We start from the raw sequence: 257,495 nt of genomic DNA, 5'->3' as shown, positions 1-257,495 counted from the left end.
ATACAACAAGTCTGTGTTTCAGACACAATATTTGGTAATACCTGTTTCAGTCTATTTGCCATAACTCTTGCTATTATCTTATAATCTACATTTAACAGGCTTATAGGCCTCCAGTTTTTCAACAATTTCTTATCCCCTTTCTTCTTGTATAACAACGTAATAACACCCATTTTCATAGAGTTAGACATCGTTTGTTTTCTGTTAATTTCTTTAAATAAATTGAGTAGAATATCTCTTAATTGTGGTAAAAACATTTTATAAAATTCAACAGTCAACCCATCAGATCCTGGGCTTTTATTATTAGCCATTTCCTTGATTGCAGTTTCAATTTCTTCTTTGTTAATATCCCCTTCACACATTTCCTTATCATTTTCTTCTATTTTTCTATTCACATATGACAAAAACTGTGCCTTACTTTCAGAGTCAATTCGCACTGATGAATATAAATTAGAATATAAATTGTACTCTATTTCTAAAATTGAATCAATATCCTTCTTTATTTCTTCTGTGTCACTCAACAATTCTTTTACTGAATTTGATTCTTGTCTTCGTTTTTCTAAATTCAAAAAATATTTCGTGCATTTATCTGATTCATTTGCCCACTGTGCTTTTGATCTAAGTATTGCACCCTGACACTTTTCATTTTCAAAATCTGACAAGTCTTGTTTGATTGCTTCATATTTTTCAATATCAACTTGTACTCCATTTGCTAAATTTTGTGAAATTCTTTGCATTTTGTTTTGTAAACCATAATATTCTTTATTTCGTTCCCTGGCTCTAGTTTTGCTAAAACTTTGAGAAAACTTTTTGAGCTTGTATTTCAAATTATCCCACCACACCAACATTGAATTTTCATATAATATACAATTTTTTTCTCTTTCAATAATTTCTATGATTTTTGTTTTATATGTATCATCATTCAATAACAAATTATTATGTATCCACAACCCTGGTCCTCTTTCACAAACAGTATTATTCAAGTACATTCCGACCATCGAATGATCGCTTAGTGTAGTTTCAACATAAAATATATTTCTAACATATGTTCTTATAGCGTGTGAAACTAGAATGTGATATATTCTACTTTCAACTAACATGTTTCCTACTAACATTTTTCTTGAAAAAACTTTTTCTCCTCTATTTCTACTTCTCCATAAATCTGCTACACCATGTTGATTCATCATATTGAACAGGGCTTAAACATGACGTGTCTTACCACATCTATCAATCTCTGCAAGTGTGTTATTAAAATCACCTAGTATTATAAGATTCACTGAATATGGAATGATACTAGACATATCTTGAAAAAAATTGGCCCTTTCTTTTGCAACGTTAGGTGCATATATGTTTATAATATCAAAATTTTCATCATTTTCTTTGTATTTTATATGTAGAAATCTACCATCGCACCCTTTTACATATTGAATATTATCTTTTAATTCATTTCTAATCAAAAAAGCTACACCCTTTGACGACGTCTCAGAGTTATTGTACATAATACTTCCTTTCCATAAATGTTTATATTTTTCAATGAAGTCATCTCGCCAAAGAGTTTATTGCAAACCAATGATATCATACTTCCTTTCATCCAATAAACTAAATATCATTTTCATCTTATTTACATTACACAATCCATTACAGTTCCACGAAGTTACTATCACCATGATTGTAATTAAGAATAAGAGTTTGTCCATTCTTTCCATTTCATTTATTCTTTTTTGCGTTTCTCTTCTTCTTCAATTTCTTTTTTCTTTTGGCTTTCCCCTCTACGATGATGATTTCATTTTCCAAATATGTTCCTACATTAGATTACATTAAATGTCCACTCCGCTCTTGAATCATGTTTTCACAATCTTGAGAGGCTTCATTCAATTCCCGCTCTTGAATTTCGTTTTCACCATCCTTAGGGGCATTTTTATTAGTAGACATATTCACTTTATCGTTTTTATTCACAATAATTTGATTTTCTGTCGTCTCAGTATGTTTCTTTTGTTTTGTTTCCGCACAAATAAGTGATTCGTCCATATTTTCGTTCTCATGTTGCACCCCTTCGTTCACCTCTTCTGTTTCCATATTTGTGTTACCCTCTAACACGTCCTCTTTCTCCACCTCAGACACTTCCAATTCATTGTTTTCTTCAGAACTGTGATCACTCATGCAACACTGGCGTTTAAATGTCCATTCACCACACTGCTCACACAAGTGATTTTTACAGGCCCTCGCGTAGTGACCTTGCTGCTTACACTTGAAGCACACAAATTGTGGACATGCTCTAAATAAATGATCACTCGCGTAACACAGCGAACACACTTTCATTTGACCGTTATGAATACACCTATGATACTCCTTTTGAAATTTCACAGTGTATGGAAAAGAGGGCATATGAGGAGGTAGTTTCACCCTAACGTACCTTGTTCCGTCAGCAATTGCAGTTCCAGGATAAAATCGTCTGTTAATAGGTGACAGCAATTCAACACCCATTGATGTTAAAGTTTGTTCAATCTCTCCATCATCTATGTAAGCAGGAAGGTGTAAAAAAAAAAACAACTAACAATCAGTGAAGTCTGTACAACTTCACGACATTCAAACAAATCATTGCCAAGTCTTATTCCTTCCAGCAAATATTGTGTTGGTGCTTTTCCATCAAGAGTAAGTTCATACAAATTACCTGATTTAGGCACACATGCATAAAGAGACCCCAAACCACAGTTCTCATTGACGAATTGTATTATTCCCTCGGGTTTGATGAGAGAATTGTCTCTAACATTTACAACCACAGTGTTCTCACGACAGTACTTTCTGTCTTTGAATAAATTGTTTGATCCGCCAAGATGGCTGCCACCCGACGTGGCTGCCATCTCACGTTTATGCACAATTATTTACAATATTCTCAAAGTCTAACTATTTTACACGGAAAATTGAAACATATATAACAGTGCGACATTTAACTCTGGACACGACAAAAGTCCGGAGTTTCGCCAACCCTTTTATTAAGGATACAAATAAACCCTTTACAAAAAAAGATGGGATTTTATGTTCACAAGACATGCACCAACATTTACACTTGTACCTATTGTAGTTTTTAAGATATTTCACCTGAAATCAAAAAATCCCATGGGATTTTGGAGGGATTTTTAATCCCACTTGGAGATTTTCACTCCCACCAAAAATCCTATGGGAGAAAAAATATAATTTCTCCCATAGGATTTTAACTCCCATATTTAAACTTAATATGGGATACAATGTCCCATAGGAGGAAATGTCCCATAATGAACATGAAATGGCAGTAAATATCCTATTTGAGCATGAATGGGAATAGATATCCCAAATAAAACACAGGATGGGATTTTTATTCCATGAATATAACAATAAAACAGAAAATTGTATCTTAAAAAGTGTTGTTTGTCATGATTCTTAAAATGTACTTAAAAGCCAAGGCATGACATTAATTTTTAAATATATATAGTAATTATAAACTCTTATGTGTAGGCCTATGTGTTTGTGAATAAATGTCTAAAAAACATGAGAGATAATAAAGGATATTAGAGCTCTGCATTACTAAACTTTTCCCCATGCAATTTTAATTGTATACATATAACCCTTGCACAAAAATATTCATATAAAATTGGACGGGACTATATTATTGCAACAAGCAGACAAGAACACTATGAAATACTCATTCACACACGGGCACTGTAAGTTAATGTAAATATATAGTATGTGCATGTATAAATATATACACATGCACATGATACTACATGTATCTATTTACATCAACTTCCATTGCCCGTGCATTCACATGCAGTTGCTCACATTCACTATTCACAACCCTTCATATGTCGTCAGGTGTTAAAATATGTTCACAGGAACCGTTAATTTTGTCAGTGTATTAATAATAGTGTGGGTATATACCATATACCGTACCATCCCCTAATCAGCTGCTATGGAAGGGGGGGGGGACCTACAAGGGCTGATACTTCACTCAAAACTTCGTTTCAAAAAAGTTCTTAAAATTATCGTCACCCACCATCCTTGTGGTTTTATAAAGGGTAGCAGTATTATTACTACATATTAAATTAAAAGTTCCTGTGATATGTTGTTGAATTACGGAATAGGCCTAACTTACAACTTGTTTACATGTTCTAAAATTAGTGTTAAGTGCTTACGGTGAAAGATGAACTCTGCTAAGTGATGCTAAGTTGTTTAGTGAACCGAATCAGACATCTCAAATAAGATTCTCGATTATTTAACAACACAAAAATCGTTTTACAAAATGCATGCTTCGGTCCATCTTTCCCTCCCTTCTACAATCGTATTCATTCTCAAGTCAAAGTATTTTCTCCGATTGCTATCATTACCTTAAGCGTCGAAAAGACTTCAATGACAGGCGTGTCCGAATAAACGGTTAACAGACTCTAGGGAAGTTCGGCTCTAAGTGTTCTAAACATCTCGAGCGATTTTATAGTGATAAACTTCTATGGTTTTCGACATTTGTGTATCAATGTTTTATGAATATTGTAGACTATTTTACTCATAAAGCAAAGCAATGTTATCGCAAATTTTTAGGTCTACTTACAAATGTATTAACCCCGAGATCCGCCACTAATTAGTTACACAAGTTGTGTGGTTACAACAGTCTTATCATTTTAATTTCATTGGATGATAAAATAGATGACGTTAATATTTTGAATACCTTGTATACGCAAAAGAATTTAACTATACGATGTTTATTTTTCAAATTATAACTTCAGTGGCGAATGGTCGGATCCCCCGTCCCATTCCCATCCCTCACGCATAGTACTAATTATTTCCCCAGCCACTTAATGACCAGATATACACGACTATTGAATGTAAAGCACTGTTCAGTCATTGTGTACTCCCAATTAATTAACAATCTACCCTCGTAAATCATAATCGTTACGCTTCGTTGGACATGAAACCTTAAATCAATCCATTGACACTACTTAGTCAACGATTTTGTATTGTGATACATTTCTATGATTTCGGACATTTATATATCAGGATTATCTGATTTATTTATCAGTGTTCAAAAAGCAAAGTACATGTACCGTTACAACGATTTTATACCTACTTCTTATAATAACCCCCTGGATCCGCCACTAGCTAAATTAATTCTGGTGATGCCTATAACAGCGGTACATGTACTCACCTATCATTCTAACTTATTGAAAGTTAAAATAAATGTAGATATAATATAAACATTTTGAATACTATATATATATATATATATATATATATATATATATATATAAAGGCATGCCTTCATCATATGATGTTATGATGTTTATTAACTTTAGTGGTGGATAACCGAGAACGACACCCCACCCCTATTTCGCACAATTCAATTTCTAATATTGACAAGCGGCCCATTTTGACCAGATAGACATTACCCTTGAACGTAAAACACTGGTCAGTCATTGTGTATTTCTAATAAACAAACTTCATCATTGAATACAGACCGTTAATGTTGCCACTGACACTACTTAGTCGTGAGTTGATTTTGTAGGTGATAAATTCCTATGATCTTTACTCGTATGTTTCATTGCTTATTTAGAGCTTTTATTTGTTTGGTTTTTCCCCCTTCTTCTTCTTCTTCAAGAGCAAAGTATTGATATTGCAGTTTAACCCCAACCCCCCCTGGAACCGCCAGTTATTAGGTAGACGTATGGTGTTGATCTACTAATTAGGTAAATGAAGTCAATGGATATCTGCGGTAATATTTAGCGTTATTCACTTAATATTAGCTTCCTAACTATATTGAAAGTTGAAATAAACAACGTTAACATTTCGAATACTTTAAATATCTAGGATACATAATCATACGAGGATTATTTTTTAATATTTTGAAATTAGAAAAACAACTTTAGAGGCGGAGGAGCGGAAGCCATCCCTCTTCCTGCAGGATTTATGGTCCAAAATTGACAAAAGGCTCGTTTTGACCAGATAGAAATGGCACTTTCAAACGGAAAATATTGGTCAGTCATTGTGTACTTCCAATTAAAAAAACTACTCCCATTGTAACTCTACTTAGTCCCTGGTATTCTACAATGTACAATTTGAATATATCATATCTGTATGGTATAAACAGTCACACGATGTTTAGTTCGGAAATTAAAAAAAAAATGTAGTGGGGACACTGGTCAGTCATTGTGTATTCCCAATTAACAAACTACCCTTTTAAATCCTACTCGTTACGGTTCGTCAGACATGACAACATATCCGAACTAGTCTTGTATATATGGATGTACTTGTTTATTGTAATTAAGGTCTGCTTCGCAATGAAAACCTGGTATCATTGACAATTAATTTTTATTCCACTTAGTCATCGATTTTTTATGTGATACATTTCTATGATCACGGACATTTATAGATATATATCAGGGTTGTCTTGTCAGGGTTTATTTATCATTATTCCAAAAGCAAAGTACTGTTATCACGATTTTATGCCTACTTCTTACCCCTCTGGATCCGCCACTACCTAAATAATTTTGGTGATGCCTATAACAGCGATACTCATCTATCATTGTAACATTACAGGGCCGTAAATTAACCTTCAATTTGGAGGAGGCAGGAAATTAGGCGGGGGTCTGGGGGCCGCCCAGGCCCCCAAACGCTGAGCACATTTTGTGCACACTGAACACGTTTCGTGCAAAATCCTTGATTCTAGGGCCTTCTAAGATGTTACTTGACTAACTCATTCTAAAAGAAAGATTTGGAATGCTTTTTAAGGGAGGTATCATGTTCTTAGTTATTGGAAACAACATAAATTCTAATGAACTTTAAATTTTAATTTTTTTTGGCTCAAAAGTTGGAGGAGGCAGCTGCCTCCTCCGCCTCCATGTAATTTACGGCCCTGCATTATTGGAAATTAAAATACAAGTAGATATAATGTTAACATTTTGAATACTTTACATATATACATGTTAAGGAATTCATCATATGATGTTTATTAACTTTAGTGGTGGATGACCGAGAGCGAACATCCCCCTCTCCCTCGCACAATTCAATTTCTAGAATTGACAAGTGGCCCATTTTTACCCTTGAACGTAAAACACTGGTCAGTCATTGTGTAATTCCAATTAACGAACTTCACCATTGAGTCCTGACCGTTACGCTTCGTCAGACACTAACCCACTAATACTATCTAGATACTGATTTTGTACGTGATAAATTCCTGTGATCTTTACTAGTATGTTTCATTGTTTATTTGGAGTTTCTATTTGTTTGGGTTTCCTATTTTTTTCTTCTTCAAAAGTAAAGTATTCATATTGCAATTTAACCCCCTGGATCCGCCACTTTTTTTAAGTAAACGTATAAATATAATTGTGTTGATCTATTGAGGTAAATGAAGTCAATGGATATCTGCGGTAATATTCAGCGTTATTCACTTAGCTTCCTAACTATATTGAAAGTTGAAATAGACAACGTTAACATTTTGAATAATTTAAATATTTAGAATAGATAATCGTGCGGTGTTTATTTTTGAATATTTTGAAATTAAAAAAAAACAAAAAAAAAACTTTAGCGGCGGAGGAGCAGAAGCCACCCCTCCTCCTGCAGGATTTATGGTCCAAAATTGACAAAAGGCTCGTTTTGACCAGATAGAAATGGCACTTGAACGGAAAATACTGATCAATCACTCTACTTAGTCCCTGATATTCAAAACAATGTACAATTTCAATACTTCATATATGTACAGGAAATAATCACACGATGTTTAGTTCGGATATAAAAAAAATATAGTGGCCCAACTGGTCAGTCATTGTGTATTCCCAATTAACAAACTATCCTTTTAAATCCTAGTCGTTACGCTTCGTCGGACACGACAACATAACACATTGACCCTAACCGAACAAGTCTTGTAATTAAGGTCTTCTGCTCCCAAATGGAAACCTGAATAAGATATCATTAAGGTCTTCCGTTTTCAACGGAAGATTTCGATGTTCTTGACACTACTTAAATAAATAAAAAATAGTGGTCCCACTAGTCAGTCATTTTGTATACCCAATTAACAAACTACCCTATTAAATTCTACACGTTACGCTTCGTCAGACACGAGATCATAAGCCATTGACCCTAACCTATCTAGTCTAGTATATATGGGTTTTTTGTTATCTATGTTATCATTATGGTCTTCCGCTTCCAAAAAAGATTTCGTTGTTATTTTTGACACTACCTAGAGACATAATCTCGAACATTTATGTATCGATGATTTGTTGTTTGTTGTAATTTTTGGTGGAAGCTTTACTGGAGTTGAAATAGTTATGGTTGATATTGGAAATAGATTTTACAATGAAGAACTAATACTGTCTTCATTACTAGGAAAACTTTAGTAGCGGACTGATCAAAGCACCCACCCTTTCCCCAACCCCTCGACCAGCCATCACGTATAGTTCATTTTCCAAAATATATAGATGCAACACTTGATCGTAAAATAGTGATCAATCAATGCATATTCCTAATCAACAAAATATACCTTTAAAAGTGCGACATTTAACTCTGGACACGATAAAAGTGCGGAGTTTTTTGTCTATGACAACCACATATTTTCCTCAATAAAAACACTGAAAATTTCACTCTGTCATTAAATGTACGTATACGACGCGATCTAATCAAGCCGGCATAGAGGCGCCCCATGCGAAAATTACCCTTATCAAATGTTACATACTTCGGATTTTTATTGAGCTTAATCCTAAATATTGCACATCTAGATAATTTTCCAAAAATATATGAAACTTTTTACTTGTATCAAAATTCTTTCTGTTTTATATCTTCTAAATTTTATCATAGAGTTAACTAACAGTCTCACTTGCGAAATTATGGGGTGTGGAGATTGCACCCCCCCCCCCCCCCCCATCATTTCAAAGATCAGAATTTAATGTGCTTGAAATTGCTCTGCTTCAATATTTTCCCCCGTAAGGGAGGGGGACAACCCCTCCCGAACCATCCTAACCGTGATTTGGTTAGTCCTCAATTGCAAAGCCCCTGTAGTCCAATATCCAGTATCCAGTTAATGTAGGGCTTTTACATGTAATATGTATATCAGATATGTTTTATCCCGTGGGGATCCGGTGTTGTATCATAGACACCCCCCCCCCCCCGGAAAAACGGGCCCGGAATTGCGCCCCAGCATATAACTTCCCCCTAAGTACAAAGTCAGTATAGAGTCTCCCCTTTGGCGGAAAAATCGCCCTGGTATATATAGAACACCCCCCCCCCCCCCTGTTTCCGGATTTCATTTGTTATAATAGTTTAAGGAAATAGATATGCGCTCATTAATATTACGATATTCATAAAACAAACGAATATTTCTTGTTATTGACATGATGAAGTTGGATTTACACGCTGAAAACTTTGAAGTGCATATTGTAAATACAATATGCTTACCAAAAGACTTTAACGATGGTCAATATAAGTAGGATTTTTCGTAAAAAATCGACTATAAGATGTATAATTAAAATATTTGAAAAGTAAAATAGATAAACTGTATAAATAAAAGTAATTAAATTTTCTCGTTTATTTAAATTAAAAAAATCATTTAAGTTCTTCCCAACTTTACTAATGCAAATGTTAGATACTAGTAAATAACGATAAAGACTTAAGATGTCTGAATGAATTTTGATATACCATTACACGATTTGAGCAATTTCCTTTTTATAAAAAATCATAAGATGATGATTGTTCACGATACACACACACAAAAATAATCAGAAGAATTACTGGGTCTAAATAAGAAAGAGAATTCTAGTAATAGAAATGGAAGCAGATACATAGCTAAAATGTAAGAATGGGGGTGTACTGTCATTTAGGGGGAATTTCTATACCGGGACGGTTTTTCCAAGGGGGGTTGGGTTGGACCCGGGTTAATTCTTCGTAAGGGGAAATTCTATTCCAGGTCCATCTTTCCGGGGGGAATGTCTATCCCGGGCCCGTTTTTCCGGAGGGAAAGTCTATGCGGGGGAAAATCTTATGCTTTACAACACCGGGTAGAATAGGTCCTCAGTACTCCTTGCCTGTCGTAAGAGACGACCCAATGGGACAGTCCTTCGGATGAGAACGCAAAAACCGAGGCCCACTGTCTCAACTTCTGTGGCACGATAAATTCCCTCCCTGCTCAAAGGCCGTAAGCACCGAGCATAGGCCTATGTTTTCAGCCCTTCACCGGCAATGGTGACGTCTTCATATGAGTGAAAAATTCTCGAGAGGAAACTTAAACAATATCCTATCAATCAAAACTGAGTCTGTTTTCATATCCATGTAACGTGTGTCTCTAGTACTTAATACATTCTAAGGAACTAAAGATCATGCACCCAATGTTGGGAATGAACTAAGTAAACTTAATTTGTACACTTTTAATGCGATATAGTTTTAGACTTTTTTTTCATTAATGTATATTAAATATGCGCATGCCAAATATACAGCTTTTAAGAATAGAGATATGCAATCAAAATACTTTAGAGAGTACTGGTGCTAGTTTTTGCAATAAAAAGAAGAGAGAAAAAAGCAGGAGCTTTCATAGGCTTTGTCCCCTGGAACCACCCAGGACTTTGTCCTGGACTTACTGAGGTCTAAAGGCGGTCTTTAGACCCACCCACCCAGCAATTTCTCCGGGCCCCAAACTGAAATATTGCACCCGCCTCTGAATACAATACATAATTCATGGTTATCTTGCTTTAAAATCAACAAATGTAAATTCATGTAATACTACACAATTGTCTATTACTTGAATGTGGCCATTTGCATGGATCTTGAGAGATAATTCAATTATCCCCTAGATTATAACGCGAGAGTCTGAAGGATAGAGCCAGTCAGACAGCAGAAAGGCATGCGCATGTGCACGCGTGTAGATTCTTCTTTTCCAATATAATTTCATACTAGAGCATTACACACCCGTTTTTATTTGTCAAACTGCGTTTTGGAAATCTTAAAATCTTCAATTCAAAATACCCAGTCTAAGCTTCGATGATTCGGGCTGTATGAACTTCGTAATATCAGGGGCGGGTCCAGGAAATGCGGTTACAGGGAGGGGACGCCACTTTATGAGGCAGGGGGTCTGGGGGCCGCCTTGATGCCCACAGTGGATCCAGAGCAAAGCGCTGGTGGAGTTCAGGGGGGCGAAGCCCCTGGAAGCTCCGGGATTTTACAGGGCTTAAAATACGTCTCCTATTTAGTCATTTGTGAAATTAATAAAATGCCTCAAATTTCATGGGTTTTAGAACAAAATTAAGTTCTCCCAATAAAGTAATGCAAGAAATCAAAAGGTTTTGTCAATTATTTCTCCGGGAGTGGAAGAAATTATTGCTTCTTTTATCGTTTTGTACATTTTTCTAAACAAGATACCGCGATTTACCTTAAATTTGAAAATTTTAGGGGGGGGGGTGCACTGAATATAGGTGTATGGAAATGTATAGATCTATGTACGTGCATTTTAATAACCAATTGGGACTTCGCTTCAGAGTAACACAAACTGGGACTAAAGCATGCCATTCCTAACACTAAAAGTTGGTCTGAATCCCCCCCCCCCCCCCACTCGCTTATATACCCTACAAAATTTACCTGCAATATTACATAGTATTTACTAATGTTAATTATTATAAGTTCTTTTCATTAAAAACATGGAATTTACAAATGGATGAAAAATACAAATTTCACTACATGGACTTAGGTGTACAAGTGGTTTTCGTCAAGTTTCCGCACTCATTTTTCATCTTGAAAGCTTTCTCCCTGCAAAAACTTGGTGTGTCCTGCTGAAACTTGATATATCTACGTTGTTTTCAAGTAGTTTCCGCAACGAAAATTTGCTGAAAGCTGATCAAATTTGCGCAAATTTCGGTTTGCAGAAACTGTTCTGTTTTAGTATGCACATTGCTATACTGATAGTCTACCGCAAAGTTTTGATAAGTTTCCGCAATATTTTAGTTCTGTATCAGTTTGTACAATATGGTGTATACCAATTTTCAGCTTTGTGGAAACTTACTGAGACTTTCTCATCGCCATATAATTATAATAGGATGTTTGTGTTGCAATCAATATATAGAATTTTTAAAAAGATAACTGAAAACAGTCGGACTAAATGCAAAGACAGCCTGTTACATGTATATTATAATTTGCGGAATGTGTTTTTCCCCTTTCGTTGTTAGTCTCACCCCCTCCCTTTGGGGGGATGGTGGTGGTGGTGGTGTTCATTTGTACTAATGAAGTATCACCTATAAGGTGTCAGTATATTCTGGTAGATTATTGCAATATACATCAGTGGCGGATTTAGAGGGAGCGCAGGCGGAGAAATAAATGACAAAATCTTTTAATTTTTTTAATTACTTTATTGGGAGAACTTAATATTTTCCAAAAAAAAAAACCCCTATTTTATTAATTTCACCTTATTAAAATGATAGAAAATACATGTAGTACAAATGACTAAATAGGAGAAATATTTCAAGCCCCATAAAATTTGTAAAACCCAGGAGTTTCCGGGGGCTTCGCCCCCTGGGCCCCAACCAGGGCTTCGCCATGGACCCACTGCCTCATAAAGGGGCGCCCCGTAACCACAATTCCTGGATCCGCCCCTGTACATGTAGATATGAGGAGATACTGTCTGCATAAGTTGATTAGCTCATCAAACGCACCTCCTGCGATGTGAAAGTGAAAATAGCTGCAATCCTCGCCGGCGGAATTATGGTAAGGTTCAATTTCAGCAACTATTTGCGATAATGTGCTCCACGAAGATTTCCTTAAAGATTACAATTATTCTGAATGAACCCTGTGCTTCCTAATCCCCGTAATGTAGTTTCTTGTTCATCAGTGGCGGATCGAGAGGGTTGTAGTCACTCCACTTTACTTCCATAGTTTTAAACAAAACTGGTCATTTTACCAGTTTGCGATATTCACCCATCTTTGGGGCCGGGGCGGAATAGGCACAAACTTGGGTCGCAATCCGCTCATCCTTTAAACAATTCCTGGATACGCCCTTGCCCACAGGCACCTTAAATATGGATATTACTACCCCTCCCCCCACCTTTTTTCATATTTTTTTTTGGTGGGAATAATTTCTCTGAAATGTATGAATTCGTAGTCTATTTCATCCCTCTTTCGATTTATGTAATCGTTTCACGCTTTTTTGTAAGCTTTAGAGATTGGCCTTCTACCGGTATAGAGATTGGCCTTCTACCGGTATAATAAAATTCATTTTATTATACCAGTAGAAGGCCAATCTCTAAATACATGTATCCATACTTCCGGTGCCTGTGCCCTTGCCCGTGGAGAACAATACGTAAAGTGCACTTGTAAATATATTACCATTTTGTCTGTAATGATATTTACGGGTGTATTCAATACCACCTTCTAATAAAAACACGGGGGTGGGGGGGGGGGTGGTATCGTATAGACTCATTATTATCATTACAGACAAAATTACCGGTTCCTGTGATTAATATTGATTTATGTTCACAAAATAAAAATTAAATCAAAATCGGAACCAGGAAAGCTTAATTGATTCCCAACTACATGGAAATGGACATAAGATTTTAATAGTGATATTGTTTAGCTACAGTTCATAATGCATAAGATATAATTGCAAAAGTCTATCTGTTAGTTGGATAATATCTTGTATACAATATAAGAATTTCATAAGTTAACATCAGGGACCTATATACTAACTAGTATATAGGTCCCTGTTAACATCAACACTGTTCCAAGTATCTGATTTAAATCATTACTTCTTTTTACTGGCTAACAATTTATATTTCTATTAATTTGTCTTGAAAATGAAAAATCCATCGTACCACTGGACCTGTTCATAAAATGAAATTGATCCAACTTCGCCCCAAAATCACAGATTAAGCAGTGGCGGATCTAGACCTCACTGTGTGTGTGTGTGTGTGTGTGTGTGTGTGTGTGTGTGTGTGTGTGTGGAGGGGGGGGGCTTTTTTGGTCAAGCAAAGGAGATATGGTTTTGGTATTAAATGTTAATGAAAATTGAAACATCCATACTTCTTCATTATACTAGCCCGAATATTTAGAAGTAATTGTCAAAGTGCACAAATGATCTTACAAAGATTTGGCCTTAAAAGCAAAATATGCTTGACCTGGACCATTTAAATTGGCTTTAAAAGTGTTTCAGGTGTTTTCCCCCAAAAAGTCACTAAAATGATTTTAAAAGATTTGAGATGACCTTATAGAAATTAACAAATTTTGCACTAATCAAAATTTATAATCCATAGTTTTGAAATGTTTGAGTGGAGTATGAATGGTTGGTATGAGTGATTATATATCAATTGTACATCTTACCTTTAAAAGTATATATTATGATGCACTTAATTTCTATTTGTACAAATAAATTTAAAAAAAATTAAGCCTAAAAAAAAATAATTTAAAAAAATTATTATAATCCGAGTATTAATGTGCATTAAATTATACTTTGTTGTACAATATGAAAAAGGTACAAATTAAACAAATATTAGAAAGGGATTACATATCTTAATGGTAGTATAAGTTAACCACATTCACTAACTGCAAAATTGTAGCTCTCTGAGAAAATATTGGGACAGATCTGTACCAATTAATATTTTCTCAGAGAGCTACAGTTCTGCAGCTATGCATTCACATGATTATGAATTTCACAATATTTCATATGAATTTAAACGTAAAAATTAAAATGTATCCTTTGCCTTTGTATTGGGTGATGTATATTGCAACATAATTTTCAATGTTCATGCTGAGAATTGCTTTGCCATTATTTTCCAAATATCACCATATAAGCCTACAATATTACATATTATGTATCAAATGAATTATTTATAATATTGACTGAAATAGCATGATATGTTGATCATGATATGAAATGCTTATAAAAGTATTAGATGGCAAATTACAACCTCACAAAGTCATTCACCCAGTAATTGTAGATAAGGAACAATGAGAAACAAAGCCAGGGGCTTGCTGAGCTGTAAAGAACATCCCATGTGTATTATACACAAAGGGATTAGTTGGGGTAAAAGTCACAAGACAAAACCTGGGTACAGATATAAAATAATGAACAAAATGACCATGCAAGGACAAAGTCAATATTAGAAGTTTATTAAAGCATAATAACAAAATGTCACAGGACATAATACTGATTTTTATATAAATTCAGGGGGGAAATCTGTTCCTTTTGTAAAGTTTACAAAAATCCATGTGTAAAATATATGTTATATTTTTTATGAGATTGTTTTTCAATTTTAAACTATAGATTTTGATAATTATTATTAAATGCTTATTCCTTTTATCATATCTATTGCAAAATATGAATTAAAATAGGATTTTCTTTTACTGATATAGAATACTAATAGGCTTTGTAATCATTGGGTTTACAAATTGCTACACAAGATCTGACATTTTTCACATAGCTTCTGCGTGCATGCATGTCATTTGATTCCATATCAACATATCAATTAATAAGCAAGATTCAAAATGTGAAATTGCACTTTGAAAAAAAAAAACAAAAACAAAAAAACACAACAAAAAACTTGATGACTGATAATCTATAATATGCATGATAGTTCAAATTTTCTTATGAATATATATGTATATCAAATGATATGTCAGAACAATCAATTTGCTATTATTGTACGTACATGTATATGCTTTCATAATTTTGCTGTTGTGTGATAATGAAATATTGTCAAATTAAAAAAAAATGTGAAATTACAATTTAGTGTCCTTAGGTTTGTAATCAAGAATGAAGGAGTAAATGATAACCCAGTGGTGGATCCAGAGGGGGTGCTGGTTCAGGAAATTTTGCTAAAATAAAGTAAAAATAACACATTTTGAGGGTGGACCCCCTCCCTTGATAACCAAAATTAATGGTAAATTTCCCCTCTCTCAAAAATTCCTGGATCCATCCCTGTAAGCATTAGACAATCATTAATTTGTCATTCCATTATTCATAATTTCTTCATTGGACACATGGAGGCCAACTCTCACATGTGTGTATATAGACATAATTCCAATTATTTTGAAAATAAAGAGGTCAAAGTACCAAATTGAATTCAATATAAAATATATAAAGAATATCTTATCATGGATATAAAGATTAAAACATTTCAATCATGTTAATTAATAGATTTTTAGGTCAATTGATTCTCTCATGTGACCTATTGCTAGTGGTCAGCTTCTGTTGTGAGAGTAAACAAAACATCAAGCTTGTAAATATCATGATTCCTAGGGTAAAAATTCTAACTCCAGGAGGAACCAAACTTGATATATAGTGTTTATGTGTAAAACATTTAAATTTAGATAACATCTTCCTTAATGCTATTGATGCTTTTAGGTAAAGAAGGAACAGGTAATTGTAAATTTCATGACCTTGATCAGTGATAATAATAATAAAATTTATATACATGCAGCCTTATATAAAACAGTTTATTACTCTAAGGTGCTTTACACAATCTGATTAAAATAAGATCTTTGATCCGCTCCGTTATTGTTATGTCGTTTCAATAAGATCTTTGATCCGCTCCGTTATTGTTATGGAGCGGATCAAAGATCTTATTTATAACAATAACGGAGCGGATCAAAGATCTTATTTTAATCAGATTGTGCTTTACAAGGGCAAGAAGAGGAATGCAACAATAAAATAAAATTAAATGACATTATGACAACTTATAGATGTATCTGTAAATTAAATTATCAAAATAAAACACTATGATTAAGATCAATAGCTAAAAGTTGGTTGGTTTTTTGGGGTTTTTCTTTTTTGGTATTTGATAATTAAAAACACAGTTTATATATACATGTTAGAATCTAAAGGTTTTGATACTAGCTTTAAAATAGATGGAACCAAAATGGTCATAGTAATCACATGTCTTTATGATTTAAAAGAATCCTTCTTTAATTTTGTTGACACTAGAATATTATAAATGATGGATGCATTGTCAAGAAAAACAGAAAGAGATGTACAAAAATTGTGATGCTTGCAACTCCAGGGTTCTGATTCAAGGTCAGATCCAAATAGTGTTAAAAGTGTATATCAAGTTTATAATTGTAAAATGTTTCATCAGTATAGACGCTTTTGGGGGAATGAATTACACCTTATATTATACTTCTACTGAATATTAGAATTTAGCATATAAATGCATGCCTAGAGCAAGAAAAGTTACTGTATTATATAGATTTCATTCATATTGAGGTTAGTAATACTTTTAACTAAATAACTCAGGTGACTGGTAAGGTCAGTGTCTTGTTGATATTTTTGATGTGTGTATGCATGTACGTGTATGTGTGCGTGTGTGTGTGAAATACAAAAAAAAATCCATAAAGATTTGTTTCAGAGTTTTGAGTAGTGATCAGTTTTAGCAATCATCAACAGCTAGGGTATGAATCTGTACACTCATCTTTGTTAATTTCTAAAAAGACTTAAATTGCATTTCAAAAGTAGTCAAGTGTTATGTGAAGGAGATATGAGGAATATATGTTCCTGCTAAATGTGTGTGATCATACATTTGGGGTGTCAATGGATGGAAAATCATCTGAAGATCGAAGTTTTGAAGAGATTGAAATACTTTTTTGAATATTAATCAATCTTATTTTCATTCTAAAATCATGTACTCAAAGGAATTTTCTTTCAATTACATATGTAAGTGCATTGAATTGAATTATTTTTCTATTTCTGACTTACATTTAAAACAGTTATGTTTGTCATTTTGTTTCTCAAAGTAGAAAATATTTTCATGTAGATTTTTCTTCCAAGATTATTATTCCTTAGGTTTCAATTTAGAACATTCAAGTAAAAGAAAATAAGACTCTAAAAAAGGAGGTCTCCATGTGAATTGAGAGAAAGAAATGGAAATTATAAATTCTGTGGTGACATTAAATTTCATTTCATAATTTTGCCAGCTATAATAAGGTATGATATGAGATTCAGGGTGGTACATTTATGTGCATACATGTACCTTGTTTCTCCAATTGAAAATTGATTGCTTTAAATCAATTTCAACATTATGAATATCCTACAAAAGTAAAACATAATGATTTAAAGTTAAAAAAACACATTGTTTCACTCCTGAAACCTTGACCTCACATGGATATATATTGGTATTTAGTGTTGGTAGGTTTTGGTTCTTTTTGGGTGGATTTTGGATAATGTAGTGAATTTCAGTTAGTTGTAGCACAGTAACATGGAGTGAGCTTGCTTGCTTCCTGATATCTAGTCAATCACTTTTTAAGACATACATATTTTTCAAACTCGCATTGCACATATTTGTTTACATTTTTGGTAGGAGTGTTTTATATGCTCACTATATATGTCATCTTCATATATAGATGTGTAATTGTTTGCAAAAAGAGGAGACATCTAAATTCCTAATAAAAATGATAATTACATTTAAATCATAATTGTGCACTTCATGTACTTTTTACATGCAAAATCATTTCATATAATTATATGGTTTTTGTACTTTCTGTCCATATCTGTAAGTCTGTCTGTCACAAAGTCTTAAATTGTGCATTAAAATGCTTCTCCTCCTGTATGGATTATCTGATAAACTTGAAACTTTGTACAATGCTTCATTGCCATTTGCAGATGTGCACATTGTTGGGAGAGAATTTATTGTTATCCTAAAAGTTATAGTGGTTCGATCCAAGAGGGATGCGGGTGTAAAATAGCTTGTGACCATTTCTCCTAGTTGCAAACATATTGGAGAGTCTTGAATTTTTTTTTTTACAATACTTCATTATCATTTAATGATGTCTAGATTTCTCTGACCCTAAAGGTATCTAATATTTTCCTAAAATCTACAGTGGATCAAAAACAAGTATTTTAAGTGTTTTTTTTTTTTTTTACCCTTTATTGAATAATCTTTGTAAAATTGCATGTGCAAAAGTAAAGATGCATTGAAAATTCAATTACAAAATTAAACATTTCACTGGTTTGTTAAGGTACTCACTACACTAAAGCTTTATGACACTATGTTACAAGATGACGATTTAAATGTTTTGGGAAAGTATTTGTATTGATCGATTTATTCGTCTATAACACCATAGCTAAGTGGTTAATTAATAAAGCATTGGGCAAGAGAGAGAGAGAGAGAGAGAGAGAGAGAGAGAGAGAGAGAGAGAGAGAGAGAGCATTGGGCTGGTGAACTACAGATCTTGAGCTCAAATCCACCAGTCTTTTGTTCATGTGTTGAAACAATATTTTTGAAAATCATGTTTTTATCCAAATTTGCATTTTTTGCTGTTTTTGGCATACACACTTATTGTATATCATCAGATCTTTTTTAAAATATTAAATCAATTTGTACTGATTTGAGAAACTATTTCCCGGTGTAGTGAGCCACCTTAAATGTAAACATAAAAAGACTCCAGTCTTTGTTTACATGACACAGAATGAAGGCTAAAATTTTATTCCTGCATCCAGAAGGTTAAAATTTTGGCTGTGAACTTCAGTTATACTTTTCATGTTTAACATTTAAAAAATGAAAACAAAATTTAAAAAAACAAAACAAAAACGTAAACGTCCTGCTTGAGAATTTTTCACTTGTATGGAGACGTCACCATTGCCAGTGAAGGGCTGCAACATTTAGGTCTATGCTCGGTGCTTATGCCCCTTTGAGCAGGGGTGGATTAATATTGTGTCACACATTTAGGTAATGTCATATAACTGTAAACAATGTCTCTAGAGGATTTGGGTGTTGCTCAACCGGAAATTTAATAAATTAATGCATAAGATTGGGTCATACTTCTTTTTGTACTAGAACATCCAGGACTGAACTTTCTTAGGGTCGAGATGTCTGTTAACCGTTTATTCGTATTTACCTGTCAAAGTCTTTTTGACGCTTAAGGTATAGGAGAAAGTACTTTGACTTCAGAATGAATGTGATTGTCAGAGGGAGAATGATGGACCGAAGCATGCATTTTGTAAAATGATTCTTGTGTTGTTAAATCTTCGAGAATCTTGTTGGAGATGTCTGATTCGGTTCACGAAACAACTTAACATCATCTAGCAGTAGCAGATTTCACCGTAAGCACTTAATTAACACTAATTTTAATATATTGTAAACAAATTGTAACTGTAAGCTAGGCTATTCCAAAATTCCACAACATATCAGAGGAACCGGTAATTTAGCCTATACATAATGATAAGAGTAGGGGTATATACCACACACCCCTAATAAAAGCACTGGGATTACTGAATCAGAATGACAATTGGGGTGGGGACGATAAAAGCAGAATTTTCGAATTATTTTGAAGCGAAGTTTTGAGTAAGAAATGGTGCCATTCCTTTGGGGTTATTTTTTTCATTGGGGATGGTACCATAGGGCCTACTATTATTATTACAGACAAAAATACCGGTTCCTGTGAATATTCACACCTGACGACCTGTAAAGGGTTGTAAATAGTGAATGTGAACAGCTGCATGTAAATAAGTTAGTGTTCTAACTGCATAATTTAATACCGTTCAATTTTATTCTAATGTTTTTGTGATAGGGTTATATGTATACAATTAAAATTGCATGGGAAAGAGTTTAGTAATGCAGAGCTCTAATATAATTTAATTTCTCATGTTGTTTAGACATTTATCCATTAACACATGTACATAGGTCTACATAATTTAGGAGTATAATTACTAGATACATGTATAAAGTTAATGTCATTCCTTAGCTTGCAAGTACATTCTTAAGAATCATGACAAACAACACTCTTTAAGATACAATTTTCTGCTTTATTACTATATTCATGGGATAAAAGTCCCCATCCTGTGTTTTATTTGGGATATTTATTCCCATTCATGCTCAAATAGGATATTCACTGCCATTTCATGTTCATTATCGGACATTTCCTCCTATGGGACATTGTATCCCATTTTGAATTTAAAAATGGGAGTTAAAATCCTATGGGAGAAATTATATTTTTTCTCCCATGGGATTTTTGGTGGGAGTGAAAATCCCCCAAGTGGGATTAAAAATCCCTCCAAAATCCCATGGGATTTTTTGATTTCAGGTGAAATATCTTAAAAACTACAATAGTTACAAATGTAAATGTTGGTGCATGTCTTGTGGACATAAAATCCCATCTTTTTTTGTAAAGGGTTTATTTGTATCCTTAATAAAAGGGTTGGCGAAACTCCGGACTTTTGTCGTGTCCAGAGTTAAATGTCGCACTGTTATATACATAAAGCCTTCTGCAGAACAGCAGTCGACAAATATACTACTCATAGTAGACGCAAAAAGGTAAATTTTCCGACACACAAAATTTCCTCGTGCTCACTACAACAAGTAGACCGGAAGTCTAGTCTAACGCTCTCCCCTCTGAGCTATTCCGGCTGACAATGGAAATTAAATTGTCAATTTACAAATTCGTAAATGTCTTTAATCAATATAAAAGACATGACTTCTGAAACATGTGAGTTAAATTCAAAATATTTACGCAATAGTTAACCGTATACTTGTATATCGTTGTATTGATCATGGAATATTTCTTTAGCTGTGCCGTTTTCATTCACACTTGATGAGGTTCTCAAAAGAATCCGAGAGGGTTCATCGAGAAGTGTGAACATTCTAACAAACATCCTACCAAAAAACAAACTATCTCCCGGGGAGTTGAAAATGAACTTAAAGGAGTTGTCAGATTACATTTTCTCCTCAGCTGTTGGACTCCTGAAAGTAATGACATATCCAATGAAAAGGTGAAGATAACAAATAGTGATCAATCTCATAACTCCCACAAGCAACACAAAATTGAACGTTTGGGCAAACACGGAACCCTGGATATACCAGACGTTGGATCAAGTGCCTAATAGGAGTAAGTATTCCCTGTCGACCTGTTACGCCAGCCGTAAGCCCTTTATCTTGATCAGGTAAACGGAGCTATCCGATGTCAAAACCAGTGTGCCAAGATCGACCCAAGAATACGTATGAAACACATCAGATAGCATTTGATCGAATGATAAGTTGTATTTGCAAACTACATTGTTATAACGACCATAGAATTTGCAAAATGTTGACTTTAGACCAGACTGTTGAAACCCTTGCACCATCAATTTGTTTGTCAATAACCTGCCTCCATTTAAAAACTGACCATAAGCAGAACAAGCTCTTGCGTATCGAATCAGATGAGATATACAAACACCATATGCAGGTGAGAATGGAATATTGCAACGTTAATATGGGAAGTAATATGATCATCAAGTTGAATTGTTAGTCTGCCCTTAATATTTATTCTCAATAAATTATCTAAGAATAAAGTAAAACTGGACGACTCTGTAGTGTCATTTATTTTAAGTTGACATGAATAGATCTAATTGACAAATGAATGAAAATTATTATTCTTAATACATAAAACATCGTCGATATATCTAAATGTCATACTGAAGGCAATAGCAAGAGACCCTTTCCTCTTAAGTACAAGTTTTTGAATAAATGTTGCCTCATTAGAATATTAAAACAGCTCATCTAATAAAAAAACACAATTCATGCCCATGGGAATTCCAATAGACTGTAGGAAGACATATATATATGAAAGATGAACTTCATGTTATTGTTTAAATTGAAGGCAAGGCGTGGGCAGTGCCTACTACGTTGCACAAGTTGCTATATGACTTTGTGATAGATACACTAACATTGTTAGTTTTTTGGGGGAGGGGGAATAATTATCCTTACATATGTACCTTTAAAGGAGATAAGGTAACTTTCTTTCAATGACATTTAAACACAATTAAAAGGCACATTGGATGAAATAACAATCAGCTGCTTGATTTGATTTAAAATACATGTTGTGAGTTATTTCAGAGTTAAAATGAAGGGTGTTACAATAAAAATGTTGGAATTTTAGAATTTTCCGCTTTAACGAAAAGACGCGATATCAAAACTATGCAACTGTATATAACTTTTTCAAAGCATGATATTCAGTAAAGAACGTTCAGTCATGTCAAAGGTACATATGATAAAAGTGTTAAAGTAGAAAAAAGGGAGAGAAGTTCATCCAACGTGAAATTAAAGATATGCTACATGTATGTCTATGAATATTTTATTCCACTGCTACTTTATCAAAGAAAATGAAAGAAAACGTTGTTTCTGTCAGCCGCCGGAGTTTTCCATGTCGGAACCCGGGATGAACCGGGGACCTTTAGATCTTTAGTCTAACGCTCTCCCCTCTGAGCTATTCCGGCTGACAATGGATATTAAATTGTCAATTTACAAATTCGTAAATCTCTTTAATCAATATAAAAGACATGACTTCTGAAACATGTGAGTTAAATTCAAAATATTTACGCAATCGTTAACCGTATACTTGTAAATCGTTGTATTGATCATGGAATATTTCTTTAGCTGTGCCGTTTTCATTCACACTTGATGAGGTTCTCAAAAGAATCCGAGAGACCTCATCGAGAAGTGTGAACATTCTAACAAAGATCCCTGCCAAAAAACAAACTATCTCCCGGGGAGTTGAGAATGAACTTAAAGGAGTTGTCCGATTACATTTTCTCCTCAGCTGTTGGACTCCTGAAAGTAGTGATATATCCAAAGAAAAGGTGAAGATAACGAATAGTGATCAATTTCATAAGTGCTAAAAGGATAAAAAAAAAATTACAGGTCACGTCCGCCATCATCCCTATATTTCGATTAGGTAAACGGAGTAATCCGTAGTCAAAATCAGAAGAGTTTCGTTACTACACATGTATAACGATTATTTTGATTGGACGATTTATTTCTTTTTTTAGATATTTATTCATTTATTCATGAGAACAAGCGAGTAAACATCAATGGACCCATGAGTGATAATAATAATATTAATTAATGATAATATTTATTTATATAGCGCCCTATATGACTATAAATAACCACTCTAAAGCGTTGTAAACAATAAAAATGATACAGCATGTTATAAACGTAGTAAACGGAATTGATAATAGCATTAAGACAGATAATATCAAAACAATGCTAGAAAAACATCAATAATGTGAAGTAAAATGACCAAAATCTAAAACATGATATGCATGAAAAACGTTTCACGCCGTACAATCAAATGATATAAAATACAATAGTTGAAATAAATATACAATTATACACTTGAAAAAGTCATGTTAAAATGATGGTAAAGAAACCATAAAGATTTAACCACCTACAATACTAATAATATGCAAGTCTAAAAAGATGTGTATTTAAATGTTTTTTTAAAGTGTTCAGATTCTGACAACGGCGGAGGATATCAGGCAGAGAGTTCCAGAGTGTAGCTGTTGCCACATCCAAACGCCTGTTTCCATATGTGGAGGTTCAACATCTAGGTCTAACTAATGTCAGTGAATTGTCAGATCTTGGGGAACGATTTGGTTGGTAAACAGTGATCACCTCCTCCAAGTATTTTGGTGCCATCTTCTGAATCACCTTGTATGCGCCTGTCAATAGGAAGCCAATGTAAAGATATCAGCACTGGAGTTATGTGATCACTTCTCGTGGTACGAGTGATGATTAGTGCTGCCATATTCTGTATCCACTGCAGTTATGCCAAGTCGGTTGTGTTAATACCGAAAAAAAAGAGTATTGGCTTAGTCGAGCCGAGATGTCACGGGGGCACATACTAGGGTCTTGCACGCATCTTCTGTGATGAGCGACCGTATTCGTCCGATGTTACGTATTTAATGATAGCAAGCACGAGACATAGATGAGATTTACTTTTGCATGCAAGGTGTCTTATCAAACCATACACCTAGGTTCTTCACAAACGGTATCTCACTGATAATAGTGTCGGCAAAGTTCAGATGGCACGATGGAGAGAGGAACGAGGTGTAATCAAACGTGGGTTTCTGACCATGCAAATCAAGCTAACAAAGATGTCCGAGAGCTACTATTAGTCTAGAATGAACTTAAATTTCGACCTATTCCTGCTATTCAGGATGAATTCAAATAGTGTATGTTGCACCAGTTGTTATAGAACCTTGTGAGATATACACTGACCTTGTTAGTTATTTTAGGGAGAGGGTAATTATCAGTACTTATGTACCTGTTAAGGAGAAGATTAGGAAACTGTCGAGAAAAAAAGATTTGGAATTAGAACTGGAATGAACAAAACAAAAGCACGAGCATGAATTACGGATGAAAAGCATTGAAATTGGAACATCAAAAGGAGGTTATGGAATTACATGTTGAATTAGAACAGAGTGTTTCACTACCTGCAGTAGTGTACAACACAGGAATGTCTATTAAAGATTAAAATTCAACCATTTAATCAGGAAAAGAATGATGTATTGTGTTATCTATCGGAATTTGATGCGATAGCTGAAGGTTGGACTGATAAGTCAAAGGCTTTACAGCTAGGGTTACTTTTAATCGGAGAAGCCAGGGAAGTGTCATAGCAAGTGCTATTCGGATACAACTACTTGAATACGGCTCTTTTATATCGGTTTGGTAAGCAGCCAGCGGAGTGTTTCTAGCTTCCTGAAGAAGTAAAACGGCAAACAGGAGTTACTCACAGTAGACTACCGTCAAGAACAAACCTGTACCTAAATCGTTTTATTGACGAGAAATACCGAGTACAAAAGTTCCGAGGGGAGTATTATTGAAGGTATTATCCCCTCACCAGGTCCAATGGATCCGAAAGAATAAGGGAAGTAGTGGGGTGGTTGAAGCTACCGAAGATTTTATATTCTACCAAAAAATCGTTCGAGGAGAGAAGACCTCTAAATCATAAAGCGTTAGGAGAAAAGAGCCAGGAACAGGGGAACTCCGGAAAACAGAAAAGTCCGGGAAAATATGAAATGTTTAGCTGTGGGAACTGTGGACATAATGCAAATAAATGCCCAAAGAGAGAAAGACCAGCGTCGTGTTTTGTAAAAGGAACATTGTGGGGATTACATTAAGTCCCGTGAAAAGTAGATGACTTTGAAGTGTCACTCGTTAAGAACACTGGCGCATCTGTGACGCGAGAATAAAATGGACAGTCACAGTATTATAACTTTGTGTTGCTCTAGAGAACCTTTTGGATCCAAATTGCGTTTTATAAGGACAATCTACCTCATTGGTTACAGCAATCGGGCAGCCACTTGAGGCCAACACAGCAGTGGTAAACCTTGAAACTAGGGCTACAACGGGTACCCGAAATAACCGAAAACCGCGCGTCATGTTATTCGGGTCGGGTTCGGTTCCATTTTTCCGGATTTCGGTTCGGTTCTGGTTTTTATAATAGAATCATTATTACACAATATGGTGTCTAAAGCCAAAGTGGAAATTGTTTTTGATTTTCTGTCTAAAGATGGACTTGTTGACAAAATAGTGACAGTGTGCAAAATATGTCAAACGAATCTAAAATATGCCACGGGTTCAACGTCGTCTATGACTAAACATCTTTATCGAAAGCATGAAGTGGAAGTGAGTACTAAAAGTGACAAATCGAATGTTCTTTCTAATTCCATGGCTGGAAAGTCAAAACCAAGGATCACGTCTGGGAATAGTAGTTCTAAAACACTGGTGAGTTCAGGGCAACTGAGGAAGCATTCACTCTGTCGGCTCTGAGCAAAATGTTTACTCGCACATCAACAAAACACGTTAGTATATCTAGGGCTATTGGCGTTTTCATCGCAAAAGATATGCGGCCTTTTCCGTCGTACAAAATCCTGGATTTGTGAACATGGTGCGCGAGCTTGAACCAAGATATGAAATTCCATGTAGAACGCATTTTTCTGAAAAAGTTATACCAAAGTCCTATGAGGACACCAAGTGTACAGTATCAGAAGGTTTAAAGCAGGCAAGTTTCATTGCATTAACTAGTGACTCTTGGACGTCTAGAGCAACACAAAGTTATAATACTGTGACTGTCCATTTTATTCATGACTGGAAAATGAATTCATATGTACTTCAAACCATGGATGAATCACACACTGTCAGATTCCCTCACTACTGTTGTTGGAGAATGGAATTCGCGGCGAAATGGACAGTTACCTGCACTGGTGACAGATACTGCCAGAAATATCATAAATGCAGGGAAACTTGCAGGTTTGCCACCACATATTGGGTGCTTTGCACATGTGATAAACCTTGCGACTCAAAAGGGACTTAAACTTGCTCAGATGGATATACTACTTAGTAGAATTAGACGCATTGTGACATTTTTTCATAAAAGCTCTACCGCCATGGCTGTGTTGAAAAGCAAACAAACTCTTCTGGAACTGCCGAACCATAAACTTATAGGTGATGTTACCATTCAAGTTACGATATGTTAGACCGTTTTTCTGAACAAAGAATTGGAATAGAAGCAGCATTGATGACAAAGGATGTGAAGAAAAATGCAAAGGATATTTACACCCATTCAGATCATGACATTGCATCTGTTGAGAAGATTCTTCAGGTACTGAAACCTATGAAAACTGTAACAGCTCTGTTGTGTGAAGAGAAATCCCCTACAGTTTCGTTGGTCCACTCCCTTAAGGAAAGGTTGATGCGTCAGCTTCAGTTGTCTGCAGATGACGATACCACCCTTGTATCAGCTGTGAAGTCTGCCATTCTCAACGATATTATACCGAGGTATGGATAAAAATTAACAATGCAGTTTTGTTTCCATATTTTAAGAGATCAATTATCCAGCTGTAACATATGTGTTTATTTGTTTTTAAGTTAGAAAGAAAATCTCAAAATTCAAAATATATTGATATCAAAATTTTCAGTTCTGTACCTTGCTGTAATTTTTATGGTTGTAAGGACATTTTATCAAATGAATTTGAATCAATGTGGTTTCTTTTTCAGATACACAGATCCTGAGATTCAGCTGTTCCTAAGGGAAAGTTCATGCTTGGATCCAAGATTTAAATACCGATGAGGAAGAGATATAAAAAAAAAAACCAAGATGGATCATGTTGTCAATATCCAAATCAAACTAGCAGATGTGACTCAACTAGTACAGAAAAACTTGCAACGGAGACAGTCAAAAATAAAAGAGCAGTATGATCAATCAGCATCCAAACCGTCTCTACATCCTGGTGATGAATTACTTGTTCTACTTCTGACAGAACCTGGCAAGATGTCCACACAGTGGAAAGGACCGCTTCGTGTGGTTAACAAGGTAGATGACGTTAACTACAAAATTATTGTCAGAGGACGACGTGGAATCGTTGCTGTGTCTTCCTTATAATCGTGGGACATTGTTAGTGGTAATCTAGGAATAACAGCAGTTTCCTAATGACAATATGAAAACAATTTCAGATCTTGTGTTTGGATATTCGCTGACACAAGTGCCGATGGGTTATCAAGAATTGGAAAAGTGAGTTATTTCTGTGAGTTATGGGTGATTTTTTTTTTGATTTTTTTTTTGATTTTTTTTTATCTTAAACACAAAATTCCAAGTGCATTCAGTTGGAATTTACAGTGAAATTCATTTTCTGGAGTTATTTTATTCTATTGATTATCATTTGCTTATTTGAACGGGATAAAGTGAATGTGGTGACTTGCTAAATTTATTAAGTTAAAGATATACTGACTTGTTAATACCTATTGACAGTTTGAGTTAAATTCTATCTTCGAAAGGGAGGTGTTAAAGAGTGAATTGTTTGCATGGTCAATGATAGGTTCATATTATCTTAATTTTGTAAACGTGTTGCATATGCTTTAAGCTACAGACCGCAGTGATCTGTTTATTTTGATAAGGTCACTGGCTGCTGATTAAAATGTAACTTTTAAAATAATATCATTTAATGCTAACATTTATTGCCAGTCTTAGGGGATGGAAGTAAGAAATGTTGGATATGAGAAAAGTCAGACCTCAGCAATGTTCATAATTGATAGGTTGATTTAGCAGAGATTGGCAGTCTGTGGGCAGTTTCTAATTTTTTTTTTACCCAGTCCTGTGTGTAAAATGTTGCACGAAATACAAAATGAATTATGTTGGAAATATTTAAAACAGAAAGTTTCAAGAACATGAATTACATTGCATATTCTAACTTACTACATTATGGATAAAAAATATGATACTCTACTAGTATATGGAATATTTTGATTAAGCTGTATGTATTTCACTAAAGAACATGGTTGTTGACATACCATTTGGAATACAGACAGGGACTTGAATGTCTTATACGATATTTAGAATCAAAAGAATCAACAACTGAATCTGAAATAGACTTTTTACTGCGAATGACTGATAAAATAAAACCAGCAAAGCAGTCAACAATTGACATGTTTTTTAAAAGGCGGTGGATTTGGTGATAATTAAACGAGAGATGAAAAAAATATGCATGTGTTCATTAAACCTAAAAAAAAAAAACATTAATAAAGCCTTGGTATAGTAGATAAAATTTGTTTAATTTCTTATGACAGCTGCACACATACCCCCTCCCCCGATATAATGCCACCCCCGTTATAATGCCAAAATTGTCGAGGTACAAATGTTTGCGTTATAACGGGGGATCACTGTATTTAAGTGCATACTGATATATATTAATATTCCTCTTGATGTTGCATTATAAATGGAAATTGTCGAGGTAATAGCTTACCTCAGATATCCTATTTTAAAGGGACCTCCATTCGGTGCTCAAGACGTGATCCTTAAAAACGTATGGGACACCTTATATGCTAGTACCACGCACCTGCAAAAACATTTATATACTTTTGATAAGCAAGAGCAAAGACCTTTACTATTTCTTAAATTTAAGGTTGTCAAGTATGGTTTAAACATGAGAAATTGTACATTATTTTAGTCAAATTATGATCACGCTTCACATTCAGGGAAATAAAAATTCACACGTGTGATTCATGTGAAAATAATATAGGATGGAGAAAAAAGTGTGCCAGCCGCCGGATTGTTCCGTGCCGGAACCCGGGATTGAACCGGGGGCCTTTAGATCTTCAGTCTAACGCTCTCCCAACTGAGCTATTCCGGCTGACAAGAAATCCTTGATTATTAATCGGTCATATGCTTACATTTCCATTATTTTCAATATTTATGATATTTATTTTAAATATTTAATACACTGCATGGAAATTCACATGAATCGCTATTGTGTTCTTTATTAATGTATTTGAATAGCTTGATGTATACGAGATGTGTAATTTGTTAAGTCACGATGCATGACGTGCATGATTTGTAGCGTAATGAATTTTGCGATCAAAAAATTATTACTAGGCCTAAAGTGTAGGCCTGGTTTGTAATATTTAAGATTTATTGTGTATTGATAGAGATGTGTTTGTTTTATATTGTTTAGACCTAGAGATACCTAGAGATCGCCAGTTCAAAATTTAAACATAAAGACCGCTCATATACAGCGTGTTATATATAATCTGGGTCACGTTGGGGCATGTTCAGTGATTTGTGGAATGGACTTGTGACTGGACTATGCCTACATATTATTCAAATAAATTCAAATGCTTTATTGACAATTACCAAACATGAGGCGTACATCATAATTTAACATCATACACTAGTATATATATACAACATAATACACATTTGCAGATTAATCACAATTGTCCTGATTTCTCAATTCGGTGTACCTTAGATTAAAACACTCATTCAAATATTGACAAAAATGCTTTGTGAATGTATAATTTTCAGGATTCGTGAGGCTTTTTATGGAATTTTTCATTCAAATCACCCAAATGTTCTGAATATTTATTCCTTAAGTGGTTGTATTTTGTACAAAATAATAGGAAGTGTTTCTCATCCTCAACTTCATTCAAGCAGAATTTGCTAAATCTATTAGATCATGGAATTGGAGGTGTGCAGTATCTCCCAACCTCAATATGGAGGGGGTGTGCACTTAATCTTAGTTTAGTGAGTAGAGATCTGTAAGCTTTTGGTCATATATTCTTGCAATTTATAATTTTTTACTTGGTTATAAAATACAAGTTTTCCACAATTTGTTTGTTTTATGTTATCAAATTGATTAGATATTTTATTTTCATAATAGTTTCTTAATTTATTGCTAAATGCTCTCAAGAGGAAAGTCCAATCATCTTTGTAATAATACTCAGTGAGTTAGTCATGCTAATGAACTAGTTTTTATTTGAAATAACTTTTCACCCTCTTTAAAAGCATCAATTAACAATGGGTTATTATTTTGGGATGCAAATTCCATATTTTTCCAAACCAGTTTATAAAACAAAGTGCATGAAGACCAAATATTACTTTTAAGCGTATACACTCATTTACGAAAACATAGATATTCAGAAGATTCACATGCATGCATTACATGACTATTGCTATACGCGTTTTTATGTTTCTGTAACATGTCACAATGCTTAGTTGTAATTTATGCAGAAATATCTTTTTTAAATTGTTAAATTTGTTGAACATTGTTGTCACTATGTTGAAATGATCTCTGTTCAGCTGACTGTAAATAAATGAATCCATTGTATTTCGCCTCTCCTTCTATGGACTTGTTCCCGTGGGCAGTCAGTGACAAACATAATAAGTAATGTTGACAAAATGCAAGAAATGTTCCTACATTCAGATTTTATATACAATGTATAATGTTATTTTGATAAATGGTTTTGAAATCAATTTTGATATTTTGTATCAACTTTACGAACTTTGGTAATTAACTGGTCACGGATTTCTGAATAAACTCATGGACATTCCTATTGTGTTCGACTAAATCAAAATAATTGGACCGTGAAATTGCCATAGTCATGTTCCTGGTACTTTCCTTTACAGACTTGTAAATCATTTACAGATTTCGTGTGTATTCTGTTGTCAGATTGCGCGTTTCTCATTTGTTGTAAAAATACCTCGTAATTAACCTGCGATAATTATCATTGTTATTTTGATCCCTGTCAGTTTCCGTGTTTTGTCGTTAAACGTACGGCCTTTAGAAATGCTCAATCACCCTTCAGGTATTTTCATAGCAACCTGAAGGTACTTTCACTTTATCTTCGCACTTACTTTCAAAATTGATATATACTGTACATAACTCGTATATTACAATATTCATATAACAATATTCGTATTTTAGCGTAACCGAAACTTGCCGGGAATGCAACTGACCATCATAGCTACCTACAATACATGTCTGTGGTATTTCCTTCTTTTATCTAAGTCTGAGGATTTTTCGCAATTTTGAATTGAGAAGCTCACTCAGAAAATATTTAGATATAATTCTCTTTTGATTTTTTTTATAAGTCGATTACGAGTATCCTCATGTTCACTCGTACAGATTAGGATTTAGGATAAACTTAAGGGTAACCGAAATGGAATGCGTGTTCATGCACCCAAAAAAGTAGACAAATAACAGAAGGGTAGAAAAATAGGGGGTGGGCGGATCCAATTATCATTGGATTTTGGCCGTTTTTGTTGGTGGATGCCCACCTTTTTTGTGGGCAGGCAGCTATTGGGTGGCATTTATACTGGGTTTTGCTTGGTGTATTATTGTTGTATTTGTCAGTAGGGGGTCAGCTTGCACATTATGATGCCAAATTGTTTGACATACAGGATATAATCTACTGACCCCCTAATAAGCTAAATAGTTTTCTACATTGTGTATAAATGCAGTATTGTTTGTAATTATTTGGTGCTAGGGGGGTCAGCTTCCATATTGTGATGATGATAGGTTTTCCATTTTTCTGTGTACTAGTCAACTGACCCCCTAACTGTTTTTTTGTCATTTACAGAATAAATGACAATTTTTCAATTCAATGCTGTGTTCTTGGTTATGCCTGCCTAAGCAAAAAACGGAGTAAAGTTCTCCTTGGCGAGTTCCATTTACGTAGGAACATAAATATATATAAACGAATTTTAAAAGATTTTCAGTTAGATAAATGTTGTTTTTCATAGAATGTAGCGCCCCATTGCAAATTCGAAGCACTAACTTTTCTGTTACATGTACACGTGTATACGAAGTGATCATAAAATATGGAGAAATATATGAATTAAAATCTGACTAATTAAGTTCTTTCAAATCAAAGAGCTGACATTATACATTCAATCGATTCCTGATTAGTCGGCACGATGCATCATAATTAACTTGTTGTGGTTGTGTTTAACAAATTGTATGCATAATTAATCAATGAGATTGTATGCATAATTAATCAATGAGATTCAACCAATTTCTCTGAATTTATACACAAGTGCAGCATATGAAAGAGATTTTTTTTTAAATTGGTAAATTATACATACCAGACGCACGCTATTTAATTATTGCTTGTGTATGTTTGGTCGTTATATTCTAAATAAAATATGCTAGGCCTAATAGTAAAAACAAAACTACAACTCCGTGCATGTCAGAGTCACTTCAGTGTCCTCTAACTGGGAAAACAGTAGAAACCTCAGTACAGCTCAGGGAATTTAAAGCTCAGGGCAGCTCAGGGAATTCAAAGCTCAGAGCAGCTCAGGAAATTTAAAGCTCAGGGCAGCTCAGGGAATTCAAAGCTCAGAGCAGTTCAGGGAATTTAAAGCTCAGATCAGCTCAGGGAATTTAAAGTTCAGAGCAGCTCATAGAATTTAAAGCTCAGACAAAACAGTTTAGGGAATTTAAAGCTCAAAGCAGAGTCAGAGAATTTAACGCTCAGAGCAGCTCAAAGCACTTGAGGAAATTTAAGCCAAGGGAATTTAAAGCTCAAGCAACGCAGAGAATTTAAAGCTCATAGAATTTAATGCTCAGAGCAGTTTTGGAAATTTAAAGCCCAGGGTAGTTCAGGAAACTTCAAGCGCAGATAAGCGAAAACCTAAGGGTAACTCAGGTAAAATCAGAATGGCCTCAAACACTCATGGCAATCTGACGGTGTTCCATACAGGAAACTGAAACGTTTTACGACGAAAACGTCACGTAATGCACATATGTATCATTACCTACCGACAGATCTCCGCATCTCAGTCTGTTATTCAGTGACTTTGCAGTGACCATTAAGCTACTATTCATTACACTGATAAACGTGATTTATTAATTTACTTGTAGACACAGTAGTGTACTCTCTGTACAATAAATTACATGCTAGGTTATGAGGCAGGAAAAATACCTGAGAACAGTTGATTTCTTATTTGGTCGAGTCGCCGTTGACAGTACACACGCAGTCTACGTCAGACTGATTGATTCGTTTTATGTCGTTTCTTCTCACGTGTAATCAGCATGTCGTTAAATAAATGTAATTTAATTCACAACGTTTCATTGTGTGTTTTTATTTAATCCTTCAGAGTGTCTAAAAGAACCGTTCTCTTAAAACACTTTCTTAAATAACATGGTTTTTAAAAAAAATCAAAAGCATATTGGAAATGTCACTATTTTGTGGACTAGATGTAAGTATAGATATATCGATAAACAACAAGTTTTGCATGAGTGACAAGATGCTTTATTTTGAAATAAACAAAACTTGTCAATATCAAATATAACCATGTAATAAATGGTTTCATTACCATGCGTGTTTAACTTTGAATATCAATGATCTCATATGCGTTACATAATAACGACCTCAATATAATCTATGACAGGCGTTACATAGCAACGACTTCAATATAATCCATGGCATGCGTTACATAGCAACGACCTCAATATAATCCATGGCTCCGTTCAAGATCGTAGCGACTAGCCTAGGGTTACATATACTATTAGGTATGGCGGCTGATTTGTGTCATTTTACATTTATCGTCATTTTGTTACTTCGAGTCGAAAAGACAACAAAACGATATTTAGCGATTTTTCGTCCCAACGTAACGAAAAAACGACATGATAATATCAGTTACATTTTGTACGTTTCGCCTCAAAATAACGAAAAGACAACACATTGTAAAATGGCATAAATCAGCCACCATACCTAGTCCCTAGGCTAGCCGCTACGATCTTGAACGCACCCCTGGGCATGCGTTGCATAGCAACGACCTCAATATAACCTATGACATGCGTTACCTAGCAACGATCTCAACATAATTCATATCTATGCAAGTTGTTGCATGCAATTAAAAGAAATGTTCGATGGATTTACATGTACTTCACGGCGTTTGAATTCGTGCAATACCTTTTGAAAATGAGAACATGCTTTGAAAGTGATATTTTCAAATGTACATGATTATAATAATCATTTGATAAATAGTATTGTCGAACGCTTGATATTCCGAAGTGAGAGCCGCGGGTCTTTCGGAAGAAAATGGAGGTCCCGTACCGTGACAGATGTTGGCATGAAAAAAGAACTACGTCCCTCAGCGCCATGCATCTGTCAGAATCTGTGACTCTCACCTACAGCTGGTGAGGCACCTATAGGAGTGAACAATTCTCGAATGAACGTAAACAAATAAACATAACAAGTAATGCATCGGGGTTTTGACGTTATCATTCAAGAACCGAATTTGAAGGTTTTAGTACACTTACATCAATGATGTTCAAATGAAACGTCGAACTTAGAGGAAGCAGAGCATTTCATTAATTTTACATATATAGAGATATGTCTAAGCTTGTCATTTTTCAACACAATTTGCAACTATTAATCAAAACCTGCCAAATTTCCAATTGTTAGTCATGTAATGTTTATTCCTTTTTTGTCTGTTGATCATATCTATTTCATAAATATACGGACTCCATTGGAAATAAGCCAGTTGAAGCTTTTATGGATTATCCTTAGGTTTTTATATCATCATATGTCATGTTGTTCATACAGTTACTTATTCTTTAACTCTTATAAATGCATAGTGTTATAGATTATACCAGGTTTCAATTTGTTATTATAAATTCATAATCATGACTCATGACATTCTTTCATATTTTATACCGGAATAAAATGAAAAAATGAACAGAAACGATTTCAAGACACATTAAGACAGTTTAATTTTTGTGTTTTCTATTTTTTAATCAAACTTCTTGAGATTCCATATATTTCTTAAAGGTCTTTTAGCGTCCCTCTACAGTTTTGTCACTCATATGGAGACGTCACCATTGCCGGTTAAGGGCTACAAAATTTAGGCCTATACTTAGTACTTACGGCCTTTGATCAGGGAGGGATCTTTATCCTGGCACAATTGCTATGACACAGGGCCTGTTTTTTTTTAATTCATTTATTTTGATTTTTTTTTTTTTTTTTGATTTTTTTTTTTTTTTTTTTTTTTTTTTGCGGTTTAATCCAAAGGACCGTCCCTTTATGACAAGGTGTTCTAACCCGGATCCCCACAGGATGGTAACAATTACTATCCCTAAATGTGCTTACAAACTATGAAGATACATGCAAGTATGTATTTACGGTGTGTTAGGTACTGCATGGAAAAGTGAACCACGAACAGTGAGCATTGTCATAAATCCTGTATAAAGAATTCAAAATTGAAAGCAGGCCAAACATGGACTCCTTGAAACCCCAATCCAGGAGTAAAGACCCCCTGTTGACCAGTACCACCCGCCGTGAACCCTATACCTCTATCTAGATCTTGATCAGGTAAACAGAGTAATCCGTAGTTAAAACCAGTATGTAAAGAACGGCAACACAATGATATGGAGCACGCCAGGCATACAATGCATGCTGTCGTACTACATTCCGATGTCTGACACATGCACTTTTTAACCGTAAATTCTTGTTTTCCCTGATATTCGTTGTTTCGGCGTTTACCTCCTCCCAATCTCAATCTGACACCCCTTTACCCTGCCAATACTTCTGGTATTGATGGACGTGAAGCGTGTTATTTGCAATCCTGGGGTCCGGCTGATCGTACTTGGGAGGGTTGTTCAGGGGTTCATACCCCAACCTACGTAACATGGGTGCTACTTTGCCCATATCATTGACCAAGCTGCTGCTGTAAGTCCCAACCCATTTACTCAGAGCCTCAGGGTTTACTGGCTTAATGACCTGGTCTGTGGATCGTTCTAACCTGCGAAAACAAAATCATCGTAAAAGTCGTTTCGTATCTCGGTTATATGTTATTTAAGAAAACATTTCATTTTTCGGGACACATGGGGTATGAACTACGAGTCTTCACGTCATCATACTTGAAGAAAAGGAAGTCGGCATGAAGCCTTGCAGTTCATACCTTATATGTTTTCATGTTTATGCCTACATTCTACATTAATTGCTGTCGAAATTTCCAGCCGTTAAAATAGATACACGATATTTATCAAGATTCATACGAGCACTGTTCACAACAGCAAAGCATTCACGAGGAAATGGTCATCATTACAATTTGTGGAGATATTCAAAGGCAAAAACATTGGAAATGTAAATCTAAGTTATTGAAAAGGCGCACTGTAGACGGATATGATTGTGGGCCTAGATATGACAAGGGGCAATTAATTCTTGTGTGGTATTAATTAACACATTAGAATACTTTGTAGTATTAGGTGAGGACGTCACGATTGCGGAAAGAAAATATCATTTTAAGGAGAAATTTTCAACAAGTTGGACGATATTTACACGAAGCACAAATTTTGTGTTATTCTTAGGGAACAAAACTATCCTGCCTTTATTTTTTCATAAAGTAAACTGGGTATTCTGATTTTATATCTTTCTTATCACGAGCACAAATGATGATTACTTTCGCATGTACTTTGAAGTTGTTCAGTAAAAAAGTGTCGAGTACCGTGCGCTACTCATGCTTAAACTAGGCCCTGGTGAGCGCTACTCATGCTTAAACTAGGCCTGGTGAGCGCTACTCATGCTTAAACTAGGCCCTGGTGAGCGCTATTCATGCTTAAACTAGGCCTGGTGAGCGCTACTCATGCTTAAACTAAGCCTGGTGAGCGCTACTCATGCTTAAACTAGGCCTGGTGAGCGCTACTCATGCTTAAACTAGGCCCTGGTGAGCGCTACTCATGCTTAAACTAAGCCTGGTGAGCGCTACTCATGCTTAAACTAGGCCTGGTGAGCGCTACTCATGCTTAAACTAGGCCCTGGTGAGCGCTACTCATGCTTAAACTAGGCCTGGTGAGCGCTACTCATGCTTAAACTAGGCCCTGGTGAGCGCTACTCATGCTTAAACTAGGCCTGGTGAGCGCTACTCATGCTTAAACTAGGCCTGGTGAGCGCTACTCATGCTTAAACTAGGCCCTGGTGAGCACTACTCATGCTTAAACTAGGCCTGGTGAGCGCTACTCATGCTTAAACTAGGCCCTGGTGAGCGCTACTCATGCTTAAACTAGGCCTGGTGAGCGCTACTCATGCTTAAACTAGGCCTGGTGAGCGCTACTCATGCTTAAACTAGGCCCTGGTGAGCGCTACTCATGCTTAAACTAAGCCTGGTGAGCGCTACTCATGCTTAAACTAGGCCTGGTGAGCGCTACTCATGCTTAAACTAGGCCCTGGTGAGCGCTACTCATGCTTAAACTAGGCCTGGTGAGCGCTACTCATGCTTAAACTAGGCCCTGGTGAGCGCTACTCATGCTTAAACTAGGCCTGGTGAGCGCTACTCATGCTTAAACTAAGCCTGGTGAGCGCTACTCATGCTTAAACTAGGCCTGGTGAGCGCTACTCATGCTTAAACTAGGCCCTGGTGAGCGCTACTCATGCTTAAACTAAGCCTGGTGAGCGCTACTCATGCTTAAACTAGGCCTGGTGAGCGCTACTCATGCTTAAACTAGGCCCTGGTGAGCACTACTCATGCTTAAACTAGGCCTGGTGAGCGCTACTCATGCTTAAACTAGGCCCTGGTGAGCGCTACTCATGCTTAAACTAGGCCTGGTGAGCGCTACTCATGCTTAAACTAGGCCCTGGTGAGCGCTACTCATGCTTAAACTAGGCCTGGTGAGCGCTACTCATGCTTAAACTAGGCCCTGGTGAGCGCTACTCATGCTTAAACTAGGCCTGGTGAGCGCTACTCATGCTTAAACTAGGCCCTGGTGAGCGCTACTCATGCTTAAACTAGGCCCTGGTGAGCGCTACTCATGCTTAAACTAGGCCCTGGTGAGCGCTACTCATGCTTAAACTAGGCCTGGTGAGCGCTACTCATGCTTAAACTAGGCCTGGTGAGCCCTTCCACAGATGCAGATTTACTGATCATGATCATCATAAATATCACCATAATGAAATAAAAATGTCGTCTTGTCATATTCCGTATTAAACATGATTTGAAATATATATTTAGGTTTACTTAATACAATAAACGTTGTCATTCTAGTGTCCATGATTGATACATGTACATATTCTCCTAGGGTCGTTCATGTTCAATCTTAACTCATCTATTTCTCCGTCTCCATGATATTTTAATGTGAAATTATCATTTATTTCTTTTAAATAATTCTAACTTGAAAGTAAAACACATATTTCTAGTTCCAGAGATTACAAGGACATGCAATTTATTGCCTACTAAAACTCAATCCTATACATAATGGGTCATAGCTTGCCCAAAATTCAAAATATTTAAACCGATGATGTTCTAAACAGCAGAGATGAGATTTGTATGGGGTAGGTGGATACGTGCGTCATACTTACTGTGATAAGGAAGCACCCCCGGGCTTTCCTATGAAATCCTGGTGATGCAAAACATTCTCACTCCAGGGAATCTCCAAAAACGTCAGAACCCGACGCATCCAAAGGTCGGGATGAAGACTTAACTGTTCATAATACAAGGGCATACACCGAGTCGGCCCGATGTGCAGACATTGGTTGTACATCTCCTCTATGATGGCGTTCCATCTTTGCAGACATTTCTTTGGATTTTTTAAATCAAAATTTGAGACCGTCACTTTTCTTGAAATAATGGAGTGAACAACAGCACGTCCGTCCCTGAGCATTAGCAAAAATTTCGCTTTTGGGAAGAGTTGACTGAGGTATACACCGTACTTCATTGTGAAGGGGTCCTTGTTGCATAGATACGGAGCTGGTTCTCCGTGATGTTCAATTATGTTCATAATGAAAGCCCGGACAGCACGATCTAACACCTTATCACTAATCCCTGCCTCTGTCAGTCTTGCTTTCTCCTTGTGATTTCGAGTCCATTCCTTTCTCGTTCTCAAAATCCTTGGAACAACGCGCGTTTCTTCGCCACATCGCACGTTTGGATGTGCATCCAACATCACTCGCATTAATGTAGTCCCACTGCGCGGCATTCCTCCTATGAATATCAGAGAGGCAGTGTTTTGTTCCACAGGAGGGCTTTCTTGTAATGTTTGAAAATTTGATGTAAATTTTTCATTTTGTCGAAGACTTATACATGTATAGACAGTTAGTGCCCCGATCCACAAAAATATCAAAGTCGTGGTGCATTTTGAAAACTCTCGCATTTGAACAATTAATTTTGTAATATATCTATTCATGAACTTCCGGGTCCTCCGTACAATGAGTCAAAACATCTGCACAACACTACAAAAAGGTAATAAAGAATGAATAAATATTAAAATATGGGAAGGTTTATCCAATGTTTTTTTAGCCAGTGTTAAAATAAACCTCATCGAATTCTGTACTATTTACCCATGAACCTCTGCTTTGATAAAACTTATCTTACCTTTTGAAGAATTGCATCTTTCACTGACAAAACCAAACTTCATTCTACATGTAAACTTCATTGAGGTGCTTGAACATTATTTTCAGCCATTATTTTTAAGTCGTAATGAATTATTCATTAGATACATGACGTATACTTAATGTCGTGAATTAATAAATATAGCAAGGCCATCGTCAGCAATCAGCCCCATTAACTACGCAAAGGTATATTTGATTTATGAATTCATTTGTGAAATTCTTATGTTTTTGTAATTCTTAATATATTTCTCGATTTAATTATAGCGTCGCGTCAGTTGTTTTGTTGACAACTACACGCATTAAAAAGAACTTCACGCAAGCGTCAAAAATATCAGTCCGCAGAAAATGAAAGAAATCATTCAAATTTGTTTTTCCAGACTTTACTGACGATATATGCATTTTGTACATAACTTCAAGGACGAAGATTTAATTGTGATATAAGATTTTTTTCAAGACATCTTACTTGCTTTACCAAGCAAAAATCATTATAAACAATTCTACATCAAAGGGTAGAGATTTTAAGGTGGTAACAAATAGAGTCGTAAAGTTTTTCCTGAAATTTAATTTTTTTTTTAAACTTTAATATTCTGTTCTGTGAGACAAGACCTCTTACTGCGCATGGTATAAAAGAGATCAATGTTATCTTTTTTTCCCCCACATCTGGTGCATCAAAATTGGTACCGTATAAGTTTTACATTATGACCCCTGAGTCGAGGTCTCTGCTGGTGGACTGTTAGTCCCCGAGGGCCTTTACAGCCCAGTAGCTTAGTACTTCGTTACTAGCTTGAAAATACGGATGTATATTGAATTGCTGTTATAAAATTTAGAAATTCATTTCAAAATTAAGGATTATCTCCCTCGTGCATAGCTCTTATCCTTGGATGAATTTGGCTCCACTTGTTTGGCACGCTGGTTTTGTTTTTTTTTTTGGATATATTTAGCTCTAAAACTTCATAGTTATTTCGGATTTCAAACATTTCGGTTGAGCATCACTGAAGAGACATTATTTGTCGAAATGCGCATCTGGTGCATCAAAATTGGTACCGTATAAGTTTTACATAGTTTCAAATATAGGGTATCAGACCCCAGTTAATAGAATGTGAAATTACTCTCGTGATAAGAATGTGCCCCCTATACACACCGGAGGTGGGGTCAGGTGCCTAGGAGGAGTAAGCATCCCCAGTCGGCCGGCCACACCCTCCGTGAGCCCTATATCCTGTTCAGGTAAACAGAGGTATATGTTGTCAATGAATACTGCCTTAAGGTGGATTGATCCTCGTGATTCATCAATAGTAATGGTTGAAAGTGGAAACACTGTACAGTATTAATTTCCCCTCAATATGGTTTAATTTAATCAATAACCAAAGAAAATGTGTATGATGACACCTTTTTAAAGATGCCGGACATACAAAAACAGAAGTATATAGCAACATAAAAAATCACACATTTTCGTTAAACAGATTGTTGAAATGACAAATTGTAATTGTCACCAGTTTAAGAAAACTGCTAATTTTTAGATATATAAAAATTGTGGATAATAGGGAAATCATTGTGTCATAGACATGCAGGAGAGGGGATTCCAGCATAGGAGTTATTGCCCTTGACAACATTTTTAAAATCATAGATAAGTGATTATCTATGGAAATAAAAACTTTTTCAGTATCAAAAGTATACCAATTTTTTTTATTTTAATCAATAAATAAAGTTCCTCTAAAAGATATATTTCTATCTTGCGCAAAATTTAATTAAATAAAGAGTTTGCAAAAACATATGACATCACACGAGGATCGATCAATCTTAATGATGCCTTTGAATTATTATCGACATACTGACACATGTTTAGTTTCGTCAATTTATTAAATCCATCGTCACAATTACATTTGTTATACAATGAAAACTACAACATACATTGCCATACATTCCTGGTGGTTTGATGAATTGAAACATTTCATGTTTTAAAAGGTGCGATATGTCAGCTGATCATGATTTCATTTCGTATAACACAAACCCTCACAAAACAACACACATGCATGTACATTTGTATCTTTCAACGTATTTGAGATTTACAATGCATTTTGGGCGGATTTACTGGTTCACAGATTTACTGGTTCACTGCTCTCTCTCTCTCTCTCCTGTGTTACATGTATAGAGTTGTCATTCGTTGTCTAAAGACAATGACATTTTCCGTACCTCACAAATATTCGGGATGCTGCAGTGATAATTCCCTTTCATTAGATGCGTCAGACCTTAAGAAGACACCTGACGATTTGACATCGAATGGTTGCACGATTCTGCATCATTTGACAGTTTTACTTTCACGTCGCGCGCTTGCTTTTCTTTTCTTTTCTTCTGTAATAAACAATTTGAACCGTGAGAAAGATGTTCAGTACGCATGCCTGGACGAAGGTTAGGATCATGATTTTGTCCATGGTCAGCAGCACTGAGGACGTGAACCTTCCAAAACTCTGGAACGCGCTGAGAAAGGCCGAGGCTGCTGACAACTGCCCAGTCCCATGGTTCTTAAAGTTTGTGTAGATCTGCATCACCTGGTAAAGAATCAATTTCAAATTTAAACGAAGGCGTACGTATGAAAGCATTCCATTGTCCTGACAATATACAGGCAAAATGAATTCCGCGCGAAAACGAAAAGTGTTAAACAGTACACATGAATACTACAGTGATGTTGATAGCAACTTATTCAATTCGTATGCACACCGATGTAATAAAAATGAACATTTATTTATAAATCAAATGCCATCGTACTATCACATTTTCTAGCATTCCCTGTGCTTGTCAGTCGACATGGTATGAAATAGTCATGTGTGTTTTCTTCAACGTAATTGGTCGTCAACGTTATAATAATGATTGGTTTTATATAGCGCTTTTTCCAGCGTATGCTGCTGAAAGCGCTTTACAATACCTTATTACCCTGGCAGACCTTATATCAATCTAGAACTTTCTCAGCCTCCAAGGAAGCATACAGTGCAAGCTGCCATTACAAGCACTAGAGCACTAACATTCTAACAATATATTTCACTGTCTATAGCCAGGTACCCCTTTTACACTTGGGTGGAGTGAGGAAATTCATGTAAAGTGCCTTCCCCAAGGACACAACGTTGGCCCTGCCGCGGCCAGGACTCGAACCCACAACATTTTGTTCGAGAGTCTGACGGCATAACCACTAGGCCACCAACACCAAGTTAAAAAACCGAGGCCCCGTGTCACAGCAGCTGTGACACGATAAAGATCCCTCCCTGCTCAAAGGCCGTAAGCGCCGAGAATAGACCTAAATTTTGCAGCCCTTCACCGGCAATGGTGACGTCTCCATATGAGTGAAAAATTCTCGAGAGGGACGTTAAATAATATACCATCAATGTATAAATAAAAAAATATATTGACAATTTAAAGCCATACTCATAAACATTTTATATCCGTTATTTTCATTGACAAAACACTCATTTCAAAGTATATTGTTTTTGCAGTAGGAAAAAAAAAGATTAGATTTATATTTCCACATTACATGATATGACATTTACAGGTTGATATGGAAATCCTAAAGACGTACCATTAATAAAACTGATATTATTGTGATTTGATAACATTCTGGTCTAGAGTTGAGCCCCGTGTATTCAGGATGGTGCACGAGACATGGAATAGACGTTATCGTGCTACATGTATTTACGTGGTGATAGGCGCGTGTGATACGAACACGTGTATAGTTGGTCATTGTTGATTTGATCTTTATCTCGGATATTCATTCTGAACTTACCTAGCCTGTGCATCTATTATCACATGTATCATCCAATGTGTCTGTACCCATGACTTGGATCACCTTATACTTAGACTTTGTGTCTATATCCCTGTTGTATTTATGCTTTTTTTTTATAATTAATTTTTAATTCCACAACATGTTTGACACAGAGACTCTGTGCCGTTAGTATATGTGTATTTAGTTTTCTATAATAAGGGACCATTATTGTAGTGGGGCCCTAGGGGCGGGGCAAAAACTGCCCAAAATTGAAAAATTTGCAAACATCTTCTTCTCAAGAACCACACATATGTAAGAAAAACCAAATGCATAGTGATGTAGAGCAGGACGGCCTCTACCAAGATTGTACATTTCATGATCCCCGGGGTAGGGGTTCTGACCCCAGAGCGGGGCCAAACTTGTTATATAGTGTTTATGTGTAAAACACTTAAATAACATCTTTTTAGTGCTTTTGATGCTAAATTGAAACTAAATGGATAGAGCAGGTAGTCTTTTACCAAAATTGTAAATTTGATTTACCCCAGAGTAAGGGTTTGACCCCAGGATGGGGCCAAACTTAATATATAGTATTTATATGTAAGTTTGTTGATACTGTATAAAATCTAAATGCATACTTAGGAATAGCAGAAAAGGATGTACAAAAAATGTAGAATTTCACAACCCAGGATTATGACTTTAGGATGAGTCCAAATTAGTCAATCTTTTGATGTTTTAATATTAAAACACCTATTATTTAAAGCCTTTCATCAGTGTATGCACTTTTGAGGGCAGTGAGATTTTAAGAACATATTCTTGTTTTATACTATTGCTGAACATTAGAATTTAGCTTAGATATTCAGAACAGGAATTTTTTTTCTAGATTTCATAGCCCATGAAAGTAGTGATACTTTTTCACTATTATTCATGTGACCAATAAGGCCTGTGGCTGATGAAATATTGGGTAGATCTTTCAATGGTTTTAATGGGGCATGGACACAATTGAGCTGAAAATTTTATTTTTCTATTCTTATTGTTTACAGTGCTTAACTAACGCATTTCTAATGGTCAACCGGATTTAATATCAGTTTTTGAGTTACAAGCGAGATACAGCACTCACAATTCTTTATTGTGTAAACAAGGCTCATGCCATGTTTTCGTATACATATAGATTGCTTGATAGAAAATAGCATGTTTAAAACAAAATGAGATGTGCTAAATACTAGAAACTATTAAATTATGTTCAAAATTAACTTGTAAATTCAAAAACCCGCTTTAAACGAACTTTTACTGGTATACAATGTATCTAGCTTACATGTAAACAAAAACAGGACACGAGCCTTGTTCACATAACAAAGAATTGTGATCTCTGTATCTACTATGTACCTCGGCAACTAACAATAAATTTTTTGCTGACCATCCGAAATTCCTTCGTTAAGCATTTTAAACATTAACAAGAGACCCATGGGCCACATCGCTCACCTGAGTCACCTTGGCCCATATTTGAAGACTTTCCATATATATTTGCATGTAAAACCTTGGTCCCTATTATGGCCCAAACTACCCTTTGCAAACTTGAATCTACACTATGTCAGAAAGCTTTCATGTAAATGTCAACTTCTTTGGCCCAATGGTTCTTTTAAAGCTTTTTTCTATATTTGTATGTAAAACTTTGACCCCCCCCCCACTTGTGGCCCCATCCTACCCCCCGGGGACCATGATTTGAACAAACTTGAATCTGCACTATGTCAGAAAGTTTTCTTGTAAATATCAGCTTTTCTGACTCAGTGGTTATTGAGAAAAAGATTTTAACTATATATTTGTATGTAAAACTTTGATCCCCCTTGTGGTCCCATCCTACCCCCGGAGCCCATGATTTGAAGAAACTTGAATCTGCACTATGTCAGAAAGTTTTCATGTAAAAATCAGCTTTTCTGGCTCAGTGGTTCTTGAGAAGATTTTTCCTGTATATTTGTATGTAAAACTTTGATCCCCTATTGTGGCCCCATCCAACCCCCGGAGCCCATGATTTGAACAAACTTGAATCTGCATTATGTCAGGAAGCTTTCATGTAAATCTCAGCTTTTCTGGCTTAGTGGTTCTTAAGAAGAAGATTTTTAAAGTTTTTCCCTATATATTTGTGTGCAAAATTTTGATCCCCCCTTGGGGCCCCATCCTATCCCCGGGGGCCATGATTTGAACAAACTTGAATCTGCACTATGTCAGGAAGTTTTCATGTAAAAATCAGCTTTTCTGACTCAGTGGTTCTTGAGAAGAAGATTTTTAAAGATTTTTCCTATATATTTGTATGTAAAACTTTGATCCCCTATTGTGGCCGCATCCAACCCCAGGGGCCCATGATTTGAACAAACTTGAATCTGCATTATATCAGGAAGCTTTCATGTAAATCTCAGCTTTTCTGGCTTAGTGGTTCTTGAGAAGAAGATTTTTAAAGTTTTTCCCTATATATTTGTGTGTAAAACTTTGATCCCCCCCTTGGGGCCCCATCTTATCCCCGGGGGCCATGATTTGAACAAACTTGAATCTGCGCTATGTCAGAAAGTTTTCATGTAAAAATCAGCTTTTCTGGCTTAGTGGTTCTTGAGAAGAAGATTTTTAAAGATTTTTCCTATATATTTGTATGTAAAACTTTGATCCCCTATTGTGGCCCCATCCAACCCCAGGGGCCCATGATTTGAACAAACTTGAATCTGTATTATGTCAGGAAGTTTTCATGTAAATCTCAGCTTTTCTGGCTTAGTGGTTCTTGAGGAGAAGATTTTTAAAGTTGTTACCTATATATTTGTATGTAAAACTTTGATCCCCCCCTTGTGGCCCCATCCTACCCCCGGAGCCCATGATTTGAACAAACTTGAATCTGCATTATATCAGGAAGCTTTCATGTAAATCTCAGCTTTTCTGGCTTAGTGGTTCTTGAGAAGAAGATTTTTAAAGTTTTTCCCTATATATTTGTGTGTAAAACTTTGATCCCCCCCCTTGGGGCCCCATCTTATCCCCGGGGGCCATGATTTGAACAAACTTGAATCTGCACTATGTCAGAAAGTTTTCATGTAAAAATCAGCTTTTCTGGCTTAGTGGTTCTTGAGAAGAAGATTTTTAAAGATTTTTCCTATATATTTGTATGTAAAACTTTGATCCCCTATTGTGGCCCCATCCAACCCCAGGGGCCCATGATTTGAACAAACTTGAATCTGCATTATGTCAGGAAGTTTTCATGTAAGTCTCAGCTTTTCTGGCTTAGTGGTTCTTGAGAAGAAGATTTTTAAAGTTGTTCCCTATATATTTGTATGTAAAACTTTGATCCCCCCCCCTTGTGGCCCCATCCTACCCCCGGAGCCCATGATTTGAACAAACTTGAATCTGCATTATATCAGGAAGCTTTCATGTAAATCTCAGCTTTTCTGGCTTAGTGGTTCTTGAGAAGAAGATTTTTAAAGTTTTTCCCTATATATTTGTGTGTAAAACTTTAATCCCCCCCTTGGGGCCCCATTTTATCCCCGGGGGCCATGATTTGAACAAACTTGAATCTGCACTATGTCAGAAAGTTTTCATGTAAAAATCAGCTTTTCTGGCTTAGTGGTTCTTGAGAAGAAGATTTTTAAAGATTTTTCCTATATATTTGTATGTAAAACTTTGATCCCCTATTGTGGCCCCATCCAACCCCAGGGGCCCATGATTTGAACAAACTTGAATCTGCATTATGTCAGGAAGTTTTCATGTAAATCTCAGCTTTTCTGGCTTAGTGGTTCTTGAGAAGAAGATTTTTAAAGTTTTTCCCTATATATTTGTATGTAAAACTTTGATCCCCCCCTTGTGGCCCCATCCTACCACCGGGGGCCATGATTTGAACAAACTTGAATCTGCACTATGTCAGAAAGTTTTCATGTAAAAATAAGCTTTTCTGGCTTAGTGGTTCTTGAGAAGAAGATTTTTAAATGACCCCACCCTATTTTTGCATTTTTGTGATTATCTCCCCTTTGAAAGGGACATGGCCCTTCATTTGAACAAACTTGAAAGCCCTTCACCCAAGGATGCTCTTGGCCAAGTTAGGTTGAAATTGGCCCAGTGGTTCTGGAGAAGAAGTCGAAAATGTGAAAAGTTTACAGACAGACAGACGGACGCCGGACAAAATGTTATCAAAATAGCTCACTTGAACCTTCGGTTCAGATGAGCCAAAAATGGAAAAATAAAATTTTCAGCTCAAATCGTGTCCATGCCCCTTTAGAGGGGCTGCGTGTTTTCCCCACCAGCATTATCCTAGTTAATATATTAAGCTTATTCTTACCCTGCTGACGCTCAGGACGGGCATGCTGAGAATATGGAGAGAGATGAGAAACGTTGTGGGCAGTACAGGTAAAAGTAGAGTAAGCATAATCACGATGTAGAGTAGCATAAACATCAGTGCCGACAGAGGGCGCCTATTGTACTGCAGTAACAAACAAACCAGTACCACGTTCTCCACCATAAACACCAGATTCTCGCCCCATGCACTGATGAATAGACAAAGTGAAATTAACATAAACACCAGATTCTCGCCCCCATGCACTGATAATAAGACAAAGTGAAATCAACAGAAAAGGACAAGAACGGATCGTATACCACATCGCGAAGAATACGAGCCGACATATAAGAATGATTACATCACTAATGGTTGGCGAATCTGTTTTAATACAATGTATATTGTATTTCTCATTTTTGATCACAACTGGAATATAAAATAAATGGATGAACTGTGACAACAGAGTGTAAAACCTTTGTTGTACGATCTACTGGAGGTCAGACGCCTACATTGTACTACAGTAAACCTGCTATTTCAAGACTGTGAGTGTGCACTCAACGTTTGTCAATAGAAGTGAAAATTTGCATCATTTCAATGACTCTAGTAATACCCCGCAATGAATGGTCACTGCACACATGATATCCTAACATACATGTGTACGTATACATGTAGGTTTCAATGGATCGACAGTCCACCATCACGTTTATTGTCCTGTTATGAATTATTCATATGATCATTAAGAAATTACCATAAACAGTGGATTCATTTTTTAAAATTTTGAATTTATACTTTTTATACATTGCCAAGCAATTCCAATGTATGGAATTTTTCTTATATAAATCATTGTAATGGGAGGGGCCTAGAAGTTTTTGAACTTTTGCCTAACCTGAATAAAATATGTTCAATTCAAATCAAAAATGATTTTATGTAACAACTCAATTCAGTGCAATATTAATGTTCTTGTTATATAAATGGATATACATGTACTAAAATAATTTAACTCGTGGCCACACAATACTTTAAGGAGCAGATCTTTACGTTTCCGACACCGAATAAAGACCCTTAAATGCGTTTTCCTTCCAAACCACGGAAATCCCACTCCACAGAAAATAAAAAATATGTAATTTTAAAAGTATCTGAAATTGTACTTTCTGCATGATAATAAACTATGTCAAAACCACACTGTTGGGATAATTTCGGAAAGGAACATAAGCACGTGTATTTTAATGACCTACTTAATGGGAAACTGTTTCCAGACTGAGTACGCTACAGTGGACGACGAGGCCTCCAGCATGAGAAGCGTGCTCATGACGTTGATTCCGGAACCATTCCGTCTTTTAAGAACTTTAAATATTTGAGGAAGCTGACCTGGAAAAAAAATCCGTTAACATGAACGTGCATTTCCTTCCATTAAAGTGGGTACTTGTTATAAATTAATGAGACGGTAACACTTGGGAGTGATCACGATAAAGCTTGCGATAATATGTATAGTGACCTTTGTATGTATATGATGTTCATAGACACAACAAATTAACTAGAAAAAACAAGTTAGTAAATTAGGGATCTCACCAAAAATCATGGATCCAATTAACACATAACCGTAGATTTTCACCACAAATGTCAGCAGGCACTGTCCTGTAGAAATGTATTCTGTGATTAAATTCAGCTTTCAGACCAAATAACGGAAGTACAATATTATTAATATTTTTTTTTTTTTTTTTTTTTGAAAATAGGCTTAATGCGTCGATTTTCTTACCGTAAAATAAATACCTCCTCTGAAACAGTTCCGTATAGCACACATCCGGGATACCCCCACCCAGGGACTGAGTGGCTGTTGTTGTAGATTCAAACATGTTCCACGCGCTCTGTACGAGTTCCACTAGATCATATACGCCGTGTAGCACGATGTCCAGTGGTTTATATACCCCGAGTCCGGTATCATCCATAGTGCATGCCGTCTGAGTACGGGACAGATAAATATCACCCGGTCTACTGACAAAATGGCGCGGGTAGATAACGAGAAAGTAGCATCCGATATAATCGTAGTTTACACTGAGACGGCCTTAGTCAGTCCAGACGAGCTATCAATAGTACATGTACTAAACATCATTACTCAGTGACAGAGCGAGATTTCATTATATGATGAAAAGTGCCAAAGTCCGCAGCACATGTAAACAACTGTAAGCATGCTTCGTAATTACAACGCGGCAAATGATGTTTACAAGGGTTAGAAAAACGACAATACTGTTTATAATGTGTAAACTGTTGTGTGTAGTGGGTCACGGGGTGATCAATATTACGTGTATAAGTCACTGGATATATGATGCAAAACAATTATTAGGCAATTATGAAGTATCAAAACGCATTTCCATCTTAGTGATGATTAATATATTTCGAAGATAAATGTACTTCTTTATTCGATTTTGGAAATTATAACGAACGAACATTTTGATATCTATACATAATCAATGTCCACCATGGGCGGATCCAGGCACCGGGACGAGGAATACATTCAATTGGTCGCTTTTCATTTTGAGTTTCGTTTAAAATAATTTCATCAAATTCATGTCATACAAAGTTTTTTTTCCGGTGTCTTTCTGTTTTCCTGATCAATATATTCATTGGAAATGTGTCTATGTACTTGCAGGCATCGTCTGCATTTTCGTCGTACGTAAAGTTTCAAATGGTGTCATTATTTACAATTGTTGAAGATTTTACAAAACCTGTACCCCCCCCCCCCCCCCCGTCGGTATTTACAACTGTGTTGTTAGGAATTTTGCTCCATAACATGTTTGTAAACTACAAATAGTTCACATTCATTAGGCCTGCATATCAGCACAGCTCTAGCAATAAAACTTATGATGAAATAATTTCATGTTTCAAGATTTCAAAAAATCTGTTGTAAAACACATTTTTATTTCGCCCTAGAATATTAAGCTTACGTTAGAAACACATGCCTATGGTCCACGTATTGCAGTCATTTTTTAAAGGACAGCAACTCATTTTTTCACATTACTCTCCTTGATTTAATTCAGTCGATCTACTACACAACCCAAAATCTCCTCTGCAAACGGGTGACCTCCAGCACAATCCTTTTATCTATATCAAATTTCTTGAAAAGCATAAAACAATTCCTGTTATTCTTTACAAGACATGATAGGTAAGGGCGGTGTTAAGTTCATTTTATTTTCAATTTTATAAAAGAATAAGATTGGAATGGTTTTTTATTTCTAAAGTTCAACTTGATCGGTAAATATTCACTACCGACTCTCGCGTCAAAACAAATTCCAGCGTCAAACGAGCCATCAGAGTGTACTGCTTAGTACGAACTCGTAGAATATTAGATTGCCCAAAACACCACATTCTTATTTTTTCGATTTAACGTAGTTCCAAACTCATGTGACTTCATGAGATTTTGCAAAGTCAATGATTTAATGACTGGAACATAAAGAACAAGAGCCACGAATACCCAAATATGGCTCTGCGATTTTGAGTAAAATAAAGTATCTTCATTCCAAAATTTCATCATGGTATGAAATGGCTTATACCTTCTTCTTTATAAATCCAGTGTGTTTTTCCCGCGAAAATTCACGCATATAGAAATTTTAACATGCAAAACCCATAACAGTTGTGTTGTATTTGTAAAAGTTGATAATATCCAACAATATGCACCAACAATTTGTATAACCCCCAGGCCTCGATCCAATAAATATTAATGAATTGTAAATTAGTATATTACATACTGCATAGAAGTTAAGAGTTTTTTTGGATCGAGGCCTGGGGGATAAGTGAATTTTTACTTTTTATGTTCTGCAAATAACCGGAATTTCACATTCCATGCACGAAATCCGAATACTTTTCCATTCTATAGGTTTAATACAAATCGTAATATTTAAATATCATAGTTGGGGATTGTTCCATTGTCTTTTTACAAAACCAGTAATTATTCAAAGTTAATAAAATATGATTATTTCAATAGATATTATTGAAATAAAACCGGATCCGCGCCATCGTCGGAATCGGGCTACGTACATCAATTGATTTTGCCCCCAAAATTTTAAATAGATTATATGCTCAATTTATGAACTTGAATATATATGTAACCATGTTAGGGATAGTTACAAAAACCTTGCACTAGTTAACAGTTTTAGTTATTTGATTAAACAATTACGAAGCTAAGTCCTCCAATCCACTCCAGATACAATCGAGATCCACCCATCGTCTGCGCCGCGCCTTTACTTCCACACATTCTCTTTTTACGTTATCACACTATATATATTTTAATTATCTGAAAGCCGTTGAATTTAATAAATATCTGGCTTCACATGTTTCATCTCCGTGCATTCAGTTTTCTTGGCACTGATGAGCATGTTGAAATTGCAGTCGCAGTACATAAAAAGACTTGGAGGGCCGAGGGGTGCCTAACTCGATAAGCTACTTAGATGCGAAGATATATTGGCCTATCCCGTATTGTTTAATGATTTCTAAATTATAGTACAATATATAGGTACCAACCAAAAATTAGGCGTCCACATAACAATACAAAGGATAGACTGTAGGCTACAAGTCTCTCAGCTATCTACAACATTCGTTCGGTTGTTTACGTGTCAACCGATTTAGACATACGTCATCGGGTACCGTTATATTTCGACACACAGCTATTATTTCATCCGTCAGAAATCAATATATAGAAATACATACAAATATGAATACGAAAAATATATCTAGCAATATGGATCTTGTTTTGCTTTTAAATGAAATTCATTGACAAACAGAATTACATTTGATCTAATTAGCAAAAATACAAGGCAGTTAATAAAAAGGGATAATAATAATGAATAATTCGAAAATGAAAAAAAAAATAATGTAAAAAGAATGTTAACGAAAATGGTGTATTTTTCATTGTTTCAATTATATTTATCATTGAAAATTCAGTCTCAACAGCAAATATTCAAAACCACAAATCTTATAACGAAATAAAAAAGACAAATGGAAAAAAGAAGATATCATTAATACTGATTAAAATAGAGGTGAACATATGAATCACACTCGTTCCTGAAGTAAAAGTTGATGTATTTATTTTTTAAATATATTATCCTACATAATTAAGTAAAATATTACTAAGCATTATAGAAGGAAGAACTGAACACATTATTAAACCACTGTCCTGCTTAATTTAGTTTGAGTGTTTGTAACATGGAGGGTGTCTGATAACGGAGAAAGGTTTCCCTCATGCATTTTATGTAAGATAAGAACTAAACCTAATGACAGGAAGAAATGTGAAAGTGTTAAAATAAGCAAATTTTATGGTGGATGCCAAACTACAGATGTGTTAATTCACCACAGAGTTAACCCCTTGGTTGATAAAATTCTTGTTTCTATTTATGTGAAAATAACATCCTCTTAATTTTGTTTGCACACTAACCAAATATATGCGAGGAGGGAGTTTGGTTCTATTATATGTAGCAGTATCAGAATAAGACTTTTTAATTAATGAATTCGTTTCATAGATGTTATGGAGTTAATGATAATAATTAAGGCATTTTGAAATACACACAGGTCTAGATATTATTGTAATAAATGATCCGGATAGGAAACTAATGAAATTAAATAAATGGAACATATTTTACCTGATGATTAGTTCACGTGAACATTTTCTTAGCTTAATGTAAAATAAATTATATCCATATGGCTAAACTAAATGTCCATGTGTTATTCTGTACATGTACGGCTACTTTTGTAACAGTTTCCCTATCTCTCCCCCCCCCCCCCCCCCCCACCACACACACACACACACACACACACACACTCATCATAAACGTAACTCCCTATATAGCAAAACACAAATAAAATTGTGAAACATAGGATTAAAATGTTTACTCACTGTCTAAAGGAGACAAACAGAGAGAGAAGAAAGAGATGTACGAGTATACTATATAGGTGTGTGTTTTAATATAGAATTAACATAGACAGATTTAAATATTTACAATATTATAATTAAATTGCACTGAATAGTGTTTTTGATTCACTGTAGCAAAGTGCGTCTGAAATAACGCCGCTGTCCAAAGCCTGGCTATTACTGTTTTCGGCGTGTGTACATGTACATGCGGGATAATAACACCCCCAAACAAATAATAAAAATAAAAACCCGCAAACTTATAAAAGATTGTTAAAAGAAGTGATCAATATGCAACATAAACTAAATGTAATATTGAAACGTACATACATAGGTCAATAGATCTTATCCGTAAGTCAACGGTTGGATCCACCGTGTTTTCGTGTACATTTTAAGATCCCCCCCCCCCTAAAATTTTTTATCGGTATGTGCAATAAATGGTTATACAGTTAAAATATTGGAATTGGGTTTATCTTTATGTCATACTTAAATAACAAAGCTAAGTGAAGAGGTACTGAATTAATATTACTTTAAAACTGTTGAATGGTTGCATATATAAAAATTTTAAAAAATATAAAGAGAGGGAAGGAGACAAACAGAGAGAGAAGAAAGAGATGTACGAGTATACTATATAGGTGCGTGTTTTAATATAGAATTAACATAGACAGATTTAAATATTTACAATATTATAATTAAATTGCACTGAATAGTGTTTTTGTTTCACTTTTATACCTAGAGAACTTTCACATAAAAGTACTTGAAACGTTGTAAAATTGTGACCTTACATTGCAAAATTGCAACGTCAATAACAATCTGGCCAAAACAATGGGTACTTTGAACGTCAATAACTAAAAAAAAAAATGAAAAGATATCGGAAAAAGGATCACATATTTGAAAAAAAGATATTATTGGCAATTGTGTCCACATATATTCGTATTTTAACATTTTGGAGAATAACGCTAATTAAATAATTATGCACTTATTATTCTAAAACTTGATGAACATATTGAAAATGACATGTGTTTTAGTTATGACATATTTCCTGATAAATAAATGCAATTAAACAATTTTCTTGTTGTTTTTATTTTAAAATAACGACAAATAATTGTTTCCAATGAATTTCAGAAAAATCTACATTGGGGTAAATGACTTCAGTAGTGTCTGTAATGAAATTTAATATGGAAATCCTTAACTAATTTGCATTTTTTCATTACTCTGAATGTTATCTTATCGATTCCAAACAAAAAAATGCTACCTAAACCCCCAAAATCCAGAACTAAGGACCCACCTTAAGGCCCAATTCAATTTACATGCGATTTTTCTTTCACAGCTTTTGTGTGTGCAGTAGATCGATAGGTGCCCGGAATATGATATACAGTGTACATATAAATGTATGTATCACACCATCAAAGCGAACGAGTCCGATGTGTATAAATGGTTTGTCTCATTTGGGATCGATTTATGTAAAGTGAAAGTTTGTTAAACCCGAAAACGTAAGGTGGGGGGGGGGGGGGATTGAAACAGAATCGATGTAAAGTTAGGTGAGGATTACGACCCCAATAAGAGGAATTAACAGATTTATTTTAAAATGTATGAAGCAAAACGGCTAACAGAGAATTTGTTTGAATTGAATTAACAGGTCATCGTATTTTAAATCTAAATCATAAGACACCAGTACATGTAGTTAGATCACAGAAATAAACTGCCAGAAGTCCTCGAACATTTACAGAAATGTCGGATCGGAGCAATACGGTCTCCCAGTCTCTGTTAGTTAACAAGAGATGTTTGTAAAACACATATGCCTCCCATGGTGCAAATAAAATTGAAAAGGGTTATACACACACCTCATTTAATGGATAGTATTATTATCAATTCAAAATATTGAGCAGACAATATCTTCCTATGTCAAGAGTGAATTGACCATGTGACCTAAAATTCAATAGGGGTCATCTACTCTTTATGCTGTACCAGTGTACCAAGTTTGGTATGTGTCAATCAAGCAAATAATTCTTAAAATGTAGGAGACAATATATTACTATGTCCAGTTCAACTATTGACTTTTGACCTCAAAATCAATATGAGTCATCCTCTCCTGAAGATGTACCAGTGTACTAAGTTTGATGTCTGTCAAGTAAAAGGGTTATCAAGATATTGAGTGGACAGTATATTACTATGTCCAGTTTGACCCTTGACCTTTGACCATGTGACCTCAAAATCAACAGGAGTCATCTTCTCCTGAATATACACCAGTGTACTATTTAAAGTTTGATGTCTGTCAAGCAAAGGGTTCTGAAGATATTGAGCAGACAGTATATATTAAATGTCCATGTTGACCCTTGACCTTTAAACATGTGACCTCAAAATCAATAGGGATCATCGTCTCCTGAAGATGTACCAGTGTACCAAGTTTGATGTCTGTCAAGCAAAGGGTTCTCAAGATATTGAACGGACAGTATATTCCTATGTCCAGTTTGACCTTTGACCATGTGACCTCAAAATCAATAAGGGTCATCTTCTTCTGAAGACATACTGGTGTACCAAGTTTGATGTCTGTCAAGCAAAGGGTTTTCAAGATATTGAACGGACAGTATATTCCAATGTCCAGTTTGGCCCTTGACCTTTGACCTCAAAATCAATAGGGGTCATATACTCCTTAGGATGTACCAGTGTGCCAAGTTTGATGTCTTTCAAGCAAAGGGTTCTCGAGATATTGAGCGGACATTATATTCCTATGTCCAGAGTAGATTGACCTTTGACCTTTTGACCTGAAAAACAATAGGGGTCATCTTCCACTCATAACCAACCCACATATGAAATATCATTATCATCAAGTGAATGGTTCTCAAGATATTGAGCGGACAACATGTGGTCTACAGACCCGACCGACCGACCGACAGTTGCAAAACAATATGCCCCCTCTTTTTCAAAGGGGGGCATAAAAATGATAAATCAAACACAAGATGTTCCACTTGTTGACTTATTAAGATAATGAATTATCGTTGTTTTATAGTACTACACTCCCTGTTGTAATCTGAACAAGGTAAGTACACACATAATACTGCATTGTGTGTAAATACATGAGCTTTAAAGACGTTTAGCCATGAGAGGGGGGATATTAAACATACTGTGTTCCGTTGCTCGAAACAAAAACCAATGGCATACCAAAATTACACGATTCTTGTAAAACGCTTTGTACACTTTCATACTATCATTTACGTAATATGGTGCAGAAATTTAAGATAAAATTGTTTTACCGCTGGTAAACTAAAATCAATTATCATTTTGAGTTTAACCAAAATAAAGCACAATTGCCCGAAATTTGGTGTAATCTTAGATACAGTAATAATTCTAATTCTTAAATCTCCGTTCCATTTTCCGTTCCGCGTTTTAGCAACACCCTCTTCGGTAGCAGACTCTCGTCCTGTGTCGTCTGTTACCCATGGCTACTTCTCGTCGATTCTCTCCCTCGTGTCTGGACTCAAAACCGTGCTTCCCGTGGGAATCCGGGTTAGAATAGGTCCTCAGTACGACAGTAGTCAGTACCCCTTGCTTGTCGTAGAAGGCGATTAAACGGCGCGGTTCTTCTGATGAGACCGCAAAAACCGAGGTCCAGTGTCACAGCAGGTGTGGCACGATAAAGATCCCTCCCTGCTCAAAGGCCATAAGCGCCGAGCATAGACCTAACTTTTGCAGCCCTTCACCGGCAGTGGTGACGTCTCCATGTGAGTGAAATATTTTCTCGAGGGACGCTAAACAATATTCAATCAATAAAAACCGTGGCTTGCGGCGATGCGGACTCCGTGGTCGCTACGGTATTGTTATACATGTACATAAAAAAAATTGCATATGTCGTACAATGTATTGCACGATCTCTCCATGTTCATTTCATGGAAGAATTGCGACTGAGATCACTCGGGGACTATTAAATAATTGCACGGTCTTCGAACATTTTTAAAATGACATGATGTCCGTACACGGAGAAAACTTTAAATGCCGTAGCCCCTTACAAAGTCCCAAAAATCGTACAAATTAAGCGCACAACTTCGTAACAAATGTAACCAGGCTTTAGCATTGATATTGTTTATGACAATTTGTCATATTCAATGGGTGTCTTGTCGATAATAAATTTTAACTTCAAGTTGACGCTTTGACAATCAACCTATTTTGACCTTGTGCGTGTAACTGTGATAGTAGTACGTTTTATTAACCCTCCTCCGCATCAGTTTCTTTCCACACCGCCCCCTACCGTCATATCTATTTCTTTTCATTTGATAACATTTATTCTCTTATCACCAATCAGTCTCGCATCCTTCTGCATTACACGTGCACTCTGTACCCCACACAATCACTAGCAAGTGTTCCCTACACCTTATTTAGTCTAGACGGACCATCGAATGATGTTAGATAAACACCTTTTCCATGGCCACTGTCACTTTGTTCAAGGTTATTCACAACAAATGTGATAAACTGTTTATATGATGGGGATCTTTCCTTTGATATCGTCTAGTGTCTTCACAAGTGTCTGTAAGAAATAACGGGTAATGATTCAAGTCGCAAGATCGTGTCTTGATCCAAAATACCCCATTGATTGTGTATTATATCCGACATCATTTAAATTTCCGTCAGATTTACATGTGCGGTACGTTTTTATTGCATTGATATAAAATCTGGGAAAACCATAATTCCCCGAGAAACAATCACATTCCACACACGGAATCCCCGCCATTTAGCTATAATATGAAGTAAAAATTTGACAATTAATTCAAACTGTCATTAGTCCGATTGTTGTACATGTATGACGTGTTTCATAACAAATGTTAGGCCGTTCTTTGACTACGAGTGACACAGTTTACCTGACCAGTATATAGGGCTCTCGGCGGATGTGACCGGTCAACAGGGGATGCCTACTTCTCATTAATTAGGCAACTCATTTCTTGTTTCAAGAGATTCGTATTTGTCCTACCCTGTACGATTTACGAGATTGATTGCTGTTCGATATCTTCACTTAATCTATGTAGACGAAATAAATAAAATTACACCATTCAATATATGTTTTAAAATAATCCAGACAGACAGATAAACTATCGATAGATATACATGTAAATGGCCTTTTGTCAACAGTGTAGGGTAAAAAACAATGATAACGAAGATTAGATATTTCACATGTATATACTATTTTGTTGTATTGTGTACATGTACAGAATAAATAGTCTCGTGATGTACGATTTGGTGTGACCTACAAAACATGTTTGCTTCCTCACTGCACTGAGAACCATTCAGGGCAGTGTACAAACCGTGAATGATGCAATTCCGCTTAATGAAATAACATCAAGTAGCACAATTACAGTGAAGCCTACACAGCTCTACCACGCGTCATTAACCAGTGGCGGATCCAGGAATTTCATAACGGGGGGGGGGGGGGGGGGGCGCAGTAGAAGGCTGGAGTTGCCTTGAAGCTTTGTACTGATGGGTGTGCAGGGGGCGAAGCCCCCGGAAGCTAACGAAATTGTGCCAATAAGAGAGTGGGTTCTTTTTCATTTAGATAATGAACATATAACGTCTACATACGTATATTTTGCTCTTTTGTGGGCGTTTGTAATTGTAAAAAAAATATTTAAAAAATTCAAACGGGGGGGGGGGGCGTGCTGGATCCGCCTTTGTTAACATTTAGGTTGGGTACAAAATATGAATAAGCCATGAAAAGCAAAGTGATGTAGACATGAATAATCATCTTTCTTATACAAATCTATTATTAGAGGTAGCACTATTCTACATCCGATGATTACTTGCAAGTGAGGTCATTTCATCGAGGTAACATTCTAGCATTCCACTCGAAGCAAATTTGGGGTGAAACACTTGCTGTCAATTTTCAAATGGAGAGTTTAGAATTTTCAATCTATCAAAACAGTACATTTCATTTATTTCAAACAAGATATAAAAAAAAAGATAAATATTACTTCGACAAAGACATGAAAAAGCACGACCCATTATAAATACCCAATAGTTACGGTTGAAATAGTAACTTATCAACCGCCGGTACTGCTACCTGTGTGTTCGGGATTGCAATGTACATGTAATTGTACTGCTACAGTGTGTCTGTGTGTTCGGGATTGCAATGTACATGTAATCGTGAAAAACAAATGTAGAATGCATGCTTGTTGAACTCTTTTATCTGTGGTTATAAATACAACTAGTCAGATATTTGCTTTGTATACCTTAGCAACGTGCAACCTTCCATCTCTTTAATAAACTGGACACACCTGCACAACAATACATTGTATATATGACTTGGCAGTTAATCCTCCACTGGTCCCTAATTCTACAGCTTTCACTACATACTCTGGAACAGTTGACATCTTTCATCCAATAGTAACTACCTGGTTCATAGCTGACTGGTCTATAATACCGGACGTTTGGGCATTGTCGTACTTGACAAATATTGCCATCACATCACCGTAACCAACGTCTACAAAGAAACAATACAATTAGGTCAAAACGGATGTTGTTGTAGAATAGGCCGTATGTTTGCGTACAAGGTAAAATCGCAAAACCCAGAACTTCAGATCTTCCACTATACTTTTATAATTAGATGTCAGACTTGTGTAATTAAATACTCGACTCGTATGCTTAGGTACACGACTATTGTATTCAAATGTGTGCTGTTGCATGTGTACTTAGAAACTCGACTGTTATATTTGAATACTCGACTAATTTGCATGGTCATTCGACTATTAAGTTTCGATAGTCGATTGTGGTACTGAGATCCTCGACTATTACACGTAAATACTTGACAACTACATCTAGATCTTCGACTATAACACGTAGATCCTCGACTATTACACGTTTGTTTGTTTGTTTCGATGTTTTCTGCCACACTCAACAATTTTTCAGTTATATGGTGGCGCCCAGTTTTTATTAATGGAAGAGAGAACCCAGATACAATGTACCTGGGAAGAGACTACCGACCTTCCGAAAGTAAACTGGGAAACTTTCTCACTTACCAGCGCGAGCGGGATTGGAACCCGCGCCGACAGAGGTGAGAGGCTGTGTGATTTTGAGCGCAATGCTCTAAACACTCGGCCACGGAGGCCCCACTATTACACGTAGATCCTCGACTATTACACGTAAAAACTTGACTACTAAATCTAGATCTTCGACTATTACACGTACATACTCAACTATTACACGTAAACACCTGACTACTACACGTAGATCCTCAACTATTACACGTAAAAACTTGACTACTAAATCTAGATCTTCGACTATTACACGTACATACTCAACTATTACACGTAAACACCTGACTACTACACGTAGATCCTCGACTATTACACGTAAAAACTTGACTACTAAATCTAGATCTTCGACTATTACACGTAAATACTCGACTACATGTACTAAACTTAGATCCTCGATTATTACACGTAAAAATTTGACTACTACACTTAGATCCTCGACTATTACACGTATCGACTATTACACGTATCGACTATTACACGTATCAACTATTACACGTAAACACCTGACTACTACACGTATATCCGACTATTACACGTAAATACTTGACTACTACATTTAGATCCTCGGCTATTATTACAATAGTTACTCAATTACTAGAATTACAAATATTATGTTTATACCCATCTATGACATATTCGACTAATACACTAGAAGACTCGACTGTTATACTTAGATAATCCACAAGCTTACAATAGTACATGTAAGAACTAACGAACAATTTCATGCATTTATCTTTATCAAACCATGTGACTTTATCGAATGATACCTGGCGAGTCCTTGATTAATGAATTGAGGGGTGGTTTTTAACAAGTTACATGAACATGCTGCCTTCTCATTCAAAAATTTAAAAAGTAGAAATATAAGCAGGTGAAATTATCAAAGCATTTCATATACATGTAACAATGTGTTAAAAACATGTCACGAAATTACGACCCATACTCTTCCGTCATTGCGGTTCAGAAAACTTGATAAACATGTTCGGTATCGTGCACAGGTTGGCAATAGACATTGTGACTTTAAATTGATATGTAACGTCTTTTTATACAAAGAAGAACATTGCCAATTATGATACGATATTGTTTCTCGAGCTAGGCATGAACATCGTATCAGTAGGAAATCCGGGGAGGGGGGGGGGGTCGTGTTGTGGCCAAGTCAAATCTTGGCAGGTTTTAGTTTTGGATACGAACTTATTAGACGGTAAGTCACGTGTTGCTACAGGAGTTGACACGTTAAAGATCCCTCCCTGCTACTTGTGCATGCGTGAATATTGTTTTTGAATGCATGTTTGCTATATATGTTCTCTGTGTTGTGTAAACAGCAAATGAGAAAAATAAAAAAAACTTGAAGCTATGGCCCTGGGCGCTACGCATAAAACAAAATTGTGGTACAGCTGATGACGTCTAAATGTGAGTGAAACCATTCTCGACAGGACGTTAAACAAACCAACAACAACAACACTGACACTCAGAGGTAGGGGCAAGTAAGTACAGACTGAATGCTAAAACCACGATCTGTTATGGGAGTTCGTGGGCTTTCCCAACAAGTACATTTTGGTTTAAATGAAACCAAATGGTGAATTCTATTCAATTTTGATGAGACAAAATCAGTAAAATTTTCATTGATATCAAATATAAAAGTAATCCACCAGTGCTTAAAAGGCGATAGCGCAACTGCGATTCGAAACGGGGGTTGAGCCCCTTTCCCAAATCCGCCATTGTAAATATACGTCACGAAGAAAGAGTTGGTTGTACATCGTTGCACTCGATAATTGTTCACTCCTATGGAGACGTCACCGTTGCTGGTGAAGGACTACAAAATGTCGGCCTATGCTCGGCGATCACGGCATTAGAGCAGGGAGGGATCTTTATCGTGCCACATCTACTGTGACACGGTCTTTATCGTGCCACATCTACTGTGACACGGTGACTCAGTTTTTGTAGTCTCATCTGAAGGACCGCCCCATTTATGCGCCTCTTATGACAAGCAAGGAGTACTGGGAACCTATTCTAACCCAGATTCCCCACGGGACACGAAATTGACACTACACTGTACAAGAAAATGTCTTAATTAAGTCCAAGGCCAGAGCTTCGCTTTCTTAATATATATTGATTTTAATATATTGTTCTGAACCTGTTTATCGCCTCCTTTAAAGGAATTATTGTTCTTTTTCTTAACTACATTGTATCATACCGTAAAAGTTTGTATTTGGTATGATATACAACGCGCGCCGGCTACATGTAGCTGTTTGTTTAGAGCAGATTTTAACTTCCCATGACAAGCAACATGTAGACCTTCAATAGGCTTAACTTTGTTAACAGGATATAAAAGTAATGTAATTTTGTCTCGTTTACAAATGATGGATATTGATCAGATTAATGAATATAAACGAAATAATGATGTTAATATGTAAATATATAGAGTGCTTGTACCATTTGCTTCGTACTCGTAATTGACAAAACCAGACTTCTTGGAATAAATGAATGCAGGTGTGGTCCCTGTGTCACTCCATTGATATGGACAGCACATATAGGAGTTCCCCGAGTCTATCACAACAAACCAACCCGCATCGACTTGACAGCCTCCATAATTCCGATTAATGAAGAAAGTCCTTTGACAATTACTGTCCCTGTAACAACTCAAACAATTAAGGAATATGAAACGGACATCGTTTATTCAGCATATAGTTGTGCAGAACATAATCACATTCCTCCGATTTTGCTGTGAACATTTAACGGTTACTCGTTATTATATAGGTACATGTATAAAAACAATGCGCGTGTTAAATCTTTCATATGCCTCCTTAATTCATAATCTCCTTATGCATCCTTGGATCTCCATGAAACAATTGCTTGGAATCGATAAACTTAAGTTTACATTCAATTTGACAAATTACAAATTATGTACATCAATATCAAATCCGCTACTAACCCTCGAATTGAGAAGTAGTTGTAATACGACTTGAGCGGAGGCAACAGAGACCAGCTGCTGTGAAGGACCCGTGACGGCGCCATCCAACTATCCAACGTTGTTCCTCTTCCATCAAAGACCAAAAACACTTTTCTATTTCCACTTGAATAGATCTCAATGATGACCTAGTTTGATAAATACATTCAGTGTAGTCTTCATTTTCTACTCTCTCATCATAGTATGCCAACGTGCCAATTTACTTATTTTGCCTTTTCTTTTCGTCCACATTTTTACCTAATCGGGTAGTCTTTTAAAATATTTGAATATATACACACAGTGTGTATGGCCGGCCGAGAGGGGAATGAATAAATATTGTTTAACGTCCCGCTCGAAAATCTTTCACTCATATGGAGACGTTGCCATTACCGATGAAGGGCTGCAAAATTTAGGCCTATGCTCGGCGCTTATGGCCTTTGAGCAGGGAGGGAAGTTTATCGTGCCACACGTGCTGTGACTCGGTACCACAGTTTTCGCGGTCTCATCCGAAGGACCGCCCCATTTAGTCGCCTCTTACGGCAAGCAAGGGGGTATTGAGGACATATTCTAACCCGGATCCCACGGGACCCGAGAGGGGATGCTTACTCCTCGTAAGCACCAGGTCCCGCCTCTGGTCTGATCAGGGGGTCCGCGTTTGCTCAAATATTAATTTATTTGTTGTAAGAGTTACGAGATTGATCACTCTTTGTTATCTTAACTTTTCATACCGGCAGTGGTGACGGCTCCGTATGAGCGAAATATTCTCGAGCGGGACGTTAAACAATATTCAATCAATCAATCAAAGATCTAAAAGAATAATTATATCAAACACGGAAGTCTGACCAGTTAGGCTGAATGTGTGGATTTTATGGATTGCATCGATTAAACGGGAGTGCCTTGATGGAATGGAGTATGTGAATTGTATAGAGTGGAATATACGGATGGTTAAGATTGTATGAGGCGTGGATTGTATGGTACATGAATGCGTGGACTAGGTGGATTGATTTGTATGGAGTGCGTAAATAGTATGGAGTTGTATGAACTGTATAGAGTATGTGAAGTGTGTGGATTGTACGGAGTATGTAGATATAGATCTAGATTGTACTGAGTATGTAGATATAGATCTACATTGTACGGAGTATGTAGATATAGATCTAGAGTGTGTGGATTGTACGGAGTATGTAGATATAGATCTAGAGTGTGTGGATTGTACGGAGTATGTAGATTTAGATCTAGAGTGTGTGGAGTATGTAGATATAGATCTAGAGTGTGTGGAATATGTAGATTTAGATCTAGAGTGTGTGGAGTATGTAGATTTAGATCTAGAGTGTGTGAAGTATGTAGGTATATATCTAGAGTGTGTGGATTGTACGGAGTATGTAGATTTAGATCTAGAGTGTGTGGAGTATGTAGATATAGATCTAGAGTGTGTGGAGTATGTAGATATAGATCTAGAGTGTGTGGAGTATGTAGATTTAGATCCAGGGTGTGTGGAGTATGTAGATTTAGATCTAGAGTGTGTGGAGTATGTAGATTTAGATCTAGAGTGTGTGGAGTATGTAGATATAGATCTAGAGTGTGTGGAGTATGTAGATATAGATCTAGAGTGTGTGGAGTATGTAGATTTAGATCTAGAGTGTGTGGAGTATGTAGATTTAGATCTAGAGTGTGTGGAGTATGTAGATTTAGATCCAGAGTGTGTGGATTGTACGGAGTATGTAGATATAGATCTAGAGGGTGTGGATTGTACGGAGTATGTAGATTTAGATCTAGAGTGTGTGGAGTATGTAGATATAGATCTAGAGTGTGTGGAGTATGTAGATTTAGATCCAGAGTGTGTGGAGTATGTAGATTTAGATCCAGAGTGTGTGGATTGTACGGAGTATGTAGATTTAGATCTAGAGTGTGTGGAGTATGTAGATATAGATCTAGAGTGTGTGGAGTATGTAGATTTAGATCTAGAGTGTGTGGAGTATGTAGATTTAGATCTAGAGTGTGTGGAGTATGTAGATATAGATCTAGAGTGTGTGGAGTATGTAGATATAGATCTAGAGGGTGTGGATTGTACGGAGTATGTAGATATATATCTAGAGGGTGTGGATTGTACAGAGTATGTAGATATAGATCTAGAGTGTGTGGAGTATGTAGATATATATCTAGAGTGTGTGGATTGTACGGAGTATGTAGATATAGATCTAGAGTGTGTGGAGTATGTAGATTTAGATCTAGAGTGTGTGGAGTATATGGATTCTGAGGTATGTATGAAGTATATGGAATGTGTGTAGTTTGTATTATCATTTGCTATATTCTCCTTCACTTGGTTCGTCTGAATATGAATCAATAAGTGCTAAATTAATAATATTGTGTGTATGGGAATAAGAAAATCACCCTCACGGATCATTGGACGTGTTTTTAAAACTATCAGATAACTAATATAAGATCAGCCCAAATTCATATCCTTGGGCTTCATTTCTAGAATCACTTTCAGTCAATGGAAATGCAGGTATATTGTATACCTGTACGGAGTAAGTTTTCGAGGGATGCGCTACCACATGTCCTCATTTATCTGGTCTAGGCCTACTCGAAAACCAATTCGAGTGTTACGCGCGGAGTCTCGGTTGTCAATATCAAAAACGTCCTTTTAGATTTGATTAATTGATTGTATATTGTTTAACGTCCCTCTCGAGAATAATTCACTCATATGGAGACGTCACCACTGCCGGTGAAGGACTGCAAAATTTAGGCCTATGCTCGGCGCTTATGGCCATTGAGCAGGGAGGGATCTTTATCGTGCCACACCTACTGTGACACGGAACCTCGGTTTTTGCAGTCTCATCCGAAGGACTGCCCCATTTAGTCGCTTCTTAAGACAAGCAAGGGGTACTTAGGAACTATTCTAACCAGGATCCCCACGGGGCAGATTTGATTAATATTCATGCACAAATTATATAACAGTCTTGTTTAAAGGCAGCATTTCGCAAATTCTATGAACGTTATAACAATCTAGTTTGCCAATACAACCTATCATTGGGTGAAGTGCTGTCTGACTTGCTTCAAAGCGATTGTTAGGCCGTTCTTGGCACACTAATTTTGACTACGGATAACTCCGTTTACCTGATCAGTATATAGGGCTCACGGCGGGTGTGACCGGTCAACAGGGGATACTTACTCATCCTAGGCACCTGATCCCACCTCTGGTGTGTCCAGGGGTCCGTGTTTGCCCAATTATCTACTTTGTATTGCTTATAGGAGTTGTGAGATTGATCACTGTTCGTTACCTTCGCCTTTCATATATGAAATTGGGACCGTTAAGTTACACAAGTTCACGAAATGTTGCGAAGGACTGGGTTACACACACGCTTTCAACAATTTTGGAATTTAATACACAGATATTTACAACACATCAAGTTAGACTTACTGTTCTGTGAACAATTTACGGACTTCGTATACAGTTACGTCACCTGTGAGATTGGGTGGAACATCCAAACATCAACTTTAGGATTACGGTAATTTGTAGAACAAGTGCTGGCGGTCATGCTTAAGCATGTATCCTTGGAGTTTTGGATTTTGTCATTTCCTAACCATGTTTCTGCCACAGTTATTCCAGACCCAGCAATGGCCCGTAGATACAACTCCCTGTGTGCCTCTGTTACAGTGAAATAAGACAAGATTTTCTTTATATCCTCCAAATTAATGAAGAGTATGTCATAATCAAATTATAAACTTATTTAAACAAAACAGGAAACACATATTTATATCATGTACATATTTGAAACTAACGATTACAATCTACAGATTACGGCAGTCTACGGCACGAAACCGTCTATTTCTATACTATGTATTTGAAACAGTTTGCGCATGATTTGCTTCCATTTTGTATAAGAAATATTTTCAAAGTTTGTATTTTGAACACAACCGATTAAAGATAAAAATTGCCTTTCATGATTTTCATATTCTCCGTCTTCCAAAAGTTAAAACAGCTTAGCAAAAGATGCATATCAAAATTATGCGTATTCCTACACAATTTACAAAACTTTGAAGACACTTGTACTATTGATTGATTGATTGATTGATTTTTTACGCCGTTTCGGCAATATTGCAGCCATTTTACGGCGGTTAACTAAGTGAAATATGTTTGGTTGTGAGCAGTGAATCAACAATCGTTTGTTCTACGGAAAGCGAAACAAGCCATTTTCTTTCTTCTGTTTACCCATATTGCTTTAATACCAAGTTTGGAAAATTCTGTTTTTGTTAAAACCATCTTCCTCAACTAAAAGATAAATTAAATGGTGTACTGGAACGCTTTCTGTTTTTCCAGGCAGGTTTATGAAAAGTTCCTAGGTCAATTTCGACGGGTTTTTCAATTACATCAAATATTGTACGATTCCAATCTGCTTGTGCGAGCCGATGCAGCTTCCTAAATTTACGTTTGTTAACGTATGATTCACTGCTTATCTTTCGGTGATCCGTCATATTTGTAAGGTCTAGAGGTAGAGCGTTCGCCCCGCATGCAGAAGGCCGGGGTTCGAATCCCGGCCGCGACATACCTACATAGTGACAGTTCCATCGCCGAACGCTCGACATCAGGTGTGAATGTCACAGTAGGTGTGGCACGCTAAAGAACCCCCAATGCTCAATGGCCGTAAGAGTCGAGCAAAGGCCTAAATTTGAAGCCCATCCCCGGTTTCTGTGACGTCTCCATGAGTGAAAAAATTCTCAAGACAGACGTTAAACAAGATACAATCAATCAATCTTGAGTTCCACATTTCGTAATGAGCGTTCCATGTGTAACCGAGCAGCAAGGAAAAAGTCTTGATTCGGCTTTATGTTGATTTTTGTAGAAAAGTATAAGGCATTGACCTATAAGCAAAACAAATAACAATTGTATTAGACAAAAAGTACAGGTTCATAAATTAGATAAACTGTTGACAATAAGTTACCAATAATACAGCAAACATTTATAATAGAAAAAATATGTTCTGTAATAAATTGACCTTTGAACTTACAAACAAATTGTGAAAATATACTTAAACAACTTTAACTGCAAACATACAATAAAGTATAAACGTTGCAATTAATAATAAGCGTCACATACAAAATTATTGTAGTAAAGTAAGACCTAAGTAAATATGATTCTTACCTACCACAAGATGCACCTGCAGATGCTGGACAGCTAGATCTTCGAAGTAAAAATGTACACTGCTCTGATTGACTCAGTTTGAGCGGTAACTTATATAGTTAAAAGTGAATCATGACTATTGAGTAATACTTAATGACGAATGAAATTTAGCGTTACAAAAATATCAACTCAATCCAATGCGCAAAAGGAAAACAACTCAATCCGATGCGCAGTAAAAGTCCTACTCAATCCGAAATGTACTAAACTTTTCAAAAATATAATCAAACGAAAAATTAATGAATACATAACAAATAAATAAGAACAGATTTGTACTACCACATATAGTTCTCATTTTCCCCAGTATGGTTTAAAGTGTGGATTGAATTTTCCGTATGGTATATGTTCATCAGCAGCTGATAGAGGTGATGTGGTAATGTGGACAAGGAACATATCGGTGTTTTAATGTTTGGATATTCCTGGAGTTGTAAAACGTGTCATATTTTCTGGGAATGACGTGCGTAATACTGATAAGCAGTGTTCAGATATGGAAACGACATCAAAAAAATTCAAGCACATCCGATAACTCGGAAAGGCAGCTGGACACTCCATGTACATTCCAAATTGAGAGGATCATAAAAGTTATGAAAAGAGGCGATACTGCCATTGCAGTGTTTCTCAGCCGCCTGGTTCAGTGTTTCTGTCATTCCGGATAATCCAATCCCTAACAGATATGGTATCTGGCCAGAAATCTGAATCTTGGGTTTTCTCGTAGTCATTTTCATCGATGTTTGAACGAATCACAAATGTAGGGAACTTTATCGCCGAATGATAGGCGAGGAGAAATATGCCGATACGTTAACATCTTTCTTTTTGCACCATTCTTCAATGTATGCCTTGATATTTGTCAAAACAATCCGTTTGGTTCGGCGTTTATTTGTAACAAACGTATAGGGTGTAAAAGATTTGATTTCAGCAATGTTATCCCCAATCCCCTCCAAAGATGTTAATGTTTGCGTAGATTTGTTTTCAAATTGAACGCTTTTCCCTCTAGTTTTATACATTCTTTGATTCTTTTTGCCACGTGCCGGAGGAGCAATTACTTCCGGAAAAGTAGCCTAGATCCATTAGTATTTTCTCATCAGCTGGACTGCGCATCTCTTTTCTGTTGCTAGTGTTCCTACTTGCACTGTGTTGTGGAAAGTTGTTGCAGTGGAATTTCAGTTTGTTTATCAGCAGGAGACATTTTAGGAGATCGCTTTGTATTCTGATGACCCCTATTGATTTTTCTAAGTTCCTCAATATTTTCGCCGTAGGATTCATTAGCGTCCTCGCAGGACTTTAGCCTTTGCCGTAAGAATTTGATTACGGGTTTTAGTTGTGCTGTACTATCTTCCAGTCTGGGTTTTTTTCTTCCACACCTGCTGTCACACGCCCCGTGTTTAGGGTTTAGGGGTCTCATCTGAAGGACAACCCCATTTTGTCGCCTCTTACGACAAGCAAAGGGGTACTGAGGATCCATTCTAACCCGGATCCCCACGGGATGGTTTTTTGTAAAGAGTGGATGCAAGGTGAAGATAACGAACAGTGATCAATCTCATAACTCCTACAAGCAATACAAAATAGATAGTTGGGCAAACACAGACCCCTGGACACACCAGAGGTGGGATCAGGTGCCTAGGAGGAGTAAGCATCCCCTGTTGACCGGTCACACCCGCCGTGAGCCCCATATCCTGATCAGGTAAACGGAGTTATCCGCAGTCAAAATCAGTGTGCCAAGAACGGCTTAACAATCGGTATGAAACACGTCAGACAGCATTTGACCCAATGCGAGGTTGTATTGACGAACTAGATCGTTATAACGACCATAGAATTTGCGAAATGCTGACTTCAATCGAGACTGTTGAAATCCCTGTACCATCAACTTGTTTGTCAGTAGCTTACCTCGATTTAAAAACTGACTATATCCAGAACAAGCTCTTGCATATTGAATCAGTTGAGATATATAAACACCATATGCAGGTGATAATGGAATATTGCTACAACGTCTAAATCCATTAGTATTTTCTCATCAGCTGGATTGCGCATCTCTTTTCTGTTGCTAGTGTTCCTACTTGCACTGTGTCGTGGAAAGTTACAGTGGAATTTCAGTTTGCTTATCAGCAGGAGGCATTTTAGGAGATCGCTTTGTATTCTGATGACCCCTATTGATTTTTCTAAGTTCCTCAATATTTCGCCGTAGGATTCATTAGCATCGTCGCAGGACTTTAGCCTTTGTCGTAAGAATTTGATTACGGGGTTTAGTTGTGCTGTTCTATCTTCCAGTCTGGGTTTTTTCTTCCACACCTGCTGTCACACGGGGCCCAGGGTTTAGGGGCTCATCTGAAGGGAAAACCCGTTTTGTCGCCTCTTACGACAAGCAAAGGGGTACTGAGGATCTATTCTAACCCGGATCCCCACGGGATGGGTTTTTTAAGGAGTGGATCTGTAGCTCTCTGATCTGTCCCAATATTTTCTCAGAGAGCTACAATTTTGCAGCTAACTGATACCTTCACCTATTAACTACCTCCGACTCGCTGTCTCCCCTTCCCGCTTACCCTACTTGCTCCTACAATTAATCTATCATCTCAAAGATTCCGCGCTTGCGCACATCGTAACAGGTTATATCTAAAGACAATGAAAGTCAAGAAATCTGTTGTTATATCATGATGAGCTAGTTTCTTCTTTTTTAATGCAAATTGAGCAATTTGTACTTATCAAACTTTAACGATAAGTCATATGAATCTTACTCTGGTGCGAATTTTAAAAACAAAATATCAAGCTACCGTATCGTTTCCCTGATTTCGAAAACGAGTAGACTCAAGGGGAGTCATCAGGGAATCTCGAACACTCTTAAGCAAGCATATTTCAATTAGTAAACCGCCGTAAATTGGCTGAAATATTGCCAAAACGGCGTAAAACCGTAACCATTGAAGCTATCATTAACTCTCAACTATCACCATTATAATAGACAGTCTTACCTGTAGACCTCGAGTAGGCGAGCCATTCCGACGCTTCTTGGAATACATAGCTCTCCTTGCTCGATTGGGATGTAACAATTTCACATTTACCGTCCTTGAAATTAACGCCTTGACAGGCCTCATTCTGCAGACATAGACGGCAACAATAGATGACACTATGGACGGTCAGCTCAAATGACGTCACAGTGTCACCACCGATGCGATATCCTTGTACTATCTGGAAAAACATTTCTCTCATCTCACAATTTGCAGCTGTTATAGCCAAGTTGATAGATATCCAAGTGGTAAATTTCATTTTCTGTGGATTTTTTTTTTTTGAACCTATAAATGGGAAGCACAGTGCAAGCAGTGCCGCGCAGTCGATGGACAGTTTAAGTAGTCATGACAAATGGATCCAAGCTGAATTAGGCATATACTTGACCGTTTATTGCCTCGTAATGGACCAATATCCTCCGATTATTTGACTCCATTGATTTCAACGTCTTTTTCGAGCAGTCTTTACATGAATCCAATGACAAGGCATCCTGATCAACCTCTTTAAAGGACTTTTACCACTATTTCTATTGCTTGTAAATTTATATAAAAATGTGGTGTTTTAAATCTTGCTAGTACTATGTTTTCGATCTAAAGCGTGCTTTAGTGATTATTTTGTATCGAAAATGCAAAAAGCCAGATATATGCATATTCTCGTTGGCGATTTTCGCGCCATTAGTATTTGACGTCATACGTGTCAATCGTGGTGAAGCGACAAAGCATGAAAACATTTAAACAAGTTGTGAACAGCACATACAGCAGGCCATTGATACAAATTGGAGCGATTCAACAGTTACAAGTCGCATTATACTGTGTTGTACAGTATATAGCTGTAATAATCAGCACAAAAAAGAAGAGTTTCTTTACTTTTACCAATGAGGCAAGTCGGAGAAATTTTGTAAACTTAGAACTAAATTTACAAATACTTCAAACAAACCAGAAACCACCTTCAATGACGAACTTACATAATGCATTCTAACCCATTTAATTCATGACTTCAACATTTCTGTTTACAAATTAATAAGCTCATTGTCCTTCAGACTGGACATAATCAGAGACTGACTTCGAAAACTCCTGTATAACCTACATATTGTACTAGGTATTGAGGCAAGGATCAAAGTCGCCGCGGGTCTGGCAACCACAAATTTCTCTGTAGCATACACTTGTAACGTGCCCGAGGTCTGTCTCTCTCATGAGGAAATAAAAATATAGCTCCGAAATTTTACTGCATTTATTACAGTACTCAGATAAAAACACAATTTCAGGTTAACAATAAAAATATGTATTGGTCTCAGTTGGTGAGCAATATTCATGTTGCGTTATATAAAAGCCTTTTAAAGGACGGAAAGGGGAGGGGGGTGGTTAAAAGGTCAACTGGCACCCAACAAAGTAGCATCTGCACCTGGACAGTAATTTGGTAATCATTTCCATTTCAGGATTTAAGAAATATTGGTGTCTAATAACTGTTGCCCAACTTACATGTTGAATTGTCTCTGCTAACTTGCTCTGGCGTTCAACTCAACGTAACGCAATGTCCCAACGCAATGCCCCGAGTGTCGTCTGGCGCCGGTATATATACCTTTTTCACCGGATACCCAACGTTACCAATGTACACATTGCTCAAATAACACTGGCATTGATAACAAAGGGCTGGTAACTGTGTCTGGGTCCAACCCGTATAGGGATATTGGTTCCGGGCTACTCCTTAGGGATACTGATAGAGAAGGACTGCGTAAAAGAGTTAACTCAGGATTGGTCCCAGTTGAAAGAGTAGGTGGACAGGCTTCCTTTTCCGGCATGTCTGTTTGCTCTTTTGGTCTTGGCCTGGAATGAGATTTCGTCTTGGGTGGACTTTTACTATTTGTAGTTGACTTTCTGGAGGAAACAGGAAACCGGCAGCGGGAAATTTGTTTTGGATGATACTCTGGAAATACAGGACTGGGGGAGCGATTCTCTGTTGCAGATCTAGAAGTGAAGGAGTAGGATACCTTCTGTCCTGGATGACGCCTCTCAAAGTGGTGTGCCATCAGGTACTTCCTGCTGCCTGGGAGCTCGTATTTGCAGTGACTACATTTAATGACGTCTCCATGTATATCTTGGAAGTGACGCATCATCTGTCTCCTAGTATGGTAAGTCCTTCTACAGGCCCGACAGTCCCACCTATAACAACATGATTATTAGGATATAAGTTAAACATAAAATGTAAGTTTTTTTTTCTTTCAAGGATGCCATGATGCTATTGTTGTTGGATGCCAGTATTTAATCAAGGGCGTATTGATGAACAGGGTTCAAATAAGGGACAACTCGACTTCTAGGTAAGATGCTTTTGTAAAAATTTTGCTCACACACCTCAGTTCCTCTTCATTGGAAAAATAAAATAAATAAGATTATAAAATGATTAATAACTCGACCTTATACCAAGTGGATGATCAGGCCACTGTATAAGTCTACCCGTACCACAAGGGTACACAGAGTAGTATGTGGCGCCTCACATTACCCTAAACCGCCGGCATTATTCCCGAGGCTCTTGCAATTCAAGCAGCTCCTATACCCGACTCAGTAACTTTATTACTGGCCAATTCAACAACAATAAAATAATAAAATAACTTCATCCATGTATAGCGTTTAATAAATAGATCACATGAACTGAGAATGGTTTTTATCTGTCTCTCTTACTGCTTGAACCATTTTATGGATTTACCGTAATTGTACGGTAGAAGTCTGTCAACATGATAAATTTTGGCAATATCATTCTTTGATCGCTTTATCAAGTATGTGAGATCATCAATTTTCTTAATGACCACATAAGGCCCCTTCCATCTGTAGGATAGTTTTTGGCACACACCCATCTTTCTTGAAGTATCATGCAGCCACACGGCCTGTCCTTCTTTGTAAGATTTTGTTTTGGCTTTGATATCATACTGTTTCTTTTGATATATTATACTCTGGTTTAATTTCTTCCTTCCCAACTCATGGATCTTGGCAAGTTTTTCTTTTAATTTAGAAACATACTTTTCTTCATCTAACTCATCTATACTGTTCCTAACAACAGGTTCTTGAATAAAAGCCTTCATGGGTAAGGTTACCTCTCGCCCAAGCATCATAGCATTAGGAGTCTGTCCTGTGCTGGATTGTACTGAAGCTCTGTATGCCATAAGTACCTGGGGAAGGAAAATATCCCATTCATGTTGATTCTTATGACAATATATTGCCAACATATCACCCAAAGTTCTGTTAAGCCTTTCCATTAGATTGTGGATGATAGCTAGTAGTTCTTGTTTTATGAATTTGTAAGATTTTGCACATTTCCTTGAATATGGTTGATTCGAAATCTCTCCCTTGATCGGAATGGATCTTCAACGGAGTACAAACGCGACACACAAAGTTTTCAACAAAAGCTTTGGTAATGTTGCTTGCCTCTTGGTTTGGAAGAGCAACAGCTTCCGCCCATTTGGAAAAACAATCTATCATTACTAGGATGTATTTATTTCCTGCTTTCGTTAAAGGTAGGGGACCAAGGATGTCAATGGCTATTCTTTCCATAGGCTCTCCAACATGGTATGAACCAAGAGGGGGCATGATTAATTTTCTTTGTTTGTTTGCGAGCTGCACAATGGCCACATGACTTACAGTAGCTTAATACAGTGTCTTTCATTGAAGGCCAATAGAACCCTTGTTTTATCCTCTCTGATGTTTTTTCAGTACCCAGATGACCTGCGGATGGTATATCATGGTAATTATGAAGAACCTCTCTTTGCAGTGACTTGGGAACAATAAGAAGGTAAGAAGATTCTTGTTCATTTATTCACTGTAAATAAAGTAACCCTGAAATAATATGAAGTCGATCCCATTGGCGCCATTAGGTTTTTAGAACTGAAGACTTATTGGATATAGATTGCCATGAAGGTCTGTCATCTTCTTCTTTTGCTACTAGAATTGGTCCTATGTTTGAGTCTTCAACTTGCTTTTGTCTTATGTTTACTGGTTCCCATCCCTCTATGTAGAGTTGAACCTTTCGCATTTCTGTGTTTGGTTGGTCACAGCTGGCCTGTCCCCTCGTGACAACTCTAACAGTTTCACACTCCTTTCCTTGGACAAGAGTGCAATACTCTTCACCTTCTTCTCGGGTTTGTCTACTGCAAACTTTGCATGGATTTCGGGACAAAGCATCCGCATTTCTATGTTGCCGCCCTGGTCTATGAGTAACACTGAGATTGTAATTCCCAAGTTCTTGTAACCACCGGGCTACCTGTCCACTTGGATTCTTCAGAGTTCTTACCCAGCTTACTGCAGAGTTATCTGTTCTCAGGATAACTTCCTGGCCATATAAGTAAGGATGGAAATGTTTCAGGGCATTTATTACAGCAAGCAGCTCTTTTCTGGTTACGCAGTAATTCTGTTCATATTTATTCATAGCTTTGCTCATGTAAGCAATTACACGTTCTTGTCCATCATGTTCTTGTGATAAGACAGCACCAGTTGCTCAGAGGCATCCGTATCTAATATAAACTTTTTACCTGTTACTGGATAAGTTAATATAGGAGAAGTCATAAAGGCTTCTTTAAGTTGAAGAAATGCTTCTTGACATTCAAGGTTCCAAGAGAATTGAGAGTTCTTTTCACATATTTTGTGTAAGGGTCTAGCTAGTTTTGCAAAATTTGATACAAATTTCCTATAGTAGGAGCAAAGACCCAAAAAGGACCTGACCTCATTAGGAGACTTTGGTATGGGCCAATTACCGATAGCTTCTGTTTTCTTTGGGTCAGTGTGGACCCCTTGTTCAGACACAATATGACCAAGAAATTCTACAGATTTTTGGAAAAGACTGCACTTGGAAGGTTTGAGCTATAGATTAGCATTTCTTAATCTCTGGAAAACATTTTGAAGTTTCTTGATGCTTTCTTCGAAGGATGATCCTGGTACAATGATGTCGTCCATATAGAGTAAACACTCTTCCCACTGCAGTCCTCTAAGAACATCTTCCAAAAATCTACTTAAGGTACTTGGACTATTACATAATCCAAATGGCATAACAGTAAAATGAAAAAGTCCTAGACTGGTAGAAAATGTTGTCTTTTCCTTGTGTTCGTCTGCCATTCCGACTTGCCAAAATCCTGAAGTTAAATCCATTGAACTGAACCATTTAGAGTTTGCAAGTGCATCAAGACAGTCATCCACTCGGGGTAGAGGATAGGCATCTTTAATGGTTATCTCGTTCAATTTACGATAGTCAACACAAAATCTTGTAGAGCCATCCTTTTTGGGGACCAGAACAATGGCGGAAGACCAGGCACTTTTTGAGGGTTCAATTATCCCGTTCTTTAACATCTGTCTCACTTCTTGTTGCTCTATATCCTTTTTGCCTATTGGTAGCCTTCGGGGTGGAGGTCTCATAGGTTGTGCATCTCCAGTTTCAATTCTGTGAGTTATCCCTTTTGCTCTCCCTATGTCGTCCTTAACTCTTGAAAACACATCTTGGTTTTCCATTAAAAGTTGTTTAAATCTACCCCCTCTTCCTCTGTTATATTTATGCTATGCTGTTTCTTCTAAGAAGATCTTGAAGATGTTCTGGAAAATTGTCATTCTTCTTGCATGGGTCCTCCAGCTGTACTCTGGCACATTTATGCGTAGTGCAATCTATAGGCTCTTCTAATAAAGATTTACAAAATCCTAAATTTGTTTTTGGAAACAACTTTATTTCCTGTGTGCTAAAGTTTACAATACTAGTATTTGCTTTATGACAACTAGATTTGCTGTCAATTATTCCTGGCAGAATTGAAACACCTTTCTTACCCATCAATTTTATTGATGGTTCAATCAGGGCTGCTTTAGAGAGTCTGCAAGCGTTCGGAATGGCCACGGGAATTGTCATCTGTGAACATGGTGGAATGGTGACTGCCTCTTTAACCGTCACTCGACACACCATAGCGGCATTGCCCCCGTCCAGCAATTAAGAATTTCATCTCCTATAAAAGACTGTAATTTCCGATAATTTATATTCTGGACATGCTCTAATAGGAAATCTTGGCCAAGAATTGCATCTTGGGATATATCGCAAACTAAAACAGTGAGTGGGTACTTATTCTCCTTGAACTGAATTTCAAGATCTAAACTTCCTAAGACAGACAACTCATTATTATTAACATCTCGTATTTTTCTAGCAACGCTCTTCAAGGGAAGGTTGTGCTCCTGCATAATAGACTGATCCAGTTTTGAAGATAAAAGTGATGAAGAGATCCACTGTCAAGCAAAAATGAAACATCGGCCCCAGATACAAGTCCAGTTAGATAAAACCCATTATCCCATTCTCCTAACTGTTCACCACACGATCCCAATCTGACATTCGAACGCTTGCAGTCCTCCATAGCAGGCCCTTTTTCATCCATCCCCCCGTGGCCTAACATTGAGGGGATGGTCTCTCGTTTCCCTGCATCGACACTCTGTTAAACGGATTGCCCTGAGAATCCTGGATCCTATACCTCTGATTTTCCATTGAACCCTGCCTCTTACGGTTCAAATGACATTCTCTCTGGGAATGCCCTGGTTTCTTACATAGGAAACAATTTTTGTCATTTGAAGATCTGTTGATATTTCTTTCAAGTTTCTCAATCCTATCTATCAGTTCTCTAAACATCTTTTGTGTTTCAAGACTCTCCCCTTTAGCATTTCCCTCAGAGGTAGCACGCACAACAGTTTTTTTTTACAATCTGCTCACCGAGGATTCCCTCATATCTCTCTATCACATCTACTGCCTCAGAAACATTTCGTCAATCTTTATCGATGCACCGGCATTTCATGTCTAGAGAGATAGTTTTATATAGCTGATTCAATGCAATGGCCTCGATTCCTGTCTGATCAAGACCTGTATAAGCCTTTTGTGCCATTTGTCTTAAGTCCTCCCCCAGTGCCGCAATTGACTCTCCTAACTGTCTCTTCCTGGATTCAAATCGAGCGAGCTACCGATTTTGTTGCCTCAAACTTCCGAATCTTTGACTTAAATTCTGGATTAAGGTATTCCATGTATAATGAAAGGATAACGAACAATTTTGAAGGATTTAGATCAACATAAAAGTTTATTGTTAATTAATGATGAAAGTGAAGCAGATAAAATTCACATGACTGGGAAATAATTAGAAACTGACCTTTTCACACTTAAGACTTTTTGGAAGAGTTAGCTACCCTTTGTAAAAATAAGAAAAATCTAATTTGCTAAAATGTGTGTGGTCAATGATTAATCTTATTTCATATTTTCATTAAAAAGAAAGTGTACGTAACTTTCTACCAAGAGACAATTATAAAAATATAATTTGTTTTTAAAATATTGTAATAAAACATGCTTTCCCCTAATACTTCAATGTTAAATTCTAGGTGAAATAAATCAAGCAGTAAACAAAATTCTGAAAACTCCTACGGTGGATTATTTTTATTTGATGAACCCTTCAAAATGATACCATGATTACAAATATTCCACCATCCATTTATTAGATATGAAATATGGTCATTATACATTGAATACCTTAATGATTCAAATGTTAACTTCTCTGATTTTGCCAAACTCATAAAAAATGTTCTTGCAGCGCCTCTCAAACTTGCAGATAATGCTAAAAGTTTTTCTCTTTCATTCCAGTTCCATAATTCTGCACAAACACGGAAATGTTAAATATATTCGTCCCAGTCAGCCGTACCATCAAAGTTCTATGGCTTGAGAGAAAAAGGACGTTTTGCTGCATAACCCGGTGATGAGGCTGGAACAAGGAACTTGTTCAAATATTCATCTTGATCACATATAGTATGTGTGTCTTCATCATCACCCTGGTCTATGTGTGCATCAGGACAAAAACCCCTCTCCTGTCTGCTATCATCCTGGACTGCAGGATTAAACTGCACTTCTAAATCTGGCGAGTCAGTCATGATGTTGTATAATAAATTCTTGAATAATGTTTGTGTCGGTTATTTGTGTACAGGATGGATTAAAAAATTTGGCCAATAAATTCTGAATGATCCGGAGTTAGATCAATCTAGTTTATTTTCTGAGTTTATTTAGAATAAATTCCAGAGAGAAAAAAATCCTCCAAAAAGTTCCAACAGGTAAGCGCTGAGTTCGATCACAGGATCCTTGTCTAACAATTTAGGATTCCACCGCTGCCACCATAAATTGTAACGTGCCCGAGGTCTATTTCTCTCATGAGGAAATAAAAATATAGCTCCGAAATTTTACTGCATTTATTACAGTACTCTGGTAAAAACACAATTACAGGTTAACAATAAAAATACGTATTGGTCTCAGTTGGTGAGCAATATTCATGTTGCGTTATATAAAAGCCTTTTAAAGGACGGAAAGGGGGGGGGGGGGTTAAAAGGTCGACTGGCACCCAACGAAGTAGCATCTGCATCTGGACAGTAATTTGGTAATAATTTCCATTTCAGGATTTAAGAAATATTGGTGTCTAATAACTATTGCCCAACTTACATGTTGAATTATCTCTGCTAACTTGCTCTGGCATTCAACGTAATGCAATGTCCCAACGCAATGCCCCGAGTGTCGTCTGGCGCCGGTATATATACCTTTTTCACCGGATACCCAACGTTACCAATGTATACAGTGACGTACTGCACACATGACGTCACGTTTTTTTGGTGATCGTGCCAAATTTAGCAACCGGAAGTATGAAGTTACCAATGTCGATTCAGTTATAAATACAGCAAAAATACGTAAAAGTGTTGAGTGCCAGTGACTATAATTGATATAAACAAGGTATGGAAACATTAATGGTAGATTGCAGGTATCTTTTGTTAAGCGCTATATTTCGATGTATTTCTCTGCACCAAAGTCGCCAACACGTGCACCGATGTAGTACACAACATGTCACCAGTCATGGGTTATTATCCAGACTCCGATTGGAAATACACAAGCGTTTATAGCTTTATGTATTTTACGTATATATCGATGACTGCACACTCTTCGATAATCCCGTATTATACATCGTAGATTTATAGCGCTAACTTTATCAACACAAAGACCTACACATTGCAATATTTTTTATTTCAACGTCAGAGTACTTGTGCGTGGAATCATAATGGTGTTTAACAAAGTAAGTTTTTGGATGACTGATCACTAGATATGAATATTTTCTTTTTCCATTTTTGTTGAAGAAGCAACTGTCTATGATGACAAAAAGTCTAGTCTTTAATTTATTGTGAGCAATTGTCGTGTATCGTGTTGTAAAGTCGTAGGTTTTGATGTTATTGATTTGGGAAAAGTTTTTGCGATTTCAAGATTACCAAAAGTTCTTTAGAATTTTTTATAATCCACATTTGATAAACACCACTTCAGGCATATGCAAGGTGAAGATAACGAACAGTGATCAATCTCATAACTCCTATAAGCAATACAAAATTGATAGTTGGGCAAACACGGACCCCTGGACACACCAGAAGTGGGATCAGGTGCCTAGAAGGAGTAAGCATCCCCTGTTGACCGGTCATACCCGCCGTGAGCCCTATATCCTGATCAGGTAAACGGAATTACCCGCAGTCAAAATCAGTGTGCCAAGAACGGCTTAACAATCGGTATGAAACACGTCAGACAGCATGTGACCCAATGCGAGGTTGTACTGACGAACTAGATCGTTATAACGACCATAGAATTTGCGAAATGCTGACTTCAATCGAGACTATTGAAATCCCTGTACCATCAACTTGTTTGTCAGTAGCTTACCTCGATTTAAAAACTGACTATACGCAGAACAAGCTCTTGCATATCGAATCAGTTGAGATATATAAACACCATATGCAGGTGATAATGGAATATTGCTACATAAATATGGGAAGTTGACGATGGAGAAGCTGAAATCATCCCGTTTGTCATACAGTTGAATTGTCAGTTTGCATATGTTGTCGCACACTAAGTTTGAAGTTTCTCCTTCACTGCTGTTAATATTTTCGTGAGGAGCAAAGATAGGAGTGTGGTAAATAAAATACAATTTTAATTCCTCCAAGCACATGTCCCTCGTATCGATATTGCTGACAATGGTACAAATCCTTCTTGCTAGAGTATATGGTATAGCTGTTTTAGTATGTTTGGGATGGCACGATCCGAAATGCAGGCATTGTTGTGTATCTGTGGGCCTATAATAAATACCCGTATTTAAGTGGGTATTTTCTTTTAACATAAGAACGTCGAGAAATGGCATTTGCGTATCATCTGTTTCCATCGTGAATTTGATATCCGAGTTCATTTGGTTTAGTAGATCGTAAAACTCCGATAACTTATCGACATCATCATCCCACAAGATAAAACAATTATCTAAATATCTCTTCCATTTACACTGTATATTATTTGCAAATTCTATCCCCCACAATGTACATAGTTGGTCATGTATGTAACTTCTGTTCTAGAAAACCTAGGGTTAATGTTGCATAGGTAGGTGCGACGTTTGTCCCCATGGCGGTTCCCATACTTTGGAGGTAATGATGGTCGGAAAAAGCAAACGAGTTGTTGTCTAGAATTAATTTTAGTGCTTCTAAAATAAAATCCTGTTGGAATCTGTCATTCCGTAAATCGGGATAACTTTCCCTCCAGAATAATACAGCTTCCAATCCTAATTCTGTAGGAATACTAGTATATAAACTAATAACATCCAAAGTGACAAGTTTAGTGTTGTACAGCATACACAAATATTGACTAGGTTTTATTATATCAGGTAGTCTATCGACACTACAGCATACACAAATATTGACTAGGTTTTATTATATCATGCAGTCTATCGGTGGTACAGCATACACAAATATTGACAAGGTTTTATTATATCAGGTAGTTTATCGGTGGTACAGCATACACAAATATTGCCTAGGTTTTGTTATATCATGTAGTCTATCGGTGGTACAGCATACACAAATATTGACTAGGTTTTATTATATCAGGTAGTTTATCGGTGGTACAGCATACAGAAATATTGACTAGGTCTTGTTATATCAGGTAGTTTATCGGTGGTACAGCATACACAAATATTGACTAGGTTTTGTTATATTATGTAGTCTGTCGGTGGTACAGCATACACAATGTTGACTAGGCTTTGTTATATCAGGTAGGTTATAGGTGGTACAGCATACACAAATATTGACTAGGTTTTATTACATCATGTAGTCTATCGGTGGTACAGCATACACAAATATTGACTAGGTTTTGTTATATCAGGTAGTTTATCGGTATTACAGCATACAGAAATATTGACTAGGTTTTGTTATATCATGTAGTATATCGGTGTTACAGCATACAGAAATATTGACTAGGTTTTGTTATATCATGTAGTATATCGGTGTTACAGCATACACAAATATTGACTAGGTTTTATTATATCAGGTAGTTTATCGGTGGTACAGCATACACAAATATTGACTAGGTTTTGTTATATCATGTAGTTTATTGGTGGTACAGCATACACAAATATTGACTAGGTTTTGTTATATCAGGTAGTTTATCGGTGTTACAGCATACACAAATATTAACTAGGTTTTGTTATATCATGTAGTCTGTCGGTGGTACAGCATACACAATGTTGACTAGGTTTTATTATATCAGGTAGGTTATAGGTGGTACAGCATACACAAATATTGACTCGGTTTTGTTATATCATGTAGTTTATCGGTGGTACAGCATACAGAAATATTGACTAGGTTTTGTTATATCATGTAGGTTATAGGTGGTACAGCATACACAAATATTGACTAGGTTTTGTTATATCAGGTAGTTTATCGGTGGTGCAGCATACACAAATATTGACTAGGTTTTGTTATATCAGGTAGTTTATCGGTGGTACAGCATACACAAATATTGACTAGGTTTTGTTATATCAGGTAGGTTATAGGTGGTACAGCATACACAAATATTGACTAGTTTTTGTTATATCATGTAGTCTGTCGGTGGTACAGCATACACAAATATTGACTAGGTTTTGTGATATCATGTAGTATGTCGGTGGTACGTCACCCATGTGCTGCTGCTCAAATGCTGAGATTGTGAATCCAGAGAGATTTTCTCTATGTCCTCTGTGTTCCAGCTGTGATGATTATATATATTCGTATTTCACAAATACCGCCATCACATCAGCATAGTCAACGTCTACAAAATAGAACATAAAATAAAGAAATTTAGTCTTCAATATATATATATATATATATATATATATATATCACATCATATTTACCCCTTTATGTGGTGGATATCACTCATGGGATACATTATTCGTATCCCAAAGTTGGTGATTCTACACTGCATGACGCAATGTGCAACCTCTGATCGTGTTTTGCATTTTGTATCGATCGTAAAATATTCTCAATGATCAGTGAAATAAAAATGCAAAATACCACATTAAGTGACATGAGCTGAAATCGTTTTTCTTAAAACTCAAACTGGTATGATGTTGAAGCATCACAAACTATTAGCATTCATATCGAAAGTAAGTTCTCCCTATTTCACAGTCACATCTGTTGACATTTTCTAAACAAATGGAGGAAATATTTTTCTTTTTCTGTTTTCTTTTTTCACGTCGCCAAATGAGTGAAAAATTCTCGAAAGGGGCGTTAAACAATATACAGACATTAAAGCACCCCCTCCCCCGTTTTAATGATAGATTACAAAGCAATATCGGATGTTGTTTTTCAAAGAAATTACTGCGAATAATGTAAAATCAGAATACCTCCTGAAACGTATTTTGCAGGACTGTCTACTGCAGAGTATAAAAACTTTGGTGGGTTTGTCACATCATCCCATGATCCAGGGCAACAAACAGTATTAACGGGGTCTAACACAGCTAACCAGCCGGTGTCTCCTGAACAGGACGCATAGTTTCTGTTGATGAAGAAAACCCGAGAACACGATACGTGTCTGGAAAGACAAACATAAAAGCATAACGATTATCTCTTCTCCCCAAATTCCCTAAAGTTCTAAGCATTCACTAATATATACATAGCCTATTGTAATTCAAAAGCATCAATATCAACACATTTTAAAAATGTATCCTATTTATATAACTGAATATCGAGAATATAATTTTATATTAACCTGTAAAGATATAATTTACACATGGATACGAATAGGTATTTGTTTTCATGTGATTATCAAATTATCCCTGCCCATCTGAGAAAAAGTCGATATATACCATAGGCGGAGTCAGTGTATGCAGTTACAGTTTCGAGCACGCCTATACTCATCTACGGAGTAGCCGTACACTGTGGGTGAACTTCACTTATAGTTCAGAACAGACCTATCCATTAAACAGAGAAGTAGTTGGGCGGATTCTCGGATCTTCACTTACTGCTCAGAACACACCTATTCAGTCAGTATACTCTATTTACAGAATACCCCTATCCATTTAAAGAGAATTGGTTGTACACTATTGGTGGGATCCGTGTTTTTCACTTACGGTTCAGAATACGCATACTCAGAAAAATAATTGTACGCTATAGGCAGAGTCAGTATAATTTATTTACAGTTGAGAATACGCCTATCGCCGACAAATATGTCTTCAGAGTATATGTATGAAAGGTGAAAATAACGAACAGTGATCAATCTCATAACTCCTTTAACGAATACAAAATAGAGAGTTAGTTTCACTTACAGTTTACGACACGCCTACCTATCTACAGAGAGGTCGGAGGAGTCTGCATATTTCACTTGCAGTTTAGGACACACTTACCCGTCGACAGAGAAGAAGTTGTTCACTGCGGATGACGTCAGTGTACTCCAGCTACTGTTCAGAACACGGGATGGAGAAAACCAACTCTTCTGATCAGAATTTATCCCATTAAATGTTACAAACGCCACTTTAGATCCTCCCCTGTACAGTTCTATAGTCACCTGGAACATCAGATTTACAAATTACAAAATTCAGAAGATTGGGATTACGTTCGGGTTTTACTATAAGCTTGTAAGTGTTATGAAAACACTCACTTCTGAGATAGGTAGTAAACTCCATAAATCTACTTTCGGATTCCGGTAATGTGTGTTACAGGCTCCAGTGGACATGGAAATGCATGCGTCCTGGACGGTTGGTAGAGTTGTTGTTCCAAGCCATGTGTCTTTTACGCTGACTCCGATCCCTGGCGTGGCACGAAGCATTAACTCGCTGGACAGTGCTGTGTCGAACAGAAATATTATATTTGAAAAATGGAATGTATATACGTAATTTCATACCTCAAAATTTCATAAAAGGCTTGTCTGAATAAGTATATTAAATACTAGTACAACATAACAGATTTTTTTTCTAACTTCTCAGATCAAACCATGATCTTAATGGTAACTGAAGTTTTACTTTACATGCTTTGATTTTTTAATACGATTACCCTCTCTAGCTTTAATCCTAGTAAAATCAAAGCTGTATGTTTTAGTTTAAGAAGTGATAAAAACACAGGCATCTCGGAATCATTCTGTCCTCGAAACTGCTGGTATGACTATATTGCTGATATTGTAAATACAGGCTATAAGTATCAATAATGCTTATCAACATCTTTTTAGTTTTCGAGATATTTAGAAAATACTTTTGACTCCCTCCCTCGGCCATTTGTTAGGGACTGGTTCCTACAACTTTATATGGTCGAATAGTTCTCGTCATTATCTACAACTTTTGTTCAATATGTCTTTTCAAATTATTTCTGCATAAAGAGATATTTAAGTAAATGTGTCCAAAAATGTCGTGAAAAATCGTAACGTTTTTTCGAGTCCTAGGTAGCGAGCTCTGACGTTTTTTACGTTAAAGAAATTTGAATGCGAGTCTCCACATATATGAACTCAACTTTACAATCGCTTAAAATTCCAGCTTTATATCTTGAATAGTTTCCGAGAACACTCGGGGACAAAGTGACGCTCTAAATCTCGAGAAAACGTCAATATCTCACGTAATAATTGACGTAATCAAAATACGAAAGTATCTAGGCCTATAGTTCAAGTGAATATCTATCATCCCTGAAAAATTGACGAAAATCGGTCGACGCGTATCCGAGAAATCGCGAAAATTTGTAAGAAAACAAAATAATAGAGAGAGAAAATTTAAAATTAAAAAAAACTACGCTTTTTGAATGACTTTCGGGATTCTTGTCTGTAAAAATAACATTTCTTGTTAAACTTTCATGTACGTAAACATTTCTTTTGTACACAATAAGTTATATATCGCTTACCGTTTGATCTGAAGTAAGCCGTCCAAGACTGATTGGTGTCTACTATATCACCATAACCATGTGGTCCTAATGTATTTATTTCACAAATCCCATCGTCTTTGTGAACATTGACACCGTAACAACCATTATTGTCCAAACACATCAAACAGCATCTCGTGCTTTTACCAGAAAGTACAATCACGGAAGACATAGCGTTCCTAATCCGAAGTCCGGGAAATGTCTTAAAGAAATCATCTCCCGTTTGGATGCTCAGAGATATGAGTGAAAGAATATGTAGAGTAATTGAATATCCCTTATTGATCATATCCAAGTCAAAAGTTTCAATGACGATTTAATATTTGATGAAAATAGAATGTACTTCACGTAACAGTTCAAATCAAAGTTATTCCAACATGCAACATTTTTTATAATCACGAATTCATTTCAACAGAATATGTAGCCCTTGTGACTTTGATTTGAAATAGCAGGATTATCTGAAACGTTTCCGAGAATGTATGAGCTGATCTCCAATTCACAACTTCTCTCTAGAGTGTCATTACAATCAAGTTTGTAATCACTTCAAAGGGAATTTTAACTAATCGATCGGATAGTAGTTGCCCATTGTCCATCAACACCTGACTTAAATGTCATTAAATTCCCATTGTCTTTGAAGATCGACAGCGCGTTTTCGATATGAACAGAAAACCATTATTTATTTTTACTTTACACGCCAATTGTTAGTCACCTGATCTCTTGTTGACAGGCTCTGAAATCACACATCATAATCTACATTGTATCGTAACTTCGATTGTTCAGATTTAGAAAATGTTGGTACGTGTATATGGTGCTTTTCATCGAACCAATCCTGCTACTGAACAAGATTAGCATCATAAGTAATGGAATTTCAAACACCATTCACGTATAATTTTTCTTTGTTAATTACTTTTTCTTTTATTGCAATCTCAGGTAATTGACTAGAGTATTATAAACACAATAGATTTAGTAATACTATATTTTATCTTAGTATCTTTTAAATGTGGTTATGGTCGCGGTGTATATATACAATTGCAAATCTAGAAATTTGAGTGCTGCATACTTACCTAATTTATTTATTTAAGGGTTAGGATTAGGTTAAACTCTACTTAAAGGGGACCGTGTTTGCCCAACTATCTATTTTGTATTGCTTATAGGAGTTATGAGATTGATCACTGTTCGTTATCTTCGCCTTTCATTGGATTAAACTTTACTTAAATGTACAGGAAATGTAAGTGCAAATGAGATCATCAAAATTCATGATAAACAGTAAAACTATCCTTGTACATGGTTTGATAAAGTTCATAAATGTTGGCTGTATCCGACATACTTTTATTAGTTTTGACTCACGTTATTGCTTCCTATTGGAGAAGTAAGAAAAAGATCAACTGCTCTGGCACAGGGACATTAATTACACTATATGATTTGAAACAATATTCTTGTTTAAAGTCAGCAGTTCACAAATTCTACAGTCATCATAATGATATAATTTGCAAATACATTCTGTCTCCAGGTCAGCTACTGTCAGGCGTGTTTCATACCCATTGTTAGGTCTTCTTTAGATACTGATTTTGACTATGGATTACTCTGTTTACCTGATCAAGATATAGGGTTCATCGCGAATATGTCCAGTCAACAGGGGATGATTACTTATCCTACGAAACTGATCCCACCTTTGGTGTGTCTAGGGTTCCGTGTTTGTCTGGTACCACCTCTGGTGTGTCCAGGGGTCCGTGTTTGTCTGATCCCACCTCTGGTGTGTCCAGAGGTCCGTGTTTGTCTGATCCCACCTTTGATGTGTCCAGAGGTCCGTGTTTGCACTATTCTCAATGTTGTATTCTTTATAGGATATATGAGATTGATCACTGTTCGTTTTCTTCAAGGTCTGAATGATATGAGAAAAAGCAACATTTTCTACAGAATGAAAGGAGAAAATAACGAACTGTGATCAATCTAATAACTCCCACAAACAATACAAAATAGAGTTGGACAAACACATATCCCTGGTTATACCAGAGATGGGGTCAGGTGCTTAGGAGTAAGCATCCCCTGTCGACCGGCCACACCCGCCGTGAGCCCTATATCTTGATCAGGCAAACGGAGTTATCCGTAGTCAAAATCAGTGTACCAAGAACGGTCTAACAATTGGTATGAAATACGTCAGACAGCATTTGACTGAATTATAGGATGTATTGCCAAACTAGATCGTTATAACGACCACAAAATTTGCAAAATGCTTACTTTAAACAAGACTGTGGAAACTCCTGTACCAGCAACTTGTTTGTCATTAGCCTACCTCGGCTTAAAAACTGACCAAATGCAGAAAAAAAACTCTTGCGTTTCGAATCAGTTGAGAGATATAAACACCATATCCAGGAGATAATGGAATATTGATACATAAATTTGGGAAATTGAAGATGGAGAAGCTGAAATTATTCCGTTTGTCATAAGGTTGAGTTGTTAGTTTGCCGTTAATATCTACTTTCAATACAATATCTAAGAATGAAGCAGAATCGATATTAAGTTGACATATATAGCTTGGTTACAGTTATAGAGATAAAACTAGTCTTATATTAACATACGACGGAACACAGTGATGTCCCCGCTTACTCTTACTCGTCCCCCACCTCGCAGTTCGAGCTAGAAATAGGTGAACACTTCAACAATATTCGGCAACTACACGTAAAACTGCAAATCTGATCGATATTTTGTGAAATTTTCTGCTATTCTACCATTCCATATAATATAACCAATATGCATGATCTCTGCACATAACGCTGTTACAGTGTCAGATACAGTCATGTTTATTATTTTTCGAAAATTCATGTCGATAAAAATAAATATTTTGATATAAGAGTTTATAAGGAAAATATCACTGCTAGAATCTGACAGTGTAAATTTAATGCCTAAACGAAAACTCATGCGGACGTGACCCTCAATTGGGCTACTTCAGATCCTTGTGTAGCGATCTACGTGAGCGGATCAAAGGATCTGATTTTAATCAGATTGAGCAGTACTAGTAATTCATAATCTCAATTTTTCTAAAAATGAAACAGGGTAAGCACAGATACGTTTAGTAAAAGACTCACGTGCACTCGCACAAAATTCTAATATCGAGTTTACTGTGATTAGCGCAGGGGCATAAACTTTAAATTTACAAACCTGTAAAGATGCAACATGTCATGTTTTTTTTTTTCGAATTTATTGATATATTACTATACAATGTTCAGAAAGGAATATCATCGACTGTATGTGGTAGTCATACACTAGCCTAGGGAAATGGACTCAGTGGTCGCTGTACTTCACGAATACTGCTAGGACATCAGCGTAGTCCACATCTACAAAACAAAGACTTTCCTTCACCCTACATGTACAGCACAAAGAAGGCTATTTCTACAATACAAAGATAAACCCATCTTAAGAGCGTTCCCGTTGCCTTACATCTGCATCCGTCACTCAAAATCTACAGCACAAAGAAGATTGTGTCCTTCACTCTACATCTAGATGACAAACAAAAGTAACTGTTTTCTTCAATCTACATCTAGAAGACAAAGGTAACTGCTTCCTTCGCTCTACATCTAGAAGACAGACAAAGGTAACTGCTTCCTTCACTCTACATCTAGAAGACAAAGGTAACTGTTTCCTTCACCCTACATCTAGAAGACAAAGGTAACTGCTTCCTTCACCCTACATCTAGAAGACAAAGGTAACTGCTTCCTTCACCCTACATCTAGAAGACAGACAAAGGTAACTATTTCTTTCACCCTACATCTAGAAGACACACAAAAGTAACATCTTCCTTCACCTTACATCTACAACAGAAAGGAAACTGGGTGTTTCTTTCACTATATCTACAACACAAAACAGACTGTTTCCTTCACACCATACCTACAACAGAAAGGAAGTTGTTTCCTTGATTTATATAGCACACAAATCTCCAAATATGTATGACGCAAAGTATGGGTTTTAATGAACCATAAATATACAAAGCAGAAATACATGGCGTTGAACGGGTCGTGGCAGTTTCATCGCCAAATGCTAGCCATCAGATGTGCGAATGTTACGAGTCCTCGGATATGACCTTCAAAACGGATGTACTGTGTCACAGTAGTTATGGCACGCTAAGGAACCATCACTGCTCAACAGCATAAGCGCCGATCATAAGCCTAATTTGAAGCCCTTCACCGGTTTTGGTGACGTCTCTGTGAGATAACCACGTTTTCTAAGTCAGACAACTACATGTAAATTCTGTGAGATAAACAAGTTCTATAAGTCAGACAACTACATGTAAACTCTGCGAGATAAACAAGTTCTCCAAGGCAGAAACTGCAAGCGAATTATGTGGGATAAACAACTTATATAAGTAATACAAATACATGTAAATTCTGTGAGATAACCAAGCTCTCTAAAGCAGACAACTACATTTACATGTAAATTATATGAGATAAACAAGTTCTATAAGTCAGACAACTACCTGTAAACTCTGTGAGATAAACAAGTTCTCTAAGTCAGACAACTACATGTAAATTCTGTGAGATAAACAAGTTCTATAAGTCAGACAACTACCTGTAAACTCTGTGAGATAAACAAGTTCTATAAGTCAGAAACTACTAGCAAATTCTGTGAGATAACCAAGTTCTATAAGTCCGACAACTACATGTAAATTCTGTGAGATAAACAAGTTCTCTAAGCCAGACAACTACGTGTAAACTCTGTGAGATAAACAGGTTCTATAAGTCAGAAACTACTAGCAAATTCTGTGAGATAACCAAGTTCTATAAGTCCGACAACTACATGTAAATTCTGTGAAATAAACAAGTTCTCTAAGCCAGACAACTACGTGTAAACTCTGTGAGATAAACAGGTTCTATAAGTCAGAAACTACTAGCAAATTCTGTGAGATAACCAAGTTCTATAAGTCCGACAACTACATGTTCTCTAAGTCAGTCAGTTAACTAAGGTACAGTACATAGTACAATTCAAATAAATAACATGTAACGAAGTTTCAAGTCAGATAACTAAGTTCTAAAATTTGGTTACTATGGTGTTTCACTCAAGTAACAAAACTTTAGTGACTAAGTTATATAATTGAAGTAAATAACTTGTAGATCTGTAAGTCGGGTAACTTAATTTGGTTCCTCTTTCCATTACCTCCACTTTGGTAGATGGCGACATTATCAGTTGTAGAATAAACAAATTTTGGTTTATTTGGAAGGTCGCTCCACTGACCGAGGCAGCAGTCCGAGGTTGTTGGATCTAGTACCACGAACCACCCAGCGTCTTTAGGGCAGCCGCCATAATTCTGCTGGATGAGGAAAATCCGAGAGCAGGGCTGGTCCCTGAAAACACACCAATCATGTTAAATAGTATTCTAATTTCATACAAATGCATTTCGTATCGTATTCGAACATTTTATTGTTTAAGTATATATTCCATTTTTGAAAATATATTTAGATTTCCATGACCTCATTCACCTAATCCCGACATTAAGAGGGAAAATCAAAGAATTTCTGGTGAAATCCTTTTTTAATAAAAAAGAAGATGATGGAAGGTGGCACGATAAGGAATGCTCACAGAATTACGGCATTAGTAATCATAGCCCCTTTGTTTCACTATATTTGTTTTGTTGAATTCATTTAATATGAGATTATACCCTTTGAGTGAGAAGTAGATAAAGTTGCTGCTAGGAGAGAGCATAGCCCAGCTGCTGGTCATCAATCTGAACGAGGACACCCAGCTCTCAAGGTCAGACCCAGTCCCATTGAAGACCATGAACATGACTCTGGATCCGTCTCTATACAGTTCTAAAATCACCTTCATGAAAATAATTAAGTAGTTTGTGAACAATAATTGAGAGTTCAGGTCTCTAAAAGCCTCGAAAGATTTCAACGTTGATATACAGTGAATTTACGCATTAGCTTTCAGACGTTTTGTTGTAACACTTGTGGGGGTATAGCATTCACACAGAAAGCACTTCACAATACTCTAACATTTAAGATATGGCTGAGAGGTAGAAAAACAGCGTTTCAATGTTGATTTAACTTTAAAGTATCAATCCAAATAAATAAAAAAAAACTTTCAACGTTGAATCAACATAGAGGGTGTATAATATCGTTGACCTTACGACTCTTTTTGAAGGTGAACCAACATTAAAAATTAAAACAAAGTCTTATATTTTTTTCAAATCTGAAGATTCATCCTTTGTTTCATGTTTTGTGATTCCATGTTGAAAAAAGATTCGATATGATCCATCTTGAATTAGATAGCAAATCTATTTCAAAGTTGGAAAACAGTAAAATCCATTACAGTTTCTACGCTGGTGGTAAGGTGCAGTATTGTAGTATATTGAGACACGATTTTTGATCGATTTAAATTGAGTTTTTTATTGTTACAGAAATAAAGACCTTTATGAATAACTAGATTAAAATATTTTTACACAGGATATACATGTGCTTCGTATTAAATAAAATTCAGCCCCCCCCCCAAAAAAAAAAAATCCTGTTTGTAGTGGTAACTTAAAGTTGATAGTTTTTCGTTATAGAAATCGAGATGTTTTATGAATAAGTATACTAGAAATAATCGTGTTTGTCAACAATCTTATCATAGTCAGGAAACCATGTGCGGAGGTGAAAACACTAAAATGTCAAAGGCATTTAATATTTCCACATACGTTAATGATTAATCAATTTAGAGAACAAGCACACAGAATATTAAGTCACATGACATATTTCATCATCCCAACGAAAATATTCATTGAACTGTAGCAAACAGGAAAAAGCATACATATTATTTCGCATAGAATATTAGATACATTTCCTTTCGTAATACAATATCACCCAAAATAACATCGTTCAAATTTCACCACATACAACGTCACAATCGACGTATCGTCACTGCGGACCACGAGGGTTCGTCTTCATAGATAAAACGTCGTCGATATATCTTAATGTCGAGTTGAAGACCACTATAGGATTAAACGTTCTTTTTGAAGAATTTATCGATGTGTAAACTCCGGACATTTTTCTCACAAACTGAATAAAATTGCGAAGCACTTTTATGTTAAGTTTGTGAGTAAAATGTCCGGAGTTTACACATCGATAAATCCTTTAAAAAGAACGTTTGATTCTTATAATTCCAATTCATTCACTTTATTAACAATTGCAAAAATTTGAATAGTTTCCCCGCACTATGTTATTTGTTTTCAGGCGTGTATGAATACATAGCGTTTTCGGATTTATTGATGTGTAAACTTTTGTTCAGTTTTATTTTCGTCCAATCAAAACAATTGTAATAAATAACATTGGAATTATAGCAAGATATTTTTTCTTCTCATGTAGAAGCTTTTGAATAAATTCTGCTTCATAAGAATATATAAACAGGTCAGCTAACAAAGGAGGACAATTCGTACCCATGGAAATTCCAACAGACTGTTGGAATATCTGATCACCAAACACCACGAACATATTGTCAATGAGAAACTGTAGCATATGTTTATTACAACTTTAGAATATTTGTACGTGGAATCATAGTGGTGTTTAACAGAGTAGTTTTTTTGGAAGACCATTTCTGTTGAAGACGGTCTATAATGTCAAAATCTAGTCTTAATTTATCGTGAGGAATGGTCGTGTAAAGCACTTCTGGCGTATGTAGTCGCAGAGTACGTTTCAAGTTTCTCCTTCACAGCTGTTAATATTTTCGTGGGGAGCAAAGATAAGGGCTTGGTAGAGCACTTACTGGATCCACCGATGTATCTTTGTTTGTAAGGGTTTTTATGTAATTTAGGAATCCAGTATAGGTATGATAACTCATAATCATTCGACCCACCGACTGGGATACCAAATGTGCCTAAAACTAAAGCATATTTTTGAAGAATTTCATCTTTTGAAAGGGCAGTTGGAGTATAAGTACGATTACCAGAAGTGAAGTTAATGCCACGTTCGTATAACATACAGTTGTAATAATGAGTCTTACAAACAAAGACAATGTTATTGCAAACTTTGTCAACTGGAACCAAAACATAATCTTTTTAACCTATCTAATTCATTTATCACTTCTGCTGTGTTTACTAATACAGAAGGGTAGATGGTACGTACTTTTGTTTTAATATGTCTAATGTGGGATTTTTATATTACTCTTATACTTTTAATCCATTCTGATACTGTATCAAGTTCTTCTTTTTCATATTTAGCCCATATTTAGTCTGACATAATCTTTGACAGAATTCATAATGGCACGCCGTGTTTGGCTATAATAGCTCTAAAACTTCATTGTTATTTCGGATTTCAAACATTTCGGTTGACCATCACCGAAGAGACATTATTTGTCGAAATGCGCATTTTGCTATATTTAGATCTAAAACTTCATAGTTATTTCGGATTTCGGACATTTCGGTTGGGCATCACTGGGGAGACATTGTTTGTCGAAATGCGCATCTGGTGCATCAAAATTGGTACCGTATAAGTTTTACATTATGACCCCTGGGTCGAGACCTCTGCTGGTGGACTGTTAGTCCCCGAGGATCTCTACAACCCAGTAGCTAAGTACTTCGTTACTAGCTTGAAAATACGGATGTATATTTAATTGCTGTTATAAAATTTAGAAATTCATTTCAAAATTAAGGATTATCTCCCTCATGCATAGCTCTTATCCTTAGACAAATTTGACCACTTTTATGGCACGCTGTTTTTTGGTTATAATAGCTCTAAAACTTCATTGTTATTTTGGATTTCAAACATTTCGGTTGAGCATCACTGAAGAGACATTATTTGTCGAAATGCGCATCTGGTGCATCAAAATTGGTACCGTATAAGTTTTACATAATAGAGATGAAGTTCTGTCGCCAATTGAAAGACCGAGGTTCTATGTATTTACGACTTTATAGAATAAGTAATTTGAGGTCTTCATTTTCAACTATATCAACATCACCAGTAATGACATGTCCAGCTGGACTATATATCAACATCACCAGTAATGACATGTCCAGCTGGACTATATATCAACATCACCAGTAATGACATGCCCAGCTGGACTATATATCAACATCACCAGTAATGACATGTCCAGCTGGACTATATATCAACATCACCAGTAATGACATGTCCAGCTGGACTATATATCAACATCACCAGTAATGACATGCCCAGCTGGACTATATATCAACATCACCAGTAATGACATGTCCAGCTGGACTATATATCAACATCACCAGTAATGACATGTCCAGCTGGACTATATATCAACATCACCAGTAATGACATGCCCAGCTGGACTATATATCAACATCACCAGTAGTGACATGTCCAGCTGGACTATATATCAACATCACCAGTAATGACATGTCCAGCTGGACTATATATCAACATCACCAGTAATGACATGTCCAGCTGGACTATATATCAACATCACCAGTAATGACATGTCCAGCTGGACTATATATCAACATCACCAGTAATGACATGTCCAGCTGGACTATATATCAACATCACCAGTAATGACATGCCCAGCCGGACTATATATCAACATCACCAGTAATGACATGTCCAGCCGGACTATATATCAACATCACCAGTAATGACATGTCCAGCTGGACTATATATCAACATCACCAGTAATGACATGTCCAGCTGGACTATATATCAACATCACCAGTAATGACATGCCCAGCTGGACTATATATCAACATCACCAGTAATGACATGTCCAGCTGGACTATATATCAACATCACCAGTAATGACATGTCCAGCTGGACTATATATCAACATCACCAGTAATGACATGTCCAGCTGGACTATATATCAACATCACCAGTAATGACATGTCCAGCTGGACTATATATCAACATCACCAGTAATGACATGCCCAGCTGGACTATATATCAACATCACCAGTAATGACATGTCCAGCTGGACTATATATCAACATCACCAGTAATGACATGTCCAGCTGGACTATATATCAACATCACCAGTAATGACATGTCCAGCTGGACTATATATCAACATCACCAGTAATGGCATGTCCAGCTGGACTATATATCAACATCACCAGTAATGACATGTCCAGCTGGACTATATCAACATCACCAGTAATGACATGTCCAGCTGGACTATATATCAACATCACCAGTAATGACATGTCCAGCTGGACTATATATCAACATCACCAGTAATGACATGTCCAGCTGGACTATATATCAACATCACCAGTAATGACATGTCCAGCTGGACTATATCAACATCACCAGTAATGACATGTCCAGCTGGACTATAGTTGAAAGAAGACGAAGAAGAAGAACATTCAGGTGTTTCACGTATAAGATGGTCTATTTGTAGGCACTGCAAACTTTGTTTATAATTAAAAAAAAGTTTATTGCAGTAGTAGAAGTATGCTTGTAGGAAATGCTGGGTGTGGACTTGAACTTGAAATACGTTGGAATACACGACTGGACTTGTTTAGGACGAAGAATGTTGGTTATGTTCACGGCATCTATTTCTTTGTGAATTTGAGCTTAAGGAACTGGCGGCATGATTTGAAAGGAATGTCATCCATGACCCGTGGTGGTTTAAAGAGCCTGTGATTGGCAACATCCATAATCATAGAGTTCAGTCTATATTCAGGTGTTGCAAAATCCAAGTATACACTAGCTGTGGCTTCTTCAAATAACGTATGTAAAACTCTCAATTGAACAGAGTAAAGTTTTGTACAAATATGATGTGGACCTAATTGTCTGTTGATGTAAGGCAAAAGTGAATCAAATGTGACATCATTTATGCATGTACTTGGTCTTTTATATGAACGATGTCCATGACTGCGTTTACGTCTTTGAGTATTAGGAAAGAGTCCCATCACATTCACGTCATTTCCTTGTGGACTAGTCAAATTACCCACATCATCATTGCATCCATGTGGAAATGCAGTGCCTAAGGTCCTGATCCAATAATCTTCTCGTTGTCTACGAAAAGGGGAACTTAATGTTGAAATGTTTGTGTGATGGTAATTTTCCCCCCAAAATCCATACCTTCATGGACAAGATGGAGTGTTCTAGTGAATTAAAATGCTTGTAAAGAAGTTGGTTGCCATCATTATCTATTTGAAATATGTGTCCTGATATTCTTTTATTAAGAGTGTTTGTTGTTTTATGTTTTTAAACGCCTCTTAAAAATAGTTTACATTTCATTGCAAAGTTTAAATTTCATAACTTCTTATATTTAAAACACCTGTATTTGTTTTTTAATATATAGCTTCGTATGTATAAAACATTTTTAAACAATGCGACAGGTATCCAAAGACTGGCTAGAATTGAAACAAGCAATGTTTATCATACACTCGAATTATTATCAAAGTTATTTGAAACTTGAAATATCCACATTTATTCAATGCCAGAATTTCAACGTCATTTCAGTTTCTGAACCTAAACCAAAATCCAATTGAACCTGTTTTAACGTTGATAAATCATGCTGAATACTTGTTGAATTAAGATTAATCTACCTTATGAATCGTTGTAGCTTAGTTCACGAAGTTGTTCTTGGGGCGCTTGCTTTGCAGCTGAGAGGCCCAATGTTCAATTAATTATTTCGGCGCCAAGTAAAACATTTAACACGGATAGTGATTCACAATCCCTTACCAGGCGTCCGGTACTATAATTAAAAGTCGCTGTTCTTTCGATTCTATTTTGTGTCACGGTAGGCGTTGCCACGATAAATACCTCCCAATGATACGACGATAGCGCCATGAATATTCAAAAAACAATTGTGGCAATTCACCTTCACCTGATAACATTTCTAAGTGTATAGGGGGGGGGGGGGGGGGGGGGGGGGACTCTCGAATGGGATTTGAAATTACATACAAAAACTAAATTTTATATATAAACAAAAAAGTTAATATTTCTACATTAAAAATGAATTTAAAAAATAAAATGTAATGCAAATGATTACTTGGGATATATAAAGGGTGTTCCAAAGATCAACTTTGGGGTTCCGGTAATGCGTAGAACACGCTCCCGTTGCCATGGCGATGCACGTGTCCTGGGTGGGTGGTGGGGAAACTCTCCCTAGCCACGTGTCTCTAACGCTGATTTCAATCCCAGCTGTGGCACGAAGCATTAGTTCTCTGTCCTCCGCTGTAAAAGAAAAAAATAATAATAATGGATTGTAAGATACATACAGAATAGGCATACTATTTTCGTTCATAAGACCTATGGGTCATGGAACCAGATTTTTCATGCTTGCTCACAATGGTGACATTCAAAACCATTATAGGATTAATTTATATATGAATTTTAAGGAGGCAAGTTGGAGTTTTAAATACTCGAAGTATGAATGAAATAAAGACGGCCAAATATTCAGAGGAAATTCGGTCTTACATCTATTTTATTTTACCTGGTTCGTTTTATAAAGAGATATGAATATGTCCGTATGTTATAAAATGCTATTACATGAACACTTTCTCATAAAATTTAAAGAATAAAAGTTTGTATTTTTTTTTATCAAGCTATATGATGTAAACCAACTTTAATTCGCGTGCGAGAGGTGTTGATTAAAGAAATGAGCTCAAGCGCACGCGCCAAATCTAATTAACGCAATGCCGTGGTGGGAACAAGAGTAACACTGAATTGGCAGAGGGGATGTTTAATACTTACTTTAGACATACATTTCATTTTAGCATTAGGGCATGGAGTGCGACGATTCGCGCCAATATACCTGATGAAATGTGCTAGCTGTCAAAATGTTGCTCGTAAGTAGATTAGCCGAAAACTTTTATATAGAAACATTTTATAATAGTCTTTTTTTACTTTGATACATGTATCATTCTTAAGTGTAATGATAAGTCATTCCTAAGTGTAATGATAAGTCATTCCTAAGTGTAATGATAAGTCATTACTAAGTGTGATGATAAGTCATTCCTAAGTGTAATGATAAGTCATTCCTAAATGTAATGATAAGTCATTCCTAAGTGTAATGATAAGTCATTCCTAAATGTAATGATAAGTCATTCCTAAATGTGATGATAAGTCATTCCTAAGTGTAATGATAAGTCATTCCTAAATGTAATGATAAGTCATTCCTAAGTGTAATGATAAGTCATCTCCTCATGAACTCGCTGCAGTTGTAAACAATCCGTCTTGATAAATATAGTGCGTCTACTTTAACGGCTGAGAATTCTGACAGAAATGAGAGTAGAATGTAGATTGAACAAATAAATTTCAGTTTTAAAAATACATGAAGGTATGAATTGCAAAAATTCACGCCGGCATTTTTTTGTCACCAGTCGCTGAATGAAGAATACTGGCATGTAGTGTAGCAGTCCATCCCCCCGTGTAATTTCCAAAAGTGAAAGTTACTTTTAGATCAATCAGAGATTTATAACTGATAGCATGGATTTAGAATACAACGTTATCACCAGCAGTTACTGAACTGATGATATCAAATTGAATTGATGAATTAACGTACACAGTGATTGAATTCTCTCTCTCTCTCTCTCTCTCTCTCTCTCTCTCTCTCTCTCTCTCTCTCTCTTAACCAATGGTATAAAATTACAGGCTGAATGCTTACCATTTGATTTATAGTACAGTGACCACGTCCTATTGACTTCCGTTATGGCCCCGGAATCTTGAGGTCCAAACCTATTTATTTCACAAGTTCCCTCTTTCTCGTGAACATTAACGCTGTGACAATCGCCGTACTGCAGGCACTTAAGACAACAATGGGTTTCCTTAAATAGGGAAAATGTCAAAATATTGTTTCTGATACGGAGACCAGCTAACCTCCTGAAATATCCGTCATGTTTAGAATCAACAAGAGACACATATGATATTAACACCAAAATAAGCAGTGCTAAACAGACCTTGTTATCCATAGCCGATTTGTTCAGTGAATGTTTCGTTTCAAAAGCTGCAGAGATTTATCACGCATTGCTAGTGTTAATTTGTTTGCATCAATTAGGGTTGATTGATGGTGTTTGCGCTGCACCTTAATAATTCAGATTGTAGACACCATTCGGCTCACTGAAAAGATTTCAACGAATCTATATTTTGCCTCTTCAGAATTCGAAAGTTTCTGTGCCGTGGGGATCCGGGTTAGAATAGGTCCTCAGTACATCCTTCTTGTCGTAACAGGCGATTAAATGTGGCGGTCTTTCGGATGAGACAGCAAAAGTTGAGGCCCCATGTCACAGCAGGTGTGGCACGATAAATATCCCTCCCTGCTCAAAGGTCGTAAGTATTGAGCATAGGCCTAAATTTTGCAGTCCTTCATCGGTAATGCTGACGTCACCATATGAGTGAAAAAGTCTTGAGCGGACGTTAAACCAAATACAAATCAATCAATCAAAAGTTTCTACTTTATCCCCGTGTGAATCATGTTTTGAACAAAAAGATAACATAAACAAGACATGATTAATACGGGGATACCTAAAGATGACATGTATTTGACGTTCTTGCCTAGTGAAACAGACTGTGAATTATCTCCCTTTGACTGTATAATCAAAAATAATTGTAAATATTGTAATTAATGTGTCTGTTGATTAAAAAAGAGTTAACAAGAATTAATATCATAAAAGAATAAAACAAACAAAAATAGTTATGCATATGTAGATAGTCAGGTAGACTTTTTAAACCCCCTAATTAGATTGTGGTATGTAGAGTCTTGTAGCCTGTTAATATGTGAATGCTGGAACACATATATAGTGAGCAGCCACTTCGATCAAGGGTTCGTTCGTTGTCTAATTGATAGAAGTAGACGATAGTTATTGACAGTATCACATTGGTGCTCTTGTGAGTAAGTGATTCATAGCTATAGTTATCTCATTTCCAGTGTTAGAATCATTAGCACTGTGGGTTTTTGATATGCAACTGGCATAATACGGCAAGTGGCATTGCAAACTGGCTGATGCAATTGGCAAGTGTCATATGCAACTGGCCAATGCAAGTGGCTATAGACAGTTGGCATATGCAAGTGGTTAGGCCAGTGACTTACAAGACAAGTTGTTTAAATTAAAGACCAGTTGAATAACCAGGGGTTCAGGACACCAGACAGGTGTATAGAATATATGTATATTTTGTAAATTGTTTAACTTGTTGTATTTCGTTAAGCACCAGACAGGTGTCAATAATATATGTATATATTGCAACTAGTTGTACTCTAGATAGGGCTTATCATTGTTCAATAAAACTCGGGTGAACCGGGCACGAGCCTAGACACACGGTAGACGCCCGGCACGTTACACCTACTAATCCGAAGTCATGAGTTGATGCACTTTGTTTTCTTTCTTTCCCTCATATCTAAGCATGTACATATAACACAGATATTCTACGATAGAAATATAGGAAAAATATTTCTATTCATATCACGTGACATAGTTACGCAATACACAAACGCGGATGAATATTTAATCGTATGCTTGTTATAGAAACAACACCCATGACTGATATTGGGTTTTATTCAAAGAGGAATAACTCTAATACTATTCATAATAACATATAGACACGATGATTAAAACAGCCACTCATTGAATATACGGATATCATATGGGTCAACTGCTCAATGTATTACAAGTAAAGCTTATTAAAAAAGCTTTAGCAGCAACTCTATAGAGCGCAGTTGAATTATGTACCTTGTTTTCATTATTGAATTGAGCTAAAACACATAATCTCACGGACATCATGGCTACACAGCTGTGTCCTGACTCCCATTGTAAAAGTTTGTATTTATGAAGGGTATATGTACTGGAAATCAAAATCACTGTTCCCTGTATTAGCACTGATTAAAGCTTCTATATCAAATGAAACTGAGATTTTCAGTGTGTATATCAAAATATTTATTTTTTAACAAAGTCATGAAACAAAACAAACTAAAAAGATTTAAATTGCTCAAATTTGCATAAACATTATTCTTGTATATTGTACAGTACAACTGCTTTAGAAATTAACCAGGATAAAGACCTGAGAATATTGTAATAGTTTTGACAAAAATCATATCATAAAATACATAGAGTTTGATGGAAAAGATTAATAATTGTTATTCAAATTGAGCAATTGTAAGGAAAAAAATATTCTGAAGGAATAGGATAGTTTTAGAACAGATGTGTTGAAAAAAAAACGAAAACTTTAAGTTTACCTGATACAGACAGTCTAAACTTACAGCAGGGGTAATTTTAAGCAAAATAATATGTAATGAAATGTTACTATCCTATTCCTTCTTAAGATTAGCAAAGTTCTCAAATGCCACTGATAATACAAACAAAAATGGTTGCATTGGAATCACTGATTGTCAATTAAAATTATCCCAAAACACAAGCAATCAAAACAAAAAACGGCGAGTTTTTCTGTTTGCATGCAAAAATGAAAACATTGTTGTAAATGAAGTAACCATAGAAATGTTTTGTATTAGTTGCTTTTAAAAAAACTAATGTGTCAATTTCATGAATTGCATTTTTCTTTTGTTCGTTTTGTCGAGTTTTTTAAGATTGAAAATCTTGAAAAATTGTTAAGTCATACGAAAATTAGAACACCAGAAAATTATCTCCCTTGTCTTGAGCATTTCAACCAATGAAATAATTGAAAATTTTCACTTCATGCACTTTCTACCAATGAAAAAAGAGAGGAAGTGCAAAGTCCGAAGACTGTAAAACACTTCAACTCTGTATACCGTCTTCCAAGGAAGACGGTAATAAAGAAAAATTAGAAAAACTTAACCTCGAAGCAGGCCGCATAATAACAAACGGAACAAGATATTGCAGTTCTCATTCAATTTACTAAATAGGATGCTTATACACCAAACTAGCCTTTCAAAAGATGAAATTATTCAAAATCATACTTCATTTATATGATTGATTTGTTTTCCGACACACTCAACATTTTTTCAATTATTTGGTGGCGCCCAGATTTTATTGGTGGAAGAGTAAACCCATCTAGATACTATGAACAAGGGAAGAGATTACCGACCTTCCGCAAGTAAACTGGGAAACTTTCTCACAATTGAAAATTGAGAAATGAACAATTAAATTTTGACAATTGATGAACAGTTCTCTCTCTCTCTCTCTCTCTCTCTCTCTCTCTCTCTCTCTCTCTCTCTCTCTCTCCATCGCCATGAGGAAAAGAGACGCTGATATAAAAACCTTTTGGTGAATTTGAAATGTCTTTTAAAATTGCTTGTTTGTAAACGTCGATCACACGTTGTTTGATTAACTTGTAAGTATCATTATTTACATTTCAGACACTCCAAACATAAGATAAACCTAGATTTGCCAGTTCTCTTTCAATGTTTACAGTCCAACTAAGCGTAAGTACAAGTTATTGCTATTTAATGAATTTCACATCTATGGTCGTTATAACGATCTAGTTCGTCAATACAACCTCGCATTGGGTCAGATGCTGTCTGACGTGTTTCATACCGATTGTTAAGCCGTTCTTGGCACACTGATTTTGACTGCGGATAACTCCGTTTACCTGATCAAGATATAGGGCTCACGGCGGGTGTGACCGGTCAACAGGGGATGCTTACTCCTCCTAGGCACCTGATCCCACCTCTGGTGTGTCCAGGAGTCCGTGTTTGCCCAACTATCTATTCTGTATTGCTTGTAGGAGTTATGAGATTGATCACTGTTCGTTATCTTCACCTTGCATCTTACAAGTTTTAATATCAGAATAAAATAGGTGTTCACAAAATGTTACTATATTTTTTCGAACTATATTTAGCTTACTGAGACAATTGCAACCATACCAAACACTCGTGATACCTATGTTCTAAATCTACTTGAAACATGTTCTGAACAAGTTGATCTGACTGATATTGCTCCAAGATGTAAAATTATGACTTAAAGGTTTCCCGATTGTTTACATTAAACCAATTGGTGAACATGAAAGCTGTTATATGTTGATAAGGACTTGTTATCTATTTAATACTATATAGTTAAAATATTCTGGTATAACAGTCTTCTTTGTGAGTAACAGGCAGATTTCAGAAAATGTTATGGAATTTTGACCAAATCTTTTAATCTAAAATATCTGGTTAATTCATATGCGGCCACGGGACAAAAATTATATGGTGCATTTATTGGTTATAAAAAAGCATTTGATTCAATAAATGTAGTTTTATTATGACAAAAGCTGTTACACTGTAAGTACATGGAAAATTTTCGTGACACTATGTTACTAAACCTATATAAAAACGCTAAATCTTGTGTGAGAAATGGTATGAAATTTTCAAATATTTTTTTTGTCCAATATTGGATTAAGACAAGGAGAAAATTTGTCACCTACGCTTTTTCATCTATTGTTTTATGGCCTCACTGATTCCATGTCGAAGACATATAATGTCTTGCTGATGTTTATAGAATATCACATTTATTTAATTGATAACAATGATATTGAAGTGTTCTTGAAAGTATATCTTTTGTTATATGCTGACGATACTGTATTCGTTTCTGAGTCTGCATTTGAATTACAAGCAGCCTTGACATGGATATGTCTAGCAATCTTGTCAAAACAGATTTTGGATTAGAAAAATATGTTTCTTTATTGCTTTGTGATCTAGTTTATTGATTTAAGTGATTTTTAAATGCGTCAGTCGCAGATTACCAGTTAAATGTGGTAGACGTTTTAGCATAGATATATCTGATAAGTTATGTAATCTCTGTAATGTAAAAGAAATTGGAGATAAATTTCACTACATATTTAATTGTAAACTTTTCAATAATGCGAGAAATCATTTGCCTGCAAATAATTAAATAGTAGGAAATGCTATTAGTTTTACAAATTTATTTCATATACTCATACTGGCTTGGTCAAATTTTGTTGTAATGTAAATATTCAGGAAATGATGTTCCCTCCACTGTGATATTCCTTCTACCTGACAATTGTATTGTATAGATGTCACACTTTTGTTCATTTGGTACTAGCTTGAAAATACGGATGTATATTTAATTGCTGTTATAAAATTTAGAAATTCTTTTCAAAATTAAGGATTATCTCCCTCACGCATAGCTCTTATCCTTAGACAAATTTTGGCACACTGTTTTCCCTATAATAGCTGTAAAACTTCATTTTTATTTTGGATTTCAAACAGTTCGGTTGAGCATCACTGAAGAGACATTGTTTGTCGAAATGCGCATCTGGTGCATCAAAATTGGTACCGTATAAGTTTTGCATTGTTACTGTTTGTTTTATGTGTTTGTTCTTTCAAGCCGTACGCGAAGTAAAAAAGTGAAATGAAAAGTTTCAAAGCATTTTCCTCCAATAACATGACTAATACAGGTTATATTGATCTATCGCAGAACATAATCATTATTTACAGTATCGTTTAATTAGATCTTCCTTTTTATACCGAGCAAGAAAATATATACTGTAAGCAAGTGAATAATTCCATGTGTTGTATTTGAAAAACAAATAATTGCAACGAATTATATCGCATTAATTAGATGAATGTATCAATATTTGATGAAACATTTTTATGAAATGTTAACACTTCGTGTTTAATGTGCTATTTATATTCATTCTTCAATAGCAAAGTTTCCTTAGCAATTTCCAGGTAGTAATATCTGAGTTTACCAACTCTCTTTGTATTGTTTTGTAATAATGAATTTATAAATGCAGACGATTTGAAGGCTAGCTAAACTACGTATCTCGCAGGGAATCCAGCATCGCAGACAGAGGATCTTGGATGACATCGAACCTTCTTAAATTAAATCAAGACAAGACTGAACTAATTCTATTTTCAACGTAACAAAACTTAAGATTGCGCCCCTACGCTACATTCCATGGGGGGACCACACAATCAAGAGTACAACATGCGTGAAAAAGGCGTATTTTCAATCAACATCTTACAATGCAAAAACAAGTGTCATCAGTCGTCAAATAATGTCGCCATCAGATTTTTAACATCGGGTGGATAAGAACATCTAGTGAAAGAGAGAAGAATAAACTTTGAAATATCCTCACAATGGTCACTACAGGTCAGCGGAATTGTTCATGGAAGTATATGGCTTGAGGGTTACTGAAGCATGACAGAGTCATTGAAATTTCACTGAATGGACAATAAAACCTGACTGAATGGTCACTGAACTTGACTGAATGGTCACTAAAACTTGACTGAATGGTCACTCAAACTTGACTGAATGGTCACTCAAACTTGACTGAATGGTCACTGAATGAATGGTCACTGAAACTTGACTAAATGGTCACTGAAACTTGACTAAATGGACAATAACACCTGACTGAATGGTCACTAAAATGTTTCTGTCTATCAGTGAACTGAACGATAATGAAATAGTAACTAAAAAGTCACTCTAAGTACTCCACCAGTGGTGATTAAGGTTTTATCATTCTGTCGCCGTTCAGTTCGTCCTGTGGGAGAGAGAGAGAGAGAGAGAGAGAGAGTTCACTACACGTATTTTTCAATAAAGCATTTCAAACCTCAAATGTCTTTCACTACTACTTTAAAAAACGGGGACAGGATATCAACTGAACTTTGCATATAGATGATATGTGATTTGTATGTAAAATAACGGGGAAAGTAGATTGTAAAAAGGCGACAGACCAGGCCTCCTGCCCACCCAAACCTCCTGTTTCAACGGGCCTGATATGATATGCAATAACAAAAGTTTCAGTAGAATATAAGTATCTGGACACCATAATTTGATTTTATATGCTTCCTTCTTTGTAAATGTAATTATCATTAATTATCCACGACAGACAAGAAATTTCGTATTGAATTCCTACACAATCAGACGGCAAAAATAACGGGGAAATTTATGATCTTTTATCTCCTATTGTATATGAAACATTGTTATAATACAAAAAAATGTACATATATTGATTCAGTGTGACGTTTGGGTCCGTTTGGGGCGGGTGCTGGTTTATTTCTGTAAAACACATATCACTATAATAGATTATTTACTTATATATACATGTACGTTACTATTGGTAATGTTACCTGTCGAGTCTATCCGCACCGGTGATGTGAATTGAAGCGTACCAAAATAATCCCCTTCTATACCATACAAACCCCGATACATATAGATATAGAATATCCATATAGTATGACGGATAAGCAGAGAAATATAGCGGACATTGAGAATCCTACTATATTGAAGAATTGATGTCAGCTCCAAGTTTCCCTCTGTTAACATCGTATTTTTCGTTATTTCGGGCGACAAGTTGTTAATCCTTTTGTAGTATTTTCGTTTTGTCAACTTTTCACCTCGAAATAACGACAAGAGGACAAAACGCCAAACGAAACGACAACAAAACAGGTCGCTAATTTGCGGGTTTTCTTTGTCGTCCTTTCGTGTGTATTTTGACATCTATTCGTTATTTCGGCACGAAATGTATCACGATCTTGAATAATATATTTTGTGATTGTTTAAAACTTATATTCAATTATACTAAGTAATATAGGCTTAATGTTGTTACATGAACTTGTGTTAATGCATTTGAGAATCTGTTTTAAGTGATTATTCTTGTATAGGTTCGTAATTGTATGTATCAGTTGGAAGGTCCTGGGGAAGAATAGTGCGTGCATTAATCAAGTCACACTTTTGAAATAAAGTATTATTAATTTATTATTATCTACTTATCGTTTTGTCATCTTTCCCCTCGAAATAATGAAAAGACGACAAAATTTAAAATGGCACAAATCAGCCACCATAGATAGCAAATTATATATTCTCGGATTCTGCTACTTCAAATCATTGTCATAGGAGATTACATACATGCATACTGTTGAAATGAACTCATGGCTGTAAAAATTGTTGTATGTTGGAAAAACTTTGATTTGGACTGTTACCTAAACTACACTTTATTTTCATCAAATATTGAATCGTCATTGAAACTCTTGAATTGGATATGATCAATAAAGGATATTTAATTACTCTACATATTCTTTCACTCATATCTCTGAGCATCCAAAGGGGAGATGGTCTCTTTAAGACATTTCCCGGACTTCGGATTCGAAGCACTATTTCTTCCGCGATTGTACTTTCTGGTGAAACCATTAGATGCTGTTTGATGTGTTTGGACAATAATGGTTGTTACGGTGTCAATGTTCACAAAGACGATGGGATTTGTGAAATAAATACATTAGGACCATATGGTTATGGTGGTATAGCAGACACCAATCAGTCATGGACGGCTTACTTCAGATCAAACGGTAAGCGATGTATAACTTACTTTGTACTACAAAAACCTTTTAAGTCATGAAGAGTTTAGCAAGAAATGTGATTTCTTCTTATGAAAAAGAATCTCGAAAGCCACTCAAAAACTTGTTTTCATTTATTTTATCATTGTTTTTTCAAAGTCAAATACTTTTATTATGAAGACTAGTAGTTCTATAACCATGACTATTTTAAATGAAAGGTGAAGATAACGAACAGTGATCAATCTCATAACTCATATAAGCAATACAAAATAGATAGTTGGGCAAACACGGACCCCTGGACACACCAGAGGTGGGATCAGGTGCCTAAGAGGAGTAAGTGTCCCCTGTCGACCGGTCACACCCGCTGTGAGCCCTATATCCTGAGCAGGTAAACGGAGTTATCCGTACTCAAAATCAGTGTGCCAAGAACGGTCTAACAGTCGATAAGAAACATGTCAGACATCATTTGACCTAATGATATGTTGTATTAACGAACTAGATCGTTAGAATTTGCGAAATCTCTTCGGGAGATACATAATCATTTTACACAAACTGCTGTAATATTCAGAATTAAATAGAAATGTAATAAACTAAAAGGTGAAGATAACGAATAGTGATCAATCTCATAACTACTATAAGGAATACAAAATAGGGAGTAGGGCAAACACGAAACCTTCCAGAGGTGGTATCAGGTGCCTAGGAGAAGTAAACATTCCCTGTCGACCGGTCACATACGCCGTGATCCCTATATCTTGATAAATGGAGCAACCCGTAGTTAAAATCAGTGTGATTGTAGATTATCTAAAGGAGAGGATTATCACTGTTCGTTATTTTCACCTTTCATAAGAGGAAGATTAAAATCTCGTATTAGACATATCAAAACAAAAGTACATACCGTCTATCCTTCTGAGTTTAGTAAACCAGAAGGGATGAAAGAATTGGATAGGTTATATGAGGAATATGTTTTGCTTCCAGCTGACAAAGCTGGTAACATTAAACAACATTGTCTTTGTTTGTAAGGCTCATTATTACAACTGTATTTTAAACGAACTTATTAATTCCACATTTGGTAAACGTACTTATAGTTTAACTGCCCTTTCAAAAGATGAAATTATTCAAAATCATAATTCTGTTTTAGACACATTTAATATTTCAATCAACGGGATGGATGCATATGAGTTACAGTACCTATATTAGATTCCTAAACTTCACAAAAACCCTTCAAAGAAAGATACATTGCTGGATGTTCTACCAGGCCCTTATCTTTCCTCCTCATGAAAATAGAAACCGCTGTGAAGGAGAAACCTCACTGGTATTGTGCCACAACATATGCTAGAAGTGGGGTAAATCAAATGTGGATTTTGATAAATTCTAAAGAACACACAGTTTATATGGTTTCTTCCGCTCGAGATCCGGTCCTTTTTACTCATGCGCATGTGCTGATTATAAAATGCAAGTTATCTCGGTTGAAAATTTCGATTTCTTTTGTCGTTTTCACTGATATATTAATCACAGGCAATTGCATCGCTTGGGGGTCGAATTTACTATATAGTAAATTCGACCCCCAAGCGATGCAATTGCCTGTGATATTAATCAACCGCAATAGATAGGTTCAAATATGAAAATTACAACAAGATATGCAAGGTAAAGATAACGAACAGTGATCATTCTCATAACTCCTACAAGCAATACAAAATAGATAGTTGGGCAAACACGGACCCATGGACACACCAGAGGTGGGATCAGGTGCCTAGGAGGAGTAAGCATCCCCTGTTGACCGGTCACACCCGCCGTGAGCCCCATATCCTGATCAGGTAAACGGAGTTATCCGCAGTCAAAATCAGTGTGCCAAGAACGGCTTAACAATCGGTATGAAACACGTCAGACAGCATTTGACCCAATGCGAGGTTGTATTGACGAACTAGATCGTTATAACGACCATAGAATTTGCGAAATGCTGACTTCAACCGAGACTGTTGAAATCCCTGTACCATCAACTTGTTTGTCAGTAGCTTACCTCGATTTAAAAACTGACTATACCCAGAACAAGCTCTTCCAGGTGAACATAAGGAATTATTTTTTCCACATAGGACCAAAAATAAGTCGTTCAAACTTAAAATTAAAGCAAAGAACAATCTTGTAGGGTTTTTTAATCATATAATAAAACAATTATTGCTGTTTTTGAGGTCAATACGATGATTTAGTTACCTTCGAAGTACAATATTCACCTCGCCCTTCGGGGTTCGGTGAATATTGTACTCCTCAGGTGGCTAAATCATCGTATTGACCTCAAAAACAGCAATGATTGTATAATGTTATTAATTGCAGTTGCGCTAATTTTTCGGCATCTTACATGGTACAACCAGACCAAAGTTGAATTGCAAAGTCTAGGTGGTCTTGTAAAAGCTATATATAATTTAGAAAGTGTTTTCGTGTTATAGAACATATACCCTTTTTGAGAATTCTTAATATTTTCTTAAAGCCTTTGTTCACAATTTCATCAATATAGTTAGACCAACATAGTTTTTCAGGCAACATGATTCCAAGATGTTGGTGATCGTGATAAAATTCTTTTTGACTTTCGTAAAAAAAAAAAATCAGAAAGTTAGTTATTATCTCCTTAACTAAAACTACAGCTTTGGTTTTACTAGGATTAAACTTAGGTAGCCATTTCTTAAGATCGTAAGTAATAGGCTTTCATCTGAATAATTTGTTACAGTACTTAATCAGACAAGCCTTTTACGAAATTCTAAAGTGTAAAGTATATACATTCCATGTTTCAATAATAAAGATATGATAATTCTGTTCGACACAGCACTGTCCAGCGAGTTAATGCTTCGTGCCACGCCAGGGATCGGAGTCAGCGTAAAAGACACATGGCTTGGAACAACAACTCTACCAACCGTCCAGGACGCATGCATTTCCATGTCCACTGGAGCCTGTAACACACATTACCGGAATCCGAAAGTAGATTTATGGAGTTCACTGCCTATCTCAGAAGTGGGTGTTTTCATACAGTCATAACACTTACAAGCTTATAGTAAAACCCGAACGTAATCCCAATCTTCTGAATTTTGTAATTTGTAAATCTGATGTTCCAGGTGACCATAGAACTGTACAGGGGAGGATCTAAAGTGGCGTTCGTAACATTTAATGGGATAGATTCTGACCAGAAGAGCTGGTTTTCCCCATCTCGCGTTCTGAACAGTAGCTGGAGTACATTGACATCATCCACAGTGTACAACCACTTCTCTGTCGACGGGTAGGTGTGTCCTAAACTGTAAGTGAAATATACAGACTCTCTGTAGATACATATGTAGGTAGGCGTGTCCTAAACTGTAAGTGAAATATACAGACTCTCTGTAGATACATATGTAGGTAGGCGTGTCCTAAACTGTAAGTGAAATATACAGACTCTCTGTAGATACATATGTAGGTAGGCGTGTCCTAAACTGTAAGTGAAATATACAGACTCTCTGTAGATACATATGTAGGTAGGCGTGTCCTAAACTGTAAGTGAAATATACAGACTCTCTGTAGATACATATGTAGGTAGGCGTGTCCTAAACTGTAAGTGAAATATACAGACTCTCTGTAGATACATATGTAGGTAGGCGTGTCCTAAACTGTAAGTGAAATATACAGACTCTCTGTAGATACATATGTAGGTAGGCGTGTCCTAAACTGTAAGTGAAATATACAGACTCTCTGTAGATACATATGTAGGTAGGCGTGTCCTAAACTGTAAGTGAAATATACAGACTCTCTGTAGATACATATGTAGGTAGGCGTGTCCTAAACTGTAAGTGAAATATACAGACTCTCTGTAGATACATATGTAGGTAGGCGTGTCCTAAACTGTAAGTGAAATATACAGACTCTCTGTAGATACATATGTAGGTAGGCGTGTCCTAAACTGTAAGTGAAATATACAGACTCTCTGTAGATACATATGTAGGTAGGCGTGTCCTAAACTGTAAGTGAAATATACAGACTCTCTGTAGATACATATGTAGGTAGGCGTGTCCTAAACTGGAAATGGAGTATGCTGACTCCGCCCATAGCGTACAACTACTTTTCTATAGATGGATAGGTGTATATAGCAATTGTAATAGTAATTGGAATACATAGACTTCGCATATAGTGTATAACCGCTTCCCTTTAAATGGGAGGGTGTATTATGAACTTACTATGAAGTACACAAACTCGGACACCAGTGTAAAACTACTTGTCTGTAAATGGGTAGGTGCGTTCTGGGCAGTCAGTGAAATTGCTGGTACGGGGGGCGCCACTTTATGAGGCAGGGGGTCTGTGGGCCGCCTTGAGGCCCCCAGTGGGCGAAGCCCCCGGAAGCTCCTAGATGTTACAGATTTTATAGGGCTTGAAATATGTCTCCTAATTGAGTTATTTGTACTATTTTCTATCATTTTTGATAAGGTGAAATTAGTAAAATGACGCAAATTGTAAGGGGTTTTTGGGGAAAAGATTAAGTTCTCCAAATATAGTAATTCAAGAAATCAAAAAAAAAAATGTCATTTGTTGCTCCGGGAGTGGAAGAAATTATTCCTTCTTTTATTGTTTAGTACATTTATCTAAACAAGATACCACAATTTACTTTAAATTTGAAAAATTTAGGGGGGAGGGGGGGGCGCCCCTCCCCCTTAAATCCGCGACTGATAGGCTTGTTCTTATCTGTAAGTGAAGTTCACTCACATTGTACAACTACTCCATGGGTCTGGTGTGTTCTAAACTGTAACTGCATAATTTGACTGTGCGCACAGTATATATTGACTTACGTCTTACATGGACAGGATCAATATGAGTGAAAAATTCACGACGGGACGTGAAACATGGACATACGTCATTTAATACGATTAAGAGCAAATACCTATTCACTTACATGTATACGATATCTTCACAGGTTAAAATCAATCTAAATTGCTGACATTCATTTATATAAACAGGATTCATTTTTAAAATGTTCTGATATTGATGTGTTTGAACTAAAATAGGATACATACATATAAGTGAATAATTATAACATTGGGGAATCTGGGGATAAGATATGATTGCCACGTGTCTTATCTTTTTATTTCCAGACACGTGTTGTGTTCTCGGGCTTTCTTCATAAACAGAGATTATGGAATCTGTTCAGTAGATGCTGGCTGGTTAGCTGTGATGGACCCCGTTAATACTGTTTGTTGCCCTGGATCATGGGATGATGTGACAAACCGACCAATGTTTTTATACTCTGCAGTAGACAGTGCTGCACTATATGTTTCAGGAGGTATTCTGATTTTATAATGTTCGTAGTAACTTCTTTGAAAAAATAAACCAAACCGATATTGTTTTGTCAAGTATATAATACTACACACAAAAATTTAAAAATGTAAAAAGAAAGGTTTTCCTCATTTTTTGTTTTTTTTGGGGGTTTTTTTTTTTTGTTTGTTTGTTTGTTTTTTTTTTTTGTTTTTTTTTTGTTTAGATACTCCTAGTAATGCCAACCAATGTGGGTTTTTGTATACTAAATTTCGATATGAATGCTAGGAGTTTGTGACGCTATGACATTGGTACAAAGAGCGCTCTCATAATAATATTTATAAAACCAAGTACTTTGCAGTACATACAAATACCTTTCAAAGACCAGGACGCTTTATTCCCCTATTTTTACCTTACTTTAAACATTTCAAAAAGCCGATTCATTTCAAACGATTAAAGTACATTAATGGAATTAAATGCAAGCGTGAAAACAAATGATTAACAATTCGTTCGATTGTTTATACCATTATGATTTCACATAATTGATTTGGATTTTGTCACTTTGATACCCAAACCTACAGTACATGTATTTGTAAATCGCAATGTTAAACGACTCCGTACGTTCAGACAACAATACGAAACGTTAAGAAAATTATGTTAAATCTATAATTTTCAGTTACATTTTTGGTTTAGTTGTTTCTTACGTCATTGATTGATTGATGTTTTCCGCCACACTCAACAATTTTTCAGTTATCTGGTGGCGCCCTGTTTTTATTGGTGGAAGAGAGAACCCATAATACAATGTACATGGGAAGAGACCACCGACCTTCCGAAAGTAAACTGAGAAACTTTCTCACTTATCGGCGCAAGCAAAATTCGAACCCGCGCCGACAGAGGTGAGAGGCCGTGTGATTTTGAGCGCAATGCTCTAACCACTCGGCCACGGAGGCCCTTACATCATTACATTACACTATTGTATATATAGTATGACGTCAAAGTAAATTATGGTAATTTATGAATAAATGAATGATACATGAATACGTCCGTCGCTGTAGTTCAGTGGTAGAGCTTCAGAGGTCGTGAATTCGACCCTCCCTCATCCCATGACCACATAAAACCTAAAACGTAAATTTAGGTAGTGATAACTCCTTCACCGATCGCTCGGCATATCTTTGGAAGTCGCGAGTTCGATTCCCGCTAATAGGTCTTTCGGATATGACTTTAGAACGGAGGTCCTGCGTCGTGACAGGTGTTCCGATGTTAAAGAATCATCGTTCCTAAAGTCTTGAGCGCTAGGCATACATGTACCTCTAACCATGTGGTACTTCGCCTATAGCTAGTCACGTCTCAATTCTCACTGGATCGTAAACCAAGCTATCAACATACATAAAACTGTATATAAATTGATACAAATGCAGCTTTATTTGTACTATTACAACAAGATACAATCTGGGTATTGATAAAGCTAGATAGTATGTATCTGAGATTGGATAGAAATATATATAATCCAGATTTATTGTCGTTAAATATGCCAGGCTGAATTTCGCACTTATTATCTTTACTTCTTTATTTTTGTTCTATTTTGTAGACGTTGACTCTCCTTACTTCTTTATTTATGTTCTATTTTGTAGATGCTGAATATTCTTACTTCTTTATTTATGTTCTATTTTGTAGATGCTGAATATCTTTACTTCTTTACTTATGTTCTATTTTGTAGACGTTGACTTTGCTGATGTGCTGGCAGTATTCGTGAAATACAAACATAAATAATCAACACAACTGGAACACAATACAGAAGACTCGACATAGAGAGAAATCATTGTGGATTCTCAGTCTCAGCATTGGACCTCAGCATTCGATCACACGTACCACCGCTTAATTGTTTGGAGTTTAAGGCCGTTTTAGCACGATTTCAGCCATTTAACGGCGGTTGACGGAAAAAGACCTCATGTAACAATATCTAGATAACATTGTGTATGCTGTAGTCTCGAATAGCAACTTTCCAGATATATCTTTCTTTTGTCAATAAATGTTAAAGCAATAAAAGCTGCATTGTAAAAAACCACGCCTAGTGTCTCCGTTTACACTACGTTAAATGCCTGGACTGTATGATAAAAAACATTCTCGGCTTCGATCATGAATATTTATGTTCATTAGTCAACCAATCGATGAGCTTCCATGATTTTTTTTTTTTGTTTTTTTTTTGTTTTTTTGTTTTTTGGTGAAAAGAAAATCACTCGGAGGTCATTGTGTGCTCCTAGCAGAATAATCCCGAGGATTGCCGATTGACAAGAAACTCGACACTTTTTAGCTGTTGTAACTAATGTATGCTTTTAGTTTACTTCACCGGCGTAATAAATTTACCGTATAATATGCGTAACCACACCGCTCTCCTTTAGATAATTGTCCGATCAAATCTAGTTTTTAAGATTTCAACACATCCACTTTACCTCGAATTTCCTCATCAAATTTGAGAATAAGATTAAGTTTATTAACACAGAATGCGGATTCCATTTAATGAACACTTATAAACTTTACTTGCTTCTGTGACCAGAGATCTGCAGTCTTTTTTGTCCGTTATTACTTGTAAACTAATACTGCACGTTTTAGTTGTGGACGCAGCCATAACAATATCAGAAATGATCTGTAACTTGTTATTGTAAAGCAATGTACCAAATATCAAATGGATCTGTAATTATGACGAAATAAAGTGCGGGGAAACTGATGTGCCGAACTGACAGACAGGCGGACGAAGTGGAAACCTAAAATCTCCTTCAGCGAAATTCGCCGGTAGGAAACTAAAGATGCACAGTCATTATAAATATCATTTTTGTGGACATGTATCATATAATTCACACCTTGGATTATTTTGTGTTCAACGAGGGAACAGAACATAAATCGCAAACTTTTTGATGAAAGCCAAATCGAACAATAGACAGTCTTCAATGATTAAATTTCTACATCATGCATGAAATATATGCTCATGGTTGCGAGATATTGAAATGTGTCAGAAATTTACAACTTAGCAGCTGCATTGATCTTTGGGAACGGAGTTAGGAATTTAAATTGTGATCACTATGCGTTTGCAGTGAAATGAACATTGTATTGGACAGTCTTAAGGTTTTCGCTCGTGAATAACATGATTAGTTGGTGTCTAGAGATGAAAAAGATTAATATAATGAACATCGATCAATCTCATAAAACATCACGGTCGGATACTCACGCTGATCTCGATGAGATCAACCGTGAGTATCCCATGATTATAAATCTTATAAACAGCTAGTATTTTGAGTAGGACAGAAACGGATCCCGGGAAACTCCAGAGATGGATCCAGGTGTCGGGGGGGGGGGGGGGGTGTAAACGTTCCCTGTTAACTGGTCCCACCGCGCTTCATTAAAAAGTACGCCGGTGTAAAGCGTTGCAGTTCCCGCATTCATATATTTTTAAAAAACGAAATTTAAAGCTTTATAATTTAATTCTTATTGTATCCTTGTCTCTGATTGGTCAAATTCCAATTGAGGAACGCGGGTTATTTTTGTATAACCTGGTTTGGTATGGGGGACACGCCCCCTTGACAACCAGAAGCCGGAACTATTTTTTCTTCTCTCTCTAAATTTACATCGCAGCACTGTTTTCAGCCTTCTATGGAATAGAAAGTCAACGTGTACAATAAGATACTTCGGTTTAATACACATACTGTTTTCATGTTGTCAATTAGTATCTAATCACTGTTGTAAATCACCTTTCTCTGTATGGTGATCGAATAATTTTAAAATAGATCAAAACAAAGATATTATATTCGAATTAATGATTTACCAAATAAGCATTGTCCTGTTCATTTTCAAATACATTTCTCACTGGGGAAAGGGAGGGGGGGGGGGGTTATTTCATTGCTGATCCGCCTTTCAGCAAAGCACACTCAAAAAGCATACGCCACATTTTACCACATCACGTCAGTCACATTGACATGTGGATCGCGATTTTTCACTTGCTTATATATGCTTAAAAGCCGCAATTATTGCATATTCTGATGTTTAAAGACTTACTTTGGGTAGATCTAGGCCTAAACAATGCAATTTCCCGTATTTTCTCAATCTGTCGGAGATGAGCGACTTCAAAGTCGATCTCTAAAGGGTAGCGAAATACGCATTGCATGTATAGTCTACACATAGTTTCCGTCATGACAAACTTCACCTTCGGTGCGATAATTTAATGAATAAGCTAGGCTCTGTTGAACTAAGTAAGATAAATTGACAACGAGTTAAGATGGCGACCTTCGCAGCCACATGTAGACGCTTCGTCGTTGTTGCTAAGTGAATCATTGCGCGGCTCAGTTGACTTGTATTTTTCCGAGTTTATGTACATTTTGATAAACGAAGGTTAGTATCTTTGTCTCCTGCATTAAATTATAGGGAATGACTTTAATTGTGGGGCAAGTTGTACGAGTATAACCTGGTTTGGGTCAGTTTACACTTTTTAATATAGTTGATCAGTGCATATTATCTATTCAAAATATATTACTGGATTCAGGTACTTTTCACACAATTGTTCTGAAAAAATATAGTTCCATTCATGATCAGCAGATACAGGATTACAACAAATGTATAGAATATCGATGTGTATGTAATACGTGGGAGAAAACAAAATAAAGTCAAATGTTTTTTAAGAAAAATCACTCTGCCCCCAGAAATGTATATAGGAAGTGTTCATATTCCTACGCTAGCTGCCTCCTCAGTCTAGGTCATTCTTCGATTGAAAATTTTTTCACGATTGGTTATACTATTGCAACAATTATATTACTTTGATGAATATTGTTCGTTAATTATCATACAATTTCTTCTGAGAGAGAATGTTAATCATTAATTTATGTGGGGTTTTCCCGTTGTTTAATGACGGAATGCGTATACAACACTCAACACCTGGATTAGGACCACAATTAAAAGGTGAAGGTCACCAGTCTGAAGATATTTGCAATGTATTCAGTGTGACATATACATGTCTATTTATTTTTTTAAGGGTTTCTTTGCTGTTAAGGTTATACCATACACAAAATTTGGAGAAAGTGTAGATTACATCAACCCTTCATGTTTTTGCCATTCTAAAGTTCACATTAATTTGTTACATGGTAAAAATTATTGTACAATTGTATTTATTCCGAGAGATTTCAATTTTTTCATGTCTTTGCTTTGAATTTCCATACAGATATAAAAGGAAAAATTTGGGAAGAATGATGAAATAAGACTGGTTTGATAGGGAAATTTTGTGATAAAAATTATCATTTTTAGCAAAAATTAAGCCTGCACAAAGTATGTGTCCCAATAAGTTGTATTGATAGGTATACGCATTCTCATGTAGTATTTTTAAAGCTATACTTTTCTGCTGTATTTTAATAAATTTGCCAATCTTCAACTTCCTTGATTTCCTTCTTTATCATTCGACAAAAAAACATAAATATCTTTGTACCGTATTTGTGCCATCGATCCATTTTTAAGCGCTAAGCGTAGCTTAGGCGCTTATTGCCGCCAGTTGGGTTTTGCTTTCTTCATCATGTTTCCGGTTTATCGCCACCTATAGGCGAATTTATTCATCGCTGTATAAGTCGTGTTTAAAGTAGTCGTTATTTTGCAACCGATCTAGCACGGGAATAACATTCATATCTGCAGTTGCATTTTCCCCCCGGAAATACAGTTCGTTGAACAGTGAACAAAATATGTATAAAAAGGGTGATATTTTGTCCTCATTCTTGGGGAAAGTGAGACACAGATGCAGTTCATTCTTCAGTTAAAATTCCCATTTGAATCTGCGTCTGTAATAATTAAAGTGATTCAAAATCTAAAATGGAATAAGAATATGTATATGAAACCGTTTTAACTAGGGTGCCTTTGCATTGTTACCTTCGCATGGCGCTTAGATGCCAGGAAAATCAATTTGCATGGTGCAATCTATAATTAGAAGCCACGTCATTAAGCTATACACGAAACAGGAGGGTTTTCCACGTGTGTTTTGGCTGCTGTTCCGACTCAGCAAAATTTTTGTCCGACGCAGCAAAAATATGTGCAACACAGTAAAAAATTAACTGATCCGCGTACATTGTGAACGAGAAAGAATTTGTGCACGATTATGCTTTGACAGCGAAGGACAGAGATCAGTGTCTCAGAAGGATGACATTGCGTAACTGCTTACACCTTCTCCGATCATATATGTAAGTCGGTCATGCAGAAATTTAGAGGATGCAACGGTGTAACTTAAGCTTACTTTATTATTTCTAAACAACCAAGATATTCTTCAGAATCATCGTCAACACAATCAAATTTGATTTCGTGATTTAGTTTCAAAAATGAGACTAAAAATAATAGTCTTGGGGCAAGGAAAAGATAAAATGTACAACATTATATTATATTATATCATATTATGGAAGACAATACCCCGGTTTCAAGTATTCAAAACACCGCGTGGAATTTTACGAGGGCTGTATACTGAAATACATATGTTTAGAACAAGTGTTAGATAAACATTGCAATTGTGTCAAGCATGAATGTGAAATGGTTTGCGGTCCACAGCACGCTACATACAACGAAAAGTAATCGTGTTTTCAATTTCTTTGTACTTCAAACAAACAATTGACAATGACATGCATATGCTACATGTATTTCCGAACGTACAAATGATGAAGAGGGAGGGGCATGGATGTACTGTCGTTGTTCCCTGTCCCCACATTTTGTTTTCGCTGAACGATCTTTTCATATAAAAAAGATGCATTTAGTTTTTTGGTGAGATGCCTCTTCATTATTTCTAACAGCGGTTTGAACATTACCGTTTGAAAATTACTTTTGTAACTTTTCAGTGCCTAGTTTGGGATTCTCATTTAGCTACATTTACATGTTGTAAATTTTGCATATTTATTGCGAGTCACTTCTGTTACGTTTTTTTTTTTTTTTTTTTTTTTCATATTAGAACTCCTACACAAGCTTCGAATTTTATGGTTTTTTGCTAAGGTTAGTAGCATTTTCATATAAAGAACTGTTTTATAAAATTAAAACAATAGCAATGTGTATTATGTCAGTAGTATAACCCGACTAGATGGGTGGTTCAACTGAGTGCAGTTTTGAGTGCGGGGCGATGGGTGGTTCAACTGAGTGCACTTTTGAGGTCAAAAGGTCAAGTTTTAGAGTGCATTCGAGAGCGGGCGTAGGGTGCGCCGAACTAGGGTTTCGCGTGCCGAGGTAGCGCATGCTAGGACTGCGCGTGCCGAGGTAGCGTGTGATAGGACTGCGTGTGCCGGGCTAGGACGGTATGAACTTGGGAGAGCGCTATGAGATAGGAGCGCGTGCGGAGCTATGACGCAATAATGGGAAGAAAAAAAATCGATAACACTTAAGTCGAGATCGCTATGACGAGGCCCGAGCCGTGTTTTATCGGTGTTTTAATCCTCAGTGTTTGATTCCTTTTAAATTCACAGTGTTATTAATAAAAAACGCATGATTTAAAGTTTACACATTTATTAAATGAACAATTTGCACACAATTTACTGACCTCGTCTAACAGCTGACAGAAAATATATAGGGTTAGGTTTCATTTCTCGGAAACGCGGCTATTTCGTAAACAATGAACTCGGCTACTTGGTAGTTTTATAAAACGGAATTCGATTAACAATGTAAATAGTTTACACATTTATTAAATCAACAATTTGAATAACAATTTACTGACCTCGTCTAACAGCTGACAGAAAATATATAGGGTTAGGTTTCATTTCTCGGAAACACGGCTATTTCGTAAACAATGAACTCGGCTATTTGGTAGTTTTATAAAACGGAATTCGATTAACATTGTAAAACAATGCAGAACAGCTGTGAGAAGAAAAAAAAATGTACTTTACCCCACTGCCGCATTACATGACGTCACAATGAAAAATACATCATGATGAAGGTCATGACGTACATCTCTACATTCCTTTACGATTAGAAATGTCAAAATATTTTTTCGTTATTTACCACCGCTGCCAAACGATAAACCGCATTCGTGTAAAAGTTTATGTCAAATGGGTTATATTAATTCTCTTTGATATTGAAATATTTTCAATTTCTTCTTTATATAACATACATGCTAAAGTAATATCCATATTATATTGTGATCTTGATATTACCCCTAATCTACACGTATATAGAGACTTTCACAATGAACTCATTTGTGAAATTCCGTACATACAAATTTCATCATTGGCACGACACTCCGAGGTTTTTGAGTGAAAGATGTTTGATTTATGTAACATGTGAACTTCAGTGCAAAAGGAAAGTTAGGGGAGTAAGTTGTGGCTTCAACAGAAAACATATTTTTCAGGCTAGATTCAACTTCGTATGTGCAAAAATTGCCGCATCTTACATATTCAATGCAAAAATTAGACATGTTACAAGTCACGATAAACTTGCTCTCATCACTTTTCAAATTAAGAAATTAGTAACTATGTTTTGGAGGGCGTGCGGAGCTATGACACAACAATGGGGAGAAAAAATCGATAACACTAACTAAAGTCGAGATCGCTATGACGAGGTCTGAGCCGTGTTTTATCGGTGTTTTAATCCTCAGTGTTTGATTCCTTTAAATTCACAGTGTTATTAATAATTAAAAAAAACCCGCATGGTTTAAACCTTGTTTTATTCCTCAGTGTTTGAATCCTTTAAAACCCACAGTGTTATTAATAAAAAACGCATGATTAAATGACTCTATTTATTAAATGTTATAATCTAATTAATTTAGAGTTCAAGTTATTGACGTTGTGGAACATTCTATATGACGCTGTGGCCGAGCTAGGCCTGGAACATTCTATATGACGTTGTGGAAAAACTTGCTTTTCTATGACGTCACAATAAGTATATAAACGCAATACACAATTCGCGTTGTCACTTTCATCAGCATGTCTGAGCGAATCCAGGATAGAGAGAGAGATAGAAGGGAGCAGCGATTGAGGTATTTAGAACAACATCTTCACTTACAACGAGCGCGTGAATTACAACTCCGCAGACGGAATAGAGAGCGACTGGGAATTTTACAACAAGGTCGCGGAGAACGAAATCAACAACAACCTAGGTTAGTGTCGGAATACTATCATATTCAGCTGGATAGAGATCGTCATTCCCGGAAATTCAAAGTGAAACAAAATGTCTACAACGTAACTTTTAGGCCCATTCCAGATTCTTCAATTATTCGGCGTTTATTTCGGGATTTACTTCAAAAAGTGAAATTACGGATGCAGTGTAACCTGAACGATTATGTACGGCTCAACATTCGACACCCCGCTTTGGATTCAGACATCTGGGTCGAATTTACCCAGTCCAAAAACCTCAACAAGGAGAAAATTTTAAACAAAATAGAAGCCGTGCAGCAATCTAAGAAGGAATTTGTCATCACAGACGGATCTATACAGCTGGATTTTTTCCACGTGAAATACCCCCAGGGGAGTGGCGGCGGCGTGAAGAGAAAACATCTGCACGTAGATAAGGAGAAATTCAAGACCTCCAAGAGAGCCATCGTTCGTATTAACAACCCCGACGATTCATTGTGTCTACCTCGAGCTATCGTTGTGGCGCGATTTCACAGTCAAAAACCCGAGCATTCCGACCCCGAATGGGAGAAGAAATGGTTAAGGATGAGAAAAGGGGATACACAATCGCTCGACCAGAAACGACAGGCCTTAGCTCTCATGGAACTCGCCGGGTGTGCAAACGACCAACCGTGTGGGCCTCAGGAATGGGAGAAATTACATCAGGTCTTAGCTCCCGAGTATCGCTTGAAAATATTTCAATTTAAGACAAACACACAGCGATTACGATTAAACCCCATCTACAGAGGCCAAGGGAGCGGAAAATGTTTGAACATCCTGCTGGATAACGAACATTACGATACCATAACATCGATGCCGGGAGTGACGGAAAATCCATATTATTGTGATTACTGTGATATTGGATATAGCCACATCGAAGAGCACCGTACCGTCTGTCCTCACCGCTGTTCGTTTTGTTTGGCCGACACCCCCTGTTCCCCGGACGACACCCGCACGGAATGCTCTCATTGTAAGGGATTTTTTAGAAATGCTGCGTGTTACCAGACCCACTTGAAACCTTACAGTAGCAATACCGCGACAACCGTGTGTAATTTAATGGGACGTTGCGACCAGTGCCAGAAATGGATGTCTAAGCAATTATTAAAGGGACACGCGTGCGGGGGGAAAACACAATGCCGCATCTGCAAGAAACTCGTCACCACCCCACATTTCTGCTTCGTTCAAAAGAAACCCAAGCCCAAACGCAACAAGGAATTGAAAATGTACATTTATTTCGATTTTGAATGTACACAGGAAAACGGAATTCACACCCCTAATCTCTGTGTGGCCGAACGCGTGTGTCAACATTGCGACAGTTTAGACATTGACACGCGATGTGATTACTGTCATGCGTTTGGATCGCAACGCCGCTTCGTATTTCAAGGCCCCGACACCTTAAAACAGTTTATGGACTGGCTGTTACAATCCGAGACGGACGAGAAGGGTAATGTGAGCTTCAAACACGATGAAACGACCGTCATTGCGCACAATTTCAAGGGATACGATGGGCAGTTCATCTTGAACTATCTGGTGCACACGGCCTGTATCAAACCTGCAGTCATTCTCAACGGCAGTAAAATCTTGTACATGGGAGTGTTCGGCTTGAGATTCATCGATTCATACAATTTCCTCCCCTTTGCCCTCGCCAAGATGCCCTCTGCGTTTGGATTAACAGAACTGAAAAAAGGTTATTTCCCTCACTTTTTCAACAAGGAACAGAACCAGAATTACGTGGGGCCTTATCCAGATGTCCACTACTACAATCCTGACGACATGTCGATCGCCAATCGTGCAGCCTTCTATACCTGGTACAATCAACAGGCCGAGAAAGTGTTCGATTTCCAGAAGGAATTCTTGGCTTACTGTATCTCGGATGTGGATATTTTACGCCGTTGTTGTGCGCAATTTAAGGCGACACTCCACGGACTCGTCCGCGTCGACCCGTTTCAGGAATCAATAACTTTTGCCAGCACGGCTAATTTAGCTTATCGACGAGGCTTCATGACACAGGACACCATAGCCATCATCCCCAATATGGGTTACCAACCGTCGCGCCGCTACTCGGCCAAGGCCTGTCGCTGGCTCACCTCCCTAGACCGCAACATACGTCATGCTAAGAACGGGGGCGAAATTACCATAGGACCCTATACGATGGACGGCTACGACGAGGAATCCCGCACCGTGTACGAATTTTACGGCTGCTACTGGCACGGGTGCCCCACCTGTTATCCGAATCTGTTGACGGAAACCCACCCCCATCGAGTCCAACAGACGTATCAATCCCTGTACGAGCAGACCTTGAAACGAGCCGCCGCCTTAGAGCAACAAGGATATACGTTAGTGAGCATCTGGGAACACGTGTTTGATCGTCAAGTCAAAAACAATCCGGAGTTACAAACATTCCTACGAGACCTCGATATTCAGGACCCCTTAAATCCCCGCGATGCCTTATACGGAGGTCGTACCAATGCCACGCGCCTGTATTGCGAGGAGGGTGACATGCGATACGTCGATGTGTGTTCCCTGTATCCTTACGTGTTGAAATACAGAGCGTTTCCCATCGACCATCCTCAAGTCATCACCAACGATTTCGCCGATGTGAGAGAGTACTTTGGACTCATTCGTTGCCGCGTCCTCCCACCCCGAGGTCTGTATCATCCCGTACTACCCTACAAGACAGGCGGAAAATTACTCTTCCCCTTATGCCGAACCTGCGCCGAACATCGCAACTTAGGACCCGACGATCGATGCAGTCACACCGATTCAGAACGCAGTCTGACCGGAACCTGGGTGACCGTAGAAGTACACAAAGCTCTAGATCTCGGCTATCGGCTCGAGCGCATCCACGAAGTCTGGCATTTCGAAAAGACCAGCCAGGATTTGTTTCGATCTTACATCGACACTTTCCTGAAGATCAAACAAGAAGCTTCCGGATTTCCCGATGAATGTCAGACGCCCGAACAGAAACAAGAATACATCAGTGAGATCCGGCGCCGGGAAGGCATCTTCATGAACCTAATAGACATTGAGAAAAACCCCGTCCGTAGAACCATTGCCAAACTCTTTTTAAATTGTCTCTGGGGGAAATTTGCACAACGATTACAGCTACCACAAACACAGTATTTAACCGAGGAAGAAGAAGTACAGAAAAAATTACAAGATGCCACTCTAGAAATCAAAGGAGTCGAGCTGCTGGAAAATCGAGATCACCCCGAAGCCGACATGATGCTGATCAATTATCAGGAAAAAGAAGAATTTTTAGAAGACTGTCCTTTTGGCAATGTGGTGTTAGCGTGTTTTACCACCGCACACGCTCGTTTACATCTCTACGAGACTCTAGAGCCTTTGGGGGATCGCGTCCTCTACTTCGATACCGACAGCATCATTTACCAACACGATGAGAGTCGGTTCAACCCCACCATCATCAACAGTTTAGGAGGCTGGACCGATGAATTGAATGATGACCGCATCGTCAAATACATGTCGGGAGGCCCTAAAAATTACGCGTACGAGACCCAGGGCGGAAAATCAATGTGTAAAGTCAAAGGACTGACGCTCAATTATCGAGCTTCCAGGATCGTTTCTCTCACCACCTTAGAAAAAATGTTGAAAGGGGAGGAAGAAGAAGTCCACGTGCGTTACCCCCCACTTTATTCAAAGAACACGACAGCACGATGTTCGCACCAGCCCCTTAGTAAAGAAATACCGCGTAGTGTACGACAAGCGACAGCGGGTTCACCATTACAACACTCTCCCTTACGGGTATTAAAAAAAAACAACCAAAAAAACTGTCCTGTTTGTAGACATTCCGTGGACGAGACTGCACGCATTTTTACTTGTTGAATAAACTGTATTTTTGATTTTGTAAATAAATTTTTTACTTGTAAATAAATATGTATGATACTCTAGAACTCGTGTCATTTATCAAGATGTATACCTACGAGACACTAGGGTCGTTTCAATTGAAACACGAATTTACTATGGTAGTAGCAGGTCCTTCCAAATCGGGTAAAACGGAATTTGTGAAACAATTGGTACAAAATACGCAATGGATTTCACCCCCACCTGAAAAAATAGTCTGGTGTTACCGAGAATGGCAGCCGGCTTACGAATCATTACAAGAGTCGGTGACATTCATTCACAATATTCCCTCAGACGACGAGCAATTAGTCGCCGATTTCGGCACTCGTCATTTACTGATTTTTGATGATATGATGGGGGGAAAGGCCATAGAATCCATTGTGGATTGGTTTACGCGCAAAGTGCATCATCGCAATACCAGTGTCATTTACATCACGCAAAATCTCTTCGATCGAGCTGTGCAACATCGGACCATCAGTCTGAATGCCCATTATCTCGTATTGTTTAAAAATCCTAGAGATAAATCTCAGATCGGGGTGTTAAGTCGGCAATTACAAATGCCTCATTTACTATCGGCCTATGATGAAGCCACCCGTATTCCTCACGGGTATTTACTGGTCGATTTAAGTCCTCAGACCCCCGAGGAATTGAGATTAAGAAGTCAACTCTTTACCACGTTAGCCGTGTACATGGCTCCGAGAGTATAAATAATGACTCCTCGTGAGTAACCATTTCATTTCATTGTAACCTATCATCATGGGTAAAGTGGTGGTGGTGGTGGTGGAAGTATATAAAGAACCTAAAGCCAGAAATTATTCATTCACTTTTATGCATTCGAGCAGATAACATGATTGAGTGCTCAGAGTGTCATGCTTTATTTTCCCGCAAAGATGCCATGATGCGTCATAAAAGACTAAAACACGGGGAAAGCGATAAGGAAGGGGATATTGACATGAGTGATGTCTCTCCAACACAGAGTGATACTGACAGTGACGCAGAGGAAGACAATATCGTCTTTCGCCAAATGGCACATAAAGCGCGAAAACATATTGCCGGAAAGTGGCAGAAGAGATACGAGAAATACTTGAACCAAAATATGTCAGAAAAGAAAGCTAGTAAGAAAGCAGACGAAAAGACCAAAGGAGAAACTTACCAACAGTTTAGAAAACTGTATGAGCGGTTCCTTTACGATCAGTATCAGTTGAAAGAAGACACAACGTATGAACAGGTGACGGACGCCATCGATGAATTTGTGTCCGACAATCATGGATTAAAGAAATCCATTAAAATGGCTCTTCGCAAACACAAATATTTACTTGAATCTTACCTAGATAAGTCTGACAATGATGAAGACGAGGAGGAGGAAGACGAAGAGGAGGAGGAAGACTAACCGATGCGACATAATCACACCTCTGTATAACGAGAAACACTGTCTTTAAAAACTGAATTCATTCAAAATTTGACCTGCATCTACTTGAAGGAAAAAGCTACATCAAATGACATTTTTCATCTGAAATATGCAATAAATAAAAGTTGTAAACCTACAAAAATGTGTTATTTTTTATGACATGGGTATTACGAAGCAAACTCAAATAAGAAATGTAACGAATCCTCAGGTGGTAGGATCCAATACCCTGAAGTTATCAAGAGCGGTTTCTTGTACATTTCATCTGGAAGATAGACAACATAGGTGGTAGTGTGTGGTGTACAAGTGGTGGTATGGGGGTGTAAGGTGGTGATATGTGGTGTGTAAGTGGTGTTAATAAAATGTGGTTGGTAGTATGGTGAAACATGCAAACTAATAACGCTAGATCAATCTCTTTCATTAATATTAAGGAAAGAAATGCAATATTAAGGACCTATATAGGTAATAGGGTGAGTTATGTTAAAGAAACCCTAAGTCATGGAAACTGGTTTATCAATAGTGGTGAGTAGGTGTTATGTAGCGTATAGGTGGTAGTGTGTGGTGTACAAGTGGCGGTATGGGGTGTATAAGTGGTGATATGTTGTGTTAATAAAATGTGGGTGGTAGTATGGTGGTGACACATGCAAACTGATAACGGTAGATCAATCTCTTTCATTAATATTGTCATGCTAAGAAATGCAAAACTTAGAACCTATATAGGATGTGGTGTGAGTAATGTTAATGAAAATGTAAGTGATGGCATCTGGTATGCCAGTAGTGGTGTACTTGTGGTGGTATGTGGTGTTTGAGTGGTGGTATGTGGTGTATGGCTGATGGTATGTGGTGTTAATGGAAATGCCAGTGATAGTATGGTGACACATGCAAACTAAAAACGGTAGATCAATATCTTTCATTAATATTATCATGCTAAGAAATGCAAAACTTAGGACCTATATAGGAAGTGGTGTGAGTAATGTTAAAGAAAATGCAAGTGCTGACATCTGGTATGCCAGTAGTGGTGTACATGTGGTGGTATGTGGTGTTTGAGTGGTGGTATGTGGTGTATAGGTGGTGGTATGGTGGTGGTATGTGGTGTATGGCTGTTGGTATGTGGTGTTAATGGAAATGCCAGTGATAGTATGGTGACACATGCAAACTAAAAACGGTAGATCAATCTCTTTCATTAATATTATCATGATAAGAAATGCAAAACTTAGGACCTATATAGGAAGTGGTGTGAGTAATGTTAAAGAAAATGTAAGTGATGGCATCTGGTGTGCCAGAAGTGGTGTACATGTGGTGGTATGTGGTGTTTGAGTGGTGGTATGTGGTGTATAGGTGGTGGTATGTGGTGTATAGGTGGTGGTATGTGGTGTATGGCTGATGGTATGTGGTGTTAATGGAAATGCCAGTGATAGTATGGTGACACATGCAAACTAAAAACGGTAGATCAATTTCTTTCATTAATATCGTTATGCTAAGAAATGCAAAACTTATGACCTATATAGGTGGTGGTGTGAGTAATGTTAAAGAAGATGCAAGTGATGGCATCTGGTGTGCCAGTAGTGGTGTACATGTGATGGTATGTGGTGTGTGAGTGGTGGTAAGTGGTGTATGAGTGGTGGTATGTGGTGTTAATGGAAATGTGAGTGGTAGTATGGTGGTGTTAATGGAAATGTGGCCTGATTTGGAAGGACCTGCTACTACCATAGTAAATTCGTGTTTCAATTGAAATGGCCCTAGTGTCTCGTAGGTATACATCTTGATAAATGACACGAGTTCTAGAGTATCATACATATTTATTTACAAGTAAAATCTTACAATTTATTTACAAATTTTAAAATACAGGCAAATTGATTTAATAAATGTGTAAACTTTCAACCATTGTTCTTTAATTCTTTATTTGAAATCTAACAAAAAGGAATACACAAGGAATACACCAGGAATATCAACACGTTCACACGCTATCTCCCCAGATTTTCCCCACCTACCCAGCTTGACCTCCCCACCTGCCCAGCTTGACCGCACCCGGTGGCCTGCTGACCACCTGCTTGACCCCACGCTGACCCCTACACTCATGTCAATACCGCCACTCCAAACTGCACTCCGTTGAACCGGCCATCGGCCCGTACTCAAAACTGCACTCAGTTGAACCACCCATCTAGTCGGGTTATACTACTTATGTCTCATTCAGACAAACGGATGAGTCTCCTTTGCAATATGAATATGAGCTATACACTATTTAACTGAAACACAACAGTAAGTTAGTTGCGTAATAACAATTGAACACTTTATACCGAAAATTACCATTACAACTGTTTTTACATTTTCTACCAAAAATGTTCTTCTCTATAACATCACATCTGTAAGAGAAAAAATGCATAGTCATGTAGAGCATTTAATGATCCAGGGACCGGAGCAGAGCGGATCAGAAACCCTTGCCTTGGGAAGATGGGTGGGAGCTAAACAGGGTATAAAGTGTTCATTTGTCAAATATTTGAATAACATAGCCTTAAATGCTATTGATTGATAGCCTTAAATGCTATTGATTGATTGTATCTTGTTTAACGTTCTTCTCAATAATCTTTAATTCATATGGAGACGTCACCAAGACTGGTGAAGGGCTTCAAATTTAGGCCTATGCTCGGCCCTTACGGCCATTGAGCAGTGAGGGTTCTTTAGCGTGCCACACCTACTGTGACACAGGACATCCGTTTTAAAGGCCATCTCCGAGGACCCGTGACATTCACACCTGATGCCGAGAGTTTGGTGATGGAACTGTCACTACCTGTTTAACGAACTAGGTCTGTCGCGGCTGGGATTCGAACCCCGATCGCCCTCATACATAGCGAACACTTTACCTCTGGACCACCGCAGCGGTGGTAATGCTATTGATACTAAATTCTGATTATAGATATTTAATAAGAACAGGTGTCCTTTACCAAAATTGTAAATTTCATGATCCAAGGACAGGGTTTTAGTTTAGTGTGGGGTCAAAATTATCATAGTGACCATTGTTTTAACAACTTTATATTTACGTGTTGAAGAGTTTCAGGACATTGCTTCCAATCCATATTTGTTATTTTCTTACAGAAAATGTACTACTTAGTTATGCGAAAATAAAGAATAATGCATAAACCTTTTTTTAATGTTGTTCCTGCTCATTAACATTACATACAGAATTCATGAAGTCAGCTTAGCGCTTTTCAGTACTTTCAGTACTTTGATTTCATATGTCTTGCAAGCACCGGTTTGTGCACTGTTTGCTAGTGACAAAAGACTGGTGACGGTATTTGCTATGGACATGAAGGACTATACACCAGTTTCATAACAAGTGCAGTCTTTTCTTAGAGATCAGCTGAGCATAGTGAAAATTCAAGTAAATTAAAAGTCGAATATCTTGGATATGGGGTAACCCATATCTATTCTTGTTTATAATCCGCTTAGGCAAGTTATACGAGTATAATCTGGTTTGAGTCAGTTTACGCTTTTTTATAATCCGCTTCGCGGATTATAAAGCGTAACTGACCCAAACCAGGTTATACTCGAACAACTTGTCCCAGAATTAAAGTCACTCCTTAAATATTTATGCTCTACTTTGATTTCTGTCGAAATTCCAACCACACATTGTTCAAACTACATCGCATTCATTAAGGGGCGAGATCAAAAGATCGATGTCGGATAAAAATCTAAATTCAAATAGTTAGGGGGAGGGAGGGTAAAAACTCCCGTAAGTTTCTGTCATCCGACTTCGATTACACTTTAAATAGTTGGGGGGAAAGACAAGCGACTGTTGAAAACCACGTAATGATATTACATTTTACAATGAACATTTAATAGCATTAATGTACACTTTCATTTGTGAATAAGCAATAGAAAAGGTATACAGAGATTAATTTATACTAGTATGTTTTTACTTGTTAATCGATTAGTTTCAACATTCATCACCTTTAGTTTTGAAGAGGGTGGGGGGGGGGGGTGTCTTGGTGAAAACTATGTGAATTTAGCTTTTTGTGAGACATTGAACTTTTGATCTCGCCCCTAAGAAATGGCTAACACTACAACTGGTAAAGATATCGAAGTAAAAAACATTGCAAATATAAATATATGTATATTGCAATGAGTTTAAAATGAAATGGAATGAGGATCATTGATGGTTTGCAAAGTTCGTATAAAAATTCCCACACATACTCTTGTTAAAATTATTTTCATCGGGTTATTGAACAAGATATCTGAATTACATTTATAATTGGCTATCAGAAAAAGAACAATGAAAGATGGGGGAAATATTCCTTTTAACTTTCCATCCCATAAAGAATGACAATCGTTTTTACTCATTTTATACGATATACATGTAAAGTACGTTGGGGCGGTTTACGCATTATAAACTGAGAAGCGGTGTATGAAATACGTGTAGCTTAAACTATCCCAACTTCCTTTATATCGCATAAAATGAGCAAAATTACTTTCATTCCTTGAAATTTAATTCAGTAAATCACGTTTGAAATTATTTGATGAATAATTCTATAGAAAATATGAATTTTATATGACGCGGACGAAACTGAACAGCCAAACGTATTGTGACGTCATTTGTAGGACGTAATATAGTGGGACTCGGCAACTTTGTTTATACGATTGAAATAACAAATGTTGATGTAGTCAACTGAACCAATCAAATTCATCGTTGCAATTGTTGTATTTTAGTCTAGTTCATGATTTCCATTTCCAAGTTTTTCATAATGTACATGTACCCTCTTTTCTTTCTCTCCCTCCTCTCGCTAAAAAAGACTTTCACGACATGTACGACAACAGACATGCATATTTAGGAAATAAATCTCATTTTGGAAAATACTTGAGTGTATGAAATGCGACGCTTCATGCTGGCATACTTCTGAGGACGGCGCTTCGTGGAAAATATGCGGGCGTGAAGCGGTGCAGTTCATACTATCATGTTTTTTTTTTTTTTAAATGACGTTTTTTATCTTATCTTTACAATACACTTTCATTACTGTCTGAATTACCAGCGTTTAAAATAGACGTACTATATTCATCTGAATTCATACGCACATTGTTTGCAACTGCAACACTTTCGTGAGGAAATTGGCTTTCATTACAATTTGTAGATATATCAAAGACAAAAGCATTTGAAATGTAAATATAACTATTCATAATTAGATGCATCATCTTAACCTTACGCCTAATACGTTTAATATATTATAAATCATGACAAGTGTATCAATAGTTAATGTGTTTTAATGCTAATCTGATACCATGAAATATATTTACATGAATGTGTGGTGAAAGTAAAAAAAAAAAGGGGGGGGGGTTTAAAAATACTAGCTTTTCTATGCTTCTCAAAAAAGTCGATTTGTTATCAAAAAAGACTAAGAGCTTGCTTTATGAAAATATCAACAAATAGGTAAAAATTGAAGACTTGTACTTCATTGGCGGGCGTTGAGGGTAAGCGTCCATCAGCAATTGTTAAACAAACATTATACGTGTAAATGGTACATAATTCATGTAATGTACCCAGTAGCATTTGGGAGGGGGATCACAATGCGATATTCAGCTCCTTAATACGCCGGTTTCGAGATGCGTCCGAGTTATTTCCCTTTGGAGAACTCTCGTACATAGTAAGGCGCGAAAGAATTTGTTTACTCGCGGGAGTGGGACAGATATTCATCACAGTGTAAGTGAATGTACTCAGTAAGTTTCTCATACGCTGTTTGATAACCCTAATTCGACTGATACACAAACTCGGTAAGTGATAAGTATTTAGGGAGTAATTAAATACATAGAATTCTTATCCTATCACGTTATTTCGCTGGTCATAAGTACCATATCCAAGATATTTCTTGCAAATATGACATTGTTTGTCTGTTTCCTCTTCGGTAAAACATTTCTTTCGATAGTATTTAGTATTTCCCACATTTACATATTTAAAGAGAAGCTGCTTTTAATACATTTCATCGTCTTCCTCGTTGGCTGCATATCCACTCTGTCCCACTTAGGAATTCAAAGTTCCACTAAATGCATCTCCTATACAGAAGAGTTCGTAACTCGAAACTGGCGTATTGGATGTACTCATTTTAAGCGTTTTGATCTCTGGGGTATCATTGTTTGAGTTTTCCTGACATCTAACACGGGCTGTAAAAAATTGTTTTGTTTTTGTGTGGGGCTTACAAATTAAAAAAAAAAACCCACATAAATTCTCTCCCGATATCATCATTTACTTTTTGCCGTTTGCTTTAAACCAACCGGTGTATCATGGTAATAATTGATAAATGAATACACAGTGTTAATTAACTTACTCATATAATAAAGTGCACCGCCAGTGTACATGAAATGGCACAGGCACCGGAAGTGTGGTTATTACTAACTCCCCCCCCCTTTATGATAATTTTTTTTTGGTGGCAATAATTTCTTTGAAATGTGTGAATTCCCTGTCTATCTCATCCCTCTTTCGATTTACGTAATCGTTTCACGCTTTTTGTCAGCTTTAGAGATTGGCTTTCTACCGGTATAATAAGATATAAAGAATTCACATATTTCAAAGAAATTATTGCCACCAAAAAAAAGTCATAAAAGGGGGGGGGGGGGGTTAGTAATATCCATACTTCAGGTGCCTGGGATACTACTGGTACTAAAAATTATATCCCACAGAATTGTAGCTTTTGATTACTGATCTATAACTCGTCACAACAGTGTCCAAGTCAAATTAAGGAGGTGTGCTACACCGGAGAAATTTGATATGGATGAAAATTGGAGGATATGTGCAACAATAATTTGAAATTGAAATCTTTCAAATTTACTTTATTTAGTCAAAAAATGCAGTTTTAGTAGAAAGCAATCTGAATTTTTTTTTTTCAAAACTTCTGCTGAACTCAAAACCGCGATCGACGTGCTAACCTCCTGAGTTACTCAACTAGATAATGCAATTTCAAATGCATAGACAAATATTGCTGATATTTATATTTTCATTCATGTTTTCAAAGGAAGTCAACCATTATGACGATGTTGAGTACCTCCTTCAGTGTATGACAATCTCGATTCTATCAGTACTTGTATCCATAGCCACTAACACGAAGCCCGGCCCCGCTATAGTGAATATCCATAAATGATATGAATTTACACACAAAGTAGAATTCCGTCAGACGATCTAATTATGCATAGAAAAGTGTTTTTTCATGAAACCGTTTAGAAAGGTGATCTAGAGCGTATAACAATGTTCAGACTCCTTCTTCTAACGGGTGTGGTTGCCGGGAACTGCTGCGCACTGTACATATATTAAATCATCGTCAATGAAATGTAGTCACTCATAATCATCTACCTAAATTATGCTACCCAGATTGTGCTGAGTCATCTAACAAAATTGTGCTGAATTATCTACCCATATTGTGCTGTATCATCTACCCAGATTGTGTTGTACCATCTTAGAGACGGCGATTCGATCACAGCGACACATAGAGGGATAACATAGACCCATGGGGCAGTTATGCTGACACCACAAATCCCATCCAGAGTTCGGGCGTAGTGACACGCACGTCTTTCCAGAATTCATGATTCCGTTGTCAACAGTGAGGAGGTCCTCTCGGCCGCAAAGACAATGCGTTGGGGGGCAATAATTGCGGGCGCAGTTGATGCGGCACCAGTTGTCCATTGGCAGAAAATTCTTCCACGGTCCAACGGCTTTACACACATTTCTGACTGTCGGGATTGGAGATGTGGCAATCTGGGGACGAGGAGTTGTAGATGACGTCATTACAAAGTTGGACACTTTGGCAGACGTTGTGGGACTTGTTTGTGATGTAGAGATTTTGGCAGACGTTGTGGGACTTGTTTGCGATGTAGAGATTTTGGCAGACGTTGTGGGACTTGTTTGCGATGTAGAAATTTTGGCAGACGTTGTGGAACTTGTTTGCGATGTAGAGATTTTGGTAGACGTTGTGGGACTTGTTTGCGATGTAGAGATTTTGGTAGACGTTGTGGGACTTGTTTGAGATGTAGAGATTTTGGCAGACGTTGTGGGACTTGTTTGCGATGTAGAGATTTTGGCAGACGTTGTGGGACTTGTTTGCGATGTAGAGATTTTGGCAGACGTTACGGAACTTCCAGGGGACGTCACAGTACTCGTTGCTGATTTTGGACTTGCTGTGGTTAATTTAGTAGTTGGATGTGATGTAGATGTCGAATCGGAACTTGAAGCGGTTGTTAGGTTTGTAGAACCGTTTCCGATTATCTGAATGTCGGAGCATGCGTAGAATTCTTCTTGGGGTCCAAAACCGAGTCCACACGGACCTTTGGTAAAATCGTTATTGTAACAACCCCAACGGTTTCCTAGAAGCATATCAGAAAAGCAAAATAATTACAACCCTATTGTATGTTTCATTGGTAAACATGTTGCCGGGATCGGATGCGTTAGTATCAAATCATTGTAACCTCTGGCTGGCATTATTCTCATACGATTTTTAAACTTAGAAATACTCTTACCCGTTCTATACCGCCATTGTAGCACACAGGCATCACAAATTACTCCTTCTGGAAGTTGAAGCTCAATGTTATAAATACCCACACTCTTGTCGTCTACGAAGAATTTGGTTCCCATGGTAAAGGGGTCCTTTAACAGGTTTCGGTCGAGACAGTCTTGAGTGACTGTGACTTTGGGGTCATTGTGGGGACAGAGCCGAAACTCAAAATAACCCTTATGACTAGCAGTCACGTGAACAATGGCCGTGATGATAGACCCGGCAGGGTAAGTCTGTGTAATGATCCCACGGGCGTATTTACCGCGAGGAGGTTCGTTCTCCCGCGACGCGTCAAAGGGATCGCCACACACACCACATTTTCCATCATTGATCCACCAGTGGATCTGTAATATTAAACAAAGGGAGATTGTGTTTTAAAAAAAGATACACACGCAATACCTAAGAAAAGAAAGAAGAGATGATAATCAATTTATCATTTGTCCAGTGATTTTTATACCACTTCATTATACTTTCAATTTTATGTACATTGTAATTATAACGGATTGACTCCGCTTTTTGGCACTCTATCTTTCCCTAGAATAGCTCTAACAAGTTTATCGTTATTTCGGATTTCAAACATTTCGGTTGAGCATCACTGAAGAGACATTATTTGTCGAAATGCGCATCTGGTGCATCAAAATTGGTACCGTATAAGTTTTACATATAATCCATGACTATAATTGTGAAAAGATAGAAAAATGAAAGGTATTGCTTAATAATTTTTTTTTTACCGGAAATCCTCCACAGAACATCTCCATGTGCTGGTAGTTGGGGGGCGTGTTGTATCCAAAGAGCCACATTGAGGATCGTCCGGGAGGATGTCTTAAAAATCCGTGTCCAGTGACACCCGGCGGGTGTACGGCGAAAAGAAGAAACAGCATCTGTAAGGGACGGGTCCTAAACATCGTTTCCCGGTGGAACAAGAGGTCTGGTTTCTCTTGCTACCTGTTCCCAGTCATTCTTACACAATGATGATATAATGGAGAAAACTTCATTTTCGCTGATCTTATAAACTGTCCAGGATTTTACATGGTTTGGTTGATGTTATCGTATGATGTCTGCCCGTTGGAGAAAAAGATTTTTAAAATTCTCACACGCGGTAGACCTTATTTTAGAAAGTGTGTATACGAATACCCAGAGGCGGATCACAGTCAGTAGAGCGATGTTATCGGTAAGATATATCGGACCTGGTGACCCGGTACGCCTGGGTTTTACACAATTTGATTCTGGACAAGATCGAACACACAGTGACATCGTGTCACGTGACCATGCTGATACAATGGTCATAGACCCACTGACACCATTACAAGGATTTTCATTGCAATTTTACTGTTGTGGTGCTAATTTTTTCTCTCCGAAAGCTTTTGACTCTCAATGGTTGATTTATGACACACACACAGCCGTTACCCTAACGTTTATTCACCGTTAATTGTTATAAAGGTTTTTATGAATTCGCACCCTCTCCCCTTGTGCGGTGCATGTACCACAAAATAGGAATAATCTTGTAGTATTATCTCTCTCTCTCTCTCTCTCTCTCTCTCTCTGTACCACAAAATAAGAATAATCTTGTAGTATTATCATTATTTCTCTCTCTCTCTCTCTCTCTCTCACGACTCTCTCTCTCTCTCTCTCTGTACCACAAAACACAAAACAGGAATAATCTTGTAGTATTACCATTATTTCTCTCTCTCTCTCTCTCTCTCTCTCTCTCTCTCTCTCTCTCTCTCTCTCTCTCTCTCTCTACCACAAAACACAAAACAGGAATAATCTTGTAGTATTATCATTATTTCTCTCTCGATGTGTGTAAATTATGAAACATAGAATACTACAAATTAGATTCAATTGATTACATTAAGACTGGGTAGCACATAGGATACATGTACATATTGTAATATATATTACAAACACAGGCACAGACACCTGGCAATTTGAGCTTACACTACCGGTGATTCACTCCCCTCTTTTCTTCTTTTTTTTCTAATTTTTTCTAAACAAAAATTTCAGGAAAAAAAATGTAAAATAAAACTAATGCTGAATATTTTTTTGCAAATGCATGTATTCTATATTTATGCATGATCTTTTTTTTTTCAAATCACATATTGTACTCTGTAAACCTGTACAACGTCAGAGTTTGAAAAGGGAAAAAAACAACAAAAATAATTTTTTTTTTTTTTAAAATCAAGTAAAAAATATTATTTTAAAAAAACCAAAAAACCGAAACAATGAAAACTGACATCAACAGTGAATGTTGTGTGATTCATTTCAATGACCGTGTAGCACATAACGAGAATTACGAAATCAAGGATCTTGAATGAATGATCTTAATTAAGTGCGCTGGTTGCACGTTCTTGATATATTTAATTTCGCAGGTCCTGAGTTCAATATATGACCATTTCTTTGATTATCATTGACCATAAAAGGCAACTTATCATACGCTGTACATAAAATCGGGAGGCTCCGATTCCCTCACGGTTCTCCCTGGTGTAACCAGTATGCGATCGGGGGATCTAACATTTTGTCTAGTTTGGGTGGCTTGTATCTCTAAGTACTACTAAATTCATGGACCGATGAAGTCCTCTGAAATTACAAAGTACAGACGATTTATTCCAGCTGAATTTTCTACGGAGCATATGTCAGCGACATCAGTCACGATCACTAGGAATATATAAGGAATGGGGATGTAGAATGGAAAAGTGAGTTCCTAAAGAAAACTTTTCCGATATATTTCTAAAGCCAAGCGCTCGTACTAAACTGTATGAACGTCACGCACGCTGTTGGTGTCAAAACGTATTTCACATCATTACGGTAGCATTTACGCTGTTTTATATGAATAAAAACACTTTACTATAAGAAAGTTGCATATCATTTTGACGACAATTTTACATTCTATCTATTCGATATCACTACATCTTATTAAAAGTCGAATTATCAAATCTATTAGCTTGGATATTCTGATATTTACGTAAATATTGCATGTAGACAGGTAACGACAGTGTCGCACGCACTTTACCAAAATGTTGATACATGTAGCTTTCTTAAAACTAGTGATACAAACATAAAATTTTGCAGAATAATCTAATCCACACGCTGTAGATGCACATTGTCAGCTACTGATCGGATACGAATAAGTAAAGAATAAAAGGGGGGATGCAGCAAACAAAATAATGAAGAATGTAGGCAAAGAGAAAAACACTTTAAAAAAACTAACCTACACACAAAACTTCGTAAATGACAGTAGTGGATCCAAACACCAATGCCCAATTCCAGTGCCCAACAACAAATGTAAAAATTTTGTCTTAGAAAAGGGACCTCGAATAAGATTATACATACATGTACATGTGACTTCGACACATTCTAACAATATCATTGACATATAAGAAAATAAAAGATGACCTAATACAGATATATCCTTTGAGGGACTCTAGATAGCATGTAAGTTTGAGTTCAACATGTGTTTCTATGCAATATACTATTTCATTTCTGTTTAGATAACTTTGGAACAGTTTTAGCAAGTTACATGTATCACTTATATATGCATGCCATGCATGATCAAATGCCTTTGAGAAATCACCATAAACCATGTAGCAATATTTCCTTTTATCTTTGGTTTTCGCCATGGAATCAAATGTATCAATAAGCCTGATGTACCATTAAACGGGCCGGTAAAATACCAAATTGGTACTTGTAAAAACGATCATTTGATGATTAGAATGAAAATAATTTGTAAACATATTTTAAAATGGAAAATATTTTAATTGTTTAATGTCGGCACGTAGCATCGTTTTTCGGAGAGGGGGGGGGGGGGCAGTCGAAGAAAATTCCTCTAAAGTTCTTGACGTGCAAACCAAAAATCAGGGGGGGGGGGGGGTAGGGTCCTCATAAGGTAAGACTGCCTCATTTCCCCCAAGGCTTCAATTAAATGGAGGCGGAGATTTATCCTCACATCATAGCTGACATCTGTCTCATTCATTATACACGTACTACAATGAAATATAGTGTGTGTGTGGTGGGGGGGGGGGGGGGGTAGTCACCCAAAATAGCTTCATTTGGATATAAAAATTACAGATATTGATCATTGTAAAAAAAAAAAAAAAAAAGCAACCTTTTTTTCTACGTGCCTGCATTGCCATGACAACTCCTTAAAATATAAGGTTAACCAGAAAAATATCTGTAATTGTGTCTGTTTTATCAATGTTATAGATGTATTCTAAAAATGAAATGCAGAACGAAATTGTGATTTCGGAGGATACATGTATGCTTTCATCTCACAATTCCACAGTGTGTAAGCGTTTCGTGTTCACTTCAGTGATGTAGTGTTTACACATATATACATACAAACCCATCATGTATAGTATTAGAGACAAGCACTGAATGATGGATAGTAAATTTCAGTTAGTCTGCATGCATGCATGTAAGAATTAATTCATACCTAAATCCTCGTAGCATGCTTATATTCAATATTCTATTTTTCTAAATTAACGGAAATTGTATATAGAAGTAATATCTCGGTGTAATTGCGGGTGACGTGCTAGTTGTTAATCGTGCATACATGAACGTACCAAATTACAAAATTCTAACAATTCCTTTTTATTGTAATCATTTAATATTAATTTACAATTACTGCATGACAAAAAACTGAAAATGACAAGGTGAGCGAAAACATTTTGAAGAGTTCATTATGAACTTTCCTTTTAAAATATTGTGATAATATATTCCTGTTGGTTTTTAAAAAACAGAAAAGTTAATGAAGATCACGGAGGAAATTTAGACTACATGGACTAATTCTTATTAAATCGCAAGTTTAGTTTAGCCATTACCTAAATATAATGTCTCCGGAAAAACAACTCAACTGTCATACCCCAGGCATATCAATTTTATATTTTGCTTTCATCAAAATTTTAACGCAAATTACATGTATATTATATCGATATTCTGGAACTGCCTCCCGTTGGATCTTCGTGTCGAGGGTTCATTAGCTGTTTTTGAAAACAAACTTAAGACATACCTTTTAAAACTTCAATTTAATCTGTAATTTGTTATTTATGTATACAGTTATTTGAAGGGAAAAAACCCCACCTCAGTTTAGTATGTATTTATTGTTCTTTGTTTTAGTTTGTTTTTATTGTTTTACTTGTAAAGCGCTTTAAGGTAATTGTCGTAATTATGTAAAGCGCTATATAAATGTATACATTGTGTATGTAATAATTAATGATATAAAAAAATAATTTTTTTTTTTTAAATCTCTTGATTTTGGACAATTTTAATAAAATATTTATCATTTGATTATTAAGTACCATGCAACCGTTGTCATAATTATATTGAACCACATGTATTACAGAGATGGATAACAATTCAATCACAATGTTATTTCTTAATTTAAAAAAATACATATACTAGAAATACAAAGAATAAGTAGTCTTTATTAAATTTCAACTTCATGAAATTAAAATTCAGTGTCATGTTTCGATAAAATATTCGTGTACATGTAATATGATTCTAAATAATATTCTAAATCAGAAGGAATTTCTTTCTCTTCTCTATATATACAGGTATAACGTCAAGGTGTTTTTGGTTTTCTCTATTCTAAAATGATTTTTTTCTTCGTAATTATAAATTATGTAAATTTAAGAAAATTATCAAAGTCCGGAATGATTTAGTTTTAAATGGGCTCAGCAAGCGTTTCTGATGGGTCGAAACAGTAGAAGGGAAAGCACTCTTACATAACTATTCCGGCATTATTTACTGTGACCCAACGATCTGTCAAATAGTGTTCTTGATAAAGCGTTTTGGTGATTTTGATGGGCACCTGTTTTCGGATTTAATAGGTAAGTGTTTTAGATATTAATAATTTTGTAGTATATTATCATTTATTTGTTGATTCATTTTCATTTGAAGTTCAATCCACCGAGTATGATCTATTTAATCTAGAATTCAATGGGTTTGTGCTGATTTTCAGTAAAGATCTTGTCGTTATGGAGATTGTGCTTGATCACGTGACCAAGCAACTGAATGGTGTGTAAAGACCAACATTGAATAAGCGTTTACAACAATACTTTATTTACGTTTTTGTAGAGGACGGGTTCTAGCCGTAGATAGTGAAGATGCATAAAAGTTACCAGTCGATATTACCCTCACACAACAAGCTTCTACAGAAGCGATGGGACACGACATATTACGATGAGCACAGACGAAAGGTAATTAATCATTAGATCTGTTTGGACAGAGGGTCGCTGTTTGTTTTGTCAGAGGTAGACGTAATCAGATGTGGATCTACTGCTGATAATCTTTCCTATCAAATTTTTCTGAAGTACTCGTCCCGAGGAATTTTATTATAGTTTTCAAAGTTTAAATTGTTGGAATTATTTTACACGTTTACAAATTATCCAGCTTTTAATCAGTAATCATATATAACATACAGTGTTTACTGGTTTTCTCTGTATACCATACAAAAGAATCGTATTTCGGTTAATTACTTATAACCCAATATTTCATCAGTTCCCTCCATCTCATATTCTTTCAGCTGTATAAATAGCTTAATTGAGCTGAACAGTATAAAATGAAATCTAATGCTCTCTCGCTGTTTCTCTCTCTGTCTCTGTCTGTCTGTCTGTCTGTCTGTCTCTCTCTCTCTCTCTCTCTCTCTCTCTCTCTCTCTCTCTCTCTCTCTCTCTGTGTGTGTTTTAGGAGCAAACTAACCCAAAATGAAATCACAATTTATCTAATGTACTTGATGTTTTCTAGGTCCGGACAGCTGCACCGATGGTCGACACAAAAGCACCTCCTACCTATATGCATCTTCACCTTAAGCTCAAAAAGCTACAGGTAATTTTTAATTTTTAGACTTCACTGGTTCGCTAAATACAAGGTCGTTTAGAAACTGACGTGTTCTGAAAACATTTGAATTTATTGAGGATGATTTCTATGACTTGTTGAGGTTTTAGCTAATGTGTAATTTCATGGATATTGTATCTTTACATATGAAACGTTATATCAGTTGTGTATTTATTTGTGAAATAGGGTGGAGTCCTCAAAACTTTGAGTCCTTACAAAATTTAACGACTCCACAGTACCTAAAAGACGATGTCCGTATCATGTAGATCATGTACAATAAACAAATTTCAACTTTTTTTTAGTAAATATGACTGTTATAACATTGATTACTATTCTAATCAAAATCAATAAGTGCCAACTTCAAATCATAACTGAACAATTGATTAGATTAAATCTTCTATTTTCTATAGACCATATCTTATTTATCACTGTTGACTCAAGATGTTTTATTTCATATTAAACTCATAAATGCATATCTGTATTTGAGAATTATAAGATTAGAAATCCTAGTGCGATTTAAATTTTTACCTGCTCAAATTTTTCATGAAAGTAAGAATGGCCATTGAAATCTATGATGAAAAAGATTTGTCTGTGTAAATATACTGTTGAGGTTAACAGAGGCTGCTCATTTAATTCATGAAGTAAAATGTACTAGAATTATGGAGAAATTGAAATTAGTAAAGTGATTACAAAACCCAGCCTATTAATTCAGACTGCATGCAGTGATAGTTTTTGTATGATTATTCATGATTTATAAATGGAATATTTTAAATCTGTTGACTTAAAAAAAATTTCAAAGAGTAAGTTGAGCACTTTACCACTTTCAATGTTAGAATTGATCAGGGATAGACAATTTTTTTTTTTATAATTCTCTTTCTAGTATTGTTTGGTAGAAAGTATCTATGAGAGTTAAATCAAACTTATCAACAAATTAAGGAGAATTTTACTGGAGTGAGGGATGGGATTGGGAAGGTGGTATAATTTTATAGCACTTTAGTGCAAGTAGGATAAATAAGAGGCAGGGAAACTCTCTAAATTTGTGAGACAACCAATATTCATGATTGAAAGGTTATTGTTTACCATACTTGAGCAAGTAGAGCTCCCCTAGAGAGAGAGAGAGAGTCCTGTTTGGGTTCTTAGAAATATCTCCCTACTTGATTGTCAATCCAAACAAGTCTATTAAATATAATCAAAGATTTATAGGGACCTGTGAGAAAATGAAAACACAATCAAAAGTTTATATGGGCCTTTAACGTTTGAAAACTGGATCGTTCATTTTCCTAAACTAATTGCACTTTTTTAAAAGTCAGAACATTTTATCATATTACATGTAGTGCTGGTTCAAATGTCTGTGTGTTTACAGGCTTTTTGATCTACATGGACCATTTAACATCAGTGATCGATAGATTCTGAAGTGAATTAATTTAAAATGAAAGGCAAACCATTTAACACTCTTTTATATTCACAAACTTCAGATGCCAATATCTAATATCAGTGAATGGGAATCAAACCAAGCACAAGATAGTTAGGTTATTTCTCTCCTCCGGGATGACTTTGTCTCAGTATGAGGCAAGGATCCATAATTATGATGGGATTAGTGCATGCATTGAAATCAATTGAAAGTCAATAATTCACTTTGTAGTATAATCTTCGTTCAGATTTCTCCCTCAACATTCTAGTTCTTCCTTAGTAACATATTGATATGTTGCTAATATAATCAGCCATTCCTCTGTATAAATTTACAAAGGTTTTTCTTAATCAATCACTAAAATCTCTACCAGATAAATAAATAAGGGAGTGAAATTTAACGATCAGCTCTCATAAGCGTTTTTGTTTTAATAATTCATTGCCATCGAAAGTCAATATACTTTAATGTGTCCTTTGTTGTGCATTTTCTCCTATGGATGTGTTTATTAGTTGCTAATGCCGAGAACTGCAGTCTTTTGTGAATCGTAATATGACACTCCACACCTGACTATAGGTAAACTCTCCGACATTGTGTAAGAAAAGTTTCTGGATGGTTTCATACATGCAATGATATATTTGGATTAAATGCCACCATTATTCTGAAAAGAAATGGTGTACATAATGGTTCTTTTCATAATCCACATTTACCTTGCTCTAAAGTAAACGAACTAATCGTGTAGGGTCGTTGAAACATATTCAACTCCCTTTCTGTCCTTAGCAGGGTATAATGGACCCTCTATTGCCAAAATGACATCAGGAATTTACTTTCATGAAACAGCTAGCTCTCTGTTTGTGCCTGAACCTTTGTTGCCATAAAATTTTGCTACATTTATGAAACATCTTTATTTAAATTACCTGGTATATTTAAAATGCTATGAGAGCTCCATAAATTTAAATGGCTGGATGAGCAAATGTTGGTTTTTCATTAGCGACTAAGGTCGATTTCTGTAGTTGTTAACCATTAAGTGATTTTTGCTGCAATCTGGGAGAGGGTCCAGGTCCTTTAGAATGAGGGTTTAAAGTTTAGATTAGAAATGACTTGTGTCCTAGCTCTCAACCCAAATAATCCTATTATAAACGTTAATTGTTATAATAAAATACCAATATGTTCAAATCAACAAAAATAAATTGAGAAAGCATCAATATCAATAATAAAAAAAGATTTCTGAATCATTAGATACACCATTTCCTCAATCTGACAATTGCAAGCCAATATTATGTGATATTAGTGTAACTTTTCAGGATTTTATTTTTGCATTCTTCATTTCATATCTGACTTGGACTGGGGTTGTAAAGTTTTAATTCAAACTAGCACAAACAGATTATCTGTCTCCTTACTAAAACAAGATAGAATTCATTGCATTCAGTATCAGTAACACTCGACAAAGGAGTAATTCAAGCTATATGTCTTTTGGTAATATTGATGTGTTGTTTTTGTATTTGTTGTCTTTTGGTAATATTGATGTGTTGTTTTTGTAATTGTTGTCTTTTGGTAATATTGATGTGTTGTTTTTGTATTTGTTGTCTTTTGGTAATATTGATGTGTTGTTTTTGTATTTGTTGTCTTTTGGTAATATTGATGTGTTGTTTTTGTATTTGTTGTCTTTTGGTAATATTGATGTGTTGTTTTTGCAGTTGGAGGAGGAGAGGCTAGCAACAATAGAAAGAGACAACAGAATTCTACTGGAAAAAATGTCCTACATCATGAGAACTCGAGGCCGAGTAGACAATAGGAATATGTACGAATATAAAAGGTGAGAAACTTACAACAAAATTCACAAGGCCGAGTAGACAATAGTAATATGTACGAATATAAAAGGTAAGAAATTTACAATAAAATTCATTTATAGGCAGAGTAAAAAATAGGAATATGTACGAATATAAAAGGTGAGAATTACTTACAATAAAATTCATTTATAGGCAGAGTAAAAAATAGGAATATGTACGAATATAAAAGGTGAGAAACTTACAATAAAATTCACAAGGCTGAGTAGACAATAGTAATTGTACGAATATAAAAGCTGGGAAATTTACTGTTACAGTATATATATTCATATAAGGTGGAGTAGACATTAGATATATATATGAATTTAAAAGATTACAAACTTAATTGTATCACAGGATACAGATAGATAATTATAGAGATAATATGCAGGTGGATGAATTTCATCGACAAGGCTGCAACAATTGCTGATTTGTCAATACTCAGCGCAGCACAGAGTTACACACCCTTGCTTTAGTTCACAAATCATTAAAGAAGTGTTGGATAAGAATTACGAAAAAGTCGCAAGTCTTAAATATTACTTTGAATATGAATTAAAACTTTTCTAAGACTCAGTTTTCAACATTTTTAAAAAAAATATTTTGCATTTGGAGTGAATGATCTTACAATAAACTGGAAAATTTCAGTACATGTAAAGGTGGTCGTAAGTCGTAAGTTATTTGTAAAACACGCCCCTATCTCAGTGGTCATGGTCACTGTTAATATTGTTGCGTAACGATCAGTTACGGAGTGCTGCACATGTTTATATGTTTACATTGTTACAGTAATTAGTCTGAATATAATGTTATAGGTGTGTGGTCTGTCAGAATGCTTTCGATGTGCACATAATGTATCCCTATATCCGAAACTTCCCTCATTGATTGAGTTCAATATAAATTGCTGATCGAGACTTTGTTTTATATCTTATCATTTATTGAAAACTTCTGAGAAAGAAAGTAGTAAAAAATGTTAGCGATAAATCTAATTGATCCAAACTAGACAGACGAAAGCCATTCGCTATCAATATTTAATGGAGGAGAGATGAAGTTATTGATATTTCATATACGAGCTTTATGTAATAATAATGAAGTAGCATGTCTCAGATGACGTATACACTAATAATCCTCACCTTTTATCGTCATGGAAATAAAATCAATTTCTTATTAAGGATTTGAAGCATTCATTTCTATTAAATATGCTACAACAATACATCACATTGATTTGTTGAAAAGTAAATCATACTTTTTAGCGTGATTATAGGAATCATATAATGCACATAAAGGGGATGCACACATCTGGTTTCTCGAGTGACTGATGGAAATTGTGTGCGAGTAATTAACTCAGAGATAAATATGTAGACCTAGCTAACAGAGTCTAGGAGAAAAAATTCAGAGATAATTATATAAAGCCTGAACACAGTCTAGGGGAGATAATTCTGAGATAATTATATACAGCCTGAACACAGTCTAGAGGAGATAATTCAGAGATAATTATATACAGTCTGAACACAGTTTAGGGGAGATAATTCTGAGATAATTATATACAGCCTGAACACAGTCTAGGGGAGGTAATTCAGAGATAATTATATACAGTCTGAACACAGTTTAGGGGAGATAATTCAGAGATAATTATATACAGTCTGAACACAGTCTAGGGGAGGTAATTCAGAGATGATTATATACAGCCTGAACACAGTCTAGAGGAGATAATTCTGAGATAATTCAGCAGTACTCAATCCATTATGGGAGATAATTCAGAGATTTACAAATATACACAAACCCAAATAAGGTTTACAACACTTAGTTTCAGAGAATTAATAATCTGGCTTTCTTTCCCCAAACACATCTTTGAATTATGAATATCATATTAGGAGAAGTGAGGATAACAAAGAGTGATCAATCTTATAACTCCCATTAGCAATACACTCCCATGGGGATCCGGGTTAGGATAGGTCCTCAGTACCCCTTGCTGGTCCTAAGAGGCGACTAAATGAGATGGTCTTTTGGTTGAGACCGTAAAAACCGAGGCCCCGTGTCACAGCAGGTGTGGCACAATGAAGATCCCTCCCTGCTCAATGGTCATAAGCACCGAGCATAGGCCTAAATTTTGCAGCCCTTCATCAACATTGCATGGTGACATCTCCATATGAGTGAAACATTCTCGAGAGGAACGTTAAACAATATACAATCAATCAATAAGAATAGAGAGTTGGGCCCCTGGATATACATGTATATAAAATTTAATGGAGGATGTTTTTAGAGTACATGACAATTGTATACATATTGTAACCATCTTTGACACATCTGCACTCCCCTGCCTAAATTTCATTTTTGATTCATATTATCATAGATCATGGTTGCTAGAGGATCAGTATATTCATTTTTACAAAGTTGTGCATGTTTAGATCTGTGGAAGGCTTTTTTTTATTGCTGGTTATTTGTATTGAAATAAAAGTAGCCCAAAAACACATAAATCATTAATGAAATTCATTATTTAAAAGTGGATATAGTGATTAAACAAATATAAATTTTAAAAAAGTAAACTCTGAATTCTGAAAGATTGATTCCCTGATGTAATGCCCTCCAAGAGGCACTTAATGGCAGACTGCGTGAAGAAACCTTACAATCATGGCATTTAAATAGTGTCGTCAATGCCCATTGGAGGGTTTAAAGTTATCTAAATGGTGTTGTCTTTATATACATGGGTTTGACATTTAGGTGAAATCAAACCAATGTAGTTTGAAGTTTCTTCATTGTGTCACCAGATTTGATCTGTTTTACCGAATTACAAACTCTATAGACGTGATCAGTTGAGATCCTTTCAATACAGATTGAAACAGTCAATAAAATGCACATAGCCATTAGAATGTGTCTTCATTACATCACTGTCATGTTGAACTCCGAAAACACCTCAGCATGGAGAACCAAAAATCATATTTTGCTTAATATGTACTTTTACATATTTCTGATATAGAAATTGCCTTTTGGTAGCCTACATGTACATGATGATTTTAATGTGGAACAGTACCCCAGTGTAATAAAATACCTCATTATATAGCTAATGAATAGTCTATTATAAAATCTGCGTAAAATCTAGAGAATGTTAGCGTTTAATATCCCGAGAATTTATTGAACGCTAACTTTGCATTGCATAAATTGTATGCGCCCGAAACATTCCGAGTATGATCGTTCAATATTGACGTTACCGTAACAACGTAAAGAAGCCAAAATGGCAGACGACGGTCCTCCGAATCTGACAGAGCCGGTATTTGATATTTACTTAAGCAAAATGTTTTTCTGTTAATTATGATGTCCCCATTTACAAAATCAGTTTGCTTCATGCATTAATGACGGGTTAAATATTGAACAGTTAAGAAATGCATGCTGTTATTGCACACTTTCATCTTAGATGCCAATATTGATTACTTCTCGTCTATTTTGGAGTAGTTTGAGTGAAAAGGGATATAATTTAACAACTAAATACTTTAGCTATATAATAAAAGGGTTATTGAACTTATATAGGTGAATATTGGCACTTGTTGGCTGTCAAAATGCACTCGCAAGCTCGTGCATTTTGACAGCCAACTCGTGCCAATATTCACCAATATAAGTTCAATAACCCTATATATAATATATAAGTGGAATTTTTAGCGAGACACACATTTAGCGATTTTCCCAATAAAAAAAAAATGGGTATATATATTTAGCGAGAGCTAATTTTAGTGAATTTATAATTCCAAGAAAGATAACTATTACGTTTGATATAGAATAAATGGTTAGTGATATTCAATTTTAGCAATCTCAAAATCCTTGCTAATAATGTCAAAATTAAATCCTGACTATAAATCCTGCTTATATGGTAGATTGAATTTAAGGGTGAAACTGTACAACAGAGGTGTAGTTAGGAATCACCCCTCCCCCACCCTGTGAGATTTTTATTTTATTCTGACATTGAGATTATTACTGCTATTCTGCTAAAGTGATGTTAGTCATATATATATTATTGTGTACAAATTGCAGAGGATATGTACAGTATTGGCATTTGAAGTCAAGGTATAAAATCTCCGTTAAACCCCTTGACACAACAGTGAACGGTTTATAGCACAGAATGTTTAGGAATGGTGATGGACTATATGGTAAAATCAGATACAAACAACAACATCTAGTACTAGCTAGAAGACAATGGTTTAGTTATTATCAGGCTATAGTGATGCATATACCTTACTGTAATCTAGAATCATTTTGTATTTTCAGCTTAAACAAAGAGAAGAGACAGCGTGAATTGTTGCGTGTCACGAAGGAGAACCAGGCAATATTACAGAGAGTCACACTGAGGCAGCCCGAGTACAGTGCCAAACGCTGGGCAGATGTCTGGGACGAAGAGCAGAAATTCATCGACAACATCAGTCACTACCCCAAAGACTGGTGGCTCATGAAAAAGGTATGTGAATGACTAGAAACAAAGCACGGTATTCATCTTATTGACACAGGCAATTGCATCGCTTGGGGATCGAATTTACTATATAAAGAGTACTCTTTATATAGTAAATTCGACCCCCAAGCGATGCAATTGCCTGTGCTTACTGAGCACCTCATGCACTTACAAAATTTGAAAAGAGGGCAGTTATTTAGAACTTTGTTTTGAAATATTTCCAGTTACATTTTGACTCTGCATGAGAAATGTAATAGATATAAAATTCTAGATGATCGAGTTATTGGTAAACTTTCCTTTATGATAATATAATCCACTCCGGTTGTATTCATTGATTTATTATTTATGATTTATTATTTATGATCATCAAAAGTAAGTAGGTTCACAGAGATGTGATAGATAACACTGGTATAAGGTCAGTTGTGTTTGAATGGAGGGATCTTAATTTTTGAGAATTGAAAAAAGTCTCATGGGGCACTTACAGAGGTAGGCTGGGGCACTCGAGCAGTATCCATATATGTAAACTGACAATACAAAATCCATCTTATCTGATACAGGGCTCAAAATTAACATATGCCCGTCAGTCTGTGACTGGTTAAAAGTCTGGCGGACTGACTGACATTTAATTGTTTTAGTCAGTCCGATGGGACTGGTTAATTTTCGAAAGCATCATTTTGAAAAGTATTACTTATGAAATTTTATACACACATTTGGCATGCTTCAATCTGTAGATATCAGATGAATCTGATTCGTAAATATGAAATCCCACCTTTAAGTGTTACAATATTGTCTGCGGCATATTGAGTTAAATTTCATTTTAATAACATCAACGAAATATGTTTAATTATTTCTGGAAAACTCTGTTGGACTGATAATTTTTTCTGCGGACTGGTTGAAATTATACTCCATCAATCCGGCTGGACTGGTGACATAAAAAGTTAGCTTCAAGCCCTGTGATACTGTTCCTTTCTGTTAGTGTGGTTATATACTTACAATGTCTAATGTGTCATAAAAACATCGTTTTGTGTTCACTACAGTACTTATGTGTGCTAGTCAATTAAAAAAAATTACATTGTGTTGTGGAGAGCAATGATATGTATAAATGAAGAACAATTTATTGCAAATTTTATGGTGTGTGTTTTAGGAGAGGACCAAGTCTAAACTTGACAGCCGATCACAGAAGAAACGGACAAAAACTGAAAGTCCGGAGGAGAGAACGGAGCTTAAGGAGAAGGAGCAGCGTAGTAAGAGTCCAGAGGAAGCTCCGAAAAAACAGGAGAAAAAACAGGAGGAAAGATCCGAGCTGAAAGAGAAGGAATCCCCAAAGAAACAGGCGGAGGAAAAAACTGAGCTTAAAGAGAAACAGGAACAGAAAGAGGAGCAACAGAAGTCACAATCCCCGGTTAAAGAATCGGCATCACCTACAAAAGACAGCGAGGAAACTCGGGAAGAAATCGCAGAATAAGTCATTAACAGAGACTAGAAATTCATGTTCTCAATGACCTCCAACTTGTTCAGACACTGAGACTTGTTCATCTGATATACCCTTTTTTTTTTGGAAGAAGTTCAAACTTCTTTTCGTTCAAAACTGAGGTCTAAGAGGGATGTCAGATTTCAAAAGGATAATGTGTGTGAAATGAAAACCCTGAACTGTCAAAATCTATTAAACTACTGTCACAAATCTGGTGTATTGCCGATTATCTTATGAAGAATTATATTCTTCTGACTGTGAAGAATGTATTTGTATATTATGCACTATATAAAATTTGTAAGAGCAGGATATAAGCTTTACGAACTAGTCCCCTTCAGGAGTTAAAAAAAAACTGTTTGAAAATCAAGAACACAAATACCTCCAGACACGTGAACTTAAGAGAAATGCAAAAGGGTACTATTGTTTGTATTAAATGTTTGTTATGAATATGCAGAAAGTATTACTGTTTTTCCTATACAAATGATGTGTAATGATTGATCATGACAATGAAATTCCTGTGAATTGTACAATCACACACAGACTTGTGATATGCTGTGAATTTGATTCACGTCTTTTGATACAGACTTCGATCTTGTTGGTGATTTTATTTTTTGCTTTGTTTGCTGTATGTACCTGTGATAATAGCGATAGATTTTTATACCTCTGTTCCTCATTGTCTTGTTGCTGGCAGTGATATGGACTCCATTTTGCTTGCGTAAGCCATTTTTAACTTTTGGAAAATTAACTTGATTAAGTTTTGAAATTCAACTTAAGTTGTATGTTGTTTGTTTATTGCCTGAATAGTGAATCACTGTTTGTTGATTGGAGAATCTTGTTGGTCTAAATTTCGAATTTTTTAAAGATTCACGAGGTCTTTAACGTCTTCGATTAACATATGTTACTGTTAAAGAATTTAGTTGGGAATAATTTGGATAAAACTGCGAAGAGGCATTATTATTGACTAGAATGTATCATGGTCCAATTTTCCATCATGGTGGATCTGTGAAACATCTGCAACTGTCGTGTATCTTGATCAGTATTTCATGTATGTTACATGTAAAAAGCTAGTTAGAACTTATGTACTTAGTCTATTTTTATTTTAAATCCTTTTTCAATGATTGAATAAACTTCGTTAACATTAAATCTTGTGTAGTTGGTTTTCTGGCACAGCTGGACAGATAGAGTTAATGATCGAGGCATTGGATGGTGGTCAGAGTGGATTATACAGTAAGACCCGGTTACACAAAACACGCTTATAATGAATTCATGCTTCATTACAAGAATGCGAGCTTTATTTCCTGTAGTTTTAAAACCTATTATGAACTCAGTGGATATAATGATTTACATTTACAACCAATCAATATTGTTCGTCCTCATCACTCCGCTATAAGCGTGTTGTACTGTAATCTAATTGCTGTATACAACGTGAAGTAAAATGTCTAATATAAACAAAAGTTTGATGCTAGCAGCTTGTGAAATGAAATAAGGAAATCCAAAACACTCTACATGTACCTATACAAGTGTAAATTTAACGACTCAAAATTAATGTGAAAACTTTAACCAAAGGAATGTACATATATATATATATATTATATATATATATATACATGTATATATATTATATATATATATATATATATATATATATATATATATATATATATATATAAGGGCTTTTTTTGAATACAGAAATTGACCTTCTTGCCTGTGTTTCAGAATTGAGGTGTAATTTTAGGAAGCTTTGGTTTTATATACGCGATAATTTCAAAATGATGTAGAACTGGAATCTTGTAAAATGCCTTAAACATTACATTCAGTCGCCATTTTTGGTGTTTCGACAGGAAATTGCTAGTATTAACTATACTACATTTTAACACCAAAAACATAACACTAACATACATTGCCTGACAGCCAGCCGTGATTGCTGGACGCCCGTAATTTATTGTATTCTAAATACACAATTCGCAGAAAAACAAGGCGTTTTCCCATATACAAAAATTAAGATAACCTTCCAACTCCATATACAGAATATGAGCAATACATAAATAATACTTTTAAATATACCTCAAATCCCCTCTATATAGCATCAGGGCCGGCCAGGAAAAAACTAGAAATAAAACGATGAAAATCGCAAAAAACTCTAGAAAACCTGTGTCCGTTGCCAAGTGCCGCTGGATGCAGGGGTTTGTGAACGGACCTCACAACTTATTTGTAAATGTTTAACCTTTGCATGGCATGGATGAAAACATAAGATTTAATTATCCATTAAGTTTCGTTTATCTCGTGACGAACGGCGGCTAGAAGTGAATACCTGAATTGCAGCTCGAAAACCCGTTTTTCTAACTCGCATTCTATTGGCTAATAATGGATCATTCCATTCTACCTGTACAATATACTGTACCGTCAATACAACATTTTCCCGCTATTACTAACGAAACACGGGAAAATATAATTAATCAGGCAGTTTTTATTCTAGAAAGCATTGAGTGCATTTTAACTGAAGTTGAGTAAAATTGAAATTGCAACACTTTGAATACTAATTACTCCAAATGACTCTAAATATTGGAGGAATTTTGTGAAATTGTATTGGATGTGATACATGAAATGATTTTGTCAATACACATCTTTAAAAATTTTAGTTTTGTAGAATTTTAAGCCAAAGTTCATAGTCCTTTGTAACTGAAATCTCCTGTAGTAGATATGGTGAAGAAAATGCCCATAAAACTTAAAATTGGTAGGCATTACTGCTTGAATTGTTCAAGTCATGAATTTCTGAGTAGTTCTGGTGGTTCATTGACCCTTAAGGAGGTACTCTACATCATCATAATGACTGACTTCCTTTTAAAACATGGATGAAAATATGAATATCTGCAAAGTTTGTCTATTCATTTCAAAATTCATCACCTAGCTGAGTACCTCAAGTAGGTTATCACGTCGACTGCTGAACTGAAGATCACAGGTTCGAGTCCAGCAGGGGTTTTAAATTTTTCTCAGGTTGCCTTCTACTAAAACTGCATTTTTTGACTAAAGAAAAAATTTGAAAGTTTTCAATTTCAAAATAGTGTTTAACATATCCTCCACTTTTCACCCATATCAAATTTCCCAGGTGTAGCATACCTCCTTTAAATTAATCAAGTTGTACATGTATGTATAGGACTATTGGTTGTGTAAATGTTAATAAGCTGCATTATGCTGAAAAATTTATATATTGTAACCCAATATCCATACACTTGTGAGAAATATCTGTCATCAATTTTGAATCAAGGATGTTAAATATCTTTGTGAACCGGTCATTCATTATGACTTTGTCTGACACGTACAACGGTCCTAAAGATAATGAGCAAATTCATCGTGTACTGTGTCTTTATTAATCGTTTCAAAATTCTCCGTTCAATTTGTTAAAGCTGCTTGACAGTAAAAGTAGAATATGACTACTAAACTCGCTAATGGAAATTCATTGTTGCAGATCCATCACATAATGATGAATAAAAAATGATGCATATAATTTAGTTGGTTTACAGTGACTGAATATTATGTCAGAAAAGAAATTTACTACATTGTAATTAACCATGAACTGTGAACCAATATCCAAAAAAATGTTCAAAGCCCAAACTACACATGTACATATGATACTGCATGTGTTGGGGTTGTGACAATCTTAATTAAAATTACATGTAGATGTTAGATCTGCTCGTGTACTTGCATACATAACGAGTAAGCGAGCGGATCTAACATCTAATTTTAATTAGATTGGGGTTGTGATTCCTGTATCCCCCCCCCCTTCCCTTATACATCACTGACTGGAAAATGCAAGTCTGTATCAGGGGGAATAACTCTTAAATTAACAAAAAAAATTCTCTCTATTTTAAAAACCAACAGTCAATATTTCCACAGCAACAGTTATTATTATTACTGAATCCAATGTATATTTGGTATCCCCTCCTCTGTGAACAGAAGTATATATACAAAAATGTATAATATAAATACAGCGTATACATACATAGATATAATTGTGGTTGTTTAATCGTAATCAATTAAATTACTACATGTTTAGAGATCAAAGTATGGTATACAATGTAGTGAATACTTTGGTCAGCAGAGAACAGCTGCTCAGGTCTCCTATAATCCTGTGTTCCTCATGACTCACATTTCTCAATTCTAAGTTAACAGCCACGAGGGTTTATTAATGTGTTTAATAATGTGAAAAAGCTCTAGTTTTTTACCTGTACAATGTACATTGTAAGAGAGAAGCTGTACCTTTGGTGGAGTTGAACCTAGGACCTCTGGTACAAGTCAGTCCAGTGTTCTACCATTTAAACCGAACGGTACGGTTAACCTACAAACTCGGGTTAGAAGGAATACCAGCCATCCAGCAACACCAGATGTTTCTCTTGAATGCTGCTAAAAGAGGGATAACTCTTACAAAGCATCTGGAAATCTTGAGATGTAGTTCAGATACAATACAACCACACTGATTTTCAAAACTTTATTACATAAAACAGTTTCAGTGTTTATCAGGGTTATACATTTTTGTATACCATTTCACTTCATCAATCCATGATGGCAAAACCAGGTCCACATCATAAACAAGTTATGAATCTCAAGCAGTTTCCCAACAGTAATAAATTCTGCTTCCGAATTTCACATCCAAATTCACAATCATATCATATCTTAATAATTTGATCCGTGTTCTGTTTTCAGTTTTTTTCTCCTACACTATAGCATTGTCACTCTTCTCCTCACAGTTTCATTACAGAGCCGTCTGCTTTGTTTCGTAGTGTAGACGAGAAAATCTTCATTTGTGAGGATGTTGTATTTTACATTAAAATTGATATCAATATGATACATCTTCACCATAATTACAAAAAAAATTACTATCATATATTAATGCAATGAGTTTTGTTTTCTTCAAAAATGATGTACAAAAGTGAAGAGAACTAGAGAACGGCATTTCATTTCTTAAAACGCTGACTTCAAAAGCATGAGTCTTGCTTCTGGTTGTACATGTGATAAAAACAACATCTTACTTTCTCAAAATTTAAAAATGAAATATGTAACGTGTAAACGTACAAAACAATAACTGTTGACCATCCAATGATCTGATTATCCCATGTTAAAATTCTATAGCTTGCATCATCATTACTTTATTTTCAATAATGTCTTTTAACCACTTTTCACGAAATCTTGACTCTCCTGGCCTGTAAGTGAAAACAAAAGATCTTTATAGCCACAAATTATTCATTATAGACAGAAAATAAAAGTCTCAAAACTTTGACCAAATACTGTTCTGTACTAGTCGTACGTATCATACAGATTTTCTTAATAACTCATTACAAGTGTTCCTAATTTAGCAGAAAATCCTGTTATAGCGGTAATTCTATTTTACCACAGTGTTGCATGCACGCTGCTAGCTGCAGAACTGTAGTTCTGTGAAAAAAATATTTTGACTCTGTTCCGTCAAAATATTTTTTCTGAGAGCTACAGTTCTGCAGCTACATGTAGCACGCTGCTACACTGTAGTATATGACAAGGCACGCTGCTACGCTGTAGTATATGACAAGGTACACTTATCCGTTAAGGCCTACATCTAATTCCAAAATTCAATAATTCATGTTATATCTTTATCCATTGCAAAATACACAAAATTTAGCTTGCAAAAAAAAAGTAGTTTTACAGAATTTGTCAGCCTCCTTTTTCCATCAGAAACTAATATTTATTGTATATGATAAATCATACTGGAATAAAATCCTTGGACTCATGTCAAGATACATTTGGAGTCCCTATGTGTCAATTTCAGTGAGAAAGTTTACTATATAACTTATTATTACTTATTTGTAATACAATCTCTCAGTACTTATTTGTAATACAATCTCTCAGTACTTATTTGTAATACAATCTCTCAGTACTTATTTGTAATACAATAACTTGGTACCTATTTATAATATAATCTCTCAGTACTTATTTATAATATTATCTCTTGTTACTTATCTGTAATATAATGTATCAGTAATTATTTGTAATATAATCTATCAGTAATTATTTGTAATATAATCTATCCGTATTTCTTTGTAATGTAAAGTACTTATTTTGTAATAAAATATATCAGTACTTTTTTGTAATATAATCTCTAGGTACTTATTTTTAATATAATCTCTGGGTACTTATTTGTAGTAATCTCTGGGTACTTATTTGTAATATAAAGTATCTATTTGTAATATAATCTCTGGGTACTTACTTGTGAACTAATCTGTGAGTTTCAAACACATAGAAAACATCTACAGGAAAAGTCTGGAATGTAAACAACACAGAATAAATAAAACAGCAGTCATTCAATAAATAAATCAGGAGGATACTCTGCTTACTACGAGACAGATCAAGTTATTTCATCACAGCTGACCTAGTAAAAAGACAGCTCAAGTTATCTTATCACAGCTGAGCTAGTAAAAAGATAGCTCAAGTTATCTCATCATAGCTGACCTAGTAAAAAGATAGTTCAAGTTATCTCACCATAGCTGACCTAGTAAAAAGACAGCTCAAGTTATCTTATCACAGCTGAGCTAGTAAAAAGATAGCTCAAGTTATCTCATCACAGCTGAGCTAGAAAAGAGACAGATCAAGTTATCTCATCACAGCTGAGCTAGAAAAGAGACAGCTCAAGTTATCTCATCACAGCTGAGCTAGAAAAGAGACATCTCAAGTTATCTCACCACAGCTGAGCTAGAAAAGAGACAGCTCAAGTTATCTCATCACAGCTGAGCTAGAAAAGAGACAGCTCAAGTTATCTCATCACAGCTGACCTAGTAAAAAGACAGCTCAAGTTACCTCACCACAGCTGAGCTAGTAAAGAGACAGCTCAAGTTATCTCACCACAGCTGAACTAGTAAAAAGACAGCTCAAGTTATCTCACCACAGCTGACCTAGTAAAAAGACAGCTCAAGTTATTTCATCACAGCTGAGCAAGAAAAGAGATAGCTCAAGTTATCTCACCACAGCTGAGCTAGAAAAGAGATAGCTCAAGTTATCTCACCACAGCTGAGCTAGAAAAGAGACAGCTCAAGTAATCTCATCACAGCTGAGTTAGTATTCAGACGCAGTTACTGTTTTCTCTAGTGACTTGCATGCTCATAACAGCTGAATATTCGGACCTAGTTACCGTTTTTTCTTTTTTCTTTTCTTTATCTAATGACTTACCCGGTAATCAAACTTAGTTACCTTCCTTGATTAATCTCATAATATTATCACTGGTTCATTTGAACCGTTTTATAATATGAAAAAGAAAACAAAATTCTCTCCATAAATCTATCTAGTACATGATTGTATGCATTGATAACTATTATGCCCTATAATATTTACTAGAAACAAGTTTTACGACAAATAGATACACTATCTTCATTTCTTTGTACTGAAATAACTGAAGTGTACTGATACAGATTTTTGATTGTAGTTACACTACAGGCCTGGACAGAGACCAAACACGTGATCAATTTACCCCTGGCTTAATTGAAGACACAACAAAGGAAAAGTAGACACTGGCGGTGGCACGTGGAATGGGTTTCCTCCGCGTCGGAATGCTCCATCGGACTCGGTATCGGAACCTTGTGTCAAACTCATGGGGGTCCTCTCCCAGGAAATCGATACAGTATAGCCAGCTGTCCTCATACTCCCAAGTCTGTATAAAAAAGACAACTCAAATTACATCGATACAGTATAGAGCCAGAGGTCCACACACTCCCAAGTCTGTATAAAACAACAACTCCAACTAAATATCACCGACTACAGTTTTGTTAATGTAACAGCCTCTACTGCGGATCGAATCTGGGAGCTAGATGGCATGACATTCCAGTGCTCTATAAATTGAGCTAAAGGGTTACCCCACTAACCAGTGCTCTATAAATCAAGCTAGAAGGGTTAACTCACTAGACAGAGAAAGTAGGAAGTCATGAATCAAACACTATTGCATTTTAAAATACAACAGTTATATTACTACTATAACAATCATATTACATGTATTATTATACCTCAGAATGGTTTTGCTATATAAATGTTAGGTGAATAAATTTGCTATTTCTTCTGGATAACGCTAGCCCTGGAATAGTTTCTGAACTATCTCACCCTTGGGAAATTAAGTCTCGAAACTATTTACCGGATGCTATATTTTCCCGCGTTTTCTTTTCTGTGACGTCCAAGTCTGATAACTAGAATTAGTTTACCACTCAGATCACCTCGGTCAATTCCATCGAGGCTAATGCTGAATGTTAGTTTATTTCACTTTGGTGTGTCTGACAGAAGTAAAGTCTACTTCGGTATAATAAAACACCTATTTACTGATTATTCGGACAATAGCCTCGGGAAATAGTTGCTGTCTTGAGGGACAATAAACTTGCTATTGTCCTCATAGCCAGTAGATAGGTGTATAAAATAGCCTGATAAACTTAAGAACATCATTCTCTAGGATTAAAAGCATTGTAAAAGGATTATCTTTATAACATCCACATTACCTTTATGTACTCATGAATCTTTTCTTCTGCCTTTTCAACAGAGAACTCCGAAATAGTCAGCCATTTAATGTTTCTAACTTCGAAGTTATCGTCTCTGACAAATGTGGATTGTCTGGAAAATTCCTCTGCCTTCAGCGACTCAAATGTTTTCTCTCGCTCGGTGAGAGAAAGGTTTGTCTCAAGGCGTGTAATCGCAGTCTCAATCACCTCATCAACAAGCTTCTTAGCCTGATCAGCATATACATCATCAGTTGACATAGTGACGATGCGTCTCTGAAATCAAGATATATCGTTATAATCAGTAATATATATTCTTTTTCTATCATAACTCTCAATCTAGCTAAATATATCAACCTGTATGCACCAAAGAAAATATAGAGCACAGTTTTGGACAATTTTTTTTTCTTTTTATAACATGTAAGACAAATCTATGATAAAAACTTTGTCCAACCCTGCACTAGATGTTTTCTACAAGGAAAACTGCATGAAAAGTAGTACATATTTCACATCAAATTACAGCAAAATGTCATGCTTATAATGAGAAATATAGTTGCCATTCTATGTCATTTTAACCAACTTGAGAATATATAGCAACCATGTTGCACTGGGATTTTCCCCACATATATATTTCACTCAATAAAGAAACAAAAATGTTGATTTTAGTGGAAAGAGAGTCCTAATATCATAATGATATAGTCTTCTGCAACATCAAAACTCTTTGATACTTGATTTGTTAACAGATAATTCTGATAACACCAATCTAAGCCACAGAAAATGCCATATTGATTGCTATCTCAATATCATGTCACTCTAACTGTGTCTTGCCCTTATGGATCAGACAGATTGGGAATTCCCATGCAACAAATATATAAGATTTCCTAGTCCTTAGGTTAATTACTAAGTATAGTACTATACTACTTAGTGGACATTGAGCTGGCAGAATATATATAGGCAAGACAGGCACATCCAACACTATATTAAATCTGAGAAAAACAAAATATGTCATTTAGTGTACTAAGTCATTGGTGCCTCATTTTTATCTTGTCCGTGAAAAATGACAAGCACCCAGACACAGGCCCCCCAGCGCAAACATCCATGCAAGTCGGTAAATAGCTAGTAATAGCTATTTATGTTATTTGTTGATTATGTACAATAAGAATTATCATTATTAGACTGGAGTTAAAGACCGAGAAAATAAGCACCGCCTTCAAATTTACCTGGCCTGTGAACCCTTGTCAATCAGGAGAAATTGAGTTTCACATTGGATGATACAAATTGATGGACATTTAGTTACTAGTCTTTGTGTATACCTTATCTATCTTATCTGACGATCGAGGCGCCCGTGCAATCCTTTGATGCTTACCGCATAATCCAACCGGAGAGGGAATTTTCATGTAGAGATAGTCATACAATAATAGTAGTAAATTTTGCATACAATTACATCAATTATAATAGAATATAGTAGGGTATGCTTAGGAATGGGTACGATTGATAATAATTATTATGGATTTTTAGAATATAATTTACACTGTAAGACATCGATTTTATGCTAAACAGATTAATTATGAGTAAATACATTGTACGTTAATGAAATTTTGTTTACACTCATTTGAAAATCTATAAGCGTAATTTCCCCTCGAAACATGGCGACAAACGTGTATGTAACTGCAATCTTATTAAAATTAGACGTTAAATCCTCACGTGTATTCGCATACATATGTATGTGAATACGCGAGCAGATCTAACATCTGATTTTAATTAGATTGATGTAATTGTCAACTTATCGGAAGAGAAATTAGCCGCTATAAGGGCTCTTTCTTGCATATAATGGTTGGAATTGGGATCCAGAGGAAGAACAAATTCTTTGTCTGGACCAGTTATCGAAGGACTGTCGGAATGCCCTGACTGTTTTGTAGGCCATGCGTTATGGACGAGTCACACAGACAACTCTGGTGTGCCTTCCAGAAAAATTAATTCAAACTGAACAAAACTTTCTGAGCAGTTTTGGAATATATACATGTAGTCATCACGGGGCGTGGGACGATGATCGGTACATCAGCTGTACATAGCCAGAAAATCTACCACAGTACGCAGGAACTCCCGTCAGAAGCTATATGTTTGGCTGCGAGTTCATCGTCAGATACCGGGAATCTGACGGAGGCATGCAGTTAAATGGATACAAGGAAACTTAGAATAAAGAATATTCTGCCTAAGCATTCTCATTTATATTAGATAAATTTATCGTCTCAGCTTTAATTTTTACATGTTTGATTTTTCACTTTTACAAAAACATACAGGTAATGCAGGTAACACAGATAACATCCTGTGTATTTGGGACGGTATATACAAGCAAGGGTTTCCTCGGGCTCGGGGCTTCACATCTGCCTTAAATTAGCTCCGCCCCTTACTTAATTTGCCTGAGGAAAACCGACCGGTTAAAAACCTCGGCCTTTAAGGTCAGATCATAGCATACACATGATTAGTCCGAAATATCTGACGTTTTCCTGGGTTTTTTTTAATGATTTTGATATTTACCGTACCAGGAAAACGTCAGATATTTCGGACTAACACATGACATGTACTGGCTCACATGGATAGAATGTTCTATCGTTAAAATGATAATGTCCTACGGACCCGATTTAAGGGCCTGTCCCGAGACACAGTTAGATTATTCTAACTAGGGCTCACACAACTAATAAGCATCCCTGTGAATTAGTTATCATTGATCAGCCATAGGGGGGTGGTTAATACAGCTAGGACTCTGGACATGAAACTGGTTAACTTTAAAGACAATCTGAGTTAAAGACAAATACTTGAATTGAAGATACAAATACAGGGAAAGATAGGCCAAAAACAATATAGTTTCCGTCCTTCCATATTTTGTAATTACAAATGTTGACATACAATACATATTACAATCACAAACAACATGAAAAAAATCTATGGAAATACACTGTACATTATGAAAGTCTAGTAGCCTGATAGTGGTATATAATTTTAATTCATTTAGAACAAGAGTACGAAACGAAACATTACAAAACCCCATGGGATCGTATGATTTATATGCAAGTATTCAATAGCTGCACGAATTTTTCCTCTTCGTTAGCGACCGTTTATGCTTTGATGACTTACATTTACGAGCTGAAAAAATCCTAGGTGATTTAAGTTTCTGGAACTTGTGTTATGTCAATAAAATTTAATTTCCCGAATTTGCTTGTCTACTCCGCAGCCATTTTATTGACATCGTGCGTATCTAAGCACAGCTGAAATCAGCGACCAATGAGCGGTTGGTTTACAAAAGAACACAGCAGTGTATAAAACCTAAAGTTGATATCGCTATCTAAGTAAAGGTGAAAAATCCGGAATGATATGATTTAAATACAGGTACAGTATCTTTTGAATCTTTGATTCCCCCATTTAACTTGTCCTTATTTTGTAATTGTTGTAATTGTGTCCAGTATCAATAATAATATTGTTACCAACTAAGAAAGGATTAACAGCAGACCATTTTCTTTTAATCATTTCAATATAGGACTCCTTATTCATCAGGATAGCAATAAACTGGAACCATCAGGATAATAGTGCTGCAGCTGCCATCGCTACAAAGAATTAATCGCATCTTGTTAGGGTGCAATTTTTTTTTTTTACGAAGAGGTTAGATTAGTTCGGTGGTATATTTAGTACAGATCTATTAATAGTTTTCTCTTGTATACAGCATCTCTCTATCGATATACTACATGTATAAAGGGATATGGGGATATCATGAAGTTTAAAGTTTAACACACATATCGCGTAATCAACTAACATTCTTAATTGCGGCATAATTAGCAAATACGTATTAGCAATCATTGAGCAGGGGGGTTACGGGCCCGATAGTTTAGTCTTTTACACTGTACCTACAGGAGAGAGAGAGAGAGAGAGAGAGAGAGAGAGAGAGAGAGAGAGAGGTGTAAATTGAGGACAATTTTTAACCATTTGACAGAGGTTGTGAGGACAGAAAGTACACTATGAGGTCCCCATAAATGTGACCCACAGCATGTGAAAGATGTAGATACAAAATATAGATTAGTGAGGACAAGTGGTGTGGGGACATGTTCTCACTAATACTCTCTCTCAAAACCTTTTTTTTCACAATTCTAAAGAGAATATTAGATAAACTTTTATAGGTGCCCCTATAGCTATATCTAACACAGTATATTTTTGCCTTTACAATAACATATCCGTGTATTCTCTCTAGACATTATGAGGACGTCCTTACTAAACAGGTTTCATCGGAGAGAGAGAGGGCGAGAGAGAGAGAGAGAGAGAGAGAGAGAGAGAAACCCTGGTACCTAGCGCCTTCCATAGAAAATATGTATTTCTTATCATTTTAAAGCACTCTTTCAAAACTGAACATATTTTTCTGGTATGTCTGTTGCTTAGAGAGTTAAAATTTCCTTCATACATGCAATATAATTTTTCACAAAAGTCTACGCTTGCAAACCATTGATCGCAACGATTGCGTCCTCTCCCGTCTTACCATATTGCAACGTGGATTTAATCCGAGACGTAGATGCAGGTGTTCCGAGTTACAATAAATAGGGGGACAGTGCTTTCTCAAGTTAAATCAAGTGACGGTCGCAATATTGATTAAGTGATGGACAACCGGATGTTTTCTTACATACACATGTATATTGGGTTGACCGAAAATTGCACAAAGTGCAACCCCATAACTATGAAAATTTGGAGTAGAAAAATTTCAAGTGTCGGCTTGCTATAAAATTGCAAACTATTTAAAACTGTCCAAGGAACAGTGCAAATTGATACATATAATTGTTTGCTGACGTAGGGTAAATGAGACATTGTGTATATTTGGTGGGGGTTTTGTTGTTGTTTTTTGTTTTTGTTTGTTTGTTTTTTGATTGTTTTTTTTTTTTTCTTTTTCTTTTTTTTTTCATTTTGTTGGTTTTTTTTTTGGGTTTTTTGTATGACCAATATACATGACTACGCTTATACGTAAGTGTGTTTTGTGGAAAAGTCTTACCACATTACAAGTACTCCCATGATTTCACACATTTCTACATTATCATTTCACCCATGTGGAATTAATGTTCTAATCCAGTGATGTTCTCGTTGTCTACAGAAAACGTTTAAAGATGGACAGTTTGAGTAGTCGTATCCCCCCCCCCCCCCCCCTTATACTGATGACTGGTTTTTGTATAGCACTTTTCTAGCGTATGCTGCTCAAAGCGCTTTACAATACATTATTATCCCGGCATGCCGATTGTTAGGCCGTTCTTGGCACACTGATTTTGACTACAGATAACTCCATTTACCTGATTCACGGCGGGTGTGACCGGTCGACAGGGGATGCTTACTCGTCCTAGGCACCTGACCCCACCTCTGGTGTGTCCAGGGGTCCGTGTTTGCCCAACTATCTACTTTGTATTGCTTATAGGAGTTATGATATTGATCAATGTTCGTTATCTTCACCTTTAATCAATCTAGAACATTCTCAACTTCCTGGGAAGCATACAGTGCATGCTGCCGTTACAGGTGTTAGAGCACTAACATTCTAACAATATCTTTCACTGTCTATACCCGGGTACCGCTTTTACACTTGGGTGGAGTGAGAAAATTCGTGTAAAGTACCTTTCCCAAGGACACAACGTCGGCCCTGCCGCGGCCAGGACTCGAACCCATGACCTTCCAGTCGAGAGTCTGACAGCCAAACCACCAGTCACCTTCCCTCCAGGATTCTGGCCTTTATGGGCAAGACTATGGAATCCGGATAGGGCCACGTACTTCACTATCGCACCATCGAGGTTTGGGTCGATGGTGCGATGATGCGATAATGCGATGACGATGATGCGATAACGATGACGCAATGGTGCGATAGAGCGATGACGATGGTGCGATAACGATGGAGCGATACTGCGATGACACGATGGTACGATGGCGACGATGCGATAATGCTACATCGTGAGGCAGTCAGAAGGTCAGACTAAGTGAGGCAGTCAGAAGGTCAGACTAAGTGAAGCAGTCAGAAGGTCAGACTAAGTGAGGTAGTCAGAAGGTCAGACTAAGTGAAGCATTCAGAAGGTCGTCGCTGAATCCTTGAATTCATATGATTTGTGTTCACATACTTTCAACTCCTAACCGTGTTCACAAACCGAGAGAAGCCATTCAGACATTGATTATGAATTATCGTTTGAAAAGTTTGCAAATTTATCAAAACTATCAATTTGTTATAGCTGATCGCCTTCAACCAAAACGATGTACTTTTCGTTACTGGATTCGTAATAATATTTCATACGGATAAGTCTTAGATTTCCGAGTGTCTGGGTCCAACAAGTTAGAGAAACAAGATGCCCACGGGCCTTATCATGCAGTCACCTGAGTATTAGTCAAAAGCATCACTAGTCCCACAGGCCTTATCAGTCACCTGAGTATTCATTAAAAGTATCACCAGTCCACAGGCCTTATCAGTCACCTGAGTATTCATTAAAAGTATCACCAGTCCACAGGCCTTATCAGTCACCTGAGTATTCATTAAAAGTATCACCAGTCCACAGGCCTTATCAGTCACCTGAGTATTCATTAAAAGTATCACCAGTCCACAGGCCTTATCGGTCACATAAGTATTAAAAGTATCACTAGCCCAGAGGTGTTATCAGTCACCTGAATATTAGTTAAAAGTATCACTAGTCCCCAAGATCACCCGAGTATTTGTATTAGTTAAAAGTATACATATCACTAGCCCCATGTGTATCACTAGCCTATGTATATCTCTAGACCCATGTGTATCACTAGGCAATATGTGTCACTAGCTCCATGTACATCACTAGCCAATGTATATCTCTAGCCCCACGTATATCACTAGGCAATATGTATCACTAGCCTCCTGTACATCACTAGCCCCATGTGTATCACTAGCCCCAGGTGTATCACTAGCCCCATTTGTATCACTAGCCCCATGTGTATCTCTAGCCCCATGTGTATCTCTAGCCCCATGTGTATCACTAGCTCCACGTGTATCACTAGCCCCATGTGTGTCACTAGCCGATTTCCACCGGTGATGCGTTAGTGGAGTCTGTAAAACTGAATGCTTGCTCTTGAATTCACCGTAATAATCGCAAGACCGTTAAATCAGCATTATTACGGTGAATTCAAGAGAGTTATTCCCCTTCTAATGCGATTTATTCAGTTTGTTTGATGCTTAATTTACCTTTTAAGGAAGTTCATCTTCACAAGTAAAGGAGGTCCTTAAGATGAAACCGCAAATACCGGCTCCCTGCTCAATGGTCATTCATGAGCTTATACGCGCCGAGTATAGGCCTAAATTTTGCAGCCATTCACCAACAACGGCGACGTCTTCATATGAGTGAAAATTCTCGAGAGGGACGTAAAACACTATACATATGTACGATCAATCAATCAATCAATCATCAAGCAATCAATCACAAGTCAAGGCTTATTGATTCGTTACCTCGATGATGCAAGTTTGGTAAGAGCAAAAACAGAAAGTGAACAATGGTCTTCGTGGGGGTGTTGTTCTCAACATGATGAACATTACGTGTTGATTTTATATGTAACGTAATTAATAATTCACATTTTCGTCCTTCAACTGTTGTAGCTATTGATAAATAATCATATATTTCAATTTTAAATAACTTCAGTCTTGTTCAATTTGTTGAAGTACAATCGACAAACATAATTGGGTAATCCATCGTTTATAAGCGTCTCGCATTCTAAAACTTCGTCTAATTGTTTCTTTTAAAAAATTAATTTCCAAAATCAATCCACGGTCACAAATTCTACACCATGTTGCCGATGCGTGTGTAGTTTCGTTTTCGACCGATTTTAAAAACCGTCGTCAGATTGAGCGGCTTCGCTTTACAGGCTGCAAATCAACCACATATGCTCCGCATCGAGCCCATGTTTTGAATGGTGACGGATCAATAACCCTTAACTTGTGAAGATGAAGGAAGTTAGCGAAACTATGCAGAATGCCATACATGTTACTGTGTAGGTAATGGTTCGATACTTATTCTCATGCTCCAGATATATATCTTTCCTATTTAAACTTATCCAGTTGAAAATTTGTCTGTCGATTCTAATTTTGAAAGTGTTTGGAAAGGACTACATTTTGTAATTGTAGGAAGGATTCTTTCATCATTAAGATCTAAATTTGCACGATTTTATCCAACACATCATCAATAATTAGACTTCTGGAAGAGTATTTCAATTTTGTGACTTATGATACATTTAGTAGAGACTCATTCAAATACTGCTGAATTATTAATGTGGTTGATATGTTTTCTAACCTGCACGCCGATTCTTAAAAAACAAACAATATTCCAACTGTGTTCTTTTGAACTTTCAGATTACATATTAATAATGATTTTTTTCTTCCGTTTATTAAGTACAGAGAGGTCATTATTTACTTCCAATCTTTTTATATCTATATTAAACACGAATGCCTATTTATTTGATGTAAATGATTGATTTGTGTTGTTCATGATATGCTGACACCAACAGACAAATCGAGTTTAAGAAAATAAATCGTAAGTACATTAAATGCAAAAGGTCAAGTTTAACACACTGTAGTTCAATAACAAACTCGATAATCGCAGTCTACAGGTTAGAGCGTTAGCTCCGCATGCGGAAGGCCGGGGTTCGAATCCCGACCGCGACAGACCTAAGTCGTTAAAACAGGTAGTAACAGGTCCATCGCCAAATACTCGGCATCAGGTGTGAAAGTCACGGGTCCTCAGAGATGACCTTAAAAACGGATGACCCGTGTCACAGTACATGTAGCACGCTGAAGAACCCTCACTGCTCAATGGCCGTAAGAGAGAGAGAGAGAGAGAGAGGTGTTAAAACAAGATGCAATCAATCATACAATAACCCCCTTTTTCGTTTTGATTTCATAATTCACCTTCGACATAGAAATCAATAATATACTTCCCAGAAAATTGACAGTACTACAATGGAGCGAAACTAATACATTTTATGAAATTAGTAAAAATGCAGATTACAAAACCGTTGCATTAGATTGAGTTTTTATATCTTATCACCAACATTAAAGATGATACTATAGACATATATTATATTCAATCACTATGACGATTTTGACCACATCCTGATACCAAAACCTCTTCCCCTGGAATCATGAAATCACAGTTTTGGTAAAAAGGATATGTACCTGCTCCTTCTAAATATATACAATAAGTTTCAGTTTCATAAAGTATCAAAGCATTAAAAAGATTTTTAAAATGTTTAACACGAAAACACTTTATGCCGGACGCAGATCAATAGCAACAGGATTCAAGTGACATAAAAACTGATAGAATACAAAGATTTTCTTTGACTGTTTACATAACTTTTTTTTTTTTTTTTCTCTTTTATTGATTAACATTTAAACAGATATCACAGACTAATCATCAGTTACAATCACATTTAAAACACTTTGTATCTAAAATATGAACAATAATATTCCCTCTGTTTCTTTCAATAGAGGATTTCTATGTAAGAAAAACTTTTTAAACAGGTTCATTTTCTTTTCTAAAGCAGTCAATTGATAATGGTTATATGAAATGTAATGTCTCAATGTATATCTACAAAGCCTTTCAATATCTATTTTTTTTTCACTTTGCAAAAAAATCTGTCTTCTTCTATAAATACAAAATCTGCATACTGATATAAAATAATTTACAAAAAATACATTCACGTTTTTGATACCCTTATGTTATGCTGTCATGAATAGTTCTTCAAAGTTTAATCTGTTAAAAACATCACTTTCACAATCTTTCAATAACGATTCAAGATGATAAATAACAAAATTGTTCTTAAATTCAGCCAACTCTTTACATCTAATAAATAAATGCATTATATCCTCGCATTCTAGCATACAAATTGGACATATTTTAGAATCAGACTTCCCTATCTTAAAAAGTTTCTCATATGTAAATATAATATTGTGAAAAATTTTGAAATCCAGTTCAGTAATATCTGGTGTTTTGTATAACACCCATACCGTTTCCCATCGCTTTTCAATGGATGATTTATCATTCATATCAAGTTTATCTCGCCAATAAATATTTGACACCGGTTCTTGAAACATTTTTTGAACTAACAAATTATAAAATATTTGTACTGTACCGGATTGGAATACTATCCTTTGATCTCTATATGAAATATCAAAATTTGGCTGAAAGCATGTTCTTTTGTACTCATTTTCATGAACATAATTTTTCCATTCTTCTGGAATAGATAATAACAAATCCTTATAATTTTTTGTAATCAGTGAGACATTTACCTCTGAATTTTGTTCTTGAAAAATCTCCACAATACATGATATTGGTAAAAATCCCGGAATTACTTCATATGAAATATCCTTGACATGTGTAATACTAGCACTAATAAAATCTTTCCAATTCAACATTTTGTTTCTTCTTTGTACTTTCGGATTAAAAAACAGACAATAATTAAAAACATCATTTTCTTTTTCTGTAACAATGATATAATCTTTTATGGCATACCATGCACAAAATAATTCATTGTAAAACTGTGGTAGACCCTCTAAATCTGTTTTCTTAAACTGTAGTAAAAATATCTCCATTCCTGCTCCTAAATTTTGAATCTTTGATAGGAAATATCTAAAAATATGTTTCCACAGAAAATCTTTATTACAACAAAAGTGCTTTGCAAGAAACTTTAGTCTAAATGATAACATTTTTAGATAGATATCAGCTATTTTCAAACCACCATTGTGTTTTTCACCAATTATTGTTTTATAAGATACCAAGTGTGAGCCAAAATTCCATAAAAAATTGGTACACTCCTTTTGAATACTATCTCTAGCCCATTGTGGAATCGATATAACTGACAATGAGTACCATAATTTAGACATGAACAAGGTATTAATTAAAGTGGCTCTACCTTGAACTGCTAAGGATCTCTGTCTCCATAAATTAAGAGTTTGCTTAATGTTTCTAACTTTGTCTCTCCAATTTAAATTTTCACACTCTACTCCATTTTTGCCAAAATAAATACCAAGAATTTTCATGACACTTGTCTCAGAAACACTCAATGATATCTTTTCCTGTTCAAAACTTCTACCAGTTCCTATACACATTATTTCAGACTTGTGAATGTTTATTTTGGCACCAGATGCTTTTTCATACATGTCAAATACTTTGAAAACTTCAAAAACAGAATTTTTGTCACACACTGTCATTGTAGTATCATCAGCATGTTGAAACATCAACCCATTCTTTTCTGACATTGGTATTGGAATGCCTCTTATTACTGTATTTTGTTTCATGACATAATTCAGAGGTTCTGCTGATAAAACATATAATAATGCAGATATTGGGCAACCTTGTCTAACAGAATTTTTAATAGGAAAATATTTTGTTAAATGTCCATTACACTTTACACTACTGTATATATCCGTATAAAATATATGTACCCATTTTCTAAATTGGGTTCCAAAACCAAATACTTCTAATACATCAAGTAAATACTCATGACTCACTCTATCAAAAGCTTTTTCCTGATCAATTTTAACCACATAACCCTCTAAATTATCCATCTCTACCATATCAATCACATCTCTAATGCTAACTAGAGTATCTGCAATATCTCTTCCTATTATACAACAAGTCTGTGTTTCAGACACAATATTTGGTAATACCTGTTTCAGTCTATTTGCCATAACTCTTGCTATTATCTTATAATCTACATTTAACAGGCTTATAGGCCTCCAGTTTTTCAACAATTTCTTATCTCCTTTCTTCTTGTATAACAACGTAATAACACCCATTTTCATAGAGTTAGACATCGTTTGTTTTCTGTTAATTTCTTTAAATAAATTGAGTAGAATATCTCTTAATTGTGGTAAAAACATTTTATAAAATTCAACAGTCAACCCATCAGATCCTGGGCTTTTATTATTAGCCATTTCCTTGATTGCAGTTTCAATTTCTTCTTTGTTAATATCCCTTTCACACATTTCCTTATCATTTTCTTCAATTTTTCTATTCACATATGACAAAAACTGTGCCTTACTTTCAGAGTCAATTCGCACTGATGAATATAAGTTAGAATAGAAATTGTACTCTATTTCTAAAATTGAATCAATATCCTTCTTTATTTCTTCTGTGTCACTCAACAATTCTTTTACTGAATTTGATTCTTGTCTTCGTTTTTCTAAATTCAAAAAATATTTCGTGCATTTATCTGATTCATTTGCCCACTGTGCTTTTGATCTAAGTATTGCACCCTGACACTTTTCATTTTCAAAATCTGACAATTCTTGTTTGATTGCTTCATATTTTTCAATATCAACTTGTACTCCATTTGCTAAATTTTGTGAAATTCTTTGCATTTTGTTTTGTAAACCATAATATTCTTTATTTCGTTCCCTGGCTCTAGTTTTGCTAAAACTTTGAGAAAACTTTTTGAGCTTGTATTTCAAATTATCCCACCACACCAACATTGAATTTTCATATAATATACAATTTTTTTCTCTTTCAATAATTTCTATGATTTTTGTTTTATATGTATCATCATTCAATAGCAAATTATTATGTATCCACAACCCTGGTCCTCTTTCACAAACAGTATTATTCAAGTACATCACGACCATCGAATGATCGCTTAGTGTAGTTTCAACATAAAATATATTTCTAACATATGTTCTTATAACGTGTGAAACTAGAATGTAATCTATTCTACTTTGAACTAACATGTTTCCTACTAACATTTTTCTTGAAAAAACTTTTTCTCCTCTATTTCTACTTCTCCATAAATCTGCTACACCATGTTGATTCATCATATTGAACAGGGCTTTGTAACCCTGGTCATATACATGACGTGTCTTACCACATCTATCAATCTCTGCAAGTGTGTTATTAAAATCACCTAGTATTATAAGATTCACTGAATATGGAATGATACTAGACATATCTTGAAAAAAATTGGCCCTTTCTTTTGCAACGTTAGGTGCATATATGTTTATAATATCAAAATTTTCATCATTTTCTTTGTATTTTATATGTAGAAATCTACCATCGCACCCTTTTACATATTGAATATTATCTTTTAATTCATTTCTAATCAAAAAAGCTACACCCTTTGACGACGTCTCAGAGTTATTGTACATAATACTTCCTTTCCATAAATGTTTATATTTTTCAATGAAGTCATCTCGCCAATGAGTTTCTTGTAAACCAATGATATCATACTTCCTTTCATCCAATAAACTAAATATCATTTTCATCTTATTTACATTACACAATCCATTACAGTTCCACGAAGTTACTATCACCATGATTGTAATTAAGAATAAGAGTTTGTCCATTCTTTCCATTTCATTTATTCTTTTTTGCGTTTCTCTTCTTCTTCAATTTCTTTTTTCTTTTGCCTTTCCCCTCTACGATGATGATTTCATTTTCCGAATCTGTTCCTACATTAGAGTCACTCTCACTCCGCTCTTGAATCATGTTTTCACAATCTTGAGAGGCTTCATTCAATTCCCGTTCTTGAATTTCGTTTTCACCATCCTTAGGGGCATTTTTATTAGTAGACATATTCACTTTATCGTTTTTATTCACAATAATTTGATTTTCTTTCGTCTCAGTATGTTTCTTTTGTTTTGTTTCCACACAAATAAGTGATTCGTCTATATTTTCGTTCTCATGTTGCACCCCTTCGTTCGCCTCTTCTGTTTCCATATTTGTGTTACCCTCTAACACGTCCTCTTTCTCCACCTCAGACACTTCCAATTCATTGTTTTCTTCAGAACTGTGATCACTCATGCAACACTGGCATTTAAATGTCCATTCACCACACTGCTCACACAAGTGATTTTTACAGGCCCTCGCGTAGTGACCTTGCTGCTTACACTTGAAGCACACAAATTTTGGACATGCTCTAAATAAATGATCACTCGCGTAACACAGCGAACACACTTTCATTTGACCGTTATGAATACACCTATGATACTCCTTTTGAAATTTCACAGTGTATGGAAAAGAGGGCATATGAGGAGGTAGTTTCACCCTAACGTACCTTGTTCCGTCAGCAATTGTAGTTCCAGGATAAAATCGTCTGTTAATAGGTGACAGCAATTCAACACCCATTGATGTTAAAGTTTGTTCAATCTCTCCATCATCTATGTAAGCAGGAAGGTGTAAAAAACTAACAATCAGTGAAGTCTGTACAACTTCACGACATTCAAACAAATCATTGCCAAGTCTTATTCCTTCCAGCAAATATTGTGTTGGTGCTTTTCCATCAAGAGTAAGTTCATACAAATTACCTGATTTAGGCACACATGCATAAAGAGACCCCAAACCACAGTTCTCATTGACGAATTGTATTATTCCCTCGGGTTTGATGAGAGAATTGTCTCTAACATTTACAACCACAGTGTTCTCACGACAGTACTTTCTGTCTTTGAATAAATTGTTTGATCCGCCAAGATGGCTGCCACCCGACGTGGCTGCCATCTCACGTTTATGCACAATTATTTACAATGTTCTCAAAGTCTAACTATTTTACACAGAAAATTGAAACATATATACATAAAGCCTTCTGCAGAACAGCAGTCGGCAAATATACTACTCACAGTAGACGCAAAAAGGTAAATTTCCGACACACAAAATTTCCTCGTGCTCACTACAACAAGTAGACCGGAAGTCAGAGGCGAACACTCTCCTAAGTCGTTAAAACAGGTAGTAACAGGTCCATCGCCAAATACTCGGCATCAGGTGTGAAAGTCACGGGTCCTCAGAGATGACCTTAAAAACGGATGACCCGTGTCACAGTACATGTAGCACGCTGAAGAACCCTCACTGCTCAATGGCCGTAAGAGAGAGAGAGAGAGAGAGAGAGAGGTGTTAAAACAAGATGCAATCAATCATACAATAACCCCCTTTTTCGTTTTGATTTCATAATTCACCTTCGACATAGAAATCAATAATATACTTCCCAGAAAATTGACAGTACTACAATGGAGCGAAACTAATACATTTTATGAAATTAGTAAAAATGCAGATTACAAAACCGTTGCATTAGATTGAGTTTTTATATCTTATCACCAACATTAAAGATGATACTATAGACATATATTATATTCAATCACTATGACGATTTTGACCACATCCTGATACCAAAACCTCTTCCCCTGGAATCATGAAATCACAGTTTTGGTAAAAAGGATATGTACCTGCTCCTTCTAAATATATACAATAAGTTTCAGTTTCATAAAGTATCAAAGCATTAAAAAGATTTTTAAAATGTTTAACACGAAAACACTTTATGCCGGACGCAGATCAATAGCAACAGGATTCAAGTGACATAAAAACTGATAGAATACAAAGATTTTCTTTGACTGTTTACATAACTTGGTTAACCATGCATAGGCGTCGGCTTTTAAACACCTACAATCAATTTAACCGACTGGTACATGTACACAGCACCAACCCGGAAGATATCAGAAGACAGTTTTCACGAAGACTTCAGAGCACCTTGAAGGAAGGTAAATTACAATGAGAGAGAGAGGGGGGGAGAGAAAGGGAGAGAGAGAGGGGGAGAAAGAGGAGAGAGAGAGAGAGAGAGAGAGAGAGAGAGAGAGAGAGAGAGAGAGAGAGAGAGAGAGTATATACTGAGACAGATTGACGTACAATAATGAGTTCTTATTTCAGATGCCTATGGATGTACACTCATGAGCTTTTCGTAACAATTTACTTTTATAAATTGCACCGTGTTTATCAATTTCTAATTAATATCACAGAAAAATTCTGAACTCATTACCGTATGAATTAAAATTCAAAAACATTTTTTAGAACAGTTAATTGCACGGCATACAATATGGCTATAATTTTGTGGCGGATAATCTTTTGGAAAAAAGGACATATAGAGGTTATGGTACTAGTTTCTCTGTCATAGTACTTTACATTTGTAATTATTTTCCCTAACAAATCATAAATTTTACCGATTGGTACCAGGAAGTATATAAAGACTAAGTACATGTAATCACTGATAATCAAAAGATTTTTTAAGCGGTTAATCTAACTAAGTATAATTCCAATGTTATTTATTACAATTCTTTTGATTGGACAAAATAAATCTAAACGAGAATTTACACATCAATAAATCCAAAATACGCGCCTGAAAACAAATAACAGTTCGGGGAAACTATTCAATTTTTTGAAATTGATAATACAAGGAACGAATTCGAATTTTAAGAATCAAATATTTTTTTGAAGAATTTATCGATGTGTAAACCCTAGACATTTTACTCATAAAAATAACAGAAAGGTGTTTCGCACTTTTATTCAGTTTGTGAGTAAAATGTCCAGAGTTTACACATCGATGAATTCTTCAAAAAGAATGTTAAATCCTATAATATTTTTCTGAGAAGTATGAAAACGTCATGTAAATTTCCACGTGTACTATATTCCAACATAAAACACTTCATTTTTTTTTTCGAATTTAAAATTCAGGATATAACGACGTCTTTAAAATGAAAAGAAATTTTTGACTTAAGAAAGTTTTGTAACAAAACTGAAATTTTATACATAAAATTTAGCTAAGGTCACAACAGATACTAAAAGAGATGTGGTGGATATTTTTGTGTTTAGGTTTGTTGTATCAGGTTACTTCTTCTTTATGTTATAGTGTATCTATTACAGAAGTTTAAACATGCCAATTGTAACCAGCGTAGATCTGAAAACTGCAAAATTGCGAACTTTGATTGCAAACGGTCAGGTTTCAGGCCATCCGGCTTATTGATAAGCACATAAATAATTGAAAATAATTTGATAATTTTGTAATTCATCATATATCTAGATAAACTAGGTGATATAAATATGTCGGTATCTTGCAAAAATTAAAAGGAATGGGGAGAGAAAACTTATTTGCTCAAGCTTTTCTAACAACTTCAGGTCACATCAGTATTTATTTGTCAATTTATGATGTACATCGTAATCACTAAATAAATCAAATTTCATACTACGATTTTATGACTACATGTAGATCTAGTGACGTTTCAAGACATATTGTCCCATTCTCTGGAACTAGATCTGTTGTAGGCAATAACACGGAACTTGATCAATGACTACATGTAGGTCTTTACATTCGACATTTATACAAATCGCTTTGTTAAGTCGTAAATTATCAAGCCAAACATAGCATACATGCATTTCATTTATACATCCTTATAAACTCAGACACAGTTTGCAATGTCGTGATTTTAGATTGTCTAAAAAAAATTTATCACGATGCCATTTTATTCAACAACCACTGTGGTTTTCAAAATCTGTTCCTTGATAATACCATTCATTAAATCTAGGGTGTACGATTTAAATGTGCAGAAACTGCTGAAGGAATAAAAGATTTTTGTTATTTTTAAAATTTGTATCTATTACAGTCATTCAAGAACTTCAATGTTTAATTTCTTATAAAAGACACTGCTCAACGTGACAGACAGGTATGTACCTATATCACACAGGTATGTACCTATATCACACAGGTATGTACCTATATCACACAGGTATGTCCCTACACCACACAGGTATGTACCTATATCACACAGGTATATACCTATCTCACACAGGTATGCACCTATATAGATTTATAATGTGTATGTTGTCATGTACTTTTTCCTTTATTTCATAACGCTGTTCTCCATTTTTTTCTTTTTTTTATGTCCTGTATTTAAGTTCCGTGTGTGTGGGTGTTGGTTTTTTGTTGTTTTTTTTAAAGTGCCACATAGGCCCGATGGAATATACACGTCACTTTGAATAAATGAATTACTTATATTAATTTTATATATTTACAGATCCATGGATATGGAGAGCAAACTAAGAACTGGGTAGATCATGGAGACAACTCAGACATGGGCGGCGTGTTTTCGGTATTTTAAATCCTAGAATATACATATAAAAGCAATTCATAGTTTCAAAATCGTGGAAATGAAAACAAAACTAAGATTTCTGTATACTTTAACAGAACATGCATATGCTTAATTGCAACTTTATTATTTCCAAGAAATGATAGAGTATATTACACATTTCCTTTTGTTTTTGTTTCAGAAATGTACAAGTAAACACGCACAAGTGAGTAAACATTTCAACATACAAAAAATGTACATGCTGAACATTGAAGTGAGAGTAATTATACTATCAGCACTGCCTTTAACCTTTGACCCAGTATATCTCTTTTTAAAAGGTCATGGGTTACCGTGACAAAATTTATACAAATTTGTTCCCTGTTCAATTTCTAGCAAAATTATGTCATATGCCTACCCCAAATCGTGATACATGCAAATTTAAATCGATTTAAAAATATTGTCATTCAGTCTTTAAAAACCTCTAAAATGTGCCGGTAGAGAGAGGGTTAATGTTCCAGTGTTTAATTTGGGAGTTTATTAATGCTAAACAATGGTCTGAATCTTTGTTAGGTAATAACATTCATAGAAAAGATAATGGTAATTATAGGGGGTATGTCCCAGAAATAAACGATAGAAAACGATAGTAACTTACACACAATTGATTCGTTACCTCGCACTAACCCTTGACATCGGTCACCGTTCAAAACCTGGATTTGGGATAGAGGATGACGCAATAAGCTAAAATTAAATCATCCAATGAGATTCCTTGTTTAAGATGCAAGTTTGGTAAGAGCAAAAACAGAAAGCAAATATGGTCTTACGTGGGGTACATTTTTCAACATCATGAACATTGCGTGTTGATTTTATATGTAACGCATTTAGTAATTCATTTTCGTCGATTAAATATTGTAGCTATTTATTAATCTATTTCAATCTTAAATACCTTGTTGAATTTGTTGAAATACAATCGACAAACATACTTGGGTAATCCATCGTTTTCATGCGTTTTGTATTCTAAACCTTCGTCTAATTGTTTATTTCCAAAATCAGTCGATGGTCACAAATTCTACACCATGTTGCCGACGCCGCGCCATGCGTGTTTAGTTTCATTTTCGACCGATTATAAAAGCCGTCGTCTGATTGGCTCCACGCTACACTACAGGCTGCAAATCAATCATATGGTCCATATCGAGCACATGTTTTGAATGGTGACTGATGTCAAGGGTTAGTGCGAGGTAACGAATCAATAACCCTTGGCTTGTGAAGATGTAAGAGCCGAACGTCGCAAGAGCTGATTATTAATATTACTACATTTTCAATTCCACTTCCAATCCCATTTAAAGTACATACTTAGTACAACAACTGGAAAAATAGCGTATCAAAATCATGACCCCTTAAATCGGGTCAACTGATTATAATTGCGGTCACTGCGGTTACTGCGTAATATAAAATGGAAGTGATTTAAAACATTTCTCTAGATTGTGGCTACAGCATTTGAACTGGGCTTGAGATATTCAAAGGTCATACCAGGCACAACAGTTGCTCCTGACCAGGTAGTGTGTATAATGTCCTAGAACAACACCACTTGGCTTATTTCATGATCACTGGTACAGAGAGAAATTCTTATGGGCTCCCTTTTGTAGAAGGAGCAAAGGCATATTGTTACGTCGGTCTGTACCTTAGTTGGTCGGTCTCTAACAACTTGTTCAACGTATAATTCGAGAATGCTTTATTTCTCAGACTTCATATTTGGTAGGCTGATACACACCAACTTGCACATGATCACTGTGACAGGTCATTAACAGGTTAGACAGCGTTTAAAGGATTATTGGGTCTTAAGCAACACAACATTGAAAAACATTTTACCCCTCAGACTTCATACTTGATAGACTGATAACATCCAACAGTCTTTTGGAATTCCCATGGGCACGACTTGTGCTCCTTTATCTGCTGACCTGATTTTATTTTCTTACGAGGGAGAATTTATTCAAAAGCTTCTATATGAGGAGAGAGAAAAATCTTCCTGTAGCCTTCAAATTTACATTTAGATATATCGGCACTTTATCTACCAACTATAATAATTTTCATTCATATGTTGATTCTATATATCCCAGTGAACTCGAAATAAAAGACACCACATAGTCTTCCACATATACTTTATACTTAGATATTTCATTGAACATTCATACTTGGTAAACTGATACACATTCATACGTATCAGTCCATCTACTGCTCGACAGGAATAATCCTGTATTCACTACCTGTGCCTTTAACGCCTTGCTTCCTCATTCGGCGCATTATATGTGATATCTGTAAATCATTGGGCGACAAAATATCGTTGAAGAAAACTTTCACGCAGATTTGATTCTTCAGTGTGTAGAGCTGTGATTTGTGGAAGGAGATTATCTATTTCACAAACATAATTTTTTGATCCCAGAGCAAGACTTTGTAATGAAGATCGATTCATATTTGGCGCAAAGGTTGCTTATGACCCTACAATATGGTATGGCCAGTCATCAGAGTCATTTGGATAAAGTTTATGTCAACAGCAGACAGACATATTCCGCCAGATAATCACTTTGTACATGTGATGGAGACACACAAATATAAAGGTCATAATCAGCAACGTTCACTTCATATACCATTTCCATGCAATAGGACTGTTTTAAAATAATAACGCTGGTGACAGTTAATATTCGTAAAAACAAATTTTCTTGCAAGATATTTAGATATTAGTGTTCAGCTCATTTCTTCATTTTTAATCTAGAGACACTCTGATGACGATGATGATTTGGACCTCGAGGATTTTGTACGTATATTCTCTTCATTTGGTAAAATTACAATTTATTGTCCGGTACCAGGCGGTCAGTTGTGTGAGCTTAAGGCTTGATGCATAATTTACTGCGTGATGTTTATTTGCTGGGATGTCTGTATGTGATTTTTGATCATGATGACTTTTAAAGTTTGTTAAGGGTGATTTTGGAAAGTTATCTGTTATAAAATCAATGATGTTTTTTTTTTACTACAGTCTACTCCACTTATATTGATGTCACTTATATTGAATTACCTGTTATATTGAAGTCACTTATATTGAATTACCTGTTATATTGAAGTCACTTATATTGAATTACCTGTTATATTGAAGTCACTTATATTGACCTATCTGTTATATTGAAGTCACTTATATTGACCTATCTGTTATATTGAAGTCACTTATATTGACCTATCTGTTATATTGAAATCACTTATATTGACCTATCTGTTATATTGAAGTCACTTATATTGACCTATCTGTTATATTGAAATCACTTATATTGACCTATCTGTTATATTGAAGTCACTTATATTGACCTATCTGTTATATTGAAGTAAACGTAAATCCTCAGTAACATTATTTATGTAGTTCAACATGAGTTATATTGAAGTTTGGATATAATGAACAACTTAAGTGCGTCCCCTGAATTTCCATATATCTGGAGTAGACTGTATATTGTAAAGTATACTTGCCTTATTTTTATTCAGGAAAAGGTTTATCACCTACATTGCTGAAAATTCAATCACGTTTTGACATGAACAATGAAACGGCAAAACAATACTAGAATTATTATCGATTTTCAGAATTTTCGTTTTTTTTTTAAAACAACATAAAACAATAAGTGCTATCTAAAATAACGTTAAAAGTGAATTAATTATCGCCTAATAAGGTGTTCTTTGAGAAAAAAGTATTGCGGTTTTAATACCCCGAGATCGACTAATAAACACAATTAAGAAGTTCCACTCACAAACACAGGGATTCCGTCAGATGTGACGTCAGCATAATGGGGTCATTCAATCTAGTCTTGCACCAATTTGTCTTGTAGTTTTTGTATTATATTTTTTCCTCAGACTCCAATCAGAACATATAGAAGTAGAGAGCACGTAGAAACGCATTCTTTTATTGAGGCTACTGAATATAGACATCGAAGCGGAAAAGAGGTACCCTCTCTCTTTCTCTCTCATTAAGACCAAAGTTATATTATAGACTGAAACAAATGACCGAAAGTTGATAATAAACAATTCCAATTGCGAATTTATTTCAGGGTGTAATTCGAATTCGTCAGTCCTTGTCATCGAAAAACACTAGCATTTTGCATAGTCAACACGGTAGTCAGGTAACGCTCTCTGCATTTATTATTTTAAAACTACTAATGGCAAAAACTTGAATTCTATAACAAGGGCAATGTATTGCCTATGTTTGCATCTGAAATCATTCTGCATATTCTATCATACATAAAATTGTTATTTCTTATTTGTTTTAATTTCTAACATACACACAGTTGGTTTATTTTTAGTGTAGTTACATGAATGTTTTTTTTTAAATTTACTGAAATTGTTCGTGTGTACATGATTTAAGATAACGTGCGTACTATTTGTCATGCAATGGCGGTCTGTAGGGTGACAACATTCCTTTACGAGACTGTAGAGACCATGTATCAGTGAATATCCACTGTGAAAAAGGTTTTATCACTTGTATGGCCTAGTGAAATTGTTCCTAACTTAATTTAACAAAAGACATACAATTGAAACATTAATCATTTCCATTTCTAAGAATGATTATATTGTACTTCTAGAGTCGTACAGCTGAAAGGTTTCAGTCAACATACGCAGAACAGGATATAAGTTTTAGATTTAACGAGGTAAGTCTATAATGAACATAATGTATGATTCATCTACAATTGACATTTTTAGTATACTACTATTAGCAGAATTTCGAGCTGCTGCCAGAATACCGTATTTCTCTGAATTTCATACACACCCTCTGAATTTTACATATAAATTGCAAGGCCAGTCTTATTCTCTTCAGGGAAGTGGACAGGCTTAACATTCATCCACTTCTCTTTTCAAACCTTCATGTTTTGATTCTGGAAATCTTGTAAATGCTGGAACTGGTGACGGTTTCCCCTTCAACCGACGTTTCGACTCGAATATGTCTTAATTTACGTACCAGACAAGTTATTTCCACACCGTTAGCATCAACGAATGCATATGCCTTAAGAAAACCAACACTTATTCATATGTTCCTGTCCTTGGTTTGAATTGCGTGTTTATCTTTATTTACGGTAGCAAAAAAATTCAACGGATAATTGTGTGGACCCTGAAGTCCACGCAGACAATACATTTCAGCGAAGTTAAACCGGATGTTATGGGTAAAAATAACCTTGGGCATGGACAAGTGTCATTTTCACCGGAGACTATCGGAACATCGCTCAGTCTTTTCCTTCAAGTAAAAAAAAAAAATAGATTAAAAAAAAAATTCTTCACGGAAAAGGCCGATGATGTTCCGATCGCACCGGAACTTGATGAGCGACCTTCATTTATGGTACGTACGTGAACTTACACATGGAGAGAAACGTCAATTTGCGCATGTACAAGAACATGTTTTTCGGAATTCGCAATTTGCAGTGTTTTATAAACAAGAGAATTTAGGGGAAAAAATGTGTATGGTTTGTGAAAAACATATTTCGGTGTGTCCAGGGGTCCGTGTTTGCCCAACTATCTATTTTGTATTGCTTATAGGAGTTATGAGATTAATCACTGTTCGTCATCTTCACCTTTCATTAACATAATTACGCACAATGTGACTGACATCTTAGTTTTTACGACAGTTATAAGAGCACATCATATTTCAATATAATTATTTACATAAAGCTTTCTTTTTCGCATGCCCATACACGATTGCTAAATCTAATGTCAGGAACACTTTTAAAGGTTCTATTAGCAAAAAATAAAAGTAAATTAAGGGAATATGATATCTTACATTCCATATATCTTGTTGAATACATATCGAATCTTTTTAGTTTCAGGCATACCTACATCTATCTTAATGCACATACATATAGTATGCCTCTTTAACATTTCTGTAAAAGATTGTTCGCAAAGTCGTGTATTCTATGTAGCTTCAAAATTCCCTCATATTGTCATAAAAGTATGTTTATGAGTTTATCTTGCAAATTCTTTTTAAGTTATCAACCTTTGTTGCCTCTTTTCACAGGAACAAAGAAAAGAATACCGAAGTTCGGAAAGTTCTTATGACCTTGTTATTCCAGACTACAACACAATCAGGGAATCACGTGTAGAACATGTAAGTATTTCTCTTTTTTAAAATCCTAATTATACAATTAAACCATAAGGAAAAACAAACATTAAAGTAAATGAATAACTGAAATATGCTCTCATTAAAAAACGAAAAGTAAGTAAATTTTACAAATTCTCATTATGTGAACAAGATGACTTTGAATTTGGTCTTTTTGTGTTAAGGAATGAATTTATTATTTTTTTCGTTGGATGGAGGTATACCACGAAAAAAAAGACGGACAACTTCGCATGCATCATTGCAAAAAATGAATTTATTTCTTATCATTTAATATTTTAAAACATTGAGTTTATATGATAAAACATTATATGATTTGAGTTGAATTAACGAGTTATTCTTGGACTACATTCTATGTCATTTCGAAATGGGCGTAGTAATTTGTGAATACACAACTTTAAAATAAAAACTAAATCCGTTAAGCTGTTTGCAATGTACATACACTTGTTATAAATAGCATAAATCTCCGTGATGAATTTACAATATCAAAAGAAAGCAAAATGAACTGATATAACAAACATAATGACGAGAAGCTTTTACAAGTGATATCTCATATTGTAGGAGTTGTGACCTTATTGCACTTAAAATGTTAATATATTTTACACATACATTTTTCTTCTGTTTTACCATCAACATTTTCAAAAAATGAAAATAAAAAAAATATTGGGATTCGTGTTGAAATTAGGGAGATAGAAAGCTAGATATCCAGAGGTGGAATTATTTTACACGCGATTGTGTAGATTGACCAGATTTTATTAAAAATATATTTAGCTAGTACAATATATTATTTTATTATATATTTTCAATTTCATCTCTTCGTTTTTCTTTGAAAGTTTGCTGGCATATATCCACGATATATGCCCGTAAACATTTCGGCGCACACACATTACGTCACAATCAATCCTCAAGCCGGAACTACAAATTACTACGCCGTTAATTTTCAAATTGTTCGTGCTTTTCATCCTTTACTCAGTTAAACCAATAAATAAATTGTTAAATATAGAATTATTGTTAGTTTCTAAATGAAATTGAAAGTATATAATAAAAAGGTCACTGCTCGATCCGTCTACATGCCAAAAAACTCGGTCGTCATATAATTTTCCCACACAAAGTCTATAACCTATAAAAATTCGTCTTCAAGGATATAAACATTTTTGCTTATAATCGAAGAAGGATTTAGTAATAGTGCGTATGTTAAAAACATTCCACGCATCTTTACATACGATATAAATGAAAGGCGAAGATGTTGAAGATGTTATAAATTAATCGATAGAATTCCTGCTCTCTTATCAATCTTAGAAACTAGCTAAGTTAAAAAACCTGTAATTTTCTTAAAAATTGAAGAAAATCAAAATCCTTGCCACATATGCATCTTCCATACCCATACAAATACTCTGTAAAATAAGTAGGTCCTCACTTGAAAAACAGACAAATCATGCACTCTCTGTGTAATAATTTCCCCAAAACTGACTAAGTTCAACAACCTGTAATTTTCTCAAAAATTAAATAAAATCAAAATCCTTGCCACATGTCCATCTTCGATACCCACACCAGCACTCTGTCGAACAAGAAGGCTCTCACTTAAAAATTGTGGGAGGAGTTAACCGAACAAATTACGTACCCTCCATATAACAATAATTTTCAAATAAAGGGGCAAAACTCCTACAAGAGAGGTCGAAATGGATTAACATGATTTAGAGAGATCCACAAAGAAGCTACATAGCAGATTACAGCTTGATATGTGACCGAGAAATTAAATAAGAAACAGAAAACCCCGAACGAACAGACGTACGTACAGACATCGCTGTACCATAATACGTACCATCTAAAGACGGGAGTATAGAATGATTAGATATCTTTCAAGAGTCGTTGTTTTTAATTCCGTAGAACTTTAAACGAGTAGCCTTTAGTATTAAATCCATGATAATGCAAACTCGGAGATTCTAGAGATACCAGATAAATTCTATGAAATTGAATCAGTTTAGATTCATGCATATTAGAATGTGTTCTTGGCAGGGGGTTGGTTCTGTTCCGAGGAGGGGACGAGGGGTGGTAACTGGTGTTATAAAGTAGGTATTTGGAGCTTCCAATTTATAATCATGATTGCCTGATTATGCTACCTCCAGAAGCCAACCAAGTTGACCAAGACCCCTCCCCACTTTATTCTAGAATTCAATCCGTGATGGTTATGTCTTTCCTCTTTCAGGGGGAGACATATTGTTTTTGTACTCTGTCCGTCGGTCCATCTGTCTGTCACAAAATCTTGTGAACACTTCTCCTCCTATATGGCTTGTCGAATAGACTTGAAACTTTGTACAATACTTCACTGCTATTTGTTGATGTGCATATTGTCAGGACAGGAGGATCCCAATATTTTCCTAAAAGTTATAGTTGATCTAAGAGGGGTGGATGGTGTAAAATAACTTGTGAACACTTCTCCTTCTATATGGCTTATATGATACTTTAGATTTGAAACGTTGTACAATGCTTTATTGCCATCGTTCGATGTGCATATTGTAGGGACAGAAGGATGCAATTGTTTTCCTAAAAGTTATAGTGGATTCAGGAGGGGTGTAGGATGTTAAAATGGCTTGTGAACACATATCCTTCTAATGTGCATATTGTAGGGACAGGATGACCCAAATTGTTATCCTTAAAGTTATAGTGGATCTGAGCAGTGGAGGATGTACAAATAGTTTGTGAACATTTCATTGGAGTTCATAATGTCCATGTTCGTGTTCATGCTTTCTCCTCTATACCATGCAGTACATTAAGGAGAGGAGGTTTCACTTGGAGCACTTCCAATTTGGGGAGACATTTAAAAAATTTGTTTTTCATAAAAACAATCTCTAGTTCAATATAAAAAATAATATTCAATATTAAGTTTGAAATCTTGAGACCTGGGGGCATATTTGTCCTTTTCTTGTGACATCCAAGTTTGAAAATTGTCAAAGCATATCCAGATAACGAACACAAATGCAAGAGAAGGGGTACATACATTCCTGTAGCTAAATATACACTCTTTCATCCTATAGTAATACATTCCTGTAGCTAAATATACACTATTCCATCCTATAGTAATACATTCCTGTGGCTAAATATACACTATTTCATCCTATAGTAATACATTCCTGTGGCTAAATATACACTATTTCATCCTATAGTAATACATTCCTGTAGCTAAATATACACTATTCCATCCTATAGTAATACATTCCTGTAGCTAAATATACACTATTCCATCCTATAGTAATACATTCCTGTAGCTAAATATACACTATTCCATCCTATAGTAATACATTCCTGTAGCTAAATATACACTATTCCATCCTATAGTAATACATTCCTGTAGCTAAATATACACTATCCCATCCTATAGTAATACATTCCTGTAGCTAAATATACACTATTCCATCCTATAGTAACACATTCCTGTAGCTAAATATACACTATTCCATCCTATAGTAACACATTCCTGTAGCTAAATATACACTATTTCATCCTATAGTAACACATTCCTGTAGCTAAATATACACTATTCCATCCTATAGTAACACATTCCTGTAGCTAAATATACACTATTTCATCCTATAGTAACACATTTATGTAGCTAAATATACACTATTTCATCCTATAGTAACACATTCCTGTAGCTAAATATACACTATTTCATCCTATAGTAACACATTTATGTAGCTAAATATACACTATTTCATCCTATAGTAACACATTCCTGTAGCTAAATATCCACTATTTCATCCTATAGTAATACATTCCTGTAGCTAAATATACACTATTCCATCCTATAGTAATACATTCCTGTAGCTAAATATACACTATTCCATCCTATAGTAATACATTCCTGTAGCTAAATATACACTATTCCATCCTATAGTAATACATTCCTGTAGCTAAATATACACTATTTCATCCTATAGTAACACATTCTTGTAGCTAAATATACACTATTTCATCCTATAGTAACACATTCCTGTAGCTAAATATACACTATTTCATCCTATAGTAATACATTCCTGTAGCTGAATATACACTATTGCATCCTATAGTAATACATTCCTGTAGCTAAATATACACTATTCCATCCTATAGTAACACATTCCTGTAGCTAAATATACACTATTTCATCCTATAGTAACACATTTCTGTAGCTAAATATACACTATTTCATCCTATAGTAACACATTCCTGTAGCTAAATATCCACTATTTCATCCTATAGTAATACATTCCTGTAGCTAAATATACACTATTTCATCCTATAGTAATACATTCCTGTAGCTAAATATACACTATTCCATCCTATAGTAATACATTCCTGTAGCTAAATATACACTATTTCATTCTATAGTAATACATTCCTGTAGCTAAATATCCACTATTCCATCCTATAGTAATACATTCCTGTAGCTAAATATCCACTATTTCATCCTATAGTAATACATTCCTGTAGCTAAATATACACTATTTCATCCTATAGTAACACATTCCTGTAGCTAAATATACACTATTTCATCCTATAGTAATACATTCCTGTAGCTAAATATACACTATTTCATCTTATAGTAATACATTCCTGTAGCTAAATATACACTATTTCATCTTATAGTAATACATTCCTGTTGCTAAATATACACTCTTGGGTCTTTAAGTGTGATTCTGTCTTTTAACGATCCATAAATTCTCCTTTTTGTCTTGTATTAGGTTAGAAGTGAAAAGGTTACGCAAAGACAGTACTCAGCGTTTCCTCAATATCCGGTAAGTCGGTGATACTCTGTGTGTTCTATTTATAATATGCTGCAACGTTTTAGTGTTTATCATCCACGAAACAGAATAATGTCAGCGTACAGTGCGCCTGCATGTTCCGTGCGACTAACGTTTAGGATTGTATAGAATGTTTTGAAATAAATTATGAGATAACAAACCGCAAGATGTATGTCGTAAATTTAGGACAGAGTCGTGGGTCCTAACGCTCTCCTGAGTTAACCTACTTATACACAGGTGGTGGATATGAGTTAAAACACAAATCACGGCCTACGATAAATGATGCTTGCATATTTTTACAAACTGTTAAATTATGTATTTAATGTACCACAAACCTTGGGAACTTTTAAAATATTAATTCTATAAAGGAAGTCGTTTGATTTTTACGTAGACCAACTCTTCGTGCATTAGGTCATGATACTCCAAAATAGCAAACGTTTTCATAGTACACTGTCAGTCAAAAACGAGCTTTGTTTCGGCTTCATTTTGTTCAGATTGCTGTCCTTCATTCTACACGTTGTAAATCTTTATTATCCTTTACAGTTACGCGATTCTTACCCCAATAGCATGGTCGAACAGAAATAAATCTACGCTACATGTGCGTACAAATGAAGGTATGATTATAGCGTAGTCATACTGTACTATTAGAATGGTTGAACAGAAATAAATCTACGCTACATGTGCGTACATATGAAGGTTTGATTATTGCGTAGTCATACTGTACTATTAGAATGGTTGAACAGAAATAAATCTACGCTACATGTGCGTACATATGAAGGTATGATTATAGCGTAGTCATACTGTACTATTAGAATGACCGAACAGAAATAAATCTACGCTACATGTGCGTACATATGAAGGTATGATTATAGCGTAGTCATACTGTACTATTAGAATGACCGAACAGAAATAAATCTACGCTACATGTGCGTACATATGAAGGTTTGATTATAGCGTAGTCATACTGTACTATCGTTTCATGTGTTTAACAATTCTGTAGAAAATTGCTTCTAGAGTTTATCGGCTATTTGGCCTCACCGTGGCCCTGTGGGTCATACTTAGTAACCACATTACAAGAGGATGCTGCACATACGCAATCAAATGTGTTTACAACGTTAATCAAAATCGTTAACGCTAATTCAACGTGAGCGTAACGAACCAATATTTAGTCACCGCCCACAAAATCTACCTTTCTGGATATCAATCAGATTTCGTCTGTCAATCTTCTGCACCCTGTATAACCAAGCTGCTGTCCCCTAACGACGATATAATTTGCAAAATCCTTACTTTAAACGAAACCGTTGAAACCCCTGTACTATCAACTTGTTTGTCACTAGCCTCCCTCGATTCAAAGACTGATCACACGCAGAACAAGCTCTTGCGTATCGAATCAGTTGATGAATATGGGAAGTTGACGACGGAGAAAACTCATCCCTTTTATCATAAAGTTGAGTTGTTAGTTTGCCGTTAACATCTATTTTTGATAAAATATCTAAGTATGAAGCAGAAGTGGATGACTCTGTGGTGTCTTTTTATCGAGTTCACAGAGATATATCGAATCGACATATGAATGAAAATTAGCGTTGTTAATGGATAAAACGCCATCGATATATCGTAATCTAAATGAAGGCCATATCAAGAGATTTCTCTACAGACTGATTTTGACGACGGATTACTCCGTTTTGCTGATCAAGATATACGGCTCACGGCGGTCTCGGAAACTAGATTTGCTGTCTAGGACAGGGTACAGTGTCGCCCTGCGAATCCTGTTCCCTCAGTGGCATTTCCCAAGTCCACATTTGTACTAATAAAGGATTGTATTAATGTATACCTATATACAAACATATACGTACAGGATTTTTCTAAAATATACGGAATATCTAGTTCCTCAGATACATTTTGTCAATATTTCAATCATGAAGCATAACCTCCGCATTCCGTCATGATCTAGTTTTCAAATTCTGTTTTGGGTTTTAGGAAAATTTAAGGAAGTTTTAAAAATCCAATATAAATACAATCGCATTCAATTCATATGTTGAAGACGTTCAATGAATTATCGAAAATAAAGATTCAATGCTTCGGAGAGCAATGACATCCACGAATCTCTTGATTATATGATGTGTTGTCCAGCATTATTTTTTTTGTAGATGATTACACCGGATGAGCCACCAATTGATTACGAACCAGGCGACACTGTGAGTTTTAGCCAGTAAACTGAATTTTTCGTGTGTCAATTTCAACAGTTACTCTCATTTTCAATATTTATTTACTATTATATCCTCATTATGAGGAGCGGAGCAAGCTGAATATATTCTGTTTTTCTGTCCATAACTTTAATCAACTCCTTCAATTCCATTTGAACTATATGTAAAAGAGACATTTCAAACTTAATAAACTAAAAGGTCAAAACTCCCTGGCTTTTATAAATAATGAAATTCGCATGAAGATGAGTGCTGTGTGATACTTGTCAAATGTTTAAACTTAACTTTTTACAATTAATATTAAATGTTTTAAATATTATGCAGACTTACAGTTTTCCAGTAAAGCAATCCAAAACAATTGTAAGTAAAATTGATTTATTTCATAGTTTAAACAGTAAATCCCGATTTGATCTTGAAACGATATGTATTATATAACCACAGCATGTCTACAATATACATTTAGGTTGAGGTTCACGTACAGAAACCACCAGAACACATGGCTGTAAGTATATACATTTAGGTTGAGGTTCACGTACAGAAACCATCAGAACACATGGCTGTAAGTATATACATTTAGGTTGAGGTTCACGTACAGAAACCATCAGAACACATGGCTGTAAGTATATACATTTAGGTTGAGGTTCACGTACAGAAACCACCAGAACACATGGCTGTAAGTATATACATTTAGGTTGAGGTTCACGTACAGAAACCACCAGAACACATGGCTGTAAGTATATACATTTAGGTTGAGGTTCACGTACAGAAACCATCAGAACACATGGCTGTAAGTATATACATTTAGGTTGAGGTTCACGTACAGAAACCACCAGAACACATGGCTGTAAGTATATATAAGTGATATATTTCACCATTGTCATCATAATCATGTAGTGCTAATCAGACCTAAGACGAGGACTTTTAGTTTTTAACTAGTATGAGTCAGTAAATGTTTGGAAATAACCTAACAATCATTCCTATGACGTATTGTCAATCAGTCAGTATGTCCCCAGTTACACAACTGTATATGGTCGGTTAAAGAACTTTTTAGTTACTGTAAACGTATTACATTTGGCTGTGTATTCTATTTAGCGCCTTTGGCGGAACGCAGCTTCCGCTAAATCAAGTACATCGCTAAATGCCATCTATGTTTAAAGTAATTCAGGAATGCCCTAAATCAAATCTACGCTAACTTGTTGAAAAAACGATTTCCGCCAAATATCGTACACGCCAAATATAATACGTTTACAGCTAGTATTTTTTCACTGTAAGTAGTTCCGAATTTAAATAAAAATTACTTGCCCACAGTGTTTTCTGACAAACTGCAATCGCTGTCCAATTGGTAACTAAAATCTGTTTAACCAATGGACATCAAATAGTCATCGGCAAATTGATCATAGCTTTAGATGACGTCATCGGCAGATTGATCATAGCTTTAGATGACGTCATCGGAAGATTGATCATAGCTTTAGATTACCCTTTTCGAAATGTTTTCTAGTATGCATACAGAAGTTGGTGTCCCATTGATAAACCTAATTATCTTACTTAAACTTATATCAATTGTGTTGGTCGTGTCTAGTAGATTGTTACTGACGACAGTCATGTCAAAATATTAAAGATCATTTAATTTTATAGCGTGAGAATTTTAACATAAGGAACAGTGATCGATCTCATAAATCCCATAAAGAATACGAAATTAAGAGTAGGGCAAACACGAAAATACCAAAGGTGGGATCAGGTGCCAAGCAGAAAGCATCCCCTGTTGACCATATGTCGAGATAAGGAAAACGGGGGTAATCCGTAATCGAAATCAGTTTATAAAGAACGCCTAACAATTGGCAAGTATACAACAATATATAATCAGAAAACCCTCTAAATTTAAATGTAGACACGTGATATAAGGTCAAACGTTCAAAGGTCATAGGACTTTATAGCAAACATAAACACGTCACCAATGTTGTATAACGACAAGAAAACTCTTCACTCATATCGATGATCATCAAGTTTCACCAGCAGATTGGATATAACTTACAAGTGACCCCCACTGATTAGCCGTTAGCTAGAGAGAACACTTTGTCCAACTTTCATCACACTCGATTGGCATGTTATTTGTGACTAGTAAAACCACCTTTGATTCGTCATGTTACATGTACGTATAAATTTCAATGCAAATGAGAATCTATGATACACAGTTCCAATTTTATTTTAAAATCGGTGATTCACACTCAACTGTTGTTAAGCCAGGTAGACCTTACACGGATACTGAATTAACCCAAGTGGATAATATCACATCAATCGATGACGTCACACATTGAGCATTTAATGGACATAGAGCAAGGGCAACTCTTTTAAATTCTTTCAAAAGGCACGATGGAATAAAACATATATTATTGTGTTTGTAGCGCAAATCAAGTACAGGGTCTATAGATCGATATTTTAAGTAAATGATGCGCACCAATTTGTGTATTTGTTGAATTATACAGCTAAAAATATGAATAATTTCTATAAAGAAGAACTGGTGACATCTTGATATGGTGTACCTGCTTCATCTGATATCAACAGGGTTAGTGTATGTCCGTGCAATGGAAGTATTTTGTTTATGTTCTCGGGTTGCATTTATTGGGATTAATGTATGACGTCATATTGTGACGTCATTGCCAAAGCTATGCAATACATGTCACATGCAACCAAACTGTTCTGAGTTTACGGATTACTCTGTTTACGTGATGACGATTGAGCTCACGGTGGGTGTGATCTAACATTTGTGTCGAGGAGTCCGTGTTCGCCCTACTCTTAATTTTGTCTTCTTTTTAGGAATCATGAGATTGATCAATGTTCGATATCTTCACTTTTCCATAGAAAATAGACATGTGTTTAACTTCCCTGTAGACAGTGGGAGAAAAAATAAGGGATGGGACGTTTAAACAACAAGCAATGTAATGTACTCACTTCACAAACACGTTTTATACACCCCTTGATTTTAGGTTGGGTATATTGGAAGATTATGAACTAATTCCTTCAAAAACAAGTGCCTCGTGTATTTCCACAAACCAGTCGTAATACAAACTTATTGCTAAAACTTAAGATTATAGACGTGGAAAGTCTAAACTGTTCTTGGAGATTTCGTTTAGAACAGTCTCCTGAATATATATTGAAATATTCATTTCTAAACATAGGAAAAGTCGGCGACTGAAAACGTGTCATACGAAAAGCACTTCAAAGGTGAGAAAATCTACAACTTGTAAGAATTTTAATTTTATATTCAATACATACATACAGTAAAACTCTGATATAGCGAATTTTTGGGGACCCTCTAATTCGCTATACGTTTATAGCGAATTCATAATTCAAATATAACGAATTCGTTATAAAACTGGTTTGTTCTACATGTATACCAGTTATATAAAAAAGCAGCAATCGATATACTTGCGTTTGTATTGTCTTTAAGTGAAATGAAGCCTATATGTTTTCGAGAAGAAATATTGTTATACAAGAAATATACACATTGATTTATATATGATAATTTATCTTGATGGATTATTAAGTCATGCAAGAACATGTGGAGAGAGAAATGTCAACAAAATTTTGCGCAATACATACATGTACAGTCTATTGCAATTGTCATTTACTTGTTGCTTTACACAAATAAAGAAGTGTATGATAAAATAAACGGAATCAAACTTCAAATTTAATTAATGAGAATAGTAAACAATACCGACAATATATTTCCTTAACGTATGTGTAAGTATTGTTTTCCTTTAACAACCTTTTTTGAAAAAATACAAACAGAAATTTTGTAATAAGTGTGGATCCTTTATGTCAATGGAAAACGATTGTTAAAAATCACAAAGAGTTTAAAATGGAAAAAATAAATTCGTTATAAAAGGTGATTTTTACGTTCATTTTTAATTCAAGGGGAACAGGAATTTACTTCGTTATATCCGTAAATTCGCTATATCCGTGTTCGTTAAAGACGCAGATTTTTATATAGAATATATAAAGAATTTGCCGGGGAAATCGTTTTCACTTCGCTATAGCCGTAACTTTGCTATATCCGTGTTCGCTATATTCGAGTTTTACTGTACTGTCATGAATTTCTCTTAACGATTTCTACTGTTAGTGAAAGTAGGCCTACCTGTACACGAATACAAGTAACGATGCTTTTACGGTTCAATATTTTCAGTATTGCCAGGAACAAAATGTTTACCACGGTATCAATATCATCGGTTTTTGCTAGACTGGGTTGTCAAAGGTCTACAAGCCATTCCAGAATTTCCCATCAAGGCATTTAAAGATTGTACAGTTGTCGTAGGTGGAGACATCACGGATAAAAATATATCCTTCTTATTCGGAGAAAACACAGAAAGTGATAAAGTGTTAACAGATCTTAATAAAGGTATCAGTTTACTCTCTCTCTCTCTCTCTCTCTCTCTCTCTCTCTCTCTCTCTCGTAATCTCTCTCTCTCTCTCTCGTAATCTCTCTCTCTCTCTCTCGTAATCTCTCTCTCTCTCTCGTAATCTCTCTCTCTCTCTCTCTCGTAATCTCTCTCTCTCTCTCTCTCTCTCTCTCTCTCTCTCTCTCTCTCTCTCTCTCTCTCACACACACACACACACACACACAATAACAATAATAATAAAGCACAAAGATTACAATTAAGAGTTATTAGCATTAACTGCCCTAAGTGAAAAATTAATGTTTTTGTTCTTTATGTTCGTCTGTCTGACAAAAAAAAATTCTTGTGAGCGCTTCTCCTCCTGTATGCCTTACCCGATAGACATGGAAATTTATACAATGCTTCATTGCCATTGTCGCCTCACCTATCCTCTTCATGCTCACTGACACATAAGGCCCCATTGCCACTTCTCCATTTATCCCCGACCTTGGCAATCACCCTAGCTGCACTCCAGCTTTTCCGTCCTAGTTGGTCTCTTTCCTTTTCGGTGATTCTTCGTCAAGTTGTTTTCGGTCTTTCCACTTTTCTTCTCCCTTCTGTCTTCCCTGTCAGAGCTAATGCACAGAGTTTGGTGTTATCCATTCTATGCGCATGACTATTCCAATTCCATCTTCTTCTGTATAAATGTATGATGTTACCGATGTTATCTGTTTTCGTTTTATTGTGCAGGTGTTCTTTTTTTCTCTCTGGCTATCGTATCTTAAAAGAAGTGAACATGAAAATGTGACAAAGAGTTTTAATGTATATAATGAATTCTGAAAATCATTAAGATGTAGCTTTCTTCCGTAGGGAGATATTTCGTAAAGATTAACAAATCTTTTTAATTCTTGGGAGCTGTCATATTTTTTTTTTTTTAAATTGCCTCCCTGCTGGGTGTCTCTTGGCACCCCTAGAGGGCAGCACTGATGCTGATGTCAGTAGGACACATTGTGTATTTTTGGCACATTGTAAGCATCAACGTTAAAATGTCATCAGCAGAAAGTGAATTAAATGTGGGATATCAGTTTGAACTTGAGGTTACAGAGAAAGAAATTGTTTTTCAGAATAATGCTTCTTCACCAGCAATTGGTTTTAATGAGAGGAATTTTCCTTGATTATTGTGTTTGTGGAAATTGTACCTATGTACATTCAAGGGGGTGCCTTTGTTGCCAGGAATTTGAACATGTTGTGTCAGATTACATATGTAATGTATCCAGAGAGAAAGGGTCTCAGAGGACTTGGATAACAACTTGTTAAACAAGTTTTAAAAACACGAAAATGAAAAATACTCTCTGTATTCACATGTATTAAAATCTAAACATAACACGATATTTATGTGTAAATATTTCCAATTACATACACACGTGATAGAATACAGTAACAATTCTGTTGCAAACATGCTATCAAGATGTATGGCCTACAGACAGTTTATCAACTAGGTCAGATGAGGTCAGCCTCTCGAGGAAAAAACAGAGTAGTTTTACCCTCATTTGTTGTGACAAAAATTTGCTCCAATTCCTAAAATGGTTTCTTGAAACCTCAGACTCTGATACAAATTCTGAATAAGTATTTTTTAAATGTAAACAAATAATATAATTGTAAATTGTATCGCCAACATTTATCTGTGGTCCATGGACATCAATTATAATCAACATATAAATTACATGCAAATATTGCAATACTTTTAAATGACACAGCCACCTAAATTATATCCAAGTATTCTGAAAATCTAATAAAATTAATTTTGATTTTGAATCTTGAAATATACAGTGCTTCTGAGTAAGTTTAGAAGTTGGAGGAGCTGGAGATATTTTGTGGGAGTGATTTCTTCTTTTTCTTAATGTATTGTTATTAGATTTGATTTCAATTCTTTTTGCTCCAAAACCTTATCCATTAATTCTAATATGAATCCATAAACTTCTGCTGTTTAACAGTGACCCAGTCAACAACAGCAATGTGTCTCATCTCCTTCAGATCACAGATGCATGCTGGGAAATAATGGATGACCTCCATAGCCCTTCAACTTAAAGTGTTTGATTCATCAAATCTCGTAACAGAAACAAGCAAATTAGTTTCAGGCCACACTATTTAGTTTCAGGAAGTCTTTAAAGTTTATTATGCAACAAATTTTTTTTTTTCATGTACACTTATTTTTCTTAAGCACATGTTCTGAAATGTGTTTAATAGTTTTCTTTATCGATCTTGGTCATCCTTGGCATAGGCCGACGTTTCAGGGGGAAAAAAACAACTTTTTACGTGACATTGGGTGGGAACATTACTGTCCCCGTAAGATCATATGCCTATGCTTTCCCGCAAATAGTTTGCAATAGACACAATATTGCGAGATAGTTCGTCACTGCTATACTGGTGCAAGTCATTTTTCCCAATATATAGGAAGCATATGTCGGGAATCGCAGAGAAATTCAAGTATTCAGTCGATTGTGTAAGATGCACACACAGCTTTATGCCGCCCCGCGTCCGAATAGAAACATTGAATCGATCACCGTCCAAATAAAGTTTTCCAGTGCAGAAAAATCTTCCATATACTGTCCAACCCGTCGAATAAAGAAATGTCCAATCAAAAATACATTCAGTCTGTTAGGCTCCGTCATATTTCAATTTAAACAAGCAACTGTCTAAAAACAAATCATATAGGCCTAGCCTAACTCACGTTTCATACGAGAGGAACCACTTCAGAACGATCCCTCAATGTCGTTATATATATATATATATATATATATATAATATCACAAACACCGTGAATAAAATTCCAGTATCAAATTAATTTTCTTTGTGTACACAAATACTTGAGCAGTCTTTGCACTCCAAGCAACCAAAGAGGAATGACCAAAGCGTCCTAACGGCGCGCTGTGATTGGTCATCCATGTAATAGGCTAAGTACAGGGCCCTAAAACAAAACATTACATCATGTTAAATTTGCCTAAACGGAAGTTTCCACCCAAGACAGCGACGATAAGAAACATACTAATATGAGGCATCCCAAAAGGGGGGGGGGACTCAAACTGAAAATTTCCATACCCAACGTCCATCAAACGTGAAAGAAACATATTTAACATGTTATACAAAACATATATATTTGCCATATTTTACTTATCCAAAATATACACAATAGAACATACACAATTAACACGTTACATAAAAGTCATTATCTACCATAATTACCTATTGAAAACTTTATATACATTAATCAACTAATTTACTTTGTCCAACAAATACGAAAAATATTGATTATGTTTACTTTTTGTTTTTACTCGCCATTAAAGGTACCCTGAACGAGGCAGCGGTTCTGGTCGTTTACTTCTTGAACAAATTGGAGAATGTTCATCACCGTATAGATGACGTAAGAATGCGTTTTGTCGTATTTTCAATTGAGCTCACAATTCTGAATTTCCAAATTCAAGTTACATATATCTACTTTATAAAAGAAATTTCAAGTTTAAATATTTCAGTTTGACAGACAGTTTCCCTACGATACGGGGTCCCTTTTAATTGTGATGCAAAATGATGGGATTGTTGATGAAAGCTTGAAACTGAAATTGATTGACGCACTTTCTAAATCAAGAATGAATGATGTTAACGTCATTGCGAAAAACCGCTCAGAAATCATCACAAAAATGACATGCATTATGGAACAAAGATTCCAAGAACATTTGGAAGAAATGCGCAGAAACTTACATGATCTACCACTGAATGAAAACGTCGATGCAAGCCTTCTAGAAGTAAATGCACTCATCAGACGTCTAAAGCAAGCAGCATGCTACCCCGAACCCTTACCAGAAGAAGATGATAAAATGCGGGGGGAGACAATCCGTGACATGCTTCAAAGGTTATTCTAGATTTTTAAGTCTCCCAAACAAAGAGATCTACAAATCAAGGTCAAGTGACTCCAGTGACCTTGAGCTCTGACCTTTAACATACAAACTCATAATTTTAGAAATGGAATTGATAAGAGGATGATAAGATCTGCAAACTACTCGTAGTATCAAATTAAAAGTGACTTCAGTAACCTTGACCTCTGACCTTAGATCATAAACTTCGTATCACGTAACTACTGATAAAGAGATATAATCTTCAGAAATAATAAAAGGATAATGGCATCTACAAATTGGTATCAAGATCAAGTGACTCCAGTGACAATGACCTCTGACCTTAAACATGAATCTTGTATAATTCTAGAACTGAGACTGAGAGAGACATGGAATCATCCGAAATGATAATTGACAAACTAGTATCCCCAGTGACCTTGACCTTTGGCCTTGATTATAAAAACTTATATAACTTTAGAACCAGGACTTGTAAAGACATGGGATCATCAAAAATGATATGTAGATGTTGGGACCTACAAATTAGGATCAATGTCATGTGACACCAGGAAAAAAGGGGGATATTTTGAAAATTTTCAAAAAATAAAAGTCTTCGTGATCTACATTTTTTAAATGAAGTTAAAATTGGCATGGACTTTGTCAAAGGATGAAAATAGTAGTTCTCATTAAAAGCCACATTTATACAGCTAATACTTCGTTTGGGAGACTTTATAATCGGTAGATTATAATCATATCTTGTCTTTCTGGGGGTTTTTCTCTCGCGTGCATTATTACATTATTAATTTTTATACAACTGCCTTGGACAGGTCGTATCATTGTATGGTGCAGTTCATCTGTGCGTCTAGATATCAGTTCATCTGCGGGTCTAGATATCAGTTCATCTGCGCGACTAGATATGCCCGTCTCGGCATTCGCCTGTTTGTCCGTCTGCGAGAACCTTGTGGAACAAATAAGAACAGCACGCACACACACACATATATATATATACGGTGTCTGCATATGACCAATTGCAAAAGCGTAACTGTGCGTTAACCAACAAGCAATGCAACTTCGCGCTATCACGCCAACAAGCAACGCGCTTTCGCGACGTCACGCCAACAAGCAACGTGCCTTCGCACCAACAAGCAACGCGCCATCACGCTAACACAACTTTACACAATTTGCCTTCGCGCCGACAAGCAACGCGCCTTTGCATCGTCGTTTGTTAGCGTGACGGTGCGAAGGCGTGTTGCTTGTTATCGTGACGGCGCGAAGGCGAGTTGTGTTAGCGTGATGGCGCGTTGCTTGTTGGCGAGACGACGCGTTACTTATTGGCGCGAAGGCGCGTTGCTTGTCGGCGCAAAGGCGCGTTGCAAGTTGGCGTGAGAGCGCGAAGGCGCGTTGCTTGATGGCGTGTTGTGACTAACGCGCAGTCACCCTTTTGCAAATAGCCATATCCGGACACCATACATATAAGCCAATGATCATCAACGTATGTATGTGTAGCTATGGTAGATGAGCGGATCATAGGATCTAATTTTAATTAGATTGCGTTTGTAGTTGTACGCATATTTTCAATGAGTAGAAGACGAAGTATATTGTTTTTTATGTTGATAGGTGAAAGGAAAATCTCCAATTTGCTCTGGTAATTTTGTAGGCACTAAATAAGAAAAAATCAGTTATAATATAGATAGAAAGAAGAAGAATCAAATTAGGCCAGGGTAATATTAAACGTGGTACACATGTTACCCATAGTGAGAGAAAGACGCGTGCTCAAGATCAAATGTCAAGGTCATAATTTCATTGGTGATGAAGAAAAGCAACAAATCTAAAATAATGACACTTACTGTATAGGTCCCCATGGTGCTGGTGCAGATACAAAGTGTATGTTTGAAAAGTAATAATGTTGCTTCTCAAATTATAAATACGTTATCATAAAGAACTTTTTCTTCAATTTGATATTCAACAGATCCATTTTTAAACTAACATATGGATAATTTTCTCCGATATCAGAGAGAGTATCGAACATAACGTATCAGAGCAATATTGTAAACGCATAATGGTTTATAAGGATGATAAACTTTCTTTGAATACTATAACATTCCGTGCATTTTGGTGCGTAAGCTTTGCTATTGTTCTAGAGCGATCCATTAATTGCTTCATATGAAATTATTATATTGCATATAGGCATTTGCATTTCGTTTTCTATAGAGTGTTCTTTCATATAACTTTAGCTTTGGTAAGAAGATTCTATACCATGGATTTGATGGGGATGTGCTACACATTATTACAACTGATATCAGCGTGAAAGACAAGATAGTGGATTTCTTCTCTAAATCAAAGTTTAGGGAGATAAGCTATAAAATACATGTAGAGGACGCACTGGGCGTATCCTTTTTAGCCAAAGAAGGTACTGCCTTACATGGTGCAAAGTTTGTGTATGTGAATGAAAGTCTACAGGCTTTTCGACAGGATCAACGGTTTGCAACAACAGGGAGTCTAATGATGGCTAACGGCTCTGCCATGGTGATTGTAACAAGTCGCCATGCATTTACGAACCCTGCAGATATTTACGTCTTAATTGACAACTCAGTCGTGAAGTTCGGACATGAACTGATACACTTGCATGGAGATATGGACTGTTTGCATGATGATATAACAATTGTGGAAATCGACCGTGATGCAGTTTTGGCTGTAGAGAATAAATGTGAAAAGCTTCTCATCGACAAATCTGGATCTCCAACGCCTGCACGAATCTCTTCTAGACAACTTAATGTTGACGATATAGTCCACAAGCGAGGAGCGAGAACTGGACTTACAACAGGGGTCGTGAAGCACGTTGAAGTTCAGCTGTTAAAACCATTCAGAATCCCAAGTCTTGTTATTCAAATTAGCGGAAGGGATTCTGATTCTGGCCCATTTGCTGCAGAGGGGGATTCTGGTTCGCTGGTTTTCCAAAACTCTCTGGCAGCGGAGGAAAACATCCTCGACGTTCTTGCAATGGTGCAAGGTAAACTGAAAACCGATCCACCTATCCACAACCCACCTGTTGTCTGTTTTCCGTTCACAACAGGCTGCCAGACACTACTCCAAGTAACCGGATTACAATCCCTTCAATTTTTTAACGTTTGAAATTTACACATACAAATCAAGTGTTTTTCTACCCGTATAAGTATCGCACACTGGTATAAGTATCGCACACTGGTATACGTATCGCACACCCGGGATACTACTATGCGTTATTGTGGAATGATTTGTGTAGTCCTGTAATAGAGAATTGTGTGTACGCAATAGGAAGTTTCTATAACATCCTCCATTCATGAAATGAGAGAGGACAATGAACTAATAAGAAACCCTAAAGAGGATTGTTTTGTAAAATTGTTTAAACTTACACTGAATGTAGTTATGTTTCCCCCTCTTCCAGGTGGAAGCATATACTTGTTTTTATACTTTCTGTCCGTCTGTTTTTCAACCATATTGAAACTTCAGCAGTTGTGGGTGACGCACTAAGCTTAGCGCTTACGGCTGTAGCAGTGAGGGTTATTTAACGCGCCAACGCCTGCCGCGATACGGGACCCCCGCTGTTAAGGTCATATCACAAAGACCCTCACATCGAAATGCCGAGCGTTTGGCGAAGGAACAATCACTACCTATGTTTATGTCTTGGATTTGTGGCGGCCATGGCACGAGCGGGGCTCGAACTCACGACCTCCAGGTTACGAAGCGAACGCAACCGCAACCGGTATTTGTAAAAAAGAAAATGTCAAGAAGTTACATATCGATACATTGATAAGAAAGAGTGTCTCATTTAAATGTATAAGTTACACCCCTTTACGTTTATCGAGCTGATTCCATGGATACACCCGTGAGATCGTCCTACTTCTACATGTCTACCTTTAAGATTCCACGGTACACGGAGCTGCTACAATTCTGTATAGTAAACCCTCCGGTGGGTTTTTTTTCTGTTTGGAAAACATTTGATAATATATATAATAATAATTCTGTTTGATTATATATTTTTTCTGTTATATGTATGTAAAGACGATTAATGAATATGTCAAAAGCTTCGATGGACTTTCAACGAATGCGTGTCATTTACAATAACGGCATTACGTCATAATTCACGGTTCTTGGATAGATCATAATTATTTTTCCATAATCAGTGGATTCTTTCGAATGAGACATACAAATGGAGACCCCGTGTCACGATAAACCTAACCCTCACCAAACGACCTTGGGCGGCATGCGTAGATTTCATATTGTGGTATTTACGCCCTATTTGAGAATTGTTCACTCATGCAGAGACGTCGCCAGATTTATTTGAAGTGCCACAAAGTTTCACCTTCGCATGGCGCTCAGGGCCGTGACATTCAGTAGGGTTTTCCATCCTGCTAACACCTGCCGTGACACAGGAACTGTTTTAATTGTACTGTACATGTACTATCTGTCTCATCGGACAATGGCGTCTTCTGTGAGCGTAATGCCTGCAGAAACTAGAAAACTGACGAATCAGAAAGGACCCCACAATGATTGATTGATTATTGTTTAAAGTCCCTTTCAAGGATATTTCACTCATATGGAGACGTCACCACTGCCGGTGAAGGGTTGCAAAATTTTGTCCTATGCTCGCTTATGGCCATTGAGCAGGAAGTGATCTTTATCGTGCCACACCTGCTGTGACACGGGACCTCGGTTTTTGCGTTCTCAACCGAAGGACCGCGCCATTTAGTTGCCTCTTACAACAAGCAAGGGGGTACTGTGGATCTATTCTAACCCGGGTCCCCACGGGACGTTCCACAATGAATATTTTAGAGCCGGGCATGGCATAAAATGTATATCATGTAAGTGAATTCGAAGTCCTATAAATTTGTATAACGACAAAGCTTATAAATCGAAAGATATCTTGATCTGCCTAATCAAATTTATGAAAACTTTTCCAAGGAAACTTAGATTATCGTGTGTCATAGAGAGTGTTAACCGACAGACAGACGGACGGACAGAAAATTTGAAGGGCTATTCTGACTAATCGGACGTCTAAATTTTACGAAGTTATTATCATGTAATCTCCACTTATCATGTGCCAAAGACAGTTCATCCATCTTATCAAAGTAGAAAATTTCAAATCAATCTAGAAACTTTCAACTCCATATAATTCTGAAAATCGAAGAGCTTTTTCCTCGCCAAATCTTAGTACATGTATTCTGTGTTGAATTTATGAAAATCTTCTCAAGGAAACTTCAGTTATCGCGTGTCACAGAAAGTGAAGACGGATGGACAGAGTGACTACTGCATGTATTGGGTCCTAAAGAGTAGAATCTAATTTCTCGTAACAAAGCAGCGAAGGAGGGGGGGGGGGGGGGTTAGTCCCAAGCCAAGTGATGCACATACGAAGAACACCATTCGGGGTAGTGATGACGGGTAGGGTGTGTTATGTCCCTCACTCCTAGTATTCATTCACTCAGGGTGAAGTATCTGACAGGAGGTACCGATAACGAGCTGACTTGACTTTTCCCGATGTTGAGCCGTTATACCGGAAGACATGTTACCGATTCCCCGGGTGACGCTGTTGACTCTTTGTAAATCGGTAAATGTTTAAATCAGTGATTAACCGACTTATGACCGGTTTCCAGCTCTGTCTTTGTAGTGTTTATTAAGTTCCCGATTTCTCTAGAAAAGGGCGGGGTCAAGTTTGTGTGTGGCAGTAAACACAATTTAAGGTTGCAATGTTGTTTAATTAAAATATAAAACAGTAATTAGAAATACATTTTGTTAGTCTATTAGTGAACTAGATCCACTGGAAAAGTTTATGACTATTGCACAAATCATTAGAACTTAGAATTAAAAATAATGATAATAAAGCATTAAATTCATGGAGAAATTATCTAAATATAGCAGGTCAATGTTAATAACAGATCAATGTCCTCAACTGTTCACCCTCTTCTGAAAACCGATTGGCAAAAGGCTACCACTTTGTGTCGGATACCCTGATAGGAGGATACCACGACACTAGTAAGGTAGCCTACATCTACACGCCTCGGGGGAACATGTTCACTCTCAGGAGATTGTCCATTATCATCCTGAGCATCATCACCCATCCATTTCCATTCATCAACTGAAATAGAGGTGTTCAATACTTAAGGAAACCAAAACTAATTACAAAATGAATATATATCTATCAGTGGTGAATCTACAAAAAAATGTTCAAAAGGAGGGGGTGCTAACCAGGTTTGTATCTTTTTTCCTCCCCAACATGGGGAGTAGGGGGGTGGGGTGAAGACCCCAAACTGGCATAACAGGGTTGCAACCACCGAGTCTCCCTCTAAATCCGCCACTGTTTAAGCATAATTTATGATAATCTAGATCATCCCAATGTATGTGTATACACAAGCGGGATGATCCAGTAGGTCAAACACAAACTCCTGGATATACCAGAGGTGAGATCAGGATATACCAGAGGTGAGATCAGGATATACCAGGAGATGAGGAGTAGTAAGCCTCCCCTGTAGACCGGTCACACCCGAATGTGTTGATTTTTTAACACAGTGATTTACGTACTAGTAGATTAGATACCTCTTGTTTAACATTGCAAGAACACCTGTCTGTCAAACATTGCAAGAACACCTGTCTGTCAAACAGAAGTACTAGGTATCTTCATGCACACTTTGTTTTTCTGTTTTGTAGAAGGTTGTGCTGTGGTGCATTTTTTAAATAGTTGGTTCTGAGTGTTAGTTGTCGTAGGGGAGGGGGTGTCCCCTAGCCAAACCAGATTATACAAAATAAATTGCATATCCTAGTTTTATCTGACCAATCACAAAATAGAATACAATTATAAGAATTAAATTATACAACAGGATATAATACATCTACGTGAAACTTACATACCTGGAAATTTGGTGATGGTTTCATACGCCGCGTCGTAATTCCACGCGGAGTAACATCGACGACCCCGTCCCTGCAGTACAGTTCTTCTATTATCTCTCTCTTCCCACCGGTACGCGGTCATCGGGGCGTTTTTCTTTGAAAGTACCGCCCACTTCCAGTCAAACGTAACATTTGCTGGAAGTTCTATTAAGACAACCCATTCTCCTGATCTTTTGGGAATTTCATCTGTAAAGTTAAAAAATATTTAGAAATGAACTAGACGTATTATCATCTGGAATTTGAAATATCTGAGTATAAATTAGGATAGATATTTGCCTTTATGTCACTAGAATCAATACAATTTTCTACTTAATCATACCATGCTTCATAAATCTTAACTATGTTAAGAAAAGTTAAAAAGTACATCTGGTAAATTTGATTTCACAATCAGTAATGCATGAATAGGATTAAGAGTTTTAACTTATTGGTTATTATGAAAAATTCAAATTTATTAAAGAAAGACATTCTGTCTTCATAAACTGATTAAATTCGGTTCAACATTCGTAATCTATAGTGTACAGTCATGATTATGTGTGTTACAAATCGTTAATGATATCAGTGATTAGCTGTGTGTTATAAATCATTAATGATATCAGTGATTATCTGTGTGTTACAAATCATTAATGATATCAGTGATTATCTGTGTGTTACAAATCATTAATGATATCTGATTATACTATGTGTTACAAATCGTTATTAATATCAGTGATTAGCAGTGTGTTATAAATCCTTAATGATATTGTTACAAATCGTTAATGATATCAGTGATTAGCTGTGTGTTACAAATCATTAATGATATCAGTGATTAGCTGTGTGTTATAAATCGTAAATGATATCAGTGATTAGCGGTATGTTACAAATCGTTAATGATATAAGTGATTAGCTGTGTGTTACAAATCGTAAATGATATCAGTGATTAGCTGTGTGTTACAAATCGTTAATGATATCAGTGATTAGCGGTCTGTTACAAATCGTTAATGATATAAGTGATTAGCTGTGTGTTATAAATCATTAATGATATCAGTGATTAGCTGTGTGTTACAAATCGTTAATGATATCAGTGATTAGTTGTGTGTTATAAATCGTTAATGATATCAGTGATTAGCTGTGTGTTATAAATCATTAATGATATCAGTGATTAGCGGTCTGTTACAAATCGTTAATGATATCAGTAATTAGCTGTGTGTTACAAATCATTAATGATATCAGTGATTAACTGTGTATTACAAGTCATTAATGATATCAATGATTAGCTGTGTGTTACAAATCATTAATGATATCAGTGATTATCTGTGTATTACAAATCGTTAATGATATCAGTGATTATCTGTGTGTTACAAATCGTTAATGATATCAGTGATTAGATGTGTGTTAGAAATCATTAATGATATCAGTGATTAGCTGTGTATTACAAATCATTAATGATATCAGTGATTAGCTGTGTATTACAAATCATTAATGATATCAGTGATTATCTGTGTGTTACAAATCATTAATGATATCAGTGATTATCTGTGTGTTACAAATCGTTAATGATATCAGTGATTAGCTGTGTATTACAAATCATTAATGATATCAGTGATTAGCTGTGTATTACAAATCATTAATGATATCAGTGATTATCTGTGTGTTACAAATCATTAATGATATCAGTGATTAGCTGTGTGTTACAAATCGTTAATGATATCAGTGATTATCTGTGTGTTACAAATCGTTAATGATATCAGTGATTATCTGTGTGTTACAAGTCATTAATGATATCAATGATTAGCTGTGTGTTACAAATCATTAATGACATCAGTGATTATATGTGTATTACAAATCGTTAATGATATCAGTGATTATCTGTGTGTTACAAATCGTTAATGATATCAGTGATTAAATGTGTGTTAGAAATCATTAATGATATCAGTGATTAGCTGTGTATTACAAATCATTAATGATATCATTGATTATCTGTTTGTTACAAGTCATTAATGATATCAATGATTAGCTGTGTGTTACAAATCATTAATGATATCAATGATTAGCTGTGTGTTACAAATCATTAATGATATCAGTGATTATCTGTGTGTTACAAATCATTAATGATATCTGATTAGCTGTGTGTTACAAGTCATTAATGATATCAGTGATTAGCGGTATGTTACAAATCGTTAATGATATCAGTGATTAGCTGTGTGTTACAAATCCTTAATGATATCAGTGATTAGCTGTGTGTTACAAATCGTTCATGATTGTAATTGTAATTAAAAGATTCATAGAACACCCTATCAACATTAGTTTTCTAAAGCGCTTTACAAATGTGAGAGAAAAGATGATATACATGGAACTAAAATATTCATGGTATCAGAATTAAAATGCATAATAGTGATATCAGTGATTAGTAACAAATCATTAATGATACGAATGAACTTGTTCCAAATAAATTGATCAAATAGATTCAAAGGTTCCGAAAAAAGCAGATAAAAAGGCTTAAGATTACAAAATGAAACACACCTCAGATTGTCATCGGGGAAGAGAATATAAAAAAAAAATAATCATAATAAGTTGCCTCACTGGAAATTTTGATCAATATGGTAATTTACCTGCAAGTACAGCTCGTCTCGCGTTCCACTGTCCTAACTCTGGGAGGGAACCAGTAATACCCAAAACAAGGTCTTCACTGTTCGTAACATAGTGAGTCCTAAACTGGACCCACACAGTCTTCTGTGTACTATCCATGGTAAATCAGAATTTAGCAAATCGGAATTTAGCAAAGTTTTTGTAGTACACTCGTCAAAATGCACCTTCGTTGGCACTTCTCAACCAAACTATATATTATGACGTCACGCTATTGTTTTTCATTGATTTTGCGTACGCAATTGCATGACGTCACAATAGAAATAATAAAATAATAAATTTACATTGTAAAGCTGAATTTATGCACCGCGGTGGTTTCAAATGATACGGTATAAAATCTCTCATTTTCCAAATCTTAAAGACAACTCAATATTTGGATTAAAATACTTACAATGTACCCGTGGAAAGACTTACTTAGAACATGTAAAATTGATAACAGATTTTGGGTAGATGTTATTTTAAAAGCCTGGATTGAGTTTCAAGATAAAATGAATGAAAATATATATCAGGTAGTCTATACATACAATATACCTACCATTATTTCTTAATCCCAATTTTCTCATAGGTGGTAAAAGCTATCCTCTAGGTATGCACTTGTATGACTATAATGTACATTTTGTTAATGATCTTGTCAATGAAGAAGATAAATTATATTCCTATGAGGAATCTGTCAGGCTCTATTCAACAATTATTAAATATTTTATTTTTAGATTACTTAGGTATAATACAAGCCATGAAAACCTGTCTCAGAAAGGTAAACTTTATTGTCCTCCTTACTAAAACTCCCCTCCCCTCAATACAGTTAAGAATATGCTCTATTAAAATGCAAAAGATCAAAACCAGTTTACGAAATTCTAAATCAAAACAACACACGAACAACATGTAGAGATAAATAGAATGAAAATTTCGATTTAAGTAGGGAAGATTATTGGAATTTGATAAATTTGTTGCCTTTTAAAATCACCAAAAAAAATCTAAATTACAGTGGTTCCAATTCAGACTCATAAATATAGGATGTCAGCAACAAACTCTTTTTTATTATTATTTTTTTTTAACCGGAATTCTTTTGTAATGCAAAAAGAAGAGACGATAACACATTTTCTGGGAGTGTGACTGTGTGTAGGAATTTTCTGGGAGTGTGACTGTGTGTAGGAATTTTCTGGGAGTGTGACTGTGTGTAGGAATTTTCTGGGAGTGTGACTGTGTGTAGGAATTTTCTGGGAGTGTGACTGTGTGTAGGAATTTTCTGGGAGTGTGACTGTGTGTAGGAATTTTCTGGGAGTGTGACTGTGAGTAGGAATTTTCTGGGAGTGTGACTGAGTGTAGGAATTTTCTGGGAGTGTGACTGTGTGTAGGAATTTTCTGGGAGTGTGACTGTGTGTAGGAATTTTCTGGGAGTGTGACTGTGTGTAGGAATTTTCTGGGAGTGTGACTGTGTGTAGGAATTTTCTGGCAGTGTGACTGTGTGTAGGAATTTTCTGGGAGTGTGACTGTGTGTAGGAATTTTCTGGGAGTGTGACTGTGTGTAGGAATTTTCTGGGAGTGTGACTGTGTGTAGGAATTTTCTGGGAGTGTGACTGAGTGTAGGAATTTTCTGGGAGTGTGACTGTGTGTAGGAATTTTCTGGGAGTGTGACTGAGTGTAGGAATTTTCTGGGAGTGTGACTGTGTGTAGGAATTTTTATCAGAGTTAGAGCATTACATTCAGAATATAACAAATTTTCATATACTTATATCAAAAAGTAATTCTATTTTTGGATTGTTTGGCAAAAATAAATCAGTTCCAAATGTACTTCTTCTCTGGATTAATTATCATATGTATATATCATGAGGTGCATGTACTGAATATTAATTACATTTATACAATGAGGTGTGCTAAATATTAATTACAGTTAAACAATGAGGTGTACTAAACATGAATTAAATTTATACAATGAGGTGTACTGAATATTAATTACAGTTATACAATTAGATGTACTTGATATTACTTACATTTATACAGTGAAGAATACTGAATATTAATTACATTTATGCAATGAAGTTTACTAAACATTAATTACATTTAAACAATGAGGTGTTTCATTTATACAATGAGGTGTACTGAAGATTAATTACATTTATACAATGAGGTGTTCTAAAATTGCCTATTATGTAAGATATGCGATATCCCTTCAAACCTTTTTCATGAGACCCAAAAGTATATTTTTATGAAAATTGTGAATAAGATTTTTTCCATACCTGCTGGAGTAACTGGAACTCATTAATTGAATAAGTGATTGGACTCTCTCTCTCTCTCTCTCTCTCTCTCTCTCTCTCTCTCTCTCTCTCTCTCTCTCTCTCTCTCTCTCATATAAAAAATCATGATATAAGTTCTATTCAGTCTGTACATATTATGTACTTTAATCAGACTTAAATTGAAAATAATAAAGAGTCATAAAAAAGATTCTCCCTGTGGTAAAAATGGAGGACAACTCTAGTCCTTCACCTATTTTGTGCCGGTGTTGTATAGTTGTCTTTCTTCTAGTCATTTCTCCCTCGGAAAACTTACTCCTAGCAGTCACTCTTATCCTGGTTTGAAGGTTATTTTTCAGAATGTTGCAAGTGAGTGCCCTAGTACCAAAACGATGAGTTATTGGTTTAAATTTCTGATGTTCGCAATATATAACGGAGATAAAGGTTTATTTCCTCTAACGTATGCACGTATGTGGATATTTACTTAAAGAGATTTATTTCCCCTAACGTATGCACGTATGTGGATATTTACTTAAAGAGATTTATTTCCCCTAACGTATGCACGTATGTGGATATTTACTTAAAGAGATTTATTTCCTCTAACGTATGCACGTATGTGGATATTTACTTAATGAGATTTATTTTCTCGAGTTGTTAAAACAACAGATATAATGAAATGATATACATAATCACAACTATGAAGAATCACTATTTCTGCATCGATCTCCAGAGAGATACATGTAAATGCGGCAACATGTACCCCCCCCCCCACCCCCCCCCCCACCCACCCCCATACGTATTACGTTATCATGTGTATCACATACAACGTTTGTTATTAGTACATGTACATGTAAAGATCGATTTAGTATCTGGTTACTTGTTATAGTGGCGATGAAAGGTTGTAGAAATGCAAGGTTGAGCCGATGTATTGAACTCATACATGTAATGACGTCTCTAAGATAAACAACTTTGTAATTCAATTTTTGTATTCACGTGAGGATGGATGTTAAAATCCAGAAAGCGCTAGTGATTTAAATATATTTTGAAACTGCATATTTTCATTCATATATACATGAGGATGGATGATAAAATGTATATATATATATATATATATGACGCAATTTTTAAGGGTTTTTGGACAAATGTAAGTTCTCACAATAAAAAGTAATTCAATAATTCAAAAGATTTTTGTCATTTACTTCTCCGAGAGTAGAAGAAATTATTGGTTTTACTGTTTACATTTTTTAGATAAGAGACCACGGTTTACCTTCAATTTGATTAATTTAAGGGCGGGGGGGGGGAGGGTCTGCGCTCTCCCGTTAAATCTGCCAATGAGCTGTAACTAAGTCGTTTCTGTTATTGGCACGATTTTTCCATCTTGAACCAATGCTCAAGCGATTTCCTTTACTAAATTACTTTTACCGGTCTACTCTGCCTATAGAATGACCCTTTTCGCCTTGTCGAAAAGCAGCTGTTTCGTTATTGTCAACGCCATGACCTTTAACTTCAGGTTTGTGACTTTAATTAGTAACCAATCAAATTACGTTCTAATATTTGGATCTTGCGACCTGAAGTTGTTGTAGTAGTGTAACGAAAGTGCAGCGGTCACCCAGCCAAATGCTGATCACGCTCGTCGTTGCTTAACTTGCGTGATCAAGAGAGACTCTCCAACACCATTAGACAAGCTAGCTCACTAGCCAGGCAGTATGAATTCCCTCTTATACTGTCTGCTACACTCGTCCCGAAACTTAGCATGAGTTCTCTTTGAATACTGGTGAATTTTTTGGCAGTTTTTGCTCCGAAGATCCCAGTGGGACAAGAGTCCTGAGATTTAGAATTTATGCCCCTTGGTCCTAAAGATGTTTCATACCAAATTTGGAAAGAATAGGAATGGTAGTTATCAAGAAGAAATCTAAATGTTTAATTGTTAGCGCACGACGGACGCTGACCAATGCAATACGTCACTTTTTTTTTAAAAATGTTATGAAATATTCAGTGGTAGGGTAATACGGAAGTTCCGAGTTCCCCAAGAGTTATTTCCCTTTGTCGAACTCTTCCGTAAATTATGACGTAAAATATGATGACAGTGGGTGCATTTGCTAATTACAATCGTTGTATTATTTCTTAAAAGATGATATCCAGCGTTTCTGAGACCATCCTATCTCAGGGAAAAGGCAACTTTAGTGAGTTTATGAGTATTGGATAACAAAATGGCTCAAACAAATATAGTTAATTGCCATCTTTCTTTGATAAAAGCGTCACTCATGTAGAAGAGGAAACGAATAATGATTCAATAGCCAATTTGATGATCTTATTCAAACAGATTATGCTTGATATGGCCAGAATATGCATACCAGTGATTGATATAAACAAAAGTTACGCTTTTATTACATTAATCGTACGTAATCGTTATGTACAATGCCAGTCTACGATATAATGTATACATTGTGTACCCACCATACGTCATAAAATGCGAAAGAGTTCGACAAAGGGAAATAACTTTTGGGTAACTCGGAACTTGCGTCTATTTTACGATAAAAACACAAGATGTGCCTCCGTATTCAGTTGTTTTCAGTGGAAAGGAATATCGAATATGTATTTAGACTATCATTTGCTGAACTTATGAATTATTTTGTTTTTCATGTTAAATGTTCTTAAAGTAAAGGTGGATCAACCATCATGTGACTTATCAATATTAATGGTTGAAAGTTGAATAGACACGCAGTAGAAGAAATACCAGCAACATTTTTAAAATACACCGGTAAATAATTGATTATCTATGGAAAACAAACTTTTTCAGTATCGATATTTTATCAGATTCTTTATTCTATGCAAAGAATAAAATTCCTTTGAAATATATCTATCTATCATGCGCAAAGTTTATTTTTAAAAAAGATTTTAGTAAAAACTTAATAGTTAACTTAAAACATCACACGAGGATCGATCAACCTTAAAATATTTCTTTAATTTCATCCAGACTTTATCTTCCCTGGATACCTTGCTAAAGCCTTTTACTCAGAGGGAAAAGGTTGGGCCCTTGAAAAACGCAATTTGTTTTATAGCCCGATACCAAGGCTTAAGGGGGTGTATGCAATGTGAAAATATGTGCATACTGCACAGTACACACACTCATTAAGGACTAACCTCTATATTATCCATATTGGCGATATCTGAAAGAACGACATGCGACCAGCTGCTTTGTCATGTTGTTTCATAAAACGAGATGATGGTGCACTGTTACAATGTAGTCGAGTTCTGGTACGACAACAAAATACATTAGCAGAATATCAATCCCAGATACACCAACTAATTACACTATTAAACTTTGCAATAGAATTTATTAAAGAACAATAATTACATTATTTAAAATGAGGGTTTGTCGCCATCTTTTTAAAAACATTCTTAAAGACGTCTGCTTCTCGGTAACCTCAATCTATAAATCAGCGTCTCTGAGGGCTTTGATTAAACTGTGCAATGTATATCAAATTCGTGGTCACAAAAATGTTTGACTGTGAACAAGGATACAAAAGTCATCGCGCTTGAACTGGAATTTAAAGCATTTAAATACCACACTATGGCGATAAATGCCGAAAAGGTTTGGATAGATTATCTACAATTCGTGCCTATGGGAATTTCAACAAATCGTTGGAAGACATGATCTCCAATGATTACGAAGATAGTGTCAATGAGGAACTCCAGCATCTTGTTGATATCAACTTCAGCGTACTTGTGCGTAGATTCAGAGAGGTGTTTAACAAAGTATGTTTTGGTTGACTGGTCAAGTATACGAATGTTTTCTTTTTCCATTTATGTTGAAGAAGCATCTGTCTGTGGTGTAAAACTAGTCATTATTTCAACGTAAGGAATGGTCGTGTAAAGTGTAGAAAAGTCAAACGTTTTGGTTTGAGAAAGGTTGTGTGATTTCAAACTCACTAAGTGTTATTTAGAACTTTTTAGAATCCATGTTTGATTTCATATTTGGAAGCATACATGTAAGTAAGATTACCAAATATGGAATTAATGCCAAGTTCGTTTAAAATACAGTTGAAATAAAGAGTCTCTACAAATAAAGGCAATGTTGTTACAAGATTTGTCAACTGGAACCAAAATATATTGCTAATGTAACTTATCTTATTCTTTTATCACTTCTGGTTTACTACACAGAAGGATAGATGGTACACTTTTTCTGATTCCTGATTTTGATATTCCTTTTGTTCTTTTAATCCATTCTGACAAGGTGTCAAGTTCTTCATATTCAGCCCATCGTCTGGCATAATCGTCAATAAAATTCGTAATAAAAATGAAGTACTGTCGCCAATTGAAAGGCTGGAGTTCTCTAAATTTAGTACCTTTTAAGATAAGTGATTTCAGTTCCCATTTTGAACTATATCAACATCACCAGTAATGACATGTCCAGCTGGACTATATCAACATCACCAGTAATGACATGTCCAGCTGGACTATATCAACATCACCAGTAATGACATGTCCAGCTGGACTATATCAACATCACCAGTAATGACATGTCCAGCTGGACTATATCAACATCAACAGTAATGACATGTCCAGCTGGACTGTATCAACATCACCAGTAATGACATGTCCAGCTGGACTATATCAACATCACCAGTAATGACATGTCCAGCTGGACTATATCAACATCACCAGTAATGACATGTCCAGCTGGACTATATCAACATCAACAGTAATGACATGTCCAGCTGGACTGTATCAACATCACCAGTAATGACATGTCCAGCTGGACTATATCAACATCACCAGTAATGACATGTCCAGCTGGTCTATATATCAACATCACCAGTAATGACGTGTCCAGCTGGACTATATATCAACATCACCAGTAATGACATGTCCAGCTGGACTATTTATCAACATCACCAGTAATGACATGTCCAGCTGGACTATATATCAACATCACCAGTAATGACATGTCCAGCTGGTCTATATCAACATCACCAGTAATGACATGTTCAGTTGGACTATAGTTGAAAGAAGACGGAGAACAAGAAGGTGAATTATGTACATGTATATGATGCTTTATATCTAGACACTGTAAAGTTTGTAGTTTTAAAAAAGTGTTTCCAATAATAAATGTACATATATAGTTGTAACAGATGCATTTTATGCCTCTGATGGGATTTGAACCCGGGTCTCTGGCAAACAAGTCCAGCACTCTTCTTTTAATCTTTTTCTCTTCGCCAGTCTAGCACTCTACCAATGGAGCTAAAGGGTTAACCCATTAGCCAGAGCTAGTAGGAATGTCATATCACTCACTCTACCAATGGAGCTAAAGGGTTAAAGGTCAGAGCTAGTAGGAATGCCATATCACTAACACTACCACATAGACTTAAACTTGAAATATGATGGAACACAAGACTGGACCTTTTTATGAGGAAGAATGTTGCTTATGGTATTTATTCCTTTATCAGTAAATTAAAGTTTAAGGAAAGGTGAAGAAAACGAAGTGTTCAATCTCATAACTCCTGTAAGTGATGTCATCATTCGGAGGGACTGCCATCCATTACATGCGCTGGTTTGAAGAGCCTGTGATGGACAACATCCATAATCATAGGATTCAGTGATGTATTCTGGTGTTGATGATTCTTACTCCTCCTAGGGACCTGATCTCACCTCTGGTGTGTCCAAGGGGCCGTGTTTGCTCCGTGTTCTTAACATGGATAATAACATTGAATAATTGTATATGTATGTGTTCGACGAGTTATACGATTTTCAGGTTTGGTAAATGATATAGAATGGAGAGAGGAAATATAATTGTTACCCAGTTTTGTTTAAGGTAACTCCATACTCGCAGTTTTATCTGACACAAGTTTAAAAAGTGTATTTATTTCCATTCATTAGAGTTAAAACTAACAAATTATCAAATGAAATACACAGGTCATCACACTTTTTAAGATGCGAGACATACATAAACAGAATCGTATATCACCGTCAGAAAATTGCAATTTTCCTTAAACAGCGTTATCAAAATTTCATACAAACTGGTTATGATGATATAATAAACAGTGCGACATTTAACTCTGGACACGACAAAAGTCCGGACTTTCGCCAACCCTTTTATCAAGGATACAAGTATATCCTTCACAAAAAATGATTGGATTTTCTGCCCTCAAGACATTCACCAAAATTTGCACCTGTAATTGTAGTTTGTAAGATATTTCACCTGAAATCATAAAATCCCATGGATTATTGTGGGATTTTCACTCCTATCAGCTGTCCCATGAAAAATCCCATGGGAGAAATCTTTCTATAGGATTTTTCTTCCCATGTGGGAGAAAATATCCCATGAATGTTTTCAAGTTGGGAGTGTTTCTCCCATTTGCTTCATTTGGGAAAAATTCTCCCACTTGGTGTTCTGTGTGGGATTTCTCCCATATGCTTGTTCTAGATGGGATTTTTTCTCCCATATTTATGTTGTTATTGAGTTTTTTGGAAATATTCTATCCTATGTATAATGCTTTAGTGCTAACATTTTATTAGACTTTATTTTATCTAAATAAGATGCACATTCAAAAAGCATTTGTAATGCTTTTGTATAAGGAATTAATGTGCGCATCAATCCTTTAAAGAGAGCAACAATTCAATTAAAGATATCATTAAATAAATAGTGGATATGTTGAATTAAATTCAATTGTGGATATGTTGAATTGAAGTTGTCTTTAATTATATAGTTGCCCTCTCTAAAAGAATTATTGCTCTCTTTAAATAAATTAAAGATATCATTAATTCAATAGAAGAGAGCAATAATTGAATTAATGTGCGCATTAAATCAAATATTGCTCTCATCAAATAGATTAGTGTGTGCATCAATTCAATTATTGCTCTCATTAATTGATTTAATATGCGCATTATATCAATTATTGCTCTCTTCAATTGAATTGTAGCGCGCATCAATTCAATTGTTGATATCATTAATTCATTTGAAGAGATCATTAATTCAATTAAAGTGCGCATCAATTCAGCTGAAGAATTCATGCTATCATAAATTCAATTAATGTGCGTAATAATTCAGAATTGAAGATATTAATTAATTGAAGAGATCTTTAATTGAATTGAGGGGACCTCCGTGGCCGAGTGGTTAGAGCATCGCGCTCAAAATCACACGGCCTCTCACCTCTGACGGTTCGAATCCCGCTCGCGCCGGTACGTGAGAAAGTTTCCCAGTTTACTTTGGGAAGGTCGGTGGTCTCTTCCCAGGTACATTGTATCTGGGTTCTCTCTTCCACCAATAAAAACTGGGTGCCACCAGATAACTGAAAAATTGTTGAGTGTGGCGAAAAACATCAATCAATCAATTCAATTGTTGCACGCATCAAATGAATTGAAGATATTTTCAATTATTTGAGTTTATGTTAATTTGGCGCTCCATAGATCGGGAGAGGGCAAACAAACAATTTTTTTTTAAAGATGGCCTGGTTGTAAAATTTTGTGTCAGTTCCATTTTAATAAATCAATAAATTCTTTCTTTTTATTCATTGTTAAACCTTGTCGACATAATTTGCAAGTTCCCATAATTCAGTACTCGTATTATCTAGAATAGCGTACAATTGCGATAATTATCCTTCACAACTATTAGGTGACGACAATTTGATTCTGAGAGGGGATGGTAGATTTTGGAAATAAATAATCTACACTGGACTGGCAAGAAAATATATAATATGAACATGACTATTGTTACCCCCCCCCCCTCACCGCCATCACCACTAAATAGAGATTATTTGTAGTCCTGGGTGTTTTACCTTTTTTTGGCTCGTCAAACTCTTTTGTAAGCTTTAAGGTCAGACGACACGTTCCTCAATAATACGTAATTCTTCCAAAGAATTTGTCTATGAAGTATTGTTACTTTAAAAACAAGTCTCCTCACAAAAAATTGAGGTACCTTACCAGGCATATGTGCAAGATACCACAGAATGGTATTTCTTATATAATCCTACTGGAAAAAACTTGAATTTCTGAAATTACAAATTTTGAGGCGGATCATGTAAAACTGTTGTCCCCATATATACTCCTTTAATATTGAGATGTTACTGGGTGTTTAGCGCAAGGAAATTTCATTCAAAATAATATTATATATTTTTTAATGAATCATAATCTACCGTACTTAACGGAATTATGATTACCACTTGGGACACTCCAATGACCATTACATGCTTCGCTCGGTCTAACGGTCACACCGTATACATATTAGTTGAAAAACATCTTTAAAATAGTTTACAAATAACAAAATTACAATATTGATATATATTTTTGGTATATTACAAGAAATACAAAATTCGATATTCGAGGAACGACCTTAAGCTTAAACACCATTGAATATTAAAGTGAAAAATATCCTAGATACAGATTTGCCGTTATCTTTCTAACTCTGATATAAGCTATTTAAAACAGAACTGGAATTTTTATCGGATTAGGAGGTACGGAGTAGGTTTTATACTTTATATAAATTTTGTGCACATAAACGGTGACGTCATGCATGAGATTCCTTGCATCTAGTCAATGCCTATGAGGCTGACGAAATTGACAAGAACTTGACGGACGGGAAAACAATTTCCGAACTCGACGTAGACCCGAGTTTATCAAAATTAAAGCCTATACATGCGGGATGGCTTGTGTCTGCTCATCAGAAAATAACAGCAGACATTATAAAAACAGGCTGGAGAAAAGCTGGAATATTAGACGTTGTTTCATCACTGTAAAACGATACTAATATACGTCAGAACGGTCAGTTTTTCCGTGGAAAATAAATAAAATGCTTGTTCAATTTTATTGATATTTCTTGTGTAACTTATTGTTTTGAATTTATATGCATTATTTCATTAATAAAGAACAAAACATATTCATACTTTATTATTAATTCCTTAAATGAATGTGAAGAATTACTTTAAACATCTAGATTTACGGATGGCATTTAGCGATGTACTTGATTTAGCGGAAGCTGCGTTCCGCCAAAGGCGCTTAATAGAATACACAGCCAAATGTAATACATTTACAGTATTGTATAGGTCAGAATTTTATTAAAAGTAAGTCAGACTTCCAGGTCAATGTCATAACATCACACAGCATGGAACCACATGAAAGGTCTTTCTGTAAAGAATGTATATACAAAATATTAAAGACCTAGCTTAAATGCATGTACTTCAAGAGAGTTGTAATGATTTTTCCTAAATATATCAGCATACAAAACTTTGATCTCGTATTGTGACACCATCCTAACCCCCGGGGACCATGGTTTGAACAGTCTTGAATCTATTCTATGTAAGGAAGCTTTTCTGACCCAGTGGTTCTTGAGAAGATTGTTCGAAGTTTTCCCTCTACATCTAAATGTAAATTTTGATCCCCTACTGTGGCCCCACCCTAACCCCGGGGAACATGATTTGAACAAATTAGAATCTGCTCTATACCAGGGAACTTTCAAGTTTTCAACTTTTCTGACGCAATGGTTCTTGAAAAGAATATTTTTTTTAAAGATTATCCCTATATATTCGCATGTAAAACTTTGATTCCCTATTGTGACCCCACCCCATCTCTGGGGGCCATGATTTTAGTAAACTTGAATCTGCACTATGTCAGAAAGCTTTCATTTGGATTTAAAGTTTCTGGCCAACTGGTTCTTGAGAGATTTTTAAATTCATTTAATTTTGTATTATCGTGATTACTCCCCTTTAAGAAGACTGTCCCTTCATTAGAACAAACTTGAAATCCCTTTGCCCAAAGATGCTTTGTGCCAAGTTTCGTTGAAATTGGCCCGGCAGTTCTGGAGAAGTTGAAAATGTAAAAACGTTTACTGACAGAGAGACGGACGCCGGACAAAAAAACGATCAGAAAAACTCACTTGAGCTTTCAGCTCAGGTGAGCTAAAAAGGGAGAAGCTCTCTAGTTCTGCGTGATTGCATTAGTAGTATAAATATATCTACATTCTCAATAAGATCATCTGCATCTAGGCTGACTGATTTGTTGCTCAAATATCGAGTTAGCTCGAACATGTTGTCAAACCATTGTGGTATATTAAAACAATAAAATATAAATTTATTCATAACAATGGAAAATAAGTATTTTTGTTGAATAGAAGAAAATATATCGTCACCTATTCATTTGTTTGCACCTAGAAATAAACATTGTCTTGCCATCTTCACGACGAATAAAATTGTTACATAATACATGTAGTCATCATAAAATAATCGTGTGTAAGCCAGAGATTTTATAAATTCAATTTTGCAGATTTTGATAATTCATAATCGTTATGATTAAATTTTGGAAAGAACAGGCCCATAACATTTCCAGAGGTACTAACTCGTTATAACGAGATAATTAACTCCTTATAACGAGATAATTAACTCATTATAACGAGATATTAATTCATTATAACGAGATACTAATTCGTTATAACGAGATGTTAATTCGTTATAACGAGATACTAACTCGTTATAACAAGATAATTATTTATTAGTTATAACGAGTTAAGATATTTTTTTACTCTTTCAAAATGAGCCTAATCGGCTTTCCTCTTATTTTACTTAGCAACCTTTCAAACAATATTGCATTTTGATATTTTGAAAATAATTTATCGTATTTTCATCAACATCCGTCCTTTTATCATACAAGTAAGAAGACAAATTGAAGCTTATTTTTGAATAATGTTTGTTTTGTTTTGTTGTTGTTGTTTTTTTTTTGAAAATATTATTGCACATTTATTTTCAACATAAGATTACTAGAATTCACATATTTTACATTTCAACTATTGGGCATGACTTGGGTTATTGCTTTCATCTATGATCATTTAATTTCGTGGTCTTGTCCAAATACAAAAAGGGGGAATTATTATTCAAAAATTGCAGTGCGGTACGATATTTATTCTATTCAGGATAATATTTACATTGCGTTTCTACGAATTTGTAGCCTTTATATTTCATTGTAATTATTTTTATTGTTAGGATACGATTTATTTCGCAACTAAAGTATATGAATAAAATTATGTAGTTTATTGAACTCTCATAATCAAAATTCTACAATATGAAAAAGATGACTTGAATGAAATTAATATTGAATGTATTGTTTCTAGCAAAGGTCAATATTCTATCGCAACTGTACTAGTTGCAAGGTTTTCTAACAAATCAAGAGAAAATCAATTCAAGAACAGAAATGGCCGGGTTGCTTTAAAATATGTTATAAATCATAGAGATACATGAAGCAAAACAAAACATACTGGTAAAATTAAAACAAAAAAATAGAAGCACTTTCAAAATGCCACATGTATATCTTCAATATTTTAATAACAACTATAATGTACAAGGTCTGATGTCAAGAAAAAGCTGTGAGAGGAGTTGATTACACAAAGTAGGTACCATGCTTAAAAAATGACAAAGTTCAACTACATCATGTACATGTATTTTTTTCGAAGAATGTCCAATCACTTCCAAAATGACGCATGCACATCTGCAATGCTTCCATAACAGCTGTACAAGGTCTGTAGAATGTCAAATAAATGCTGTAAGAGGAGTTGATTACAAAAATAGATACCGTCTATTCAAGACATGCTTAAAATGACAAAGTTTAACTACAGGTATTTTTTTTTTGAAAAATGTCTGATCACTTTCAAAAAGGCACATGCGCATCTTCAATGTATCTATAACAACTGTACCAAGTTTGAAGAGCGTGAAGTTAGAAGTGTGAAAGGAGTAGGTACCCTATTACAGGGACGCCCGCCCGCCCACCATTCTATCAGCCATTTGCACGTTGTGCAACCCGGCCAATACAACTCTTTTCCGTCTGTTTGTTTTAAAACTTGGAATTGTGTAATTTTTCCCTGTGCGGATTTCCAGAATTCGTATTTCTTAGAGGAAGCAAATGGTGTAATCTTTCAATTCTTATCATATGTAAATCCACGCACTGTTACTTACATGTAAATCAACATTGAAACAAGGACAGTAGCCGACACAGTGACTTCACGACTAATTCAAATACTTGTACATTTTCACTCCATTATCTCCACAAAGCCAGATATTATTGTCGCTGTCTGTACACAGTCCAGAGTCATTAAATATTCCGTGATCCCTGGTCAGTAGGACGGTGATAAACTCTCCGTTCTGATCAATCATATGAACGCTGGCTTGTTTCACTATCACTAGGATCCGCCCGTGGACGTCGGTACAGATTCCATAAGGATTGAATTTTGATTCGTCCTGACGCCCTCTGTAGGAGAACCGGTGATTTCCGTCCCTGTCCACCACCACCACGGCTTCATTAGAACCACCGTCTGACGTGCAGATGTCGCCGTTCACGTTCTCCGTTATATATTTAGGATAATCATAAAGAGGCTGACCCTGGGCGTCGTACTGACTCTGCCACAGCTCACGTCCCTCCTTGTTGTATCGGACCACTCTCTTGTTGTTGTTATCTTTTATCATCCCCACCAGTATGTCGCCGGTCCTGTGGGAGGAGTACACACAGAGAGGCCACCATTTTCCCGTGGTTGTGATTACAGTTGTGGTCTTAAGCTTCCTGTCTGATGTGTATTTCTTGATGCTGTTGTTTGATTTGTCGATGTACAGCAGATCACCATCGTAAGTTACTGCATGATAACCCCACATTGAGGACGAATCTGTTTTAATCTCGTCCAGTTTGTTTCCAGTCTTTTCCATGAGCATGATCTGGCCTTCGTTATCTCCAACCCAAACTTTGTCTACAGATACACAGGAAATCTGACGTAAATCCTTAGCGGGCATATCGAATCTCAAACATTTTACAGGAGAACCGATAGAAATATCTTTTGGCATGTCAAGTTTTTTCGAAATTTCTACTTTTGGTTTTTCAGCCGTAGATTTCTTCGGCATACTTAGTTTTCCAAACAGCTTCATGACCCCGTCCTTGTTGATGATTTCTGGTTGGTACTGAGGATTTTCTAGGCTTGGTAATTCAGGCTCTGTAACTTCAGACTGGAGTATTTCATTTCGCAGTGCTAGCTTCTCGTACGGTTGTTTTTCTTCATCGTCAAATCCATCAATGAAATCTTCATAGTTGGATATAAAACGAGATATAATGGCTGTTTGATTTTCGAATTCCTCATCCAGGGATTTGTCGCTGTTATCAAGATCTCCGAGTTTCTCCTGGAGAATGGTGTCTACTAAATCCTTAATCTGTTTTGCATCTTCTCGCAGTCGTCTCCTTATGTCGGTTCTTTTCTCCTTGGACTTTGTTCTCTGGTCAGATAATTTCTTTAAGTGGTCGCGCAGCTTTGGGAGGATATTCTTCTTAGCGTTTTGAATCTTGTCTCTGCAGGGTTTCTCGGTGTCTTTCAATGTGTCCTCAATGTTTTTGAATGTGTGGCCTTTATGGTTTTCTTTCATACATCTGAAGCAGACCGGAAGCTTGCATTCCTGACACGCCATGTCATAAGAGAATTCTGGATGGAGGTGACAGGATTCGGTGTTTGGAGATATCGTCGGCCTCTCCTGGTAGGGGACGATGACGTGGGATCTGGTGGCGTTGCTCTTGGTGTGACGGTCCCGGCATACCTGACACAGGTTGTCGGTACAGGTGTTACAGTAATGTTCAGCGTTCGCCTCACACTGTGTACACTCCACATAGTGCTGGGCAAACTTTACGTCCCGTCTGGACATCTGTAGATTGTAGACAGAACGTAAATAATCAGAATTTAAAAACAAAAACCGTTCTAGATTTAGTAGGACATCACAAAGTTTTTTAACTTTACCAGTAGACAAAGGACTGTGCGTGTAAATGTGTTTAGCCTGTATCCAAAAAAAAAAAAAAAAGAAATTGGGGAAAAGAAAACAAGTTTCCACTTGCAACGTACATGTTCATATTAAAACGAAAGTAGAAAAAAAATCTATTGAATTCAAATTCAATATTTCATCACAATCAATTATTACTCAGTAACTGTTGCTGTCAAAATGGAAACTGTTGTCGAAAATTATTATCTAATGAACTCTTCCTAAAATTGTATACGGCACGTATCTAACTGTCTAAATCTAAATCATTTTCCTCAGTCAGATATGTATCGACATTTTACGGGAATTTTAAATTGAACTATATGCTTACCAGTATTCATAAAATTTACCTGCTCAGATGCAAAGTGTAAACATTAAGCTGATGTCATTGAATTTGTCCTAAATCTGGGTGTAGTTGGACGGGAAATCGGTCGAGCTGAAAATGGATTTTGTAACAAATCTATGGAGTGCCGCCTGTGTCACAACATTACATGCACGACATCAATCACAATGTCTTTTCAATATATACAAGGAAAAAGTCACACAAGATTCATAAACATTGCATGTATTGGGGGGGAAAAACCCACAAACCATTTGTTTTTAACATAAGTGTGATAGTTGGACTTTTGTTTTATTATTTTACATTATACTTTGATTTAATCCAGATTCTCATTCATTCATTCATGCTTGCATTCATTCATGCGCAGCGCTACTAACTACAGTTTTGTGTGTATGTGTTTAAATAAACCTAAACACCCCTATTTCTTATAATGGTTAAGTCCAGGTCTCAGGTATTGATAGCCTAGGTGAAAGTATGTACATTTTAATAGGTAATGTACTGGGTTTAAATTTCTATTGGCTGGTTATTTGTATTTTGGCCAATGGTAGACCCTGGCGGGAATTTCAGGGTGCTTGCAGGTATTCTTTTTTTCAAAGTGAGTAGTTAGTGAGTTGCTAGACCAGGAGAAGAATAGTTTGTCTTACATAGGTGTGACTACATTTTATAAATCTAAAAGTACTTGGATTGTTCTATACAACACCTTTACCTGTAAGTAAAATAAGCTATTTAAAATCTATAAAATCACTTATTTAATTCTATATAAGTAATTAATGAATGAGAAAAGTTATATTTTAAATCAATTGCTAAACTTGTATGAAAGAGAAGAATGGAAGCTGCTAAATGTTATGAATATCTATTCAGCTATTGCAAGTTTTTATTTTAATTCATGTATCCTTAAATAAGAAGGGTTTGTGAATATTGTTATAATTGCTGTTTTAATAGGTCAGTATATATAAAGCCCAGTTTTGAGCCAACACTGTATAAGGGGCTAACTCGGTTCCATAAACCGGTATGTAATGTACATATAATTGACCTAATCTAATTACTATATTTTAATCACAGAAATAATGTAAACTATAAATTAATGGCCTAAACATTAATTTGTATTAATTGAATGTTCTGTGTATTTGTTATTGTTGAAATATCATGTCTTAGTATTGTCTTTGTGTTGTTTATATGTTTATATATTGTCATTGTTTTAGGGTCATCACATCTCATCTCGTATATGTTTTACTCCGTATGATTGATGAAATAAATGAACTCACTACCCTACAACCATCTTGTGAAATTCATATTCAAGAACGGTTACAAAAAATGGCGCCCAACGTGATTTAGGAAAACAAATTGGTGGATCCAATTGGTGGTTCCCGCGCACTTCATCCCGTGTACGAACGGTGCTCCATATATGACGTCATCAACCGGAAGTGGCATTCTCAACTTAATGCGTGTTTCACTTCAACTGTGTTGTGATTGTACTGTGATTTCAAGTGTGTATTCGTAAATGTGTTTTGTGAATTAATTCGCTAGGACTAGAAACTGATGACTTAGTAAGCCAAACTTTATTTTGCATTGAAATTGTTTTAAGAACAAGGGTATACCTCATCTGTGTCACGTGAATCTGATCGATCAGCTGTTAACACCAAATCAATTCAATTTCTGTGCTATTTTTAAGACTGTATATTCACTGCATCATGATTGTATTTTTGTGTGTGTTAAAAACCATGGTATATTTCAGTGAGAGTGGTGTTTGAGAGCGGTTCGATTCTTTAAAAAATAAAAAATATATATATATAAAAATATTTAATCCGTAAATATCCGGAAGTATTACTTTAAACAGTGCGACATTTAACTCTGGACACGACAAAAGTCCGGAGTTTCGCCAACCCTTTTATTAAGGATACAAATAAACCCTTTACAAAAAAAGATGGGATTTTATGTCCACAAGACATGCACCAACATTTACACTTGTAACTATTGTAGTTTTTAAGATATTTCACCTGAAATCAAAAAATCCCATGGGATTTTGGAGGGATTTTTAATCCCACTTGGGGGATTTTCACTCCTACCAAAAATCCCATGGGAGAAAAAATATAATTTCTCCCATAGGATTTTAACTCCCATATTTAAATTCAAAATGGGATACAATGTCCCATGGGAGGAAATGTCCCATAATGAACATGAAATGGCAGTGAATATCCTATTTGAGCATGAATGGGAATAAATATCCCAAATAAAACACAGGATGGGGACTTTTATCCCATGAATATAGTAATAAAGCAGAAAATTGTATCTTAAAGAGTGTTGTTTGTCATGATTCTTAAGAATATACTTGCAAGCTAAGGAATGACATTAACTTTATATCTAGTAATTACATTCCTAAATTATGTAGACCTATACATGTGTTAATGGATAAATGTCTAAACAACATGAGAAATTAAATTATATTAGAGCTCTGCATTACTAAACTCTTTCCCATGCAATTTCAATTGTATACATATAACTCTATCACAAAAATATTAGAATAAAATTGAACGGTATTAAATTATGCAGTTAGAACACTAACTTATGTACATGCAGCTGTTCACATTCTCTATTTACAACCCTTTACAGGTCGTCAGGTGTGAATATTCACAGGAACCGGTATTTTTGTCTGTAATAATAATAGTAGGCCCTATGGTACCATCCCCAATGAAAAAAATAACCCAAAAGGAATGGCACCATTTCTTACTCAAAACTTCGCTTCAAAATAATTCGAAAATTCTGCTTTTATCGTCCCCACCCCAATTGTCATTCTGATTCAGTAATCCCAGTGCTTTTATTAGGGGTGTGTGGTATATACCCCTACTCTTATCATTATGTACAGGCTAAATTACCGGTTCCTCTGATATGTTGTGGAATTTTGGAATAGCCTAGCTTACAGTTACAATTTGTTTACAATATATTAAAATGAGTGTTAATTAAGTGCTTACGGTGAAATCTGTTACTGCTAGATGATGCTAAGTTGTTTCGTGAACCGAATCAGACATCTCCAACAAGATTCTCGAAGATTTAACAACACAAGAATCATTTTACAAAATGCATGCTTCGGTCCATCATTCTCCCTCTGACAATCACATTCATTCTGAAGTCAAAGTACTTTCTCCTATACCTGAAGCGTCAAAAAGACTTTGACAGGTAAATACGAATAAACGGTTAACAGACATCTCGACCCTAAGAAAGTTCAGTCCTGGATGTTCTAGTCCAAAAAGAAGTATGATCCAATCTTATGCATTCATTTATTACATTTCCGGTTGAGCAACACCCAAATCCTCTAGAGACATTGTTTACAGTTATATGACATTACCTAAATGTGTGACACAATATTAATCCACCCCTGCTCAAAGGGGCATAAGCACCGAGCATAGACCTAAATGTTGCAGCCCTTCACTGGCAATGGTGACGTCTCCATACAAGTGAAAAATTCTCAAACAGGACGTTTACGTTTTTTTTGTTTGTTTTTTTTAATTTTGTTTTCATTTTTTTAAATGTTAAACATGAAAAGTATAACTGAATCTGTGTTCACAGCCAAAATTTTAACCTTCTGGATGCAGGAATAAAAGCAATATTTTAGCCTTCATTCTGTGTTATGTAAACAAAGACTGGAGTCTTTTTATGTTTACATTTAAGGTGGCTCACTACACCGGGAAATAGTTTCTCAAATCAGTACAAATAGATTTAATATTTTAAAAAGATCTGATGATATACAATAAGTGTGTATGCCAAAAACAGCAAAAAATGCAAATTTGGATAAAAACATGATTTTCAAAAATATTATTTCAACACATGAACAAAAGACTGGTGGATTTGAGCTCAAGATCTGTAGTTCACCAGCCCAATGCTCTCTCTCTCTCTCTCTCTCTCTCTCTCTCTCTCTCTCTCTCTCTTTTGCCCAATGCTTTATTAATTAACCACTTAGCTATGGTGTTATAGACGAATAAATCGATCAATACAAATACTTTCCCAAAACATTTAAATCACCATCTTGTAACATAGTGTCATAAAGCTTTAGTGTAGTGAGTACCTTAACAAACCAGTGAAATGTTTAATTATGTTCCCCAAACAAAGTTTGGGAACATATTGTTTTTACTCTGTTTCTTATTATGTTCCCCAAACAAAGTTTGGGAACATATTGTTTTTACTCTGTTTCTTATTATTATTATTATTATTCTTTTTCTCCGGTACTTTTTTGTCCGGTAGTGTTCTCAGAAACTACAAAAGGGATCGATATGAAACTTTCCAGGATGATAGTATAGCGTTTGTAGATGTGCATAGTGATAGTCATTTTGTTTGCACGTGCATTGCAATTTTGGTACAAAAAATGGAAAATCAGAATATTGAAGAAAGCGATATAAAACCTAAATAGGATGATAGTATATCATTTGTACATATGAAAAATAATAGTTATTTTGCCAGCACGCGCACGCATGCGCGTGCACGCGCATTACAAAATTTGTACGCTAACTTTGGAATCAGTCTAACTTTTTTGTTGTTCATTGAAATGGCTTGAAATTCATATCATAGGTAGATATTGAGACCCTTAACTGATTTACATGGTCAAAATTACCAATTTGCACGCGCATGCACGTGCGCTTCATTTTGATTGGATAATGCTAAAACGTTTGTAACTATCTTATTTATGAAGCGAATGAGATGATATTTACAGCATACGTAGACAATATGTGTATCTATATGTTGGTGTAACAAAAAATGCCAACGCACACGCGCATGCGCGTGCAACGTTTTTTAAATGTTCAATTTTTAAAGGACGATAACGTTTTTGTTTTTCATCAAATTCTATTGATATTAGGGGTTTAGATGTATCTTGGTACTCCTTACAAATTGCTGTGGTTAGAATGACTGCTCAGCACGTGCATGCACGTGTGCTGATTTCTGATTGGACGATTTTAAAATCGCAATAACTTCCTTATATTTGGTGGAAACGTTATGAAATTCATACTGTGGGTATATGATACAAATGCCTGTTGAACGACATCAACAAAAATTCGGAATCATACACGCGTGCGCGTGTATGCACGTGCAACGCTTTCTTTCATTTTTTGGTACTGAAATGACCATATTGAATGTACTACATGTAATTAAAGGCTAAAATAAAATGATTTTTTCCTATAGATTCACAAGGACATCACTTTTTAATTGGGGGAGGTTTGGGGAACATCTGTAACGGTCCCCGTTACAATTAGAACTAGTTATTATTATTATGTTCCCCAAACAAAGTTTGGGAACATATTGTTTTTACTCTGTTTCTTATTATTATTATTATTATTATTATTATTATTCTTTTTCTCCGGTACTTTTTTGTCCGGTAGTGTTCTCAGAAACTACAAAAGGGATCGATATGAAACTTTCCAGGATGATAGTATAGCGTTTGTAGATGTGCATAGTGATAGTCATTTTGTTTGCACATGCATGCACGCGCGCGCACGTGCATTGCAATTTTGGTACAAAAAATGGAAAATCAGAATATTGAAGGAAGCGATATAAAACCTAAATAGGATGATAGTATATCATTTGTACATATGAAAAATAATAGTTATTTTGCCAGCACGCGCACGCATGCGCGTGCACGCGCATTACAAAATTTGTACGCTAACTTTGGAATCAGTCTAACTTTTTTGTTGTTCATTGAAATGGCTTGAAATTCATATCATAGGTAGATATTGAGACCCTTAACTGATTTACATGGTCAAAATTACCAATTTGCACGCGCATGCACGTGCGCTTCATTTTGATTGGATAATGCTAAAACGTTTGTAACTATCTTATTTATGAAGCGAATGAGATGATATTCACAGCATATGTAGACAATATGTGTATCTATATGTTGGTGTAACAAAAAATGCCAACGCACACGCGCATGCGCGTGTAACGTTTTTTAAATGTTCAATTTTTAAAGGACGATAACGTTTTTGTTTTTCATCAAATTCTATTCATATTAGGGGTTTAGATGTATCTTGGTACTCCTTACAAATTGCTGTGGTTAGAATTACTGCTCAGCACGTGCATGCACGTGTGCTGATTTCTGATTGGACGATTTTAAAATCGCTATAACTTCCTTATATTTGGTGGAAACGTTATGAAATTCATACTGTGGGTATATGATACAAATGCCTGTTGAACGACATCAACAAAAAATCGGAATCATACACGCGTGCGCGTGTATGCACGTGCAACGCTTTCTTTCATTTCTTGGTACTGAAATGACCATGTTGAACGTACTACATGTAATTAAAGGCTAAAATAAAATGATTTTTTCCTATAGATTCACAAGGACATCACTTTTTAATTGGGGGAGGTTTGGGGAACATCTGTAACGGTCCCCGTTACAATTAGAACTAGTTATTATTATTATTATTATTCTTTTTCTCCGGTACTTTTTTGTCCGGTAGTGTTCTCAGAAACTACAAAAGGGATCGATATGAAACTTTCCAGGATGATAGTATAGCGTTTGTAGATGTGCATAGTGATAGTCCTTTTGTCTGCATGTGCATGCACGCGCGCGCACGTGCATTGCAATTTTGGTACAAAAAATGGAAAATCAGAATATTGAAGGAAGCGATATAAAACCTAACTAGGATGATAGTATATCATTTGTACATATGAAAAATAATAGTTATTTTGTCAGCACGCGCACGCATGCGCGAGCACACGCATTACAAAATTTGTACACTAACTTTGGAATCAGTCTAACTTTTTTGTTGTTCATTGAAATGGCTTGAAATTCATATCATAGATAGATATTGAGACCCTTAACTGATTTGCATGGTCGAAATTACCAATTTGCACGCGCATGCACGTGCGCTTCATTTTGATTGGATAATACTAAAACCTTTGTAACTATCTTTTTTATGAAGCGAATGAGATGATATTCACAGCATACATAGACAATATGTGTATCTATATATTGGTGTAACAAAAATATGCCAACGCACACGCGCATGCGCGTGCAACGTTTTTTAAATGTTCAATATTTAAAGGACGATAACGTTTTTGTTTTTCTTCAAATTCTATTGATATTAATGGTTTAGATGTGTCTTGGTACTCCTTACAAATTGCTGTGGTTAGAATGACTGCTCGGCACGTGCATGCACGTGTGCTGAATTCTGATTGGACGATTTTTAAATCGCTATAACTTCCTTATATTTGGTGAAAATGTTATGAAATTCACACTGTGGGTATATGATACACATGCCTGTTGAATGACATCAACAAAAATTCGGAATCATACACGCGTGCGCGTGTATGCGCGTGCAACGCTTTCTTTCATTTTTTGGTACTGAAATGACCATATTGAACGTACTACATGTAATTAAAGGCTAAAATAAAATGATTTTTTGCTATAGATTCACAAGGACATCACTTTTTAATTGGGGGAGGTTTGGGGAACATCTGTAACGGTCCCCGTTACAATTAGAACTAGTTTTGTAATTGAATTTTCAAAGCATCTTTACTTTTGCACATGCAATTTTACAAAGATTATTCAATAAAGGGTAAAAAAAACAACACTTAAAATACTTGTTTTTGATCCACTGTAGATTTTAGGAAAATATTAGATTCCTGGGTCAGAGAAATCTAGACATCATTAAATGATAATGAAGTATTGTATAAAAAAAAAAAAAAAAAAAAATTCAAGACTCTGCAATATGTTTGCAACTAGGAGAAATGGTCACAAGCTATTTTACACCCGCATCCCTCTTGGATCGAACCACTATAACTTTTAGGATAACAATAAATCCTCTCCCAACAATGTGCACATCTGCAAATGGCAATGAAGCATCGTACAAAGTTTCAAGTTTATCAGATAATCCATACAGGAGGAGAAGCATTTTAATGCACAATTTAAGACTTTGTGACAGACAGACTTACAGATATGGACAGAAAATACAAAAACCATATAATTATATGAAATGATTTTGCATGTAAAAAGTACATGAAGTGCACAATTATGATTTAAATGTAATTATCATTTTTATTAGGAATTTAGATGTCTCCTCTTTTTGCAAACAATTACACATCTATATATGAAGATGACATATATAGTGAGCATATAAAACACTCCTACCAAAAATGTAAACAAATATGTGCATTGCAAGTTTGAAAAATATGTATGTCTTAAAAAGTGATTGACTAGATATCAGGAAGCAAGCAAGCTCACTCCATGTTACTGTGCTACAACTAACTGAAATTCACTACATTATCCAAAATCCACCCAAAAAGAACCAAAACCTACCAACACTAAATACCAATATATATCCATGTGAGGTCAAGGTTTCAGGAGTGAAACAATGTGTTTTTTAAACTTTAAAATCATTATGTTTTACTTTTGTAGGATATTCATAATGTTGAAATTGATTTAAAGCAATCAATTTTCAATTGGAGATACAAGGTACATGTATGCACATAAATGTACCACCCTGAATCTCATATCATACCTTATTATAGCTGGCAAAATTATGAAATGAAATTTAATGTCACCACAGAATTTATAATTTCCGTTTCTTTCTCTCAATTCACATGGAGACCTCCTTTTTTAGAGTCTTATTTTCTTTTACTTGAATGTTCTAAATTGAAATCTAAGGAATAATAATCTTGGAAGAAAAATCTACATGAAAATATTTTCTACTTTGAGAAACAAAATGACAAACATAACTGTTTTAAATGTAAGTAAGAAATAGAAAAATAATTCAATTTAATGCACTTACATATGTAATTGAAAGAAAATTCCTTTGAGTACATGATTTTAGAATGAAAATAAGATTGATTAATATTCAATAAAGTATTTCAATTTCTTCAAAACTTCGATCTTCAGATGATTTTCCATCCATTGACACCCCAAATGTATGATCACACACATTTAGCAGGAACATATGTTCCTCAAATCTCCTTCACATAACACTTGACTACTTTTGAAATGCAATTTAAGTCTTTTTAGAAATTAACAAAGATGAGTGTACAGATTCATACCATAGCTGTTGATGATTGCTAAAACTGATCACTACTCAAAACTCTGAAACAAATCTTTATGGATTTTTTTGTATTTCACACACACACGCACACATACACGTACATGCATACACACATCAAAAATATCAACAAGACACTGACCTTAACTAAATACCTGAGTTATTTAGTTAAAAGTATTACTAACCTCAATATGAATGAAATCTATATAATACAGTAACTTTTCTTGCTCTAAGGCATGCATTTATATGCTAAATTCTAATATTCAGTAGAAGTATAATACATGTATAAGGTGTAATTCATTCCCCCAAAAGCGTCTATACTGATGAAACATTTTACAATTATAAACTTGATATACACTTTTAACACTATTTGGATCTGACCTTGAATCAGAACCCTGGAGTTGCAAGTGTCACAATTTTTGTACATCTTTCTGTTTTTCTTGACAATGCATCCATCATTTATAATATTCTAGTGTCAACAAAATTAAAGAAAGATTCTTTTAAATCATAAAGACATGTAATTACTATGACCATTTTTTGTTCCATCTATTTTAAAGCTAGTATCAAAACCTTTAAATTCTAACATGTATATATAAACTGTGTTTTTAATTATCAAATACCAAAAAAAAACCACCCAAAAAACCAACCAACTTTTAGCCATTAGTGTTTTATTTTGATAATTTAATTTACAGATACATGTATAAGTTGTCATAATGTCATTTAATTCTATTTTATTGTTGCATTCCTCTTCTTGCCCTTGTAAAGCACAATCTCATTAAAATAAGATCTTTGATCCGCTCCGTTATTGTTATAAATAAGATCTTTGATCCTCTCCATAACAATAACGGAGCGGATCAAAGATCTTATTGAAACGACATAACAATAACGGAGCGGATCAAAGATCTTATTTTAATCAGATTGTGTAAAGCACCTTAGAGTAATAAACTGTTTTATATAAGGCTGCATGTATATAAATTTTATTATTATTATCACTGATAGAGGTCATGAAATTTACAATTACCTGTTCCTTCTTTACCTAAAAGTATCAATAGCATTAAGGAAGATGTTATCTAAATTTAAATGTTTTACACATAAACACTATATATCAAGTTTGGTTCCTCCTGGAGTCAGAATTTCTACCCTAGGAATCATGATATTTTCAAGCTTGATGTTTTGTTTACTGTCACAACAGAAGCTGACCACTAGCAATAGGTCACATGAGAGAATCAATTGACCTAAAAATCTATTAATTAACATGATTGAAATGTTTTAATCTTTATATCCATGATAAGATATTCTTTATATATTTTATATTGAATTCAATTGGTACTTTGACCTCTTTATTTTCAAAATAATTGGAATTATGTCTATATACACACATGTGAGAGTTGGCCTCCATGTGTCCAATGAAGAAATTATGAATAATGGAATGACAAATTAATGATTGTCTAATGCTTACAGGGATGGATCCAGGAATTTTTGAGAGAGGGGAATTTTACCATTAATTTTGGTTATCAAGGGAGGGGGGTCCACCCTCAAAATGTGTTATTTTTACTTTATTTTAGCAAAATTTCCTGAACCAGCACCCCCTCTGGATCCACCACTAGGTTATCATTTACTCCTTCATTCTTGATTACAAACCTAAGGACAATAAATTGTAATTTCACATTTTTTTTTAATTTGACAATATTTCATTATCACACAACAGCAACATTATGAAAGCATATACATGTACGTACAATAATAGCAAATTGATTGTTCTGACATATCATTTGATATACATATATATTCATAAGAAAATTTGAACTATCATGCATATTATAGATTATCAGTCATCTAGTTTTTTGTTGTGTTTTTTTTTTTTTTCAAAGTAATTTCACATTTTGAATCTTGCTTATTAATTGATATGTTGATATGGAATCAAATGACATGCATGCACGCAGAAGCTATGTGAAAAATGTCAGATCTTGTGTAGCAATTTGTAAACCCAATGATTACAAAGCCTATTAGTATTCTATATCAGTAAAAGAAAATCCTATTTTAATTCATATTTTGCAATAGATATGATAAAAGGAATAAGCATTTAATAATAATTATCAAAATCTATAGTATAAAATTGAAAAACAATCTCATAAAAATATAACATATATTTTACACATGCATTTTTGTAAACTTTACAAAAGGAACAGATTTCCCCCCTGAATTTATATAAAAATCAGTATTATGTCCTGTGACATTTTGTTATTATGCTTTAATAAACTTCTAATATTGACTTTGTCCTTGCATGGTCATTTTGTCCATTTTTTTTTTTATATCTGTACCCAGGTTTTGTCTGGTGAATTTTACCCCAACTAATCCCTTTGTGTATAATACACATGGAATGTTCTTTACAGCTCAGCAAGCCCCTGACTTTGTTTCTCATTGTTCCTTATCTACAATTACTGGGTGAATGACTTTGTGAGGTTGTAATTTGCCATCTAATACTTTTATAAGCATTTCATATCATGATCAACATATCATGCTATTTCAGTCAATATTATAAATAATTCATTTGATACATAATATGTAATATTGTAGGCTTATATGGTGATATTTGGAAAATAATGGCAAAGCAATTCTCAGCATGAACATTGAAAATTATGTTGCAATATACATCACCCAATACAAAGACAAAGGATACATTTTAATTTTTACGTTTAAATTCATATGAAATATTGTGAAATTCATAATCATGTGAATGCAATAGCTGCAGAACTGTAGCTCTCTGAGAAAATATTAATTGGTACAGATCTGTCCCAATATTTTCTCAGAGAGCTACAATTTTGCAGTTAGTGAATGTGGTTAACTTATACTACCATTAAGATATGTAATCTCTTTCTAATATTTGTTTAATTTGTACCTTTTTCATATTGTACAACAAAGTATAATTTAATGCACATTAATCCTCGGATTATAATAATTTTTTTAAATTATTTTTTTTAGGCTTAATTTTTTTTTAATTTATTTGTACAAATAGAAATTAAGTGCATCATAATATATACTTTTAAAGGTAAGATGTACAATTGATATATAATCACTCATACCAACCATTCATACTCCACTCAAACATTTCAAAACTATGGATTATAAATTTTGATTAGTGCAAAATTTGTTAATTTCTATAAGGTCATCTCAAATCTTTTAAAATCATTTTAGTGACTTTTTGGGGGAAAACACCTGAAACACTTTTAAAGCCAATTTAAATGGTCCAGGTCAAGCATATTTTGCTTTTAGGCCAAATCTTTGTAAGATCATTTGTGCACTTTGACAATTATTTCTAAATATTCGGGCTAGTATAATGAAGAAGTATGGATGTTTCAATTTTCATTAACATTTAATACCAAAACCATATCTCCTTTGCTTGACCAAAAAAGCCCCCCCCCCCCCCCCTCCACACACACACAGTGAGGTCTAGATCCGCCACTGTTTAATCTGTGATTTTGGGGCGAAGTTGGATCAATTTCATTTTATAAACAAGTCCAGTGGTACGATGGATTTTTCATTTTCAAGACAAATTAATAGAAATATAAATTGTTAGCCAGTAAAAAGAAGTAATGATTTAAATCAGATACTTGGAACAGTGTTGATGTTAACTTTATATATGTAAAGAAATTCTTATATTGTATACAAGATAATATCCAACTAACAGATAGACTTTTGCAATTATATCTTATGCATTATGAACTGTAGCTAAACAATATCACTATTAAAATCTTATGTCCATTTCCATGTAGTTGGGAATCAATTAAGCTTTCCTGGTTCCGATTTTGATTTAATTTTTATTTTGTGAATATAAATCAATATTTGTCTAATCACAGGAACCGGTAATTTTGTTTGTAATGATAATAATGAGAGTCTATACGATACCACCCCCCACCCCCGTGTTTTTATTAGGAGGTGGTATTGAATACACCCGTAAATACAGGGCCGTAAATTACATGGAGGCGGAGGAGGCAGCTGCCTCCTCCAACTTTTGAGCCAAAAAAAATTAAAATTTAAAGTTCATTAGAATTTATGTTGTTTCCAATAACTAAGAACATGATACCACCCTTAAAAAGCATTCCAAATCTTTCTTTTAGAATGAGTTAGTCAAGTAACATCTTAGAAGGCCCTAGAATCAAGGATTTTGCACGAAACGTGTTCAGTGTGCACAAAATGTGCTCAGCGTCTGGGGGCCTGGGCGGCCCCGACCCCCGCCTAATTTCCTGCCTCCTCCAAATTGAAGGTTAATTTACGGCCCTGAAATATCATTACAGACAAAATGGTAATATATTTACAAGTGCACTTTACGTATTGTTCTCTACGGGCAAGGGCACAGGCACCGGAAGTATGGATACATGTATTTAGAGATTGGCCTTCTACTGGTATATAATAAAATGAATTTTATTATACCGGTAGAAGGCCAATCTCTATACCGGTAGAAGGACAATCTCTAAAGCTTACAAAAAAAAAACGTGAAACGATTACATGAATCGAAGAGGGATGAAATAGACTACGAATTCATACACTTCAGAGAAATTATTCCCATAAAAAAAATATGAAAAAAAGTTGAAGGGGGGGGGTAGTAATATCCATATTTAAGGTGCCTGTGGGCAAGGGCGCATCCAGGAATTGTTTAATGGATGAGCGGATTGCGACCCAAGTTTGTGCCTAATCCGCCCCAGCCCCAAAGAGGGGTGAATATCGCAAACTGGTAAAATGACCAGTTTTGTTTAAAACTATGGAAGTAAAGTGGAGTGACTACAACCCTCTCGATCCGCCACTGATGAACAAGAACTACATTACGGGGATTAGGAAGCACAGGGTTCATTTAGAATAATTATAATCTTTAAGGAAATCTTCGTGGAGCACATTATCGCAAATAGTTGCTGAAATTGAACCTTACCATAATTCCGCCGGCGAGGATTGCAGCTATTTTCACTTTCACATCGCAGGAGGTGCGTTTGATGAGCTATCAACTTATACAGACAGTATCTCCTCATATCTACATGTACAGGGGCGGATCCAGGAATTGTGGTTACGGGGCGCCACTTTATGAGGCAGTGGGTCCATGGCGAAGCCCTGGTTGGGGCCCAGGGGGCGAAGCCCTCGGAAACTCCAGGGTTTTACAAATTTTATGGGGCTTGAAATATTTCTCCTATTTAGTCATTTGTACTACATGTATTTTCTATCAATTTAATAAGGTGAAATTAATAAAATGACCCAAATTTTAAGGTTTTTTTGGGGGAAAATATTAAGTTCTCCCAATAAAGTAATTAAAAAAATTAAAAGATTTTGTCATTTATTTCTCCGCCTACGCCCCCTCTAAATCCGCCACTGATGTATATTGCAATAATCTACCAGAATATACTGACACCTTATAGGTGATACTTCATTAGTACAAATGGACACCACCACCACCACCATCCCTCCAAAGGGAGGGGGTGAGACTAACAACGAAAGGGGAAAAACACATTCCGCAAATTATAATATACATGTAACAGGCTGTCTTTGCATTTAGTCCGAGTGTTTTCAGTTATCTTTTTAAAAATTCTATATATTGATTGCAACACAAACATCCTATTATAATTACATGGCGATGATAAAGTCTCAGTAAGTTTCCACAAAGCTGAAAATTGGTATACACCATATTGTACAAACTGATACAGAACTAAAATATTGCGGAAACTTATCAAAACTTTGCGGTAGACTATCAGTATAGCAATGTGCATACTAAAACAGAACAGTTTCTGCAAACCGAAATTTGCGCAAACTTGATCAGCTTTCAGCAAATTGTCGTTGCGGAAACTACTTGAAAACAACGTAGATATATCAAGTTTCAGCAGGACACACCAAGTTTTTGCAGGGAGAAAGCTATCAAGATGAAAAATGAGTGCGGAAACTTGACGAAAACCACTTGTACACCTAAGTCTATGTAGTGAAATTTGTATTTTTCATCCATTTGTAAATTCCATGTTTTTAATGAAAAGAACTTATAATAATTGACATTAGTAAATACTATGTAATATTGCAGGTAAATTTTGTAGGGTATATAAGCGAGTGGGGGGGGGGGGGGGATTCAGACCAGCTTTTAGTGTTAGGAATTGCATGCTTTAGTCCCAGTTTGTGTTACTCTGAAGTGAAGTCCCAATTGGTTATTAAAATGCACGTACATAGATCTATACATTTCCATACACCTATATTCAGTGCAACCCCCCCCCCCCCCTAAAATTTTCAAATTTAAGGTAAATCGCGGTATCTTGTTTAGAAAAATGTACTAAACGATAAAAGAAGCAATAATTTCTTCCACTCCCGGAGAAATAAATGACAAAATCTTTTGATTTCTTGCATTACTTTATTGGGAGAACTTAATTTTGTTCTAAAACCCATAAAATTTGAGTCATTTTATTAATTTCACAAATGACTAAATAGAAGACATATTTCAAGCCCTGTAAAATCCCGGAGCTTCCAGGGGCTTCGCCCCCCTGAACTCCACCAGCGCTTTGCTCTGGATCCACTGTGGGCCTCAAGGCGGCCCCCAGACCCCCTGCCTCATAAAGTGGCACCCCCTCCCTGTAACCGCATTTCCTGGACCCACCCCTAATATTACGAAGTTCATACAGCCAGAATCATCGAAGCTTAGACTGGGTATTTTGAATTGAAGATTTCCAAAACGCAGTTTGACAAATAAAAACGGGTGTGTAATGCTCTAGTATGAAATTATATTGGAAAAGAAGAATCTACACGCGTGCACATGCGCATGCCTTTCTGCTGTCTGACTGGCTCTATCCTTCAGACTCTCGCGTTATAATCTAGGGGATAATTGAATTATCTCTCAAGATCCATGCAAATGGCCACGTTCAAGTAATAGACAATTGTGTAGTATTACATGAATTTACATTTGTTGATTTTAAAGCAAGATAACCATGAATTATGTATTGTATTCAGAGGCGGGTGCAATATTTCAGTTTGGGGCCCGGAGAAATTGCTGGGTGGGTGGGTCTAAAGACCGCCTTTAGACCTCAGTAAGTCCAGGACAAAGTCCTGGGTGGTTCCAGGGGACAATGCCTATGAAAGCTCCCGCTTTTTTCTCTCTTCTTTTTATTGCAAAAACTAGCACCAGTACTCTCTAAAGTATTTTGATTGCATATCTTTATTCTTAAAAGCTGTATATTTGGCATGCGCATATTTAATATACATTAATGAAAAAAAAGTATAAAACTATATCGCATTAAAAGTGTACAAATTAAGTTTACTTAGTTCATTCCCAACATTGGGTGCATGATCTTTAGTTCCTTAGAATGTATTAAGTACTAGAGACACACGTTACATGGATATGAAAACAGACTCAGATTTGATTGATAGGATATTGTTTAAGTTTCCTCTCGAGAATTTTTCACTCATATGAAGACGTCACCATTACCGGTGAAGGGCTGAAAACATAGGCCTATGCTCGGTGCTTACGGCCTTTGAGCATGGAGGGAATTTATCGTGCCACAGAAGTTGAGACAGTGGGCCTCGGTTTTTGCGTTCTCATCCGAAGGACTGTCCCATTGGGTCGTCTCTTACGACAGGCAAGGAGTACTGAGGACCTATTCTACCCGGTGTTGTAAAGCATAAGATTCTCCCCCGCATAGACTTTCCCTCCGGAAAAACGGGCCCGGGATAGACATTCCCCCCGGAAAGATGGGCCTGGAATAGAATTTCCCCTTACGAAGAATTAACCCGGGTCCAACCCAACCCCCCTTGGAAAAACCGTCCCAATATAGAAATTCCCCCTAAATGACAGTACACCCCCATTCTTACATTTTAGCTATGTATCTGTTTCCATTTCTATTACTAGAATTCTCTTGCTTATTTAGACCCAGTAATTCTTCTGATTATTTTATTTATCAGTGTTCAAAAAGCAAAGTACATGTACCGTTACAACGATTTTATACCTACTTCTTATAATACCCCCCTGGATCCGCCACTAGCTAAATTAATTCTGGTGATGCCTATAACAGCGGTACGTACATGTACTCACCTATCATTCTAACTTATTGAAAGTTAAAATAAATGTAGATATAATGTAAACATTTTGAATACTATATATATATATATATATATATATATATATATATATATATATACATATATATCATATGATGAAGGCATGCCTTCATCATATGATGTTATGATGTTTATTAACTTTAGTGGTGGATAACCGAGAACGACACCCCACCCCTACTTCGCACAATTCAATTTCTAATATTGACAAGCGGCCCATTTTGACCAGATAGACATTTAACTATACGATGTTTATTTTTCAAATTATAACTTCAGTGGCGAATGGGCGGATCCCCCGTCCCATTCCCATCCCTCACGCATAATACTAATTATTTCCCCAGCCACTTAATGACCAGATATACACGACTATTGAATGTAAAGCACTTTTCAGTCATTGTGTACTCCCAATTAATTAACAATCTACCCTCGTAAATCATAATCGTTACGCTTCGTTGGACATGAAACCTTAAATCAATCCATTGACACTACTTAGTCAACGATTTTGTATTGTGATACATTTCTATGATTTCGGACATTTATATATCAGGATTATCTGATATATAAATGTCCGAAATCATAGAAATGTATCACAATACAAAATCGTAAAAACAGTAAGAAATTTGATATAAAAAACTGTAAGGGGCGAGATCAACAGATTGATTTCGGATAAAAATCTAAATTCAAATAGTTAGGGGGAGGAGGGGGGGTGTTAAAACTTCTGTAAGTTTCTCTCATCCGACATCGATTACACATTAGTCGAAAAAGGAGAAAGACAAGTGACTGTTAAAACTACATGACGATATTACATTTTAATGAACATTTGATAGTTTTAATCTACACTTTCATTTGTGAATAAACAGAAGATAGGGTATACAGAGTTATTTATACTCGTTTGTTCTTACTTGTTAATCGATTATAGTTTAAATACTCATCATATCTAGTTTAGGGGGTCGTTGTGGGGGCGGATAGGGGGGGGGGACGTAAAAACTATGTGAATTTAGTTTTTTTGTCAGACATTGAACTTTCGATCTCGCCCCTAGGAAGTAGATAAAACAGCGAATGCAACATGGAAAAAAATAATATTTAATAAGAAGTCTTATTAAAAGCAAAACTGATGATATCTAGCGGTGGTCAAAGTAACATATCTTTAGAAATTATTTTTGAAAGTACAGAAGGGTATTTTTGATCAAAAGTTAATCATAGAAATTATTTTAATTACCCCCCCCCCCCCTCATTCAGTACACAAAATCAACTCAAAACTTTCATTCAACATTATAACTCACTAAAAAGACCATTCCTCAAAACCTGCTTTTGGATATCGAGTTAATTATTAAGACCAAACTAACTCAAGATCCAGGGCGATATAAACACCTACTTTTGAGGGATACCAGATAAGCTTTGCCACCCAGCGAAGCCTATGCTAGCCCTGCCTTTCAGGGATACCAAGTTACTTAATAAGGCTCAACTAACCCAGGTTCCCGGGAGATCTAAACACCTACTTTTGAGGGATACCAGATAAGCTTTGCCACCCAGCGAGCCCTATGCTAGACCTGCCTTTCAGGGATACCGAGTTAATTATCAAGGCTCAACTAGCCCGGGTTCCCGGGCCCTAAAGTCACCTACTTTTGAGAGATACCAGATAAGCTTTACCACCCAGCGAGCCCTATGCTAGACCTGCCTTTCAGGGATACCAAGTTAATTATCAAGGCTCAACTAGCCCGGGTAACCGGGCGATCTAAACACCTACTTTTGAGGGATACCAGATAAGTTTTACCACCCTGCGAGCCCTATGCTAGACCTGCCTTTCAGGGATACCGAGTTAATTATCAAGGCTCAACTAGCCCGGGTAACCGGGCGATCTAAACACTTACTTTTGAGGGATACCAGATAAGCTTTACCACCCAGCGAGCCCTATGCTAGACCTGCCTTTCAGGGATACCGAGTTAATTATCAAGGCTCAACTAGCCCGGGTTCCCGGGCCCTAAAGTCACCTACTTTTGAGGGATACCAGATAAGCTTTACCACCCTGCGAGCCCTATGCTAGACCTGCCTTTCAGGGATACCAAGTTAATTATCAAGGCTCAACTAGCCCGGGTAACCGGGCGATCTAAACACCTACTTTTGAGGGATACCAGATAAGCTTTACCACCCAGCGAGCCCTATGCTAGACCTGCCTTTCAGGGATACCAAGTTAATTATCAAGGCTCAACTAGCCCGGGTAACCGGGCGATCTAAACACCTACTTTTGAGGGATACCAGATAAGCTTTACCACCCAGCGAGACCTATGCTAGACCTACCTTTCAGGGATACCAAGTTAATTATCAAGGCTCAACTAGCCCGGGTTCCCGGGCCCTAAAGTCACCTACTTTTGAGGGATACCAGATAAGCTTTACCACCCAGCGAGCCCTATGCTAGACCTGCCTTTCAGGGATACCGAGTTAATTATCAAGGCTCAACTAGCCCGGGTTCCCGGGCGATCTAAACACTTACTTTTGAGGGATACCAGATAAGCTTTACCACCCAGCGAGCCCTATCCCAGACCTGCCTTTCAGGGATACTAAGTTCATTAATAGGGCTCAACTAGTCCGGGTTCCCGGGCGATCTAAACACCTACTTTTGAGGGATACCAGATAAGCTTTGCCACCCAGCGAGCCCTATGGCAAACCTGCCTTTCAGGGATACTGAGTTAATCAGCAACGCATAACGACGAGTGTAGTATGATTTGTAGGCTACGGTACTAATCTGCCTTTTAAGGATAGTATTTTTGATTTCCTATACAAAGATCGATTCATAAGATCTGCCTTTTAGAGATACGGAGTTAGTAATCCTTGGACAGCTAAGCCAATTCCTATGGTGTTTTGCTAAGCTGCCTTTGGGGACTATTGTGCACAAATGAAGCTATTACAATAACGTATTTCGCGCCTAGCATAGTTATTACTATGGAACTAAGATGTATAATACTAGTAAATGAGAAACACTTCGTACTGTAATGGAAATGACGCTACACTGTAATGATAAAAAAATCTCCATGGACATCCTTAAACGTTATGAAATAATCACCATGTTGCATTGACTAGATCAAATTAAAACAACATTTAGTACGGAATTTTAATTTTTGATAGACTGATTAAGCTCATCAGCTATGATAGTTTGTAAATGAATGTGTGCACATATTATATTGGGTGTTAGTTGTTACTGTTTTTCTTTCTCTCGCTCTCTTGTCTTTCTTTCTCTCGCTCTCTTGTCTGTCTACCTCCTCCCACCTTTCCTCTCACTCACTCTCGGTCTAATCTATCTCTCCCTACTCAATGCCTCCATGCCTGTCTTTCCCTTTCTCTCTTGCCCCTCATTCTCCCCACCCTTCCTCCTCCTCTCTCTCCATGTCTCCTGTCTTCTTCCTCCTCTCTCTGTACCACCCTTCCCCTCTCTCCCTTCACTCTCTACCCTCTCCTCTTTATCTCTCTCTCTCATTCTCACCTCTTTATCTCTCTATTCATCCCTCTCTCTCTCCCTTTCTTTTTCTCCCCCTCTCTCTCCGACTGCAGTATAAAAGAAAGGCTCCTCATTTATTTTGATTTTGCAGTTTAATCAATAAGTCCACTGAGTGAAGGTAAGATAATAATATTTTTATCTGTATTCAAATATATACTCAAGATATATCATCATATTTTGGGCAAAAGCATGTATCATTGCATTGAGAGAGCTTGAGACATTGCAACTACATGTATATGTAATCAGAATTGTTACTGATATACCAACATTACCATAAAAAGAAATGATTTATTATAAATCTTGGGTGAAAAATCTAATTGAGAGTTACGCGTATAATTGATCCTTCTTTTCTGCAATATCACATTCCTTGTAAGTATAAACAGCATTGATAGGTGGGTCAAAGGTCAAGTGATGATGTAACAATATAAGTCATTAGCGCTATAACGTAAAATGTCAATGACGTAGGATTAGGATGGACTCAATCGGATCACGCGCTCGCCTTTTTCCGTAACCGGTAAAAAGACTCGGACGTGGATCGGCGCAAGAATTGCATCAAATTGATGCATTTCTTCGCCGGAAGCGCGCCTGTGGATTAGGTTAAAAGGCCAAAACCGAATCCTTGTATAATGTATTATTTATATTTTCACCAGAGATTCAGTTTTGGTATCATTAACGTCTTATTCACTCCAATACATAAACATAAAAGTAAAAAATAATAGTGGTAGAATACCTTAGACATGTATGATATCTTAAATGCATTTGAAAGCTCGCGTTTCATATTGTAACGTACGCCTGTGACGTCATAGTTGCATTTCTGTACACATGGTAATAGACTATGATGGCGTCGATCCACATATGAGGTTCATTTGCGGTTGCGGAAATAGCCGAGTAGTTACGATTGGGATGAACTAGGTCGGGTATGATATGAAATGGTACCCTGTTGACCTCGCTTCTCTTGCAAATCAGCGGGGAACCAGTTTAGGGTATGATATAAAAATACAAGAGACCTGTGACGTCAAGTCGGATATGACGTAACAATAGAAGTTGGGAGCGCTATGTTGTAATGATAACGCAGAAAAAATTGAGAAAGCCAAGAGCGCTATGACGTAGCAATGACAAGGGAAAAATCGATCAAGTCGGCGTAGTATTTAAAGGTGTTAATAATAAGTGTGCCAGTGGTACCATGTATGTATAGGAGGTGATATAGGTGATTGTATGGGTGGTGGTATGTGGTGTATACCACCCATACACTATCAACTACAACCTATACACCACATACTATTACACTGCCCATACTCCACATACCACCACCCATACTACAAAATACCATTACACCTATATCACATATTACTGCAATTGTTACGTCATTGTGTTCTCTGCTATTTCAATTTTTTTAACGTTATTTTCCCGACGTAAAGCTAATAACTCCCATTGTTACGTCATGCTCGACTTAACGTCATATCGCTCTTCAAACTTCCGCCAGAGTTCGTTTGCTCACAAACCAAATTCTTCCAGTTAGGCATTATGGGATAGCGATTGTATACTGTGTGACGTCACTGTAGAATGACGAAAAAAGAACCATAATGTCAAACGTAAATAGTTCAAATCAAGAACGTAAACAACAAGTTTATTACTTTACACTATAATTTGAACAGTCTCCCTTCTCTTTAATGATCTTTTGATCATTTTATATTTAAAATAAAATCCATACTTTTATATATATGCTCTTAATGTCAATATTTTCAAGCTTTAACTACGAACTACTTCTTTAGTGTTATTTGCCCGCGTGATAATCGCGGACTCACAATATACAAATCTGTATATTGTACTGCGTCACATAGGAGATGTCTATACATAGGTGACGCAGTGAGGCCTCGACGGGGAGTTTGTACGCTTTTGCATTCCTACGTCATACCGCTCCCGGCTTCCATTGTTACGTCATACCCGACCTAGGTCTAGTCTCGTTCAACCAGACACTCGGCTGTCTCGGCAAATCTGCAACGAAAATCTCTGCTCGTCGGAGATTTCTGGAGACAGCCGAGCGTCTGGTTGCACGAGACTACCTTAGGTCCTAAACTGGTTCCCTACTGATTGGTGCTTCACACGAGAGAAGCGAGATCAACAGGGTACCAGTTTACCTAGGTCCCAACCCAATCGGAACGCCTCGAATGTCTCGTGCACTCGACATAGTGCGCCATTCTCTACCCAGTGTTCTGTGCGCTACTTTTAAAGGGAAAGGAAACGAGAATAATTGTTTATATCATGTGATTATATTATCACGTGATTCCAAACGTTGACAGAGGTATAAGCGACGCTTGCGTAACGCCACCTCTGGTAAGAGAAGCTTGCGTAACGCCCCCTTTGTTGAGAGAATGATAGTGCGCGAGACATTCAAGGAATTCCGATTGGGTCTCAACCTAAACTGGTTCCCCGATGATTGGTGCTACACCAATGGTTGCTATACATAAGAAAAACCCTACTCCGACATGACCCTTTTAAGAGGGTGACCCCAAACTATTGTGAGACCATTTAAGAACCTGCCCTTATAGGGGTCGTCCGAAGACCCTTCGTGGGGTCCAGGATTAAAAACTGGGGTCCCTAGGTATTTCCGGTACCGAGATATGAGCCCTCAAAGAGAGCCCCCTTGGCCGATTTCGACCCTTTTTGCAAGTTTTGGGGCTCGAGAATGGGTGGGGCTAGGGGACCCAAATCTGGGGAGGGGCCTTCGTGATGAGCGCCTTGGAGCCCCATGGAACTTATTTGCCCCAGTGGGGCCAAAGTGGGTGACACCCTTTACTGGAGGACTTGTAGGTCTGGGGTCGATGGGGCTAGAGGACCCCAATTTGGGATGGGGCCTAAAAGGGGTCCGTTCTCGGTCGCTTTGGGACAAATCGGCCCTTTTGGGGTCAGGGGTCCTTAAAAGTGGGGCCAACATTTTTTGAATTCCGACTGGGCCGAAGTTGATGGGGCCAGACCGGACTTTTCCCGAGTGGCAAAAGGACTGGCCCCACTCTGTTGCCCCATGGGGTCCTAAGGGGCAAAACACCTATCACGACCCTACCTTTCTAAAGTTGTCATGCCAATCCACTCTGGCCCCCTCATGAGGCCTGGCCTTCGCTGAGTCATCAGAGGGCCCCATTTGGGGTCAGTTTTTGAGAAGATGGGGTCCCTAGGTACTTCCGGTACCGAATTATGGCCCATTGGAGAAATGGAGAATTTTACATTTTAAGGGCAATTTTGGTTACTTTTAAGGGCAGGTTTGGCTACCGGAATTATGGCTTTTTTCAAAGACCCGTCACTGCCAAATGGGTGGGGCCAGAGGACTCAAGATTAGGGAGGGGCCTTCCGTGTTGTTTCTCTCGAGCCCCCTGGGGCCAGTTTGCCCCAACGAGGCAGAAGTTTTAGAAAGGTCACCCTTTACTGGAAAATGTGTAGCTCTGGGGTCGATGGGGCTAGAGCACCCCAATTTGGAATGGGGCGTAAGAAGGGTCCGTTCTCGGCCCCTGTTTGGTAAATTGGCCCCCTTGGGGTCAGCAGTTCCCAGAATTTTTCAACCACTGGTCGAGCTCCTCATGATGGGGCCAGACCTAATCCTATTCGTTTCCAGAACTAGTGGGGCCCCACTCTGTGCCCACTTGGGGTCGATTTGGGGCAAAGGGCTAAAAACCCTACCCCGGCATGACCCTTTGAAGAGGGTGACCTCAAACTATTGTAAAGCCCCCTTTTGGTCCTGCCCTTCCGGGTGTCGACAGAAAGTCCTTCGAGGGGTCCAGGGCTAAAAAATTGAGTCCCTAGGTACTTCCGGTCCCGAGATATGAGACTAGAAATTTGCCCCCTTTTGCCGATTTCGAAGTGTTGGGGCTCGAGATTGGATGGGGCTAGGGGACCCAAATTTAGGCAGGGGCCTTCAAAGGGAACGTCTTCGAGCCTCCTGGGGTTCATTTGCCCCCTAAAGGCCAATGTTTTTTTAGTGACACCCTTTACTGGAGGACTTCTAGCTCTAAAGTTGATTGGGCTAGGGGACCCTAATTTGGGATGGGGCCTAAGAGGGGTTCGGTCTAGGCACCCGTGGGGGCAAATTTTTCCCCTTCGGGTCAGGGGTCCCCAAAGGGGGGTTAAGAACTTTTAGACTGCCGACTGAGCCCCATTTGATGGAGTCAGCCCCCAATTTTTTGAGTGGCTAATATCATGGGGCCCCACTGCATTGCCCCATGAGGTCGATTTGGGGCAAAGGGCTAAAAACCCTACCCCAACATGACCCTTTTAAGAGGGTGACTCCAAACTTTTGCCGGCCCCTCAAAGGACCTGTTCTTCAGGGTGTCGACAGAACCCCTTCATGGGGTTCAGGGCCAAAAAATGGGATCCCTAGCTACTTCCTGTCCCGAGATATAAACCCTCCAACAGAGCCCCACTTTGCCGATTTCGACCCTCTTTGCAAGTTATGGGGCTCGAGAGTGGGTGGAGCTAGGGGATCCAAATTTGGGCAGGGGCATTCAAGGAGAGCGGCTTGGAGCCCCATGTGGCTCATTTGCCCCCTTGGGACCCAAGTGTTTCAGGGTGACACCCTTTACTCGAGGACTTGTAGCTCTGGGGTCGATGGGGCTAGAGGACCCCATTTGGGACTGGGGGATAAGAGGGGTCCGTTCCCTAATCTTGTGGGGCAAATTTGCCCCCTTGGGGTCAGGGGTCACCAAAGGGTGGTTAAGAATTTTTAGACTGCTGACTGAGCCCCACTTGATGGGGTCAGCCCTATATTTTTTAAGGGGCTAATATTATTGGGCCCAACTGTATGGCCCCATGGGGTCGAGTTTGGGCAAAGAGCTAAAAACCTTATCCCGGCATGACCCTTTGAAGAGGGTGGCCCCAAACTATTGCCGGCCCATTTAGGGATCTATTCTTCCGGGGATCAACCAAGAACCCTTCGAGGGATCCAGGGCCAAAAAATGGGGTTCCTAGGTACTTTCGGTCCTGAGATATGACCAATCGAAAGTTGGGGATTTTAAACGTTTTTTAATAGCCGTTTTGGCTACCGGAAGATCCGCAATCTGAAAAAATGGCTCACTCTCAAACTTCTGGGATTGTTTACGTTTTTGTTTAAGTGCCATTTTGACTACCTTTTAGGGCCATTTTCGCTACCTGAATAACAGCCTTTTTAAAAGAGGGGTCACTGCCAAACTTGTGGGGCCAGAAGACTCAAAGTTCGGGAGAGACCTTGAGAGGGGTCACCTTCGAGGGTTCTGGGGCCAGTTTGCCCCTTGTGGCCGGAGTTGAAAAATGGGTCACCCTTCACTGGTAGACGTTTAGCGCTGGGATCGATGGGCTAGCGGGCCCCAATTTAGGATGGGGCTTAAGAGAGGTCCGTTCTCGGTCCCTGTGGGGCAAATGGGTCCCCTTGGGGTCATCAGTCCCCATGGGTGGGGCTAGAATTTTTTAACCACTGGTCAAGCCCCTCATGATGGGGTCAGACCTAACCCTATTTGTTTTGAAGATTAGTGGGGCCCAACTCTGTGCCCACGTGGGATCCATTTGGGGCTAAGGGCCATAAATGTTACCTGACATGACCCTTTTAAGAGGGTGGCCCCAAACTATTGTGGGTCCCTTTAGGGACCTGCCTTTCCAGGGATCGTAAGAGAACCCCTCGAGGGGTCGGGGGGGGGCAAAAAATAGGGTCCCCAAGTACTTCGGGTACCGAGATATGAACCCTCCGAAATAGCCCCTTTTTCTCTTTTGGACCCTTTTTGCAAATTTTGTAGCTCCGGAGTGGAAGGGGCTACGGAACTGAAATTGGGACAAGGACCTTGGATGGGGCCCCCTTGATGCCCCATGGGTCCAGTTTGCCCCCTGGGGCAGGATTTTCCTGAGTGATCACCCTCTAGTGCAAGACCTGTAGGTCCGGGGTCGATGAGGCTAGGATACCCCAATTTGGAAAAGGGTCCTTGGAAGGGGGCGATCTCGATCCCTGTGGGGTCCCAGAGCCCCAGTGGGGTCAGGGGCCATCAGGGATGGGGCCAACATTTTTATAGTCAGGACTGAGACCTACTGGATGGGGCCAAACCAGACCCCTTTCTGTGCGAGAAATGTTGGGGTCACACTCTGTGGCCCCATAGGGCCGTATTGGGGCTCGAGGGCTAAATACCCACCCTGACCACACCCTTCTAAAGGGGTGACCCCGATCCACTTTCGACCCTTGTTGGGAGTTGCCCTTCTAGGGGTCAACAGAGCCCCTTTCTGGGAGTTCCTGTGCGGAAAATGGGGTCCCTAGGTCCCGAGGTATGGTCACCGTGCTTGCTGGAAAGAGGGGTGATTTTTATAGGGCTACTTGGCTACTTGGAGGGCAGAAATGGCTACTGGGTCCTGGGAAATTGTCTAAGTGTTTTAGGGCCAAAATGGCTACCTGACAGAAGTGAGGCAAAGGGTCCCCAATTCGACAGAGGGACCCTCGGAAGGGGGCGATCCGAAATCCTCATGGGGTGACATGGCCCCTCCGGTCATCGGGAATCCCATGGGGAGTACTCCTTTTCTTTTAAGGTTTGGTGCTCTGGAACGGATGGGGCAATGGGCCCCCAATCGGTTCGAGGCCCCTTCCATGGGGTGCCTCTCGGACCCCATGGGGCCAATTTGCCCCATGCAAGCATTGTTCGCACGAGTGATATTCCTTTTTGAATAACTTTTTGGGGGTGTTTGGGCTTCCGGGTCTAGTATGAGCTGAAGGGCCCTTCGGGGACGCGACCCCAACAGGTCCGGGGCCAGTGAGCCCCCTTTTTTTTGAAAAGTCGGAATTTTGTCCCTTCCCGGTCATCACCTCAAAATCATTTTTTCGCGGGTCCGGAACTGATGGGGCTAGAGAGCTCAAATTACCGGAGGACCCTTAATAGGGATGGTAGTCGCCCCTCATGGGGTCTGTTGCCCCTTGGGGTCGAAGGGCCCATATGGTAACCTTCGAATTTTGGGTCATTTTTGAGTGCGTTTGAGCCCCATCTATGTTTTACCCAATCCTTGAGAGGCATTGTCTATCCTCAAAAGGTTTGTTGACAACAACTCCCCAATGGACCCCATGTTTCCATTTTCGACCTTTTTTCTAAGAGTCGTTGCCCTAAGGTCGAGGGGGTTGGAGGGTTCCAATTTTCGCGAGGAACCTCTTAAGGGACAGCCCTCGACTCCCACGGGGGAAATTTGGCCCCTTGAAATCAGGGGTCAAGTGGGGCCCAAGTCGATTTTTTCACTTTTTTCTACTTTTTTGAAGGGCCGGAAGTCCTAGAAGCCTTAGTGCTAGGGAATCGACATTCACGTGAGATGGGACCCCAAACCTTCCCTATGAGATCCCAAAACAACAGCGTCGTACAGGGTAGCGGAGATATGGGGTCAGGACTGAAGTCCCCCAATGGCCAAACTGGTGAAAATGGGCAATTTTTGAAAGACACTATCTCCAAGATCCGTTGAGGGATCTTATTGCCCTTTACAGGGCCAACATAGAAAGGATTCTGCAATTCGGGACCCAAAAATCAGGTGCCTGGGTCAAGGGCAAAGGATCTGTCTGACCCCCACCCTAGCCCCACCCTAGCCCCACCCTTTTGGGGCGAGTCGGCGACTTTGATTCTTCACTGAGCCCAAGTCTTTGGGGCTACCGAAGACCCCTTAGCACCCAAACATGACCTGGCCCCACTCTATTGCCCCATGGTTGAAAATAGGGGCTAGGGGCCAAGACAACTCCCCAAGGCCTCCGGGAAGTAACTGGAGTGTCACCCGTCGCCTTTGACTTCTTCTGTAATATCCTTTTAGGAGCCGATCTGAAATGTTGGGGGTCCTTTGGGGTCGAAAGAAGGGGTCTAACCCCCTTTTCTAAAGGGGTACAACCCTGAAAAAACCCTTTTAGAGCGAGCCCTGCACTTCAAGGGCAAGTGGCTACCTTAGTAAAACATCATCCTATCCCCTTTCCAGGCTGATTTCAGGCGCGAAACTTGCCAGATCCGTAGGGCAGGGTCCACTCTTTATTACCTCACCCAGAAAAAATCTCTGAGGGGGCGCTTAGCACCCGGGGTGGGGGTTGAAAAAAGGCTCGAACTGGCCACCGATATGAGATGTTAGGGCCAGTCTTGGCTTCAAAAAAAAAAACTTCAAAGTCCATCCCCAGCCCCCAAGTTGGGGATCGGGCTGCAATTTTGGGAGGGTAGGTTTTCAACCATTGTCCCTCGGACCAGGGTAAAAATCCAAGTAAAAATCCAAGGAAAAAGAAAAACATACTATTAACCCCAAAAAATGAAGTACTTTTGTACTTAGACATTATTATAGGGTAAGTTGGTTATACCCCTCAGACCATCCTCGTTCCTGGGTCCCTTGGAGCCATATTTCTAGGGGTGCTGGGCTATCCCTTCCCACAGGGTTAGCCCTTAATTTTGACCCCCTATTCAACCCCTAGTTAGTTTTATCTAATCCTTTATGGGAAATCAGAGTTTAAGGGCATTTTTCGCCTTTTTAGGGATTTTGCCATAACTTTGTCCAAAAAAAACCCTAGCGTCCCGGGGGTTCGGGCACGTTAAAACTTGGCGATTTCCGCAGGATCTAACACCCACGCCGTGCCCACACCTTAATTACTCTACCCACGGGACTTGATATTTTAATTAGGCGGGCAACTAGGGTTAGGTTTAAGAACACCATAATTAGGGTAAAGCTTATCTGGTATCCCTCAAAAGTAGGTGTTTAGATCGACCGGTTACCCGGGCTAGTTGAGCCTTGATAATTAACTCGGTATCCCTAAAAGGCAGGTCTAGAATAGGGCTCGCTGGGTGGTAAAGCTTATCTGGTATCCCTCAAAAGTAGGTGATTTTAGGGCCCAGGAACCCGGGCTAGTTGAGCCTTGATAATTAACTTGGTATCCTTGAAAGGCAGGTCTAGCATAGGGCTCGCAGGGTGGTAAACCTTATCTGGTATCCCTCAAAAGTAGGTGTTTAGATCGCCCGGGAACCCGGGCTAGTTGAGCCCTATTAATGAACTTAGTATCCCTGAAAGGCAGGTCTGGGATAGGGCTCGCTGGGTGGTAAAGCTTATCTGGTATCTCTCAAAAGTAGGTGTTTAGATCGCCCGGGAACCCGGGCTAGTTGAGCCTTGATAATTAACTTGATATCCCTGAAAGGCAGGTCTAGCATAGGGCTCGCTGGGTGGTAAAGCTTATCTGGTATCCCTCAAAAGTAGGTGACTTTAGGGCCCGGGAACCCGGGCTAGTTGAGTCTTGATAATTAACTCGGTATCCCTGAAAGGCAGGTCTAGCATAGGGCTCGCTGGGTGGTAAAGCTTATCTGGTATCCCTCAAAAGTAGGTGACTTTAGGGCCCTGGAACCCGGGCTAGTTGAGCCTTGATAATTAACTCGGTATCCCTGAAAGGCAGGTCTAGCATAGGGCTCGCTGGGTGGTAAAGCTTATCTGGTATCCCTCAAAAGTAGGTGACTTTAGGGCCCG

General features: G+C 36.4%; 12 protein-coding genes and 2 non-coding genes across 22 annotated transcripts; 4 read left to right on the top strand and 10 right to left on the bottom strand.

The window, feature by feature from the left end:
* Window positions 1–23,092: 23,092 nt before the first annotated feature.
* On the bottom strand, window positions 23,093–23,164 carry Trnaf-gaa (transfer RNA phenylalanine (anticodon GAA)). The gene has a single exon. It is a non-coding gene; the product is annotated as a tRNA-Phe (tRNA).
* Window positions 23,165–29,787: 6,623 nt separating this feature from the next.
* Window positions 29,788–29,860, bottom strand: Trnaf-gaa (transfer RNA phenylalanine (anticodon GAA)). The gene has a single exon. It is a non-coding gene; the product is annotated as a tRNA-Phe (tRNA).
* A 5,861-nt stretch (window positions 29,861–35,721) lies between these two features.
* Window positions 35,722–40,365, bottom strand: LOC125658772 (protein-tyrosine sulfotransferase 1-like). Its single transcript, XM_048890170.2, has 3 exons — window positions 40,318–40,365; window positions 39,306–40,175; window positions 35,722–36,753 (listed from the first exon to the last, which is right to left on the bottom strand). Exons 2-3 carry the CDS (start codon window positions 40,127–40,129, stop codon window positions 36,507–36,509), a joined length of 1,071 nt encoding a protein of 356 aa, XP_048746127.2. The 5' UTR covers window positions 40,130–40,175; window positions 40,318–40,365; the 3' UTR covers window positions 35,722–36,506.
* A 1,807-nt stretch (window positions 40,366–42,172) lies between these two features.
* LOC125659497 (mannose-P-dolichol utilization defect 1 protein-like) lies at window positions 42,173–50,622 on the bottom strand. The gene is made up of 5 exons (XM_048891173.2): window positions 50,136–50,622; window positions 49,949–50,014; window positions 49,615–49,747; window positions 48,386–48,590; window positions 42,173–42,880 (listed from the first exon to the last, which is right to left on the bottom strand). Exons 1-5 carry the CDS (start codon window positions 50,323–50,325, stop codon window positions 42,650–42,652), a joined length of 825 nt encoding a protein of 274 aa, XP_048747130.2. The 5' UTR covers window positions 50,326–50,622; the 3' UTR covers window positions 42,173–42,649.
* Window positions 50,623–80,102: 29,480 nt separating this feature from the next.
* Window positions 80,103–87,826, bottom strand: LOC125658513 (uncharacterized). Its single transcript, XM_056150868.1, has 5 exons — window positions 87,582–87,826; window positions 86,359–86,543; window positions 86,105–86,265; window positions 85,106–85,293; window positions 80,103–80,302 (listed from the first exon to the last, which is right to left on the bottom strand). Exons 1-5 carry the CDS (start codon window positions 87,769–87,771, stop codon window positions 80,103–80,105), a joined length of 924 nt encoding a protein of 307 aa, XP_056006843.1. The 5' UTR covers window positions 87,772–87,826.
* Window positions 87,827–90,778: 2,952 nt separating this feature from the next.
* On the bottom strand, window positions 90,779–101,462 carry LOC125659728 (uncharacterized). The gene is made up of 5 exons (XM_048891497.2): window positions 101,145–101,462; window positions 99,528–99,712; window positions 93,247–93,407; window positions 92,745–92,932; window positions 90,779–90,931 (listed from the first exon to the last, which is right to left on the bottom strand). Exons 1-5 carry the CDS (start codon window positions 101,446–101,448, stop codon window positions 90,879–90,881), a joined length of 891 nt encoding a protein of 296 aa, XP_048747454.2. The 5' UTR covers window positions 101,449–101,462; the 3' UTR covers window positions 90,779–90,878.
* A 7,302-nt stretch (window positions 101,463–108,764) lies between these two features.
* LOC125682410 (uncharacterized) lies at window positions 108,765–118,092 on the top strand. Its single transcript, XM_048922950.2, has 5 exons — window positions 108,765–109,736; window positions 112,540–112,724; window positions 112,826–112,986; window positions 114,824–115,011; window positions 116,701–118,092. The coding sequence occupies exons 1-5, from the start codon at window positions 109,433–109,435 to the stop codon at window positions 116,751–116,753; spliced, it is 891 nt and encodes a 296-aa protein (XP_048778907.2). The 5' UTR covers window positions 108,765–109,432; the 3' UTR covers window positions 116,754–118,092.
* A 6,136-nt stretch (window positions 118,093–124,228) lies between these two features.
* LOC125668938 (uncharacterized) lies at window positions 124,229–127,924 on the top strand. The gene has a single exon (XM_048903375.2). It carries the CDS (start codon window positions 124,229–124,231, stop codon window positions 127,922–127,924), a length of 3,696 nt encoding a protein of 1,231 aa, XP_048759332.2.
* An 8,828-nt stretch (window positions 127,925–136,752) lies between these two features.
* Window positions 136,753–138,672, bottom strand: LOC125658507 (uncharacterized). Its single transcript, XM_048889783.2, has 4 exons — window positions 138,604–138,672; window positions 137,838–138,216; window positions 137,534–137,684; window positions 136,753–137,224 (listed from the first exon to the last, which is right to left on the bottom strand). Exons 1-4 carry the CDS (start codon window positions 138,670–138,672, stop codon window positions 136,753–136,755), a joined length of 1,071 nt encoding a protein of 356 aa, XP_048745740.2.
* Window positions 138,673–143,589: 4,917 nt separating this feature from the next.
* On the top strand, window positions 143,590–154,977 carry LOC125659544 (sperm axonemal maintenance protein CFAP97D1-like). 2 transcript variants are annotated; one of them, XM_048891243.2, is made up of 6 exons: window positions 143,590–143,697; window positions 143,945–144,066; window positions 144,614–144,694; window positions 147,806–147,924; window positions 152,186–152,372; window positions 153,508–154,977. In XM_048891243.2, the coding sequence occupies exons 2-6, from the start codon at window positions 143,974–143,976 to the stop codon at window positions 153,826–153,828; spliced, it is 801 nt and encodes a 266-aa protein (XP_048747200.1). In that variant the 5' UTR covers window positions 143,590–143,697; window positions 143,945–143,973; the 3' UTR covers window positions 153,829–154,977. The 2 variants fall into 2 exon arrangements, with proteins under 2 accessions (XP_048747200.1, XP_056006556.1); XM_056150581.1 differs by having other exon boundaries at window positions 143,693–144,066.
* Window positions 154,978–158,305: 3,328 nt separating this feature from the next.
* LOC125659846 (A-kinase anchor protein 14-like) lies at window positions 158,306–165,668 on the bottom strand. The gene is made up of 5 exons (XM_048891634.2): window positions 165,465–165,668; window positions 162,333–162,605; window positions 161,324–161,503; window positions 160,070–160,122; window positions 158,306–159,032 (listed from the first exon to the last, which is right to left on the bottom strand). Exons 2-5 carry the CDS (start codon window positions 162,588–162,590, stop codon window positions 158,948–158,950), a joined length of 576 nt encoding a protein of 191 aa, XP_048747591.1. The 5' UTR covers window positions 162,591–162,605; window positions 165,465–165,668; the 3' UTR covers window positions 158,306–158,947.
* Window positions 165,669–170,238: 4,570 nt separating this feature from the next.
* LOC125658127 (uncharacterized) lies at window positions 170,239–205,653 on the top strand. Of its 7 annotated transcripts, XM_056150578.1 has the most exons (18): window positions 177,739–177,861; window positions 179,755–179,814; window positions 180,166–180,240; window positions 180,419–180,442; window positions 182,984–183,025; window positions 184,102–184,191; window positions 184,296–184,367; window positions 184,827–184,892; window positions 186,248–186,337; window positions 191,068–191,121; window positions 193,275–193,322; window positions 193,653–193,688; window positions 193,963–194,001; window positions 196,505–196,550; window positions 197,512–197,724; window positions 201,046–201,122; window positions 201,232–201,608; window positions 203,820–205,653. In XM_056150578.1, the coding sequence occupies exons 3-18, from the start codon at window positions 180,223–180,225 to the stop codon at window positions 204,715–204,717; spliced, it is 2,190 nt and encodes a 729-aa protein (XP_056006553.1). In that variant the 5' UTR covers window positions 177,739–177,861; window positions 179,755–179,814; window positions 180,166–180,222; the 3' UTR covers window positions 204,718–205,653. The 7 variants fall into 7 exon arrangements, with proteins under 7 accessions (XP_056006555.1, XP_048745204.2, XP_048745209.2 ...); XM_056150580.1 differs by lacking the exons at window positions 177,739–177,861; window positions 179,755–179,814 and adding an exon at window positions 170,239–170,339; XM_048889247.2 differs by lacking the exon at window positions 179,755–179,814 and having other exon boundaries at window positions 177,734–177,861.
* Window positions 205,654–207,515: 1,862 nt separating this feature from the next.
* On the bottom strand, window positions 207,516–211,230 carry LOC125658503 (uncharacterized). The gene is made up of 3 exons (XM_048889779.2): window positions 211,095–211,230; window positions 208,468–208,692; window positions 207,516–207,697 (listed from the first exon to the last, which is right to left on the bottom strand). Exons 1-3 carry the CDS (start codon window positions 211,228–211,230, stop codon window positions 207,516–207,518), a joined length of 543 nt encoding a protein of 180 aa, XP_048745736.2.
* Window positions 211,231–224,356: 13,126 nt separating this feature from the next.
* LOC125658222 (uncharacterized) lies at window positions 224,357–231,538 on the bottom strand. Of its 2 annotated transcripts, XM_056150577.1 has the most exons (3): window positions 230,432–231,538; window positions 227,473–227,558; window positions 224,357–227,014 (listed from the first exon to the last, which is right to left on the bottom strand). In XM_056150577.1, exon 3 carries the CDS (start codon window positions 227,012–227,014, stop codon window positions 225,347–225,349), a length of 1,668 nt encoding a protein of 555 aa, XP_056006552.1. In that variant the 5' UTR covers window positions 227,473–227,558; window positions 230,432–231,538; the 3' UTR covers window positions 224,357–225,346. The 2 variants fall into 2 exon arrangements, with proteins under 2 accessions (XP_056006552.1, XP_048745345.2); XM_048889388.2 differs by lacking the exon at window positions 230,432–231,538 and having other exon boundaries at window positions 227,454–227,581.
* Between the last annotated feature and the right edge of the window lie 25,957 nt (window positions 231,539–257,495).

The sequence above is a fragment of the Ostrea edulis genome, chromosome 9, assembly GCF_947568905.1.
Source record: "Ostrea edulis chromosome 9, xbOstEdul1.1, whole genome shotgun sequence".
Lineage (NCBI taxonomy): Eukaryota > Metazoa > Mollusca > Bivalvia > Ostreida > Ostreidae > Ostrea > Ostrea edulis.
This window is presented reverse-complemented; position numbering and strand designations above follow the sequence as displayed.

Excerpts from the sequence above, each read along its gene's own strand:
- LOC125668938 (XM_048903375.2), top strand. The coding sequence starts at position 124,229 with ATGCAGTGTAACCTGAACGATTATGTACGGCTCAACATTCGACACCCC.
- LOC125658222 (XM_056150577.1), bottom strand. The coding sequence starts at position 227,014 with ATGTCCAGACGGGACGTAAAGTTTGCCCAGCACTATGTGGAGTGTACA.
- LOC125658127 (XM_056150580.1), top strand. Across the intron at positions 194,002-196,504 it reads AACCACCAGAACACATGGCT|GAAAAGTCGGCGACTGAAAA; the intron begins GTAAGTATATAC and ends TTCTAAACATAG. Across the intron at positions 196,551-197,511 it reads ATACGAAAAGCACTTCAAAG|TATTGCCAGGAACAAAATGT; the intron begins GTGAGAAAATCT and ends CAATATTTTCAG.
- LOC125682410 (XM_048922950.2), top strand. The coding sequence starts at position 109,433 with ATGATCAATAAAGGATATTTAATTACTCTACATATTCTTTCACTCATA. Across the intron at positions 109,737-112,539 it reads GGCTTACTTCAGATCAAACG|CACTGTCCAGCGAGTTAATG; the intron begins GTAAGCGATGTA and ends TGTTCGACACAG. Across the intron at positions 112,987-114,823 it reads AACCACTTCTCTGTCGACGG|ACACGTGTTGTGTTCTCGGG; the intron begins GTAGGTGTGTCC and ends TTTTATTTCCAG.
- LOC125658513 (XM_056150868.1), bottom strand. The coding sequence starts at position 87,771 with ATGTCTTCCGTGATTGTACTTTCTGGTAAAAGCACGAGATGCTGTTTG. Across the intron at positions 85,294-86,104 it reads AACTTCTTCTCTGTCGACGG|ACACGTATCGTGTTCTCGGG; the intron begins GTAAGTGTGTCC and ends TTGTCTTTCCAG. Across the intron at positions 80,303-85,105 it reads TGCAAAATACGTTTCAGGAG|ATTTAGAAGTGCAGTTTAAT; the intron begins GTATTCTGATTT and ends CTGACTCGCCAG.
- LOC125659728 (XM_048891497.2), bottom strand. The coding sequence starts at position 101,448 with ATGGATAACAAGGTCTGTTTAGCACTGCTTATTTTGGTGTTAATATCA. Across the intron at positions 99,713-101,144 it reads ACTGTACTATAAATCAAATG|CGGAGGACAGAGAACTAATG; the intron begins GTAAGCATTCAG and ends TTTCTTTTACAG. Across the intron at positions 92,933-93,246 it reads ATCTACTTCTCACTCAAAGG|GGACCAGCCCTGCTCTCGGA; the intron begins GTATAATCTCAT and ends GTGTGTTTTCAG.
- LOC125658772 (XM_048890170.2), bottom strand. The coding sequence starts at position 40,129 with ATGAATAGATATATTACAAAATTAATTGTTCAAATGCGAGAGTTTTCA. Across the intron at positions 36,754-39,305 it reads GGGGGTGCTTCCTTATCACA|GTTAGAACGATCCACAGACC; the intron begins GTAAGTATGACG and ends TTGTTTTCGCAG.
- LOC125659544 (XM_048891243.2), top strand. The coding sequence starts at position 143,974 with ATGCATAAAAGTTACCAGTCGATATTACCCTCACACAACAAGCTTCTA. Across the intron at positions 144,067-144,613 it reads ACGATGAGCACAGACGAAAG|GTCCGGACAGCTGCACCGAT; the intron begins GTAATTAATCAT and ends GATGTTTTCTAG. Across the intron at positions 152,373-153,507 it reads ACTGGTGGCTCATGAAAAAG|GAGAGGACCAAGTCTAAACT; the intron begins GTATGTGAATGA and ends TGTGTGTTTTAG.
- LOC125659497 (XM_048891173.2), bottom strand. The coding sequence starts at position 50,325 with ATGGATGATACCGGACTCGGGGTATATAAACCACTGGACATCGTGCTA. Across the intron at positions 48,591-49,614 it reads TGGAAACAGTTTCCCATTAA|TGCATGGGGCGAGAATCTGG; the intron begins GTAGGTCATTAA and ends TCTATTCATCAG. Across the intron at positions 42,881-48,385 it reads CCGTCCTGAGCGTCAGCAGG|GTGATGCAGATCTACACAAA; the intron begins GTAAGAATAAGC and ends ATTCTTTACCAG.
- LOC125659846 (XM_048891634.2), bottom strand. The coding sequence starts at position 162,590 with ATGTCAACTGATGATGTATATGCTGATCAGGCTAAGAAGCTTGTTGAT. Across the intron at positions 161,504-162,332 it reads AGATTCATGAGTACATAAAG|ACTTGGGAGTATGAGGACAG; the intron begins GTAATGTGGATG and ends TTTTTTATACAG. Across the intron at positions 159,033-160,069 it reads ACTCACAGATTAGTTCACAA|GCCAGGAGAGTCAAGATTTC; the intron begins GTAAGTACCCAG and ends TTTCACTTACAG.
- LOC125658507 (XM_048889783.2), bottom strand. The coding sequence starts at position 138,672 with ATGTGGCTCTTTGGATACAACACGCCCCCCAACTACCAGCACATGGAG. Across the intron at positions 138,217-138,603 it reads TGTTCTGTGGAGGATTTCCG|ATCCACTGGTGGATCAATGA; the intron begins GTAAAAAAAAAA and ends TTAATATTACAG. Across the intron at positions 137,685-137,837 it reads ACAATGGCGGTATAGAACGG|GAAACCGTTGGGGTTGTTAC; the intron begins GTAAGAGTATTT and ends ATATGCTTCTAG.
- LOC125658503 (XM_048889779.2), bottom strand. The coding sequence starts at position 211,230 with ATGGATAGTACACAGAAGACTGTGTGGGTCCAGTTTAGGACTCACTAT. Across the intron at positions 208,693-211,094 it reads GAGACGAGCTGTACTTGCAG|ATGAAATTCCCAAAAGATCA; the intron begins GTAAATTACCAT and ends TTAACTTTACAG. Across the intron at positions 207,698-208,467 it reads AACCATCACCAAATTTCCAG|TTGATGAATGGAAATGGATG; the intron begins GTATGTAAGTTT and ends CCTCTATTTCAG.